The sequence below is a fragment of the Carcharodon carcharias genome, chromosome 9 (genome assembly GCF_017639515.1).
Source record: "Carcharodon carcharias isolate sCarCar2 chromosome 9, sCarCar2.pri, whole genome shotgun sequence".
NCBI classification, from domain to species: Eukaryota; Metazoa; Chordata; class Chondrichthyes; order Lamniformes; family Lamnidae; genus Carcharodon; species Carcharodon carcharias.
Genome location: NC_054475.1, coordinates 22338264 through 22583528, shown reverse-complemented (window position 1 = coordinate 22583528; position 245265 = coordinate 22338264). Strand labels below are relative to the sequence as shown.

The window sequence follows — 245265 nt, the reverse complement described above, 5'->3', positions numbered from 1 at the left end:
ATGGAAGCAAAACACACAATGATTGATGAAGAGTCATATGGACTCAAAACGTTAACTCTGTCTTCCTTTCCACAAATGCTGTCAGACCTGCTGAGTTTTTCCAGCTATTTTTGTCAGAGAATGACGTTATCAGCCCACTTCATGCCATTCGTTGTCGGTGACAATAAGTCATTTAACTCATTACCTATTAATTCTGCATCAAAAGATTCGGGTTCAAATCAGACTCCAGCCCAGAATCTACTTAAATGCAGCACTGAGGGAGTACTACATCATTGGTGGTGCTTCAGTTAACTACATAAAATAATTAACTGGACATTAAGCTCTTTAGGATATTTTTGACAGATATGAGAAGGCGATTTATTTAAGGGCAACATCATTATCTCTTTGAAGTACAGCTGGTTGCAGTTCATATACTGGTATGCTTCCTGTGTCACATCTTGCAGATCTGACCCAGAGTGCTGCAATTTCCACCACAGGTAGGGCAAGGCAGATCCCGAATCCATCCCAGCAGGAACAGGGATCAAACCTTGTGCTGTTGGCACCAGTCGGATACACACTGGCCATTCAGTCCTCCTCCCCAAAAGGAGTCTGTGTTGCTGTGGCAACATACACATTTACAGGCATGCTGTAGCCTGGTGCTATGGATAGTGATGGTAGAGGCTCCAATTTCTTTCCATCACCAGGAATCTCTCCCACTCTTACCACCTGCCATTGACATAAGTTGGAAGGATTTACAAGTTGATATGCAAACTGTTTAGCTGTTATGAATGCAACTTCCAAGGCCATCAGATCTTGAAGTGGAATTGAACCCAGATCTTCTGGCTCAGAGACCCATTGCACCACAAGATCACAGCTACGAGCAAAAGAAGGCTAAATCAATCAAATCACTAAAGATGTTTTCAATATTTCTGAGCCATGATTTTCACTCCACAGTTAAAAATGTTGAATTTAAGATTCATGACACTAGAAAAACTGCACATTACAGTTGTGAAATTCAAAATGCCATTAAATTATCTTCTCTGTTTTTGAATTCTTCAATTCATTAATGTTTTACCAAAAGCTTTAACCTCACTGAAAAGATTAAGTTGATGTTCAGCTGACAGGAATTAATTACCTTCTCCAGTTTGCTTCTGTCTGAATGCATGTTCCTTACAGGATCTTTCACCCTGTCTCAATATGAATTTCTGAAATAATCTGTTTTACCAGATTAATTATTGGGGAGAATGTAAGAGCAATGAAAAGTTGCTTCATTGAGCCAATGAGCTGTTACCAGGGATGAGGGACACAATTATGAATGGACTTCATTGTCTTGTCCCTGTGTGAATTCTTAAGACTTATGGGTCTTTTACATGGACACATTTTTTTTGTTTGGGGTTTCCATCAGTGAATCATGATTTTATTGGCTTAATCACCTTATGATATTGGTGGTAGGTCAGCTGCTGCATGACTTTAAGGAACCTGTAAGGTATTTTCCTTATCACTGCATTTTATTTTGCTTTTAATGTTATAATCAGAAATGCAGCCACCAACTTTGGCTAACTAACAAAATGAGCATGGAAAAACAACAAACTGACCTGCAGGACCAAGATGTTTATCTATAAGACCTGTATCCTCAGTACATTGCTATTTGGCAGTGAAGCCTGGACAACCTACATTTACCAAGAAAAAAGGCTCAATAACTTCTATCTCTAGTGTTTAAGACAAACTTGGCATCAAATGGAAAGATAAAGTCACCAATGAAGCAGTTTTTTCTATGCCAAACATGCTATCGCTAATCAAGCAAAGAAGACTTTGTTGCCTTGGGCATGTGTGCAGGATCTAAGATGATTGCATCCCTGAGTATATGCTACACAAGGAGGTAATCCATGCCAAGAGAAAGCTCCAATTCAAGGATGCTGTCAAGAGACATGAAAGCCCTCAACATCAATCATGACGAGATCACCACCACAAGAACATTTGGTTTCAGAAATTCCAAAGCAGACACCAGCCCTAAAAACAAGGCATTAGCAGAGGTCATCCTGCACCACCAGCAAAGGATAAATTCATCAACTTGTGAAGAGGGTGCAGAAAGGCTTCAGGGCAATTTAGGTAAGTTGTGTGTGTGGGCAAACACGTGGCAGATGCAGTATAATGTGGATAAATGTGAAGTTATACGCTTCAGTGTGAAGAACAGAAAGGCAGAATATTATTTAAATGATGATATATTGGGAAATGTGGATGTACAAAGGGATCTGGGTGTTCTTGTACACCAGTCAATGAAAGTAAATAAGCAGGTGCAGCAAGCAGTTAGGAGGCAAATGGTATATTGGCCTTCATTGCAAGAGGATTTGAGTTCAGAAGTAAGGATGTCTAACTGCAGTTAGACAGGGCCTTGGTGAGTCCACACCTGGAGTATTGTGTGCAGTTTTGGTCTCTCTACCTAAGAAAGAATATACTTTCCATAAAGGGAGTACAATGAAGGTTTACTTGATGAAGGGGATGGCAGGACTGTCGTATGAGGAGGGATTGGTTCGACTGGGCCTGTATTAACTAGAGTTTAGAAAAATGAGAGGGGATCTGATTAAAACGTATAAAATTCTAACAGGGCTAGACAGACTGGATGCAAAGAGGATGTTTCCCCTGGTTGGGGAGTCTAGAAGCAGGAGCCACAGTCTCAGGATGTGGGGCAGGCCATTTAGAACTGAGATAAGGAAAAATTTCTTCCCTTAGAGGGTGTCAACCTATGGAATTCTCTACACAGAAGGCTGTGGAGGCCGGAGCACTAAGTATATTCAATAAATTTTTGGATATTAAGGGCATCAAGAGGTATTGCTAGAAAGCAGGAATATGGCATTGAGATAGAGGATCAGCCATGATCATATTGAATAGCAGAGCAGGCTCGAAGGGCTGAATAGCCTACCCGTGCTCCTAGTTTCTATGGGCAGGATTTTATTCGTCAGCAAGCAGGGACGGGGCCTGCTTGCCAATGTGTAAAATGACGCGCGGTGACATCGGGCTGAACTCCCAACATCACCGCGCTCCATTTAAATTTTCAGGAAGGCAGGGGCGTGGCAAAATCAGCTACGCGCCCGCCGACCTGTCAATGACCAATTGAGGCTATTGACAGAGTCATTAAACTAATTAATGGACCTGCCCGTCCGACCTTAAGGTTGGCGGGCAGGCCAGGAGCCCTGGCGGGAATTGGAAAAAGCATGAAACCTCATCCATGGGCAGGGTGAAGTTTCATGTAGGTTTTTAAAAATTTAAATAAAGCTTTTGTAAAAATTATGGACATGTCCCAACTCATGTGACAGTGTCACATGAGGGGACATGTTAGGGAAATTTTATTTTTCTATTTTTAACTTTTTTACATTTTGAGCTGATCTCCCTGAAGCTACACTGTACATTTAAGAATTAAATGTAAGACCCAACAGTATTACATTGTAAATAGTTGATAAAAATCTTTTGAATTGTTAGTGTGGTTAAGGTGCAGAATTCCTGGCATTGCCCAAATGCTATTAAGGTAACCTACGTGCAACCATATCTTCTTACCTGACCTTTGCCACATAACAAGTAGGAAATTATTACACCAGTTCAGCATTGTTTATGAAATCCAGGAAGTAGTCCCTGTGACTCAAATTACCTGAAAAATTCTTCTTAAGGGAACAATGCTGCATTTATTGCAAACATAGAATGTTGCAAGGTTGATGATAATGTAATCAACAATTACGCAGGAGATTCACATTCATCGCTTAGGGAAACAATTGAAAATGGCACACCTGTAAAACAGGGTGGTATTAATAATTAGTAGCACGTGCATTTTACTAAAAAGCAATGTCATCCCTATAGATAAATCCAAAATTAAAGAATACTAAAAGCATACAACTTGTGTCCTACAGTTACCAATAAATACACTTCTCAGCAACAAATTCAATCTCATGTCTGAAATATTGTTGATATTTTTCCCCTATCATCTTTTCCCCTGCTTTCATTCTCTCTGATATCATCAAACAACACACCCAATGTGGGTGAGATCATTCTGAGTTAGCATTCTAAACAAGCATGAGGCTTGCCAACAGAACACTCCCTCATATTCCACCCTGACTACTAATGTTGCTGCAAAAAGGTTCTGATAAACTACCTATAAGTACAACACAATGAATGAAACTTACGTGCTAACATTCTTCATTCTTTTGATGAAAGATCATAAACGTGAAACGTGCTGTCTGACCTGCTGAGTATTTCCAGCATTTTTCTGTTTTTAATTCAGATTTCTAGCATCAACAGTACTATGCTTTTATGTTAATACTCTTTCTGTACAATTCACTCCTTGTTGCGGTTTCCTCACAATTCTGTCTGTCTCTCTGTATGTCTGTCAAGCTACCTCTTCTGAGGAGAAGATTGGCAGTGTAACTCTCTCTTTCTGTGAGAGATAAAGATAATGCCACAAGTGATAACATTGACTGTCCTTGATATTTCTAACGCTTGCAGTATTTTTGTTTTACAGTAATCAGAAAATCAGCACTAAATACAAGCCATATAAGTACTTTGGCTACAAGAGCAGGTCAGAGGCTGGGAATTCTGCAGAGACTAGCTCATCTCCCATGTGCCCAAAGTCTGTCCTCCTTCTACATGGCACAAGTATGATGGAATACTCTCCTCGTGCCTGGATGAGAGCAGCACCAGCAACACTAAAGAAGGTCAAAACCATCCAAGACATGCAGCCCCCTTAATCGGTAGCCAATCCACCAACTTAAACATTCACTCCCTCCACCACTGACTAATGATGGCAGCCTTTTGCACAATACACAAGATGCACTGCAGCAATTCACCAAACCTCCTTCAACAGCACCTTTCAAACCTGTGACCTCTTCCACCTAGAACGACAAGGGCAGCAGATGATTAGGAACATCAAGTTCCCTTCCAAGTGGTGCACCATCCTGACTTGGAACTATATCACTGTTCCTTCATTGTCACTGGGTCAAAATCCTTAAACGCCTTCCTAATAGCACTATGGGTATACCTGCACCAAATGGACTGCAATGGTATAAGAAGGCGGCTCACCACCACCTTCTCAAGGGCAATTAGGAATGAGCAACAAATGCTGGCCTTCCCAGCAATGCCTACGTCGCATTAAAGAATAAAAAAACTAAGCTGCCTGGTGCTGTGTCTTTGTGACATGTTGCGACAGTGAATGAAAGAAGAATCCACAAGTATTTGTCCCCTATAAATGTAGTCATTGTTTATAGACATTGCAATACATATAAATCCAGAATAATCATTGAGACATTTTTGATTAGTGGGAAAATACAATTTTCCACTTTCGAGCCCTGGGGCAAGATTTTGGTGCCAATATGGGGCTGGAATAGAGGTGGATAGGTGCAGGATTTCACAATGACTGGCATGCTGGTTCCCCGCCATAGTACTGACACATGGCCATTTTCCTGGAAGCCGGTTTGGAAACAGAATTTCCACCCACTTAATTATTCAAAGGGAACAATTAAGGCCATTGATTAGAGGCCAAGGGGAAATTTCCAGTCAGTCTGCAGGCCCCCTGCAGCACCCAATCCCCAGCAGATACCTGGAGGTGCTCTTCCAGTGGCAGAAGAAATGGCCAGCACTTCAAGATCAGAGAGAATCAGCGCCTCCACCACCATCCCCACCCATCCCCCGACAGCCTTCCCCAACAGCAGCACCAGTTGACCAATTCTGCAATAATTGTTGTCAGGTAAGTATTTCCAACATGGTGTGGGACCAGGACCCACATTTGATCCCAACATCTGGGGTCGTGACCCCAAACAGAAATTCCTGCCTCTGTTCTCAGCAGCAAGCAAAGCTGGTCAGACATGGAAAAGCCAGATTCAGAATTAAATTTTCTAATCTCTCCAAACAATGTGATTTGATGTGACATTGAGGAAACTTTCATCCACCAACTTGATCTCTGAAATGAAAGGGCAGCACAGTAAATAATTGCACCATCCAGCCCTCAGCTTAAAAACATCAACTCTATCATTAAAGATAAAAGATGACAGGCAGCATTTAAAAGCTACTATTTCAAAGAGGCTGTACTGATATAAGCATAAACCACAAAAGCTGAGCTCTCCCTCTGAGTTTTGATCTTGAGCGGTTAGTCTGTTTTAAGCATTTTGGGTGGAGAGCAAGTGCTGTAGCTGCCGTCTTATTAATGGTTTCAAGTCTCAGCAAAAGCACTAGCCTAAATTAGTCATTAACTCATAAAAGTTACATTTATTATATTTTTCAAGGCATTTAGTAGTGATTAATTGTTCTTTTTCCCCATCTGGCTTCTCCAGATGATGCACCTATGACTGGCCAGCAGAAGATGTGTAAATGTTGTTTGGGGTAACTGTCACATTGGTGGCCCTTCCTACATTTGGAAAAACATCAAGCTTTCAGTTGTCTCTTCCTTATGACAGGACAACTGGGAGGGTTAACTACATACAGTATTTGAAGAACTGCTGGCATGGTCCCGTACAATATCTCAACATTGCACAGCATGCTGGATTTTCAAGGCACTATGTCAGTGTGTTTAGCTCTATATTTTATAATCAGGGGGGCTGAAGGAAAACTGCTTAATATTAATAGTACCATTGTAATAACAGTTTCTTGTTCTGGTAGAAAAAAAAGTGTATTTATTTTAAAAATCTAGAACAGATTTCCTGTCTGTTGCACTTAAAGTGTCACATTCAATTTTTGTGTAACGTAACAGAGAAAAGTCTAAACAAGCAAATGCAAATGAATTGCGGAGCAACATATTTGCATTAGCATGCCAATCACCAGCTTGTTTATTCACATTTGTATAGAAGCCATTGTTTACTTAAAACAATTAGACCCAGCTTCCATAAAGCAATACAATTACACGATGTAACATTCCTAACCTTAGCAAGCAACATTTAATGTGAATTACTACAGAAGTATACGAGACTCGCTAGTAATATTAGAACTTATGGTACTTAAAATATTACACATTGTCCAGTATAAATCTCTGTGCCATTCTTAAAGGAGTACTAAGAAACCAAGACAGTAATTTACAATGCACAGGAAAACTCAACATAATGTACTGATACCATAATATTAGCAGGCTCTTAATGGAACTGCCCATAAACAAAATTATGCCTGCATATCCAGCTTGAATAGCAATTAATGTTCATACGAACACATCCATTGTTTACATAAAATCAATTGAACATTTAGCATTAAAGGGCTACCCACCTGCACCTTAGTTAAAAAGTCTACATGCTTTTTGTACTTGGCCAGTTTCAATTGAGACAATTGGCTGAATAAAACGTAGCATTTCATGGTGGGTGAAAGTCGGACCTGGAAATGGATGGCTTGCCAATTCCCGCCCACACCATTGTGTCCCACCGTATAACTCGACAATGATCCAATTATTGGTTGCCGTGCAGGTTTTCGGCCCGCACTGTTGCTTGATTGTTGTCTTCCTTTTGGAGATACATCCGAACATGCAGGCCGTGACCCAGAAGCAGGCCCCAGCCACTAATTTAAAGGGGTACCTGGCATGGGACAGTGTCAGGTGCACCGGTCATTTACAGGACTTCGAAGGAAACAGGAAGTTTTGGATTTTTGAAAGATTTACAAGCATTGGCTTAAGTAAGTTTTATTAATCTGAATAATGTGTGAAATTCCACAGAGGGTCTTGACAAGGCCCTCATGGCATGCATTGTAAGCATCAACATAATGTTATGATATGCATATTGTGCAGCTGAATCATTATCACATTTATTCCTCCTTAGAAAGCTGAGAGATGGGACTAAGGGGAGAAGAAGGGAAGAAGGTGTCGCACGGCTCCACATATTGATGATGACTCCCTCCTCCAGGCTGTGACCACCACGTGTGAGGTTTTACTGCCAGTGGACAGGAAAAGAAGACCTCCTGCAATCAACAGAGCTGCCTGGGCAGAGGTGGCCACACAGGACAGTAGTGTGGGCATGGTGCCTCAAAGCTGGAGGCAATGCTGGAAGAGGCTTAGTGACCTTTTGAGATCAACAAGGGTGAGCAAGTCTCCACTCTGTACATCAATGTCCACAGAAGGTAATGGGAAGTCTTGATCAGAGTCATGCCTTGTGAGTACCTTATAAGTCCAAGGCAGCATTATGCACAAATGACATTGTTTGTGGCCCTGATGCCTATGTGGATGTATCATTGTGGTTCTGAGTGTGTGTGAGGGTGGGGGCGGGGTGGGGGGGGGAAGGGGGGGTCCTTTGAATTGCAGGTTGTACATAGTATATTGTCTGCCAATCATTGTGCACACCATGCGTTCCTCACAGCACATGGAATTGTGAAGAAACTATTGAATGAAAATCATAGCACTGTCACACCTCATTGCTGGAAAAGCAAGCCCACAATGTCAGGGAGAGGAACAGGACTGGAGGCAGCGTGCCCGGTCTAGCAATCCTCACCCTGCTGGAGGAAGAGATTCTCCAGTTATCTTCGAATGAATGGAGCCAGTCAATTGGCAAAAGCAAAGTTGGAGCAAAACCTCGGGGTGGTGAGATTGCAAGGGGCATTATCCAAAGTTGGAACAGAGATGGGGAGAGGGCTAGGGGGAGGGTCTATGCTGCCTGCCATGCATTTATGAATTAAAAATTGTTGTTTGATGCATTCAAAGGGTTGAATGCTTCCTAGTAGAAACCGTGTGAGGATGTTAAGTAGTTTAATGGTAGCAAGGTGTCATAGCTCATTATCCATATCGTGCTAATAAACTTGAATCTTGTGTCCTCGCACACCCCGTGAAGGTTGTGAAAGGCCAAATAACACACTTTCTTCTGTGCCTCTTGCATAGGTGAACCATCGGCCACTGTGCTCACCAGCCCTGAGGCACCCACACTAGCCTCCGCGGAGGGACAGGAAGCCTCGGAGCATGCAGCATTTCATCCTCTCCCAGCACCAAGCACCAGTGCAGCTACTGGAACCTCAGCAGGGATTAATGTGGCAGAAAGAAGGCAAGCACAATCTCGTGAGAACATTTCACATTTGCATATGCAGCTGCTGGAGAGTGTGGTGCAGCAGGCCTCAGATAGGTGATCCAAGGATTTAGTCCGAGTCGGACGATGAGCCTCTGGAGTTTTCCATAAGGCTGAGTGTCCAGTGCAAGGTGAATGGAGATTTGGCAGATAAAGAGGTTATGTGCTCTGACACTGGCTGTAAAGGTCCAACCAGGCCAAGTGCACTCTGATCACCCACTCTTCCTCCATGGACAGATTGGTGACTGCCCTGGAGGGGCAAATACACAAGATTGCAGGAGCAATCGTGGCTATGCGCACAGACCTGCACTACATCACCCTGGCTCCCAGCTCAGAGGCCCAGAGCCAGGGAAACAGAGGGGCTGGGAGACTAGACATGAAGCAAGGTCCTGGGACCTCACAGGGAGGCCCAATCAGTCCTCATGGCGCAGGTTCAGCTGCAGCTTCTGTCATCTGGAAGCACCTCTCAGGCCACTTCTGATGGGGACAGTCTCTCCTCTGCATCTCTGCCATTGGCACCGTCAACCTTAGGCAACAGAAGGGCCTCCTGCCTTTCAGCAAGAGACTTCTAATGTGGCAGGACCCTCAAGCTCTCAGCTGCACAGAGCCCACAAAGTCATCCAGGGCAAGGTGTCAAACCAATCAGCAGCCTCTCTCCAGCATAGCTGCAAGCAGGACTACATTGCAGTACACCGTAGAAAATTAAGAAAAATCCACAGTAGACACAAACCAGTTTACATAAGTGCGTTCTGTTTATGTATTCCTTAGAGGGGTCATTGGCCACTTGTAAATAAATCATATTTTTCATAGCCATCATGCAGAGGTTGCGTATATCTTTTATTGATTTATGTAATGACAGAAGGAACAATTTACGCATAATCTATTGTGAAGGCATGCAAAAGTGCCTAAGGGATCGAGACAGTAAGCATGATGAGTGCTGACAAGTATCTGAAAAGGATTGCATGTGTAGGTGGAATGACGTTGAGACACAGGGAATACATGCAGCTCAGAGGCCACAATTGTTTGACCTACTGGAACCACTGCATTATTAAGGCCTCCCCTGTGTCACGGCCATCCATGTGCTCCTGTGCAGGCCCTTGCATTTCTCCATCAGGATGTTCCCCACCCCCACCCCCCATCTCCATTTTGGCCTCATCAGTGAAATGAACGCTATCTTGCAACTCCTCTTCCTCCAGGACATCCCCTCTCTGATGTAAGAGGTTGTGCAGATTGCAGCAAATAACGACTACCAGTGATACTCTGGGTGGAGTGTACTGTAATGCTCTTCCTGATCTATCCAGGCATCTGAACTTCATCTTTAACAGCCCAATTGTCTGCTTTACAATGGCCCTGGTGGTACCATGGCTGTCGCTATAGCTCCTCTTCAAATCTCTTCTGGGGGCCCTCACTGGCGTCATGAGCCATCTCTTCAAAGGGTAGCCCTTGTTCCTCAGAAGCCAACAATCCAGGTCACAGGTCCATTAAACATCTGGCACCATTGGAATTCCGGAGAATGTAGGAGTTATGGCTGCTACCCAGGATATTAGCACAGAGCTGCATAATTCTTCGATGGTGGTCACATACCAACTGGACATTTAAAGAGTGTTAGCCCTTCCTGTTTATAAACATGGCTGGCCTGTTAGAGCCTTTATGACAACATGAGTACTATCTATTGCTTCCTGAACCCTGCAGAAACCTGCCATCGCCTCAAAGCCACTGGCGCGTTCAAATTGATGCGGCAGTCCATGGAGAATGCAATGCACTGACCTGCCCTTCGGAACATTTTATCTGTAAAGATTTTAATGCAGTGGTGTGCAGCAGGCTGCATAATGCCACTGAGGTCTCCACAGGCTGTCTGAAAGGATCCAATCACAAAGAATCCAGTTGCAAAGAAATTCAGTGTCACAGTGACCTTGACAGCTACTGGTGTTGGGTAGTTGGAAGCATGCAGTTGGAAGCTATCTCCCCTGCCAGCATCTCTGAGAGAGGTCATCGTGGCTTTAGGGAGCCTGAGTCTCCCCCAGCACTGTGTCTCAGACCTTTGAAGGTAACTCATTCTCTGCTTATATACTTAGTTGGGAGCATAAGTCCTTGCTCTGCGCCTCTGTGGTTGCAGCATTCAGCAGCTCCTTGCTCTGGTGCAGGTCTGCCACCTTCATGCACCTCCAGTGCATCCTGCCCCTGACCATCTGGCCTTCTCTCTCTTTCTCAGTGTCCTCTTCCTCCTCCCATCACTGAAAGATGTGACTTCCATGGAGGCCACTATCCCCATGTTGTTCAAACCAAACAGGCTGAGGTGCAGATGAGGCAATAAGTGCACATTTCTGCAGGCTCATTCAAGCCTTAAAACAGCAAAGGAAACCATATCTACTAACAGCAAATTATAACAATGCTACTGTAGCCGGGACTGCTGAGTTCAAACAAAGGACCCAGCTGCGGCCTTTAAACCTGCCCTTACATTCAATTATTGCAAAAAAATGAGGGTCCCCAACAGGCGTTCTTCACATACTCTAACCGTATTATAGCAGCCAGTGTGGATTATGGCAGTCACTTGCACTCCTAAACTTAAATATCCAATTATCTCCAATTTGAGTATGGCGGGTGGGCTCTCAATTTCTAGTGCCGCTTGCCCAACGTATTATTGCATTTCGGCATGATGATGTGGGGAACATGACCTGATGTCATCCCGCCTAATAATACATCAGTGCAGGCACAGTAGAGGCCCATTTTCACCACATATTATTCAGCCCAATATATTTTTGTAAGTAAAGATGGAACATTCATGCAAGTAAATGTTGAAACAAAAGAGAAGAACATGAAGCCAGTTTTGGCAGTAAACTTTAGCATATAACTGTTGTTAACTGCACCATCTAATAGTAGTAAAGAAGCTCAATGCACAATCAATGAGAGAGTCCACTGAATAATAATGAGAGTCCTAGAGTAGAAAAATTTAACTTTTGATCTCAAGCGAGGTAGCTGAACTTAGCTGGGGCAGCAGTAGAGCAATAGGGCCCTTGGATTAAAGAATACAAAATTGTTCAGGGTTCCCATTTATGAGCCACTGCTTGTATAGCCTGTCACCATCAAAGCTCACAGTCATACAGTTTGTCACCATTCACCAGCAATACTCACATGGTGGCATTGCCCAAAACATTTGACCATCAACAACTTGCATTTATGTGGTACAGTACATTTAACATAACAAAACATTCCAAGGCACTTTGCATTTGTGTTATCAAACATCTATGGAGATATTAGGATGGGTGACCAAAATCATGGCCGAAGAGCTAAGTTCTAAGATGTGTTTTAATTGCAGAGAGAGGGGTTTAAGGAAGGAATTACAGATCTTAGGACAAAGGCAACTGAAGACATGGCCATCAATGATAAATTAATGACATTTGAAGAATTGAAGTGATGCCAGAACAACAAGGGGTGATGCGTGAACAGGAATATATAAGTTAGCAATGAGCAATGAAATATTGGTTGAGCTCATATTTCTGGAGCGTGCGAGGTGTGGGGAGAGCATTGGAGTATTAATAGCAAAGGTATAGATGAGTGTTTCAGTGAAAGAGTAATTAAGGTATGGCAGAAACTTGTGCAATTTGATCCTATTTCCAAAAAATTATTTAAATTCTCTGCAAAGTTTATTTGTTTCAATCATTGTCAAGATTCTCTCAGAAAGCCAATCAGGAAATGAAAAGCACTAAAATCAAATCCCTTTTAAAAAGAGAGCAAAATAAGGATGGGGTTATGGCAGAAGCTGAAATATAATGAAAAACTATAATAATTATTTTTTTAAATTTAGTAATGAACATAATAAACTTTTAACAACATTTCATAAATGTAAGATTTTTTCAGGGCCAGAACAGTTGTTCAGCTATAGTTATTACTCAAGTCGCTGTTAAAATCTCATGGAACAAGGCGCTACTGTTATGCAGTTTGTAACAATAATATGAGAGCGGAATTGGAAATGTTCTTTCCAAATCAATTGATATTGCTGATTACAAGCTTTGGGGAGGTGATACACAGAACAGTGAATTACAGAGCACAAATTCAGGAATTCCTCGTTAAACTGAATTTGCACTAAATCCTGCAGTTGTGGTCAGTATCAGAGGGTTAGAAGCTGAATGTTGACAGTTCACTGGACCTTTGCACCCTATTTAGTGGATTAGTTGCTTCTTTGAAGTCTTATGGATTTTTTTCCCTTGTTGTGGCAATCTGATGCATAATATACCTTTAAGAAGAATGTTATAACAAAAGATCACGTGATCTTAGTATCCAATAGCAGAGTAGCGCGAGCTACCTCAGCAGTTAGTAGTCTATAGTTAGAGTCTGTAATGTTGAGACAGCGTTTGAGTTGAAAGCACACAAGTGTAGCTGCTGAGTTCCTTTGCAAATAAATAGAACGTGTTCAACCTAAGAACTGTCTGCTGATCTACTCTGTCTATGGTCTCAACTTGGCCATCCTGAAACAAGCGTGTAACGCGGATCCATAAGTCCAAACAAAGTAGTAACAAGGATCCAACACTCAAGGAAGTGATTTTTTAAATTCAGGATTAAGGGACCAAGGTCAAGGATACAACTTTAAGGTTGAACCATTGGTTATAATAGGAAATGGTAAACAAGAAATGCAAATACCCAGTGGTATTATATGTCATGGAACAAGATTATGATCTGGCTTCTAACAGTAAAATGAGATAAGTTCTTGCCAGATCAGTGGTAATGAAACAGGGAGCTGATGAGGATTTCCCAGGTGTGGATATGGGTGTGTGCAAGGCAAATCAGGCCTTCTGCACTGAAAAAGCCTGAAGACCATCTGGGGAACCTGGAAGGCAGTTTTGAAACTGCATTGTGCATCTAGGCTCCGGAGAGGTGCGAGAGAGCAAGCTGGAGAGGAAACTGGAAGGGAAATCTACTGAAGCACATTGCCTTGCCTGGAGGCTGAAGCTTATGGAGTCTGAGGCTTTCTGCTGTTTGAAATGTGGTGAACCTGGGACCTGAATTTGCTGCTGTTCTGCTAGACTCTGTTGCTGCTTGGATCTTGGTACCTCTAGTTGTGTTTTGTTTTGTAGTAAATCTTAAGTAGTAATTCATAGTGTTGTAGCTTACTGCTTTAATCGTAACCTCAAATGTTTTGCCACAAATTAATAGTAATACTGCTAGAAATCAATCTTTGTGCTTAACCATAATTGTATTGTGTGAGCTCATAGTAGTTGCATGTTAGCTGCAATAGAAGTCTGAGATAGTAACAGTGCATCAGTGAGTCAGTTATTTGCTAGCAATTTGTATTGCTCCATGAACCAATTACTGCCCGTCATAATAGTGATGCATGCCATCCTCATAGTTGCATAGCTGTGATTGAAGTAGCCATCGATCTACAATTTAAGCACAGATTGATTTCTAGAAACACTATTATAAGTCATTTCTAAGACTAACGATTAAAGCAGCAATCTACAACACTAGGAATCACTATTGAGGCAGGGTGGCTGGATTTTCAAAAGTCAAAACGGGGACACATTGAAAAGTCATGGGAAGGTGGGACTCCTTGATTATCGACATATTGGGTGACCAATTGCAAAAGTCTGGGGATGGGCAGTTGAAGGCGGTAGGTCATGTGATGACATCTCCCAGAATATGTCCAGCCATAGTTGGCAATCCTATTAAGACACCTAATTGTTGAAGACAGCAGTTACGAACCACATTTCTAAAATATTTCTGCTTCACTTACTTTCTTGAATAAAACTGAATCAAGGCTTAATTTGTCACAAGATCCTAGTGCTGTAACTTCGACCTCACTATTTGGGGTTTAGAAACAAAGGGTGGAATTGTCCTACATTCACACTAAGTGCAGTAACGACATCTTACCCGGTGGCTGCAATGGTGGGTTTTCACACTGTATTGTACCAAACCCGTCGCATTTCCTGCGCATTCCCAGGAAACACGCCGTTTCCACAGCAGGCGGGCTCTCATTCGACCACCACGCCATCAACTCGCCACTTCATCATGCTGGGCGCCATATTTAAAGTCCAGAGGCCTGCACACATCTCAGTGCTTCCAGTCTATAACCACACAAGATGTCCCCCAAGGGCAAAAAGACTGCAGCACCCAGGTTTAGCTACGGTTCACTGGAATGTCTTTTGGGTGCTGTGGAGGCCCACCGTGATGTCCTCTACCCCTGCTCTGGCCACAAGATGGGCAGCAGTATGACCAACCAGGCTTGGGAGGCGGTGCCAGCTGTGGCAGCAGCACCAATGCCCTTCAAAAGAGGACAACTACCCAGTGTCACAAAAGGATGAATGAACTCCTCCATTCCGCCAGGGTAAGTCACTCTTCTCCACTCTCAACTCTCGCACTCTCAAACCCATCACACATCCACAGGGATCTCACATCTGCCACTTCAAAAGACTTCATGGTTCACTCTCTCATACACACCATTGTCCTCACCCTGTCCATGGGACCACTCATCACCCACACATGCCAGACATACTTAACATCTGGCTTGGCATGTATCCTGCTTATACCCTCTCCATCTTTATTCATCTAAGACAAGCTGGCATACAACAAGAGGGAGAGGTCACAGATCGGTGGAGGAATGCCTGAACTCAAGGTCCTCACAGAATTTGAAAACAGTGCCATCCAGCTAGCCTGTGACAATGTGGACCAGCCCAGTGCTGACGCTGAGGTTGGCGATACTCTACCAGGTGAGGGTCCAGCAGTACAACAGCCATTAGGCGACCAATTTGTGAATGATATGTCCTGTTTCACAGGCTAAGCTGACAGAGGCCACAACCCAGGGCTTCCAATCAAGCCCCAAAGATACCTCCGAAGAGGAATTCGAAGGTATCCTCCTTGAAGTCCAGTCACCACACTCACCCACACCATCCACCAGTGCAGAGATACACTCCTCAGTGGGAACTAGCTTTAGAATAGCCTTGGGATCACAATCTGGTGAGCACAATCTGATTCACAGCGGCAGGGACTTCCCAGGTGTCCGGCACTGGAGGCCAGAAATTTGCTGAGTCCGAGCCAGATGATGAGCTTCTGGACTCGGTCATGTCTCAGTTGCTGGAGCTGCAAAGGCAAGCTCGGGAACATCACAAAGGGATGTCCACTGCATTCCTTAGATTGCAAGGCAAGATGGAGGAGTCTGTCCTCCTTCAGGCTGAGGTGATAGTGCCGGCATACCAATGCACCTAGGTCAACACTGGTACGATGGCGGCCGCCATGGAGAACTTGGTCCAGGATGTCGCTCCTGCAATGCTGCCTGGGCTCAACTCCATCACTAATGCCGTAATTAGCCTCCAACGAGAGGGGTGCAGGTCAGCTCGATTTCACTACAACAACTCCTTCTCCTTAAGGAGTCAGACTGGGGCCCTTGGGCACCCATAGGGAGGAGGGTCAGCTGGTGTCCCCCCAAGGCCATCTATCCAGGTGGCTCCAGGTGTGTCTGGCCCATCCGAATCCCTTCTTCCTGTGACCTCAGCAGCTCCAGCTCCACAGGCTGAAGAGGATGCCACAGCCACAGATCTGGACCCCAAAGCAGACCAAGGTCCTCCGGTTTTGGCCCTCCAGAGGAGACCCTCTGACGGTATAGCAGGCTGCTTCTAACTCCACTGTGGATGTCCAGGGAGGACCAAGACACAGCGACAGGTTTAGGAAAGTTAAGAAGATGTAGTTGCACAGCCTGGGCATGGGCATTAATCTCTTGTACATACTGTTCACTATTGTCAATAAACTGCCGAGAATGTCCCCCTGCCTATGGCTCCTTGTTCTGATGAGCAGTGTTCATGTCACTCAGATGTGAAACCTTGCTGCACAAGATAAAAGCAGGTGTCTCAGTGCAGGGCTTGTTCCCTGTGCTTTGTGCAGCCTTCAGACCAATTTGATGGTTCGGCCTCACACTCCCTGGACACATTACTGATGCCTGCACATCGACGATGCTTGTCGTTGCTGCCAGAATGTAGTGGGCAGGCGTCAGAGTTCCATAGTTCTTTGTGTGCTTTCAGCACCTTTGAAGTGGGGCTGGCCCCCATCTCTTCAGCATCTGTGACACTGTGCCCCTAAAGGGGTCAGTTGCTGAAGGCGGACAAATGATCAGGTGCTTCTAATGTTTCATGGCTGCATCTCTATGATATGATGCTGATCACAGATCGCAAGTGAGCTGCCCTCAGCCAGACAGAAGTTAGACATTCTTAGAGCTATGTGAAGATCTATGGACTGTCCTCACTCCATATCATCATCATCCTCCTGCAGTTGAGGACTATTAGGGCCTCCACTGCATCTCCATGATAGGAGCGTTATCGGAAGGTATACACGCTGCTAAAAGTCAGACTGGAGTTAAATGTTCACAGTTGCAATGTGAGGATCTGTGAGGTCTCCTCACTGAACAACCAACACATCCATTATTTCCATGGCCACCTTCTTTAGTACCCTTGGATTGTAAATTATCGGGCCCTGAGGATTAATCAGCCTTCAGTTCCATTAATTTCTCCAGCACAATTATTTTAGTAATACTAATTTTCTTCAATTCCTCCTTCTCACTAGACCCTGGGTTCCCTAGTATTTCTGATAAGTTATTTGTGTCTTTCTCTGAAGACAGAACTAAAGTAGTTGTTTAATTGCTCTGCCATTTCCTTGTTTTCTATTATAAATTCTCCCATTTCAGACTGTAAGGGACCTACATTTGTCTTCATTAATTTTTTTCTTTTTACATATTTAGAAGCTTTTACAGTCTGCTTTTAGGTTCCTTGCAAGTTTACTCTCATGCTCTATTTTTTTCCCCTCTCAATCAATTTCTTGATCATCCTTTGCTGAATTCTAAACTGCTCTTAATCCTCATGCTTGCTACTTTTTCTAGCAACGTTATATGGCTCCTCTTTGGATCTAATACTATCCTTAATTTCTTTTGTAAGCCATGGTAAGCCCCTTTTCCTGTTGTTCTTTTGCACCAGAAAGAAATGTATAACTGTTGCAATGCATACATTCATTCCTTAAATATTAGCCATCTTCTACCATGCCTTTTAATGAAGTTCCCCAATCCATTTTGGCCAACTCATGCCTCATGGTGACAAAATGCACTTGATAAGTGCATTATCAGCCTTGTGCTATAGATCAATCTTGCAATATAGCTTACGTAGCGTATAAAATTAAAGCACATGGGATTGGGGATATTGTATTGAGATGGATAGAAAACTGGTTGGCAGACAGGAAACAAAGAGTAAGAATAAATAGGCCTTTTTCTGAATGGCAGGCAGTGACTAGTAGGGTACTGCAGGGATTGGTGCTAGGACCTCAGCTATTCACAACATATATTAATGATTTAGATGAGGGAGCTAAATGTAATATCTCCAAATTTGCAGATGACACAAAGCCGGGTGGGAGGGTAAGCTGTGAGGAGGATGCAGAGATGCTTCAGGGTGATTTGGATAAGCTGAGTGAGTGGGCAAATGCATGGCAGATGCAATATAATGTGGATAAATGTGAGGTTATCCACTTTGGTAGCAAAAACAGGAAGGAGGATTATTATCTGAATGGCTATAAATTGAGAGAGGGGAATATGCAACGAGACTTGGGTGTCCTCGTACACCAGTCGCTGAAGGTAAACATGCAGGTGTAGCAGGCGGTAAAGAAGGCGCATGCTATGTTGGCCTTCATAGCCAGAGGATTCGAGTACAGGAGCAGGGATATCTTGCTGCAATTATACAGGGCCTTGGTGAGACTACACTTGGAATATTGTGTGCAGTTTTGGTCTCCTTATCTGAGGAAGGATGTTCTTGCTAAAGAGGGAGTGCAGCGAAGGTTTACCAGACTGATCCCTGGGATAGCGGGACTGACATATGAGGAGAGAGTGAGTCGGTTAGGCTTATATTCACTGGAGTTCAGAAGAATGAGGGGGGATCTCATAGAAATCTATAAAATTCTAACAGGACTAAACAGGATAGATGCAGGGAGGATGTTCCCAATGGTGGGGGAGTCCAGAACTAGGGGTCACAGCCTGAGTATACGGGGTGGACCAATAAGGACTAAGATGAGGAGAAATTTCTTCACCCAGAGAGTGGTGAACCTGTGGAATTCACTACTATAGAAAGTAGTTGAGGCCAAAACATTGTATGTTTTCAAGGAGTTAAATAAAGCTCTTGGGGCAAAAGGGATCAAAGGATATGGGGAGAAAGAGGGAGCAGACTATTGAGTTGGATGATCAGCCATGATCATAATGAATGGCGGAGCAGGCTCAAAGGGCCGAATGGCCTACTCCTGCTCCTAGTTTCCATGTTTCTATCTTTCTATAATGTATTGACACAGCTCAAACTGCTGGTCATGAATGAATACTTAATGTGTTGGCATGGCATTTCTTGGTCTGCTTGATAATGTAGTAAAAAAGACAGGCAGAGGAATGTTGTATGAACGCATTGAGCATTTGGCTGTGACTATTGTCAACAACAATTTCTATCTTAAATTACAGTTAGCACTGAGGTGTCACAATTCACATTTGTCAAGTTTCCCAACAATCATTTGCAATAATGAGAGGTCTGTGGCTGGACATCAGCAGTAAGAGTGAAACAAATTAACGACTAGCGCCATGTACTGACTAGTCTGATTGCATATTTAGGGCTAAATTTCTGGGGTCCCGTTCCCCTCAGCAACAAGTATTATCAATTCAGGTGTGTACTGCCCATCATTTTCCATCCAGTAAAATTAATATTGAGAAAATTGTGACCAAGCCCAAATTTCTTACGTTCACTGCTAATGGATGTTTTCTGTGGCGTGGCAAATTTGTAAAGGTATTGCTTGCTGAAAAGGAAAATTCGGGCAGCCCCCGTACTGGCTTTAAATTTCTGATAACCAGTGGTGTAGTGCTGCCAGAGTGCACCGGAGCACTGCTCCAGCATCTCCAACCAGGGCCCAGGGAGCAGAGTGTTGGGGAGCAGAGGCCTCGGGGAGGAGAGGCTGGCTGCCGTGTGTGCGTGTCCTGAAATTTCTAGTCACGTTGTCATTGGGCATCAAGGTGGGTGGGGAAACAATATGGTGAGACATCCAAAAATCGGTTTCACGCTGTTGTGAAACCAGTTTGCAATTGTCCACTCCACCTGTCAAGGGCGGGCCGTGCTTCTCACCACCGCACGTGAGGAAATGAATTTCAATACTTTAGCATCTCATTATAAGCCCTGCTCACCAGAATCATCTCTCCACGCTGTAGCATCCGGGCACATCGGCTTGCGTGTTTCACAACAGTACATAAGTGACATGCACCCAGCGACCTGCACTTTGCTCAGGACTCTGAGGTTCATTTGCCTAACTTGTTTCGGGCAGTACTGGTAGTCATCAGCACCAGAATTCACAGGTAGCATCGTATCGCTTTTAAGGGGGCTCACGAGCATGTCGCTACCTACCAGACCAGTCGTAAGGCGAGGTGGCTTGTAAATAGCTGTAGGGCTTTGGCTTGTTTGGGGAAAGGGGAGAAGTGGCCTAAGGCAAGTGAAGAGGCTGCAGGGCCAATGTTGTACTGAGGAAGCGGGGTATCCCGGGGTGTGTGTGGGGGCACATTGATCTGTGCAAGTGGCCGCAAGATGGCGAGGACTGAGGAGGCAGTTTCCAGAGGAGATGAGGTCAGTTGGAGATGTGAGGGAATGAGTGGTGATGTCCCTTGAGCTGGTAGTGAGTGAGATGCTAGATGGTTGCCTTATCCTGGTGGCATGAATGAGGTCATTCATCTGTTTTCTGCACTGGATGGCTGATCTCTTGTGTGCAGCATTGGCACTGACCACCTCTGCTACAGTCTCCCAAGCTGGAGTGGTGAGACTGATGGACCTCCTGTGGCTAAAGCGGGAGTAGAGAACATCGTGATGGCCTCCATGGTGTCCAGGCGGCTTCCCAGGGATGCATCAATGATTTGGGGGGGCTGCGTTCTTCTTGGCTTTTGGGGCAATGTCTTCGCCGGACTAGTCCTGGGCTGCAAGCATTGAGAAGTGTATGCACAGCTGCAGTTTAACTATGGCGCCCTGTGTGAGGAAGACTATAAGACGAAGGAGCAGAAGTAGGCCGTTTGGTCCATCGAGTCTGCTCTGCCATCCAATGAGATCATGGCTGATCTGATAATCCTCTACTCCACTTTCCTGTCTTTTGCCCATAACCCTTGATTCCCTTACTGATTAAAAATCTGTCTATCTCAGCCTTGAATACACTTAATGACCCAGCCTCTACAGCCCTCTGCAGTAAAGAATTCCACAGATTGACTACCCTCAGAGAAGAAATTCCTCCTCCTTAAATGGGAGACCCCTTACTCTGAGATTATGCCCTCTGGTCCTAGATTCTCCCACAAGGGGGAACAACCTCTCAGCATCTACCCTGTCAAGCCCCTAAGAATCTTATATGTTTCAATAAGGTTGCCTCTCATTTTTCTAAACTCCAATGAGTACAGGCCCAACCTACTCAACATTTCCTCATAAGAAAATCCCTCCATGCCCAGGATCAACCTAGTGAACCTTCTCTGGGCTGCCTCCAATGCCTGCATATCTTTCCTTGGATAAGGGGGCCAAAATTATTCACAGTATTCTAAGTATGGTCTAACTAGTGCCTTGCATAGTTTTAGCAAGGCTTCCTTATTTTTATACTCCATTTCCTTTTAAATAAAGGTCAACATTCCATTTGCCTTCCCTATTACCTGCTGAACCTGTATGCTAGCTTTTTGTGATTCAAGCATGAATTCCCAAATCCCTCTGTGCATCAGCTTTCTTCAGTCTTTCTCCATTTAAATAATATTCAGCTCCTCTATTCTTCCTGCCAAAGTGCATAGCCTCACATTTTCCCACATTATATTCCATCTGCCAAGTTTTTGCCCACTCACTTATCCTGTCTATATCCCTCTGTAGACTCTTTGCATCATTCTCACCACTTGCCTTGCCACCTATTTTTGTGTCATCCACAAGCTTGGCAATAGCACATTCATTTCCCTCATCCAAGTCATTAATATATATTGTAAATAATTATGGCCCCAGCACTGGTCCCTGTGGCACTCCACTACTTTCAGGTTACTATCCTGAAAATGCCTCCTGTATCCCAACTCTCTGTCTTCTATTAGTTAGCCAGATCTCTTACCATGCTAATATACTACCCCAAACACCACTCATATTATTAAATAGCCTTATGTGTGGTACCTTATCGAACACCTTTTAGAAATCCAAATATATTATATCTACTGGTTCTCCTTTATCTATCCTGCTTGTTACTTCCTCAAAGAATTCTAATAAATTTGTCAGGCATGATTTCCCCTTCATGAAGCCATGCTGACTCTGCTTGATTATATTATGCATTTCTAAATGCTCTGCTATTACATCCTTTATAATAGACTCTAACATTTTCCCAAAGACAGATGTTAAGCTAACTGGCCTGTTTATTGACTCTTTCCCTTTTTGAATAAGGGTGTTACATTGGCAGTTTTCCAATCCTCTGGGACTTTTCCAGAATCTAAGAATTCTTGGAAGAATCCACTATCTCTGCAGCTATTTTCTTTAATATCCTAGGAGGCAACCCATCAGATCCAGGTGACTTATCGGCCTTTATCCCATTAGTATTGCTATTAGTGTCTTTTACCGTGAAGACTGATGCAAAGTATTTATTCAACTCCTCTGCCGTTTCCTGGTTCCCCATTATTATTTCCCCAGCCTCATTCTCTAAGGGGCCTATATTCATCTTGGCCTTGCTCTTCATTTTTATATATTTAAAAAAGCTAGTTTACCCTCAAAGTTTATTTTCTCCCTCTTTATTTTTTTTTGGTCATCTTCTGTTGGTTTTTAAAACTTTCCCAATCCTCTGGTTTACCACTAATCTTTGCCACATTGTATGTTTTTTCTTTCACTTTGATACTATTCTTAACTTCCTTGGTTAACCATGGTTGGTTTATACCTTTCCTACAATCCTTCTTCCTCACTGGAATATATCTTTGTTGCGAGTCATGAGCTATTTTCTTAAACGTCTGCTATTGTTCATCAACTGTCTTTTCTGCTAAGCTCCTTCCCAGTCCACTCCAGCCAACTCTGCCCTTATTCCTTTGTACGTACCCTTATTTAAGTTTAGCATAATTGTTTACGAGCTAAATTTCTCACTCTCAAACTGAATGCTAAATTGCACCATGTTATGGTTGCTGTTTCCTAGGGGATCTTTTACTCTGAGATCATTTATTCAACCTGCCTCATTTCACATTACCCAGACCCAAAAAAGCCTGATCCCTGGTTGGATCCACAACATGTTTTCTAGGAAACTGTCCCGAATACGCTATATGAACTCATGCTCATGGGTACCTCTGCCAATTTGATTTTCCCAATCTAGAATGAAGATTAAAGTCACCCATGATTAATATTCTGCCTTTTTTAAATGCCCTCATTATCTCCTGATTTATTCTCTGTTCTACAGCATAGCTGCTGTTAGGGGGCCTATAGGCAATACCCACCAGTGTCCTCTTCCCCTTATTATTTCTTACCTCCGCCCATGTAGATTCCACATCTTCCGATCCAAGTTAATTTCTTGCTATCGTACTTATTCCATCTCATGCTAACAAAGCTACCCCACCACCCTTCCTTCCTGCCTATCCTTTCAAAAAGTCACATACCCCTGAATATCTAGTTCCCAGCTTTGACCTCCTTGTAACCATGTCTCCGTAGAGGCTATAAGATCATACCCATTAACCTCTATTTGTGCCATTAATTCATTTAATTTGTCTGAATACCACATGCATTTAAGTAAAGAGCCATTAATTTTGCCTTTTTACCATTTTTCCCCCTTTGACTCTATTTGTTGCTTTTTTTTCATGTTTGTACATTCTGTCCCTTCCTGTTACCCAGAGTGGGTATCATTACCTAAGTAGCTGCCCTGCAAGGCTGCAATATCCTTTTGCTTTTTAAACCTACGTATCCCCTCTCCAGAACCCTCCCCACCCCCCTGTTTAGTTTAAACCCCTCTCTGCAGCCCTAGTTATTCAATTCGCCAGGACACTGGTCCCAGCGCGGTTCAAGTGAAGCATCTCCCATCGGAACAGCTCCCTTCTACTCCAGTACTGGTGCCAGTGCCCCATGAACTGAAACCCATTCCTCCCACACCAATCTTTGAGCCAAGCATTTAACTCCTTGATTTTATTTACCCTATGCCAGTTTGCCCTTGGCTCAGGTAGTAATCCAGAGATTATTACCTTGGAGGTTCTGCTTTTTAATTTTGCTCCTAACAGTTCAAATTCTTTCAGCAGAACCTCCTTTCTAGACCTATCAATGTCATTGGTACCAAGGTGGACAATGGCAACTGCATCCCTCCCCTCCCACCCCAAGTTCCTCTCCAGCCCTCAGGAGATGTCCTTAACCCTGGCACCGGGCAGGCAACACAGCCTTCAGGACTCACACTCATGGTTGCAGAGAACAGTATCTATCCCCCTAATTATACTGTGCCCTACCACTACTACATTCCTATTTCCCCCTCCCACTTGAATGGCTCTCTGTACCACAGTGCCATGGTCATCGCTCATCCTCCCTGCAGTCTCGTCCACACAACTTGCAAGAAGCTCGTAACTGTTGGACATTTGCAGGGGCCAAGGTTCCTTGAACCCATGGGTCTCCATATCTGCCTCACCTGCAGCCACACCCTCCTGTCCCTGATCACAAACCAAATTCGAATTATCTAACCTGAGGGGCGTGACCACCTCCAGGAGCAAAGTGTCCAGGTAACTCTCCCCTTCCATGAGGTGGCGCAATGTCTGCAGCTGGGACTCCAGCTCCTTAACTCGGATCCGAAGTTCCTCGAGCTACAAACACTTACTACAGATGTGTTCGCTTTGGATCACCTTGGTGTCCAGCAGTTCCCACATGCTGCAGCAGCAACACATCACTATCTTGCCATCACTATCTTATTTTATTTAATTTATTAATTAATTACTCTAGTATCCCTGCTCTTTATGCTTTACTGAAATTACTTATTTACACCAGTATCAATCTTATACTTAACAAGCTATTTTTACCTAAAAGAAAACAAAGACTAGAGATCTAAGCACTAACTATCGACCTTAATTTTAATCTAAAGACTAGAAATACTCACCAATCCAACTCACCAATCAGCTGCTCTCCATGGTCTTTTTAAATGAAGTCCCCCCGCTCTTTGTTTTAAATGAATTCCACACGCTCACCCACTCTCCGCTCCCTGTTTTAAAGTAAAGTGTTGAGGTAATGGTATAGCAGGCAAACCAGAGGCCACCTGCCAGCAAGACAGCGTGTTTCCTGTGGCAGCATAATTAATGAGGGGGGACTGGGATGATACCGCTTGAAAACCCGCCATTGTGGCCGGCAGGTAAAACTACTTTTTTCCATCTCGCCACCGTGTAAATCTGGGACGTTTCCACCCTGAACGTGAGGCTGTGCGAGCGTGAGGCCGTGCGTGAGCTCGTGCACCTGTCACTGTCAGTGCCTACGAAACCGGCCCACTCCTTCAGGAGTGAGCTGATCCTGACAGCAGCCTCCACCCGGGGAGGCGCCACCTGGCATTTCAATGCCGTTGGCTACTGGAAGTGTCCAAAGGGTGGCCGCCATCACAGTAGGATGTGGCGTAAAGGAGTGCGCCACCCAGCTCACGGGCAGAAAGAAGTACATTCTGCAGGTAAGCTCACCCACTCAGGTGAGCCTGTCAGTCCACTTCAAGCCTGCATTCCCTGAGAAAGAACAATGTATTCTGCTTTTTGACTAATGTCCTTTCTTCCCTCATGTTATCACAAGTGGAAGCGAATCAGGCAATGGCCTCTATTATAGAATCTCAGCACCAGGGCTGCAACCTCTTTAGACTTCCCAACCTGATAAATATTTTATAAGGATCAAGATGATGGTCATGTAAACTTAAATTCTCTAGGAATATAGAGGTTTCTTTGGACCCCATAAGTTTTGACAATCACTTCATTATCCAATTGAAGCTCAACCCACAATACCTAAAATGAAAACGATGATAATTGGTCAGAAATTAGGGTGTGTTGCCTTATTCAATAGATAGGCTGGCAGGGAAAAGATAGTAGGGGGTGCTGGTAAGATTGTCTTCCTTATTCAACATAGAGTACTCCTTAGATGATATCCGATTTCCATGTGGGAACCATAGAATTTCACAGCACAGAAGGAAGCCACTCGGCACATCATTGTAACTGCACAGCTCCCAGGAAGAACTATCTACTTTGTCCTAATCCCCATACTCCTGTACTTTTTTTATTTCAGATAGGAAACGTATGGTGTTCTGTTGGGAACGTTCCATGTCATAACAAACCCTCAATTCATGTCAATAACCATCGTAACAATAGCTTCCATTTGGTTGTGAAAATTACTGTTGCAGACAACTTGGTACCTGCTGTAAGAATGGGCTCAATTTTCGGGTACAAAGATTTCAGGAATGGATGTGCTGGTTGATGGAAATAAGTAATAAAGGAGAAAAATGAGGTTATTTAAATATATAGTAAGAAAATCTTGTTATATCCTTTTCATAAATAGGAAAGTATATTCTAAGTTGAAATCTAAATGCCTTAATGAGGGTACATAGGGAAAGTAGTCTCAAAAATAAATATTTCACAAAATATAAAATGGGCTTTTCGGGTGGGAGGGGGGCCACATATCATTTTTTTCTTATTTAAGGGGTGGATCAAATTTCGGTAAGATAAGGTTTCGTACAACGTTAAACATGAATTTCAAAAATATCAATGTCAAAGAAATACACTTCAGAAAAGAGTAATTAATAAGTATGTCCAATAAAATGTGCCAAGCAGCAAAGTTCACCAATAAAACCATTTTTATTTACCTTTTCGTTCAAGGAGCTACAGAGAGGACAGACTATGCACCAGGGTCACTTGGGAATGGGGTGGGGACCAGGCCTTAGCTAAGGAGTTGGGTTTAACAAGCACTGACCTTGCATTCACCTCTGGTGGTGCACATTCATTGCTGGCCTCAGCAGAATTCATAAAAAAGCAGGGATTGGAAGCAGGATGCCTTTCAGCCTGGGTTTTCCTCCTCTCTCGACCTGCTTTGTGGATAGGTTTTTGGGGAGGGAGGAGAAGGAAGGCATGGCATGTGTGTCTGACTCACTCCAAGTCATGGCGTTCTTGCTCTAACACAAAAGCACCCAGAGTCTCTCTCTCTCACACACACAGAGTATGGATAGAATTTTCCCCCACCATTGGGGGGGAAGTTCAGGAGCAGGCGGGTGCAGGCATGTCTCCGATCGGCGCCTCCAATTGGGGGCGTGCGCCATTTTACGTTGGTGGACCAATTAATGCCTGCCCAGCGTGACATCCACACAGAAGCACTATGCGCTCCTTATGCAGGCAGGGGGGTGATTCCCTAAGCCAAGAATGCGCTCTTTCGTGCATGCGCACAAAAGAGCACATTCATCTCCCTGAGGCTAAGTGCTGCCTCAGGGAGATTAGCTCCAAATGTAAAAATATTAAAGAGAAAAATAAAATTTTCCTCACATGTCCCCTCATGTGACATGGTCACATGAGTAGGGACATGTCCATCACTTTTAGTTAAACTTTTATTAAATATTTCAAAACCTACATGATGCCTCATCCCGCCTGTGGATGAGGTTTCATGTTTTCTCTGAAGCCCGCCAGGGCTCCCAGTCTGCTCACCAACTTTAGGTTTGGACGATGTTAATGAGTTTTTAAATGGCCTCAATTGGCCGTGGACAGGTCGGCGGGCGCACAACTGATTCAGCTGAGCCCCCGCCGACCTGAAAATTTAAATGGGGTTCCGCCTGACATCGTCCCACATCATTTTATGTGTCGGCGAACGGGCCCGCTCTCTCTCTCTCACACACACACGCACATGTCTCTCTCTCTCACACACACACACACACACACAAACACACGCACACGTCTCTCTCTCACACACACACAAACACTCATCTCTCTCTCACACACACACACACACACAGACACATGTCTCTCTCTCACACAAACACACGCGTTTCTCTCTCACACACACACACACAGACACACGTCTCTCTCTCACACGCGCACATGTCTGTCTCGCGCACACACACGTCTCACTCTCACACACACACATGTCTCACTCTCACACACACACACGTCTCCCTCTCACACACACACACGTCTCTCTCTCACACACACACACACACACGTCTCTCCCTCACACACATGTCTCTCTCACACACACACACACACACATCTCTCTCCCACATATACACACACACACACATGTCTCTCCCTCACACACACACACACACACACGTCTCTCTCTCTCTCTCACACACACACACACATCTCTCTCTCACACACATACACACACGCATCTCTCTCTCTCACACACACATTTCTCTCTCACACACACACACACACACACACGCGTCTCTCTCTCTCTCACACACACACACACACACATCTCTCTCTCACACACATACACACACGCATCTCTTTCTCTCACACACACACACATCCCTCTCTCTCACACACACACATATATCTCTCTCTCTTTCTCACACACACATCTCTCTCTCTCACACACACACACACCTCTCTCTCTCACACACACATCTCTCTCTCTCACACACACACATATCTCTCTCTCTCTCTCACACACACACACACACACATGTCTCTCTCTCTCACACACACACACACACATCTCTCTCTTTCACACACACACATCTCTCTCTCTCACACACACACACATATCTCTCTCACACACACACACACACACACACACGTCTCTCTCTCTCTCACACACACACACACACACACACACACAGAGACTGTGGGTGGGATTTTCTGCACCCGCCCGCCGCCGGGATCATCTGGTCCCGCCGCAAGTCATGGATTTCTGGCTGGGGTGCCGCCTCACTCACTTTGGGGCCAGAAAATCCCGGCCTGTGTCTCCCACACACAAACATAGGGCTGAAATTTTTGCTTTTAAAAAACATGTCCCCTCATGTGACTCTGTCATGGGACATGTTATGAATTAAATGTTAAAATCTTTGTTTTAATTTTTAATTGGTACTGGAAACCTCATCCCGCCCATGGATGAGGTGTCCTAAAAAATCTAAAGGCCGCTATAGAAAATTTAAAAATTAAAAATTTAGTTCAATCAGATCTTTAATGGCCTGAATAGGCCTGTTCATTGTTGGCCTGCTGACCAAAATATCGTGCGAGTGTGCAAAGATATCGCGACGCTGGCCCGACATCATCACGCATCATTTTACGTTCTTTTGGGTCGGGCGCATGCCCACCCGACAAGCGCAGTATCCTGTCCACAGACGGTGTGTATCTCTCTCTCTCTCTGTCTCTCCCTCTGTCTCTCCCTGTCTGTCTCTCTCTCTCGCGCTCTCTCTCTGTCTCTCCCTGTCTGTCTCTCTCTCTCTGTCTCTCCCTCTTCTCTCCCTGTCTGTCTCTCTCTCTCTGTCTCTCCCTCTTCTCTCCCTGTCTGTCTCTCTCTCTCTGTCTCTCCCTCTGTCTCTCCCTGTCTGTCTGTCTCTCTCTGTCTCTCCCTCTGTCTCTCTCTCTCTCTGTGTCTCCCTCTTTGTCTCTCCCTGTCTGTCTCTCTCCCTCACGCTCTCTCTCTCTCTCTCTCTCTCTCATGCAACTGCACAGGCCACAGATGATGAGTCCGAAGACGAGCACGGTGAGAAGAATGCTGAGGGCATGGACGCTGACCTGGGTAACCGCCAGGGAGGCAGAGACACCCGGGATGCTTTGATCCAATGCTGCTTCAGCTAGCCTACCAAATAATAACCGCATGCCAGGGCTGCGGGCTCCATACTTGATCCCAGAGAGGACCATTTCCTTGGCCAACAACATACATTCTGTGCCTGTGCAATAAAGTTTTAGGAGACACACGCCTACCATTACATAATGGCTTACCCTGCACCTACAGAACAAATGAAGCATACAAAGATCAATAGCACAAAATAAAATCTCATTTAATTGCACATGTGAAATGTAGCTGAAATAAACATTAAACAGTGTTCTTAATCAGAGCATTAAAAAAGTTAAAGCACAATGGGGGAATAAAATATCACCCGTGATAAGGCCACCTTGTACTTAAGGTGCTTTACATTTATGTTTGTGGATGCTACGTCTAGGTGCTGCCCCCTCACTGGCACCGGCATTGGAGACAACCTGCTGACTCTCCTGTCCTGTTGGCCTTGATGACCTTGGTGGTCGTCCTCTAGGCCATGGAGCCTGTGCTGGCCCCGCCTGGGAGGGGTTGGACAGTGCCATGGCTAGTATCTCCCCAGTTGCCGCAACCTCATCAAATGCCACGGTCACTGGCAGAGGGGCGGAGGAGCTGCTGGCATCATCCAGAGCGCCCTGAGAGGAGCCCGCAGAGATGACAGGCAGTTTGTGTGCCAACGTGAGGTCGCTTTGGACCTCCCTGCTCACCATTGATGGATGGGCACCTAGCTGGGATATTCGGTGTCCAATCCATCTCCTACAGTGACCCTGACCCAGCTGAGGTCATTGCCGATGTGAGGGTTTACAGGTCTGAGTGCAACCCCAGGACCCCTGATTGTGCCCCTGGAGCAGACTCTCCATGCAAGTCGCAACTCTCTCCTTGGAGGAGGCATTGAGCTTGGCCATGAGGGTCAACGCAGTGGACATGCTCCACAGGGACTCCTTCTCAACAGAAAGCATGGCTCGCATTCCCTCATGCATCTCTGCCAGATCCTCCCGCACACCCTGCTGGACTTCCAGCAGCTGCTGTCTCGGGGGTGACTCCAGAGGCCCATCATCAATCATCGACTGAGTATGTTCCTGGTCTCCAGCATTCCTCTGACAGCTGGCGCCCTGTACACTCTCTGCCTCCACCTGCACCTCAAGCGAGCGTGAAGCGCCCTCACCAATGTGCACCGAAATACTAGATGGCAATGTTCTGCCCACCGAGGTACCGGTATCTGTGCTGGTGCTTGCTTGGCAGAGAGGGTGTGACGCAGGTGCGTGCCGAACATGGTGGTCCTCAGGAGTCAGGGGTGGGCCTTCAGGGTCTCATTGCGAGAAGCTGCTGGTGAGCCTAAAAGGGAGAAGAAGGACATGTCATTAGTTTAAGTCATGATACTGTCACTGTGCATGCCAGGTACCCTGGTAAGACAACAGATATCTGCATCATGGTGCCCTCGTCTTTCGATTATCAATGAGAACTCCAGTTTCGAGGCTCACATCAAAGTATAGACTACACTAGAATGGTTGCAATAACTGACATTCTCACTTCCACGCACTGCACTCATACCTTCATCTGGCACCCCAAACTCATCGCGGCCAATTGACTGAGGTCATGCTCTCGAGCTCTTGTGCCTCCTGCTCATAGCAAATGAGGATTAGGAGGTGTGGGGGTCCCGCGCCAGTCCGTGACCTCTCAATATTGTTCTGGGATGTCTTCTGAAAGAATAGAGGGACGTTGATTAGTCCATTCTGTACCTGCATCACCATTATAGCCTGGCCAGCCCCACATGAGGAACAGCTGGCAGGGCTCAGCCGATTCGTGGCCCTGGAGCCACAAGGCACTCAGTCCAAGCAGCCAGGGCTCACCCCTTGGCCAGCTCTGGCATCATTGTCAGTTACCACTCACACTGAGGTCCACGGGGGCATGGCCAGCCCTTAACTGTTCTGCACACTGACCAATGCCAACACGGTATTCCCCCTTCCCAACTGCAGCAGATCGTGGAAGTGCCTCTGTCACTGCACCCATGTGCGCCTCACCATGTTGTGGCTGCTCACCCTGGATGCCACCTCCTCCCAAGTCTTTTTGGTGAAGTTGAGGGGGGGCCTTTTCCTTCCGTCTCTAGGGACAAAGGGTCCCCTCCTTGCTGCCACTTCCTCCAGGAGGGCTGTGAAGCACATCAGAGAAATGTGGGACCAACTGCCCCACCAACCTGCCCTTCCGCCTGCTGTGTCCAGTCGCACTGGAATCCATCAAGAGTTCAGCGTCCTTCCGTGGCATTCTTCCAGGGGCTACCTGGGCTGCTTTTGAATCGGCCGCCAGGCTGCCATTAGACCCAGTGGATGTCATGCCCCTGGCCCCGCTCGCCCCTTCTCGGAGCTTCCGTGGCCACATTTCACGATGGGCGGCTCTTAATTGGCCCGCCAGTGTGAAATCATGGTGCCATGCCGATCGTGGGAGGCAATCGGCTTTCCAAACGCCCCCTCCGAACCTGCCCACCGAGGGTAAATTTCTGAAAAAAACAAAAAAACTGCGGATGCTGGAAATCCAAAACAAAAACAGAATTACCTGGAAAAACTCAGCAGGTCTGGCAGCATCGGTGGAGAAGAAAAGAGTTGACGTTTCGAGTCCTCATGACCCTTCGACAGAACTTGAGTTCGAGTCCAGGAAAGAGCTGAAATATAAGCTGGTTTAAGGTGTGTGTGTGGGGGGCGGAGAGATAGAGAGACAGAGAGGTGGAGGGGGTTGGTGTGGTTGTAGCGACAAACAAGCAGTGATAGAAGCAGATCATCAAAAGATGTCAACAACAATAGTACAATAAAACACATAGGTGTTAAAGTTAAAGTTGGTGATATTATCTAAACGAATGTGCTAATTAAGAATGGATGGTAGGGCACTCAAGGTATAGCTCTAGTGGGTTTTTTTTTATATTTTATATAATGGAAATAGGTGGGAAAAGGAAAATCTTTATAATTTATTGGGAAAAAAAAAAAGGGGGGAAACAGAAAGGGGTGGGGATGGGGGAGGGGACTCATGACCTAAAGTTGTTGAATTCAATATTCAGTCCGGAAGGCTGTAAAGTGCCTAGTCGGAAGATGAGGTGTTGTTCCTCCAGTTTGCGTTGGGCTTCACTGGAACAATGCAGCAAGCCAAGGACAGACATGTGGGCAAGAGAGCAGGGTGGAGTGTTAAAATGGCAAGCGACAGGGAGGTTTGGGTCATTCTTGCGGACAGATCGCAGGTGTTCTGCAAAGCGGTCGCCCAGTTTACGTTTGGTCTCTCCAATGTAGAGGAGACCACATTGGGAGCAACGAATGCAGTAGACTAAGTTGGGGGAAATGCAAGTGAAATGCTGCTTCACTTGAAAGGAGTGTTTGGGTCCTTGGACGGTGAGGAGAGAGGAAGTGAAGGGGCAGGTGTTGCATCTTTTGCGTGGGCAAGGGGTTGTGCCATAGGAGGGGGTTGAGGAGTAGGGGGTGATGGAGGAGTGGACCAGGGTGTCCCGGAGGGAGCGATCCCTACGGAATGCCGATAAGGGGGGTGAAGGGAAGATGTGTTTGGTAGTGGCATCATGCTGGAGTTGGCGGAAATGGCGGAGGATGATCCTTTGAATGCGGAGGCTGGTGGGGTGATAAGTGAGGACAAGGGGGACCCTATCATGTTTCTGGGAGGGAGGAGAAGGAGTGAGGGCGGATGCGCGGGAGATGGGCCGGACACGGTTGAGGGCCCTGTCAACGACCGTGGGTGGAAAACCTCGGTTAAGGAAGAAGGAGGACATGTCAGAGGAACTGTTTTTGAATGTAGCATCATCGGAACAGATGCGACGGAGGCGAAGGAACTGAGAGAATGGGATGGAGTCCTTACAGGAAGTGGGGTGTGAGGAGCTGTAGTCGAGATAGCTGTGGGTGTCGGTGGGTTTGTAATGGATATTGGTGGACAGTCTATCACCAGAGATTGAGACAGAGAGGTCAAGGAAAGGAAGGGAAGTGTCAGAGATGGACCACGTGAAAATGATGGAGGGGTGGAGATTGGAAGCAAAATTAATAAATTTTTCCAAGTCCTGACGAGAGCATGAAGCAGCACCAAAGTAATCATCGATGTACCGGAGAAAGAGTTGTGGAAGGGGGCCGGAGTAGGACTGCAACAAGGAATGTTCCACATACCCCATAAAGAGACAGGCATAGCTGGGGCCCATGCGGGTACCCATAGCCACACCTTTTATTTGGAGGAAGTGAGAGGAGTTGAAGGAGAAATTGTTCAGTGTGAGAACAAGTTCAGCCAGACGGAGGAGAGTAGTGGTGGATGGGGATTGTTCGGGCCTCTGTTCGAGGAAGAAGCTAAGGGCCCTCAGACCATCCTGGTGGGGGATGGAGGTGTAGAGGGATTGGACGTCCATGGTGAAGAGGAAGCGGTAGGGACCAGGGAACTGGAAATTGTTGATGTGACGTAAGGTGTCAGAGGAATCACGGATGTAGGTGGGAAGGGACTGGACAAGGGGAGAGAGAAGGGAGTCAAGATAACGAGAAATGAGTTCTGTGGGGCAGGAGCAAGCTGAGACGATCGGTCTACCGGGGCAGTTCTGTTTGTGGATTTTGGGTAGGAGATAGAAGCGGGCCGTCCGAGGTTGGGCAACTATCAGGTTGGAAGCTGTGGGAGGGAGATCCCCAGAGGAGATGAGGTCAGTGACAGTCCTGGAAACAGTGGCTTGATGTTCAGTGGTGGGGTCATGGTCCAGGGAGAGGTAGGAGGAAGTGTCTGCGAGTTGACGCTCAGCCTCCGCGTGGTAGAGGTCAGTGCGCCAGACAACAACAGCACCACCCTTGTCAGCGGGTTTGATGACAATGTCAGGGTTGGACCTGAGAGAATGGAGTGCAGTAAGTTCAGAGAGAGACAGGTTAGAATGGGTGAGAGGAGCAGAGAAATTGAGACGACTAATGTCGCGCCGACAGTTCTCAATGAAAAGATCAAGAGAAGGTAAGAATCCAGAGGGAGGGGTCCAGGTGGAGGGAGAATATTGAAGATGGGTAAAAGGATCCGTTGAACTGGGAGAGGACTCCTGCCCAAAGAAGTGAGCCCGGAGATGAAGACGGCGGAAGAAGAGTTCAGTATCATGCCGAGCCCGAAATTCATTGAGGTGAGGGCGTAAGGGTATGAAACTAAGTCGTTTGCTGAGCACTGAACGTTCAGCATCGGAGAGGGGAAGGTCAGGGGGTATAGTGAATACACGGCTGGGGTTGGGATTGGAAGATGGGGTGGGGACGGAGGGACAGGCAGGGGTGGAGGGTCCTAGATGGGTGTTGGTGTCGATGAGTTGTTGGAGCTTGCGTTCCTTAGCACTTGAGAGAAAGAGAAAAAGTTTCTTGTTGAGGCGTCGGATGAGCCGAAGGATAAAATGAAACTGGGGGCACGTGCAGCTTTGAAAAAGGGTACGGCGGTGCTGCTGGAGGGAGAGGTCGAGTGTGTTCATATGGCGGCGCATGGCACTGAGAGTGGATTTCAGAATGTGACGGGAACAGCAGTCCGAGAAACGTTTTATGTCCCGGAGATACCTGTAATCCTGGGTGGGTTCGAAACATGAGGGGTGGAATTTCAGTTGAAATCCATGTGGGGTAAGTCGGAGACACCTTACGTCACATCAACAATTTCCAGTTCCCTGGTCCCTACCGCTTCCTCTTCACCATGGACGTCCAATCCCTCTACACCTCCATCCCCCACCAGGATGGTCTGAGGGCCCTTAGCTTCTTCCTCGAACAGAGGCCCGAACAATCCCCATCCACCACTACTCTCCTCCATCTGGCTGAACTTGTTCTCACGCTGAACAATTTCTCCTTCAACTCCTCTCACTTCCTCCAAATAAAAGGTGTGGCTATGGGTACCCGCATGGGCCCCAGCTATGCCTGTCTCTTTATGGGGTATGTGGAACATTCCTTGTTGCAGTCCTACTCCGGCCCCCTTCCACAACTCTTTCTCCGGTACATCGATGATTACTTTGGTGCTGCTTCATGCTCTCGTCAGGACTTGGATAAATTTATTAATTTTGCATCCAATCTCCACCCCTCCATCATTTTCACGTGGTCCATCTCTGACACTTCCCTTCCCTTCCTTGACCTCTCTGTCTCAATCTCTGGTGATAGACTGTCCACCAATATCCATTACAAACCCACCGACACCCACAGCTATCTCGACTACAGCTCCTCACACCCCACTTCCTGTAAGGACTCCATCCCATTCTCTCAGTTCCTTCGCCTCCGTCGCATCTGTTCCGATGATGCTACATTCAAAAACAGTTCCTCTGACATGTCCTCCTTCTTCCTTAACCGAGGTTTTCCACCCACGGTCGTTGACAGGGCCCTCAACCGTGTCCGGCCCATCTCCCGCGCATCCGCCCTCACTCCTTCTCCTCCCTCCCAGAAACATGATAGGGTCCCCCTTGTCCTCACTTATCACCCCACCAGCCTCCGCATTCAAAGGATCATCCTCCGCCATTTCCGCCAACTCCAGCATGATGCCACTACCAAACACATCTTCCCTTCACCCCCCTTATCGGCATTCCGTAGGGATCGCTCCCTCCGGGACACCCTGGTCCACTCCTCCATCACCCCCTACTCCTCAACCCCCTCCTATGGCACAACCCCTTGCCCACGCAAAAGATGCAACACCTGCCCCTTCACTTCCTCTCTCCTCACCGTCCAAGGACCCAAACACTCCTTTCAAGTGAAGCAGCATTTCACTTGCATTTCCCCCAACTTAGTCTACTGCATTCGTTGCTCCCAATGTGGTCTCCTCTACATTGGAGAGACCAAACGTAAACTGGGCGACCGCTTTGCAGAACACCTGCGATCTGTCCGCAAGAATGACCCAAACCTCCCTGTCGCTTGCCATTTTAACACTCCACCCTGCTCTCTTGCCCACATGTCTGTCCTTGGCTTGCTGCATTGTTCCAGTGAAGCCCAACGCAAACTGGAGGAACAACACCTCATCTTCCGACTAGGGACTTTACAGCCTTCCGGACTGAATATTGAATTCAACAACTTTAGGTCGTGAGTCCCCTCCCCCATCCCCACCCCCTTTCTGTTTCCCCCCTTTTTTTTTCCCAATAAATTATAAAGATTTTCCTTTTCCCACCTATTTCCATTATATAAAATAAAAAAAAACCCACTAGAGCTATACCTTGAGTGCCCTACCATCCATTCTTAATTAGCACATTCGTTTAGATAATATCACCAACTTTAACTTTAACACCTATGTGTTCTATTGTACTATTGTTGTTGACATCTTTTGATGATCTGCTTCTATCACTGCTTGTTTGTCGCTACAACCACACCAACCCCCTCCACCTCTCTGTCTCTCTATCTCTCCGCCCCCCACACACACACCTTAAACCAGCTTATATTTCAGCTCTTTCCTGGACTCGAACTCAAGTTCTGTCGAAGGGTCATGAGGACTCGAAACGTCAACTCTTTTCTTCTCCGCCGATGCTGCCAGACCTGCTGAGTTTTTGAGGGTAAATTTCTGCCCACTATGTCTCTTACACACATGGACACACAGATGGACTCTCTCTCTATCTCTCTCACACACACACACACAGACTGTCTCTTGCTCTCTCTTTCACACACACACACACACACACACACACACACACACAGACTGTCTCTTGCTCTCTCTCATTCACACATAGACTCTCTCTCTCTCATTCACACACAGACTGTCTCTCACTCTCTCTCTCTCACACATACACACACACAGAGAGTCTCTTGCTCTCTCTCATTCACACATTGACTCTCTCTCACTCTCTCTCATTCACACACAGACTTTCTCACTCTCTCTTACACACACAGACTGTGTGTGTCTCTCTCTCACAAACACACACAGGCACACACAGACTGTGTCTCTTGCACACACACAGTTTCTCTCTCACACTATCTCACAAACACAGAGTGTATCTCTCACTCGTATTCACACACAAAGACTCACACACACACACAGACTGGTGGTCTCTCTCTCATGCACAGACACACACAGACTGCCTCTCTCACACACACACAATCTCTCTCTCACACACACAGACTGTGTCTCTCTCACATATACTCTCTCACAGACTCTCTCTCTCACATACACACACTGTGCGGGGCCGGGGATGGGGAGGGTGCGATTCTCAGGGAGATTGGTGAAAGCTTTATAAACTTCAAAAATAGAAAAATAAAAAAATTACTAATATGTTCCCCTCATGTGACAATGTCACACGAGATGGGACATGTTAATAAAAAGCACAGAAACTTTATTAAACTTTTTAAAAACAGACATGAAACCTCATCCCGCCAGTGGCTGAGGTTTCATGTTTTTTCAGAAGCCCACTAGGGCTCCTGGCCTGCCCGCCAGCATTAGGTTTGGACGGGCAGGGTCTTTAATTGTTTTAATTATCCTGTCAATGGCCTCAATTGGCCACTGACAGGTCGGCGGGCGGCAGCTGATTTCACTGTCCACCCACCTCCCTGAATATTTAAATGGACCGGGATGACATCGGTGGTTCCGCCCAACGTCATCCCACGTCATTTTGGCATTGGCGAGCGGGCCCCACCTCCAGCTCGCCGATGGAAAAATTCTTCCCAATGCCTCTCTCTCACACACACACTCACACATAGACCTTCTCTCACACACTCACAGACAGGCTGTATCTGGCGCACGTGCGCACACAGGCAGGCTGTGTCTCGCGCACACGAGAGACTCTGTCACATAAGATGGAGCATGTTTTTAATTCCAAAATAAAGTTTTTATTTAATGCTTATTTGCTTTAGGAAACCTCACCCTGCTTCTGGATGAGGTTTCTAAAAAATGTAAAGGCCGCTTGGCCTTTTCTCCTGCCCGCCAACCAGAAGGTTGGACAGGTAGCGTCAATTTGATTTTAATTAGCTCGTTAATGTCCTTAATAGGCCTTTCAATTATCAGCAGGCGTGCAGCTGACTCTGGTGTGTGCCTGCTGAGTGAAATATCGCGTGATTGTGCGTTGACATGGGGTGCAAGCCCGAATTCATCGCGTGTCATTTTACGCTCAGGCACATCGGGTGCACACTGAATGTAAAATTCTTCCCTGTAAGTTCTGTCAGAGGCTAAAAAAGCCATATATGTCCTTTGAAATATTTAATATGGTGGCTAGGATTGAGTAGTAGGATATGGCTGAAATGCTAAATATATATTTTGTATTCATTTTCACTATTGACGATGATACAGTGGTAAGTACAAATGCCTTAGAAATTGACTCCTTAAATGTAAATGCATAAATGGCTTTAACTTGGTTTAAGGCACTGAAGATTGATCAGGTTGCTGGACCTGATAACACTTAACCTCAAATGCTGCAGAAAATCAGAGGTACTATGCAAGCCATTAATTTAGCTAACCTAATGGTTCTTTGAGATCTGGACTAGGTCTAATTGATTGGAGAAAGAGCTTGATGTATGAATGCTTGCACACATGTGCCAAGCCCCATTCATTAATACTGAGATAGGTACACAGGAACAAGAGGAGGCCATTCAGCCCTTTGAGATTGCTCTGCCATTCAGTTAAATGATGGCTGACCTGTATCTTAACTCTATTTACCCAGTTTTGTTCCATACCCTGTAGGTAAAGTTTTCTGTAATTCAAGTTTTTAATAGGCTTGAATTAAATAATTAAACTGTTGCATAATGAAATTCTAGTTATGGTAAAGACTAATGATTCAAAATACTGCATTGTTCGAAATAAAATGCCTATCAGCATGAATATTTTTCACTTATAAAGTATAGTTTTATTGCTGTCTGGGGACTCAAATGACTAATACATAGGAAAACAATGCAATAGTAGGTTTAGAAATGATATGGCCAACACATTTTCCTAGAGATCCTCAGTCCCAAAATTTCTCACTACACCACGACTGATAACAGAAAAGAACTGAATATGCTAACAGATGGTGTCTAGGATTGGAAATTTCAACAGTAGTCGTAGGTAAGTTGTTCAGTTTCCAAGAGCAGAAAATTCTAACCTCAATTTACTCCAAAGCACCCATCTCCCTATATATTGTGCAGAAAACACTGGCTGGGATTTTCCGTGCCTGCTGCCATTGGGGGTGTTCGGTGGCGTGAACGGACAATATGGCGTGATCAGTTTCACGATGGCATGAAACCAGTTTGTGATCATCCTCTCAACCCATCGATGGTGGGCCATGTTTCCCGCCATTGGACATCAAGAACCTCATTATAATACATCTGCATATCATTATAAGGCCAGCCCACCAGACTCATCCCCCTCCCCCCACCCGTCTGCGCTGGATCGTCTGTCCACGTTGGCGGGAAAACACGCTGATGTGTTTCACAACAGCACAAAAGCAACATGCATCTGGCAGACTGCACTTTGTTTGTGACTTCAAGGTTTGTTTGCCTACCTTGCTTCGGCCAGCACTCACAGTCATCAGCGCCAGGCTTCACAGACGGAACCACATCACTTTTAGGGGGGCTCACGGGCAGGTCTCTACCTACCAGATCAGCCACAAGGGCGTGGCTTTTCAACAGCTGCAGGGCAAGGCCTTGCTTGGTGAGGGGGAGAAGTGGCCTCAGGCAAGGGAAGAGGCTGCTGGATGAGAGCTGTACTGGGGAAGGAGAGTAACCGAGGGTGTGTGTTGGGGTACATGTTGATCTGTGCAAGTGGCCTCAAGATGGTGAGGTCTGAAGAGGCAGTCTCCAGAGGAGATGAGGCCAGATGGAGATGTGAGGGTACGTGTGTGAGAGAGTGAGTGGTGATGTGCCCTGGGCTGGCAGTGAGTGAGATGCTAGTGAATGTGTGATGGCCTTGTGAGTGTGTGAGTTTAAAGTGATGAGATGGTTGCCATACCCTGGCTGCACAGATGAGATCATTCACCCTCTATCTGCTTTGGATGGCCAACCTCTTCTATGCAGCATTGGCACTGATCACCGCCTGCCACCGCCTGCCATGCTGGATTGGTGATGCCGCTGCCTGAGCGCCTCCACAGTGTCCAAATGGCATTCCAGTGACACGTCATTAAGCCTGGAGGCTCCAGTCTTTTTGCCTTTCTTAGGCATCTTCCCTGCAGTAGTCGTGGGCTGGAAGCGCTGAGAGGTGTGCGCACGGCTGGTCTTTAAATATGGCGCCCAGCATGGTGAAGCGGCAAAGTGATGGTGTGGCGGATGAATGAAAGCCTGCCCGCCATGGAAGCGGCCTGTCACCCGGGAACACGTAAGTAATACAGCGGGTTTGGGACGATACAGCGTGAAAACCAACATCGAGGCCAGCAGGTACAACATCTTTTTACCCGCCCGCGACTGCACTTAGTGCAAATTCAGGACGATTCCGCCCACTACCTCAGTCTGCAAAGTGTATCTGTGAAACTACAAATAGGTGAATATAAACTGGTCAGATTTTTTTTTCATTTATTAGAAAAATCACAAGTCTGAAAAGGAAAATTTTGTACAAGATTCCTTTGGACATGAATAAAGCATCAAGGAAACAAGAATATTGGGGGTGGGTGTTGAGGAGAGGCTGTTAATGATTTTGAGGCATCTGAAAAGGAACCGGTTGTCAATTGTTTACACATCAAGTTGACTTAACAGTGAATATAGTAACAGCCTGATTTATGTAGAAGTCGAATTGGAGAGAATCCCTGAGGCTACACAATTACTCTAAACTTCCCCTTTGTTGAAGTAATATTTATACGTACAGCTCACCTTTAGAGACAGTAATTAAGGCTGTTGCAAACTGAACTATCAGCAGCTGGATGATGCATTTCTGATATGATGCAATAAGGTAAAGAGCAGCTCACAAAAGTGTTCAATAAAGTTAATCATCACAGCACCCTTGTTCACTAGTAATGTGTATTATATATAAATATGCACCGTTCATGTGTATGAAATCAACATGGCAAATATATTAAAAGGGAAAGTGGCTCGTCTTTGTCAGATTACTCAGTTTAATTGAAACATTGTTAAAAAAGACCCAAGTGAAAGGAATACTGTCTTCATTGGCACAATGAACTGTCAAATGAGGGAACGGGTGTTTTCTCAGTCGGCAGCATTAATGCTTTTACAAATCGCACAGGATCACTGTCTTCAGCAAAAAGAATCTTACCGTCTCATGCAGATGGTTTTCTGGCAAACCCCTCTGAAAAAAGGTCAGTTAACAAGTGTGTACAAAACCATTAAAGGATTAAAATGAATAAATGATTAAAGGATGGATTTACAGTTGAAGGTTGTAACTCTACAACCTTCAGTTGTAGAACTGAAGCTTGGAGCATGTGTTTAAACAAACGGTCCATCTAAAATTAACTTTAGCTGCAAAGGGCATATTACAAATAAAATTTACAACTTACACCCAGCTATGCAACTCAGCTTAAGCCTTCAGAACTGAGCTGAAACGAATGCTCAGCAGGGAGGAGACTCGGGTGCCGCAAACCCAGACATTTGAGCAATCTGGAGAAAATTGTTGGGACGTGGGGACACTTAGTGAAAAACCGGAAAAGTCCTGGCAAAATCGAGATGTCTGGTTACCTTATATTGAGGTTAAGCGCAAAACAAAGCATAGTCAAAGGTACCGAGATCCAAGTAGCAGCAAGTTCACAGATCAGCATAACTGCAGCTAAATCAGGCCCCAGGCTCTACATGTTTCAAATAGCAAGCAACTTAAGGCTCCAGGCTCCAGGCAGTAGGCAACTTCAAGCTCCACACATTTCAGACTCCAGGCTCTGCAAAGTAGGCCCCACTTCAGGTTTCCTCTTCAGTCATTTCTCTAGAGTTGAAGCACACGTGGGTGGGACCGATTGACTGTGCATGCACAGTCTCAAAATGGTGCACAGAAGGACTGATACTATTCCTTGCAAATAGTCACTCCTATGTTGATTTCAGATGTCACTAAGGTGCAGCATGCTGAACTATGGGTAATACAGCAGGAGTGAGAAGAGAAGCACTGTAGGCTCACACAGTAGGATAGCTTGTCATCAGTCACCATGAAGGCTCACATAGCACTTGTACATGACTGAAGGCAAACAGTGCAACAAACTTGTACTCAAATTAGAGATTTTTATGTAAACTCAAAGAACAACATAGAGATTAATATATCTAACCAATGGTTTCTCTGATTTTAATAATAACTAGACAGTACTGAGGATTTGATATATGCTGAATATTCTCCGTTTCTCAATTTGCAAACTGAAACTGCTTTAGGTCCAAAAGTCACTGAGTGAGAAAGTGTGGACAGTTTAAGACACAGATTGTTTATTTTTAAATAGTTGCAATTGTTTTTGGTCAAAGCAAATGTACAGATTCCAGAGAATTGATTAAACCTCTTTCAAAACATCAATCTGAAATTGATACCCAATGTTGTATGATTTGTCTGCAAGCCATTGTAATATAAAGGTGCTTGGCAGAACAAGGGTTAATGTGGGACTGGAGTCTAGTACCACCCACAGTATGATTTATAGAGTCACACGGTAATAGACTGAGCAAAGTCTAGCAAGAACACTCTGGAACCAGCTGCATGGAGGTAACAGCACCATGCGTCACAGTAACCTGGGTTCTGTAAATATGTAAAGGTTAACAATTAGTGGTTCATGTTTAAATATACAAATCTCAAGATCTCAATGTTGGGACACCACCACGCACCATAGTACAACATATTGGCAGCAGTGGGAGTTCCTAACAGATATAACATCAGAGATAGTACCATAATCCAACATGGTGATCCACATTGATATGAAAGGTGGCAGCTAAATGCATGAACCCAGAACAGCATACCAAGGTATGAAAACTATAAGCAACTGAAGCCTAACTAGAGAGACATGCACCCAAGAAGCAAACTTGAAGAAAGAGTTGAAGAAGCTTCACTACAGACTTGGAAGTGAGGAATCTACCAGAGTGAATGGAAATCTATTACAGAAAATTGCAATAACCTGAGTGACACAGTTCATGAGACAGTGAGCAAAAATACAAAAATTGCAAGATCCTAAGTGATGCAGAGATAAGACACCTGGTCAGATACAGGTGAGCAAATGTACAAAACAAAAATAAGTTGTAATTACATTAAAGAATAGGCGGCAGTTCCAGGGCTTAGCAGATTGCAGCAGTGGTGGCCATGTTGCACTGAAGATTAAAAAAATCTGCCAGCAGACCTACCAGGCACAATAAAAGAAACACAATTAAAAGAAGAAATTATTGCAGAGTTGACAGCTTGCAACTATTTTTAAAAAGTGTGCACCCACCAAAACTCTCAGAGCATAGGACATTCAAAGTGCAATGGACCTGTAGAGTAAAGGAATAGAAAGAATTGCCTTGAAATCAATTTTCAGTGCCCAGAAAATAAATGCTGCAGCATTTTCTTTTTAAAAGTAAAAAAAAAATGAAGCACACAATCACCAGAGAGCCCACCAAAATCAAAGAGTGCAGGAAAATCACAGTTAGAGAAATTGGCAGGAGCAGAGACAGCCTGAGTGAAAAAACGGTTACTGTACAGATAGTATTAAAGGGGTAACAACATTTAAAGCTGTAACTACAAGAAAAAACAAACAACCATGGACAGCAACAGGAGACCCCAAAGGGAGGGCAATTCCCAACAACGTTTCAAAGACAGCAAGAGACCACAGAGTGGGCAACTCCCAATGAAGCACCGAGGGCAACAACAAGAGACCCCAGAGAGAGGGCAACTCCCAATAAAGCACCGAGGGCAACAACAAGAGACCCCAGAGAGACAGCAACTCCCAATAAAGCACCGAGGGCAACAACAGGAGACCCCAGAGAGACATCAACTCTCAATAAAGCACCAAGGGCAACAACAAGAGACCCCAGAGAGACATCAACTCTCAATAAAGCACCAGGGGCAACAACAAGAGACCCCCAGAGAGACAGCAACTCCCATAAAGCACAGAGGGCAACAACAAGAGAGCCCAGAGAGACAGCAACTCTCAATAAAGCACAGAGCGCAACAACAAGAGAGCCCAGAGAGACAGCAACTCCCAAGAAAGCACCGAGGGCAACAACAAGAGACCCCAGAGAGAGGGCAACTCCCATAAAGCACAGAGGGCAACAACAAGAGAGCCCAGAGAGACAGCAACTCTCAATAAAGCACAGAGGGCAACAACAAGAGAGCCCAGAGAGACAGCAACTCTCAATAAAGCACAGAGGGCAGCAACAAAAGAGCCCAGAGAGACAGCTACTCTCAATAAAGCACAGAGGGCAACAACAAGAGACCCCAGAGAGCGGGAGCCAAAAGACCCTAGAGTGAGGGAGCCAGATAGCATTGCAGAGTGAGCTATGAATGAAGTAAAGCTACCTGAGGTAATTCAAAAGAAGCAAAATGTGCACAATGTAAAGGAAGCTGTAATACAGGAAAATGTTTACATCAGAGCTGAACAGGAAGATTTGAAGCACAAGATTTAGGCTGAATAGCTACCTGTGGAAATACATGAAAATCTGAAGTCTTCACTGAAGCAAGCTGTTCAAGATCTGAACAAAAAAATTTCAGAGATGGTACAAGGGTACCAGGAAGAGATAACAACAGTTGGCAAATCAAAGCAGGAATTGGGAAAACTCAACCAGATGTATAGCCAGGCAAAAGTGCAGACAGAAAAGGTGCACAAAGAAGCTGAAACACTGAAAAACTCCTTGAAGAATCAATATATAGCCATGGAGAAACAGGAGGAGCTAAAAAGGATGTTGAATATTGCTTCATAAAAAGCTGTGTTGCAGCTATCAGTAGCAACAAAACAATGCACTGAAGCCCAGAGTGAGTTGGCAAGAGGTCAACAAGAAAATAGATAGTTGCAAGAACAGTTAGTTGTCCTTCAAGATCAAAATGCAAAAGGAATGTGTAACTATTCAGCAACATGAAGAAATGAAAACTGGTTTAAACAGCAGAATGGAAGCAAAGCAGAAGAAACTCAAGGAAACCTTGCTCAATTATAGGAAAATTCAAGATGAAGCAAATGAGCTTTGCAAAGAAAAGGAAACCCTGTTGACAGACATTCACATGCTACAAGATTTTGTTCTGGCACAGCAGATGGTAAATGCCATGGTGCTCAAATCCCAGAAGAAAGCTTGAAGCAGCTGCCATAACTGTTTTGCAATTTGTATTTTATTTTGAGATATGTGCCTTGAATTCAGTAGTAATGAGTCCACTGAGATCTAAAGGTTTTTATAAAACTAAATTTAACATTTATTAATAACAAAAGATTTTAAGCACATACATATGTCTACAAATTACTACTATAATAACTCCTAGCTCCCCTAATTAATCTGACTCCAAGTTACACCTCTGTTAAGGCAACAGTAAAAACAAATACATTTTAACAGACCCAGGCAAAGCACACAATACCCCGGACAGTGATATTCACAGTGAGTTTTCTTAGCTTGGGTTCCTGTAGACAGCTACTTAATGCATAAAGGCTAGAGGCTTTTTACACTTGTATTAGATCTTAGAATTCCTTCCCTCTTACATATAACCACATCTGCTTTATAAATGTGTCTCACTTTTTAATGTAATTGCATTGTTCCAAGATGGCTTTGCAACTTTACTTTTCTCATAATATAAATCTTCCATAGTACTCATATTATCAATAACCTTTGGGAAAAATAAACACACTGTTTAGCTTAGCCTCTTATGGCTATGTGTGATACCTTACCATCTCTTTCAAATTCACTACTCTGGTTTATCTAAGAATGCAAATGTTCCCTACACCTCACATTCTAAAACTTCAACCATGTTTACGTATTTAGCATTTCAAACCTAGCTTCCTTTTTGATCACTCAAATGCTGCAGACTGTCTTCAATTTAATTAAATCCTCCCCCCACCACACACACACACACACACACACACACACACACAGAAACGAATCCAAACCCCACAATTAATCAACCTTTACAACAAATCACAATAATATTATGAAAATTATTATGTTTTCATGACAAATTCCTGAGGACAAAGTTGATTCCTCTGGAAAATTACAAAGAGGAGGAAAATGAATTGAATGTTACCCTGAACAAACTGAAGAACCAGTTGGCTCAGAAGACTCGGCAATGTTCGATATTCCAGGAGGGAGCTGAAGGCTACAAGAAAGAGACTGAAGAGCTGAAGATGCAGTTGAATTGAAAAGGGGGAAGCATTGAAAGGAAATGCTCTAAAGCTTCCAAAACTGCAAGCAGATCATGAAGTAATGAATTGCTCAATGACAAAACTGAAACAAGTTCACATTTTGCCAGAGACAGGTATGGCCAACGGTAAATCCAAAATTACTTTCAAGGACAAAGTTCTGTTGCAGACAGAGAAACAAAAGACAGAAATAATATAAATAATATCGGAAAATGTAAATCAGACACTAAAGGGCGAGGAACTAGTGCCTGAATCTTCTGGTCGTAAAATTACGCACAGTGATGTCGGGCGTGCGTCCCAATGTCACTGCACATCATTCTGATCTTCAGTTCAGCAGGTGCACACTGGAGTCGGCTGTGCACCTGCCAAACTGTTAAAGCCCTATTAAGGCAATTTAAAAACTGGTTAAAATATTAATGGAGCTGCCCGTCCGACCTTAAGGTTGGCAGGCAGGCGAAGACCCCAGGCGGCCTTCATATTTTTCATGAAATCTCATCCACGGGCGGAATGAGGTTTCATGAAGGATTTATATATCAAATAAATGTTTTCATTAAAATTCATTGACACGTCCCAGCTCATGTGACACTGTTACGTGAGGGGACATGTCCGAAAGTCTTTCCTTCTCTTTATTTTATTTTTTTCAAAATGAAACTAATCTCCCTGAGGCAGCTCCATGCCTGAGGGAGATTTCTGTGCTCTTTTATGCACATGTGCGAAAGAATGCAGTCCCTGACTCAGCCTCCTCCCCCGACTCGCACAGGGAGCTCTCAGCGCTTCTGGGTATGCGTCATGCTGGGCGGGCCTTAACTGGCCCGCCCACATAAAATGGTGGCATGCCGCTGATTATGGGCAGCAATCAGCTGCGCGCCCGCCTATGCCCGCTCCCACTCAGCCCCCGCCGATAGGGAGAAAATTCTTCCCTAGAAGAAGAAAAAGCACTGGATGTCTCAAGATGTGCTGAAAACTAGTGAGCTGAATGAAAGGATTCAGAAGCTTGCAAAATGATTTGAAAATAAAAGAGTCAACAAATGTTTGGCTGAAATTGTGAAACAGGTGGAAATGAATTATGCGTTGTGAAATGCAGCGTTCAGCAAGAACATGGCAGACACCATAGACAAAGAAAATTCGAGTCCACTCTACGAATGAATGGAGTGCCCTTGGAAGGATTGGGACAAACCCATAATGCCTGAAAAAAGCAGATGAGTTTTTAATAGAGAAACACAACTTGAAGGAGTGCAAAAAGTGAATCAAATGAAGATTGCCAAGTACCAGAAACATGGAGGACTACTGCCGTTCTTTCAAACATGAAAGACCGAGATGTGGAAGAATCTCAAGCCTCAAGGCCATCTAAATCTATAAAGTCAGAGATGCAGGGATAGCAAGTAAATTTTGTATTACAAATAGTTATACACTGTTGGAAAGGAAAGTTTACTTTGGAAAAGAATGGGGGATGTTGTATGATGTGTCTGCATGCCATTGTAATGTAAGGGTGCTTGGCAGAGCAAGGATTAATGTGGGACTGAAGAATAGCATCCCCATGGCACGATATTTGGTAATAGACTGAAAGACAGACAAGAGTTGCGATTGTGTGAGTTTCACTGCCTTAATTCTCACTTCCCTCAATCTGAAACAGTTTATATAATTATTTAACACAAATTATCTCTGCCTGTAATTGGCAGGAATAGCCAAACAATTGAACTTCTATAATCTCGCTTGTTCTGATTTCTGGCATGGACTGGTTAGGGAAATTATTGGAGAAGATTCTTCGTGACAGGATTTACTACCATTTGGAAGTAAATGGGCGTATTAGTGAGAGGCAGCATGGTTTTGTGAAGGGGAGATCACGTCTCACTAACTTGATCGAGTTTTTCGAGGAAGTGACAAAGATGATCGACGATGGAAGGGCAGTGGATGTTATCTACATGGATTTCAGTAAGGCCTTTGACAAGGTCCCTCATGGCAGATTGGTACAGAAGGTAAAACCGCACAGGATCAGAGGTGAGCTGGCAAGAAGGATACAGAATTGGCTTGGTCATAGAAGACAGAGGGTAGCCGTGGAAGGGTGCTTTTCTGAATGGAGAGCTGTGACTAGTGGTGTCCCGCAGGGATCAGTGCTGGGACCTTTGCTGTTTGAAGTATGTATAAATGATTTGGAGGTAAATGTAACTGGGTTCATTAGTAAGTTTGCAGACGACACTAAGGTTGGAGGAGTTGCAGATAGTGAAGAGGATTGTCAAAGGATACAACGGGATTTAGATCAGTTGGAGACTTGGGCGGAGAAATGGCAGATGGAGTTTAATCCAGACAAATGCGAGGTAATGCATTTTGGAAGGTCTAAAACAGGTAGGAATTATACAGTAAATGGCAGAACCCTTAAGTACATCGACGGACAGAGGGATCTGGGTGTACAGGTCCACAGGTCACTGAAAGTGGCAACGCAGTTGGATAAGGTAGTCAGGAAGGCATATGGCCTTCATCAGCAGGGGTATTGAGTATAAAAGCTGAGAAGTCATGCTGCAGCTGTATAGAACCTTGGTTAGGCCACACTTGGAATATTGTGTGCAATTCTGGTCGCCACATTACCAGAAGGATATGGAGGCATTAGAGAGGGTGCATAGGAGGTTTACCAGGATGCTGCCTGATCTGGAGGTTATTAGCTATGAGGAGAGGTTGGAGAAACTTGGATTGTTTTCACTAGAGTGACAGAGATTGAGGGGCGACTTGATAGAAGTTTACAAAATTATGAGTGGCATGGACAGAGTAGATAGTCAGAAGCCTTATCCCAGGTTGGAAGAGTCAATTACTAGGGGACATAGATTTAAAGTGAGAGGAGAAAACTTTAGAGGAGATGTGCAGGGCAAGTTTTTTATGCAGAGGGTAGTGAGTGTCTGGAATTCGCTGCCAGAGGAGGTGGTGGAAGCAGGTACGATAGTGATGTTTAAGAGGCAGCTTGACAAATACATGAATAGGATGGGAATAGAGGGATATGGACCCCGAAGTGCAAAATATTTGTTTGACAGGCAATATGATCGGTGCAGGCTTGGAGGGCCGAAGGGCATGTTCTTGTGCTGTACTTTTCTTTGTTCTTTGACTGAATGGCCTGTTTCTGTGCCATATATCCTATGGAATCACTTACAAAGGCACCCTTCTACATATGCTAGATAATGACTTCTATGGAAGAAGGCTGAAGAGGGCAAAGAGAATCTATATCTAATAAGAACTATAAGAATCTTCCTGTACCAGAGTCTGCGTTTAAAACCCTTTTCTGCTCATTGATCAATCTGGGTGATACTTTTAGGGGTTTCACCTCTTTCCGTGTCAATCATGTTGAACAATCTGGAATAAATTTCCAGCTCCTGAATCTTTTTTTAGCGATGGATCCTACACAGATTAGGCACAACATATTTATGTCTTATTGATGAATTATCCCCAGCTTGTGCCTTTCTATCACAATCAATTGTTTAACCAATTTATTGGATTCTTTGAAGTAACAGGTGCTGTGGATAAAGGGGAACCAGTGAATGAACTATACTTAGATTTTCAGAAGGCATTTGATAAGGTGCCTCATCAAAGGTTAGTGTGTAAAATAAAAGCTTCTTTTGTAAGGATTTTGTAAGGTGTAACATATTGGCATGGGGAGAAGATTGGCTAGCTAACAGGAAACAGAGTTTAATGGCTCATTTTCTGGTTGGCAGGATATAATGAGTGGTGGGCCACAGGGATCAGTGCCTCAACTCTTTAAATGCATATAAATTATTTAGATGAAGGGACCAATGGTACGGTTGTTAAATTTGCTCAAGACACAAAGGTAGGTAGGAAACTAAGTTGTGAAGAGGACATAAGGCAGCTACAGAAGGATAAAGATAAAGGTGATTGGGCAAAGATCTGGTAAATGGAGTATATTGTGAGAAAATGTAAGGTTGTCCATTTTGGCAGAACAAAGAAAAGAGGCATATTATTTAGATGGTGAGAGATTGCAGAGCTCTGAGATGCAGAAGGCTCAGGGTGTCCTAGTTCATGAATTGCAAAAGTTTAGTATGCATGTGCATAGAAAATTGCACACAAGATTAAGGGGTAGGGGGTGCGGTTGGTTATGCTGCAGTTATGCAGGGCATTGGTGAGACCACATCTAGAGTACTGTGTAGTATTGGTCTCCTTACTTAAGGAACGATGTAAACACATTAGCAGTTCAGAGAAGGTTTACGAGATTAATACCTGGAATGGGCAGATTGTCTTGAGGAAAGGCTGGACAGCCTAGGCTTGTAGCTGCTGGAGCTTAGAGTAAGAAGCGACTTGATTATAACCTATAAGATCCTGAGGGGACTTGACAGGGTTGGTGTGGAAAGGATGTTTCCTCTTGTGGAAAAATCTAGAACTCAGGGTCACTGTTTCAAAATAAGGGGTCACCCATTTAGGACAGAGATGAGGGAAAAAAAATTTCTCTCAGAGGGTTGGAATTCTCTTCCTCAAAAGGTGGGCAAGGCAGAGTCCTTGAATAACTTTAAGGCAGAGGTTAATAGATTCTTGATAAGCAAGGGGGTAAAAGGTTATCAGAGGTAGGCAGTAAAGTTGAGGATAAAATCAAATCAGCCTTGATCTTATTGCTGTTAAAGGAGCAGGCTTGAAGGACTGAGTGGCCTACTCCTGCTCCAAATTCATATGCTCAAAAGCAATATTTTTTACATACACAAGCTGATGTGGCTTAACTGGCTTCAGAAGCTTTCGTGGTATTAAGTGGTTTTGATTTCTCATCAGTTAGTTTAGTTACCAATTCCATTTTCTTGGACATCTTTAAGCCTAAACTCACCCTTGATGACATGTTTTAGGTAATTTATAGGGCATTCTCCTTGCATGGTTCAGTCTGAGCTAAAGGCTGGGGAGGGAACACAGTTTATGGTGGAGACCGAAAATGCCGGCTTTGTTTTCAAATACTTGGTTGAAGAATGGTGTGAATTTGCTATAACAATGTCGAATTATCAATGCTGTGGGGTCAAATGAAGTAGTGAAGCAGAGCTGAGTCTCATCACTATACATTTGAAAACTAACTTGGTGTCCATGGGCAAAGTCATCCAACATCATTATCTAGATGAGGAAGAAAGCAGTGCATAGAGAGGTAGGAATCATGAGTGCAATCCATGATGGAACCATGGAGGAAGCACTCAAAACAGGCCTGTGACCAACACAATCTTGGTCTGTGAGAGGGTATATCACAATATGCTACAGTGACAAAAGCAAGATACTTTGTGATAAATGCATTATCCCACTCCTAAAAAGGAGCAATGTTTCAGTTGTCTGTGCCTTGAAGACCATAAAGTCTATGTTTATAAATAAGTCTGCAATCAGAGTATAGCCATTGCTGCTGAAGGCATTTTACAGGGCAAAAGGTGTTTGCATATTTTTGGCTCTAATGGTAGTCTGCAAACTTCCCCCACCAAGCATATATAACCTATAATTGATCCCAGTATCAAAGAGCTGCCTTTCTTTCTCATTTTTACAGATTTGGTGTGACAGATACTCTCAATGTTACCACTGTAAAATAAAATGTAATGAAATAAGACCTTGATCAATGTCATCACTTATAATGGAGGCAACACAAACAGCAACAGTTCCCATCAAAACAGATCAATTTACATTCCTGATTATGTTCTCATTTTTGCACGAGCTCTATTACAAAAATACTGAAACAATACTAAAAGAGATCCAACAGAAGTTTGCTTTTCTGATCGAATGGACCCTGCTCTTTAGACTGGAGTAAAGTAGCGATTTCCAAGCCTAGTATTTTCTATGCCATTTTCTTAATGCAGATCTCAGATGGGCAGAGGTGAAAGATAACTTTGAGACACATCCCACAATGCTCTCACCCCTCTATATCTCATCAGGTAAAACTGTATTTGCCCATGTGAGTGACTGTGTTTAAAATATGAAATAACATTCACTATATTCACAATTACTTGTGCTATTTAATCAGAGGATATAGGGCCTTCCTGCAAGACCCCTGCATTGGGTCAAAATCCTGGAACTCCCTGCCCAACAGCACTGTGGGTGTACCTACTCCACATGGACTGCAACGGTTCAAGAAGGCAGCTCGCCACCACCTTCTCAAGGGCAATTAGGGATGAGCAATAAATACTGGCCCAGCCAGTGACACCCACATCCCATGAATGAATAAAAGAAAATCCAGTGTATAGTATGCAGTAAGGGGTAGCGAAAGAAAGGTGGGGAGAGGAAGAGCGATCTGGGATAAGAGCTGAAGAGGGGTGTGTGCAGTCCTATTAGAGTCTGGTCTCATTGGTGTAATGCAAATTTTTCACAAAGAATTATATTGTTTCATGCAGGCAACTTGTTGCCATTTTCTTCCACTCCAGCAGGCCCTTGAAGCTATTTAGGAGCAACATTCTGTCCCATCCTGGTGTAACTACTCAGCAGTTTGACATATTTATTTCCCAGCATTGGACAATCAATCCAGTCTATAAATACATTAGATACATCTCAGACGAGATAATGCAGTCATAATGGAATAATGAGCAAAGACTTAAAAGGAAGTACAAGTGTTTTGTTAGGTGGTGTATAACCAAATGAACATCAAGACATAGTTTGTTTTATACAGGAGAGAATTTATTTTTTTTGCCCCCGATGAATACGCGTTCCCTTCTTGAGAATTATACACACACAGAAATCAGGCAATAATTTTCTCAGAGTAAAAAGCATACATTTAACTGTCCATAAACATGATTTATTCTATTTAACCAATGGCACACAGGTCCTCCCAGTTACAAAGTACAAAGATAAAATAATTACATAAGTTTAAAAATTGATAATTTAATGTAGATACTTTTTTCTCACTGCTTTGTGCAAAATGGTGGTACAGTATTTCTCCTGGATGAGCTTTCTTCATTGAAATTAATTCATCTTTCTGGACAATGAAATCATCATTTAACATATTCAATAATTCAAAATAATCCTTAGACACAGCTTTTTAAAACTAAAGATGCATTTTTCCACCATTACATTTATAAATATGTCAATATTAAATTCACAACTTTTATAGTTTACACAACACATTACTCTGGGAGCCTGTACACTGTGCGTTTACATATGTCTAACTTTGCGTAAAGACCTTTATTTTCTCACAGTAAATAGGTCAGAGTGTGCATTCTAAGCTACAGACTTGATATTTCTGTAAACTCAATTTACTTTTGATACCTCTGGTTACATAGCTGGATGGTAGCATCAAATAAGTCTCACACAATCGCTGTAACAGTCAGTGGCATGAACTCAGTTTGTTCTGATTAGCTTGGTGAGGAATAAAATATAATTAAAAAGTCAAGAACAAATAAAAGGGAACTTGAGATTTAACAGCACAGAGCTTAAGCTGACCTCTGATAGTGATCTTGAATTCAAACCCTATAGGCAAATTCCAGTCTTGAATCACAATAACATATACCTGATTCAAGCATAGGACAGCTAAGTATCTTACCCATCAGATAATGAGGAATCAAGCAATAAAATTTTAGTGAATGTTAAGTGCTTTGTGGGATTCTGCTGTACCATCTCCAGCAATGTGAATAGTGTCAATTCCTAGTCAAGCGGCAGACTGTGGAAATTTAGAAGAATGATCCAAATAATGGCAGAATGACTCACTGGTAACCCTGTGAAACAGCACAAAGACAGTACTTCAGCCAGAAATAACGGTTCACCCGCTTAAAAAGTCTGGAAACGTAAACAATTAAAAACAAAGTTGACAAAAGCATTAAAATTGTTTTGGGAGAGGTCACCAAACTAATCTGAATAAGATCTGCTGCTATTAACTGCTCATATTTTCACCCTGCCATGCGGACAAAAATTAAATTGCTGACTATGAATTGATAGCTATGTGTTTTTCGCTCAGCATGTATAGTTTGCACTCCCTTCACAGAATGGCAATACTTATCCCACTTAAATAATTGTATCAACATGAAAGACTGAGTAGCATTTACTTTATAAGAGGCATAGTCAAGTTTATAACACTTCACTAAATTTTGAACTGACTCCAGTTAAGATGACCCAAGTTAAAAGTTGTAATTTGTTCACAATATCACTGAATGCAGATAAAGCTCAAAACTTAAAGCAAACTGCAGTGAAAGCTGCGAAAATGGATTCTTCCAAAAAATGGAGACCTGCAAAAAACAGACACTTATTGAGACCCAAATAATTTGAAGAAAATATACGAGACATTCTGATACCACAGACTCTAAAATTAGAAATAACGGACTGCGTTCAATGCATGAAACATTTTTACATCATGGAATGCAGCCTGCTGCAAAGTTGCTGTATCTGGAAATTTCGCTAAGTTGAGATCACTGGTGCTTCCTCTTGCAGCTTGCTTTCTTTGTCTCCAAGTTCTTGTGAGGTGAGTGAATGCTGTTTAGCATGAGGTTGCAATGCCTTTTGTAAAGAAATAGCTTTTGTTGAATTTGGAGTTCCTTACCCTGCATGCACATTGCAGAGAAGCTGTTCTTGGGGAATGAATGCTTACGTGGCTCTACCCTATGTATAGAACACTTTCTCTGCTATGAATGCAAGGTTAAGAACTCCACATTCTATTGGAAAATGTTTACAATACACATAACAGTTATTTTGAAAATTAGGACACCGGCAAATAAAGGACACAATGCCAGTCCCTAACATGTAATTTATAAGTTTTACTGTAGTACAAAAAAAGGTCTGAAGCTCCACTTATTACAGGAATGAAACTCAACAAGATGAATGCCCAGTGTTTTATTAATTCTCAAGTTCCTACTGAGAGTCGATCACAACCATTAAGTATTGAGCAATTATTAGTTACCAATTAACAAACTGCTCACTTGGTTTTCAGCTGCATTATTAAAACTCAAATCCCCTTATTAAAATGGAAAAACCTTAAGCACAACTGAAATTTGTGGTCATGCTTTTCAGAAGTCACTTGGCTTAAACCCATATATTTATGTAAAAGATTGAGGCCCCCTTTTTGTTGGTTGTGGCTTCCCTGATACAACTCATTGTGTTGCTAGATGGCATTCCAGTCAGATTAAAATTATCATTGTAACAGACAACCAAGAGTTTGGAATACAAATATAACAGAAATAAAACAAAGCAATTCAGAACATTACAGTGCTAACAACAGTACTTATCTACTACTCTACAGAAGACTACCACATTGTATAATTTTTTGGGAAAACAGATTGTCCTCATGACGAAATATAAAATACTATAAATAGTAAGACAGGGTTAAGGCCTGTTACACCACAGGTGAGGAAAAACCTTTTTTAAAAAACTAAGTTAGGACTTCAGTAAAGCTTTCCAAATTAGTGTTCAAGTTTCAATTTTGTTTAAACATAGGGAAAATGTCTGGCAGTGCATGCTGACCAGTATGATGTATAGCAATTTTATTAAGTTCTTCTGAGAGGCTTGTATTTGGTTTATTTGATGTTTTATACTAGATCCTCAGAAAAACAAATGCTATGAGAACAGAGCATGATCATCATATGACGTTAAAAATATTTGAAAAAAACAAGAATATTTTTAATATACAAGATTGTACTCTGGTGGAACGAAACATCTCGTGTTTCACCAAACAAGTTAAAAATTTACAGGGAAATAAATAAGGGTTAAAATATAAAGTATTTAAATTATAACAGTCACACAAAGACTGATGTATGTGCATAAACAATGCAAATAAAAACATTTTGTGACAAACAGAATACCGAATGATATGACTGAAGTACAAGAATATTTTCACCTCTAGACTGACTTCACAAATGACACAATTAAGCAATCCATTGGTGAAAATATTTTCCATATTTCTTCTGTTCATCAGTGTCTATTGGATTGCCAAGATTAAAGAAAGGTTAAATGACTACAACTGTGCTTCTGAAATTGTTCTTGTCATTCAGCTTGCAGATGAGTACCTAATATCATAGATAATCATAGATACCTCTTTCAGCCAGTTAATTTCTAGCTATTAACTGAAAAAGGAATGAATTACTCCATATGAAAATATGCAAAATTTGGATTTTAGGTTGTTTGGTTGCAAGATTGAGCAAATTACACAAAAGCAGATCTCCAATAATTTTATAACCCTATTGTTCCAGAAAATACTCTTGGATTGCTGTTCATTAAAATTGGTAAATTAATTTTGGTGGGTCCAAATGAACATCATGTTAATAACCAGTTGAATTATTCATTGAAAAGGTTCCAATTACTTATGATGTGGGACAGTACTCAGTGCCTCCTCCCGTGTGCGATTTAATGAAACATTCTGTGGAAGAAGAAAATACAGTTAATAGATCATAATATAATGTTGACTAAATTCAAAGCTATAAACCTTATTTCTGAAAGGTTTTGCAAAAATATATGTAGGGGCAATTGTCTTTCTCCCAAGGGCCATTTAATAGAAGCAGAGCCTTGTATTTTTTCCTGTAGCCTTTGGAATGCAGGAAAGTATCCAAACCTAAACTAAGAACAACCGACGTAGAAAAACTCATCTAAAGAAACCCCAGTTCCATCTGTAGGGGGAAACTCTCCTAGATGATGATCTTTTTCATCCATGTACCCAAAAGAATTTTCTCTCCATTGCCCAAATCACTTCACTGACATTTGTCCTTGAAGACGGCTGTTTGCAGGAAGTGTTCGTGATCTGATGTTATTGCTGGAATGATGCAGCAGATTGATTCAAGTTTAAGAGTACTTTGCGTTGCTTCTCCTGGTTTGAATTCTGGAACTCATAAATATCAATCTTTATTTCTCTCACATCCAAGAAAAACCCTGTTGGCTTTAAGGACTTGGGTTTTGACACTACAAAATTCCTTGGGAAGTGACCTGTGATGATGAAACCATTATTGGCCCTTACAAGTCTTACACACCTGAGGGTACACCTTGAAGTGGCCAATATCTAAGTAAATAGGTCAAACGAAGAATGCTGATCATTACTCTCTGGCTTATTGAAATAATTGTAAGAATACACATTGTACCACAATTCAGGCTATGTCATTTGATAAACTTAGCAAACATTAAACAGGAAAGGAATAGTAATTAATATAGTGATAAAAAAAACATTACTATCATCCTCAAAATATCAAAACTAACAAAAAATGCTTCTCCTGCAATAACTGAACACAAACCGAACCCTGCATCATGGTTGCTTATTTTCTGTATGCAGTAAAGTTCCGCCATTTGTAGGGGTTCCATTCCTGAGAAGTCTCAAAGGGTCAAATCGCAAACAGTGAACATACTATATAATGGGAGTGAATTAGATAGGTTCCAGCCATCCCCAAATTGGACATTTTTAAAGGAAAAGAAGCAATAATAATGATGTTTTTGAATAAATTCAAGACAATTTTATTGTTTGGCAATGCAAGAAAAGAACAATGTAAAACTTGTCAATTACAGAATAGTACAAAATACTGTACAGGTACTGTACTCTACATGAGAGTGTAAGTAGTGGGAGCAGATGACATGCTGATGTAGGCGTTGATGTGGATAAAAAGAACTGTGTTATTGTTGACTGCTTCACTTTCTGTTTTTCAATTTTGTAAAGTTCTCAGTAAGGAGCAATAGTTGCTTCAATTGCTCTACAAAAGGCAAAGCTTCTTTCCATGCTTGTATCATGGTCTGTTGCCTGATTTTCAAATCTTTGGCTGACCTTATGAGATCTGCCATCATCTTGGTCGTGAACTGAACCTTTTTAGGCTCCTCTTCCTGCTCCTGTTTAGGCTCATTTAATCTCATTAGTTCAAACAATTCTTCCGTTGAGAGTTCCTCTTGATGAGATTGAAACAACTCATCCAACTCAGCTGTGGTCAGGCCTTCAAATCCCTTGCCTCCAACTTGCTTTGCCAAGTTAACAATCCTGGCCACTTCAGCATCCACATTGGGGAACCCTGTGAAATCATTCACAGCCTCAGGCCAAACTTTTTTCCAGCAGGCATTTTTAGTTGAAACTCAAACTTCATCCCATGAGTCCTTAATTATGGCTACTGCTATGAGGATGTTGAATTCCTTCCAGCAATCACGGTCTGTGGTTGAAGAGTCTGCTTCCAGAAGGTGAAAGATGTGGCTGAAGCTTCATTGGGTGTAGTGAGCCTTGAATGAGGAAATGACCCCCTGGTCCATTGGTTGGATAAGTGAGGTTGTATTTGGGGGTTAAAAAAAAGTCAACATCTGATGGTTCTTTGCGAGATTGTGGATGCCCAGGTGCATTATTGGAGATTAATAGGATCTTGAAAGACAGATTCTTCCCCCCCCACAGATAAGTGCAGACCTCTGGCAGAAAGCAATTGGCAAACCAGTCTTCAAATACGATTGCTGTAACCCAGGAATTGCTGTTAGCCTTTCAAAGTACTGGCAGATGAGATTTATTTTTCCCTTTGCAAGCTTGAGGGTTTTCTGACCTATAAACCAGCATAGCTTTACATTTAAAGCCAGCCACATTGGCGTATAGCAGATGTGTCAATCTTTCCTTTGCCACTTTAAACCGCTTCAAAATGTGGGTCGTATTTGGCTTCTTCTTCCAGAACAGGCCAGTTTTGTGTGTTGAAGGCCTGCTTTGCCTGGTAGCCTCTCTCCTCAATGTATTCCTGCAACACCTTGGGAAGCTCTCCTGCAGTTGCATAGTCAGCTGAAGCAGCCTCCTCCACCAACTTCTCATTATGCAGCCCAAAACGCTTTTTAGAACGATCGAAACATCCAGCGCTGGCTGAGAATCCTTTGGAAGTTGAAGGAGAGGCACCTTTTGCACCACCTTCACCGGTGACACCAGCACTACCCTCTTTACTATTTATGTGCTTTGTTTCAATTGCTTTGTTTCAAATGATTGGACCATTAACTGGGATCGCCCTTTGGTGCTCTCTCCACACGTTGAGTAACTTCTCCATTTTCTCCAAGTGTAGATCTCTCATGCTCACAAAAGTTAACTTGGCACTATGACTACCAGAAACATTGACACTGGCCCTTATTTTTTCCTCAGACTGCCTAACGTATCTGATTATGAATGAATCCACAGACTATTCCCTGGCCAACATGTTAACACTTGCACCAATTTTCAGTGTAAGATTGTGAATTTTTGTTCAAGTGTCATCACTTTCCTGGGACATTTTCAGCTTGGCTCTGACTCGCTCATTTTTAGTAAAGTACTGTATTGTACATGTGTTGCAAAATATTGGTTGGGGATTACTGTAATGTGTAAATCACAGCAAATGCATGCAGTTGGAGATGGCACATGCGCAGTGCAGGTACATGCGCAGTGCGTGCTTTCTACATGGCAAAGACAAGCAGCGTTTTTAATGGCCTCTGAATTCAGTGTTTTATTACCCTTTCAGAACTAATGCGTGTTTAGGTGTGAAGTTCAAAATTTTAAATCGCGGACGAACAAAGTTTTGGGGCTGCAAACCGTGATCGGGTGTACAAAAACATTCATGCAGATAAATAAATTTGTGACAGAGGGGGTTGCAAACAGCGGGAGGTGACAAATTATCCGGTAAGTTGACATCCGATACTCCTGATGGCTTCAGATTGATTGCTATCTTTACCGCTGAAGATTTAGCTCCAAATTTCTTTGAGATTCCTCAGAGCAAGCGAACATTAAAACCTGCATCTCTCATAACTAGATTAGGTGATCAGCTATTTGCAGAGTTAAAGGTGGCACAAATATAGTTCTTAAACATGCACTATAAAAAAGATACTGAGGATACTGGAATTCTGAAACAAAAACAGCCAGCTCAGAGGAAGCTTCAATACTGGAAATGTCAACTAGCGTTCTTTGGGCTTACACAATGTTTGTGTTTGAATTAAATGGTTTGACCCAGCAATCTGTTCCAAACAATTTGAATGACCTGTTAGATGAGTCCCCATCCAAGGGAAATGACTGTTTCAGTTACAGGAGGAATTCGATTGTCCACTTTTAATCTACAATGACCACTGCAAGTAGGTGCACATCCAAAGTTTCAACACCAAGACAACATTCAGTCTTGGGCTGATAAGTGACAAATAACAATTGTGCCGCCAAGTGCCAAGCAATGACCACTTCCACAAAAAAGTCTAATCACTTGCCCTTGGCATTCAATGGTATTACCATCTCTAAATCGCCCATCAACATCCTGGGGTAGAATCACTATTGGTCATAAATTTAACTGGAATAGCCGCATAAATACTGTGGCTACAAGAGCAGGTCAGATGCTGGAAATTGTGGTGAGTGACTCACCTCCTTACCCACAAAGCCTGTCCGCCATCTACAAAGCACAAGTTAAGATGCTGGTAGATTATTACTCTCCACTAGCATGGATGAGTGCAGCTCCAACAAAATTCAAGCTCAATACACTCCAGGACAAGCAGCCAGCTTGATTGGCACTCTACCCACCACCTTGAATGATTCACTCCCTCCATCACCAGCACACTTTGGCTGCAGTGTGTATCATATGCAAGATGCACTGCAACAACACACCAAGGCTCCTTCAACAGCACCTTTCAAACCCATAATCTCCCCCATCTCAAAGGACAAGGGCAGCAAGTGCAGGAACGCCACCACACACAAGTTCCTCTCTAAGGTGCGCCCCATCCTGACTTGGAACTAAATATCCTCATTCTTTCTCTGTCAAAACCCAGGAACTCCTTAACTAAAAGCACTGTGATTTTACCAACAGTACACATTCTGCAGTGGTTCAAGACCACCCATTTCCATCACCATAACATTACTTGACTCCGGCCCTGCTTTAGCTCATCAGCTGCTGAAACCCTTTAGACTCAACAATTCCGATGCTCTCTGGCCAGATTCCCAGCTTCCAACCTACATAAACTGGAACTCTGCTGTCTATATTCTAATTTGCACCATCCTGTTTACTATTGTCCTGCTGCTCACTGACCTACTTCTGGTCTGGCATTGCCAGAATTTTAAAATTTTCATCCTTGTTTTCAGATCCCTCCATGGCCTCACCATTTCTCCCATCTCAAATCTCCAGCAGCCCTACAACCTGGCTAAGATTTCTCCATTCCTCCAATTCTGAACTCTTGCGCATACCTGATTTTAATTGCTCCACACTGGTGGGCCTTGCCTTCAGCTGCCTGGGCCCCATGTTCTGGGTATCCTTCCTAAGCATCTCCATCTCTACTTCTCTGCCCTCCTTAAAACTTGCCTGCCTGATCAAGCTTTTGGCTGTATCTCCTACATGGTGACCTTGCGTGGCTTGTTGTCAATTTTGTTTGATGACACTCCTTGAGAGATTACATAACTACATAAATTCAAGTTGTTATTGCCCATGAGAAGGAAAGGCTTCACCGTATCTACATTATAGAATGCCTTTATCATTTTAAATATCTCAATTAGATCATCTCTCAACTTTCTAAACTTAAGGGAATACGAGACTGGCTTATGCAACCTGGCCTCATAAATTAACCCTTTAGACCTTGGTGTCATGGAGGTGAAGCTGCACATACCCACTCCAAGACCAAAATATCCATCCAGAGTGCAGTATTTCAGATGGGTTCTAAGGTTCTAGACAACTGAAGGATAACCTGCTCCCCTTTATTGCCAACTGCCTTGAGATAAAGGCCAACATTCTATTAGCACTAATTACTTTGTACCAGTGCACAAGTTTTTGGTTGTTTGTGTGCCTAGACACCCAAATTCCTTTGCTTCTCCATCATTCCTAGTCTTTCAACATTAAGAAAATCTGATCTGACTTTCTTGGATTCAAAGTGAATGGTCTTGTATTTCTAGACATTGAACTTCATCTGCCAGTTTTACTCATTCACTTAATCTGCACATGTCTTTTTGCAACTTCCTAACTCTTTTACAACAACAACTTGCATTTATATGTTAGCTTTAACAGAGTTAAATAAACCCCCCCCACCACACACAAATTAAAGTCTGCAAAAAATAGAAAAATACAGACTTATTAGTTTTATCAATTGTGGGAAGGCACTCAAATCTATTATCAGGGACTATGATTAAAATTAAGGTCTTGAACAAATGTGCTGATAAAAGGGTCAGAGTAGATTTATGAAGCAAGCAGGAATGTGAACAGGAGTGTGTCAATGGATACTGTTTCTATGGACTTCCAAGAGGCATTTGACAAGGTTCTGCATGAGAGATTATTAATGAAAATTAGTGCTTGGAACTTGGGAGGTAACCTTATGACATGAATTGGTAATTGAGAGGTAGGACATGGAGAGTAGAGAATGTACTCTGATTAGCGAGCAGTGGCGTTCCCCCAGGGATCCATAATTTGGGGCTCAGCTTTTTTGGCTTATTAAAAAAAGTTGAGGTCTCAATACAGATCTGACAACTTGCTGGTTCATTTTTTACTCTCTTTTTAAAGGTGGGAGTCAAATTTATCATTTTCCAATCCTCTGCCATTGGTTAAAGTGCAAAGATATCTGCAAGTGGACTTAATTGTTTGAGTCAATTTCTTCAAAGAAATGGGAAGTTGTGAAGAGTCAGTATCTTGAGCTTCAATAGCCTCCCAGTATATCCTCACTGAATATTTAGTCGGCATTCACATTTTAACTGTACTTATATATTGAAATCCTGAAATAACCTCTCAACGTCAGGTACAAGTTTATTGTGCACTGAATAATCATTAACTCTGTGGGGGGGCGGGGCTTGGTGGCACAGGCAGAAGATTCACTGCAGCCTCAAGCAATTCAAATCAAATGCATCTTTTTTGCTGATGACAGCCAATTTATGATCTATCAAATTGCCTGCTTTGACATTACAATTGCAGTAGTTGAGATATTTAGGGTCATCATGTAGCCAAAGAGAATCATGCTTTTGGAAAAGGATGAATGAAGGCTTTCGAAGATTGCCATGCAGGAAGACAATGAAAGATGTCAAAATCAATTGCTGCTACTACACTAAAGCTACTGCATCTTTTAAATTAAAAGAAAAACTGGAAAGCTGCCAAAGGCTACTTGTACTTTGAACTCTATCAAATACACACTAACCCTGAAAACTAAATCACAGTAAAGCATGGCAACACCAAACTAATAATCTGAAATTGTACAATTCACATTATTAACCAAGTATTGGTTATTCTTAGTGTTCATCGGCATTGAGCCTTTATCAATGCACACAAACGCATTTTGTTTGTAGTGCATGTCTGACCATGGTACATGTTATTTATAGCACATTTAAAAAGCTTTCCTGTTTGCCATCAAACATGTGTCACTTACAGCTCCCAGTTAAAGGGTTCAAGATCAATCTCTTGAAGCATAGGTTTGCTACATGCAGATAGTGTTCAACATATTCTCTGTCATCTGGACACATTCTCTTCCTTGAAGGACTGTGACTTTGTAGCGATTTGATACAACTGACTAGCTTCAGGGGGCATTTAAAGAGTCACATGTAGGCCAGACCAGGTAAGGATGGCAGATTTCCTTCCTTAAAGATGTGTTCTTACAACAATAGACAATGGTTAGACTTTTAATTAAACTCTTAATTCCAGACTTTTATTAAATTCAAATTCCATCATCTGCCATGGCGGGATTCAAGCTCGGGTCTCCAGAACATTACCCTGGGTCTATGGTTTACGCCATCACTTCCCCCTAGTGAATGCCCTTGACATCAAGGAGCATCTGACCGAGTGTGGCATCAAGGTGCCCTAGCAAAACTGGAGTCAATGGGAATCAGTGGGAAAACTCTCCGCTGGTTGGAGTCATACCTAGCACAAATGAAGATGGCTGTGGTTGTTGGAGGTCAGTCATCTCAACTCCAGGACACCACTGCAGGAGTTCCTCAGGGTAGTGTCCTCGGCACAACCATCTTCAGCTGCTTCATCAAATACCTTCCTTCCTTCATAAGGTCCGAAGTGGGGATGTTCGCTGATGATTGCACAATATTCAGCAGCATTCACGACTTCTCAGATACTGAAGCAGTCCATGTCCAAATGCAGCAAGATCTGGACAATATCCAGGCTTGGGCTGACGAGTGACAAATAACATTCACACCACACAAGCACCAGGCAATGACCATCTCCAACAAGAGATAATCTAACCATCACCCCTTGATGTTCAATGGCATTACCATCACTGAATCCTGAAGGTTACCATTGACCAGAAACTGAACTGGACTAGCCATACAAATACTGTGGTTACAAGGACAGGTCAGAGGCTAAGAATCGATGTGAGTCATTAAAGTAGCTCACCTCCTGACTCCCCAAAGCCTGTCCACCATCTACAAGGCACAAGTCAGCAGTGTGATGGAATACTCGCTACTTGCAACTAGTGGCCCAGCCAGTGAAGTCTACATCCCGTGAATGAATTAATAAAAAAGGATTAAATCCTTTAGGATTTTTGAACATCCATTGGGTATGAAGTGAACCAGGACAAATCTGAAGTAAATGCCTTCTCATATTCCTGTTCATTATCCAGATGTGATGTCTCAAAAGTTATCACTCTCCCAAGTTTAATTCATTTTTTGGGTATTTATGTTTGACATTATGTTATTATAAAAGTCAGAACTTCTTCTGCATCACATGTAAGTGTCAATTTCGAAGCAAGCTAGAAAATGGATCCATTTGAAAAGATTGTGAACCATAGAACATATTTTCCCACAGCTGAGTCCAGATTTTGTGATCAAGTTTACCTTACCTACATGACGTAATTGCCAATCTTGTAATATCAGATCACCAACCACTTTGCATCATGGTAGTAAATGTCAAAAGTGCATGTCTCAAACTGATAGCTACTTCATTTAAATGTTAGCTTGGGGGTGGCAATGTTCTGTCTGCCATTTTATGCTGATGTGTACAGGATGCCCATTCATAATCATAGCTATGCAGAAAAGGTCATGGAAAGCGTATTATAATGCTAAAGAAAGTGCATGTCAGTCATTTCTCAACTGCTTTAATTTTTTTGTTATTTTTCTGCTGGTTAATGGGTTCTTAGCAGCCCCAATGAATTTCTCAATATAAACTTCACTTCTCTGAAAGGAGGAGAACTCAATGGATGCCATACCTCATGAGAGGTTCTCTGTGCTCATCTATACTCATATCTGTTGATACAGGTTAATATACCTGACTTTGACAGACAATTAGTGCAATTGAGAACCCTGATTTCTAAAGGAAAGTGATCAGATGTCACCATGAAGATGTACGAATATTTGACAAACTAATGCGGAGTACTTCCTTGGAAATATTTCAGTCATAATGTGCCATCTTTTCAATGGTATTATATGAAAGAATGGACTATGCAAAGACAGGACAGCTTGTTTGGTCATATCCTCCACAGAGCCGACAATCATCTCAGTAGTAATTTTTATATCTCCCTCTTGGTAATTGTGGGGGAACTGTCTTCATGGGGTCCTGGTCAGTAGGGCTGCACTATTTGGTGCTAGGATTCCAGGGGTAGAGGGCCTGTGCACCAAAGTACCCAGCCCTTCCATAACCTCTTTCATTCATATTGCAGTGCTGATCCATGGGAATAGCGCCATGATGTCACTAAAAGGGCCAAGCACTTCACATCTACCTTATCAGCACCCACTTGATTTCAGTGGTCAAATTGGGGTTGGGTGCTGTACTGCACTATCACTCACTTGCAGATTTGTGCTTGTACCTTGGGTTTCTTTTTCCTCCACTTCTGCTCATTTTGTTTCAACAAACTTTCCCATGGAAAAGGTTGTTAATGGGTTTAGGTCCCTTTCCAATAGTTTTCAGAATTCTTATTGCCCGTTAATATTTCACATCATTTAAATTGCATTGGCATGGAATTTTCCACTCCCTGTCCAAATCAGCATCTGTAATTATGTTGATGAGCTAACCTTAGAAAATTGTAGGAAAAAGGAACATTTCAATTTCAATCTACTTAAAACCAGCTTCTAACCATTTAGATCCAAACTACGTCCCTGTCAGAAAATTTAGATATTGCCTGTAGATTTGTGCCATTATACCTTTGACAAAAAACATTTTAATGACAATGCATTGATAGGTGAGAACTTTGTGCAGAGCTGAATGAAATCATGGAGACAATTTGTCCAGATGTCCTGCCCTGAGCATTGGAATAAAATACATTGTGTGTGGATCTAGAGAAAAAGGTAGATGCAAAGCATGTGAGCAATAAAGGAGAGCATGATAAAAGGGGATATGATGAGCTTAGGGGAGAGGTTAAAAACATGAGGAAGGCATGGATGAAATATGAATGGAAAATATCAAAGAATATAAAAACAAATGCAAAGTTTTTAATAGGTATATAAATGACAGAATGATAAAGAAAATAAGTATGGGGCATATTGAGGTGACAAAGATAAACTCACAACAGATGATACTGAAATAGCAAGTACACTGAATAGCTACTTTACCCAAGTTTGCATAGAAGAGGTAAACAAAGAGAGAATGACAATATGTGGAGTATGAACAGTGACACCGACCAGTTAGGCTAAATGGCCTCTTTTGTGCTTCAGATTCTATGCAAGTCTGAGTACAGATTCACTGAAACTAAATCACACAGGAACATATTGTTTGATGAAACCTTCAGAGCTAGAATACATAGGTACAAAAAAAAGGTGAAGAAATAAGATAGATCAGAGATACTACTGGAGAGATTGAATATAAGTTATAAAGAACCCAAGGACAGGAAAGGAAGGTAGAAAAGTTGAGCCAATCTTTATGCATTGCTGTCAGTTCCAAATGGTTAAGAACTGGTGTAAATTCCCCCCCAAATGATGATAGATAGCACTCATGGAAAACATCTTATCCCTTCTTAAAATTCACAAAGGCAAATGTTACCCTAATCATTTGAATTCTTGCAAAATATTTGTTCTAGGTATCTATACATTTACCTATTTACACAATGTTTGCTTTTGTGGAATTCCTTCTAGCTTGCTGATTGGTCCAAGTTAACACCTGGCATTAACAGTCATGTAAGCAGTACAAACTAATCAGATCTGAGAAACAATTCAAAACTACAGAAGGCCACTCTGGATCATGCCGTGTTCAACTTGATAAACATTTTTCTATTCTGTTTTTTATTTAATATTACTCCTATCCCAAGCACCCAACCTGATTTTAAACGATTACTTAGCATTTAAAAAATATTCTCACCATACTTCCAACAATAAATGTTCCCGCTTCCCACAACAAGAATAGCAAAAAACAAAGCAAGAAACAAAACAAACTCAACAGTAAAATGAGTCAATGTACATAGGGCTTCTCTTTATGATGAAATTAATTTTAATGACTCAACCATTTGAGATAACAGATGTCTGCTGGCTTGCACACATCAACTGTTTCACACACAGCAACATTTGCTGTTGCAAGTATGATAAATTGATGCACTATATCTACCTGCCCCATTTGAAGACAGAAAAAAAAAATACAAAAGCTACCCAACAGAAAGCCAGGATAAATTAGGCCTCCTAAATTCCAAAATCTCAAAAAAGTACAGAACAAGAGTATTCTAGTTTGTAGCATGCTTCCAAAACAGACCGTTAAGGTTTCTTCTTGTTCAACCTCCTAGAAAACACCAATAGCTACAAAGAAAACCTTGCTTGTAAGGGAAATCTAAGCACAAAGGCCAACCAAGGATATCTTCAGCGCTGGCTTTCTTGTTCTGAGTTCAAAGACTGGTAGAATATTGTACAAGCAGCCTCTTACCTTGCCAAATAAACTTTATCATAAATAACCAAACTCATAAGTTACCATACCAAAGAAACAATGGGCCAGAAATCTGGTCAGTGACAAACACCAGCAGCAGTTACACTGCAGGTAGAATTTTTATGGACATTTGAAGTTCTCATCAATCATCAAAAACTCAATGTCCTCTTCAAACTATTTGGGAGCGGTTAACAGTACAAGCAACTTTGTGTCTCCTTAACCAATCAAACTGAAGAATCGTTAATGAGTAGCATGAAGTCTGAACCAGTAAAGTCAGGCACAGAAAGTGAAACAGAGGGGGGGCGGGGTTAAGGGAGAGAGAGAGATAAAAAAGTGAAAAAGTAAAAGTATTTTCCCAAATCTCCAAATATTAATATTTAAAGGAATGAGACTCCATATTTGTCAAAGTTAATTTTCAGTGCTAGAGAGTTGTTTGACAGTATTTGAAACTTACCATGTTTTTATAAGGTTACTTAGACTAAAATGGTCAAGTACTAATATTCTCCATAATGGTAGCAAGGAGTGGTCATAATAAAAGTGCAGCACTAATAGAATGTTAAAGTCAGGAATTTGTTGCAGGTGGGAATTCAGTGCACAGGAGGATTACAAAGGGTATGAAGGCACAGAAACAGGCTATTCAACTCAACCAGTCCTTGCCGGTATTTATGCTCCACTCGAGCCTCCTTCCTTTTCTCAGCTAAATCTACAATTGTAACCCACCCATTCCCTTCTCCCTCATATGCTTACCTAGTTTCCCCTTAAATACATTGATACAATTTACTTCAACCACTCCCTGTGCAACAAGTTCCAAGCTTCCACCACTCTGGATAAAGAAGTTTCTTCTGAATTCCCTCCTGGATTTCTTGGTGTCTATCTTATAATGATGGCCTCTAGTTGTGCTCTTCTCCACAAGAGGAAACATTTTCTCAGTATCCACTCTATTAAAACATTTCAATTTTAAAGACCTCTATTAGGTCACCCCTCAGCCTTCTTTTTCAACAGAAGTGACCCAGCCTGTCAATTCTTTCCTGGTACATATATCCACACATTTATGGTTAAATATTCTTGTAAATTATCTCTGCACCCTCTGCAGTGCCTCTATATCCTTTTCAAAATATGGCGACGAGAATTGCTTGCAGTACTCTAAGGGGGTGACAGTAATGTAGTGGTAATGTCTCTGGATTACTAATCCAGAGGCCCAGGCTACTGCCCTGGGGGAGGTCACAAGTTCAAATGTCACCATGGCAACTGGTGGAATTTAAATTCCATTAATAAATCTGGAATATAAAGCTCTCTCAGTGACGGTGACCACAACGACCATCACTGATGGTTGTAAAAATCCATCTGGTTCACTAATGTGCTTTAGGGGAGGAAGTGTGCCATCTTTATCTATTCTGATTCTTAACTGCCCTCTGCATTGGCCTAGCAAGGCCATTCAGTTCAAAGGCAATTAGGGATGGGCAACAAACGTTGGCCTTACCAGCAACACCCACATCCCATGAAAAGAATGGAAAAAAATGTTCTAACCAAGGCTAGATACAAGTTTAGCATAATTTCCCTATTTTTCTATTCTAACCATCTAGAAATAAAGCCTAGTGTTTGTTTTTTTTTATTGGCCTTGCAACTTAGTGATTGATGTATTTGTACTCTGAGATCCCTTTGTTCTCTACTTCACCTAAACCTGTATCTTCCAAGTGATAAGTGACCTTCCTATTCTCCCTACCAAAGTGTACTACCTCTCACTTATCTGTGTTTAACTTCACTTGTCAATTATTTTCCCAATTCTGCAAGTTAATTAATGTCCTCCTGTAATTTGTTGCAGTCATCCTCAGTAGAATATCTCCCTCCCCCCCAATTTAGTGTTCTCTGCAAATAAAGAAAACATTTATGTGAATTGTGAACAACACTGGTCCCAACACTAAACCAGTTTCTGCTACTCTGAATACCTACCCTTTATTTCCACTTTCTGCTTTGTCTTGAAGCCACCTAGCAAACCATTCTGCCAAATGTCCCCCGACTTCATATTCTCTGATCTTATTCATTAGTCTATTATGGGGCACTTTATTAAAGCTTCATCTACTGCATTGCCGTTGTCTACTCTCTGTTACCTCTGCAAAAATTTCAATAAGGTTGGAGGAGATTCTTGTTTTTTTAAACTTGCAATGCTTCTAAACTTGAAGCAGTTGTTTATATTCTTTGTCCACTGCTCAGTGCAAGGTAGCACTCTAGAAAAAGGGGGAAAAAAAACTTACAAACTAAAAACCATACACAATTAAAAGAAATAATTTAAAACTAAGATATGGCAAAGCAGGCCATGTTCCTAAACTGGAGTATTTGAGGGTTAGTGGACAGTGAGGCAGTCCTGAGCAAACACATCTGCTGTAGATGCCTCTGTCTCCAATCTCTCTGGCTCAGAATCATTGAGCTGGGATGTGAGATGCAAACAGTCTGATACCTTCAGGTCACACACCACTTGACTTGGACATCTATTGCCATTACCTATAGTCACTGGGTTAAAGTTCTGGAACTCCATATCCAATATCATAAATTTTCTTTAAGAGCTTGAAAGTGGGATAAGGCTGGATAACCCAAATTTGGCAATGTAGACATTATGGGCTGAATGACCTGCTTCTGTGCCATAAATTTGCTGTGTTATCTTCTCTATCATTATGTAAATAATTCGACCACACAGACTGCAAAAGTTCTAGAATGCCCACCATTTTCTCAGGGCAAGTAGGGAGGGCCAGTACTTGCTGGCTTTGCCAACAACGCCCATGTCCGAGAACTTTGCTTACAAAGAAGAAAAATTAAATAGAAAAGACCATTTACATTGTCATTTAGGACTTAACACACACAGCTATAAAGCTAGTTGAAGAAAAACACAATCTTTACCAGTGGCCGGTCGCGATGTGTGTTTACTGCTTCTACATTTAAGTAAACTGATTCCATTTTACAACCTGAAAGAAAAGAAAGTTTTAAACATGAATACGAAATTATGTAGTGCATTATGAAAACTCACTCATCAATGCTGTATTCAGTCGTCAATGCTGATTGCTGAACCCATGGACTATGAATTTGAATACAATGACATTAAAACCAAACATTCCTTATATTAACTTCAAACTACTGTTTGATATGCTCAACATTTATCAGGTCAAGGGCAAAGGAAGGAAAATCATAAAACTTGACTCTAGCATCTCTAGCATGTCCCATCATTTGATGCGACAGACTTTTATTTTATAAAGGCAAAATACTGTGGAGGCTGGAAATCTGAAACAAAAACAAAAAATGCTGGAAAAAAACTCAGCAGGTCTAACAGCATCTGTGGAAAGAAAGACAGTTAACGTTGAGTCCATTTGACTGAAGAAGAGTCATACAGACTTGAAATGTTAACTCTGTCATTCTCTCCACAGATGGTGTTAGGCCTGCTGAGTTTTTTTCCAGACTTTTATTCTACTTTGTTCTTGTATCTGGAAGTACTGCAGTTTTCTGTATATAATACATTTTTAAAATCTAAAAATGTACCTACAAGCTCAGGTGCATATTACACATGGTAATGTGAGGGACTAAGACCTCGCACTGTATATTTTTATAAAAGATATACAGATTTCCTCATGGCTTTTTTTAAAATTTAAAACTAAACAAAGATCCTTAAAATGGCTGAAACTGTCTCCGTCTGTGAACCCAGAACAAAAGAAGCTGCTTTGCACTTTTGGAAATCTATACCTCTTTATCTCCAAGGAGCTACTAACAATCATCCGGGGACTGCACAGCCCAACTTCAAAGGAAGCTGCACAAAGGCCGTTTGTATTTGATAACCCAGGCAGGCCAGCGGAGATGGAATGTTTACTGAGGCAATGGCCCCTCAAACATTCCTTTTAACCTATAATGGCTGAGATGTTACCAGCCTGGAACACAAAACCAACTTTCAGACACTGGATAAATATCCATTGTTGAAGACATTGTGTCCTAGTAAAGTCATATGGCATGGGCTTGGAACAAGTAATATTACCTTCCTGAGCTGAATAGCTCAGTCCACTGTTTACCATCTGATTGGCAGCCTCACAGGAAAGGAGCTCTGTCCAGGTTGAACACCTGGCCCCATCTACACTGCTTCTGCTGGAACTTTTGTACCATCGCCTACAAAACTGATTAATCTCTGCATGCCTACCTCATCATGCGGCATCAACACCAATGGAAAAGTGAATTCTACAACATTGGTTTTCAGCCCACCAACCTCCATAAAGGAATACCTCACTGGACTTTGATTCTGGACTCTGGAATCCATGTCAAACAATGGCCAGAATTTTGACCTTGATGGGCAGGCGGGCTCCACTGGCTCGGTGGTGGGCGGGCAGCCAAACTCCACCACCAAAACAGGGCCAGCCGCCATTTTAAGTGGGCGGGCCAATTAAGGCCCACCCAGCGGCCTGCCCGACAGGAAGTGCTATGCGTTTCCTGTGCGGGGGGTGGAGGGATTCCCCATCTGTCAAAGAGCGCACTGCTCCCTGAGACTAAGTGCTGTCTCAGGGATAGCGCTGAATGTTTAAAAAACTTTAAAAATAGAGAAAGTAAAACATTGTTAACATGTCCCCCTCATGTGACACTGTCACACAAGATGGGACATGTTAATAAATATGAGTGAAACTTCAATAAACTTTTTAAAAACTGAGATGAAACCTCATCCCACCAGTGAGTGAGGTTTTATCTTTTATCAGAAGCCCACTGGGGCTCCTGGCCTGCCCGCCAGCCTTAAGGTTGGACGGGTATGTCTTTCAATGAGCTTGATGATCCTGTCAATGGCCTCAGTTGGCCATTGACAAGTCGGCGGGTGAACAGCTGATTTCGCTGTCCGCCCGCCTTCCTAAAAATTTAAATGGACTGGGGACACGTCGGGGGTTCCTCCCGATGTCATCCCACGTAATTTTCCCGTCGGCGAGCGGGCCCCGTCCCCAAATCACCGACAGGAAAATTCTGGCCAATATTTCTTTTCTCTGTGGTCTCTACTGTAAATATTTTCTCTATCCCTCTCTTTACTTTCGGAATATGAGAGGGACGTTGTGAACCACCTTCCGCATTTTGAGCGTGTGCAAATATACTAACCCTTTGAGTTCATCCTAATTCAGGTTTGCTGTGGGGTTATTAATAAGAAATTGGATTGCATCAGAATCAAGAGATTGAGCTTGTAAAGAGGGAAACAAATCAAAACACCTATTTACGGATAGGCGGCGAGGGGAAAAATTATCACTGTTTAAATTAACTCCTCCTCCTGTCCGCAACAGTAATAAATTAATTACTTTGCATCCAGCATTTATAATGAATTTCTAAAAGAAATAATCAAGAAGTTACTGGTAAGTTTTGAGATATTTTTATCTACATGTATGGAATTCTCGAAATGCCATGTCTGAATTGCTGTCATCAAATAGATAAATGGCATCACCACAAAGATTATCTTCATTATCCATCTCAGAGGATTCATTATCGTTCCAGAGGATGTTGTTTTCTGAAACATCCATGGCATGTGTTAACACCACTTCCTGAAGCCATGCTAGGTCAAGAATGAATAAATGGAAATCCAGTCTTCTCTGATTCATTGGGCAAAGTCTGGTTTCTTCTGCTTGCCTGGCAATGTAAATGCAAATGCTACAGAGCAGAGCCACTCATTCTACTCTTGGCACATCTGCTGTTTAAATGATTGGGTGCAGTTGACATCCATCACCTGCAGCTGGCCTGTCACGCCCCTGAGAATAATGACAAGATCTAAACGATTAACATGTAGCATATCGTAGATGCGTGATATTCGAAGACACCTAAACGCGTTGGGGCCCAGCACATAACATGCCCATGAGCGCCTTTTGTACCATGTTACCAACTACTCTTTGGTCAAACCTTCATCCATCCAACTATATTCATATTCACGGATATTCAGGCCTTGTGGCCATGTGATATTCCTTGGGAGAGCTTTTAATTTGAAGATAATATATGGCAGCATTATTGTCTCATTTCCACATGCCCTGAGCTTGACAGTGAAACAATTCTTTTCTTTGCCAGTTGATCTTAAGGTGGTCGATTTTTCTTCTTTGATAGCCAATAGTTTGAATGAATGGAATGTCAAACATGAGGGATGTTTGATCCGTGTTTGCAGTATTGGAGACGCTTTGGTGGTACTGCTACTGGCAGCCTCAAGATATAATGCTGGTACTGACATAGCTTGCCTTCAAAATCATCAGGCATGTGGTTGAAGTTGCCGACATATGAATATGTCTTATATTTGCATGCATCCTTTTGGAGAGGCTTTAAAGGTGCTCTTGGGGTCCAAAGCTTTTGTGATATAAAGGGCTTTCAAATGAATTTCTACAGTGCTATAACTGCATATCCACTTGCTCAATGTTGGTGAATATATTCCAGAAGCTATATTCAAGTTCTGTTGAAGGGTCATGAGGACTCAAAACGTCAACTCTTTTCTTCTCCGCCAATGCTGCCGGACCTGCTGAGTTTTTCCAGGTAATTCTGTTTTTGTTTTGGATTTCCAGCATCCGCAGTTTTTTTGTTTTTATTTTTTTATATTCCAGAAGCTGTTGCTTGAGCTGTGGGTGCCGAACCTTTTTTGCATGTCCAGGGGCTTTGGCTGGCTTGCATTGGGACTTTAGCTTGCCCTTTGACATTCACCAAAGTCTAACTTTTACCTCATTAACATCGAATTCCCATGTTGCCATTTTTTACCACAGTTTTACAGCAACTGTTATCAAGACCAGTTTGAAGAATGCCATGTCATTTGTGCCTTTTTCTGCCATGTTAATGGTTAGTATGAGGGATTCTGCCTTATTTGTGTCAAGTGCTATGTTTGATTGATTGACAAATATGGGAGTTGCCGCTCAGCAAACTAGGAAGGGAATGGATTCTTTAGTAATGGCTTTAATTCTACATAGACCAGAATCTTCTGGACGGCAAGCGGAGCGCAGAGTGACGTCGGGCGTGCGTCCAGACATCACCGCGCGTCATTCAGATCCTCAGTTTGGCGGGCACATAGCGGAGTAGGCTGCATGCCCGAACTGTCAAAGGCCTATTAAGGCCATTTAAATTCCAATTAAGATAATTAACTGAGCTGCCCGTCCTGCCTTAAGGTTGACGGGCAAGCGAAGAGCCCAGGCAGCCTTCACATTTATCACAAAACCTCATCCACAGGCAGGATGAGGTTTCATGAAGGGTTTATAAATTAAATAAATTTTTTAAATTAAAATTAATTGACATGTCCCTGCTCATGTGACACTGTCACATGAGGGGACATGCCTTACAAACATTTTATTTTCTTTATTAAATTTTTAAAAACCAAACTAATCTCCCTGAGGCAGCTCAGGGAGATCTGTGCTCTTTGCGCAGGCCCCAACTCAGCCTACTCCACCCACCCGCACAGGGACCGCTCAGTGCTTCCAGGTGCATGTCACGCTGCGTGGGCCTTAATTGGCCCGCCCATGCAAAATGGCGGCGCCCAGCCAATCACGGGCAGCGATCAGCTGCATGCCCACCCACGCCTGATCCCGCCCAACCCCCACGACTGGGAGAAAATTCTCTCCATACTGGCTGTTCAGACTTCAATTTAGCATTAATTTATTTTGACTCATTACTGTATTTGATTGAAAAGCGAAGTAATAATATTCTAATTTTTAAAGAAGGGAAAATTCTATAAATGTCATGAAATTAGATTAAATCCAGCTAGATAAGACAGATCATGCATGCTTCCTGGGTTGCACATAAAATCTTAAGTGAATTAGATTAACGTTAGAGAGTATTTATTTTCAGAGCTCACCCTCTGCAACAAATTATTAAAGTGTGTGGCAAGAAAGGATTATGCACAGTCCTTCAGAAAGTAGCTAAACAAACAACTTTATCAGAAAGAAGCTTTCCAGTTATAGAGGACAAGTTGCTGGTTAATTGGAATTTGAAAGATTTAACAGTTCACTGCAACAACCTGGAGCTTTTCTTAATCATTTTAGAGAGTTGGGGATGAATTTCTCCTGAGTTATCCCTAAATTGGCCTCAGGTTTGTTGTTGTGGTTCTTCTTTGACCTTTCCCAGGAAATGGTATAAGATGTGGATAGGCATCTTTGATGGCCCAGATGCTACCCACACCACCCCTCCTAATATCAACAGCAACTTGCATTCATTTAGCACTTTTAACGTGATAAAACATTCCAAAAAGAGACAAAGTTGAGACCAAGAAAGATATTGGAACAATGAGGAAAAGCTTGGTCAAGGATGTAGGCAGTAGAGGGCGTTATAAAAGAGAGAGAACGTGAAGAGATTTAACAAAGGGAATGTCAGAGCTTAGGGCCCTAAGCATCTGTGACATGGTCACCAACGGTAGGGTGAAGGAAGTGGGCTTGAACAACAGAGTTAGAGGAACACAGAATTCTCAGAGGGTAGTAGGGCTGGAAGAGGTTGAAAAGATGGGGAGGAGTGAGACCATGGAAGGATTTGAACACAATAATGAGGATTTTAAAATCACATTCCTCATCCTTCCTTTTGCATGAATACATGTGTTTGCTACTCATATCATCCAAAACATTATTTTTTAATGATATGATTAAGAGTGCTATGGCTGTGTAAAAATATGCTGGAGAATCAACACAATGTGCCAGAGCGGTAGGATTTGGAATGAGCATCAGGATTCCTCAGCTGGAAAGTTCCCAATCTTAAAGGAACTGAATGGAAGTCAGGTGCATGTCCAAATGGAGGGGGAAAAAGAAATCTCAATTTCACCCTTGGCTCTCATGTTAACACTCTAGTAACCAATTACAGAACAGTAGCTCCCTGGCAGCCTTCTCAGCTGGTGCCTGGCTTGTTTTGTCAGAGAACTAACAAGGGAGAAAAGCATAATTTCCTTCCAAACGTATGAACAGAACTAAAGTTAGAAATTTGAGTTCTTATACCCGTATGCCCCAACCCATCATGCACCCTCCCCTCAAATCTCACTTAGACGTAGCACAAGCCATTTATTAGATGTTATTGTATATGCATAGGTCTACTGTGCAAAAATACAAGCAAACATTTTCCCGTGAAAAAACAATCTAGAAAAAAAATGTAAAATAAAGGCTACTGACCAAATTCTGGGACACAAACATAAAAAGTGCTGCTTGCATGATTTAAATATTTTGTTTCAGCAATATTTCTTTGGCCACATGAACTACAAAAAAAGGCAGTGGTAAGCAGGTTAATATAAAGTTGTGACATGGCTGATGAGGGACACATCTCACTCCTTTACTGAATTTTTTATCTTCTGGAAATTGCAAAATACACACATTCCACGGATATCATTTTCTTCATTAAATACTTTCATTTATATTTTCTGAAATCTGAAAAGTATAGTAGGCACTTTGTAAAATGACGTTTCAAATGTGTCTTAATTTTTCTGGATTTCTTTGAAGTGTAAATTCAAGAAAGAATATCCTCAAATAATTTAAAAATTCATTCAAATTTAACAAGCTCAGCATCTGATTTACCTTTCCCTGTGCTCACTGTTAATAGAAGAGATTTGAATGATGATAGTAAAGCTTGTGATTACTGACCATAGGCAACAGGTGTTAGTTTTAAGACAGTATGTAGAGGGCACTTCAGGTATGGCAATTCGTCTGTAACAAAAAAAAAACAAAATATTAAACCACTAAAGGAAAAGTTGGTCTTGCTCACTATAATGTCTGCTTCACTATCATTACACATGGGGGGCAGTGAATTAAAGCAGCATTGCTCATTTCTGCTAATAAAACTCTGTTTTCCATTTTAAAAAGTACTTTAGGGATATTAGTGCTGAAGAATGGTACACTTTCAATTTTTGTCACTTGTCAGTACCTAGCACTCACAGAAAGGACTTTGTATGGTCTTATGACGCCTGGTGTTTTAACAAAGCATTCTAACTCCAGCTTCAAAAAAATACCAGTTTCATGTTTTTCTCCTTTCTTTAACAGCTAGTCTGTGGATTCAAATGAGATTGCTATTTTTGTTCCACTTTTGTACTGAATCAATCAGGCATTTTTTGCCAGTGGATTCATGCCCAATAAATACAGAGTTAAGTCCAATGTACTATCTTTCATTTGGGGCCCGCACAATTGTTTTTTATTCCATCAGTTTTGCTGAGTTCAGAACAGCTTCCAAGGGATGAGAAAGATGTATGCTAATTGATCATATTATGCAGAGTCCCCTGCAATGGTACTTGACATCAGATGGTGAAAAAGAGTTATAAAAACTGCCAGTTTCCTTGTTTCTGCAGTTCTAAAACATAAAATAAAGAAAGGCATTGAAACTGCAGATTGGCTTCTTGTTATATGAATCAGTGAGAATGCATATTCCCCTGCTTTCATTCAATCTGCAATACCCAGACAACACGTTAAAGGTCCATATATGCTGGTGGGGGGAGGATGCTAGAGTCTATTGTTTGGGTCATGTGAGAGAACAATTGGAGAATTGTGCAGAGTTACATGGATTTGAGAGGGAGAAATCAGGTTTGACAAATCTGGAGTTTCTAAAAGGTTGTGACTAGCAGTGTAGGTGCAGTTCAAACAATAGTTGTGTGAATTTGGATTTTCAGAAAGCATTCCATAAGGTGCCACACAAGAGGCCATTGCACAAGAAATTGCAACTAGTATATTGGTACGGATACAGTGTTGGAATGGGCAGGTCATTGTCAGGTTGGCAGGCTGTGGCTAGTGGAGTGCCATAGGGATCAGTAAGTACTTGCAGCTCAGCTATTTATAATCTGCAGTGGTGACTTGGATGGGGGAACTGATGTGGTGTGGCAAGGTTTGATGATGCAGGGTTGGGTTTGGGGAACAATCTTTGCACAAGACATGGTGGGGGGATGTCGGGGAGATGTGGACAGGTTGATTGAGTGGGTAAGAACATGGCAGATGTAATATAATGTGGGGATTTGCAAAGTTGTCCACTTGGGAGGAAAAAATGGAAAAGCAGACAAGACTGGAAAATGTTGGTGTTCAGGGGTGCCTGGGTGTCATTATACACGAGTCACAGAGAGTTGACAGGCAGGTACAGAAAGCAATTGGGACGGCAAATGGTTTATTAGCCCTTGTTACAGGAGAGTTTGGAGTGAAGAAGCCTTGCTGCAGTTGTTTAGTGCCTTGGTGAAGTGACACCTGGAGGACTGTGCAGAGCTTAGGTCACCTTACCAGGGGAAGGATGTGCTTGCCTTGAAGGGAGAGCAATGAAGGTTCACTAGACTTATTTGTGGGATGAGGGGGCTGTCCTGTGAGGGGAGAGTGAGTAGTTTAATTGCCTAAAAGACTGAGAGGCGTTTTCATTGAAATGTATGAAGTTCTTGGTGGGTGGGTGAGGGCTCGGTAGGTTCTATGCTGAGGGGGGCATGTGTTCCCTGACCGCAGAGCATAAAACTTGAGGGTTACTGCCTCAGGATAAGGGATTGGCCATTCAGAGCTGAGATGAGGAAATGTTTCTTCACACAAAGAGCTATGGATCTTTGAAGTTCTCCATCCCATAAAGCTGTGGATGCTTGAGTACATACAAGAGAAAGGTTAATAGATTTTTGGGCAGTGGGGGACTGGGGTGGGGGGAGGGGGAGCAGGGGGGTGAGATAATGCAGGGTGGAGCTGAGGTAGAAGATCAACCACAATTGTATTGAATGATGGAGCAGGTTTAAAGGGCCAAATGGCCTACTCTTACTTTTATTTCTTATGTAAATGATGGAATCTCTCTTCCTTTATATTACTTCAGATTCTGGGCAATTTTGTTAGGTTTATATCCCTTCAAAGGGGCTGAATATGTTTGGCCGACTCAAATAATAAGAGTGAATGCTACAAGTGGTTTGGGGAGGCTTTTTCAATTTTTTTCCCCTCATCGTGATGAACCTTCAATTCTTCAGGAACTGACTGCAGTGCACTTTTGGTAAATTTAAGGATCCTACCTAGCTATTTAAAGAAAAGTTTGTGTAAGTAAACATATTCTAATCTCAGATCTTTTAAAAGTGCAGTAGAGCTCAGCAAGTCTATCAAGTTTTTCCAGCTGAGCAACAGAAAGGAGGTAAACACAGGTACAAGTCTGTTATGAGTTAGTTGATATCTCAGCTGCAGTGGGGCTCTATAACTGACCCCAATACTCTTTAAATTAGTGAAAGTCATGATTTCTGATTGCCATGTGTTCTGTTATGATGTTGCATGGTCAAATAAGTTGCTGGCACTCACTAACAAAACTCACATGAGCAACGATCACTTGCGCAAGTCAAGAGAGGTACCTGTGAAAGCATATTCCAGCAAAGAGTCAATGGTTCAGGAGAGGAGAGAAAAATGTTGAAAAGAAAGTAAACAACAGTAGTTAATCAGGGTGGTGATAGTAATACAGCAAAAAGCCACAAGATGGTGGGTGTTGGGGGCAATTAATCAAAGTTCCCATTCCTCATCACTATATGAATCTGGCTGGAAAGTACATGTCCACAGACAGAACTAAGCACAGCTGCAAGCCTTCACAGTTCAACAGCAGGTAATAGTCACTGCTGAAGCTTAAGAATGAAGAATGGACAGATGGCATTCAAGAAATCGTCCCGTTGCGAATCAGTGCTCTTAAGAGAGTTTGGCAGAAAACAAAGGTGGGGGTGGGGTGGGGGAAGGAAAAGTCTAAAAGGTATAGTACTGTCTATTTTCTTATTGTTGTACCTGCTCCCTTATCCATAAAGTAAGCGATGAGGCACCTCATGACAGCCTGGTGTGCAATAACAAGAACATTTCCCTGTCTCTCCAGCTCCATGATGACAGGCTCTACCCGTTGGACCAAATCCTGGTAAGACTAAACAAAAACAGGTGGGTTATTAAATAGTCAATATTGTGGTATTTCTTTTCAAATATATACCTTTTGAATTTAGAAAAATGTAAACAAAAAAGTTTAAAGTGCTTTGGGTATGGATTAGATAACATAAAAAATGCAATGTGTCAAACAATTATTACAATATGAACATATAACCCATTATTCTTAATGAAGCTGCTAAAAATTGTTAGAACATAACACAGCAAGGAGAAGATGCTCTTTTAGATAATTGTTGAACAACAATGTTCGAGTTTCACTACTGATATATTTTCTAATCAAGTTAAGAGTCCCTAGACAAAATCAAAACGCAATATTATTTGCATACTGGTATATCACTTTTAATGAGTTAATATATTAACCTGCCAATTTTGTTATAATTTACATACACACATTTATAATAGAAAGTCATGTGAATTTGTCACGCAGTAATTAGATTCTCTTACCAACTGAGGCAATGCAGTAATTTTTAATGGAAAGGAAAATAAGCACATGTTGTATGGCCTTAAAATAGAGATAGAGTTACACCTGTGTAAAAACAAAGATAAAAACAAAAAAACTGTGGATGCTGGAAATGAAAAACAAAAACAGAATTACCTGGAAAAACTCAGCAGGTCTGGCAGCATCGGCGGAGAAGAAAAGAGTTGACGTTTCGAGTCCTCATGACGCTTCAACAGAACTTGAGTTCGAGTCCAAGAAAGAGTTGAAATATAAGCTGGTTTAAGGTGTGTGGGGGGGTGCGGAGAGAGAGAGAGAGAGAGAGAAGAGGAGGGAGGGGGTGTGGTTGTAGGGACAAACAAGCAGTGATAGAAGCAGATCATCAAAAGATGTCAACAACAATAGAACAAAAGAACACATAGGTGTTAAAGTTGGTGATATTATCTAAACGAATGTGCTAATTAAGAATGGATGGTACGGCACTCAAGGTATAGCTCTAGTGGGGGTGGAGGGAGCATAAAAGATTTTAAAGTATTTAAAAATAGTGGAAATAGGTGTGAAAAGAAAAATCTATATAATTTATTGGAAAAAAAAAGGAAGGGGGAAACAGAAAGGGGGTGGGGATGGGGGAGGGAGCTCACGACCTAAAGTTGTTGAATTTAATATTCAGTCCGGAAGGCTGTAAAGTGCCTAGTCGGAAGATGAGGTGTTGTTCCTCCAGTTTGCGTTGGGCTTCACGGGAACAATGCAGCAAGCCAAGGACAGACATGTGGGCAAGAGAGCAGGGTGGAGTGTTAAAATGGCAAGCGACAGGGAGGTTTGGGTCATTCTTGCGGACAGACCGCAGGTGTTCTGCAAAGTGGTCGCCCAGTTTACGTTTGGTCTCTCCAATGTAGAGGAGACCACATTGGGAGCAACGAATGCAGTAGACTAAGTTGGGGGAAATGCAAGTGAAATGCTACTTCACTTGAAAGGAGTGTTTGGGCCCTTGGACGATGAGGAGAGAGGAAGTGAAGGGGCAGGTGTTGCATCTTTTGTGTGGGCATGGGGTGATGCCATAGGAGTGGGTTGAGGAGTAGGGGGTGATGGAGGAGTGGACCAGGGTGTCCCAGAGGGAGCGATCCCTACAGAATGCCGATAGGGGGAGTGAAGGGAAGATGTGTTTGGTGGTGGCATCATGCTGGAGTTGGCGGAAATGGCGGAGGATGATCCTTTGAATGCGGAGGCTGGTGGGGTGATAAGTGAGGACAAGGGGGACCCTATCATGTTTCTGGGAGGGAGGAGAAGGCATGAGGGCGGATGCGCGGGAGATGGGCCGGACACGGTTGAGGGCCCTGTCAACGACCGTGGGTGGAAAACCTCGGTTAAGGAAGAAGGAGGACATGTCAGAGGAACTGTTTTTGAAGGTAGCATCATCGAAACAGATGCGACGGAGGCGAAGGAACTAAGAGAATGGGATGGAGTCCTTACAGGAAGCGGGGTGTGAGGAGCTGTAATCGAGGTAGCTGTGGGAGTCGGTGGGTTTGTAATGGATATTGGTGGACAGTCTATCAGCAGAGATTGAGACAGAGAGGTCAAGGAAGGGAAGGGAAGCGTCAGAGATGGACCACATGAAATTGATGGAGGGGTGGAGATTAGAAGCAAAATTAATAAATTTTTCCAAGTCCCGACGAGAGCATGAGGCGGCACCGAAGTAATCATTGATGTACCGGAGAAAGAGTTGTGGAAGGGGGCCGGAGTAGGACTGGAACAAGGAATGTTCCACATACCCCATAAAGAGACAGGCATAGCTGGGGCCCATGCGGGTACCCATAGCCACACCTTTTATTTGGAGGAAGTGAGAGGAGTTGAAGGAGAAATTGTTCAGCGTGAGAACAAGTTCAGCCAGACGGAGGAGAGTAGTGGTGGATGGGGATTGTGCGGGCCTCTGTTCGAGGAAGAAGCTAAGGGCCCTCAGACCATCCTGGTGGGGGATGGAGGTGTAGAGGGATTGGACGTCCATGGTGAAGAGGAAGCGGTTGGGGCCAGGGAACTGGAATTGGACCCCTCCCTCTGGATTCTTACCTTCTCTTGATCTTTTCATTGAGAACTGTCGGCGCGACATTAGTCGTCTCAATTTCTCTGCTCCTCTCACCCATTCTAACCTGTCTCTCTCTGAACTTACTGCACTCCATTCTCTCAGGTCCAACCCTGACATTGTCATCAAACCCGCTGACAAGGGTGGTGCTGTTGTTGTCTGGCGCACTGACCTCTACCTCGCAGAGGCTGAGCGTCAACTCGCAGACACTTCCTCCTACCTCTCCCTGGACCATGACCCCACCACTGAACATCAAGCCATTGTTTCCAGGACTGTCACTGACCACATCTACTCTGGAGATCTTCCTCCCACAGCTTCCAACCTGATAGTCGCCCAACCTCGGACGGCCCGCTTCTATCTCCTACCCAAAATCCACAAACAGAACTGCCCCAGTAGACCAATCGTCTCAGCTTGCTCCTGCCCCACAGAACTCATCTCGTTATCTTGACTCCCTTCTCTCTCCCCTTGTCCAGTCCCTTCCCAACTACATCCGTGATTCCTCTGACACCTTACGTCACATCAACAATTTCCAATCAACAATTGGTCTGAGGGCCCTTAGCTTCTTCCTCGAACAGAGGCACGAACAATCCCCATCCACCACTACTCTCCTCCGTCTGGCTGAACTTGTTCTCACACTGAACAATTTCTCCTTTAACTCCTCTCACTTCCTCCAAATAAAAGGTGTGGCTATGGGTACCCGCATGGGCCCCAGCTATGCCTGTCTCTTTATGGGGTATGTGGAACATTCCTTGTTCCAGTCCTACTCCGGCCCCCTTCCACAACTCTTTCTCCGGTACATCGATGATTACTTCGGTGCCGCTTCATGCTCTCGTCGGGACTTGGAAAAATTTATTAATTTTGCTTCCAATCTCCACCCCTCCATCATTTTCACGTGGTCCATCTCTGACACTTCCCTTCCCTTCCTTGACCTCTCTGTCTCAATTTCTGGTGATAAGACTGTCCACCAATATCCATTACAAACCCACCGACTCCCACAGCTACCTCGACTACAGCTCCTCACACCCCACTTCCTGTAAGGACTCCATCCCATTCTCTCAGTTCCTTCGCCTCCGTCGCATCTGTTCCGATGATGCTACCTCCAAAAACAGTTCCTCTGACATGTCCTCCTTCTTCCTTAACCGAGGTTTTCCACCCACGGTCGTTGACAGGGCCCTCAACCGTGTCCAGCCCATCTCCCGCGCATCCGCCCTCACGCCTTCTCCTCCCTCCCAGAAACATGATAGGGTCCCCCTTGTCCTCACTTATCACCCCACCAGCCTCCGCATTCAAAGGATCATCCTCCGCCATTTCCGCCAACTCCAGCATGATGCCACCACCAAACACATCTTCCCTTCACCCCCCTATCGGAATTCCGTAGGGATCGCTCCCTCCGGGACACCCTGGTCCACTCCTCCATCACCCCCTACTCCTCAACCCCCTCCTATGGCACCACCCCATGCCCACGCAAAAGATGCAACACCTGCCCCTTCACTTCCTCTCTCCTCACCGTCCAAGGGCCCAAACACTCCTTTCAAGTGAAGCAGCATTTCACTTGCATTTCCCCCAACTTAGTCTACTGCATTCGCTGCTCCCCATGTGGTCTCCTCTACATTGGAGAGACCAAACGTAAACTGGGCGACCGCTTTGCAGAACACCTGCGGTCTGTCCACAAGAATGACCCAGACCTCCCTGTCGCTTGCCATTTTAACACTCCACCCTGCTCTCTTGCCCACATGTCTGTCCTTGGCTTGCTGCATTGTTCCCGTGAAGCCCAACGCAAATTGGAGGAACAACACCTCATCTTCCGACTAGGCACTTTACAGCCTTCTGGACTGAATATTGAATTCAACAATTTTAGGTCGTGAGCTCCCTCCCCCATCCCCACCCCCTTTCTGTTTCCCCCTTCCTTTTTTTTTCTCCAATAAATTATATAGATTTTTCTTTTCACACTTATTTCCATTATTTTTAAGTACTTTAAAATCTTTTATGCTCCCTCCACCCCCACTAGAGCTATACCTTGAGTGCCGTACCATCCATTCTTAATTAGCACATTCGTTTAGATAATATCACCAACTTTAACACCTATGTGTTCTTTTGTTCTATTGTTGTTGACATCTTTTGATGATCTGCTTCTATCACTGCTATCACAGTTCTGTCAAAGGGTCATGAGGACTCGAAACGTCAACTCTTTTCTTCTCCGCCGATGCTGCCAGACCTGCTGAGTTTTTCCAGGTAATTCTGTTTTTGTTTTGGATTTCCAGCATCCGCCGTTTTTTTGTTTTTATCTATCACTGCTTGTTTGTCCCTACAACCACACCCCCCCTCCACTTCTCTCTCTCTCTCTCTCTCTCCGCCCCCCACACACACCTTAAACCAGCTTATATTTCAACTCTTTCTTGGACTCGAACTCAAGTTCTGTCGAAGGGTCATGAGGACTCGAAACGTCAACTCTTTTCTTCTCCGCCGATGCTGCCAGACCTGCTAAGTTTTCCAGGTAATTCTGTTTTTGTTTTACATCTGTGTAGGGTGGTCAAATTGTTCTCAGAATCTAACTTCACATCACCTGAAGGCTTCACATGTAACACTTCACCAAGTAACAACATGGAAGATCAACTAGTTATTGATTTTTTTAAATTATTACAGCTTGTAGTTTTAATGCAGATAATCACAACAGGAGATCTCAGGCTCATTTCTGATAGCCTACATTAATATGAAGTGACAGAATTTGAAACTGAACTGTAACAAGTTGAGGAATAGGAAAAAGTAAATGTTAATTTTAATGTTGAAACTATTACAGCACCAAATAGCCTGCTCAATTGGCCATGCAAATATACTAAATAAGGCCATATTTAACAAATAAATTACTGCACAATACAGTGTATTAAAATGAATATGTTGGCTTAATTTCTCCATTCTGAAGTACTAGTTATAAAAAGTTTCCAACCACTTGCTCTCTGATTTTAATCCAACCTGTCGTTATAGTGCCACCTAGTGACTAGGTCTATGGTTGGTCTGATATAAAAATAGAAAATGCTGGAAATACTCAGCAGGTGAGGCAGTACCTATGGAGAGAAACAGTGTCAACCTTTCAGGTCAATGACCTTTCATTAGAATTGGGAATAGTTGGAGATGTAACAATTTATAATGGAGAGGGCAAACTGAATGAAGGTGTTCAGCAAAGCAATCCTTCAATCAGCATTTGGTCTCCCCAATGTAGAGGAGACTGCATCAGAGTGAATATAGTGTAATAAATTTAAAGTACACATAAATCACTGTTTCAGCTGGAAGGAGTATATGGGGGCCTTTGGTGCTGAGAAGGGAGGATGTAGAAGAACACGTGTTGCAACTCCTGCACTTGCTTGGGAAGATGCCATGGGAAGTGGTGGTGTTTGGGTGGTGGAAGAGTAGACCAGAAGATGAGGGATTTGTGTATTTGGTGGTGGCATCAAATGGCAGAAGATAATTGTTGAACGTGGAGGTTGGTGTGGTGCTTGGTGAGGTCAAGGGTGAAATAAAGTTAAAGTTTACCTCTCCCTCTGACTAATTGAAACTGACTGTATTAACTTCTTACTGTCCCACACTACAGCTCCAAGATCAAGTGAATTGAGGTCCCAAAGCTTTCACACAGGCTTAAAGAACTCCAACTCCGAAGCAAACCATCATGCTAGCAAATTGGATTAGTATGTTAACTTCTTCATTCTTGTACTCCAGTCCCCTTGCAATAACGGTCTGCGTGCCAACTTCCTACCTTCCTTGTACAAGCACACCCAAATCTCTGAACATCAACACTCAGATTCCCATCCCTTAAGAGTGGATTAATAAACATGAACAAAGTTCATTTTTTTCTTGCTAAATCTTGTTAGGTTGTGGAACTTATGCAGCAACTGCCGTTAGTCACAATTGCAAAATGAGTGCTTTGCATACACAACAGCAATTTCAGCAGTGAATATTGCATAGGAATTTGAAGGTCTTTTTAAAAATCACATCATGAATATAGTGCTATTAAAGGATATATGGTCCCCACCACTGACACCGTGCCCATTTAACTTTCATAGTCACCTGCAATGAGCAAATATGGACTTAGCAATTCATCATCACCATAAACTTCAATTACAAAAGCATTGATCTACGCACAATGCCTATTTCAGGCAGTTCAAGTAGCCGTTTGCGTAATATCTCTTTACCATCCCAGTCACAAGTTCCATGCTCCTTTATGGGTTTAAAATTTATGTTTAAAGTTTACCTCTCCCTCTGACTAATTGAAACTGACTGTGTTAACTTCTTACTGTCCCACACTACAGCTCCAAGATCAAGTGAATTGAGGTCCCAAAGCTTTCACACAGGCTTAAAGAACTCCAACTCCGAAGCAAACCATCATGCTAGCAAATTGGATTAGTATGTTAACATACCTAATCTACTGATGCTAGCAGTTATAGGGTTTAAAAGACTGGCAAAATATGAAATTAATTTAAATCAAAACTTGGCTAGTTTGACATAGGTGAAGGCAGGTTAAGAATTCCCTTCCATTGTGGTTGATAAGGCCCCCCCATCATAGCAGTCCCATTTTCCGCAATTAGTCCCTTATCCTCGCTCCCAGAATCACGATAGGGTTACCCTTGACCTCACCAAGCACAGGGTTTTGCTGAAGCCACATCTGGAATACTGTTTGCAGTTTTGGTCTCCACATTTAAGAAAGGATGGATACACCCGCATTGGAGGCAGTACAATGAAGGTTCACTAGGTTGGTCCCTGGGATGAGGGGAGGCTATAATGAGAGGCTAAGTAAATTGGGCTTATATTCTCTGGAGTTTAGAAAAATGAAAGGCGATCTCATTGAAACCAACAAAATTCTGAGGGGGCTTAACAGGGTAGATGCTGAGAGATTGTTTCTGCCAGCTGGGGAATCTAAAACACGGGGCACATTCTCAGGAAAAGGGGCTAATCATTTAGGACTGAGATGAGGAGAAATTACTTCAAAGGGTTGTGAATCTTTGGAATTCTCTACCCCAGAGGATTGGGAATGCTCTATTGTTGAATACATTAAAGGCTGGGATTAACAGATTTTTGATCTCTCAGGAATTAAAGGACATGTGGAGTGGGTGGGAAAATGGAGTTGAAGCCTAAGATAGCCACGATCATACTGAATGGCGGAGCAGGCTCGGCAGGCCATATGATCTACTCCTGCTCCTATTTGTTCTGTTCTTATATTTGTGTTCAGTGCTGAACTCTGATGTTGTGACCCTTATTACTTCAAATTATTTTTCATACAAAATGTTGAACACTGAAAACATCTCTGCTCTCATACCTCTCCGCCTGGATAACGGTAATGGTACTTGTCCTGGTCTCGCAGAGCAAACTCATCTGGATATCGGTCCTGAATTTCACTATAAGTCAACTCTTCACAAACACCCTTCAAAGTGAGGTTAAGCACACTTATTTACAGATGCCAAACTATGACACACAAAAATATAAAATACAATGAAATTTCCACAAAATGTAAAGATAGACCTTAAATTGATTTTGTAATTAAATTACGGTAACATGCAAACTTTCTTTGTCCTACAATGCAGGATAGGAAAGTACAGGAAAAACATGACTGAAATAGGTACTTTCAAAAATGGTATTTAGAATTTTTTAGAAACTGAACAGTAGTTATAAACAGCTTTCCTTCCAATTTCATATACATTAAAGGAAAAAAAAAAATTTAATAAAATGCTTTGAACAGTTACATTATTTCTTTGCACTCACTGCATCAATTTCATTGAGGATTTTCCACTGTTCGTAAGGAACCCCTAGGGCTTCTGCTGTTTGAATTGTTCGCCTCAGTTGGCTAGTCCAAACTTTCAGGTCTGGAATTTTCTGCTCATCAACAAACTGGCGCAAGGCTTCAGCATACTGTAAAGAAAACATGATAATGCACTACTTACTAATCAGTAACATCTATTTCAAAAACCCATGATTATTCGAATATAATGCCAACCAGTTCCTAAACTTTACTTGCAGCACAATTAACATAACTCAGTTATTTTATTGACCCCAGTTAGTTTTTTAGCTTGCAAAGTGCTAACATGATGCTAGTAGATATGGTTACAGATAATACCCCTTAAGTTTGCAAAAGGAACAAAACAGAAAAAGATTTGGATTATCTTCAGTGTGTGCAACTATTTAGAATTTCGTTGTAAACAGTGAGTCTCCCCTATGCATTTTTTTTTGGACAAATCAGGATTTCGCAATGCGAGACCTTTCATTACCTGTTTCCCTCGAGAAGATAACCCTGAATCACCGCCGAGCCTCCCAATACTGTTGTATTCACTCTCTCCATGCCGGCTCAGGTAGATGGTACGTGGATAGACATGAATGTTCATCAGATAATAAACTATTTTACTTTGAATATAATCCTGGACTCTGTTCACCAGAAACCGTCGACCGACATTAATTACTTTAATGAAGGACAAATCCCTGAAGTTAAGGAAATTTAATCATAGAAGTTAAACATCAACAACATGGCAATCCAAATAAGTATTCATTTTTAATTTCTTCAGGTAAGGCAAGTGAAAGCTTAAAAAAATGAACACAGACAACATAGCCAACCAAAAAACAAACCAGGCTTCATTGATACGGTACAATCACAGCAACCTGCTTTATACTTAACTAAATACAGCACCGAAGATCAATGATGTAACAGAGACTGCTGAACCTCCTTAGCGGTTTGGGATCCATTTGTATTCATTTCTGGCATTCCTATTTTACAGATGGTTGCTGTTAAGATTGTTTTTACATATTCCAATTAAGTTGAAAATGATCACTTTATCATCTTTAGTCTTAGAGAAAAATATTTTTAAATAAATATTTTAACAGTAATCCACTTTTCCAGTGCAATTCATGCTATAAATTCAGCATCGGGTATGACGATAGAAACATATCTACCCATCTTTTTTTTGCGATTATGTTTATAAAGAAAGAAGAATCTGAAAAAAGTGGTCGGAGCAGAGATGATAGAGGTAATGGATGGGATGAAAATTGAGAGGCGTGAGGTATTGGGAAAGGCTTGGCCGTGTGTAGACTGGATATGCCACTTGGTCCAATGGCTTGCATCCCAGGTTGCTAAAGGCAGTGGGGCTAGAGGCAGCAGAAAGGCTTGCCATAATCTTCCTGTCCTTCTGTGGTATGGGGGGAGGTGCCAGAAGATTGAAGAGCAGAAAATTTGACAGTCATTCAAGGAAGGGTGCAAGGACAGTCCTGGCAACTACATGCCAATTAGTTTAACACCAGTGGTGAGTAAGGTTTTAGAAAATAAGCAGGGCAAAACAAATCAACTGACACTTGCAGAGTTAATTAAGGACAGCCAGCACAGATTTGTAAAAGTCAAATCATAGATGACTAATCTCATTGAATTTTTTGATGAAGTAACAGAGAAGGTTGAAGTGATTGGATGTTGTCTATATGGATTTTAAGAAAGCGTATGACAAAGTACCACGTAAAAGGCTGGTTAACAGAATCATGGTTCATAGGAGTTAGCATTGACTTGGATAAAAATAACTGTCGTAAGAACAGAAAACAGCAAATTGTGATAAATGGCTTAGTTGATTGACTGGATTGCTCCCTGGAGTGTGGGCATAGACCCGGTGGGCCAATGTGCCTCATTCTGTGGGTAAATGACTATGACCTGTACATTAAACAATAAGCTGATCATAATTTGAGCCACTGATGACATTGTAATACATATTTTAAAACCCTTACTTGTCATAATCATCAGGATCCAGTGGTTCATAGGTGACTTTATAACATTCAATTCGTTTGAGGAAATCATCCATAATACGGTCTTCTTCACAATCTGCATAGTCTGGGCTTGACACCTTTACCTCCTGTCCATAATATGTGAAGAAGGTCTCACATAAGCTACACTAGACACTGATTAGATATACAACCAGAAATAAATAATGCATCCGTTTCTTAACTCTTAACATTCTACTGGATAGGCATAGAGGTTGCATCGATAAATGTTTAGAATGACATTGCCAGTACACAGATGCCTGTATATTCAGATATGGTGCATAATCTGAGCAAAGGCAAGTCATTAGCTTTAATTGATTTATTGCAAGTCACAGCATCACCATTCAGACATAAACAGAAGAAACATTCAGAACGAAGTAAAAAGGGGTGGAAAGCAGTGACTTTTGGTTTTGAAATACTGCCCCTTCCTTTGTGATCTTTAACAAAAAATCTCCACATTTTATTTATTTATTTTTTAAAAAATATTAACTTTATTGTTACCATGGAGAGTGAGATCAGGCTCCCTCCAGCTCTACATATTCCAGAATGGATTTGGTTATGCATAAACTAACCCAAGAGATGCCCGAGAGACCCTCAACTTCAGGCAACAAGCCTCCGTACAAAATATTTTCTTAGGACTGCATGGCTTTTTAGCAGTTTGAAGTTGTTGCGCTGCTATTTCCAGTGAACCTGCTTTGGAATACTACTGCAATTGATACCAGCAGAGGAATGCAACAGAATGAAAAACTGTATTCTTCAGTTCTCCATAACGACAAAAGAAATTACTTCATGATTTTGTTTTAAAGTGTCAGCTTTATTGAATCAATTTCTTCTACAAGGGGCAAGAGCTTAAAACAAAATACTCTCTTTGCCTTTAATTAGCACAACTGCTTTTAAAAAAATATGCAGTAACACCATTTCAGTACCGGTTAGTGTGAAAGCAAACAATGTTGGACTTCACTGTTCAGACCACTGTCGTTTTGCAGATCTTTCAGGAGGTTTCATGTGGCAGGGTTTGCAAAAATGTTTCGCCCTTATCAAAGATTCCATATTTACTTAATTTATAACTAAACCTATTGATATTTATCATAACAGTGGAATTTCAGATTCCACAGGACTACATAACCTGATGATAGTCAGCCTGATTTAGGTAGCCATGCAGGAACATTTGAGGCCCACAGCACTAGCATCCTCCACATACCATGTATGCAGAATCAGTAGTGGCACTGTAGAGGAAAAAAACAAGCTATTTACCACAAAAAGACAGAAGAAAATAAAAATCAGAGGGAACATTGTTCTCTTCTGGTGACCTATTATCAATTGCAGCTGGAACAATGGAATTTCTTTTGCAAGAAAATGGTTTGCTAGATCTTAATTTAGAAGGAAGGTCTAGATGCCACCACATACCTTTATATTTGCAGCAATGACATCTGGATCATCACAGACAGATTCAACAAAAAACACCTGGGAACAAACAAACAGTTATTCTGCCTTAGTCAAACAGTCAACTAAGATCACTTAATACCCACTAATCACACACAATGAATGCTCCAGACAATAAATGCAAAAGGTCAGAAAACGGAATTATTTCAACACCGCAGCTTTTTTCATCAAAAAGTTCTTTAAAACATCTTTGTGCCTTTCATTTAAAAAGTATACAGCATATGTATTACTCTGCAATACCAGAAAAATAACAATTTCTGTAATCAATACAGGAACTTTAACCTGCCATAGCTGAAAGCAGTTACAGATAATTCCTACTGGGTATATAAAATCTTGTGGCAAAGGGAATTTTATTCATCAGAAATTCATGAAGAATTCACTGAGAAAGAACATTATATTTCACAGTTGCATGTATAATTTAGGCTTTGTTGGAAGATTTTTTCAGTTTTTATACTCACTCATCGGATATGACCGTTACTGGCAAAGCTAGTACTTATTGCTCATTGCTGATTGCCCTTGAGAAGGTGACGGTGGGCCACCTTCTTGACAATTGAGTGGTTTTTGCTGGGCCATTTTAGGGGCCAATTAATAGTCAATCACATTTGTGTGTATCAGAAGTCACGCTTAGCTCATTCCGGCTGGATAATGAAGGCAAATTTCCTTCTTGTAAACAGCTTTGATGAACCAGATGAGATTTTACAACAATCTGGTAGCTTCGTGGTCAGCACTACTGATACTGGTTTTTTATACTAGATTCATTTAATTAACAATTTAAATTCTCAAGCTATCATGGCAGGATTGAAATTCATATTTCTAGATCATCAGTCCAGCTCTCTGGATTACTCATGCCATAACAATCAGTATACTACATTTCTGCCAATTGTTACTTTAACTCCACCAACTGTTAATAAAAATAATAAATGTCAATAAGCCATGTTAAACTGAATGGATAAATTTGGATACATTTTCATAGTCAAATGATTACGTTATTAATAACTAAAAAAAATAGATAAATACTTCTCCCAATTTTTAACCTTAAATGCATTATCACGTGCAAAATCCAGGATTAAATCTCTTCTCTCTCTGGTTGTGTTAGTTGCATCAAAGACCTGGAATGGAGAAAAAAAGAAAATAAATTTGCAATAAATTTAAATCTGTATATAAATTATGTTTTTCATTATGTTTCTCATAAATACAAAAAATGAACTCCCAATGCTAGTAGAGAAAAATGACCCTTAAGTAACAGAATAGTTTTAATAACTACCTCATACCTCCAGATGGAGAGCACTGGATTTCCAATTCTTTGTTAAAGTATCATTTTAGGTCACTAGTTTTATTATCTGGCAGATGGCAAGGCTACTAGACTTAGCACTGCACTTAAGGGATAGGGGTACATTTCAGACAGGCGGAAAAACTGGTCAATACGGTGGAATGTCACAGAACCAGATCTCACATCAGCTAATCACAGACTCTTCATGACATCAACCAAACTGCATCACAAACAATAGGATGGAAAATTAGAGTAGTGTTTTGGAGAGCCATCTGAGAAAGAAGGGGAGGGATTAACACAAAAGTTGTTTAGTGGCATTAAAAAGAATATGAATGGAAGTGCCATTGCAAAGGATTAAATTAGTGGATAAACATATTGAACAAAGAGGGAGATCCCTTTCACAACTATCCTTTTGGCATTAGCCTTGGATTGAGATACTCATTCACATCTCGTAGCATTAAATTCTCATTGCTTGACAATCTGCAGTCTACACAACTTAATGAAACTGGTGTAGCTCCTATATCAAATTGTACAATTCAATAAAGTATAAAATGAATTCACTTATTAGGATTTGCTTAATCCCATTTATAAACATGTGCAGTACTGGGAGCTGTAACAGGAAAATTCTTTCATGTTTTGATGAAAAAAGTGTAACTGAGCACTTTACTCTTAGTTGCTGAATGTCAAAAGACCAAATGCTATAAAAAATTAAGTTAAAAAATCTTACCGCAATCTGTCCCTTTTCATCTGTGAGGTAGATTTTCACATCCTTCAATGCTGCTAAGGCACATTCTCTATGGAAACCAAAGGCAAAATTAATAATCAAACAAATAACTCTGCATAACAAAAACAAAAATACCTGGAAAAACTCAGCAGGTTTGGCAGCATCTGCGGAGAGGAGCACAGTTAACGTTTTGAGTCCGAATGACCCTTTTTCCAGGTATTTTTGTTTCTGTTTTGGATTTCCAGCATCCACAGTTTTTTGCTTTTAAATAACTCTGCACAGATTGAGGATTTTGGACAGGGAGCCAGGTTTTGCCAAATTTATCTCTGCAACAGTTCAAGAGGCACAATAAAAGCACAGCAATTCTGTAGCTATAAGGGTTATATGCAGTGGTCTCCAGGGTGATCATAATTATTCCTTTTCATCCTTCACATTTGCTGTCTAGAAGGCTTTCTGCTGTTTCACATTATTGAACTTAGTAAAGTCCTCATGAATCCAGTTCTGGAAATCTTAAAAAGACATTAAACATAGCATATAACTTGATTATTCCACACCATAACAGCCATCTTGAACCTTTTTGATAAGGATAATCCTGGATACTGTATATTCTTTAATATATTCTATTAACCTATCATCTGCTCTATAGCTTAAATATTTTTTCATTCTTTTAGTCACTATTTTTGTCCTGTATGAATTGAGCAATTACAATTCTTTGCGCTTTTCCTCCTTGTTTATGCAGAGCTTCATGATGTAACTACCTCCAACTAAGGAAAGGCAGTGACTTGTCACAGGTCTTGATAACACTGCTCTGAAAATAGCCACTGGGTGGTTACAAAAATGAAAATCAGCTCCTTTCCTTTCCCCTCTTCAGATATGAAATTCACAATGAAGAATCTGTCACAAAGCATAGTGCTTACACAATATCAAGAAAAATGGTACTTCTCTTCCTCAGTGGATCAACAAGTGCTCAACCAAAAAGATCAGTAAGATCCTAGGTTTGATCTAAATTTGTGCTGAGGCAAAACATTTTCCCTCAAGTTGTTTACATAATCAAACTCTGAACTGCCAAGCCTTTGGCCCTTCATTCGCCATGGAGCTGTTAACTTGCTTGACCTCCCCTACCACCACATTTGATATCCTTTAGGACCCCCATTGAAATCCACTTCTTTAACCAAGCTTTTGATCAGGCTACAAAAATTCGGTCTCTTGCTTGACGCCAATTTACTTAACATCTTTTTGAAGAAGTGTGGGACTTTTTTTTTATATAAGTTAACAATCTATATAAATGCAATCTATATAAATTGACAGAATCAGAGCCCCAAATTAGGAAGCGCAAAGTCAATCGTTTCTGATAGCTGGAAATGCATGTATGAACAAGGACTGAGCTCAGTTGCGATGCACCCAGTAGCTGAATAGCCTGAAGTTTACATACAAATTGTTACACAGGCAGAGTACCCAAATGTTACCTACGCCCAGGAAACCACAGGTCTTCAGAATAGATGGGGTCGGACAGGGAATTTGGTGACAAAAATAACATGACTTCAGTAGCATATCTCAAGCTTGCGTAAATACTAGTTAACTCCTTAATTATTTGGGCAAATTATTAAACATTTTGTACTCAGCATAAGATAGACAATTTTGCTTACTTCCTGATTTTCATAGCTTCTTCATTGTCATGACGGAAAAATTCATATGACTTGTATGATTTCACAGCTTCACGGCGATACTGACCCAGATTGAAAACTGCAAGTCAAAGAAAAAGGTACAAGAAAGAAATTGGATATTTAAGTTGGATTTGCTTTTGGGTTGATTCCAATTATCAGTTTCCTGAAATTTCTGGAAACTTGCATCTCCCTTTTCTAGTTGAAAGAATCTATAATATATTATTTTGCTATGTTATGTCACACACATTCCTTATTTGCCCATCACTATTTCTCTCCCACCTCTTGGTGACACCTAAAAAAGATTTCCTAGTATTAAGCAAGCAGCTACAAGTTGTTCCAGGTCCCTACAATACCTGCAGTGGAATTCACACCACATAATAGGTTTGCCTGAATTAATTTTATTTCTAGGACGAGTTGTTTTAGAGCTGATAGGGAATATGACATACCAGATTTAGTGATGAGTAATGAAAGAGAATAAGTTGACAATCTGACACTAAGGGAAAATCTTGCAAATAACGACCATAATATTGTGTGATATTAAGTTTGAGACAGAGAGGGGAGAGTCTCAAACCAAGGTTTTAAATTTAAATAACGCAAGTTCAAATACTGGAGAAATGAACTGACCAGAAAAAATTATGCAAAGTAGTATTTGGTTTGATACAAAAATCAACATATATTCCTAAAAAGCAAAGACTCCACTTCGATAGTTACGCATGGTCAAGAAATGCGATGAGAGAAAGTATCAAGCTTAAAAAGGCTTGAACAAATTCAAGATAAAGTGAAAATCTAGTGGGCTGGGAGAGCTAATACAAAGAAAGTCATAAGAGATGCAAAAAGGGAATACAAAAAATACACGCAAGGACTATCAAAGTTAACAGCTTTTATAAATGCTTTGGGAGAAAGAGAGCGGCAAAGAAGAAAATGGGACCATAAAAGGATGGATTCAGGTAAGGTTATAATGGATAATAAGAAAATGGCAGACTGTCTAACAGAAGAGCTCGTAGAATTGGCACCAATGACAGGCACAACAGCAAATTAACTCTTCAGTAAGTGGTGGGAGCTTCAAACTAATTGGATGTGGACTGAACAAGAGCTGTGAGTATGGTCACAGATGGGGTACCTGCAATTGTGGGCAAGAAAACTTGAGTTGTGGCAAAACAGAAGGCCACAAGGAAAGTGGTTGTGGTTGTTGGAGCCAAGCATTACAGCCTCAGGGGTAAGGCTGCAGGAGTTCCTCAGGCTAGTGTCCTAGGTCCAACTATCTTCAACTTCTTCATAAATGACCTTCCCTCCAACACAAGGTCAGAAGCTAGTATGTTTGATGAAGATTAGTGTTCAGTACTATTCATAACTCTTCAGAAATTGAAGCAGTCCAAGCCTGCATGCAACAAGACCTGAACAACATTCATGCTTGGGTTGCTAAATGGTAAGGAACATTCACACCACACAAGTACCGGCAATGACCATCACAAACTAGAGAGAGTCTAATAAACTCATTCCCCCTCGACATTCGTTGGCATTACCATTGCTAATGGTCATGATCCTGGGATTACCATTGACCAGAAACTGAACTGGACCAGCCATATAAATGCTGTGGCTACAACGGCAGGTCAGAGCCTAGGAATTCTGTGGCAATTAACTCACCGCTTTGACTCCTTTAATCCTGTCCACTAACTACATGGCACAAGTCAGGAATGTGATGGAATATTCTCCTCTTGAGTGAAGCTCCAACAACACTCTAGAGGTTTGACACCATCGCTTGATTGGCACACCCCATCCACCCCTGAAACACTGACTCCCTCCACATCGGTGCAAATGGCTGCAGTGCACTGCAGCAACTCACCAAGGCTGCTTCGACAGCATCTTCCAAACCCGTGACATCTACCAGCTTGAAAAAGGGCAGCAGGTGCATGCAAACACCACTACCTTCTACCTCGCCTACAAGGCACACGTGATCCTGACTTGGGACTATATCATTATTCCTTCACTGTTGCTGGGTGAAAGTCCTGGAATTCCTTCTCTAACAGTGCTATGGGTGTACGTACACCCAGTTCAAGGAGGCAGTTCATTACTACCTTCTCAAGGGGAATTAGGCCTGGGCAATAAATGCTGGCCATGCCAGTGCTGTCCATATTGCAAGATATGCACTCGCGCATAAAAAGGACAGCCACTGACTTTTCAAGAACTCAAATGTGAATCCGAGGCCTTGCTCAGTGACAGCATAAACCAGCAACAACTTACAAGTGGCCTGATAAGCAGCATAACATACAATTAAATGTATGAAGGCATTACTGCTGCTTTCTGGACAGCAGGATGAATACCATACCACCAGAGAGAGATGTGCAGATTCGGCAGCAGCTACCTGCTCAGCATGGCAACATAACGGACTCAGAAGCAAAGGGATTCACCAGGCCCCGCTTCAGGCAGCAATGTGGGCAGGTCCCATTTCTGGTTTCCTGTTCCTGGAACTTGGAGTTGCCTTCAGTGGAGCTTGCTGCCTGAAGTTAGGCCTGCCAAAGAACATTGTTCCTGAGTCTGTTATGTTGCCTTGTCAAGCCTGTGGGAAGGCAGCTGCTGCACTTACCAGGCCACTTGTAAGTCATTCCTGGTTCTTGCTTTCTACCACGCGAGGCCTCAGATCCACATATTCTTCTGGCTTGGCAAGGTAACATAAGAGACTTGGGAACCAACATGCTTCAATAGGCAGTCCCCACATCCTGCTTCCTCTCCATTAGGCACAGTGAACACTGGATACATTTGCAGATGCAATCAATTGGATGTGCATACACAGTAGGACTGGTGTACCACACAAATGATCACTCTGTCCCAGTACATTTTTCAAAAGTGAAATACTTTTGAAGTGAAATCACTGTTGGGAAATAAAATTCAAATGCAACTAGTAATATTTTTCTTACTTTTGTTGAACGTGGCTCATTCCAAATGGTAGGATTCTGGATCAGGCCTACCTTATAAAATCAATTTGACCTCCTGGATCCAACTGAATGGTGGAACAGGCTCATGAGACAGAATGGCCTATTCCATAGGGGTAACGAAACAGAGTGGAAAAAAAAGCAACGGCACAAGTGTAATCAAAAGGCTTATTATTGAACAGCAATAACAGAATGACTGCAAGATGATCCACAAACCCCAAAGGGCATATTGTAGATGACTGGTTGATTTTTACTTCCAGGACTTGAATTTCAATTAATTATCGTTAATCGGCAATTGGAGAGACTTAACTCTGCAGGGGCAAAGCCATCAACAGCCGGGGTAGGAAGACAAGGTAGAAGACAAGCAATGCTTAGAACTTATGATTCTATTGAAATTACCATTCAAAATAGCAAATGGCTTAAGAAAAGGGGTATGCTGTGTAAGGATTATGGTATTGAATTCAAATATCGCCATGGCAAGTTGTGTAATTAAACGTAATAAATCTGGTACTTACCGGACTGGCACAAGAATAAAAGAAAAATTGTGCACTTAAGGCAAGATTTGAGGCTTTTAATATTCAGAAATCACCTAAAAGGAACCCAACAGTTTGCAATTGTATAAAACAAGCTAACCTATGAACACAATGCAGACAGATTCATCACACAGCTGAAAACAGAATAAAGCAGTGATACTTATTAAACTGAAAAACTTATCCAATATAATCCATAAACTCCTGCCCTGCAACCTCTTCCCTTTTCTTTCTTGCTGCATTTCCAGCTTTCATTCTCCTTTCAAAATTGCTCCAAATGATCTGCATAGGAAGGGCATTGATAAACTGACAGACCACTCAAGCCCAAAAATTTTCTTGGTCAGAAAAAAAGCAAATCATGATCTTCAGCGATAAACTTTGCTGCATTTTAAAGAAGCTGGCACTTATTGAATCAGATAAGACAAGCATGCTTCAAGGTGCTGATTTAGATAAGTGATGAGGTTGGGACAAATCACCAGTAATTTCCCAGAAAATTGAAATATATTATGGTATCAATTCTACAAGTGGAATGAAGTCACTTGCAGCATCATCATAAAACCTTTTGGCATTGTAATACTGCATCAGCACAATGGACTGCATCACTGCATTATGTCAAGCACTTTCACAAATGTGAGTGCACTAAAAAGAGCCATCTTTCATTGTAGGAATAGTGCTCTTGGTTATTACTGTGGTATAATAATCCCATCTATGCATCTATGTAATAATACATTCAAGTTTGCTGCTCCTGTCATTTGGTTGGACAAATCACAATGTCTTGAGATTAAACCTATAAAATAACAGATTACATCATAATTTACCTTTGGTGGGAACACCAATCCAGTTGAGATAGCGAGTGAGTTTCTTGGAAACATAGGTCTTCCCTCGAGCAGGCAGTCCCACCATTACGATCAATGTGGGGGAGTTGGTCATGTGGGATGCCCAGGCTGCAATTAGGAGAAAATGTTAGACACAGCAAATTGAAATCTCATGAGCAATGTTAAGCATTAGTGGTTACCATGAAAATTTAAGTACAATATTAATAATTGTTCAGTAGTACAGAATTTGAGTATTGCTGAAAAAGAGACATGTCTAAGTTTTTCATCTTGCACTCATCAGGACACTTGCAAGAATACCAACATGAGGGAGAAACAGCAATTTATACTGTATGTGAAGAGAGTGCTGATTGGTTGGCAAGTGGCATTGCCATGGAGAATGCACCAGTGATGGTGACTGACAGTTAACTGCCAAGCATTGTCTGAAATTTAAACCAGGGAGCTTGACCCCGATTGGTCAAGGCATTGCCTTGGAATAAATCAGCGAAAGGCTGTGACTTATTTTGTTTAACTGAAACAGATGCAATGTATGTACATGTTCTTTCTGTCTGCAAAGAGCAGGGCCCTAGGTACTAGTATATGTAGTTTCCAGTACACACAATTGTACCACACTGCCCGTCGTGAACAGCAGATGGGACATACTGATTCATATGATCCACCAGATTTTGGGACATCCAGCCTACATAACCAGCATCACACTGGCACTGAAAATCTTATATGACATTACTCATTCGTGTGATAGGCAGAGCGTCTTTTTGGCTTGACAGCAGCATCCTGCTAGTGGCAAACACCACCCGCATTGCTACTGCATAGTAGCAGCGTGAAACAGCTAGCTTCAACTGTTGCTCAAATTTTTGAGATACCCTTTCGAGGTAATCGGAGATTGACTGGGCACTTTTCAGAGCCAAAAGTGATGGCCTTAGGCCCATGAGTTTGCGTGATATACAGCACAAAATTCTCTGATCAGGGTAGCCATAGTCCTGCACGATGCCTTTGATACAACCTACTTCAGCATCAAGGTTGCATGGTGAGCAAATGGCTCTGGCCCTATTTACAAGGTTGCTGATAAGACTAATCTTTTGGCGTGTGGAGCTGTAATAATCCCAACGCGTATATTGGCCAGTGAAGGGAGGCTTATGGTAGACTGTGGTACAGCACCCCCTGGCAGATTTCTCAACGAGTGCATCAAGGAAGAGGATGCATTTGACTGCTCCATTTCATAGGTGAATTTGAGCACAGGATGGAGCCCATTAAGACACGTAAGGAAATTGCTACATGCAGCTGCAGATTTAAATACAGCAAACATATCATCCACATATCAGAAATATGCAAGGGGTAAGAGATTAGGTGTCATTCCATCGAAGATGTGCTTCTCATGAAACCCAATAAAGATATTTGCGAGAGCTGGACCTAGAGGGATACCATGGCAACACTATCTATTTGAGCATATATGGTGTCATTAAAACTGAACTCAACTGTGCAAGTTGCCAAGTTCCTAAGTTCAACAAATACTGATTCATGCAATGGTTGCCATGATATTGTGCTGCAGTGCAAACATCTATGGCTTCTTTAAGTGGAACATCAGCCATAGATGATTTTTTTAAAAATCATTCGTAAAAGCTATTTCTGATCTTTCCCTAAGTTTGCGGTCCCAACACATTATTCATGAACGGTACATATGAATTTCAATAGGAGTCTCACAATAAGAAAAGCATGCATGGGGCTGGGTTAAAAACTTCAGATGTTAGCAACTAGTTCAGAAACCAGGGTCAGGTTTTCATATGTAATCTGTTCTAGATGAGTGAGCCAGGGACAGGACTGACGGCACCAACAAGTCTGGAAAATGCTATTAAGGAATGCCCGTGGTCCCTGAATATTAATCAATGCAATCTTCAATTGCCTGATAACATTGCTCATACTTTGAGAATCAATGGAAGATAATTTAGAAATTAGTAAGTTTTCATCAGCTTCTTTTGTAATTCTGTGCTATTAGATTCTATGGGCTGAATTTTCCATTTGTCAGGCAGACGGAGCTGACCCAATCGCAGGCCGCGCTGCCATTTTGCACGGGCGGGCCAATTAAGGCCCACCCAGCGGGACGTCCGCAGGAAAGCGCTATGCTTCCCGGGGCGGGGGGGGAGAGCACACGAAAGAGCGCACTCACCTCCCTGGGGCTAATTGCTACCTCAGGGAGATCGTCTCTACTTGGAACAATATTAAAAATAGAGAAAAAAAATTCCCTTACATGTCCCCTCATGTGACAATGTCACATCAGTTGGGACATGTTCATAATTTCCATAACAACTTTATTAAAATTTTAAAAACTCTACATGAAACCTCATCCCGCCGGTGGTTGGACAGCCAGGTCCTTTAATTGCTTAATTGATCCCATCAATGGCCTCAATTGGCCATTGCCAATTTGGCGGGCGCGCAGCTGATTTTGCTGTGCCCCCACCTTCCTGAAAATTTAAATGAGGCGTGATGATGTCGGGAGTTCTGCCCGACATCGCCGCACGTCACTTTACGCATCAGCGAGCAGGCCCCACCCCCGCTCTCCGACGGTAAAATCCTGCCCTATGATTCTAGGAAAAGCATTATGCCAAATCTTATCCTGTTTCCAGAGGTTACACTAGTTGAATGAAAATTAAAACACTTCAGGGCATACTACACACGCCACCTTTCTATTGAAATTATACTTCATCATATAGCACCTTCATAACCTCAGGATTTCCCAAAATGCATTTCAGCTAAAGGCTAAATTACTTTTGCTGTTGGTGACAGTTGTAAAGTTGGGAAATGTAGCAGCCAAACTGCAAGCTAGCAAAAAATAAAACGATGCACGAACAGCAAAGAGATTAATGATGCCACCATCAAACACATCTTCCCCTCTGGCGGCATTCTGTAGGGATTGTTCCCTCCGGGACACTCTGGTCCACTCCTCCATCACCCCCTACTCCTCAACCCCAACCTATGGCACCTCCCCATGCCCACGCAAAAGATGCAACACCTGCCCCTTCACTTCCTCTCTCCTCACCATCCAAGGGCCAAAACACTCCTTTCAAGTGAAACAGCATTTCACTTGCATTTCCCCCAACTTAGTCTACTGCATTCGTTGCTCCCAATGTGGTCTCCTCTACATTGGAGAGACCAAACGTAAACCAGAACACCTGCGGTCTGTCTGCAAGAAAGACCCAAACCTCCTTGTCGCATGCCATTTTAACACTCCACCCTGCTCTCTTGCCCACATGTCGGTCCTTGGCTTGCTGCATTGTTCCAGTGAAGCCCAACGCAAACTGGAGGAACAGCACCTCATCTTCCGACTAGGCACTTTACAGCCTTCCGGACTGAATATTGAATTCAACAACTTTAGATCTTGATCCCTCCTCCATCCCCACCCCCTTTCCAATTCTTCCCCCTTCCTTTTGTTTTTTCCAATAATTTATATAGATTTTTCTTTTCCCACCTATTTCCATTATTTTTAAATCTATACCTTTTATGACCTGTTAGTCTTTCCACCCCACCCCCACTAAAGCTGTACCTTGGGTGTCCTGCCATCCATTCTTAATTAGCACATTCGTTTAGATAATATCACCACCTTCAACACCTCTTTGACATCTTTTGATTGTCTGCTCCTATCACTACTTGCTTGTCCCTACGAAACCACCCCCCCCCCATCTTAAACCAGCTTATATTTCACCCCTCTTCTAATATTATTCAGTTCTGCTGAACGGTCAAGAGGACTCAAAACGTCAACTCTTTTGTTCTCTGCCGATGCTGTCAGACCTACTGAGTTTTTCCAGCTAATTCTGTTTTTGTTCAAGATTAATGGTCATCTGTTTTTGATGCTGTTGACTGTAAATGCTGGTAAGGACACAGAGATTCCCCTTACTAATTTTCTAACAGTGCAGTGGGACCTTTAACATCTACTGACAGAACAGATGTTACCTCAAATTAACACGTCATCTTAAAGAAAAGGCCACCGATTGTAGAGCAATCTGTCAGCGCTGCAATGAAGTGTCAGCTGGATAACATGCTCAAGTGTGAGTAAAACGTTGAAGCCACGATCTTCTTATTCTGAAGTGAGAGTACTCCCACTGAACCACATAGTAACATAGCAAGTATGAGAACCTGATGCGTAGAATAGCTGAATTAAACAGACCACAAGAGTCTCAGATCCAATCCTAGTATAGGCCAAGTCAGCCAATCTGAGCTGGAAGGTGGTGGCAACACAATTGGCCCCAGTACCCCATGGGTTAGGGAAGGAGGCAAAGAACAGTGAACAAGGTCTCTCTTCATCATCCAATTCAATACTGCTGCAGATTCGGATGCTGCACGAGAACAGGATTAGATGCAGCTGTTATTTGTCCCACAGTCAACTGTCAAGATTTGCAAATGAATAGCAGCCACTTTGGGAAGGTACTAGAAAGTAAACAATTGTCTGGCAGAGGAGTAGGACGATAACTGAGAGAAAACAAATCTTGAATTTAAATAGTGCCCTTAGCAACAAAAAATTGCATTTATTTAGCGCCTTTAATATAATAAAACAAAAGTTGTCACTCAAGATATTAGGACAAATTGTTTGGTCAAAGAGGTGCATTTTAAGGAACAGCTTAAAAAAGGGAAAAAAGGTTGAGAGGGTTAGGTGAGAATCCAGAGTTTGGCCCCTGAAGGCATGGCCACCAATGGTGGAACAATTAAAACTGAGAACACTCAAGAGGCTAGAATTGGAGGGGCACAGGTATTGGAGGATTATGTGGCTGGAGGAAGGAGGGGGGGGGAGGTGGTGGTGAGGTCCTGGAGGGATTTGAAAACATGTATTTTAAAAATCAAGGCATTGTTAATTGGAAGCCAATGCAAGTTAGTGAGCAGTTATTAAAATGCCCAAGGCACTTAATAGAAAAGGGGAAGGGAAGAAATATACAGAGCAGCATTAGGAGAATTTTTTTTTTAAGGGGGCTTCTGACGGAGGGAAAAATGCCATAAGCACTTAGGAAAAGAGTACAAGGCCATGATGGCCAAGGGCTCTGCCACCTTCAGTGGAATGATGGAGAGTGAGATACACAGAAGGCCAGTCAGAAAGAAGGGTGTATGGTGTAGGTGAGTTGTAGGGTTGGCAAGGTAGCAGAGATTTGATGGGGTAAGTTCACAGAGGTACTTATAGGTGATATTTTCATGTCCAAGCACTGGAAGCAGCAAATCAGTACAGCTTGGTACCAATAGTAATCATAAGTAAAGAATGGTTCAGTGCTAGATAGGATCCAGGGACCAGAGCTTTGGATGGATTGGAGTGGGAATTTGTCAAATAGAGCAATGGATTGGTTCAATAGCCCTATCCTGAACATGATTTCAGCAAGTTAAAGGCAAAGGGAGATAATATTAGAAGTATGCATAAGCAGGTTTTGTAATGGGCAGGATATGGGGCTTACACTTCAAATTAAGTTCAAACCAAGATTCCACACTGATAGGCTCAGCTGAGAAAGTAGTGGGTTGGGAATTGATGTTGAGTTCCTGGTGGAAATATATGGAGTATCTGGGGACAACCAAACAGAATGGCCCGACGCTTGCAATTTTAAGTTGGAAGAGGCCACTGGCAGAAATCGGAGAAAAAGAACGGGCACCCTCAATTTGAGGCAAAATAAAATCATGAGCTCCTTGTGCTTACTACTCGAAATAGCAGAAAAGGAAGTCCAAGGAGGGTTTACCTACACAAGAAAATGATTTCAGATTTTGTTTAACCTTTGTAATAGTCAAACAGTGGTAATAGGATCTGGCCATGTTTTGGGATAGGTGATAAATCTTGAGGTCGTTGTGCCAATCTTGTGCCAATAGAGGGAGCAATGTTCTGCTTAAGCGGAGACAGTGAAGAAAGTTGCAAGATAGAAATGGTGCTTGAGGAAGTTGTAGGTTAGCTTTTTGCATTCAAGGGGAGATAGCAAAAGGGTTGGAGATTGTCAGAAAAACCGAATATGCGAGGAAAAAAAAAGCGGGAACTACCATGGGCCTTGAGAAGGTCACGAACAATGGTAACAGTAGAAGTGAAGCCATAGTAGTCTGAGACAGAGAGGTTCAGAGGAGGAAATTTCAAAGAAATAGTGGAGGCACAAAGAATCATATGTAGTGAACATACCACGATAGGCAGCTGGAGAACATCATGGACCGTATAGCTAGGTGGAATAGTTTTAATGAAGAGGAAGCAGAGTTTATCATATACAACTGCAAGAAATTTTAACCCAGGCTGTTGTGAAACCTCCAGGCTTCACATTGGCGCTGATTATATCACATGCATTCACTCAAGTCTTGAATAATAATGTTGGAACTTTAAAATTGTATGAACCAATGTTGCCTAGAGGCTCACTGACCTGCTCCAGTCCCATTTTGACAAGATTCCCCACTTCCTGCCTCTAGGTCACTGTTGGGCCAGAAAGATACAAGGTGCAAAAACTGCCACTAACATAGAAGGGAAATGCAGCAAGACTTTACGTTCCAAGGCCAAGTTCCTGTTACAGACTAATTAGATTTCTAAAGGAGAGGAGCAATAGTGGTATAAAATGTAGGGGGTAGGGGTAGGGGGCGGTGGGCCAGGGGCAGAGCAATCAAGTCACAGAAAATGACAGACTGCATGGTCAAATGTCCAGAAAAGGACCAGTTATAGAGTTGCTGGATGAGAATAAGAATGCCCTCACATACTTCCATTCTTATATTGTTACGACCAGAATGGGAGGAGTGCGCAAATTATCAAGCCCCACTACTCTGCAGGCCGTACTATTATTTAAATGTTTAACTTTCTCACTGAAATCGTCAATTGCCTACCTATACCTCTAGTACCCAGAAGATAAAAGAGACTCTGACCAGGATTCCTTTAAAAACTCAGAATGATTAATTTATTTTAAAACAAAACTTAATTTAACAAGTTACAAGTACTGGTTAACACACAATTGTAATCAAAAAGTATAACTATCTATCTCTTCCTAAAGAATTCTCCCCAGCGCACACAGACAAACAAAGGACAAACAGATAGAGTCTCTGCAAAGATGGGCTTTGGAGGATTGGCGTTATAAAATAAAGGATAAAGTCCACAGGGTCTTGATGCTGTTGACCTGGAGTTCTGTCGTGTGCCGCTGGTCCCGATGGATGCCTGGAAGCTCTCTTCTACTGGTTCAACTTTACAGGTCCAAATACTGACTTAGTTACACTCAGATGAGGGCTCTGGCTACAGGTCAATAGCCTCATAAATATTTAGGCAAGGTAGAGAGAGAGAGACAGCCAGTCAAGGTAGCCTTCTTTCCTCAGCTTGTTCTCTAACAAGACTGCTTTCAAAACAAGCAGGTTCATAATTTCAGTTTTTTCCCTCCCTCCCATGTGATGCTTTTTTGTCTCCCAGCTTTTCAATAATTAAAGTTCTTCGCAGTTCAACACAAACAAACAACTCCTTCTCAAGTGCAATATAGGTCAGGTGATTCCTTGGAAGAGGCCTGCTCGTTTACAGTTTTCAGGTGAACTTATGACCTTTTTAAAAAATAATAGGCCCAGGTTAGCATCCAGTTGACCAGATCATACCAAGTCCTTCCATTTTGTAAAAGAAAACTTCAATCTTGAGAGGAGATATGATTCTAACAATATATCCAATTGAGCATCACCTAAAATGGCTTCTCTTCCCACTGCCTCTGGAATCCTCCGAGGATCTATACTTAGCCCTCTTCCATTTCTCATTTATATGCAGTCCCTTTGTGACATCAACCAAAGACTATCCTCTGAAGTGGCGCATCAACAATATAGTTTAGATACTATATTCCATCCAAGAGAAAAAAAAATTCGATCAGGGAAGCAGTTGATGGCAAGTAGATGTCTATTGGGAATTGATCTGCAAGGTTTGTCTTAGTATATCAAAAAAATAAGAAATCTTTTTAGGGATGCAGAAACCTACTCATGTTTTTTTAATCTCTCCTTGAAGTACAAATATTCTTGCCCAAGTTAAATGAGAAGAGACAAAAATCAGGGAGATTCACCAAGTCTAGAAAGACTGAAATGAAGATAGATATAAAGAATAAACAACAGTAGTCAGTAAAGAAGGGAACAGGGAAGTCAACATTAAGAGACTAAAATGTCACAAGAATGATCAAAATAAAAGCATCAAAAGTTTAGCTCCATGAGCAGCTGGAAGGATTGTAAGCCTCGAAAAAGTACTGACATATTGTTTAAGAACACAGGACAATTCCAGTTTTAAATTTTTATAACAAGCCTGAGCTTGCTATGTGTATTTGCCCATCTTTGCTTACACTGAAATCCAGCCTATACTGTTAATTAAGTTTTTGTGCTTTACTTAACAGTACTAAAATTATCTAATGCAAATATTCTGGTCTTTACAATTACTTACATCTCTTATCTAGAACCTGGCCTTTTAATTTCATAAGCATCTTATTTTTCTGTGTCTTCAGTGTTCAGTTTCTTCATTATTTAAACTGAATTTTTCCTTCAGAGAGTAGGTACGGATATTCTCCTTAATAGCAGACACCAAAGATACCACTGGAGAAAAATCAGAGCAATTGTAGTGACATTGTAGGACTTTCCTTGATTAGGGCAATAGCAGTAGTAGCAGAGAGTCAAAGTCTGAAGTAAGGAGAGGGGCAAGGGAAGGGCACATGAAGCAGGGCCAAAATGACAAGATATTTCCAGGGACTGAAGCAAAACCCTTACAAATCTGGGACTGAACATTTTTGACATCTGTTCAACAATTGTGCTGCTCAGTGCAAGCACAAGTGTAATGTTAAGGAGTTTCACTGCTTTTGCTATTGAGTGGGCCGGAGGTGATTTGGGGGCTGGGGGGTTCTGCCAGTAAATCTACTGAAACCCATTGTGATAAAAACTGCTCTCAGTCTACAAGTGTGTCCCTTCAGAATCATGGTTGTTACATTGCTATGACATATTACAGAGTTTTCTTTGCCCCTTGCCTTGTCTAATTTTATGCTCTCAATTGTTAAATATTCATTCTGCCCTTTAGAATTTAATTATTACTGACCAGCTCTGAAATATTAAATATACCTAAGCTTCGTGAAATGACCACCATCTCTACTGCTATCTTAACCATTTTTAAATTTTAAACCATTTAAGATAAACCATTTCTCACAACCTTTAGAAAGTGTTCAAGTCTAAATGCAAAGCTATAAATATATCAGAGTCTGAAAACCAGCATGGGTGAAAATGAAATAATTATAACTCTCTCTCGCTTAGAGCCGTGGGTACAACAATTTGTATTTATATAGCATCTTTAACACAATAAAATGTCTCAAGCACTTCACAGGAGCACTCAGATAAAATTCCCCAAATTATGTAAAGAGATACTAGGACAGGTAACCAAAATTTCTGTCAAAATGGAGGATTTTGAGAAGCAACTTAAAGGAGGCGAGAGGCAAGAAAGACAGAGAGATTTAAGGAGGTAAAGGAGCTTAAGGCCTAGGCAGCTGAAGGTACAGCCAGCAAAGGTGGACTGAAAGAAATCAAGTATATACAAAGGGCCAAAACTAGGAGAGTGCAGAGATCTCAGAGGGTTGTAGGGCTGGGAATTTCAGAGATTGGGAAAGTGAAGCCATAAAAAGATTTGAATACCAGAATGAGAATTTTAAAATCAGGCATTACAGGGATCTAATGTACTTCAGAAAGCACAGGAGTAATGGTTCAGTGGAACTTGGTAAAGGTAATAACAGACAGTGACAAGCACCCAAAGAATGCAAGAACATGGGGAAAAAAGCTTCAGTTATACATTGCCCTTTCAATTATAGTTTTTAAACAGTTCCCTCTACATTATTGCCTTATCTCTCAATTCTCAAAGTTTGCAGAATGTTCACTGGGACCTGAACATTTTGGAAGGACAGGAAGAAAGAAAAGAAAGTCGGGTAGCTCTGTTAATAAAGGATGAGATCTCGATAGTAGTGTGAATGACCTTGGTTCGGAGGAGCAAAATATAGAATCAGTTTGGATGGATATAAGAAATAGCAAAAGAAAAAGTTCACTGGTGGGAATAATTTATAGGCCCACAGACAGTAGATACACTGTAGGACAGGGTATAAATCAAGAAATATTGGGGGCTTGTAAGAAAGGTATTGCAATAATCCTGAGTTCATGGAGTGTATTCAATACATTTTCCTAGAACAATATTTTCTGGATCAACCAAAACACAGACTAGTTGAGACCTGGTAATGTAATGAGTCAAGATTCATGAGTTCATTGTAAAGAATCCTCGAAGCAAGAGTGATCATGACATGGTAGAATTTCACATTCAGTTTGAGGCTGGGTCTAAAACCAAAGTCTTAAACTTAAATAAAGGCAATTACAAGGGCACAAAGGGGAGCAGTGGCAGGCATTTAAGTGGATGCTTCATAACTGTCAACAGATATATTGCATTGAGAAAGAACCGCTCCACAGTTAGGATGCATCATCCACAACTAGCTAAAGACATTAAGGGTGGTATCAAATTAAAAGAAAATACATACAATGCTGCAATGATTAGTGGTAGCCAAGAAGTTGAAAACATTTTTAGAAACCAGCAAAGAATGACTAATAAAACAATAAAGAGCATGAATTTGGAGTATGAGAGAAAACTAGCAAGAAATATAAAAACAGTAAAAGTTTCTACAAGTATATAAAAAGGAAAAGAGTAGCTAAAACGAACATTGATCTGTTAGAGGGCGGGACTGGGGAATTAACAATGGTAAACCTTGAACAAATTTCTTGTATCTATATTCACAGAAGACATAAAAAGCATCCTAAAACAGTAGAAAATCAAGAGGCAAATCAAGATCACCAAAGAAAAAGTACTAGGAAAACTAATGGGTTTTAAAGGCAGAGATGGTGGATGCATTGGTTGTAATATTCCAAAATTCCCTAATTCTGGAAAGGTCCCAGCAGACTAGAAAACAACAAATGTAAACCTCCATTCAAAAAAGGAAAGGGTCTTACCCTCAGCGGTCTCTGAGGCAAGATTTGGACTGTATAATCATTATTTCAAGTAAAACATTAGAAAAATATTTACATTGTTTACTGTTATAAGAAGTGATTTGAAAATGCTAGCTATTTTAAAATCATTTAATCTAGTTGAATAAATTTGCATTTAAAGTCCTGTCACAGGAAAACCTGTGTGCTACTCATAAAACTATACCCTGCTTTACGTCGAGATTTCCTAACAAGGAATTACAGCTTTGTACTTCTCATCAAGGAGAACAGTGACATAGTGGAAATATTACTGGGCTAATAATCTAGAGGGCCAGACTATTGCCCTGTAGCCAAAGGTTCAAAATTTAAATTTAAAATTAAATAAATCTGGGTTGAAAAGGAGCTTTTGTGCTGTTGCAGCGGTAGTGTCTCTATCTCTGGGCCAGAAGTTCAGGTTCAAGTCCCACTTCAGGACTTGATGGACACAGAAGGTACCAAACAGGTTGATTATCAGCCTGCAAGTCTTTCCAATACACCTGATGGCTGGCAGTAAAAAGTAGGAATTTCCTGGTGAGCCATACTGCAGAAGGCAACAGCAAACTACTGCAGTGCTTTGCCAAGCATAATCATGGACCCAATCCAATGGAAGTCCACAGTTGCCAACTTGAGGCATGGTACCTGGAGGAAGGAGGGTTAAAAGGCTGGTCTCAGTAATGGTGCCCATGAAACTACTGGACTGTTGGAGAAACCCATCTGATTCATTAGTGCCCTTGAGGGAAGGAAATCTAACATCATTACCCAGTCTGGCCTGCAGATGACTCTAGACACACAGCAAAGTGATTCACTCTTAACTGCCCTCTGAAGTGGCCGAGGAAGCAATTCAGTTGTATCATGAAACCAAAATACTGCAGATGCTGGGAAGCTGAAATGAAAACAAAAAATTCCGCAAACACTCAGCAAGTCAGACATCTGTGGAGGGATACAGAATTCGCGTTTCAAGTCAATGACCTTCCTGTTCTGACAAAAGGTCATTGACTTGAAAACACTAACTCGGTTTCTCTCGACAGCTGGTGCCTGACTGACTGAGTGTTTACGGTATTTTTTTTTTGCACTTGTATGAGATTGCTACAGAAAAGCTAAAAATTGTACAGACCACCCAATTCACCTAGGCACTGGAAACAACATTTGTCAATCTTGCAAAACTCTGCTAACACCTGAGGACTTGTGCCAAAATTATGTCAGCTGCCCCACAGACTAGTCAAGCAACAGCCAGACTAGTCATACTCACCGAATCATGCCTTAGAGACAATGTCCCAGGCTCCTCCATGTCCACCCCTTGGTATGTCCTGGCCCACCATCAGGCAGGCCCACTACAGGTGCTGCACAGTGGTATAAAGTTGGAAGAGAGTCGGCCTTGGAGTCCTCACCATTGGCTACAGGTAGAATGAAGTCTTATAGCATTAGGTCAAACATGGGCAAAGAAACCTCCTACCAATAACTACATAGCTGATGAGGCAGTTGCTAGGGAGAGGGATGGAGATGCCACTGGGGGTCAAAGACAATGGCCTCTGTGTTCCCAATATTTAATTGGAGGAAATTTCTGCTCATTTCAGCACTGGATGTTGAACAAGATGTCCAATAATTTAGAGACAGTGGACCAGGGGTCAAGGTAGATGGTTGCTGGGTAGAGCTTGGTGTCTTAAGTGTACATGTGGAAACTGATATGTTTGCAGATGTTGTTGCCAAAAGGCTGCATGTAGATGAGAGATAAGAGGGAATCAAGGATAGCAGCAAAGCAGGGCACAATGCAACTCATGGTATATCTCATATACTCCATTTTTGCTGTATCTTTTATATGTTAATAATGTTGCATGCTATTAATGCATAATTTTTATAGTGAAAAATAGATAGGTTTCATAGCAGCATTCACCAAAAGGCACCTACAATTTGTTCTTGCTGTTCACAGCTGTAAACATTCACTGGTCTCTCTAGACTAGTTAGTCAAGATTTTCTAGTTGATTAAACATTTGAGTCACTTGATTTCTCTGAAGTTTCCACATGACAATTCTCAATTCGCAATGCAACTATTAATCCCAGATTTCACTCAGTTTCAACAGTAAACCTGTGCCTGTACTGCCTGCCCTTCTCAGACCCTTTCCAGGCTAACAGTGGGTACAGTGAAGAACCCTAAATCTCAAAAACAAAGTGTCTTCTGGAACAACACAATTACAAATGAAAGCCTTTCTTCATTTTTTGCACAGGTTAGAGTGCAGATATCTGCGAGGGTTGTGGGGTTGGAAGGGATTACAGAGATAGGGAGGGAAAAGGCCATGGAAGGATTGAAAGCAAGGATGAAAATTTTAAAATCAAGCCATTGCTTGACCGGGAGCCAGTGTAGGTCAGCGCACACAAGGGTCGTAGGAGAACAGGACTTGGTGAAAGTTAATACCAGGGCAGCTGAGTTTTGGATGATCTAAATTTTAGAAGGGTAGAATGTGGGAGACCAGCCAGGAGTGCATTGGAATGCTCAAGTCTAGAGGTAACAAAGGCATAATTGAGGGTTTCAGTAGCTGAACATCTGAGACAGGGGTGAAACTGGGTGATGTTACAGAGATGTAAATAGATGGGCTTAATGATGGCACAGATGAGGTCAGTAGCTCTTCTTGGAGTCAAACGTGACACCAAGGTCACAGACAGACTAGCTTAACATCAGACTGTTTCCAGGGAGAGGGATGGAGTTGTTAGCTAGGGAGCGGAATTTGGAGCGGTGACCGAAAACAATGGCTTCAGTCTTCCCAATATTTAATTACAAGGGATTTCTGCTTATCCAGCCCTCAAGGTTGAATGCAGCCTGATAATTTAGCAGCCGTGGAGAAGCCAAAAGAGTTGATGTTGAGGTAGAGCTAGGTGTCGTCAGCGTACATGCAAAAACTAATGCTGTGCTTTCAGATGTTGTCGTTGAGGGCACCATGTAGATGAGAAATAGGAGGGGTTAAGAATAGATCCTCGGGGTACATCAGAGCTAACACCAAAGGACTAGGAGCAGAAGCCATTGCAAGTCTTCTATAATATTATTTTCGTTTGTATCTGAATAACAATATAGCAAGCAAAACCAAAATTGCAGTATATTTACAATAACATCAACACAATTACATTTCATGCCTTCCAACAATCTCATATTCCAATCCATTCCTCCAATAGGATTTTGATAATCCAAGTTATGAGTGTAAAGTGTGGTAACTCACAAATTGCTACTCAGTTCACTCTTCGCTCAATGCATTTTAAGCCATTGTTTTATGTAATTTCCTCACTTAATTTAGTCACTTGATAGATACAAGATGTTCATTTGGCCCATCCTAGCTCATTCATTCAGAATGAATTGACAGTCTCTCACCTCCAGTGTCATCTAATTAGTTCTCAAGTAACTCCAGGCTGCTTGCCTCCACTATCCTACCCAAAGTCCATTCTTCAGATGAAAAACGTTGCTCCTGACACAAGCTGAAACCTGTCGATATCTCAGTGAGGTACATTCTTAGTCAACTCCTTTCAGAACGGGAAAAAAAACAAGATTCTCCTAGGTATTTTTGTTTTTGTTCAAGATTCTCCCCATGTTTTTGCCTCTCCTCTGCATCACCTCCAGCCAACGCTGGATTTTGTCTTTTTTAACTAAGTGACCAAAACTGAACACAAATGTGGTCTGACCTAAGAACGTTCACATTACATTCTTATAATCTGTTGATTTGACCAGGTTAAATATAAAGTCCAGTAAAACTCCTTCAAGCCACACAATTCATCAATTCAACACCATTCATGGAACACACAGGATGACTTTTTCTTCCTAGTTCCTTCACATCCCATCCCAATTAAACTCATTCCATAACTTCTCAGGATTTTTAAAAAGGAAATAATTTTCTTTAGTTTTGACCATTTATTCATAATACATGATTGAAAATGCATTGTTTGGCTGTGATGTTAGCAAAATAAAAATAATAATGGCTCTTCCCTCCCCCCCCAAACCACCCCACAAAAAATGAAAAGCAGGTTTGCCAAATGCCATTTCAAGAAAGTTTCCTTTTAGCATTCTAAAACTCATTTTTTTTTAGCAATTCCACCAAATGGTACATTAACTACAATAATTTGATACCATCTAGAAAATCATGTCTCGGTTTTATCAACAATTTTGAAACATCTGTTAATTTCTATTTTAAATCTTTAAGTCTTTTACAAAACAAATATGTCCACAACAGCCTACACCCAAGGATTCTAAGAGAGGTGGCTGCAAGGATCGTTGATGCATTGGTTTTGATCTTCCCAAAATTCCTTCGATTCTGGGATGATCTCAGTGAACTGGAAGGTAGCAAATGTAACACTGCTGTTCAAGAAAGTAGGGAAAGAAAACTGGGAGCTACAGATCAGTTAGCCTGACATCATTTGTCAGGAGAGAGAAACAGAGTTAACGTTTCAAGTCCGTATGATTCTTCTTTAGGAGCTTCCAGACCTGCTGAGTTTTTCCAGCATTTTCTGTTTTATTTCACTACATTGAATCCTGGGATGAGATGGGTGTCATGAGCAGAAATCAAGTAGAATGGACTTATACTCTCCAGAGTTCAGAAGAATAAGAGGTGAAACATAAAATCCCAAGAAGGCAGATGCTGATAAGTGGTTTCTCATCACCACAATGTATAGGACTAGGATTCACAGTCTGAAGGATAAGGGGTCAGCAATTCAGGATTGACTTGAAGGGAAGTTTATTCATAGAATGGTCATTAAGCAAGAGGAAGGACATTTGGGGCACTAAGTTTGCGCCAGCTCTCTGCAGAAGCAAGTCAGCTAGTTCCACTCTTCCACAGCCCTTCAAATCTTTTCCCTTCAGTTGAATTTCAGGTTGATGACCTTTCATTATCTGATAAGGCTCTGATGAAAAGTCATCGACCTCAAACGTAATATGTTTCTGTCTCCAGAGACGCTGCCGAGTATTTCCCAGCAATTTCTATTTTTATTTCAGATTCCCAGTACCAGCAGCTATACATTTGGGGATTTAATGGGAACAACAGTTTACCTCGTGCTTAGGTCGCTCCACTGAAACGTTAACTCCAGCCGGATTTGGGGTATATGCGGTTAATTTTTTGTGTGTGTGAAGAGGATTGTACTCAATCTGCACACCAGACACCCACCCCAAGTTTTGCTGTAACCTTGCACCGGCCACCTTTGGTCAGGGAGACTCAGCTGCAAGTACACACGAAGTCTGACAGCCTGACGCCGCTCCCTCCCATCGTCTGCTCCAAACATGTCTCGGCCTTGGAAAACCTGAGCAATAGTCCCCCCCCCCCCAACCACTCCACTGACCCCCTCCCCTCCCGTCCTTCTGACTTACCTTTCCTCACAGCCAGCGACATTTTACCGGCTCCCCGTCCAAGGTGCCTATCGCCGCCTACGTGACGTCGCACAACAATTGTGACGTCGATGTGTCTCCGCCCACTGCCCCGGGAAAGGTTAGGGAGCGGGTTGAAACTACCTTGGTGGCCGGGGGGGGGGGGGGAGATGGGGGCGGGGGAAGTGGGTTGAAACCACCTAAGGGGAAACTGGGGGAGGTGGGTGTGTGGGGAAGGGACGGCGGCGGCAAGTCAGGTTTGAAGCTGACCACGTGATAAAGGTTTCTGGCTTTGTGATGTCAGGCGCATGCGTAATAACAACGTTCTGACTGGTCGAGGGTGAGTATTTGTGTTTGTCGGTGTGGCCTTATCACAAGTTTGGTCCTGCCCTTTTATTGGTAAATAGTTATTTGTGAAACGTATGTTGTGCTTTGAAGTAAAGGGGATAGAAGTTGCGGACGTGTTTATGGGGTAGTTGCGCCTGCTCGGTTTTTCCGTGAAGAGGAACAGCATTTAATAAAGAAAGTTGAGTCGGTTGCTGGGAGTGGTTTACCAGGCCCGGTTACCATTGAGACGCTGTTGTGGGCATCTCACTTCCAAAGGTATTTTACCCAGGGAACTGAGGCGCTAAACACTTGGTCTTTACTGAGGAGTATGGGGTAATGGACCGTTTCTGTTGCTCAAGATTGTATGGGATAAAAATAATTCTGTTCGAAAGGGTGTAGAGAGCAGAGTATGTTAATGGAAAGGTGGGGAAATGTGTTGATGGGGTGAAAAATAATTGATGGGGAACATGGATCTAATGGAAAAGTAAACGCAGGCTTTAATTTATAGTCGGACGGTAGAATGCAATGCACGATGTATTTTAGTGGCTTTAAAATCGTACGAGTAATGAATGAATAATTGATTCGTCCGGGTGCCACCTAGATTTGTCTCAAGTGAGATTAATGCTTACTTTTTGTTTTGTGAAGCTTATCTGAAATTTATGCTTGATTACATCCTTAATGTTATCAGCACACTTTAAAAAAAATCTCATTCGAAGTGTGTTGGTGAGTTAATTTAGTTTGTCTCTGGCAGAAGCAAATATCTGGGTGGCTCCATACTTGATTTCACAAACATTAATGTTTGTAGTATAAAGCAGATAAATGATGAAACAGTACTGTAATAATGTTCAAATTATTCCTATTGCTGAAGAAAGAAAGAATTTGAATTTACGTTGTACCTTTTATGACCTCGGGACATCCTAAAGCATTTTATGGCAAATTAAACACTTTTGAAGTGCAGTCACTGTTATAAAGTAGGAAATATGGCAGCCAATTGGTGCACATCAAAAACAAAAACAGAATTACCTGGAAAAACTCAGCAGGTCTGGCAGCATCGGCGGAGAAGAAAAGAGTTGACGTTTCACATCAATGTCTGACAAACAGCAATATGATCAGATAATACATACGAGTGATGTCGAGGATTAAATGTCTGTAATACTGGGGATAACCCCCTTATGTCTTTAAAACAGTGCCACAAGTTCTTTTATGTCCTCCTGAGAAGGCAGGTGGGGTTTCTTCCTGAAGGTTATTTTTATTCATTCATGGGACATGGGCTTCACTGGCTAGGCCAACATTTGTTGCCCTTGTGAAGGTGGTGGTGAGCTGCCGCTTAAGCTGCTGCATTCCATGGGGTGTATGTACACCCAGAGTGCTGTTAGGAAGGGCGTGCCAGGATTTTGATCCAGTGGCAGTGAAGAAACGACAATATATTTCCAAGCCAGGATGCTGAGTGACTTGAGGGGAACTTCCAGGTGGTTGTGCTCCCACGTGCCTGCTGCCCTCGTCCTTCTAGATGATAGTGGTCGTGGGTTTGGAAGGTGCTATGGAAGGAGCCTTGGTGAATTCCTGCAGTGTATCTTGTAGATGGTGCACACTGCTACTGAGAGTTGGTGGTGGAGGGAGTGAATGTTTGTGGATGTGGTGCTAATCAAGCAGACTTCTTTGTCCTGGATGGCGTCCAGCTTCTTCAGTTGTAGGAGCTGCACTCATCCGGGCAAGTGGGGAGTATTCCATCTCAGTCCTGACTTGTGCCTTGTAGATAGTGGACAGGCTTTGGGGAGTCAGGAAGTGAGTTACTCATCATGTGATTCCTAGCCTCTGACCTATTCTTTCTTGTAGCCACAGTATTCATATGGCTAGTCCAGTTCAGTTTCTTGTCAATGGTAACTCCCAGGATTTTGATAGTGGGGAGTCAGTGATGGTAATACCATTGAACATCAAGGGCTAATGGTTGGATTCTCTCTTGTTGGATATGGTCATTGCCTGACACTTGTGTGGTATGAATGTTATTTGCCATTGTCAGTTGAAACCTGGATATTGTCCAGGTCTTGCTGCATTTGGACATGGACTGCTTCAGTATCTGAGGAGTTGTGAATGGTGCTGAACATCATGCAATCACCAGTGAACATCCCCACTTCTGACCTTATGATGGAAGGAAGGTCATTGATGAAGTAGCTGAAGATGGTTGGGCTGAGGACACTACCCTGAGGAACTCCTGCAGTGATGTCCTGGAGCTGAGATGACTGACCTCCAAAAACCACAACCATCTTCCTTTGTGCTAGATATGACTCCAACCAGCAGAGAGTTTTTCCCCTGATTCCCATTGACTCCAGTTTTGCTAGGGCTCCTTGATGCCACATTCTGTCAAATGCAGCCTTGATGGCAAGGGCAGTCACACACACCGCACCTTGGGAGTTCAGCTCTTTTGTCCATATTTGAACCAAGGCTGTAATGAGGGCAGGAGCTGAGTGGCCCTGGCAGAACCTAAATAGAGAGCAGTTTATTGCTAAGCAAGTGCCACTTGATAACACTTTTGATGACCCCTTCCATTACTTTATTAATGATGGAGAGTCGACCGATGGGGTGGTTATTGGCCGGGTTGGATCTGTCCTGCTTTTTGTGTACAGGACTTACCTGGGCAATTTTCCACATAGCTGGATAGATGCCAGTATTGTAGCTGTACTGGAACAGTTTGGCTAGGGGTGCGGCAAATTCTGGAGCACAAGTCTTCTGTGCTATTGCCGGAATGTTGTCAAGGCCCTTAGCCTTTGCACTATCCAGTGCTTTCAGTGTTATCACATGGAGTGAATTGAATTGGCTGAAGACTGGCATCTGTGATGAGGACCTCCGGAGGAGGCCGAGATGCATCATCCATTTGGCACTTCTGGCTGGAGATTGGAGCAAATGCTACTACTGGTGTGCTGGACCCCTCCATCCATTGCGGATGGGGATATTTGTGGAATTCCCTCCTCCAGTGAGTTGTTTAATTTTTCACCACCATTCACGACTGGATGTGGCATAGCTGCAGAGCTTAGATCTGATCCGTTGTTTGTGGGATCATTTAGTTCTGTCTATCACTTGTTGCTTATGCTGTTTGACATGCAAATAGTCATGTGTTATAGCTTCACCAGGTTGACGCCTCATTTTCAGGTATGCCTGGGGCTCTCCTGCTCCCTCCTGCACGCTTCATTGAACCAGGGTTGATTCCCCAGCTTGATGGTAATTATAGAGTAGGGGATATGCCAGGTCATGAGGTTACAGATTGTGGTTGTATACAATTCTGCTGTTGCTGATGGCCCACAGCGCCTCATGGATGCCCAGTCTTGAGTTGCTAGATCTGTTCGAAATTTAGCACAGTGGTAGTGCCACACAACACGGAGGATATCCTCAATGTGAAGGCGGGACTTCGTCTCCACAATGACTGTGCAGTGGTTACTCCTACCGATACTGTTTTGGACAGTGCATCTGCGGCAGGCAGGTTGGTGAGGATAAGGTCAAGTATGTTTTTCCCTCTTGGTTCTCTCACCACCTGCCACAGACCTAGTCTAGCAGCTATGTCATTTAGAATTCTGCCAGCTCAGTCAGTATTGCTACCGAGCCACTCTTGGTGATGGACATTGAAGTCCCCCAGCCAGAGTACGTTCTGTGCTCTTGTCACCCTTGGTGCTTCCTCCAAGTGGTGTTCAACAAGGAGGAGCACTGATTCATCAGCTGAGGGAGGGCGATACATGGTAATCAGCAGGCGGTTTCCTTGCCCATGTTTGACCTGATGCCATGAGACTTCATGATGCCGGAGTCTATGTTGAGTACTCCCAGGGCAACTCCCTCCTGACTGTATATCACTGTGCCACCACCCCTGCTGGATCTGTCCTGCCAGTGGGACTGGACATACCCAGGGATGGTGATGCTGGTGCCTGGTATGATTCCATGAGGATAACTGTCAGGTTGTTACTTGATTGGCCTGTAAGACAGCTCTTCCAATTTTGGCACTAGCCCCCAGATGTTAGTAAGGAGGACTTTACAGGGTCGACAGGTCTGAGTTTGCCGTTGTCGTTTCCGGTCCCTAGGTTGATGCCAAGTGGTCCGTCCGGTTTCATTCCTTTTTTTTTTTGTGACTTTGTAGCAGTTTGATACAACTGAGTGGCTTGCTGGGCCATTTCAGAGGTCATTTTAAGAGTCAGCCACATTGCTGTGGGTCTGGAGTCATGTGTAGGCCAGACCAGGTAAGGACGACAGATTTCCTTCCCTAAAGGACATTAGTGAATCAGATGGGTTTTTACAACAACGATTTCATGGTCATCATCAGACTTTTCCAGATTTTTCTATTGAATTCAAATTCCACCATCTGCTGTGGTGGGATTTCAAACCCGTGTCCCCAGAGCATTACCCTTGTTCTCTGGATTGCTAGTCCAGCGACAATATCACTATGCCATCGCCTCCCCATTGGCACTTCTGATTATAAAGCAATCCCTTAATACTTACAAGGAATGTCAGCATAGGTTTTGTGCTCAAGCCTCTGGATGGAACATGAATCCCCAACCTTCTGAGTCAGGGAAGAGGACTACCACTGAGCTATAGTTGACACCACTGTTCATGTTTTCTAGTATGAAGATAAGTTTGCTCAGTTTTTGAGGGGTGGGGGAAGGGATACTAAAGCCTTCCTTCCTGACAATTCCAATCCAAGCCTTTATGGAGTTTTTATCTTAATAAGGAAGCAATTTGCTTTAGCGCACAACTTGCTATTGTACTAAACTAAATAGCTGGCAAGGGAGAATCTCTTGTAGAATTTACTTTTTTGTTATTGCAACATTGTTTATCCTGTTATCAATGTTATTGCACATTAAATATATGAAAATTGGTTGACTAGCCTAAATTAATTGAGCAGAGCTGTTGTCCTTGAGGCTGCAGCAATAAGTACATACAGTGCTGAGGAAAACCAAAAAAGATTTTTTTTCAAATCTTTTTGCCTCTAGGTTGTGTAGTACAGATCCACCTCTCTGTCTCAGGTTAGGTTAATTTTTATTCTTTGTCTCCTTCCTCCCTCACACCCCTATTTTAATTTCCTGGATTACAGGCCACCTGTAATTGAGGGGGTTACCAAGCCAACTTGCTTCCTGGACTCTGTTGCATTTGTGCCCCTAATACTCGTGTTGTTAAGGCAGGGAACTCAACCACATTGCTTCATTTTAAGTTTAATATTCAAATAAGGTGAACAAATCAAGCTTGGACTCAGTTCTTGCACTTCTTACCAACTGTTACTCTCGATGTCTTCCACCTAAAGTTCAAAGTCACAGCTGTGGGTCTAAATTCTGCCTCCCAGAAGCCCTGGAAAATTCAATCTTGGGGACAACCAATGGAAGAAAAGTCACCCCCCTGTATGTGGGAGAGACAGAATCTTAGAGGAGCGGCTCCTCCAATCACAGATCTGTCTCTCCAATACTCATTGTTACAACTCCTCTAATCACCAGTTCCCTCTCTCCTGATCATGCTGCTCTTCCAGAGAATCTGTGATTAGAGGAACAGCAAGGACCGAAGACCTGGGGGTGAATTTTGGGAAAATATTTTGTGACCCAGGACCCCAATGGATCAAAGAGAAGCAGAGCACAACAGAGAGAGGTAACTAAAACACAAGTGAACAGATCAGAAGCAAGTCAGTCCACCGGTTCCATAAATCCATCCCTGACTCCCTCTGACAGTAACCAGCCCTTTCACAGATCCCTTGGGTGGCTCTGAAAAGAGGCTATGGATTATTAGATTTGCATTTTGCTCATTCTGTGCTGGACTAGCAGAGCTCACAGTAGGTCCTCTGGAACCTTTGTTCTCACTCCACCTCCCAATCTAGCCCCCCTCCATCTGGGAGTAACACAAGGCAGGATTTTCCGAGCTCCGTAGCAAACCCCCACCTCAAGCTAAATTTGCCTTTCAGTCTCAAGTTCGAACAAAGGGATTGACAGTGGGAACGATTACAATGGCTTTACGAAGGGACCCAAGCACCACAAGACCAGTAGCATTGTGTGCCTATAACAACACCCCAGCAGAACTCTAACTTCTAATAAGTGTAGCTGGCATCATCAGTCTTAATAATGGTTGGAGCCAAAGTGAGCCACTTTTAAAAGAAATCCCCATTCTTTTACTGGTGCATTTCCAATGGGGTAAAAAATCCCCAGGAACAAAACACAGGAAACTTAATATTTTATTCTTATTTATTGTATTCAAATTATGCAACAGGCCACAGATCAAGCTTTGCAATGGTAGATCTTGCTAATCTAGCCAAAAGATAAAGTGGCAGAAAGTAAGAAAGGCTACCTCATGGATGGAAAGGTTATTGATTGAAGTGCCCCAGAAATTTATGCCAGAGCCGGTGGATCTGCAAAAATAACCTGGACTGAGCTTTAGTGCTAGTGAAGTAAGTTTGAAGATGGGGGAGCAGAAGGAGTCAGAAGACTTCGACATCTTAGGCAAGAAAGTTGCATTTAGATCTGAGTAAATTAAGTCCAAGTCAGCAACTTAAATTTCTAAAGCACCTTTAACATAATGAAATGTTGCAAGGTGCCTCATAGGAACATTATAATACAGTATGACGCGAACCATGTAAGGAGATGGTAGATCAAATGACCAAAAAGCTGTGAAAGAGGTAGGTTTGTAATGAGTGTCTTAAAGGAGGAAAGTGAGGTAGTGAAGCAGAGAGATGTAAGGAGGGTATTCCAGAACAAGGTAACTGAAGACATGGCCAACAGTGGTGAACTGATTAAATTTGGGGGTGCACAGGAGGCCAGAATTGGATACCGTGGAGTGTTGTGGAGCTGGAAGAGATTGTAGAAATAGGGAAGGGTGAAGCCATGGAGTGGTTTGAAAACATGGATGAGAATTTTAAAATCAAGACATTGCTTGATTGTGAGCCAAGGCAGATCAGTGAACACAGGGGTGACAGGGATGTTAAGATATGGGCAGCAGAGTTTTGGATGACCTCAAGTTTAAGGAGGGAAGACCAGCCAGGAGTGTGTTGGAATGGTAATGAATGAGAGTTTCAGCCGATTCCATGTTAAAAGATTTAATAATCTATGTACAGTTTTTGGTATATGTGCTACCATTTCTATCTAAAGAAGGAAACCCTGAAAAAAATCAACACATTCTCAAGGTAATGGTACTATGTAACTGCATTACCTAATGAAGGGATTAATGAGAATAAAAAAGAGCCCCTGAAAACCAAAACATAGCCCCCAAAATCTCAAATCTCAAGAGTCCTTGAGGGTTATATTTTGACCCCTGGGCCAATGATACAGACTTATAACTACAAGGTAATGAATAATGGTTAAAACAAAAACAGAAATACCTGGAAAAACTCAGCAGGTCTGGCAGCATCGGCGGAGAAGAACAAAGTTGACGTTTGGAGTCCTCATGACCCTTCAATAGACCCGTTCTGTTGAAGTGTCATGAGGACTCCAAACGTCAACTTTGTTCTTCTCCGCCGATGCCGCCAGACCTGCTGACTTGTTCCAGGTATTTCTGTTTTTGTTTTGGATTTCCAGCATCCACAGGTTTTTGTTTTTATCTCAATGAATAATGGTTGTTCTATATTATTTCCATCAATTGACATAGGTGAGGATGTTCTCACGTTCCACCCTGCTCTTTTTCTCTTTCTTGGCCCTCTTGTCTAGTTTTTATCAAAGTCCTTTAATTAAGTATTTGTCACTTGTCTACTGGTACCATGAATGGTTTCTCCATTTTGATAAGCAGTGGCCCACCCAAGTATTTCATTTATTTCGGAGAAGGAAAATGCTTGAGATTGTGTGCTATTTTTAACACAGTATTAACTGTTTTATTCTTTTATGTACCCGTGTCTTTTTTCTGTATTATTTGAGATGTGGGTGTTGCCCATCCAATTTGTCCTTGAACTGAGTGGCTTACAAGGCCACATCAGAGGGCAACCGCATTGCTGTGGATTTGGAATCGCATGTAGGCCAGACCTGGCAAGGATGGCAGATTTCCTTTCCTAAAGGACATTAGTGAGAGCCAGGTGGGTTTTTACAACAATCTATGATAGTTTCATTGGCTGAGACTAGCTTGAAATTCATGGTAGGATTTGAACTTGCATTCCCCAGGGCTCCTGCATTACTAGCCCAGTGACATTGCCACTATGCCATAGTCTCCCCATAGGAATACCATCATTCTTAAGCTTGCTGTTCTTCCGCCATGGGTCTATCAAAGTAATTTTTGCTCTAATAAAATAAAATGATTCAATGTAAAATACAACATTAGGGGGAACTAACCATACAACTTCAATATATATTTCTACTAGTGGAGTATATTCAGACAACTGATTAAAAATACAATAGTCAACAGTACAGAAATGGGTCTTTCGGCTTAACTGATTTATGCTGGCATTTATGTCCCATACTAGCCTTTTCCCTCCCATCTCTGTCAGCATATTCTTCTATTGCTTTTGCCCTCAGGTATTTATCTTGTTTCTCCCAAAACTATGCAGTTTGTTTCACACCCTGTCAATCGGAGTAGCTGCCATTGCTCCTACTCTCCCTTCAGCCATTTGGTAAATTTCCTTACCAAGTCGATAATTTGCTTTCAATTCCACAGCCTTCAACTTTAACCAACCATCTCTTCTGAGGGCCTTCTAGAAGTCAACATAATTAACATCCATAGACATTGCCCTCTGCCTCTTCAAAAAATTTGATCAAGTTCATCAGGCAAGGCTTCTCATTTATAAATCCATGTTGGCTCCTTTTGATCAGCTGAAAACTTTCAACGTGTTCAATCACCCTATCCTTAATTATAGACTGGAGTAATTTCCTGAGATATGATGCTAGGCTAACTGATCAATAATTCCCTGGTTTCGCCCTCTCACCGTTCTTAAATAGTGGTGTAACATGTGCGATTTTCTAATCTAAAGGAACTGTTCCTGAACTGAGAGAACTTTGCAGATTCCCTAACTATAATCTTCCAATGTTCTCACTTCTTTGAAACTCTTGGATGGAAACTGTGGTCCTGAAGATTTGTCACTCTTGGGTACCATTATTTTCTTCTTTACTGTTATTTTGCTTATGTTTGTTTTAATAAGCCCCTGTCCCTGATTTCAGTATCTTTCCATGGGATTTCTGGCATCCCTTTACTTAGCGTCAATATTTACAATAATTATTCAACATTTCTTATTGGATTATTGGCAACTACAGTTTATTTGTGGCCCCAAATATTGGTCTCCCCCACAAGTAGAAAACACCTATCAAATTTTTTCCATAATCTTCGACGTCTGTTGAGTAACCCTTCGGCTTCTCTTTTCTAGAGAAAAGAACCCTCGCTTGGTCAGCCTTTCTTAATATGTGTATCCTCTCAGTCCTGGCATTTTTGCACCTTCTCAACATTTACAAATTTTGAATCATGTATTGAATATATCATTGCATTACTACAGTTGCTCTTCCATCTGTTATTACCATACAATCTTCATTGTGACTACATAAGCAGAAAATAACAAAAATATCAGGCTAACTCTGGCATTTTTCCTTAGTCACTCACAGTAATAAGCCATCCTAAAACAAGGCCATTCCCTTTTTTAAATTGTCCTAAAACAGATAATATTCAAGTTGCTACACAGTTATTACTCATCTTCAAGTTTGACCAGGTCAACTGTGGTGCCCTTCTCCTTTAAGAGTTGAACTTCAAAGTACATATTAGACTTTTTAAATAAAAGTTTCTGCTTTCCTTGCTCAAAGCCTATTTTAACTTATTTTTGTAAATGTATTATTGTACCTGTGGGCTTGATTTTATCTTCTGGGCAGGAATATGGTCCAGCAAATAGCCAATCCATTTGGGAGAAAATATTGGCTGAATTCAATGGCGAGTCTCATTAGCATGTCACTTGCTGAATTCTCAACCAAATGGGCACCAGCACGAGGTAATCTGTTTTGAAGATCTTCATGGAAACAAATATTGGGTCAAGACACTGTGGAGAACACCTCTGCTCTTCAAAATAGTGGCATGGGATCTTTTGCATCCACTTGATGGCAGAAGGTCCTTGGTATAACACTTCATCTGACAGATGACACCTGCAACAATGCAGCACTCTCTCAGTACTAGAGGTGGCCATTGTCCAGCACTGGTAGCACACAGATGTTATTTGCCACTGATTATTGTCCAGGTCCTGCTGCATGCCGGCACAAACTGCTTGCTTCGTTATCTGAAGACTCATAAATGGAATTGAACACTGTGCAATCATCAGCAAACTTTCCCCAGTTCTGACCTTATGATGGAGGGAAAGTCATTGATAAAGCAGCTGAAGATGGTTGGACCAAGGACACTACCCCGAGGAACTCCTGCAGTGATGTCCGGCTGAGATGATTGGTCTTGAGAAACCTCAACCATTGTCCTTTATACTAGGTATGGCCCCAACCAGTGGAGAGTGTTTACCCCTGATTTCCACTGACTTCAATTTTACTTGGGCTGCTTGATGCCACACTTTGTCAAATGCTGCCTTGATGTCAAGAGTCGTCACTCTAACCTCGTCTCTGAAATTAAGCTCTTTTGTCTGTGTTTGGACCAAGGCTGTGATGAAGTGTGGAGCTGAGTGGCCCTGGCAGAACCCAAATTGAGCATCAGTGAGCAAGTTGTTGGTAAGTGCAGCTTGATAGCTTTGCTAGTGACACCTTCTATCACTTTGCTGATGATAGAGACTAGACTCATGGGATGGTAACTGGCCAGATTGGATTTGTCCTGATTTTTGTGAACAGGACACACCAGACCAATTTTCTATATTATTGGATAGTTACCAATGTTGTTGCTGTATTGGAACAGATAGGGCTGGACCATTGCTAGCTCTGGAGCGCAAATTTTCAGTGCTACAGCTGGGATATTGTCTGGACCTATAGCTTTTGCTTTATCCGATGCATTGAACGTTTCTTGAATTCACATGGAAGTGAATCAAGTTGGTTGAAGACTGTCATCTTCCATGCTGAGGTGCTCAGGAGGAGGCTGAGCTGAATCATCCACTCAGCACCTGGCTGAAGATAGTTGCAAATGCTTTAGCCTTGTCCTTTTCTTTGGCAGACTTCGTTATCTTTGAGGATGCAGTTATTCCTGGGGCTCCTCCACCATTCTCAACTAGATGTGACAGGGCTGTTGATTTTTGACCTGATATGTTGACTATGGGATAAATTAGCTCTGTTCTTTAATATGCACGTAGTCCTGTGTTGTAGCCAGAGTTGGTCCTATAGCTTGATGGTAATGGTTGAATGAGGGAAATACCTGGCCACACGATTACAGATTGTGGCGGATTGCAGTTCTGTTGCTGTTTTCCCACAGCCCCTCATGGGTGCCTAGTTCTGAGCAGCTAGATCTGTTCTGAATCTATTTCATTTAGCACAGTGGCAGTGCCACACCAAAGAACAGAAAGTGCCCTCTGTGAAGATGGAATTTCGTCTTCACAAGGCCTGTGGTCAGCACTCCCACCGATGTTCTGTAAGTTTGCCCCTTGTTTTTCATTCCCTCACCATTTGTTGCTCAATTTAGAAGCTATTCCTTTCAGGGCTCAGCTTGGTCAATAGAGTTGCTACCAATTTACCCGTGGTGATGTACTCCGCAACTCAAGTACTTGCTACCCTCAGTGTTTCTTCCAAGTGGTGTTCAACGTGGAATACTGATTCATTAACTGATGGAAGGTGATAAGTGGTAAGCAGCACAGGGCAGCCTTGCTGATGTTATAAGACTTTATGCAGTCTGGATTCGGTGCTGAGAACTCTCAGAACCACTCTCTCCTGACTGTACACGACTGCCACCACCTTTGGTGAGTTTGACTTGCTAAGTGGGTCAGCACATACCCAGGGAATGTAATGGATGAGTCTGGGAAATTGGTTGTAAGGTATGATTCAGTGAGTAAGAAAGACTATTCTGGGATGTTGCTTGACTCATCTGTGGGACAGTTCTTCCAATTTTGGCCCAGGTATGCAGATCTAGTTAGGAGAACTTTGCAGGTTTAGTAGGCTGGCTGTGCCTTTGGCATATCTAGTGCTTCTGTCTAATCCAGGTCACCTGTAATTATTAACTAGAATTTTTTATAACGATTTGATACAACTGTGTGGTTTGCTGTACCTTTTCAGAGGACAGCTAAGAGTCAACCACATTGCTGTGGATCTGGAGTCACATGCAGGCCAGACTGAGTAAGGACACTAAATTTCCTTCTGTATTTGACGTTAGTGTACCAGAGGTTTTACAACAGTCTAGTAGTTTTATGGTCACAATTACTGATAATAGCTATTTTTGTTCAATTAATTTAATTAATTAAATCTATATTCCCTAGCTACCCTGTTGGAATTTGAACTTGTGTCTCCAGACCATAAGTCCAAGCCTCTAGAATACTAGTCCAGCAACATAACTACTATGCTACCACTCCTACTTAACCCATAAGCCGCTGAATCAAAAGGAGTTGGGGTTGGCACCCAAGCAAAAGTTTAGATAACCATAGTGTAACAACAAGAATAACATAAACAATTTTCAATCTGTTGCAATTTGTGCAATTCCCAGAATAATAAACTACTGTAACTAAAATTCCTTCCTGATCCATAATCTTGCACTAAATTCCATTCATGCATCACCCCTGTGCTTGTTTTTAATTGCTCCCCCTTTGGCAGTAGTGCCTTCAACTGTGTAAGCCCTCAGCTCTGGAATTTCATCCCTAAATCTCTCCATTGACTACCTTGCTTTTCTCCTTTAAGACATTTCTTAAAACTGAAGTCTTTGACCAAGCTTTTGGTCGTCAGTCGAATATCTCTTCATGCGGCTCTGGTTTTATAATACCTCTGCAGCATCTTGAGATGTTTTATTAAGTTAAAGGCAATATTAATGATAGAATGTTATTGTTTATTGTGAGGGAAATTGATTACAAATGTGGGGATAATATGAATCTGTTATAGAGGGCACTGGTGAGACCACATCTGGAGTAGTGCATGCAGTATTGGTCTCCTTCTTTAAGGAATGATGTAAATGCCATTGGAAGCATTTACTAGATTAATGCCTAGAATGGGCAGGTTGTCTTATGAGAAAAGGCTGGACAGACCAGGTTTGTATCTGCTGGAGTTTAGAGGAGTAAGAGGCAACTTGATTGAAACCTTTAAAATCCTGAGAGATCTTGACAGAGTGGATGTGGAGTAGATGCTTCCTCTTGTGGGACAATCTAGAACCACGGGTCACGATTTTAAAAAAAAAAAGGGGTCAATCATTTAAGATGGATGAGAATTTTCTTTGAGGGGCGTAAATCTTTGGAACTCTCTTCCTCAAAAGGCAGTGGAAGCAGAATCTGAATATTTTTAAGGCAGAGCTAGGTAGATTCTTGATAACCTTGTTAATCGGGTGTAGGCAGGTATGTGGAGTGGAGGTTAAACTCTGATCAACCATGATCTTATTGAATGGTGGAGCAGGCTCAAGGGGCCTATTCCTGTACCTAATTTGTATGTTGATGAAAGCCTAGTTTTAATGAATTTTCTTCAATAGAAATCTGGGTCTGGAAATGATCAGTCTGCAGTACAGCTGCTGAATGAATTAAAAGTATCGCCTTCTATACAGACAAGCTGAGTTTTAAACTGTTATTTGTATGACTTGTAAGTAAAGCCACATTTTGAAGTAAAGGACATACAAAAATCCCTCTAGGTAAAGGTATTTTTAGAGTTATTTAATTTTGAATTTTATTTTCTGTAGAGGTTTTGTTACTCATGAGCCACTGAAAAGCTGGTCCATTTGGGAGTTTTGAGATCAGATTCTGGGGCTGTTGTGAAATATTTGCAATTTTATTGATTGCGTAAGGAATAATGAGTGATTGAGGTATTGTAGCTGGTGGTAATGTTGAAATTGTGCTGCAATAGATTGCATGTTTTGAATTGGTAATTAAGCATAGCTGTCCCCAATTAGGGAATCTTTGTAAGAGTATGTAAACCAGTTCACTCTTGGTGTCTGGGAGGAATTGGGAGAGTCTGTGACTTTGCTTTGCTGTCTTGGAAATAAACCTGTTTTAAGGTACAAGCTAGCTTAAACTCATTCTTCCTCAACAAACAATTATTGGAATTAACAGGTGGTAGTTCAGGCAACAAGGTGATTTTTGACAATCTTGTAAACCACAATTAAATCATCTGACTTCTCTCCCAATCAAATTCCAACTCTAATCACTCCAGGTAATTGCATGTAATTTACAGCAAAGAAACAGGCCATTTGGCCCAATTGTCCATGCAGCCTTGGTCAACAAGGTAGTTCAAAACTAATACTATACAAATGCAAACAACTGTAGAAATCCCATCAACAATGAATAAAGAATATAAATGGGATAAAAAAGAAAGTAAATGGAAAAACAGAACAAAAAAATTACAAGGGATATCAAGTATATTAGGAGAAAGGGTGGCTTAAGGGTAATGTGGGATCCTTAAAATAGATGGTGATATTGATATTGAAAAGCAGAATAAATACTTTGTATTGGCCTTCACAGAAGATGAGGATAATATATCAGATATACGACGAAAGCTAGAAAAAAAATCAAGGGGACGAACCTACTAGTTATAATTTTAAAGGTGTTAATTGAAAAATAATGAAAGAAGTAGATGAGGAATTTGTAGAAGCTTTTGTTATGATCTTCCAAAATACTCTAGATTCAGGAATTTCTCTCTTGGATCAGAAAATTGTCAATGTCACTCTATGTAGAAAGCCTGGAAGAAATAAGGAAATTATAGGCCTGTTTTCCTAATATCAAATCCATTTTAGGAACAAAGTGACTGAGCAGATGTTAATTGCTGCTCAGACAAATCCGAGAGAAAAACTTGGCTTACGGGCCATAACCTTTTGTTTTGTATTCTGAAAATAACCTGTCATATTGATCTCAGCAGCAAGAAGTCTAGTAACACTTCTGAGATTTTAAAAATTAAAAGTTGTATTAACAAGAATAGAAGAAAACTTAAGCGCTCAAGATTACAGTTGCACAATTAAGGTTAGTTTTACAACACATTCCCCCAAAAAGATAGTCTGCTTGGTCAGGCCCACAAGTAAACACTTTCCATGCAACATTCCCTTGTTGATGTTTAACTATAAAAATCCAGTAATATTACCCAAAACAAACTGCTGTAGCGTTAATAAAGGCACACCACATGACCTGTAACTTTCTCCCACTCTGCTGTGGAAATCCACACTTCAGCATAAAACTGCTTTTTGCAGCCCAAGACTTTTCTGGCTTGACTTGGTGGCTGATTCAAACCTGCACCTTCCATCTCAGAGCTACCAGCTCGCAGCTACAGTAACTCTAAAATATCTTTTTCCCCTCTTTCATCTCAGATTCCATTGTTCTCACATCTCTTTGAAACTCAAATCCTTCCAAATATAAAATCTTTCATGCCTCTTTTTTAAGCAATACTCAAGTTCTATACTACCAAATGACTATCTCTATTTTGTCTTTGCCTCCTGGTCAATAAAATATAACATCCCTGCTTCCGTTTGCCTATGGAACTCCTGTGAGGTGCAAACATGTTTCATGTTACCTCTAACTTTCCTTTGATATTCAAACAAGCTCTCAACTTATCTAAAAATGCAAATGTTAGATGCAGCCTATTTACTTGTACCTCAAACCTAATGTCTCTATTGTTTTCATGTTTTAAACCCCCCCCTGGTCAACCTATCTCCATTAATCTCTGCTCAGCTGAATTAAATTATACACAGACACACACAGCCTTCTTCACAGAATAACATGATATTCCCCAAAAATATTAAAGAAAATAACATCCATTTCTCTCACTACCTAATCAGATCATGTTTGTATGGAACTGGTAAGTCGTATCTAGTGAACCCTGTTGAAGATTTGAAGTAATAAAAATGGTGGATAAGGGATGATCTAGGATATTATTTACATAGAGTTGCAGAAGAGACAGTTAACAAAAATGAGATTGCATGCAATTGGAGGCAACTTACTGGCAATGGTAGGGAATTGGTTAGAATGTAAGAGACAGAAAATATGCAACAGCAAAATACTGTAGATGCTGAAAATAATCAGGTCAGGCAGCATCTGTGATATGTACTCCAATTGGCAGGATGTGATTAATGATGTCTTGTAGGGATTTGTACTGGGGGGGGCTTCAGTTTTTCACAATATTTATAAATGATTTAGGTGAAGGTATAGTGTTCGCTTACAACACTAACTGGTGCAGTCAATAGCCTAGATGGGAGCAGCAAGTTGCAGTGGACTGTTGATGGATTAAGTAAGTAGGTAAATCTGGAAGATGGAGTTCAATGTGAGGTCATCAACTTTGAACCCAAGAATGATAAATCCAAGTATTTTCTAAATGTTGAGAAGCTAGGAACTGTGCAAGAGCCAAGGGCTTTAGAAGCACAAGTACTGAAGTCACTAAAAGCTAGTGGACAGATATACATGATTAGAAAGGCTAATGGAATGTTGGCATTTATTAATGCCAACTTTATTAAAAGTTCTACAATACAAAGAAGTGGAAATTATGTTGGATGTTTAAGTCTGTGTTTGGTCTCCATGTAGAGTACTGCATTCAGTTCAGGGCACGGCATCTGAGGAAGGATATGTTGGCCTTGGAGGAAGATTCACCAGAATGATACCTGGGTTAAAAAGAGTTAAATTATTAACTCGAGAGTTTGCACATACAAGGCTTGTATTTCATTGAATATTAAAGCTTATGGGGTGATGCATTGAGGTGTTTATGGTAATTAAAGGATTTGACAGGGTAGATAGAAATGGACTGTTTCCCCTAATGGGGGAGTCCAGAACAATGAGGCATAACCTTAAAGTTAGAGCTGGGCTATTTAGACTGAACGCAGGAAACCCATCTTGCTCAAAAGTCATTGGAAATTTGGAAGTCTTTTCCCCCAAAAAATCTGTTGTGGCTTGGTCAGTTAATTCAATCAAGACTGAGATTGATAGCTTTTTGTTATACAAAGGGTTATGGAACCAAGTTGGAGTAGATAAAGTTTAGGCACAGATTAGCCATGATCTACTTGAATGGCAGAACAGGAGTGGGGGGGGGGGGATGCGGCTTGATGGTCTGCCCCTGTTCTTTTGCAATTTAGCTTGACATGAACCAAAATATCTGGCCATAGATCATGGAGTTGGTACCAAATATAGCAACAACTTATATAGCACCTTAGAAAATCTCCTAAGGCACTTTAGAGGAGCGTTATAAAGCAAAATTAGAAACAGAGTCTTATCAAGCGGTATTGGGGCAAATGTCCAGTCAGCTTAGTCAGAGTAGTAGGTTTTGAGGAGCATCTTAAAGGAAGAAAGAAAGGCAAAGAATTGGAGAGATTTGGGGAGAGAATTCTAGAGCTTGGGGCCTAAGGAACTGAAGCATTGCCTCAGTGGAGCAATTAAAATCAGAGATGCTCAAGAGACCAATGTTAGATGAGCACAGATATCTGAGGGTTGTGGGGTTGGAGAAGTTTAAGGAGATGAGAGTGGTGAGGTCATCGAGGGATTTGAAAACAAGTACACGAATTTTAAAATTAAGATATTGCTTGACCAGGAGCCAGTGTGGGTCAGCAAGCACAGGGATGATGGGGGAAACTGGACTTGGTGCAAGGATATGGGCAGCAGAGCTTTGAATGAATGACCTTAAGCATACAGGGTAGAACATTGGAGGCCAACCAGGAATACTTTGAAAGGTAACAAAGATATAAACCAAAGGTCTTAGCAGCAGATAAGCTAAGGCAGGTGTGCAGTCAGGTGCTGCTGTGGAGGTGAAAATAGGTGGTCTTAGTGATGGTGCAGGGATATGGTCAGAAGCTCATCCCTGTCAAATGAGACACCAACGTTGCAAACAGTCTTGTTTGGTCTCAGACTTGCCTGGGAGAGTTGGTAGCTAGGGAGCAGAGTTTGTAGTAGGGACTGAAGTCCATGGCCTCAGTCTTCCCAAAATTTAATTAGAGGAAATTTCTGCCCATTTTGTAATGGACCTTGGAGAAGAGGTCTGATAATTTAGCAGTAGAGGTGATGGTAAAGTAGAGCCGGGTGTTGGCAGCGTACAAACTAAAACTAATGGTGTGCTTTTGGATCATGTCACCAAGGGGCAGCATGCTATGAAAAATAGGAGAGGCTAAGGATAAACCAAGCAGTCGTTGGCCTCTGGATCTAGTAATATTTGACTACCACCTTGCCCTGCTCATGAGATTTTGTATTAGGCTGTCAAAAATAATTAGAGTGCAGAGGAAATGTTAGCTTTTATGTTTCACTAAATTTATTCTAGTGATTTGAGTTTCTGTTTAAATTGGAGAAGTTAAAAAGAGAAGCAAAATGTGATTGTTTACATCTATCATTAGAATATGGGCAAATGGATTATTTTGTTTATTAACAATGGACCCAAAAGATAATTGGGGTTATGTTAACATATAGTGTGATGTAGTTTAAATAACTTCTAAATTATTCGCTTGGTAGTACAAAACTTGAGTATTGCTGAAAAAAAAGACATGCTGTCAAAGATTCACAAGAATACCACATCTCAAAGGGAACAACAATTATACTGCATGAGGACAGGCTGCTGATTGATTGATTGGAATCTGTCCTGATGAATGGAAGATGAAAAGCTTCGACAGCATGTTTCTTTTTTCAAATGATTTTCTAGTATCTAATTCAGATAGTATAAATGTGTAGATGATGGAAAAAAAATTCATATCATCATTGGTAAAGCATGTTGTGAGATGGATACTTCATTGGTTGAATGTGCATTCACATTGTACTCTAGAAATGACAATGCTACGTTTACGATGTAAAGCAAAGAATGGAACTCACCTGATGCAAGGGCTGACTTCAGCGTCCTGTGCCCAAGAGTTGAAAGATAAAGTAGAAGAACTAACTGGAATTCCATGTGCACTACAAAAAATCATGGTGGGATTTCCTCCATCCAGCTTGGATCTTCGTAATGGAGAAATGCCTCTCAAAGATTGTCCTATCAAATCTGGTAAGTGCATTAAGGGCAGTATGTACAAAGGAAGCTGTTTAATTACCTAAAATCATATGCTTGCAAGATCCACAGTATCAACAAAGATGGGGGGATGTGGTGTTGTGGTGTGGGGTGGGGGTGGGGGGGGTCTTTTGTGAAAAATTTGAAAGAAGGTATTATACTAATTGTAAGGTTCTTAGACCAAAATCTAAAGCTGATCACTTTTATTTAAAAATAAGTAATATTTTAAATAGCACTTGCCCAGTAATGCTGTTTTTATGAAATCAGTTTCTAATTTCTTCCCCCGCCCTTCACATATTGGTCTCTATGCTCTTGTGACCAGGCTTGATTGATTGATTAAATATTGATAAGCTGGATTTGCACTAGGTTGTTTTGGAGCAAGGAGACATTTCATAAATTCTAATAGACAATTCTTAGCTCGAGAATGAGAATTGTCCTAATTCATTTCTCAAAAGACAAAGTTGACATGCCCTGTTAGGAAAGAATATGCACAATTTTCTTTCTTTGCTTCCTGTTTTTATGGTGGAACCAATTCTAATATATTGTGATTACATTGTTCACAATCTATAATTTCCCTGTCAGTAAACTGTTTTAAATTTGGGTTGACTGAAAAGGCTAACAACTTCCAATTCCTCCGTACTTGTAACTCTTTCAAGTACAAACCCGTTTCCATCTGTTTCAGATGAAGTTACATTGTTTCATAGTTTGCCATTGTGAGATTTGAACTCTTGATCTTGGGGTTACAAACCCAGTACCATAACCACTTGGCTATTTAGGCCAAGCTGGTTAAGGGGATGTAACTCTTTTGAGTACAAACCCATTTCCATCTGTTCCTATTCAGATGAAGTTACATTGCTTCATAGTTTTCCATTGTGAGATTTGAACTCTTGATCTTGGGGTTACAAGTCCAGTACCATAGCCACTTGGCTATTTAGGTCAAGCCCCCTCCCTACTTGTAACTCTTTTGAGTACAAACCCGTTTCCATCTGTTTTTCAGATGAAGTTACATTGTTTCATAGTTTACCAGTGTGAGGTTTGAACTCTTGATCTTGGGGTTACAAACCCAGTACCATAACCACTTGGCTATTTAGGTCAAGCCCCCTCCCTACTTGTAACTCTTTTGAGTACAAACACGTTTCCATCTGTTTCAGATGAAGTTACATTGTTTCATAGTTTGCCAGTGTGAGATTTGAACTCTTGATCTTGGGGTTACAAGCCCAGTAACTCTTTCGAGTACAAACACGTTTCCATCTGTTTCAGATGAAGTTACATTGTTTCGCCATTGTGAGATTTGAACTCTTGATCTTGGAGTTACAAGCCCAGTACCATAACCACTTGGCTATTTAGGCCAAGCTCAACATGTTTCCATCTGTTCCTATTCAGATGAAGTTACGTTGTTTCATAGTTTGTCATTGTGAGATTTGAACTCTTGAGGTTACAAGCCCAGTACCATAACCAATTGGCTATTTAGGCCAAGCCGTTAAGGGAAAGTAACTCTTTCGAGTACAAACCTGTTTCCATCTGCTTTTAGATGAAGTTACATTGTTTCATAGTTTGCCATGGTGAGATTTGAACTCTTGATCTTGGGGTTACAAACCCAGTACCATAACCACTTGACTATTTAGGCCAAGCCCCTCCCTACTTGTAACTCTTTCGACTACAAACCCGTTTCCATCTTTTTCAGATGAAGTTACATTGTTTCATAGTTTGCCATTGTGAGATTTGACCTCTTGATCTTGGGGTTACAAACCCAGTACCATAACTACTTGGCTATTTAGGCCAAGCCAAACAAGTTTCCATCTGTTTTTCAGATGAAGTTACATTGTTTCGCCATTGTGAGATTTGAACTCTTGATACTCTTTTGAGTAAACCTGTTTCCATCTGTTTCAGATGAAGTTACATTGTTTCATAGTTTGCCATTGTGAGATTTGAACTCTTGATCTGGGGGTTACAAACCCAGTACCATAACCACTTGGCTATTTAGGCCAAGCTTTTTACAAACACGTTTCCATCTGTTTCAGATGAAGTTACATTGTTTCATAGTTTGCCATTATGAGATTTGAACACTTGATCTTGGGGTTACAAGCCCAGTACCATAACCACTTGGCTATTTAGGCCAAGCTCAACATGTTTCCATCTGTTCCTATTCAGATGAAGTTACATTGTTTCATAGTTTGTCATTGTGAGATTTGAACTCTTGATCTTGGGGTTACAAACCCAGTACCATAACCACTTGGCTATTTAGGCCAAGCCAAACAAGTTTCCATCTGTTTTTCAGATGAAGTTACATTGTTTCGTCATTGTGAGATTTGAACTCTTGATCTTGGGGTTACAAACCCAGTACCATAACCACTTGGCTATTTAGGCCAAGCCCCTCCCTACTTGTAAGTCTTTTGAGCACAAACACGTTTCCATCTGTTCCTATTCAGATGAAGTTACATCGTTTCATAGTTTGCCATTGTGAGATTTGAAGTCTTGATCTTGGGGTTACAAGCCCAGTAACCAGTAACTCTTTTGAGTACAAACCTGTTTCCATCTGTTTCAGATGAAGTTACATAGTTTTTACCATTGTGAGATTTGAACTCTTGATAATCTTTTAAATCTTTTAAATAAACCCATTTCCATCTGTTTCAGATGAAGTTACATTGTTTCATAGTTTGCCATTGTGAGATTTGAACTCTTGATCTTGGGGTTACAAGCCCAGTACCATAACCACTTGGCTATCATACCAGAACTTTCAAACTATTTTTGCGATTAAGAGAGGAACATCAGACTCCCTTTAGGAAGGAACCTTAGCCACAGGCTCCAGCGAGAGTTGAACTCACGACCCCTGGTTTACGAGACTAGTGCTCTGACCACTGAGATATGGAGCCAGTTGTCAAAGTGTCACTCCAATGTAACTCTTTCGAGTACAAACCCGTTTCCATCTGTTTCAGATGAAGTTACATTGTTTGCCATTGTGAGATTTGAACTCTTGATCTTGGGATTACAAACCCAGTACCTTAACCACTTGGCTATTTAGGCCAAGCAAAATCCAAATTAATGAGAAACGTAGTCGGCAGGATTCGAATCTGTGCGGGGAAACCCCAATGGATTTTTAATCCATCGGCTTAACCACTCGGCCACGACATAAAGTTACATCGTTTCATAGTTTGCCATTGTGAGATTTGAACTCTTGGTCTTACAAACCCAGTACCATAACCACTTGGCTATTTAGGCCAAGCCCCTCCCTACTTGTAAGTCTTTTGAGCACAAACACGTTTCCATCTGTTCCTATTCAGATGAAGTTACATTGTTTCATTGTTTGCCATGGTGAGATTTGAACTCTTGATCTTGGGGTTACAAACCCAGTACCATAACCACTTGGCTATTTAGGCCAAGCATAGAGTTGAAAGTTTGTAACTCTTTTGAGTACAAACCCGTTTCCATCTGTTCCTATTCAGATGAAGTTACATTGTTTCATAGTTTGCCATTGTGAGATTTGAACTCTTGATCTTGGGGTTACAAACCCAGTACCATAACCACTTGGCTCTTTAGGCCAAGCCCCTCCCTACTTGTAACTCTTTTGAGTACAAACCCGTTTCCATCTGTTTCAGATGAAGTTACATTGTTTCATAGTTTGCCATTGTGAGATTTGAACTCTTGATACTCTTTTTGAGTAAACCTGTTTCCATCTGTTTCAGATGAAGTTACATTGTTTCATAGTTTGCCATTGTGAGATTTGAACTCTTGATCTTGGGGTTACAAACCCAGTACCATAACCACTTGGCTATTTAGGCCAAGCCCCTCCCTACTTGTAACTCTTTTGAGTACAAACCCGTTTCCATCTGTTTCAGATGAAGTTACATTGTTTCATAGTTTGCCATTGTGAGATTTGAACTCTTGATCTTGGGGTTACAAACCCAGTACCATAACCACTTGGCTCTTTAGGCCAAGCCCCTCCCTACTTGTAACTCTTTTGAGTACAAACCCGTTTCCATCTGTTTCAGATGAAGTTACATTGTTTCATAGTTTGCCATTGTGAGATTTGAACTCTTGATACTCTTTTTGAGTAAACCTGTTTCCATCTGTTTCAGATGAAGTTACATTGTTTCATAGTTTGCCATTGTGAGATTTGAACTCTTGATCTTGGGGTTACAAACCCAGTACTATAACCACTTGGCTATTTAGGCCAAGCCCCTCCTTACTTGTAACCTGACGCAATTTCGTAAGCTGCTCACGAGACCAATGTGATGGCTCATTAATCTTTGACGAGAAAATTTAGAACCACACCATGATAATTCCAATAGTTTGTTTGGTAAGAATAGCACATTTGATGAATCTAATGTTCGTGTCTTTTCTTGTGAAACTGCCTAGTTCATACAAAGAGTAGGTAAGCAGCAATTGGTTATCACTGCCAGTCAATCAGCTCTTCCACTCTGGAGCTGGGTTGCCCTTCCATGCATAGATTTTATTTTTGCCTATTTTGGTCATACCATGCTACAGAAAGATCAGATCACAAAATCTCAATGAAAGATATAATCACTGGAAAAAGACACTCTCAGTTTTAAATCGTAGTTCAATTGGGGAAGCTTGCTATCGATTGGTGGTTATAATTGCATCAGCCACTGCCAGAAAAAAGTATCCAACAAGGTTCTAAATCCCAAACATGTATTCCTTATAAATAAGATTGGGATTTATCCTAAAAATAAATAGTACCAAGGTCAGATGACAGTCAAATTGCGGCAGCTTAGCCCTTGTAGTTTGAAGTTTAAAGCCATCCTTGTAATTCTTTGCAGTCATTGTGTTATATTATATTGGTTTGGGATATCCACTGCTATTTTCAGTGAGGTGCCACCAGAGACAAAGCAAAACTTCAATTTATTATTTCGCTATCTCATTGTTAAACCAAATTCTATTGAGTTGCATACAAGCCCAAGTAGCTTTGTTCTTTTGACCAATTTTCTATCATAGTGCAATTTTTTTTTTCAGGTACAGAACACAACCAGCAATCTCCAGACTGTTTGCTAGTTACTGATCCAAAAACATGACATAAAATTATGTTTTTCAGAATTTTGGATGTTTCTGTACCTGATTCTTACTGTTGCATGATATTTCACAATGAAAGGATAAATTTCATTCAGGTTGTCCACTAAGTAAGTAGTGATTTTCATTATTTTTGCCTGAGTATTTTATTGCTATTGATGATGACCCTAAATAAAATTACATGCTTATCTGCACAACCCACAATTTTTACAAACTTGTGGAGTGGTGAAAACTGGACTGTCTCTTCCCTTGCTTCCCCCCCACCCTGCATCCCTTTTTCTATCTGCACTGACTCAGCCTTGGGGTGTGGTTCTATTGGTGCTTCTGCCAGCTGGAACCATTCCTGAGTGATAGTCATCAATGTCTGAGAATCCAGGCAGTGAACATTGCCTGATCCTATTGATGCACATGCTGCATTTCCAGCAGCAAATCTGCAGTGAAAACCATGGACAACTTGTCCCTTCTCCATGTCTAGGCTGGGATGCGAGCACCATTATAACAACCCTAACTGAGATCAGTAGAGTCAGAACAGACCAGGGATCAAACTTGGGACTTCGTGACTTGTACACATAAGTATCCCTCTGAGCAGTGCATTTATTCACTAAGCCTTTGGAGGTGATCATTGTCAATAATTTGCAAAAATAAAAAAAACTAGATCTGTTAGGGCTGCATAACTAAACATTATTTAATTGGATGTTTTCATAATTAGTCCATGTTCGGTAGTGTTGCTCTTTGATATGGACCAGGCCACTATTTAACAACAAAATAAAAGTAAATTATCAACCAAAAAAACCTCAAACTGAAGTCCATCTATTTGCATATGAGAAAGAAAATGCTGCATGAAGTAGGAAGAATTCTTAATTTTCCAATATTAGCCAACAGAAACTTATGTAAAGAGTAACTTCAATTGTTACTGCTGTTAGACTACTGTTTAAATTAATGTTGGTTTATTTTTTTGTGTATTTACTTCGGTTGAAAGCTGACTTTTGTTTGCCTGGCAGGTGGGTAAAGGAGGTAGGCTGAGCCCCAGGCATGGAGGGACTGGGCAGGAGATAGGGCAAGTTCTGGTGGTTGGGACCAGGCAGCTAGAATCATGGATGTATATAGAGCTAGCGGATGAGATATCTAAAAGCATTCGCCTCTCTTTTTGAAATTGTTTCTTGGGGTGGCTGTAGAGACTGAAGGTGAAGTTGATGAGAAAATGTCATGGTTATAATTTTGATAGTAGAATGTGATTGGTGCAATAGGGAGTGTGATAAGGTGTGGAAATATTAGTGTGTGGCTATATTCTGTACTGGATAATAAATGAGGCAAACAAATGTAGACATATTTTCTTGCAAGGCTTGTTAAAAAGACTGAGATGTGCTATTTATAAGGACATCAAGGAAAAATACCCAACGGAAAACATACCTCTTTAAGGCCTGCAATGTTTCATTAACATGGAAGTGTGGATGAGTTTACACAAAGCTTAGTTGTTCAGATGTGGATGTTTTGTGACAAAAGCAATCAAGATGAGTGTGCAGGGATCATGACTTCAATATCTTCTATTCCTGGAGAAATTTTCTGCAATTGGAAATGGCTGGCTTTGTTCTTTTTATGCTATTTTTAAGTGTGATGCAAACATTTGGGCAGTGTGTGACACTTAAAGAATGATGAACGAGAAGTGCACACATATATATGAAGTATATACCTACAATATATAACTAAGATTACCATGATTCTCACAACCCAGTTTAATATCCCAATTTCCGACATGACAACAGTGACTATACTTCAAAAGTACTCCCTTGGCTGTAAAGTATTTTGAGATGTCTGGTGGTCATGAAAAGAGCAATATAAGTGCAAGTCATTTTTTCAAATCTTTGCAAAAATTTCTGACTTACAAAAATGTGCTTAAATAGTCACTACAGAATTTTACATAATCTGCTTGATGCCAATCCACACAAACCATCATAATCAGCATCACAAGCGGATTGTGGTGAGCTATATTCTTTACAATAATTTGCATGACTTTTAAAGATTTTTTGTTGTAGATGCCTTTTATTAAAGTGTCTCATATTTTTCTGTACATTTATTTTCTATTTTAGTGTAAATGGTTGTGTCACCTATAATTATTTGGAGATAGTAACTCTTGAACCAGTACAATAGTAAGCATGCATTAAATGTATCACTATATTTTTCTGCAGGAGATACTTTGATTGTGGAAGAGGAAAGGGATACATTGAAGATCAAAGCCACCATGTCAAAATTTGGTGCTAAAAGCTCAGATAACGATACTTTCCCACAGCTGATCCGGCATGTTGTCCCTGCAGACAATTCATGTCTCTTCACGAGCGTCCACTACGTGGTAGAAGGTGGTGTTTGTGAGCCAACCTGTGCTCCGGAAATGCGAAACCTGATAGCACACATTGTGGCAAGTGACCCTGATTTGTACACAGAAGCTGTACTAGGAAAAAGTAATTGGGATTACTGCAATTGGATTCGACAAAATGACACGTGGGGAGGAGCCATTGAAATCTCTATTCTATCCAAGTTTTACCAGTGTGAGATCTGTGTAGTGGACACACAAACTGTTCGAGTAGACAGGTTTGGGGAGGATATAGGCCACATGAAACGTGTCCTCCTGATCTATGATGGGATCCATTATGACCCATTAGAACGACAGTTTGAAGATTCTGAAACACCCGCACAAACCATCTTCTCCACCGCTGATGATGTTGTGCTTACTCAAGCACTTGAGTTGGCAGACGAAGCTAGAAGGAAACGACAATTTACTGATCTGAGTAGATTCACATTGCGATGTGTAATCTGCCAAAAGGGGCTGGTGGGTCAGGTAGAGGCTAGGGAGCATGCGAAAGAGACTGGACACACCAACTTTGGGGAGGTATGATAGCCAGAAAACTGTTATCTACCTCACATTCCTAGAATCTACTGGGATAATTAATCTCTAGAAATGAAATGGAATATTAAAGCATTTTTTTACTCTAGGATGATTAAACGATGAGCTGATCAAATTGTTGGTTGTTTGAAAAATTGGCCCTCATTCTTGAATTCCTGTTTACATGGTAGAAATGGCATTAGACTTCTCTCATCCTAGTTATTGTATTTAACGAAAGATTCATCTTTTAATAGAAGATACACTTCCAAATTTGATAGCCATTAAAATTACTTTACCCAATGGAGTATTAGATGCCTGAGAATTCTGGTCACAAATATGTAAATCATCAGTGGTTTCTCTTATATCTTAAACTTGAGTTGTTTTCATTCTGTATAGGTAAATACATGCGCAAGTCTCACATTTGGAAAGTCTTTATTGCAGAATAACTCTAGAAAAATGAGCTGTAAACCTATAAACTAATTTGTTGTGAATATTCATTTGAGGATTCTTAAGATTTAAAGTAGCCCAGTTGCTCCAAGGGAAAGTCTTTTTTGTGTTTTAACAATTGTTTTGTGATCAGCTCATGGAAATCACAGGTGCATCCTTAAACAACTACCTTAACCCTGACTTGTGTTGACAAATTCAGGAGTACTGTAATCTTTTTAGATAAACCATTCTTTGAGTCATTGCTATTTTTCAAACATTTTCCTAATTACTTTGACAGCTAGCAGAACCTCCTTAGCTTCCATGAGTAGGCCGAAATTCCTCTGAACTGAAATGTGCACCCCTTATTTGTGTAATGGGATTGCGTATCACAGGACTAATAGTTATCTGCTTAACTACAATACAATGCAACTGACACCTTATGGAATGCTCACCACGTTTTTGTCTACTTAAAACACAATAGATATTACACTGTCAACATATTACATTCAGGCTAAAATTAAAAGTTTATTTCCAATTATGATTGCATGGAAGCAGGAAAGACTGATGATATGGATACTTAAATTAATGAAAATAGAATCAAGAATCAGTCCACAAATATTTTTAAAAGCTGCATCTCTATGGAAACAGTTTTTCAATGAGTTTTCAGCATGAAGTTTGTAAATGAGCAACAAGATTTCTATTTTCCCACATGAAACTCAAGTACTAATTTTCAAAATAAAACCAAAGGCCTGACAAAAAGCAGGTCTGTAGATGACCCAGTCTGGAAGCCTTTAATAAATCAAGATCAAATACACAATGATGCCTCCTATGCGTAGAATACTTGACAAGCTGCATATGTATTAATAGTTTATGTATAATCTGATTCTCACTTAAGCCAAATTTCATTAGCAAAATTAAGATCCTCCCTGCATCCTGAAGATTTCTGGTTTTGGACTCTACCTTAAAAGATTAGTGAGGAAAAATGGCTCGTGTCTCATTTAAATTGTGAATGAATCAGGACCATTTGATATATTGGTCATTCCCAGACATAGACAAAGAAATGCTTTCAAAAGTTATAGCTTTCTAACACCAATTTTAAAAGCTAACTTTTAATTTACATTTACTCCAAAGTAATATAAATGTTATTTGATGCAGGACTAAACTCTTTTGATCACAAGTATGATTTCTTTACTTAGTATACACATAAACCTGAAAGAAATATCAGCATTATTCCACTTGAATGCTTATAGATTTTTTAATATTTATGGGTTTGTTTTTAAAGATTTTTAAATTACTTTTATGCATGGTGAAACTTTAATGATATAGCAAAATTAAACATGAAATAAAATCAAAATGCTGGAAATACTCAGATCAGACATCTATGGTTCAGGTCGATGACCTCATCAGAACTATTTCTGATATTACAATTTTGCCTTATCTGCCAAATTTTAAGCCATTTTCTGAAACTTGGTTTAGAATTTAGTGTTATTAACTTAAGCTGAGTTGACTGCAAATAACAAATCAGATGTGATTGGTCAGTTGGCAAATGTTACCTTTAGCCAATTGTCCTAATGCTACTGCTAGCATACGGAAGACTGCAGTTAGCTGTTATTGTAACAATTTCTTATTACAAGGTCTGAAAGATATTTTTTCAGTTTTTCATCCGGTACTATTAATTTGTATTGCTAACTAAGGAAAATGTAACCATGTTACATAAATTGCAATGGAAATGCATCAATGTGCCAAATAAGGTTATGATTTATTAACTCAGCAAAATGAATGCAGATCATGCTCTGAAATGGATAACTCATATTTCAGGCCCTTTTATATCAAACACTCTTGATTCAAATATAATATCCTTACATACAGAGTAATACTCTCTTTACTCAGATGCAATAATGTGCCTTATCCCCAAATTGAGCACGTATTGGGCTGCATCTCAGAAGAACAGTGTATTACTTTATTTCTCATGTCACTAAGTTAGTATCAAATTAAAAGCAGTTTTTCATTATAGATACTTATCCAAAAGGAACTGGATTGAGTTGGTTGAAACCTATTTTACATGGCTAGCAGATTGAAGACTAGAAATGAAAAGCTACCAGATTGTAGGCTAGAGATGAAAAGCCAGGTTACGTTTTTGTGCCAGTTCACCCTTTGCAGTAACATGTTTATTGCCTAAAAACATATTTCTTTGAAGTACTTCATATTAGGCCATAGAAGTTTATAACAGAAAAGGAAGAGCCATTGTGTCTTTGCTGATCAATCCAAACTAATCATTCTGCCCTGATCTCACTTTTTCCTTAAAGGTAAAATTATCTATCCCTCACTTTACATGGTATAACTCCATGCTCCATCAACCAAATAACGAATGTTTTTGCCAATCTTCTCACACTTAGCAATGGTTTTAATTGATGAGCCTTCATGAGTCAGTAAATTATTGAATTGTTAACATTTCTGCTGGTAGCTTAAATGTGCATGAGACTCCTTTACTGTGCATTTTGTAAACAGCTGTAGTACTGCTCAGAGCCTCCAAGTGGCAGTCTGAACTTGTAGATGTAGAAATCAAATTTTAAGAGCGCCATCAATCATTTTGTGGCACCAAGGCTTAATACAAAGTCAGATTTTGGTGAGGGGTGGGAGTGGTGTTTGTTTTACATACAAATTTGGAATAACATTATTTAAGTAATTTAATTTTTGTCATGCAGCTACTTGGGATTAATCAATTGTGTACAATATTATTCCATTTTATTAAATGTTATTCAACATGAAGGACAAATATATGAAATATTAATTTATTAGCAAAGCTACATATTAGCTTAATATTGATCTAAACTAGTTTGGCCTCCTCCAATGTTAACATCTACATGATGCCCCAAAACCCTTAACAGCATCAATATTGGAACATAGTGCCTTTTTCATTAATAAATGATTCAAAATTGTAAATAAGCTTAGAGTAAAAGGAAAATATCTGTGCTTTTTAATGATCTGTACTTGAAAGATGACGAGCAGGGATTACTTTTATACAGGTCACATCCACATTGTAACAGGGATAGTTGGCAAAGTTGCTCAGTACTTAATTATACAGAGATCACATTAAATTTGGGTTATTATTGCATAATAGTGAATTTTTGACACTAGTATATTGAGTACTGTATACATACGTATATATGCTGCCAGTAAAGCAACTAATAACTAAATTCCAGTTTTAAAATTTTTAATTGCTTGTTAGAGATTTCTTTCTTGTACTATGTGGAAATATAAAAACCCTCGGGTTCAGTTGGAATACGTATTCTCTCCTATGAATATGTTCAGTTTATTTTCCAACTAATGCAGCTCAGCCCACGCAATTCCTGTATTTGCTGTATTGAGTCAATGTATGAATGCTGAGTTTATTCTACCTATTGATGTAATGTACATCTACAATATAAATTGTTAAAGTTTAATGGAGAACAAAAATATAACAATCATGACTAGAAACCATAAATATTAACTTAGATGATAAATGACTCTATCCTTTTACATCCAATGTGAACATGATCATAATGCATATTTTACATAGGGAAAAAGTTATAAAGAACTGGTTTCTTTTTTGAAAAAAAGGTCCTATTGGAATAATCACATGTTATGTTAATCTGGCTGTGTAATATTTGAAAATAAACTTGAATAAGTTTATTAACTTAATATTAACATTAACTCCAATATTAATATTAACTCCAATTAACATTAATTAACAGTCTTACTTTCATACTGATAGCAAGAGCATGCAAGATAATGTATAGTTAATAGTGTAGAGCAAGACATCATGCTTAACAGTAGGCTAAAGAATTGCCCTGTGTCACCTTAGGTAATTTCCTAGTTAGTAACACTTGTGGGGGCTTCCTTATGATATTATAGAAGAATTTTTATTTTCCCAAAACTGAAGTTGAGCAGTGAGTAGTTTAAGCCCGGGACAAGAGTGTTTTGCAATGTTGTATCATGTGACATCTTTGCAGTGATAGAGTTTTGTTAATTTAGCTGCTGGGAATGGAGATTGGTGCAAGAGTGACAAAATTGAGTGATTAATTACAAAATTGCCCACAAAGATTAAACTTCTTCCCTATATATTCTGACCCAAGTTATGGCTTTACACTTGCTTCACTTTTGACCTTATCTGTTAGTTGCAACAATTTAAAGTTTTAAAGTCAGAACAGTGGAGGCTTTACATAGGTTTACTCCATTTACAATATTGTAAATTAACTTCAGTTTAAAAATTGCAATTTCATATTTATCAGATCTTTGAGGTATACTTGAAAATTAATTTAAATTATTTTAAATGACTTGTCTAGTTTGTTGAAAGAATTTCAAATTAACTCATGAACAAACAGAAAATGGGACTTGAATCCACCAGACAAATCAGTGTATTTGGCAATGGATTAACATATATTTCAATTGTAGTTTGTGCACACTATATGCCAAATGCTGATCCTAATTTTTTATAAACCTCCCCAACAAGCCTGTGTTTAAAGTACAGTAAGTACATGTTAGTTGTATAGTTGAACAAGTGTTTGTTGTGGACTGGTAATATTTGTCATCTATTGATTTCACTGTCCTGAAATACGAGAGCTTTGATTTTTGTGTATTAATAATGTAATTATATGCCTTCAGGGTAATCCTTGCTGCCCGGTACTTTTAGACATTAAATTTTACCGTTGCTTAAGCAAGATACTTGATACAGGTTTCAGAGTAATTAATCAAACTTGTTGTTTAAGACGGTTAATTGCTGCTTCAGGTGTATTCAGATTCAGGTATAGATGACTGCTGTATTAGAATGCCCGAAACTGAGCAATTATTTTTAAACAGAGATTTTCTATTTTTTCTGTGTGGGGGGAGGTGTGATTTGATTAATTCAGGTGCTACAGGTTCCAATATTTAAACAATATGATAATTAAATGGGTAAATGCTCCTTCAATAGCAAAACATAAGATGGCAGGAAGCCAATATACCATTCTTTGTTTATTTTGTTTTTAACTAAAATAAAAGGCCTAGTGTTAAAAACCTGGTTCTGACTCTCTGGAACTCCCTTCTTAAAACCCTTAACCTATCAACATTCACCTTTCTGACCAAGCTTCCGGTCCCTTAATTAACCTTTCCTGGCTTAGCATTTGTTTCCCCTACATCTGTGAAGAGCTTAAATGTTTTTATGTTAAAGACACTATATAAATGGAAGCTGTTATTAAGGGAAAAGAAAGTTAGTTCAAGGCTCAACCATGGAAAAGGAAGATTGCAATTCTGTTGGTTTGGTATACTAGTCTTATTATAAAATTACAGCTACCTTGTGGTTAGTTCACAGCATAAAATACAAGTTATTTAACTGTTTTAACTAAACTATTGAAATGAACTCATATTTCTATTTAAGTTTCTATATAATTTATAACATCTTTTTATTCTGTTTACAGAAACATGGGTCAGTGTAACCACTAAATATTGTTTTACTATGTTTAGTGAATGACAAATAACTTTGGAAAAAATCAATTCTTCAAGATAAACAGTAATCTAAACAATGAGATCTGTGTGTGTACATAGGTCTATCCATCAGTGAATTCATGAGTATCAAAGTTTTATTGTGTAGAGCTTCTATAAATTGGTCAAAGGTTGAAGCTGCAACAATTTTAAAAATGTTATGGCACATGAACACTGCAGTTGTCACAGAGAAGTTCCTTCTCATCTAATAAGGTTATTATAATTGTCAATGTACATTTCAATTAATTTTTATGATACATAAATTGTCAAAATTTAATTTGAATTCTATTAACCCCATCCTCACCCAAAAATGCTTTTTTGGTTAAGTATTTGAGAATAGGACCAGAAATATCCTTGGCAATATTATGGAATTGATCAGTTCCAGCGCCTTAAGCTATGTTGTTCCACTTGCCCAAGTTTAGATATTAAATTCAGCCCTTGGATTAATCCCCTTGCATGTTGAGATGCATTGGTCATTTTATATTGCGATGTAATAGGATGCTGCATATAAATCTAGAACTGAAACAATCTTGTTTTGCAGATCATGAACCTGATATGTTCTACAGACCCAAGAATATCTAAATACAAAATTCAGATTACTACTTTTATATCAGGACCACTGCACCTTTTTGGGGGATTAAAGTTGACTTCCGTTCATGCTCAATGGTGACATCAAACCCTGCAGTATGAATCCAAAGTATTTAGGCACAGTCTTTCAGCACTACTAATTTGACTAAAAGTATAGTGCTTGCTACTACTTGATTTTCTTGAGTATAAGAAAAATGTTTATAAATTCAAGTGGTTCCTGCATTTTTATCACCAGTCTAGGATAACCTCTAGTCTAATGATATGGCTGTTAGAAGTAAAAATAAAATGGGATTGGGACAGGACAGGTGAAGAACAGACACAAATGCATCACTTGCATCTTGTGAAGTTCATATAATGTTAAAGGATTTGTGAAAGATACAAAACTGACATGTTTTCACTTCATGGTGTACTGTATATCCATTTTTGAAACTGTTAGGTACTGCATTTGAATTTGAAGCCATAGCCTCTTTATTACCTGTTTGTGTGTATTAAAAAATATTAACTTATAAACATTACCTTTCTAAAAATCTGCAAATGCATTTCTCTCTGCTTCAGGGGAAATGTGCTAACATGCATGTATCGGATTGGTGCTTCTCAGGACCTCTCTCAGCAATCTGGTTATTGAGCTTAATTGTATTTTAGTGTGTGTGTGTGTGTGTATATATTGTACATAATATATATATATATATATATATATATATCCTTTTGCTGTTGTGTCTAATAAACGTTATTTATGCAATGTGACTTGGTGAAAATGGGATAGATGGTTTTAACTGAGTTTTCTGAGTTTTAAATTGCAATGTAATTTTGGCTAAAATAAACCTCAAATATTGTTAGATTAAGCTGTTTACAATTCACTGCTGCTGCAAGTACTTGAATACAATGTTTATGCCATTGGTCGGGAAAAAAAGCTCATTAATTTTATTGTATCCATCTTTGTTCACTTGCTGAATAAAAGGTCATTTGTAATTTATACTTTTTTTCAAAAATAAATTGAATGTAACGTTACATGAGCTGATTCTATTTTATACCTGCATGTATCCTTCACCTCCGATGGTGGGAATTGTTCTTTGTTTTACTTTCGTCAGAGCTCTCCTGCTTTAAAAGATTTTGTACCATTGATAGGTTGTTAACAGGAAAAGGCCATTAGAGCCAGTAAGAGCCATAGAAGAGTTAGGTTGCCAATTGTGTCTGCGCTGGCGATAAAAAGAGGTAAAAGAAGCTAGCTGCTCGTTTTTAATCCCATTTTCCAGCACCTGGTCCGTAGCCTGCAGCTGACAACACTTCAGGTGCAGCTCCAGGTCCCTTTTAAACTAGTTGTGTTTCAGCCGCAACCAACAATTTAGGCAGTGAATTCCAGATGCCCACCACGCTCTGGGTGAAAAAGATTTTCCTTGTGTCCCCTCTAATCCTTCTATCAAACACCTTAAATCTATGCCCCCTGGTAATTGACCTCTCAGCTAGGGGAAACGGATCTTTCCTGTCTACCCTATCTAGGCCTCTCCATAATTTTGAACATCTCAGGTCAGTGCTCTTCCTCCTCTGTTCTAAGGAAAACAACCCTAGCCTATCCAATCTTTCTTCATAGCTGCAATTTTCAAGCCCTGTCAACATTCTGGTAAATCTCCTCTGCACACTCTCCAGAACAATTATGTCCTTCCTGTAATGTGGCAACCAGAATTGTACACAAAATTCCAGCCATGGCCTAACAAGCGTTTTACACAGTTCCAGCATTACATCCCTGCTTTTGTATTCAATACCTTGTCCAATAAAGGAAAGCATTCCATATGTTTTATTTTCCACCTTATCCACATGTTGTGCCACCTTCAGGGACCTGTGAACATGCACTCCAAGGTGTCTCACTTCCTCAACTCCTCTCAATATCTTCCCAGTTATTGAGTATTCCCTTGCTTTGCCCTCTCCAAATGCATTACCTCACACTTATGTGGATTGAATTCCATTTGCCACTTTTCCACCCATTCAACCAAACCATTAATATAATTCTGAAGACAACAGTTATCCTCTTCACCTATCAACTACATGGCCACATTTTGTGTCGTGCAAATTCCCCAATCATCCCTGCACCCAACATTTTAGTCCAAACCATTACATATATATGACAAACAGCAAGGGCCCCAACACTCAGCTCTGTGAAATGTCACTGGAAGCCACTTTCCATTCCCAAAAACATCCATCGACTATTACTCTTTCCTGTCACAGCCAATTTTGGATCCAACTCGCCACCTTCCCCTGTATCCCATGGAATCTCACTTTTCTGACCTGTCTGCATTGTGGGATCTTGTCAAATGCCTTACTAAAATCCAGTAGAAAACATCCACTGCATTATCCTCATTAATCTTCCTTGTCACTTACTCAAAAAGTTCTAAGTTAGTAAGACATGATCTTCCCCTAACAAAACCATACTGACCAATCTGTGTCTTTCTAAATGACAGTTTATGCTGTGTCTCAGAACTGTTTCAAATAATTTGCCCACCACTGAAGTCAGAGTGACCTAAAATTTTCTGGCCTATTCCTTGCACCCTTTTTAAATATTGGTACAACATTCACAGACCTCCAATCCTCTAGTACCTTGCCTGTATCTTGTGAGGATTGGAAAACGATCCACCGAGTGTCCGCTATTTCCTCCCTGGCTTTCTTTAACAACTTGGGATACAATCCATCTGGTCCTCGTGATTTATCCACCTTCAAGGATACCAGTCCCTCCAGTACTGCTCTCTCATTAAGCTTATTGGGGATTAAGGGGATCTAAGGTTATGGGGAGAAGGCGGGAGAATGGAGTTGAGAAACTTATCAGCCATAATTGAATGGCGGAGCAGACTCGATGGGCCGAATGGCCTAATGTCTTATGGTCTATGGTCTTAGTGTACTTAATATTTCGCACTCTTTGTCTTTAACTAGAATGTCTGCATCATCCCTCTCCTTTGTGAAGACAGAGACAAAACACTCATTGAGAACCCTTGTCACATCTTCAGCATCAATGCACAAGTTACCATGCACATCTGATAGGCTACCCTTTCCTTAGTTATTCTTTTGCTCTTAATGTACTGGTAAAGCATCTTTGGGTTCTCTTTGATCTTACCTGCCAATATTTTTTCGCATCTCTTTGCTTTCCTAATTTCCTTTTTTACTTCTCCCCTGTATTTTCTATACTATAGGCTTTCTACATTAGTAAGATTTTTGTGCTCTCAAGCCCTCTTTTTTTTCTGTTTTATCTCACCCAGTAGTATTCTGGATAACCAGTGGGGTCTAATTTTGGCAGTACTGCCCTTTTTCTTTGTGGAGATATGTCTACACTGTACCCATAGTTGTAATTGTTTTTTTAATCAATAATACGACACCTCCCCTTTTTTATCCCCCTCTCTATCCTGCATGAAAACTCATCCAGGGATGTTGAACTGCAATTTTTGCCCCTCTTTATGCCAAGTTTCCATTATAGCAATGATATCATGCTGCTGTGTCTTTCTGTGCCCTCAGCTCATTTGGCTTTATTTGCTATACTCCTTGCATTGACATATACACTTTTTAACACTGCCAAATTTCGGTGCTGTACACTTTTTAACTTGTGCTGCCTCTGTTTTTCAGAGTCACTCACTATTTCTCCATCTCCTATTCCCTGTTCTGAATTTACCCCTCAGGTTTCCAGCCCTCTGCCACTCTAGTTTAAGCTGCCCCCAACCACACCCCCACCTCACCCAAAAACAGCACCAGCAAATCTGCCTGCGAGGATATTCATTCCAGTCCTCCAGTCCTGTTTAGGTTTAGACCATCTGCCATCTGGCTTGTGCAAGTTCCACCTTCCCCTGAACAGGTCCCAATGTCTCAAAAATCTGATGCCCTCCCTCCTACACTAGCTTTCCAGCAAAGTGTTCAATCGCTCTATTTTCTTATTTCTATATTCACTTGTAGGACTTGGAGTAATCCTGAGATTACTGCTTCAGAGGTCCTGCTTTTCAATCTCCTTCCTGGCTCACTGAAATCTGCTTTCAGGACCTTATACCCCTTTCCTACCTAAGTCATTTGTACCAACATGGACCACGGCCTCTGGCTGATGACCCTCCCCCAGAAGAATATCTTGTAGCCGCTGTGTGACATCCTTGGCCCTGGCATCAGGGAGGCAACATACCATCCTGATGTCACATCTATGATCACTGAAAAGCCTGTTTGTTCATCTAACAAATCCACTATCTCTACTGCTCTTCCTCCCCTCTGGACAGCAGAGCTGCCTGTGGTGCCACAAACATGAATCTGACTGTACTACCCTGAGGAACCAACTGGTATGCGAAATGGAAATGGATTTGTGAGTAGGAGCCCAGGGGACTCCTGTACCACCTGCCTAGTTTTCTTGGATTGGCTAGCAGCCACCCATTCCCTTTCTGCCTCTAGTTCCTAAGCTGTGGTGCGACCACCTCTCTGAACATCGTATCCATGTAGCTCTCAGCTTCACAGATGCGCCACAATGACTCCAGCCACCGTTCAAGCTCTGAAACCCGGAGCTCAAGGTTCTGCAGTTGGTTTCACTTCCTGCACATGTGGTCATCTAAGACACTGGTAGGGTCCACAACTTCCCAAATATTGCAGTAACCCTGACTATTTCTCAGCTTTCTACTCATCTGCCTAAATTTCTTCTCTCCTGAATTTACAATGAATCTTAGCTACATGAGCACCATTTTGTGTTGTGGGCACTCATTTGTGTATTTGGATTGAGATTTCTTAATCTATTAGATTAGCATCAAGTGCGATTAAAGAGAAAAGAATTTCTTCTGACCTGAATTAACACTCTTCTCTTAACCTCCCCCCACCACACACACAGACACAATTAACCAATTAACACCATAACTAGAATTGCTAAGTAGATTGCAAATTTAAAAATAGCAAAATGTCATTTCATATTAATACAAAGGAGCATGGTTTCTTTCAATGATGACAGATAATTTGCAAAAACTACTGGAGTGCTGCTTTGGGCTGCATTAGAGTGCTTCAGTTGGAGTTTGGTGAGAGGGGGAGTTTGGTGAAAAGAGAAGGAGGGATCCTTTCATTTTCTACCTTCAGTCAGAAGAGCAATGGCCTTGGTAAATGGAGTAATTCAAGGGTAAGTCATGGCAGGGCAGCTTGGCAAAGTGGAATGCTCGTCCTGTGCAATGTGGGAAGTCAGGGACACTTCCACTATCGAGTGCGACTATGTGCGCAAGAAATGTCTCCAGCTGCAGCTATTCAAAGTCCGCATTTCGGATGGAGCTGCAACTGGAGTCACTATGGAGCATCTGCAAGGATGAGGTATTTGTGGATGGCATGCACAGTGAGGTGCTCGTATAGTGTGTAAAGGGTACACAGGCAGAGAGGGAATGGGTGAGCGCCAAGCAGAGTATAAGCACTAGGCAGGTAGTGCAGGAGTTCCCTGGGCCAATCTCCACCTCTAACACCTGTTTTTAATACTGCTGGGGCAGATGGTTTCCCAGGGGAATGCAGCAAAAGCCAAATCCGTGGCACCACAAGTGGCTCAGCTGCACAGAGGGGGAGGGAAAAGAGTGGGACAGCAATAGAGATAGGGGATCCAGTTGTAAGGGAGGCAGAGACAATTCTGAAGCTGCAGACGTGATACCAAGATTTTATGTTGCCTCCCTGGTGCCAGGGTCAAGGATGTCATGGAGTGGCTGCAGGACATTCTGAAGAGGGAGGGTGAACAGCCAGTGGTAGCAAGGACCGGGACCAATATCCTCGCAGGGATATTCATTAGTATTGTGGGGGAGGGTTTAAACTAGACTGGCAGGGGCGTGGAAACCCGAGTGGGGAGACAAAAGCAAGGGAAACAAAGATAGGGATGAAAGACAGAAAAGTAGAAAGCAGAAGTGGAAGGCAGAGAAAACCAGGGCTAGCAGAAAATAGGGCCATCGTACAGAAATAATGTGTAAAAATGTTAAGACAAGTCTAAATGCACTGTATCTGAATGCATGGAGCATTCGCAATAAGGTAGACAAATTAACAGCGCAAATAGATGTAAACAGGTACGATATCATTGCAATTATGGAGACATCACTGCAGGGTGATCAAGGCTGGGAAGTGAATATCCAAGGGTACTCGATATTTAGGAAGGATAGGCAAAAAGGAAAAGGAGGTGGGGTGGCATTGTTAATTAAGGATAAAATCAGTGCGATAGCGAGAGAGGATATTGACTTAGAAAACCTTGATGTGGAATCAGTCTGGGTGGAGCTAAGAAGCAACAAGGGGCAGAAAGCATTAGTGGGAGTTGTCTAAAGGCCTCAAACAGTTGTGATAAGGTTGGGGAAGGCATGAAACAGGAAATTAGAAATGCATGTAACAAGAGTGCGACAGTAATCATGGGTGACTTTAATCTACATATGGACTGGGCAAACCAAAATTAGCAATAGCACTGTGGTGGATGAATTCCTGGAGTGTGTATGAGGGAGTTTTTTAGACCAGCATGCCGAGGAACAGGCTATCCTAGATTTGGTATTGTGCAATGAGAAGGGGTTAATTAATAATCTTGTTGAGCAGGATCCTTTAGGAAACAGTGACAATACCATGATAGAATTCTTCATTAAGATGGAAAGTGAAGTAATTCGATCTGAAACTAGGGTCTTAAATCTAAACAAATAAAACAACAAAGGTGTGAGGCGTGAGTTGGCTAAGAATGATTGGAGAACTTCATTAAAAGGCTTGATGGTGGATAGGCAATAGTTAATATTTAAGGAACGAATGTATGCATTGCAACAGTTATACATTCCTCTCTGACACAAAAATGCAACAGGAAAAGTGACCTAGCCATGGCTAACAAAAGAAATTAAGGATAGTATTAGATCCAAAGAGAGTCATATAAAGTTGCTAGAAAAAATAGCAATCCTGAGGATGAGGAGAAGTTTAGAATTCAATAAAGGAGGACCAAGGGATTGTTTGAGCGGAAAAATAGAGTGTGAGAGTAAACTTGCAAGGAACATAAAAGTGGACTGTAAAAGCTTCTATAAAGTATGTAAAAAGCAAAAGATAAGTGAAGAAAATGCAGGTCCCTTACAGTCCAAAACAAGATAAATCCCCAAGACCTGATAATCTACTCCCCAGGGTACTAAAGGAGGTGGCTATGGAAACAATGGATGCACTGGTTGTCATCTTCCTAAACAGTCCTTGCAGATTGGAGGGTGGAAAATGTAACCCCACTATTTATAAAAGGAGGGAGGGAGAAAATACAAAATTACAGACTGATTAGCCCAACATCAGTAGTATAGGGAAAATGCTAGTCCATTATAACGCATATGTTAATAGGACACAAAAAATCTCAACAGGATTAGTCAAACTCAATATGGATTTATGAAAGGGAAATCATATTTGGCAAACCTACTGGAGTTTTTTAAGGACATAACTAGCAGAATTGATAAGTGAGAACTAGTGGATGTGATTTATTTGGATATTCAGGAAGCTTTTGATAAAGTCTCACATAAGAGGTTAGTGTGTAAAATTAAAGCATGTGAGATTGGGGATAAAATTATTCATTTGGTTCCCTCATCCAAATCATTGATATATATCGTGAATAGCTGGGGCCCAAGCACTGATCCCTGTGGTACCCCACTAGTCACCACCTACCACTCTGAGACAGATCCACTCATTCCTACTCTGTTTTCTGTCTACTAACCAATTCTTAATCCATGCAGTCCACGTCCAAATGCAGCAAAACCCGGACAATATCCAGCTCTCTGATTAAAATTCAGATATATGGATGTGGGAAAACTTTCAAAGCTGCTGCCATCATTATTTGCCATGTCCTTAGCATTATTAAAAAGCTCTCATTTTTGAGGACCACTACCCTTTTTTTTCCATTGTGTACCTTAATATCAATGATATACTCCACTCCCTTACCATCCTTTACCTGTGCTTTGCTTCTCAACCCAGAATGGGGGCATAATAGATATTCAGATGGTCCTCCAAGTCCAACTTAATCTGAATAACACTGATCAAGATCTGTTTGGGACGGGGAGAGGGTTACAGCTAAATCAGAATTTCATGTGTGAAACTTCATGTGAGTTCCTCAGGTTAGTGGCCTAGGCCCAACCACCTTCAGCTGCTTCATCAATGACCTTCCTTCCATTATAAGGTCAGAAATGGGGATGTTTGCTGATGATTGCACAATGTTCAGCACCATTCGCCACTCCTCAGATACTGAAGCAGTTCATATCCAAATGCTGCAAGACCTAGACAATATCCAGGCTTGGGCTGGCTCGTGGCAAGTAACATTCGCGCCACACAAGTGACAAGCAATGACAATCTCCAGCAAGAGAGAATCCAACCATTGCCCCTTGATGTTCAATGACATTACCATCACTGAATCTCCCACTATCAACATCCTGAGGGGTTACCATTAACCAGAAACTGAACTGTACTAGCTATATAATTACTGTGTCTACAAGAGCAGGTCAGAGGCTAGGAATTGTGTGACGAATAAATTGCCTCCTGACTCCCCAAAGCCTGTCCACCATCTACAAGGCACAAGTCAGAAGTGTGATGGAATACTCCCCACTTGCCTGGATGAGTGCAGCTCCCACAACACTGAAGAAGCTTGACACCATCCAGGACAAAGTAGCCCGCTTGATTGGCACCACATCCACAAACATTCACTCCCTCCACCACCGATGCACAGTAGCAGCAGTGTGTACCATCTACAAGATGCACTGCAGGAATTCACCAAGGCTCCTTAGACAGCACTGTCCAAACCCACGACCACTACCTCCTAGAAGGACAAGGGCAGCAGATGCATGGGAACACCGCCACCTGGGAGTTTCCGTCCAAGTTACTCACTACCCTGACTTGGAAATACATCACCGTTCCTTCATTGTCGCTGGGTCAAAATCCTGGAACTCACTCCCTAACAGCACTGTGGGTGTACCTATACCACATGGACTGCAGCGGCTCCAGAACGCAACTCACCACCCCATTCTCGAGGGCAACTAGGGATGGGCAATAAATGCTGGCCCAGCCAGTGAAGGCCACAACCCTTGAATGAATAAAAAAAATAAATCTTTGCAACAAGTAGTATGCTTGGTACACATTGCGTTGAGTTGAATCTGGAAAGAATAGCCATTATTGTGTTTTGTACAGAGGTCCTTACCTTAGCTGTGATTCCTAACAGACTTGCTTGGCACAATTGCATTTTCATTTACAGCACATAAGGAATTTAGTTTTAATTAAACATTAACAGGGTTTGTTAGATATTACACAAAATTTAACAGGGCAAGGAGTGACAGTGAGAGCATTAAATAAGAACTCCAGAACTAATGTTTATTCATTATCTATAGTTGAGAAGCACTCAAACACCATAATAATAAAAACAAAAAAACTGCGGATGCTGGAAATCCAAAACAAAAACAGAATTACCTGGAAAAACTCAGCAGGTCTGGCAGCATCGGCGGAGAAGAAAAGAGTTGACGTTTCGAGTCCTCATGACCCTTCAACAGAACAACAGTTCTGTTGAAGGGTCATGAGGACTCGAAACGTCAACTCTTTTCTTCTCCGCCGATGCTGCCAGACCTGCTGAGTTTTTCCAGGTAATTCTGTTTTTGTTTTACTCAAACACCATAGTTCAGCATGACGTCATCCTAACCAGTTAAGTAATCTGAAAAACCTTGCAAACTTTGATGAGAGATATAGAATTGTCTGTAATGAGAACTAAACACTCAATAAATCCACAGAGGTAGAGTGATTTGAGCTATAAAACTGGTTTGGATTCCATTGATTTTGGGTAGGTCATGATTGCTATGTATATAAAAAGAAATGTCATTGGATTCATGTTTACCACATGTCTTTTGCTGCACAGAGGCTTATTCAATAAAATTCCTGTCATTTGGCGTTTTTTGAAGTTCAACCTTTATAATTCTGCAGTTTGAGAAGTGATCTTATTGAAAGATATAGAATTCGGAGAGGACTTGCAGGGTAGATGGTATAGATTCCCCTGCTTCCCCGGTCGTAGCTTCAGAACGAGGTGTGTCACCCATTTAAGACCGCGAAGAGAAGGAATTTTTATCTCTCAAAGAATTGTGAATCCTTGGAATTCTTTACCCCAGAAAGTAACGGAAGGCGTATTGTTGAATCTATTCAAGGCTGAGATAGATTTTTGAACCAAAGGAGAATCGAGGGTTGTGGGAATGGGTGGGGAAATGGAGTTGCGGCCAAGCTCTGATCAATCATGATCTTATTGAATGGTGTAGCCGCCTCCAGGGGTCATAAGACCTCTTGCGATTTCTTGTTTCTCAATTGAAGGACATATGAATGAATTTCTGAGATTTTTGTTCCTGCCCTATTCAATTAACAAATGAAATGTTGCACCACTAGGTATATTAGGACTGTTTTAATGTTCTTCTTTCACATCCGTTTTAGAATGAGTAACGGTCTATACTTTGGGGCGGGGGGAGGGATCCCATTAATTCAAGAAAACATACGAATAGGCTGGCCACTTTTCTAAAGGGCAAAAGCTTATTGAACATTTCCTGGTAGAAAGAGGCGGCGCATTCTCATCTATCTCGCTAATGGAAAGCTACGACAAATTGATTCTTTGAGTAGCTGAACGAAGATGAAATCGGATGGATGAGACTTGGTGGGGAACGAGCCAAGTGTCTGTTTACAGGGTGAGTGAGAGGAATTCGATGGACAGGTTAAAAAAAAATTGAAGGAACCTGATTTGTCACGTGGGGAGAGAAACGAGGGCGGGGGGAAGTGGTATGTTCATTGCAGGTAGAAAGGCAGAGCAAAGCTTATTGGCTGGTGCGGAAGGGTGCATCTGAACCTGCAAAGGGCACATACTAACGACCAGCCACACTAAAACACGACAATTTACTGGAAGATAGAAAGATTAATCAGTTTCGAATTGTCACTGGGGCTCTGTCGAAATCCAACTGGATTAAGCGGAGTTGGCTATGTTCAGGTGAGTGAATGATTAAACGCGGGATCCCTTTTCAATGTCATTTAGGACACAAAAGACCGCTGTTGGTTGAAATTCTCAGATTTAGCTCGGACCTGAATGAAAGTATGCTAGTCTGCTGGGGTAAGTCTGGTAGAATAGAGGAACAGCCTTGTCCGCTTTACACCAAGGGAACTCATAACAATGGGAAACACGTTTTAAGATTTAGCAAAACTTTATAAAGTGCATCCCAGTCTGCACTATGCGTCGAAATAAGCTGCGGCTGTGTTTGACTGTTTGTTTGTGTGTTGATTGGTTCAAGGAAAGTTTGCCGTGATCCAAACCAGTTGGAGAAACTGGAGCTGGAAGAACTTTTCACGGGATTGTTGGTCTCGGAACCGATTGGTGTGTGTGTGTGTGTGTGTGTGGGTGGGTGGGGGGGGTTGGGGGTGTTAGTTTTTAATCCAATGGAACGAATTCCGGAGACTTTTGTAACTGATTTAGATCAGAACTACTATCCCTACCAACCAGTCAAATGTTTTCATCTACTTTCACAAGGAGTGATAGTTCCTTTGTTTTTTAAAAAAAAATTTCGTTATTTTCTGTTAAGAAATAATTGGGACGTTTTGAGTAATGTGGTGGGAAATGCCTGGAATGTTCCTAAATCATCCTGGGCCGTGAAAGTGGCCAAAGGTATTGGCCGGAGCCTTGTATCAATGCCAATACTTTGCTTCCAGTGTTTGTTTTTAAATAAATCTCCTATGCCGCATATATTCCGTTTGTGTATAATATCTAGTTTGATGAGCTGAATCTTATCCCCACCCACTGTCAACAACATCATATGACCTGTCTGAATAGGTTAAATGAATGCCACTCTTCCTGACTAACCTGATATTGCAGCAATAGTTTCGTCATTCTGTTTGCTAAAAATACAGTACTGTCTCCTTAGTGCATACCTGAGCATGTTTTGCTCTCTCTGTTACTGAGGTGTTGGCTGAAAGAAAAATGAGTGACATCTGACTCTGGGATAGACACGTTGAATAACCTCGCGTCATGGAGAAAGCATTTACTAAATGTTGGAATTGGAGTTCGGACCAAAAGCAAATGTCATAACTGACAACTCCCACGTGAAATATTCTCATTTTCTTTCTCTCTCTCTCTTTCTAATAAATATATCCCTTTATATGTTCTGCTAAAGCAATACAATTAGGGGATTGTTTTTGAGCTGAATTCCTTTCCCTGTTAATTGTCAATTTGTCAATTTTCAATATTCAAACTGTTAACACTATTAGTCTGATTAAATTCTAACAGTTCTTGGGGTTTATGAACAGGCTTTATGTACATTTCTAAAAACACAATTTGAGGAATGCACTAGTCCAGACAGCTTTGTTGTCTAGCTGATGCCAGGGCTCAGGGCATCTGCTCAGGGCAGCAGAGGAACTTGTGGGGGGTTCTAATGGTAATGGCCCATGTAGCTACCAATGACATAGGCAGGATAAGGAAGGAGGCTTTGAACAGTCAGCATGACAAGTTAGGCACCAAATTAAAAAGCAGAACCTCAAAGGTGGTAATTTATGGATTATTACCTAAACCATTTGCAAATTGGCATAGGACAAATAAGATTAGAGAAATGAATGTGCAGCTCAAAGACCGGTGTAGGAGAAGTGGGTTCCAGTTTGTGGAGCACTGGCACAAGTATTGGTGAAAATGGGATGGTCTATACCTGAACTGTGCTGGGACTGGTGTCCTCGGGAGCCACCGAACTAGGGAAGTAGAGAGGGTTTTAAACTGAATATTGGGGGCAAGGGATCAAATTTGGGAAGATGTGGTAAACCAACGAAGAGACAGGTATTTAATATGGGAAATGATAGACTGTGACAGGAAGGGACAGAGTATAAATCTAAGAGTAAATCAGCAGATGAGGCTAGACACTACAAAAATGATAAAACTAAAAGCTCTGTGTATCTAAGTGCACGTTGCATTCGAATCAAAACAGATGAACTGACAGCACAAATAGAAATAAATAAGTACAATCTGATAGCCATTACAGAGACATGGCTACAGGATGACATAGATTGGGACCTGAATATTGAAGGGAGTGTGACGTTTAGAAAGGACAGGAAGTTAGGAAAAGGTGAAGGAGTGGCTCTGTTAATTAATGATAGGTCATTCCTCTCTCATGTGCTAATACTAAGTTCAGGAAACCAGGGTGTAGAAGTGGTTTTGGTTGAGGTGAGGAATGATCAAGGCAAGAAGTCCTTGTGGGAGTGGTGTACAGGCCCCCTAATTGTAACTGCACAGCAGGACAGAGCATAAAAGAAGAGATAATGGGAGCTTGCCAGAAAGGTACAGCGATAACCATGAGGGATTTTAATCTACATATAGTATGGAAAGATCAGATGGGCAAAGGTCATGTAATTGAGGAGTTCATAGAATGTTTTTGGGATACTTTCTTAGATCAGCACATTCTGGAGCCAATCAGAGAGCAGGCTATACTAGACCTGCTATTGAGCAATGAGATGGGATTAATTGATAATCTTCTAGTGAAGGCGCTGTGGGGTAGCAGCGATTGTAATATGATTGAAATTTACATTCATTTTGAGGGAGAAACAAGTGCGTCCAAGGCTAGTATTTTAAACTTTAAGGGCAGTTTTGAGGGCATGAAAGCTGAGCTAGCTAAAGTGAACTGGCAAATGAATTTAAGGGATATATCAATAGAAATTCTGTGGCAAATACTTAAAGGGATATTTCAATATACACATAATATATACATTCCAATGAGAAATAAAGATCCCAAGGGGAGGGCCCTTTAAGTTCAAGACAGTATCAAACTTAAAGAAAAAGCATATAATTATGTAAAGACGGGTGGCAGGTCAGAAGATTGGAAAGAATATAAAGAACAGCAAAGAATGACAAAAAGATTAATGAGGAGGGAAAAATTAGAGTATGAGAGAAAGCTAGCTAATAATATAAAGATGGATATTAAGAGTGTCTATGGATATTTAAATAAGACTTAACAAAGTGAGCATTGGCCCAATAGAGAATGCATCTGGGGAATTGATAATGGAAAGTAGGGAGATGGTGGATGAATTAACAGGTACTTTGCTTTGGTCTTCACTATAGTGGACACAACACCCCAAAAATAGCTGTAAATCAGGAAATGGGAGGGAGGAACTTGGGAAAATTACAATAACCAGGGAAGTGGTATCAAGCAAATTGTTGGGGTTGTGGGCTGACAAACCTCCAGGTCCAGACAAACTCCATCCTAAAGTCTTGAAAGATATGGCTAGTGAAGTAGTTAATGCACTGTTTTTAATTTTCCAAAATTCCCTAGATACGGGGAAGGTTCCATTAGATTGGAAAATAGCAAATATAACTCCTCTTATTCGAAAAGGGAGGAGACAAAGGAAACTATAGGCCAGTTATCTTAACATCTGTCATAGGGAAAATGTTAGAAACTATTGTTAAAGATGCTATAGCAGGGCACTTAGAAAAATTCAAGGCAATCAGGCAGTCGACATGGTTTTGTAAAAGGGAAATCGTGTTGAACTAATTTATTGGAGTTCTTTGAAGGAGTCACATGTGCTGTGGATAAAGAGGAACCAGTGGATGTACTGTACTTAGATCTCCAGAAGGCATTTGATAAAGTGCCACATCAAAGGTTATTGCAGAAAATAAGGGGTAACATATTGGCATGGATAGAAGATTGGCTAGCTAACAGCAAGTAGAGAGTTGGCATAAATGGGTCTGTTTCTGGTTGGCAGGATGAGACGAGTGGTGTGCCACAGGGATCAGTGCTGGGGCCTCAACTTTTCACAGTTTATATAAATGATTTGGTTAAAGGGACCGAAGGGATGGTTGCTAAATTTGCTGATGAGACAAAGATAGGTAGGAAAGTAAATTGTGAAGAGGATGTAAGGAGGCTACAAAGTGACAGGTTAAGGGATTGGGCAGAGATCTGGCAAATGGAGTATAATGTGGGCAAATATGAAATTCTTCATTTTAGCAGGAAGAATGAAAATGAAGCTTGTTATCTAAATGGTGAGAGATTGGGGAGCTCTTGAGATTCAGAGGGATCTGGGTGTCCTAATGCATAAATCACAATGTTAGTATGCAGGTACAGCAGGTAATTAGGAAAACTAATAGAATGTTATCATTTATTGTGAGGGGAATTGATTACAAAAGTAAGAGAGGTTATGCTTCAGTTGTACAGGGTATTGGTGAGAACACATCTGGAGTATTGTGTACAGTACTGGAAAAAGATCTAAATGCATTAGAAGCAGTTCAGAGAAGGTTTGCAAGACTAATACCAGGAATGGGCAGGTTGTCCTATGGGAAAAGGCTGGACAAGTTAGGCTTGTATCCATTGGAATTTAGAAGACTAAGAGGCCACTTAATTGAAACCTTTAAGATCCTGAGGGGTCTTGATAGGGTGGGTATGGAAAGGATGTTTCCTCTTGTGGGAAAATCTAGAACTAGAGATCACTTTAAAAATAAGGGGTCGCTTGTTTAAGACAGATGAGGAGAAATTTTTTCTCTCAGATGGCTGAGAGTCTTTGGAACTCTCTTCCTGAAAAGGGTGGTGGAAGCAGAGTCTTTGAATATTTTTTTAAGGGAGAGCTTGATAGATTCTTGAGTAACAAAGGGATGAAAGGTGATTGGGGGTAGACAGGAATGTGGGGTTGAGGTTGCATTCAGATCAGCCATGATCTTATTGAATAGTGGAACAGGCTTGAGGGACTGAGTGGCCTACTCTTGCTCCTAATTCATATGTTCATATGTGCCACCATCTGACTCTCCTGCTTATGCCAAGCAGGCATCCATCACATGCCAGATATCATACTTTGCATCTGTAACAATGTAATTTAAGGAGAAAGGTCGTTTATTGTTCAGAGCCCTTTTTATTCTATATAATTTGCTGATGTGAGTTTATTTAATTTAGCTGTAATTTTGAGACCTGGTCCTTTTCAGCAGAATAAAGCATTGGTGCATAGTTCATTGTCAAAATAAGCCTACCATTTATTTATGCACAAATGCTGCAACAACTTTAAGTGAGGACAGATGTGTGATTAAATTTGGAAATCCAAAGGTTACTGTTGAGATGTCTGTCATTTTAAGTGCTCAACCATTCGTGGCTGAGCCTTTGGCTGCCAAGGCCCGGCCCCTGGAATTCCCCCTCTAAACTTCACCACCTCCCTAACACTCTGGCCTCCTTTAAGAAGCTCCTTAAAGCTCCTATCCCGTTGACCAAGTTTTTGGCCATCTGCCATAATTTCCCCTTTATGAGGCTTAATGTCAAATTTCGTTTTATAATGCTCTGATGCAACACCTTGACGTTTTATTATGTTAACAAGTGCGATTTAAATACTATTAAGTTGTTGTGATTAGCTTTGTGAAAGTGGCATATTGCTTTCTGGCTCCTCAATGAAATGCATTGAGGTTGCGAAGCTGCTGAATTTGCATGGTACATTAACTAAATTCCTCACTGGTTTAGAATTTGAGGTACTGCTGTTTTGGAGTTATTTTTAAATTTTCATATACTAAATTAAACAATACAAAGTGCTGGAAATACTCAGCAGGTTTGGCAGCATTTGTGGAGAGAAATAGTCAATTTTGAGTCAAATATGACTCTTAACCCTGAACAGTCTACTTCTAAAACAGGTCTTCTGAAGAAGAATCATCTTCAACTGGATGTTAACTCCCTTTCTTTCTTCACAGATGCTGCCAGACCTGAGTATTTCCAGTGCTTTCCTTTTTTATTTCAGCTTTCCAGCATCTGCAGTATTTTGCTTGAAAACTAAATTTTAAGCTTAGATTATCTGTCAGATTCTTTTAAGAATGTGTTAATTATTAGTTACTGTCAGTTAAGCTTTTTGGCACTGACCATTTCACTATTACAAGTGGGGAGTCTCATTCCTTCTGGTTTTAGTTGTTTGATATTTTAAGTGTTTGAAATTTAAATAACTTTCTTTCTTCTGTCTCAATGCAATTTCTCTCTATACGTGATTTGGAATTAAGTTCGCCCACTCTGGTTTACACTCCCTTGTCCATTCTTGCACTGCTTATTCACAATGCTTCAGTCTAATTATGATGATACGCAGTTGCTTACCCTGTTCACCCAGGCCCCAGATGCCCTGTTTCCCTTGCTGTGCCATTATTAGCTTGCACTTCCTGCAATTTGTAGCACAAAATATTGACAATTAAACACACAACTTTAAATAATGCTGGACGCTGTTAGCTTCATTCCTACAGTAAATTATACCCTGTTGTATTCCATGGCATAATGCACCTGATCGCTTAGAGCAGGGTGATACCAGATTTACTACACTGGCCACAGGAGGTGTGTTAGGTCATCACATGATGTTATCTTGGCTTTTTTTACAGCAAGTTTTAAGTAATGTGATTTTATGGAGTATATTGTGACACAGTGTATTACATTTTACAATGATTAGCATTTTCTTGTTTGCTAATTGCCTTTCTCTGATTACAGTCTCTATTGGATTTTTCTGCTTCTCCCCAATTTACATCTTTGGCTGAACTCATCCCATTAAGAAGGCCCCGTGTAATGCCCACAAGTGATACGTGGGCTGGACAATCTCCCATGGATTCCATTACCAGTGTTGGTATTGATGGAAGCTGCAACAATGTAGCAAGCAGTAACTCTACTTTTGTAAGTCTTTCATATTTTAATTAGAGGTAGCAATTTTTCCAGTTGGATCTGGTGATCAGACGAAACAAGTTAATCTGATGCTGTCTACTTCAGGACTTTTTTTTAAAAAATCACACAGTAGACTGAACAATTCTCACTAATATTTTCTTTGGTAGTTTTTAGGTTTTTGGTAAGGGTATATTTTACCTAATTTGAAAGATGGAATTTATGTCAGTACTTTGTCAGTAGCAAACTAATATCTTGATCACTTTTTCAGAATTTAGAACGCATTAATGCAAATGTGGGAAGAAATCAAAAGTTTCATCTAAGCATAACTATAGGTTGTGACTTTATCAATGAGCTGTCCTATTAACCGTTTTCATAAAGTCTGAATTATCCTAAAATGTCTCACTGCATTGTTAATTGATATAATGGGTCACCTCCCTGTGTCATTGAACAAGTAATGTCATTGATAAAAAGTAGTTTTGGTTGATAAATGAGAACTTAAATATTTAATCCTTTAAATATATTTTGACTGTAGTGAAATTTGAACGTTGTGCATCCATTCCCAATTCTGGATTCATTAAAATTAAACCTGTGTAATTGCCGAATGAAACCTTTCACTGAATTTAATTGTTTTTTTTTTCTGGTGAGGGTGCTTATTTCCTAGTCATGTATGGCATGTTATGTTTTATCTTGCAATTGCATTTTGGGTCCCCGAAGACAAAATAGTGAAAAAAAAAACTTAAAGTTTTGAATAGCGTAATAGCTTGTTGCATTGACCAACAACTATAAAGGGCAGGGAACAGGGTTTTTGATATCCATAAAAGGTTTCAAATCTCCTTTTGTGGTTTACGGCTTCCAAATTCTGACTAGGTTAGTTGTGTAACTCATCACCACCTACATATCTCATTGCAGAGGAAAAAGCCTCGAGTGTTTCATCAGCACCAGGTTTAATATGGCACTATACTGCATTGCAGAACCAATGCATAATTTTGTGAAGTGAAGGACAACGCTTCAACCCCTTCCATTCTTCCCCTCTTCCAAGTTGACCTTGACACCTATGCAATGACACTGAGCAAAAGGCAGGCCTCCCCATTTGAGGGAAGGGAAGGAGATAGATCAGAAAAGTTGAGGACAAGGCATTGTTAGGCTACTCTTGCAAACTTGCCAATAAATAGTTCCAGAACTGAGTTGGAGGCAGTTAGGAAATAGGTGGTCATCTTTTGTTCAAAGGATAAGCTAGCCATCTTTCCAAATAGATCATAGCTTGTTGCCTATCTTGGATGTTATGGAAGATTTGACTGGAAAAGCTTTTATTTTAATCATATAAGCTTTCAATCAGTTGTGATGGGGCACCATTTTTAATCACTATATAACTGATGTGAAACAATTGGCCAGATTTGACAGTTTATAAGCCAGTATACTGGATCCATACATCTTATGAAATGCAACTGAAGACATTTTATGTAGCATTTCTTTAAATTCCAGTATTCTATAAATTTTAATACCAAAGTTTGGACTGCAAACTTATTAATGTTTTACCAATGAAATATACATTCATGAATTCAAACTTAAGCACAAATAATCACGTCAAAAGTGACACTGGAGTGTTGTTTCCTGTGGTTTTTATTTTGACTCATAGCGAGATCATATTTTTGTGCATATGTTATGAAGATGGTCGTGGATTTCAAGTACCAAAAGCATTTCTGCCCAAATGGTTAAATTAGTGAATATTGTTTTGGTTTCATGCAAGAAATGGAGTTGGGACTAATTGGATAGCTCTTTGCAAGAGCCAGCACAAGCATAATGGGTTGAATGACCTCCTCCTTCTGTGCTGTATGATTCATCATAACCAATCAGTGTATGAAACAGAGTGCTTGGGAAGTCACAAGTTTCCTTGCTCATGTTGGGAGTAGGTGTGGTTATTTTTGTGATAGCATTTCTAAGCAAGTTAAAAATGGAATCCTGTTAGATAATATCTGTTTTCATTTGTTTACATGAAAGATGTTAGAACATCCTGTAGATTTAGTTTTTTGAACAATTGGCAATCTCTTGCCTTTTGATCATTACTTCTACCCGAAGAATGTAGAAGAAAATGCTTTTAATGACCTTTCAAATCACTGAAACTAGTAATTCCAGTTAGAAATTACATTTGCAGATTAAGTGTGTTTCACCTCTGGTCCACTGCTGGGTCAGTTTTTGCAGATTAAATAGCTTTGGGTTCATCACAATAAATAAAAGTGTGCAGCAGCCTGCATTTACATTAGCAAGTTCCACTTGGGGAATGCAGTAACTTAAAATTTAGCCACCAACCTGAATTGCACTCGGTTTTTGCATTGTATTGGGCCATTGGGGATCAATTTTCAAAGAGCCTACTCTTTTTTATGTTTCTATTGTGAATAGAATCTCATGTATTTATAAAATAGTTGATTCCAATAAAAAGATCACAGCAACATACATCTATAATTTTGTGACTACTGATTCCTAATATTGACTCAAATCAATGGAGTTGGGGCAAAACTAATAGTGACACTGGACAAATTGTATTTATGGCATTAGTGAACATTTTACCAATACACTTGTTCTATGTTAAATGTTAAACCATGCACCCACATGTTTTGTAACATAAATGCTCCAGTTCAGTCACGATGGAACAATGTATATTTAGGCAAAATAGGAGGAATAAGCTGATATGTCACACTTCTAGTCAAGAATCTTGATAAACTACTGCAGACAATGGCAGTTAGTGATCTTTTTGAAAGGTGTGATGCATACTATAGCCTCTTACTTGCTGCACCCCCAGCTGAACACTTATTATTTTCATACCATGACGGAGGACAGACTACAGACTAATTTGTATTCACTTGAGTATAGAAGGTTGGGGGGGATCTAACTGAGGTGTTTCAAAAATAAAGGATTTGATGGATGGTTCTAATTTCCCCCCGGTGGTGAAGTTCAGAACAAGGGGACATAACCTTATTGTTGGAGTTGGGGGCCATTCAGGGATTAGATTCAGAAGGACTTCTTCATTCTAAAGGTAGTCTTGTGTGGAACTATCCCGCTTCACCCACCATCTCCACCAGCACCCCCTACCCCACACACTCCAAAAATGCTACTAGGGCTAGAACATTTAAAATCTCAAAATTGAGAGTGATAAATGTTTGTTAGGCAGGAGTAGTAAGGGACATGGCATCAAAACAGATAAATAGAGATAATTGATTGTTGAACAGGCTCAAGGGACTGAGGGCTTATTCCAATTCCTGTGTTCTTCTCAAAGTTCAAGAGGAAAACCCTCTTTATTGTAGATTATGTACAATACTACTATTGGCTGAGACTGCAGCTATTTTCCATTTATATCCTTGTCTCCTTAAGCAATCTGAAATTGTCTAACCAAAATATTTTGTTACTGTGGTTACCAAGTTCTCCTTGCATGTGTAATATCTTTATTTTGAGCGCTGCATGTTTTCAAGTAAAAACATAACAGATTTAAATGTTAATTTTTTTTGCAAATTCATTAATTGTTAATAAAGCTTAACTAATGAAACAAAACCTGGATGGTAAAGTGTTTAGATTAGGAAAGTCTGTGACAATTGTAGGTGAGGCACTACCTTGCCTGCCGAGCCACCATTTGCTATTAACTAATAATGTACAATGTCAGAAGATTTCTTCCTCTTGCATCAAAAGATATATTCAAATCCTAGGATCATTGTTGGATTTCAGTAGTTGAAGGTTTGAATGACAAAATAATGTGTTAAAATAAACACAAGTTTACCAGGACATAACATAAGGATTAATAAATCAGTATGGCAGCGAAGGAGGCTATTCAGCCATTGGGTTCATGCTGGCTCTCTGTAGAGCAATGCAGTCAGTCCCATTCCCATACTCTATCACTGTACTCCTGCCAGTTTATTTCCTTTAAGTCCCTATCCACTTCCTTTTTTTGAAAACGTTGATCGTCTCCCTCACAGGCTGTAAGTCGTTTCATTTAAAAAAAATTTGTTCCTCGCATCATTCCCCATCTTTCCTCTCTTTCTCTCCCCCCCAACCCAGCAAGCCTTAAGTCTGTTTCCTGGACCCCTTGTGCCATCAGCTAATGGGAGCAGCTTTCTTTGTCCACCTTATTTTAAAGTGGTCATAATCCTGTGCAACACTCTCCAATCTCCCCTCACCTCCTTTGCTCTTCCTTAATGAGTACTTTGTATCAGTATTTACTATGTATTATAGACTTGCCCAGCTCCTCTAGACTTATATCACACTTTGTCCCTAATAGACTCCTCCCTGTCTCTTACTGCTTCATTATTTACATGCTGGGAGAGAAGATTTTTGAGTTCATTTTTGTTAACTGCCATTCAATTCTCTCTTTGCTAGTCACGTTCTCTGCTTCTCTTCCCCTCTCAACTTATTGTATTTGGCCTGGTTCTTCTGGCTTAAAGAATTCACCTGACATGCATCACACAGCTTTCTTCTTGTTTCATATTGTCCATCTCTCTTGTCATTCAAGGAGCCCTGGCTTTGGTTCCCCTTTTGTTTGGTTTCCCACTATTCTGCTGAAAGTCTATATGAAATATATTGAAAGTTGTAAAATTCCAAGAAGATTACATTTATGGAACAGTTGGAAAGAGGGAGAGAGAGACTTCTTGCACAGGAAGTGATTATGCTAACCTTTTTATTTCCTTGGTGGACAACGCCAATGCTCGCAGCCCTATGTTTAAGGGATTGACGAACCACATGTCCGAGCAACCTCAATATTGAGCTCGGGTTGTGAAGAGATAGTATTATGACATCATTGGGTTACGCTATTATATAGCTACAGGAAGCAACTTCTTAGAGTGCCTGACAGAATAAGGCAACATCCTAAATTTAATAATTGCATTATGATGAAACACAAGATGTTCTGAGTGGAACACATGAAACTGATTGGAAACCCAATAAAGATGGGGCAGAGGTTTCTATCTGTTGGGTGGGTGGGCCCGACCCAATCTCCGGTGGGTGGGGAGCTGATCCCTGCCTGCGATTGGGGCCGCACCGCCACTTTATGTGGGCGGGCCAATTAAGGCCTGTCCAGCGTGACGTCTGGCGCTCCCTGTGCAGGTGGGGGATGGATTCCCTAAAAGTGAGTGCGCTCTTTCACACGAGCGCACATCTCCCTGATGCTAAGTGCAGCCTCGGGGAGATCACTTCCACTTTGAAAAATATTAAAAATACGAAAAAGAAAATTCCCTAACATGTCCTCCTCATGTGACAATGTCACATGAGATGGGACATGTTCATAATTTACAAAAAAACTTTTAAAATTTTTAACACCCTACATGAGACCTCATCTCGCCTGTAGATGAGGTTTCATGTTTTTTTCTATTTGCCGCCGGGGCTCCTGGTCGACCCGCCGACCTTAAGGTTGGACGGGCAGGTCCTTTAATTGGTTAAATGTTCCTGTCAATGGCCTCAATTGGCCATTGACAGGCCGGCGGGCACACAGCTGATTTTGCTGCGCCCCCGCCTTCCTGAAAACTTAAATGAGCCGCGATGACGTCGGGGGTTCTGCCTGATGTCATCCCGCGTTGTTTTATGCGTCGGTGAGTGAGCCCCGCCCCCTGCTCGCTGACGGCAAAACTCTGCCCATGGTACTGTCTCAATTTACCTTTTGTTTGGTTTCCCACTATTCTGCTGAAAGTCTATATGAAATATATTGAAAGTTGTAAAATTCTATAAAGAATACATTTATGGAACAGTTGGAAAGAGGGGGAGAGAGACTTCTTGCACAGGAAGTGATGATGCTAACCCTTTTATTTCCTTGGTGGACAACGCCAATGCTCGCAGCCCTATGTTTAAGGGAATAAACCGTACTATGTTCTCTGTAGTTATTCAGATTGCTTTCCATAATGATACAGGAACATGGCTAGAATATATGTAGTGGTGCATATTTTTGTTTGCAATCTTTGAACTATCAATCTGAGCATGATAATCTCTAATATTATCTCGTAAAAGCCCTTGTGCACCTTCCGCATGCCTGCAGTTGTGAGTATCTGCCTTTTCTTCCTATTGCCAGCTGGTGCCAGAGTTTTTTTTTGTCAAAACACTTTTGAGGTTTAAAATTTCTGAAACAAAACTGAATATTTTGCAAAGGATGAAGAAACTTCTGTTGGGCTATAGTTCCAGGTGGTCTGCATATATGTAAACATTTTGGAGCATTAAAGAATCTTGAAGACAATGTTTAATTTGGAGGTGGGGTTATTTATAAGGCTGGTGAGATGGTGATATTTACTTCCAATAGCTAACAGACAAATACTTTGGCCCATATAAGTATGTGAGCCTAGTTAGTGCCACCTTTTTCATGCTAGATTTACCAATGTTTGGGAAATGCCCTTTCCATCTGTTTGCAGGAACAAAGGATGATGGGCCCTGAGAAAAGGCCAAACTCCAACAAGTCAGCATCTGTGTTTAATCTGCTAATCTGGGGTTTTAATTGTGCCATTTGGGTGTGAGCTCTGTACATGCCCAGATACAAAAAATGGGCAAAACTGCATGACAAAGGGGTTTAAATATTTACATAGCAAGTTTGGCTCCATGTTGAAGTTGTACTCCATGTACTGTTGGAACAAAATGGTGTGCCCTGATCCCTCTGGGAAGAAACTGCCGCTTAACTTGGTTGAGATGGGCTCTGATTAAATTTACTCTGCCAGTTTAGTAGTGTTGTGAAACAAAACTAGTTTTGGCACCAATGTTAACTTGCAACATTAATGCACCCTCTTCCCAGGCTTAGTGTATGAACACCTCACTAGCATCACTACTTTATGGGGAAAATTTTCTCCCCCTCGGGTGGGCTAGTCAGCGAGCACAGAGCTGATCGCCACCTCCAATTAGCTGTGCACTGCCATTTTACGTGGGTGGGCCAATTAAGGCCAGCCCAGTGTGACGTGTACCCGGTAGCGCTACCTGTGCGGGCAGGAGGAAGAGGGAGAATCGGAGCCTGCGCTCTTTCACGCATGCGCACGAAAGATCCACAGAAATCTGTGCCTCAGAGATTAAACTGAATTTGAAACTTCACAATAAAAATAAGTTTAAAATCATTTACACGTGTCCCCTCATGTGACAGCGTCACATGAGCTGGGACATGTTTATCAAATCCAAAACAAAAACAGAATTACCTGGAAAAACTCAGCAGGTCTGGCAGCATCGGCGGAGAAGAAAAGAGTTGACGTTTCGAGTCCTCATGACCCTTCGACAGTTCTGTCGAAGGGTCATGAGGACTCGAAACGTCAACTCTTTTCTTCTCCGCCGATGCTGCCAGACCTGCTGAGTTTTTCCAGATAATTCTGTTTTTGTTTTGGATTTCCAGCATCCGCAGTTTTTTTGTTTTTATCTCCATGTTTATCAAATGTTTAATAAATATTAAGTTTAATAAACGCTTCATGAAACCTCATCCCGCCTGTGGCTGAGGTTTCATGAAAAATGCGAAGGCCGCCTGGGCTCTTTGCCTGCCCGCCAACCTTAAGGTTGGATGCACAGCCCTGTCAAATTGGTTAATTAGTTTATTATTGGCCTTTAATAGGCCTTTAACAGCTCGGTGGGTGCACAGCCGACTCTGGTACGTGCCTTCCGAATGGAAGGTCGGAATGACACACGGTGAGGTCAGGACACACGCCCGACGTCACTGCGTGTCATTTTACGTGCTGATGTACGGGGCCCACACTTGCATGACAAATAGAAGATTCTGGTCTATGTTTTCTTTGGGATTTGTAAACAGCTTGCATGCCCTCCCTCAAACATGATCTGGGCAATTGATTGTTTTATGTCAGCATTTATACTGGCAGGATTGAAGGTGGGGGATAATATTTAGGCTACACAAGCTAATGAATTAGGGAATTACAAATATGCTAAATTTGATGGGTGGGTAAAGATTAACTAGCCTATCAAAACCTGCCCTGCACCATGATGGCTGAACCATCTTGTTCAACTTTTCCTTCGACAAAATTAACTCAAAGGAATTCTCTTATTTTCCATATTTACATGGGAGAATTTCTATTGCTCCATGGTACTTGATCATCCCTGACCACACGAATGATTATGACCAGTGAATATATGTACAGGGATAACACGTATGAGGTTTCAGATTCTCCATTCTGAAATAATATTAGAGATTTCTAAAAAGTTTGACACCTTAAATTTCTACTAATCTTTGTATGGTGGTGGAATTAGTTAATGTTGTGGAATGTCATCAACATACAGCAATACATTTTCGGAACCACCACCCTCTATGGATGTTTGGGTTTGCTCTGCTGCTTGATTGCAATATTGGATTAAACCAATTTAAAACAGTCATGGCTCAGAGGAGGTGGAATGTGAGGGATGTTTGTCCTTTCCTTGGATTGAAAGTCAGCCCATTGGTGCAAAAGATGGATGTGGAATTAAAATATAGGACTATAAATCATCAAGACAAGTAATCAGAGCTCGATAATAAAGTTTCATTGCTCCCAATTTGGATACTATTTGTATATGAGAGTTGGCGTTAAAATGTAAGAGGTCCTTTATAATGAGCAGAGGTCGGCTGTTTGTCTTGTGAATAGCAGCCATTCATAAAGCCAGTTTTGGTCAGTGTAGGTTAGTACTTTTGATTCCTGATTCTCAAATTTCAGACTTGCTAAAACAACATTCCAGGTGCACTTGTGGCTTTCTCTTGCAGAGCACAATGGAACTAAATGTTTGCACTGATTTCTTTCAACAGAGCGATGAGCACTTGGACTATCTCTCGGCAGAAGAGCGGGAATGTCTCATGTTTCTTGAAGAAACAATTGATTCATTAGATACTGAAGAAAACAATGGGGTTTCCACTGATAAATTGGAACGAACTGAACAATCCACGAAAATTGGGAGTATGCGTGAAAAATCTACCCTGCCACACCTTGAATTAGCATATAGTCAAAATCCAGGTAAGACTCTGGAGATTGATTAAATAGTTTATGTTCTTACTTTTATCCACAGTGAAGATTTATGTATGTTTGAAACAAGGGAAGAAACATATAGTTCTAGGAGGAAACAGGCCAGTGCGACTAGATTAGTACCAGCAAAAGATGGTGCAGGCCCAATGGGCTGAATGGCCTCCTTTTTGTACTTTTATACCATAGATATAGGTATTTAAATAATTTGATGGACCCGGATCCCATGCCCTGGAGTAATAACACCTGATAATTGTAAACATTGTCTTCTTTTAACCACACAATAGGTGAGGCACAGATGAATCCTTCCTGGTTAATTTTGTTTGCAGTACAGATAGCTGATGCAGACAACTTGAATAACCTCCTTGACGTGAATAGATAAAGGGAAATAAGATATGCTATAAAATAATTACTTTTGATATTGCATTTGTCAGTGGATTCCTGGTTTTCCCCCTTCGCCATTAAGATTCTGCTCCTTGACTAATATCCTATTTTTATATAATGACTCATCAACCACAGTTCCCTCTTTTGCTGATGATTCCACTCTGCAACTTCCTTTTTAGTTCAGATGCCTTGGTTTTGACAACTTTCAGTTCTTGCAAGATAGTGACTCAATTATAACTTTACCATTACCTTCAATGCGGCAAATAAAATCCTGCTTCTCTTGCAGGTTTTTAACCATTTTGGTTGCAATTTTTATCCTTGGCCTTTTTATCTCTCACTGACGTTTGTGACCTTCCATTCCCTTCATGTTTGAACAAAGTTTCTTAAAGATAATTTTCTGTCTTAGCATCTCAGCCTCTTGAAATTCCAAGCTTTGTAAGCAATTCCCTCCTCTCCAAATGGTCCTCTGCAGAAGACTCACAGTTCATTGCTAACTCCAGCTTTAACTTAGACCTTTGTCTGTTGGCTGTAAATTAGTTTCCTTTGAGTCAGGTTGTGGGTTAAAGTCCCACTCCAGTATCGAGGCTAACACTCCAGTAGGGTACTGAGGGAGTGCTGCAAAGGTCAAAGGTGTGCTGCTTTTAGAATGTGATATTAAATTGAGGGTCTGTCTGCCACCATAGGTGGATGTAAAAGATCCGATGGCTCTATTTTGAGGAAGAGAAGGGGAGTTCTCCCTGTTACCTTGGTCTTGACTGATACAGATTATATGATCATCTCATTACTGTTTGTGGGAGCTTGCTATGCACAAATTGGCTGTCACATTTCCCACATTGCCAGAGTAACCACACTTCAAAAGTATTTTGTCTTCTTTCTTCCTTCATTCATTCATGTGGTGTGAGCGTTGCTGGCGAGGCCACCATTTATTGTGCATCCCTATTTGTTCTTGAGAAGATGGTGCTGAGCCGCTTGTTGAACTGTTGCAGTCTATAGGGTACAGATACACTGCTGTTAGGAAGATGGCTCTACGATTTTGACACACTAACTGTAAAGGAATGGCAGTTATGGTTCTAAGTCAGGATGGTTTGTGGCTTGGAGGGGAATTTGCAAATGGTGGTGTTCACATGTACCTATTGCCCTTGTGGTAGAGGTCAAGGGTTTGGAAGATGCTGCTGAAGGAGGCTTGTTAAGTTGCTGCAGTGCATCTTCTGTCTGGTACACACTCCTGCCACTGTGCATCAGTGGTGCAGGAAGTGAATGTTTAAGATGGTGAATAATGCGCTGATCAAGTGAACTGCTTTGTCCTGGATGATATCGAGTTTCTTGAGTGTTGTTTGAGCCACACTTATCCAGGCAAGTGGAGAATATTCCATCACACTCAAGAACTTGAACTTTTTTTAGATGGTTGAAGGGCTTTGGAGAGAGTCAGGCGTTGAGTTACTCACTGTTCAATTCCTAGTCTCTGATCTGCTCTTGTAGCCACAATATTTACATGACTGGTCCAGTTCAGTTTCTAATTGAGGGAATTCAACAATGGTAATGCTGTTGAGTGTCAAGGGGTGATGGTTGGATTCTCTTTTTTTTCATTTACAGGATGTGGGTGTCAGCATTTATTGCCCATCCCTAATTGCCCTTGAGGTGGTGGTGAGCTGCCTTCTTGAACCACTACAGCCCCTGTGGTGTAGGTACACCCACAGTGCTGTTAGGGAGGTGCAAATGTTAATTGCCACTTATCAGCCTAAGCTTGAATGTTGTCCTGGTCTTGCTGCATATGGAAATGGACTGCTTCAGTATCTGAGGAGTCATGAATGGTGCCAGTATTGTAGCCTTACTATGGCCAGAGCTTTTTCTGGAGCACAAGTCTTCAGTACAGCAGCCAGGATGTTGTCGGGGGCTGTTGCTTTTGTATCCACTGCCTTCAGCCATTTCTTGATGATAAAGTTGTGAATCAATTTTGCTGAAGACTGGTGTCTGGTGCTGAGGGCCTCAGGAGATAGATTATCCATTCAGCATTTCTGGTTGAAAATGGTGGCAAATGCTTTAGCCTTGCCTTTTGGACCTGGCATGCTGGGCTTTGCTATCTTGAGGATGGGGATAATTGTGAAGCTTTCTCTTCCAGTTCATTGTTTAATTGTCTTCCACCATTCATGTCTGGATGTGGCAGGACTGTAATTCTGAGCTTGTGGGATCACAGTTCTGTCTGTCGAATGGTGCTGGTCCTGTAGTTTCACCAGATTAGTGCCTTATTTTTTTGGTATGCCTGGTGCTGCTCCTGACATGCTCTCCAACTCTTTAGTTAACCAGGGAGCTCCCTGGCTTGACGGCAATGATAGAGTCAGAGACATGCCAGGTCATGTGGTTACAGATTGTGTTTAAATATTGATCCCAGTTGTGAGCTGCAAGATTTGTTCTGAATCTATCCCATTTAGCACTCTGGTAGTGTCACAACACGATGGAAGGAGTCCTACTGTTCATGCGGTAGACTTTGCAGGGCCAAAGAAAAATGCTGTGCTTTTTTTAAATTTTCAGTGCCTATATCAATGCTGGGTGATCCATCCAGTTTTGTTCTTTAACTGAGTGACTAGCCAAGCCAATACAGAAGGCAGTCAAGAGTTAATCACATTGCTGTGGGTTTGGAGGCACATTAAGCTAGACTTGGGTCAGGATGACAGATTTCCTTTATATTGAAGGAATTTGCCCTAAAAACACTTTGAAATGTCAGTCATGAAAGGTGATCTGTAAATGCAAATTTATTTTTTTAGTTACCTCCCACTTCCAAGTTTGTTCCTCTGCTTTTTTTTTTACCTCCCTTCACCTCACCCCACTCCACCGCCCCGCCCCATTTCATTCTACTCTCCGTCCCAATGTGAGTCCTTCTGTCTGCTTCCCCGAACCCCAGGTCTCCTAATGTACCAGTTGTAATACCACCAGCTGCTTCTGCTCACTCCAAACCCTTCCTTTCATTCCCTCCATGCCTTTTAAGTAGGCATATTGATTGCCTTTTTTTTAAATAAAAAAGGGCCTATTCGATCCCAGTTTATATTAAGGAATAATTACTCAATTGAACAGTGTCTACTTTTAATGTGAAATAAATGCAACTTTGCACAAATTAACAATTTAAAGCAATAGAAGGAGTGCCAAAAGAGGATTTCAATCTCAAAATTTTGCGAGTAATCGGAGGAAGAAGACATTTAAAATTAAATTGATAAGCTATACAATGATATATGAATTGATAAGATTATATAATGCATGAATGGGGTCTATTTTTATTCCTTTCAAATTTTAGTATTTTTAACTGTGATCAATGGAGCAGCGATTGACTTGTCTATGTATAAATTTTTAATCGTTGTGTTGCAGGCATTTGTGTCAAAAAATGCAATTGTATAAAACCTTAATTTGTGTTGGTTTTTCCTGACTGCAACTGGAATTTACAATCTCCTTCAATCTTCCACTGTCATCAACTGAAGTCTAAGAAGCCTGAGTGAAAGTGTAATTGTTGTAAATAGACACGAAAGACAGGCTAGATAAAACATTGCTGTGCTTCAGCAACCATGTGGTGAATTGCATGGTGTAATGCCCCTGCCTTAATAAAAAGGGAATAAAATGTTTAACGTTGCTAAACTCCTAATAGTTTTTGTCCAAATCCTAACAGATATTTTTGAAATGGTTGTGTTGCATTTCCCTCTGGTTTTGGATTTTTGTAGAATTGTTGACACTTATTTTAATTCCCTGAATTATTGTGGCCCTGCTAATTTTATTTTTGTGTTTTTTATTCCTTAATAGAACCTGATGGAAAAATCCCAGAGGCAGTTTCACCAAATAACAAAAGCAACACTGATTCCATGTCCCCACAGATGCTGCAAGCAAAATCTGGAACATATAAAATCCCACGGGCTGTTTCACCAAAGAGCAATAAGAGCAGCACTGATACCACATCCCCACAGATGGTGCGAGCCAACTTTGGAGCAAATACTCTGCCTAAATATAACCCAAAGCCTAGCACTGAAAGCAAAAGCACACTATCCGGTCGGGTATCAGAATCCAGCAGAAGTCCTTTTTTCTCCAGAGATACTAGACAAAGATCCCATACTGCAACAGTTCAGCATCAGTTGGAGGGACCCAAAGATGAAAAGGCCAAGCTAGGTCCTCCCACTGCCCCTAAACCCCGGAAACTGCCATCCAACATAATCCTGAAAAGCTTCCAGAAGAACGATGGTCCAATGGTATCTACTACAAACTCTCAGAATGGCTTCAAGGTACCAAAAGGTGCTCCACGAAACAATGGGTATAATTTATCTAGGGATAACAGCACTGAAGGAGAAGTGCAACAGGTCCGAATGGAAGCTTTGACCAAGCTAGGCTTGCTGTCAGAACCAGATGGCCAGAAAAGCAACTCTGCAAGTTCTCAAAGCCTGAAAACAGAGCCAACATCCATCATTCAGACAGCCACAGTTGATAACGAAATAAAAACCAACCAATCAGAAGTGACAGTGAAGGACAATAAAACAAACAGCCTGAAACATCCAAGTATTCGAGTTAGTCCTTCTTTGAACCATTCAGCTGCCGTTTCTCTTGACCCTGGCATGAATGGCACTGCAAATATGACCATGGGGAATGTGAATAAAACACAGTTGGGTTCCACAAAATCGAGCAGCTTAAAAAGGTTTACCACAACTGGTGTAAACATTCCTCCAACTGTGAGCCTAGGGTCTGCCCGAAACAGCTCAGCCACCACTGCTCTTAATCCTGGCACAAGCAGCACACTCCCTATTGCCAGAAGATCAACAAATGTAAGTGAAGGACAAGTGAAAAATATAAACACAGCACAATGGCAATTGGGTGCCACAAAGGCGAGCAGCTTAAAGAGGTTTGGCACAGCCAGTGACAATAACCAACCCACTTTGTATTCTGGTATTACTCAAAACACTTCAGGAGCAGGAGCAACTGGTCTGAGCAAATACATTAGGCCCAGACCTGTGTCAGTATGCTCTGAAAAAGATTTGTCAGACAGGCACGGATCTACATTAGAGGCTCTATCACCTGATAAACCAGCACGGAGGTCCTTTCCAATAAAGATAAACCATATTTCAGCCAAATTTCAGAAATCTCCACCAAAGGGGCTTAATGTGCAAGTTACACCACAGAGGCCAACCAATAAAGACCACAAAGAAGCATTGAGAAAACTTGGCCTTCTGAAAGAGTAAAAAGTTTAGAAGTCTGCACAAGATCCCTTGGACTTGAGGCAATTCCACTGACTTGCCTGAAGGAAATGTACCCAAAATGGACAATAACAACTAACTGCCATTCTACACGAAGCCATAGAGAAAACGCACTGCAATCTCCAGTATGGATATGAAGCTGTAGAGTCAGAATTTGGTTAAATATATCAATTTAAAATGTGCAGTCTTATTTTGTGCATATAGTTAAATGAATATAACAGTTGTAAATTTTCCACCTTGGGACACAATTATTTTTTTCGCCTTTAACCTCAAATCTGTCTGAGACATGTCTGGTATACAAAGCAGGTCATCTTTCTGCCTCATCTAGTTTTCAATGTTATATGTGTGTCCAGGATTGTGCACCCCATCCCCCTATCCAAAATTTGGTTCTTCCCCCTACGGTGTAGACGTAACAACTGAAATTTGATTAGAGATTCTATTATCATGACAGCCTATTTATTCTAGTTGATGGAAGTGATTTCATTATTCCTCTGAGGAGGTGCTTTACAGACGCGAGGCGTTGGCTCTGTATCTCTTGCCATAGATGATGTCGGACCAGCTGAGTTCTCCCTGCATTTTCCATTTTTGATTCGGATTTCCAGCATCTGCAGCATTTGCTTTTTTATTCCATTATTTTTACCTATATGTGACAAAAGACTTCTTTCTGAATGTGGCTTGCAGTAGAAATGACAGTTTCAAACACTCTCTTTTAGAACAGTGACTTAAAATATGGCTGTTGTTCAAAGAAGGAATTTTAGTTTTTATTGCAAACATTGTTTTAATTATGATACTTTAAATGTATAATTATACAATGCACTCAATTATTTTATATGTGAAATGTTCCATATAAGTACTTGTTTTTGCATCTGCTTAAATTTCCAGCTGAACATCCTACTTCACAATTTTGTAATAAATCCCATATATTGTACTATTAAACCTATTTAAAAGTTAGCTTTAGTTCTGGCTAAAGTAATTGTTGTGTATCAACATCAAACCTCGCATGTATTAAGACTTCGGTTAAATATTTGTAAATGAACTATTAACTTGTTCTTTTGAATAGTGTGCCATGAATGTTGAATAAAAAAAAGCATTATTTTCCAAAACGGTAATACATATGTCTTTTAACATAAGTTCCAGTATTTTTAAACTATTTGTTGTTTAGTTTACTGATAAAATGGTACAGAGTATTGTTATCTACTGCTGAATTTAGGAGATGCCAAGATGAGGAATATTGTGACTGCATTTTTTTCCTTCTCTTCTCTGTCCCTTAAAACTAGTCCTTTTATATACCAACTGCTAAGTAAGCAGTAGACACCAACATTTGGGCTGTTCCCTTTTTTCTCATGATCTAGTTTCTGTTCTCCTGAAGCCATTTCCTGTCAACTGACATTTGTCTGAACTATGTTCCCTTGGCAAACAGGCATATAATGCTTTGGTCTCTTAAAGCGTATTTAACTAGAACTAACTGCATATTGTCTAACCCTGAGGGATATCTGTGAAGCTACATTATATGTCCAAATACATGTCGCATGACTACCAATATATTGATTACATCATTGGGAGGCTTGTATTCAGTATATTAGCTAGACTGGAATACAGAAATGAACCATTTGTTAATGTACAACTGAGTATGTGGAATAGAGAAGTAAGAGAGGCTACTTTAGCTAAAACAGAGAGCAGTAGCCCTTTGTGGGAGGAATAGATTGCTTATGTAGATAAATTGAAAAGCTATTCAATTTTAGGTTGGGAAACAGTGCAGCTGTGCAAGCCAATGGTAAAGGTTTGCAAATAGTTCTAACCGGCCTGAGTTTTAGATTAACCAGCTGCAACTGCTCAGTGTCACAATTTGTATTTTTAAGTTTTTAAACCAACATGACACAACCCCACAAAGACAGGAAAAGCAACTTTTTTTTGGGGCTCTCTCCTCTTTCCCCATTCACACCCCACAACCCCCCTTACCTCCCTATGAACTGTGGCAGCTCAGGAATGTCCCAGAATCAATCAGTAGATCTGTGGTGGAGTTAGTTGTGCTTGGTTGAGGCACTGATAAGGCTGCCAAGTTAGCTCTGCCTGTGAGTTAGGGAGGGTAAACTAAGCCAAGATTCCTAGGCCTGATCACTATCCTGATAGAAGTGTATGTACATACTTCAGTTCAAGGCTGAATAGTGCTCAGACGTCATTCTGCCATGCATGGTCAAATGGCCTCTGACACTCGCTGACACTCAATGGTCATTTAGCTGAGGTTCTACAGGGGAACTAATGTTTGTGTCACCAAAGTAGGGTTGCCAACGTGGGTTTCATCATGTGACACCTTTTCTCCCAAGCTCCCACCATTGGTAGCTTGACATATCCACCTTTGACGTTCCACCTTCCCATGGCAAGTTGGACAGCGAGTGTCCTCATCATCTGATTGGAAGTTCTTGACCAATGCTCAAGTTGTTTTTTATTCCTTATTCTCAATTTTTTTATCAATAAAATAAATGTTCAAATAAAACGAAAAAAATGCACCTTATTTATTGATTTCCACCCCCAATGATTTTTCTCCTGGTTTGCTTGCAGCAATGTCTGGCAGAGTAATCTTTCCTTCCTAGAGATTTTCGGGATAGTCCTGGAAGGTTGGAGGAGGAGTTACAATTGTAAGGAAAACGCATCTGAATTAGTTTAAAAAAAACTCACAAATGATGTTTTTAGTGACCATGAATTTGTTAAAGAGCAAAAGACTTGACTAGTAGAATCAGGACAGTTCAATGATGTTTGTCAGTGGCTGCATCTAATCTTCCTAGGTTCTAGGCTCAAGGAAGTACCTAATGCAAAACCCTTTTTTTAAATGCGTGGAGTATGGGAGCGAAATGAAGGATCTCGAGTGTTTCAGCACTCTAATCATGCAAGTAATATGACTCTTTCTGGTCAGAAAGTATGATTCTGTTCCATAAACCATAGAAATGTTTGCTATAATCTCAAAATACTGAATTTAAAGTATTAGCTTTATTTAGCTGAGAAGCAAGAAGATATTTGTCCTATTAATTTACAAGAAAGGATAATGGGACTGGGGTTAGAAATTATGTAGGTAAACAAATGACACTTAAGCTTCTTTGTACAAAGCGACATTGAAAAACAAATTTATCATGTGATATTGGTTTTTAATTTGTTGAAAACCAAGTAACACGACACTAAAATGATTGAATGAAGTATACACTCTGGGTGCGTGGGTGGGCAGAGGTTTGTTCAAAATAAGCCCCAATGGCAGGGTCATAAGTGCATTGTTTTTATCTAAACAATTAGTCACATGAGTTCTGTTTACACAATATATTGATTGAGATCATTATTCAACAAACTGTACCTGTATGGTTCCAGTAATAGATGAGCAGAGGCACAAATCACCACTTTATTTAGATTCTGCTTTATACAATAAATTCTATTGGCCTGTGTATTTCACAATCTCGCTAAAACAGAATTGAGGAGCTTGACTTCTTTAATTAGCAACCCCCTCAATGTGGAGAAAAATGGCAACTTCTGATCACTTCGCATTAAACGACTATTGTCGCTGCTTTATGAAAATAAAGTGCAATTTTTGCACAACTAATGTTGTAAAATGGTGGTCCCTGGTGATCAGGAGAACTTGTGTGTGTGATTGAGTGGAAATTTGAGCCCTGTCAAATAGATCACTAACTTGCTTGGTTTGGATTGAGTTTTATTTTTCCTATTTCCCTTACAGTATTTCTTTACGCATTTTGATAATAAATATAAATAGTAAATGTTACCATTAAACAAGGGTGGAACTATAATTGGTGAACAGTAAAACTTGTTGGCAGAAGATAATGTGGCGCATCTACTTGCCACCGTCAATGGCAAGGCCTCTGTTTGAACTTGTAAATTTTCCACATCATATCCTGAAGCTTACATGCTTGAAACAATTGAGGCTACTGGTAGAGAAACAAGGGTGGGGCATCCAACGAACAACAAAATGCAAGCTAGGGGAAAAAGTCCTTTATATTTAAAGAAAGCAGGATATCCCATTCCCATAGTTCAGTCAGTAGATGCATGGGCCAACACATTATGTAATGGGTAATTTGAAAATGGAAAGCCCCTGCACTGGGTGAATTAACCAAGCCATGACTGAAATGGGGTGCTTAAATGGCCTCTACACTTTGGGTTTTATAAAGGAGAAAATATCAACCTAGATCACTCTTCAGTGACTCCCAAGTGAAAATCCATGGATGCAGAATAGTGTAGAGTTGAGCTCTGCCCTAATGCTACACACTACCATAACCTGCCAGCTCTTGGTATAAGTTCAGGTGCAGTGATACTGTTCCAATTCTAGTTATACTGTAATCATGGACATGATTAATGACTTTTGACTTTCCACTTGAAGTGTTTTTCCAAGATCTTTGCTTAGATTTTTTTTGCATCGACCTAAATATTTTATGATAAAAACAGAATTACCTGGAAAAACTCAGCATGTCTGGCAGCATCGGCGGAGAAGAAAAGAGTTGACGTTTCGAGTCCTCATGACCCTTCGACAGAACTTGAGTTCGAGTCCAAGAAAGAGTTGAAATGTAAGCTGGTTTAAGGTGTGTGGGGGGGTGCGGAGAGAGAGGTGGAGGGGGGGGTGTGGTTGTAGGGACAAACAAGCAGTGATAGAAGCAGATCATCAAAAGATGTCAACAACAATAGAACAAAAGAACACATAGGTGTTAAAGTTGGTGATATTATCTAAATGAATGTGCTAATTAAGAATGGATGGTAGGGCACTCAAGGTATAGCTCTAGTGGGGGTGGGGGAGCATAAAAGATTTTAAAATATTTAAAAATAATGGAAATAGGTGGGAAAAGAAAAATCTATATAATTTATTGGGAAAAAAAGGAAGGGGGAAACAGAATTGGGCTGGGGATGGGGGAGGGAGCTCATGACCTGAAGTTGTTGAATTCAATATTCAGTCCGGAAGGCTGTAAAGTGGCTAGTCGGAAGATGAGGTGTTGTTCCTCCAGTTTGCATTGGGCTTCACTGGAACAATGCAGCAAGCCAAGGACAGACATGTGGGCAAGAGAGCAGGGTGGAGTGTTAAAATGGCAAGCGACAGGGAGGTTGGGGTCATTCTTGCGGACAGACCGCAGGTGTTCTGCAAAGCGGTCGCTCAGTTTACGTTTGGTCTCTCCAATGTAGAGGAGACTACATTGGGAGCAACGAATGCAGTAGACTAAGTTGGGGAAAATGCAAGTGAAATTCTGCTTCACTTGAAAGGAGTGTTTGGGCCCTTGGACGGTGAGGAGAGAGGAAGTGAAGGGGCAGGTGTTGCATCTTTTGCGTGGGCATGGGGTGGTGCCAAAGGAGGGGGTTGAGGAGTAGGGGGTGATGAAGGAGTGGACCAGGGTGTCCCGGAGGGAGCGATCCCTACGGAATGCCGATAGGGGGGGTGAAGGGAAGATGTGTTTGGTGGTGGCATCATGCTGGAGTTGGCGCTAATGGCGGAGGATGATCCTTTGAATGCGGAGGCTGGTGGGGTGATAAGTGAGGACAAGGGGGACCCTATCATGTTTCTGGGAGGGAGGAGAAGGCGTGAGGGCGGATGCGCGGGAGATGGGCCGGACAGGGTTGAGGGCCCTGTCAACGACCGTGGGTGGAAAACCTCGGTTAAGGAAAAAGGAGGACATGTCAGAGGAACTGCTTTTGAAGGTAGCATCATCGGAACAGATGCGACGGAGGCGAAGGAACTGAGAGAATGGGATGGAGTCCTTACAGGAAGTGGGATGTGAGGAGCTGTAGTCGAGGTAGCTGTGGGAGTCGGTGGGTTTGTAATGGATATTGGTGGACAGTCTATCACCAGAGATTGAGACAGAGAGGTCAAGGAAGGGAAGGGAAGTGTCAGAGATGGAGCACATGAAAATGATGGACGGGTGGAGATTGGAAGCAAAATTAATAAATTTTTCCAAGTCCCGACGAGAGCATGAAGCGGCACCGAAGTAATCATCGATGTACCGGAGAAAGAGTTGTGGAAGGAGGCTGGAGTAGGACTGGAACAAGGAATGTTCCACATACCCAATAAAGAGACAGGCATAGCTGGGGCCCATGCGGGTACCCATAGCCACACCTTTTATTTGGAGGAAGTGAGAGGAGTTGAAGGAGAAATTGTTCAGCGTGAGAACAAGTTCAGCCAGACGGAGGAGAGTAGTGGTGGATGGGGATTGTTCAGGCCTCTGTTCGAGGAAGAAGCTAAGGGCCCTCAGACCATCCTGGTGGGGGATGGAGGTGTAGAGGGATTGGATGTCCATGGTGAAGAGGATGCGGTTGGGGCCAGGGAACTGGAAATTGTTGATGTGACGTAAGGTGTCAGAGGAATCACAGATGTAGGTGGGAAGGGACTGGACAAGGGGAGAGAGAAGGGAGTCAAGATAACGAGAAATGAGTTCTGTGGGGCAGGAGCAAGCTGAGACAATCGGTCTACCGGGGCAGTTCTGTTTGTGGATTTTGGGTAGGAGATAGAAGCGGGCCGTCCGAGGTTGGGCGACTATCAGGTTGGAAGCTGTGGGAGGGAGATCCCCAGAGGATATGAGGTCAGTGACAGTCCTGGAAACAATGGCTTGATGTTCAGTGGTGGGGTCATGGACCAGGGAGAGGTAGGAGGAAGTGTCTGCGAGTTGACGCTCAGCCTCCGCGAGGTAGAGGTCAGTGCGCCAGACAACAACAGCACCACCCTTGTCAGCGGGTTTGATGACAATGTCAGGGTTGGACCTGAGAGAATGGAGTGCAGTAAGTTCAGAGAGAGACAGGTTAGTATTTATGATGTCTGCCTCATGTAACTCAGAATTGTGTTTGATCAGTAATCTATTAACACGATGCCTGTTGCAAGTTATTTTTTGATAGTCCACTCTATCTCTTGATCTTAACCTAACCTGCCCAGTGGTAAGTGGTGGAATTGTGGCACACAGATGTGATATACCCATAATTACATACTGAACATGAGCAGCCCACTCATTTAAGGTTGGCACATCTAACAACAACCTACCAGAAAATAAGACAGGGCTCAGAACTGGGTATTTTTGGTGGGATGGGAATTTGATCCATTTCCCTCTTCTGCTACCTCAATATCACCTAAAATCAGGGAGTAAGACAGAGGAAAATCCTACTTAGTGAGTATCAACATTTTATTCAAGTATGGGGAACATCACTGCCAAGCCGGACATTGTATTTACCCAAATTCCACATGCACACTTTAAAAAATATATATATTTATTCATTCATGCTATATGGGCATCTCTGGTAAGGTCAGCATTTATTGCTCAACCCTAATTGCCTTTGAGAAGATAATGGTGCCATGCTGGTGGTAAAGATACTCCCACAATGCTATTAAGGAAGAAGTTGTAGGATTTTTGACTCCGTAAAGATGAAGAAGCCGATACAGTTCCCAGCCAGGAAGGTGTGAGACTTGTGGAGGTGGTGGTGAGCTCTGCACCTGCTACGCTTGTTCTTCTGGGTGGTAGAGGTCGTGTGTTTAGCAGTTGCTGTCAAAGAAGCCTTGGTAAGTTGTTGCAATGTATCCTGTGGACAGTGTGCACTGCAGCTGCATTGTGCCAGTGGTGGAGGGAGTGAATATATAAGATGATGGGTGGGTCCCCAGTCAAGTGGTCTCCTTTGCACAGTGTAGAGCTTCTTCAGTGATGCTGGAACTTATCCAGGCAAGTGGAGAGCATTCATCACACTACTGACTTGTGCCTTGTAGATGGTGGACAGGCTTTGGAGAGTCAGGAAGTGAGACACACCAAAGAATACCCAAACTCTGACCATCTCCTGAAGGCACAGTATTTATGTAACTTGTCTGGCTTTGTGTGGGTGTACCTGGGCACCTTTCCACTTTGTGTAGGTGCCAGTATTGTGGCTATACTGGAACAGTTTGACTAGGGGTGTGGCTAGTTCTGGAGTACAATTTTTCCATAATACATCTGGGAAGTTGTCAGAGCCCGTAGCCTTTGCTGTATCCAGTGCTTTACCATTTCTTGATATGACGTAGAGTGAATTTAATTGGCCTCTGAGAAGTAGGGGATCACTGGAGGAGGCAGAGATGGAGCATCCACTCAGCTCATCTGGCTAAGATAATTGCAAATGCTTCAGTCTTGTCTTTTGCGCTGACAAGTTGGGCTACATCATCATTGCGAATAGGGATGTTCATGGAGCCTCCTCATCTGGTTAGTTGTTTCCTTTTCCACTACCATTCACAATTGGATGTGATAGGAAAGCAGAGCTTTGATCTGACCCATTGGTTGTGGGATTACTTAGTTCTGTCAATGGCATGTTGCTTCTGCTGTTTGATATGTTTGAAATCCTGTGTTGTAGTTTCACCATGTTGGCACTTCATTTTGAGGTGCCCCTGGTGTTGGTCCTGGCATGCTCTCCTACACTGCTTACTGAACCAGGATTGGTTCCCTGGACTGGTGGTAATCTAGAGTGAGGGATGCAGGGTCATAGATTGGCAGTTAGAGATTGTTGTGGAATACAATTCTGCTGCTGTTGATGGCCCTCGGCACCTCCATGAGTTACTAGATCTGCCCTGAATTTATCCCAATTAGCACAGTGGGCAACAATTACTAGTTCAGTAGCATAACTACTACCATACCTACTTTTTCAGCAGGCATAACTGTATACCAACAGGACAGAAAACTCTGGCTAGTTTCACGTATATAGTCCAGGGGTCAATGGGCAAATTGTAGTACACCTACTACAGCTGTGCTGACTGAATTCAGTTAACCTGGTACAGACACTTAAGTAAGATGTTCCTGTCTAAGCAGCACAATTAGAGGTATGGTAGCATAATGGTTATGTTACTAGACTAGTAATTCAGAGGTCTCAAGTAATGATTTGGAAATGAGTTCAAATCCCAACATGCCAGCTGGAAATTTAAATTCAATTACTGTATTTAAATGAAATCTGGAGGAAAATGTTAGTTTCAGTAGTGGTGAAGGATATTTGCCGTATTCACTTATTGTGTCTGGTCTATTTGAGACTCTGGACCTATAGCAATCTGATTGACTCTCAGCTTCATCTGAAAAGGCCTAGCAAACCACTGAGTTGTAGTCAAGAAGATGGCTCACCAACACCTTCTCGAGGGTAATTAGGGCTGAGCAATAAATGCTGGCCAGCGATGCCCACATCCTGTCCTTGAAAAAAACAAAATTTGCACTGAGCATTGCACTTACCAGCAGCTATTGGAGGTTAGAGGAATCAAACTTTAATTATAATCAACAATTGCTATTGTGAAGTGAAAACTGGATAGAAACATGCTTCAGTTCCTCTTCCATTATGATTGTTAATAATAATAATGACAATAGGCTATACTACACAGTAGTGTATTTGGTTACTTTTATAATATGTACTATAGGGAATTAAGCCAGAATGTATTTTCTCCTGGAATAAATTGATTTTATAAATCACAAAACACTGCTAAAACTTGTTGAAGCCTTAATCTAAGATCAATATTTACAGAAAGAGTCAAACAACTTAATAATCTGCAGAATGATAACTTCACCTTCACAACAGATCCAAATATGAGTGACACCCATTAATGGTTTGAATGTTGTCCTAGCTTCTTACAGGTACTGTCCTTGCACTTCCACGACATTAATGAAATACATTTCATTTAGCACCCACAAATATTTTAATGCAACAGCGAGTTTTAATAGAAAATGAATTTTATTCTGATAAATTGAAAAAAATGTAATTTCCCTTAACAATAACATCCGTTTATGTAGCGCTTTTAACATACAAAACCACGCAAGGCACTTGGTCAGGGAAGAGAGTGGAGGACTAAATAATGGAACAGACGTCAAGTCAAGCTGAATTGTACAAAAACATTCCCTGAACTTGCTTTGATTAGGATTTTGCCTTCTCGCTATTAAGAGTTGATACCAAAATCAATTCAATAATGTAAGCTACATTTCAGATTTCAATAGTTTTACTTGAAGTAATGTGTTCTTACCATACTGATATCCTGTTAAAAGCTATATTAGAATAGACAAACAGATGTTAAGGATAATTTAAGCTCTATATACAGGAATAGTACAGCTAACAACCTTATCAGATATCCAACACTTCAAATGTATTTCATTGGCTGTGAAATTCTTTGGGACATCCTGAGGCCATTTGAAGTGGAATATGAGTCCAAATTATTTATTTGTTTTTCTTTTAAGTGAATTAAAAATGAAGCTGACTTGCTTAAAAAAAAACTACTCAATGTAAGATTTAAAAATCCTGTAATTTATAATGTTCTTTGGAATAGTTAATATATAATTTTAGTTGATTGATTAACTGTTAATTTATTAATTGATTGTTAATTGATTAATTTGCCTCTATGCCAGAAATGATTTTCAAAGATTTCCTCGTTATATGGGACTTCAAGGCTCTATTTCTTAAGCAAGGAATTGAGAGGTTACTGTCTTAAAATAAAAATCAGTACATAATTGAATCATTACAGAAGTTTAACAAAGAATTTGAACTTCAAATATTATAATCTTTGTCCTGATGGTTTTGCCAGTTGAAACCCAAAATGGAATGTTTCTTGATAACCATTGTTATGGAAACAGAGCAAACATTCCATATACTTTTCTATTCATTAGAAGAGGCTTCTGAGTTCAGGGAGCAGTGTCACTGATAAAACAGGACAGTTGCAATGATTGTTATATATTTATCTTTCGTAATACTTTTTTTCTTATTTATTTATAAAGTTCAACTCTTCCAACAAAAAATAGCTGCTCGCGCAGTTCAGAGGCAGCAAAAATTACAAATCAATTAAGATTAAAAAGAACAGGAATGCGACAATCAGAATGGAACAAAACTCAGAACTGGAAGTCACAAACACAAGAAAATTACTGCCCAACACCATCGTGAAGAGGGATATGACACTGCGAGTCTCCAAAATGTGAATACTAAGATGAAGATCCCTAGAATCTCAAAATATGAAGATGTAAAAGTCAACCAAAGCCTAGGGAAGTTATCTACAAAGAATGGAGAAAAACCAGCATGGAAAATGAGAAGAGGTTAGGCCAAAGGCCTACCTAAGTACTCACAAATTAAAGTGCTAGAACAGATGAAGAGCTTTTTCAGGAGGGGTGAAAGAATTAGTAATATTTTATAATAACTTACACCTTATTTTCTTCTGAAAAAGGCTCCTATTGACAGTTTCCTTTTCTGTCAGTTGGAAGGGAGACATATCTTAATGCTCCTGATGCAACTTGTTTGAAAATTTCACTCAAAAATGAGAGAATGCATTATTTTACAACTGCTTATTTCTCCCTCATGTAGATGACGTGGCCTAGTTAGGAAATTCAACCACGGTGGAAAAACTAATGAAAATTTATAAAATAGTGTTCATGTTGTTGATTCACTTCACATGGTCTTACCTGGAGTTTCTACAGAAAAGCAATAACCATATTTTTAAAATGTTTCCTGAACTTATAAATTGATCTTCTAATAACAGTTTTAGTGGGTTTGATCATATGCCAATGGTTATTTCAAATAGATCACTATAAGCTTTAATTGTATACAGCAATTTTTTCCTCTGTAAGCCTCTGGCATAAACATGCTCCTGAATTGAGAAGTTGTGATGATTTTAGAGACACCTTTAAAAGTGATTTAAAAAATCAAATGGAGGACTTGAGTGATATTTGATATTTTCAGAAGCTATTTGTCCCTTTTTGCCCCGTGCTATCTAGCATATGGAGAATGTGGATATTATACTGAACTTAAAAATGAATTCAACAGTATCAAACGGTGGCACTCCCTACCTCCTTCAGTCTCCTCATCAAACTACAGCCCCCAGCGTTTAAAAACCCAGCTTAGTTATTTCTATTTTTTTTCTACCTTGATTGTCTCCTTAGATCTGCATCTAGACTTCTAAATAACTAAAAGAAAATGCTGGAGTGGTAGCTAACATGTTCACTTCAAAAGATTCAATGAAGGGTGCTTAATTCTGATCGACAAACTTATGATGCTGAAATGTAGCGGGTATTTTAGTAAGATATGAATAAAAATGCACATGTTTTGAAAGTCAAATCCCAGAGCTTTCATAGAATTTGAAATGCAGGAGGAGGCCATTCAGCCTATCATGAGTGTGCTACTATATTTTAAAGTTTTTGCATAAAAGAGATTTGAGCATTTTTCTCATTCCGCTAGCTGCTCCAATCTACTCTAACAATTAGAAACTACTATGTTTAACACTATTACTGCCATAGTTCTTTAAATAAAATTTGCTTACTGTTGAAGGTGTAAATTATGTGGTTATATTTGTGCAGAACCAATTTTACAGGATTTATGGTCCTAGTGAGAAGGCAGCAATCAACCTGATAACATCTCAAACTGATTTGGATCTGACCTCAGCAGGTTACAGCTACATGACGATTATAGTCACCAAGTCTTCTATGGCAATTAAGGGAGAAGATTAAGGAAATATATTTCACAATTCTATGACCTTGTAATCATATTTATTTACATTTTTAGGTGTAAATTAAAAAGTGTCACCTGATAGGTTGCTGCATACATGGCAGTATTATTGGAACTTATTTGCGTTACTGCAGCAACTGCATCCTGGGTAGGTAAGACTACATCTACCATTGCAACTCCCACTACCGATATACATCAATAAAAATAATTACTCTGGCAAGAGAGTATTGGGCTATCACACTGTCTGATAAAATTAGCAAGTGAACATGCAACAGACACAGTACATGGCCATTAGCAAGGGGAGCATGGATACCAGCAAGAGTGGTTCTTCACTAAGACCAAACCAGGGCAAGCTCCAAGCTAGACATGAGAAAAAATCTATGAAATAGTGAGCTGAGAGGTTTGATTCAGTATGCTTGAAGGAGTGGATTGATTTAAACGCCAACTAAATTTAGGAGTGTCTAAGGATATTCTGCTGTTTAGTCATTGTTTGTGCTGCAACTGCATAATAAAACATTTACAGAATGTTTGTTTTGCCCAAATGGCTTAAAGAGTAAACACAACCTTGTGTGGTGCAGAACCATAATGATCAGGAACGTTAACAGTTCTGGTCCTTGGTTCGATTTGAGTTCGCTGATCTGAGCCAGGCTGGTATTCACGACCACTTCATTTCTGGACTATAAAAGGGAGAAATGTGCTTTCATTCCTGCTCCTGATTGTTAACAAGTGATTCCCCACCGGAAGCTTTATTGGTGTGAACTTTGGATGAAGATAGGGTTCTCCTTAGCTCTGATGCCATAATGATCAAATAGCCTATGAACACTAATGGACCATAAAACTATTGGCATTTGAGTAAGGCTTGGAGTTGTAAGATAGCAAGAGTCAACGCAATCAGGACGAGAGATCAGAAAATTAGATAAAATGTGCTTTATTGTTGTAACTTATCCATCAGTTTTAAATCATAATGAAGATGTTGGCATTACAGCAGTTGCAAACAGCAGAAACACTGAGGTGTGGGAGTGGGTAGTTTTACCCTAACATTCCCAGTGAAACTGATGGGGTGGGATTGGCCACCTGTTTAACATCCCACCAAATTTTACTTTCCAATGATTTTACATAGTTATAAAATCAGAGGCCAGAATGTTTCCCTCGTCGTGTGGGCTCTGCGGGAGTGGACGGGAGCAATCGGGAAACTGACGCCGCCCACGATCGGCTCTGCACCGTGATTTCACACGGGTGGGCCTCTGCAGGAGGACGGAGAGCAGGCCTGGTGCACAGACCCGTGCGAACGAGCACTTCAATATCCCCGGAGATTGAAGCGCTTTTTAAAAAAAATGAATAAAGACAGTAAAAATTTAACAAAACATGCCCCCTTGTGTGACTCTGTCACATGAGATGGGACATGTTTTTAATTCCAAAATAAAGTTTTTTATTTAATGTTTATTTGCTTTAGGAAACCTCATCCCAATCGTGGATGAGGTTTCCTAAAAAATGTAAAGGCCTTGCCTGCCCGCCAATCATAAGGTTGGACAGGCAGCATAAATTTGAATTTAATTATCTTGTTAATGGCCTTAATAGGCCTTTTAATTATCAGCAGGTGCACAGCCGACTCTGGGCATATGTGCCTGGCATCACCACGCATCATTTTACGCTTGGGTATGTTAGGCATACGCCCACACGCCGAGTGTAAATTTCTGCCCATAGAGTTTAACAAAGAAAGCAACCTTCCTATTAAGTTATGCGTGTGCATGGCTACATGGCAGTCTACAATGCACCATGGAATCACAGAATCTTTACAGTGCAGAAGGAGGCCATTCGGCCCATTGAGTCTGAAAGAGCATTCTACCTAGTCCCACACCCCCCAAGTCTCAGTGTCGTAACTTCAATGAATCAGTGAGGGCATTTTTCCTTTGCTGGGTGGGCAAGCAGATAGCGCCCATGCTGAGGTCAGCCTAAGTGGGTCATGGGAGCAACCTGGAGGAGCTGCACCTAGGCGCAGACTCAGAACTCCAGCACATGTCCTAGTCAGGGTGATGAGATGGTGGACGGGGAGCTTCAAGGTGGCGTGGCAACGAACCATCTGCTGCCCTCTATGCTACAGGTGCTTGTGCCTTCTTGCTATGGGAGGAAATACCGAGTGGTTCCTAATGTGATGTAGGCAGCATGTGTCCAAGGGGGCACTGGGGGAGTAGGGAGCAGGCCTAGCATCTTTGTCTGAGTGATCAGCAGCAGCGGGGTGAGGAGGCACCGGAGGCCTGATATGTCCCACTCTGGTTGGGGTGGGCTGTGCGCGGACAGAGTCCATGTGCAGTTTGCCCTAAGCAACGCTTTTCTCTTTTTCAGGAGAAGAAGGCTCATAATGTGGCCAAGCGTGCGAGGACTGGAGGCGGCCAGGCACAACTGTCCATACTAAACCGCTTTGAACTGGAGAGGCACCATGCACCCAGGTCTACTGGTGTTGGTGAGGCTGGGGTGGCACAGCCAGGTATTTAAGCCCAACAGTGAGGTCCACATTGTCGTCCCAACTGCCATAGCACTGATGATTGTTAAATTAGTTATTGTTGCAACATTGCTGGACCATTGGTTATGGAAGGTTGAGTGCATAATGAGCCAGGGGGAACAGGGATGAACTTTGTCATTGTCTGCACGCTAACTAATCCACTGTCCTGGTTCTTCCTTTCAGTATCATCAGAGCACGCCTGGGAGGAGGAGCAGCAGATGCCCCCTCTCACACCTGAGGGGCCTGAAGTCTCACTAGCATCATACCATTTCTGCAAGGCAGGCACCAGCACAGATACTAGCACCTCATTGGGAATTAGAACAATGGCTAGTATCCTGGGGCACAGTGATGAGGGCACTTCACACTCGCTGGAGGTGCTGGCAGAGACAGAGAGTGCCCATGGTGCCAGCAGTTGGAGGACTGCAGGGGACCAGGCACGTGCGCAGTCAGTGCCAGATGATGTGCCTCTGGAGTCATCCACAATGCAGCAGGTGCAGGGAATGCGGCCGGGTGTGTGGGAGCATCTGGAGGAGATACATGAGGCTATGCTTGACATGGTCTCCATGCTGGAGGAGTCCACATGGATACTCGCCAAATCAATGAGCCTCATGTCCGAGTGCCAAACATCCTCCATGGAGAGAGTGGCAACTCTGGTGGAGAGCCTACTCTAGGAGACCCGCCAAGGCTTCCTGGGGATGTGCTCTGACCAGCAAGCCCTCACATTGGCATTGACCTCAGCTGGTCACTGACAGTGTGGAAGATGGTGTGGGCATCAAGATTCCCAGCTCGTTGCCCATCCATCCACGGTGAACAGGGAGGTCCGAAGTGACCTCACATCGGCACAGCAGCTGCCTGTCGTCTCTGCGGGCACCTCTCAGGGTGCCCCCGGTGAGGGTACCGGCTCCTCTGTCCCTCTCCCAGTGACCATATCATCTGATGAGGCTGCGATGACTGGGGAGATGCCAGCTGTGGAACTGGCAGCTCCCTCCCAGGCAGGGCCAGCACAGGCTCCACAGGCCAGAGGACGACGCCAAGGCCATCAAGGCCAACACGACAGCAGAGTCAGCAGGCTGTCTCAGATGTCACTCCCAGCGATGGGGCAGCACCAAGATGTAGCACCTGTAAAGGAAAGCACAAGACACCTTAGGCACACCACGAGTTTTTCACTGGTACTTTTGTGTTGGCCCGAGATGAGATCCTTATGATTTCTTTTTGATTGTTAACACTATTGTTTTCTCTCTGTGATAATTTCTTCTGCTTCACAAATTAGATGCCAGATGTGTGACCATGGCTGAGGGTGCCTCGTTTCTGCTGCTTGAGTATGGTTGACAAAAGTGTAATGAGTGACTTGTTGGACATTCAGCTTCATTTACAAGGCCCTTTGTTGGTGCTGCTGACCTGGCAGATTTTGCACTTAGGTGTCAAGTATTGAGGCAGCAGTCCAGGCTTGTCCTGGTGGTCCATCTGTGTTGTGTTAGCTGAAGGATTAAAGAATCCCATGTGTCCCTGTCTCCCTGGAGTAGTCCCAGGTCAGTGTCTACCCCCTCAGCATTTCCCTGTTTCTGCTCATCCTCGGAGTCACAGCTCGACTCATCGTGTACTGGCGCAGCCACTGTGTCAACTTCTTCATCGTCCACTGTGTCCCCCCAGCTTCCAGAGCAAGATTGTGGAGAATGCACCATGCAAACACTATCACTGAGACACGATCTGGGGGGTACTGGAGTGCGCCCCCTGAGCGGTCCAAGCACTGAAAGCACATCTTGAGAAGACCGATGGCTCTCTCCACCACAGCCCTTGTGGAGCCGTGGCTCCTATTGTACCGCTGCTCAGCTTCTGTTCTTGGATAGCGGAGAGGCGTCATGAGCCACCTTCTGAGGGGATAGCCCTTGTCACCCAGCAGCCATCCATCAAGCCGGGCTGGAGCACTGAAGAGCCCCGGCACCTGGGAGTGTCTGAGAATGTAGGTGTCGTGGGAGCTGCCTGAGTACCTTGCACAGACTTGTAGAATCTGCATCCTGTGATCACACACTATCTGCACGTTCATGGAGTGGAAGCCCTTCCTGCTGACGAAGGCACCGGGCTCACCTGCTGGTGCCTTGATGGCCACATGTGTACAGTCTATAGCACCCTGGACACGGGGGAAGCCAGCAATGGCCGCATAGCCTCTGGCTCACTGTGTCTGGTTTTCCTGGTCCCAACGGAAGTGGATGAAGGTCAATGCAGGCCTGAAGAGAGAGTCTGTGACCTGCTTGACACAAGCGTGGACAGCTGATTGGGAGACAGCGCAAAGATCATCCACCATGGCCCGGAAGTAGCCAGAGGCACAGAAGTGGAGGGCAACTGTGACCTTCAGAGCCACTGGCATTGGGTGTCCACCTACACAATTAGGGGAGATCTCAGGCCCAATCATCTGACAGATATAGTTGACTGTCTCCCTTGAGAGACGGATCTTCCTTCGGCAATGCACCTCAGACATATTGAGGTAACAGTTTCGCTGCCTGTACACCCTGGCAGCAAGATAGTGGCATCTTCTGCGGCCTCTTCCACCTTGATCTACCTCTTGGCCCCGTGCCCCTTGTGCCTAAACCTATACTCCCAAGGGTGGCTTCCCTGGAGGCTGACTGTGCACTCCTGGCCTCCTCTCCCTTTTAGCCCTCCCTTCCTCCTCAGAGGAGCTGCCTCCAGTGGATAGATCAGCTCCCATTCCCAGGCTAAGGGAAGGCTTCCAGAAACCTGCAGGCCTGGAAAAGATTCCTCACTGCAGGATGCTGACCTGAAGGTTAAGAGCCCAGAAAAAGCAGCTGGGATGTGTTCTGTAGGACTGCAGATCACACAGGCAAGTTTGAAAAACCTTCAACAATAAATACTTCACAGAGCAGATTCAGGACCCCACAGAGCCGTCTTATCCCGCCTGTGGGTGAGGTTAATAAAAATGTGTCCTACCCGCCTGCCCGTTGTGCCAGTGCGCCGACCTGGATATTGCACGGGTGCTGAAAAATCGGTGTCCATTGAAGACTAAAGGGCCTTATGTGGCCTGTTAATTAATGGCGGACGGGCATGCATTGGACTTCATCATGCGCCCGCCCAGCAAAATATTGTGATGGCGAGTGGTGACATCGGGATACTCGTCCAACGTCACTACGCATCATTTTACACATGGATGTGCAGGGTCTGCCCCCCACGTCAAACGGAAAATTCTGCCCATATAAAAATATTCCATGGTGCTTCACAGGTGTGTAATTGGACAAAACAGCTAATGAAAATTATTGTCCCAGTTTTACATCTACATAACAATCTAATTTAAGATGGAGTAATACTTTTATGAAAACTACTTTTGCAGATTTAATCATTTGATTTTGCCATTTCCAACCTGAAACAATTGTTAGTGTCACCAATTCTTTGCTGAATAGACAGGTTTTTATATTTAATTAGCCACCATTTCTCAAAGGCTAAAGTCGTTGCCTCCTGCCTCTTCCATAAACTTCACTCCCTTGCCACCGATCCATCTCCTTGCCTGGTCAGTGTCCCAGGCTGAACCAGACCGTTCACAACCTTGGGCCCAGGCTTTCGTCCCAATGTCAGGTATGCCAAGTTGGGAGATTTCCTGGCTCAGCAAACATAGCCTTTAAAAATGGCCGCCCGCAGGCGGGACCTACTGTTGCGGGGGAGGGGTGCAAGCTGAAACAGGAGTCAGGGCAAATTACTCCAGAATGAATCCGCAGGCTGCCGGGTGTGGGGGTGGGCTAGGTGCAAAGCCTGCCACTTGTGCCCCAGCATTGCGGTGAAATAAATAGAAAATAATAATAAAGCAAAAACATTGCCTCCTGGCTAGCTTTGACCACTTTGGTAGGTTTGATGCTTCCTGGATAGCTTTGACAAGTTTGACACATCCTCCATAGCTTTGACAGGTTTGACAATTCCTGGATACCTTTGACAGCTTTGACAGATGGACGGTTCCTTTAAATTTCCTTGACAGCTGGACATTTCCGTGACAGCTGGACAGCTGCTTAACAGCTGGACAGCTCCTTATTATTTCCGTGACAGTTGGGTGGCTCTTTTACAGCTTGACAGTTCCAATGAGCTTGTGGGTAAAAAGTGGATAATCATGTTCACCTTTAGCAATCCCAAACAGTGCCTTACCTCTCCAAAGGTGTACCCTGGCTATCCATTAAAATCCACCAAGTTCAGACCTCCTCTTACCTGTTCTAATCTGCACATTCCGAATTCGACGCTCCTGTTCTCCCAGAATCCCACTTCAGCAGCGGCAGCTGGTGATTTAAATGGCTAGGTCCCTCCATGAATTGGGCATGTGTGAACCCCAACTCCGGCCCTGCCCCAGCAAAGATAGGAAATGCAGGGTTTGGAGGCGGAACTTAGAATTTTCGACCAGTTCCAGGATTTTCGCCATTTTGTTGTTTAAAGTCTTTCTTCAGTAGATCAGTTTGTGATTTGAATTGATCTGCGTGCTGTTTTTCAGCAACCTCTGTGGAATGGTGAAGGTAGCAGGGACCAATGACAACACGCTGAAATAAAATACTTCACAGTCATTTTTTTTTAAATGGCAATATCTTCTTTTTCCTTTTTAAGCACAAAGATCAGTTAATTCTAGGTTGAATAGATTTCTACTTTTTTCTATTTCCCATTTCTACTTCTCTTTGGCTCTGAAGAAGGGTCATATAGACTCGAAAGGTTTAGTCTGTTTTTCTCTCCACAAATGCTGTCAGACCTGCTGAGATTTTCCAGCATTTTCTGCTTTTAAATTCCAGTTGGAATGTTGTCTTTGACCAAAGCAATCAAAGATCAGCTCGGTACTGCCATTTTTTTAATGAACATTTTTCAAAGTATGTCATGATACGAAAATTTAAGATTTAACATCAACATTTATTCCATAAAAACAAATAATTAAAACATCCGTGAACACACAGCTGCTTCTCGTGATTAGTAGGGGGAGTTTGTATGCTTTTGACTGTATTTTTTGCTTGACCTGTGTTGACAGAACTCAAATATTTGAAGAATCAAAGTTAAAATTCATGTAATCAATCTTTCTCAACTGACAGCAAAATTACTATTTGTCATTATGCACAAAAACTGCATTTTCGTCCCTGAATCTCAAAAAGAATGCCTACAGGAAGAATGTTAGGGGCAGTGAAGACAAATGCCTGCACTTTGGGTTGCTGCCCTTTCACATTTTTCTGACAATTCTTAATCTCTGTAATTGCCTGAATTTTGTTTGAGGCTTTCAAAAGACTTGCAGAATTTTTGTCACCCTGTTGTAACAGTCCTCTTTAAAATTCATTTAGACTCCATTTAGCATGTACACCACCATTGTGCATGCATCTAAATCTGGATCTATTATAAGCAAGCAGTGCACTTAAATGCAAAAATCCCCAAATTCTGTTTGTAGCCATATGTATTGGAAATGGACCCACGTTGCAGGGGTTGGGGGGTGCGACAGGCAGGTATAACATTAGATAACATTAGAGCTGTACAGGAATTAAAATACTGGAATCTAATTTACAACCACAACAGCTAGAAATTAATTTTGGCGGTATTAGCACATATAGTGCATCGGTATATGAATACTTAAATTATATATAAAACATTCCTCTGCCCACTATTTTATTAAAGTTATTAACCCTGTTAAAATAATGGACACAAGAATGCAATTTAATGTCATAAACCTTAATTTGTATGTTTAATTATTCACAATTTGTTCAGTTAATTCCAAATTTATTGAAAAAATAAACTTGCTACAAAAAATCTTTTTAATTGAATTACTGATAGTAATTACATGTATTTACTTATGTGTGATGAGCGACTTGCGATGTCATTAATCTTAGCATCCATATAGTTACGTTATAACATTATAAACAAACAGAAAGACCATTCATTACTAGGCTAATATTATATCTTGTAATAAAAGAGAATTGAAGGCTTTAGGCTTTTTTGAAGTTAGGATTAATTTGGAAAACGCCTGGAAATGGAATTTTAAAAATTGTAGGAATTGCAGATTCAATTTTTAAATGAATTTTCATCATATTAGAGGCTGTTAGATAAATTTGTTTCCTGGAGTCACCATCAGCAGGCTATTGTGAGGGGATAGTTTACATTGCAGAAAATGCTCCACCTACCACAGATTAAAATGTTTTTCCCATGCTCTTCCCCCCCAAAATTCTACTTGGTTTTAAAATACTGGTTGAAAGTACCCATCTGGTTTTGTTCCAAAATGACATGGTGGTACCATTGTGTGCATTTACAAACACTTTGTTGTTCATCATATTTATGCAGGGTAAAAGTCATTCAACTTTAAAATCATTCATTCAAGCATGAGTTTATTGAAAACATTTTGCAGCTTTGGGAGCTTGGCAGGTAAGACAGATACTCTATTCATACAGATGCTATGCATTACTGCCTTCCAAGTCTGTGGTTTCTTCAGGTGATTGCCAATGATGAAGCATCCTGCCAGTAAGTAAATCATTGCACTAGAGTGCATTTCATGGCAAGGTGGTATCTGCAAGACAAACAATTAATAGTTGTAACTATTGAAGATTGAAATTGTGATTCATGATTGTCTGCTATGTCAATTTATCATATGACTGTGAGTGAGACCAGTCAATCCACTCTTGCCCCATATAACATCTTATGCAGATGATGCCATATTGTGTACAATAAAACCTATTGTAACGGTGGAACAAAAACAAAAATACCTGGTAAAACTCAGCAGCTCTGGCAGTATATGTGGAGAGGAGCACAGTTAATGTTTCAAGTCCGCATGACTCTTCAACAGAACTAAGGAAAAATAGAAAAGGGGTGAAATATAAACTGGCTTAAGGGGGAGGTGGGACAAGAAGAGCTGGATAGAGGGCCAGTGACACATGGAGATAACCAAAAGATGTCACAGACAAAAGGACAAAGAGGTGTTGAAGGTGGTGATATTATCTAAAGGAATGTGCTAATTAAGGTTGGAAAGCAGGATGAGCAAGGTACAGATTGAAATGGCAAGCGACAGGGAGGTCTGGGTAATGCTTGCAGACAGACCGAAGACCATTTCAACACTCCACCCTGCTCTCATGCCCACATGTCCGTCCTTGGCTTGCTGCATTGTTCCAGTGAAGCTCAATGCACAGTGGAGGAACAGCACCTCATCTTCCGACTAGGCACTTTATACCCTTCCGGACTAAATATTGAGTTCAACAATTTTAGATCATGAACTCTCTCCTCCATCCCCACCCCTTTCTGAGTTTCCCCCTCCTTTTTGTTTTTTCCAATAATTTATATAGATTTTTCTTTTCCCACCTATTTCCATTATTTTTAAATGTATTTCCATCCATTGTTTTATCTCTACCTTTTAGCCTTTTTTGATTCCTTCACCCAACCCCACCCCCACTAGGGCTCTCTGTACCTGGTTTGTCCTGCTTTCTACCCTTAATTAGCACATTCGTTTAGATAATATCACCACCTTCAACAACTCTTTGTCCTTTTTTCTGTGACATCTTTTGGTTATCTCCACCTATCACTGGCCCTCTATCCAGCTCTTCTTGTCCCACAACCCCCCAACCCCCTTAAACCAGCTTATATTTCACCCCTTTTCTATTTTTCCTTAGTCCTGTTGAGGAGTCATGCGGACTTGAAACGTTAACTGTGTTCCTCTCCGTAGATGCTGCCAGAGCTGCTGAGTTTTTCCAGGTATTTTTGTTTTTGTTTTGGATTTCCAGCATCCACAGTTTTTTGCTTTTATTGTAATGGTGGAACCTTCTGCTGCGCTATATGTGCCTAAGTGAGTGCCTGTGTAGATACAATAAGGAGGGAAACTGATGATTCTGCTATAACATCCCAAACACAGCGCATCTACTTGACAGGTGCAGGGTGCATTTGCTGCTCAATAGTGGTGAATTTGATGATTTTTAAAGGCTCCTGAATTCTACCTCCAGGTCAAGGATCTGATGAAGCCCTGATCAGCATACAGATAGAAATATTGCTCCTATAAATAATAGATTACCCATGCCACATCAATCAGGTTGATGTTCAACAGAATGTGATTAGATTGTGCAGTAAATCAGGTTATTACCTATTTCCGAGTTCAACCTTGACTTAATCAATGATAAAGAATATGAGATGATTGGCCCAGTAAGTGCATCTCTTACTGAAATGTAACATCTTATACACCTTGCTGATGATGTTTGTCTTCTGGGCACTAGTCAATGTGATCTATTGAAGAGGAAACTCTGCATCCAGATAAAGAATTGCCAGCAGACATATTGGCTGGGCAAAGAAACAAACGTTAAACAAAATTGAAACATTGATTATATTTAAGGCAATGTCCTCTCTTTTTGCTTGGAACATGTAATTCGTTTGATATTAGCAAAGAAGCATGTACATCTTCAAAAACATCTGACCAGGTCCATCCTGACAATGGCAGTCAAGTGTGTATTCAGGAAAACTCTTACCTTTCTCCTTCTCTTTAGTTTTTTGTAATGTTGCACTATTAGAAAGTTGAGTTTTAAGTTTCAGTTGATTTGGTCAAGCATATTGCAAGCTAGTGAAAACAGGACACATTCAGTTCCCTTTTTGGGAGCTAGGATTTTTCTTTCTTTTTTTAAAAAAAAGCTCAATTATAAGAATTAAATCATTGCTCTGCAAAATATATTATTGGTTTAATATATAGATTTTGGCGCGTAGTTCAGGTGGTGGGTGGTTCGATTGGGCCACCCACCCAATACAATCAGCAAGAAATCTGAAGCATTTTAACAATCAGGTCTCATTTAAATGTTATAGATGAGCAGCCTATGGATCTTTCCCATGACTGACAGTTCACTGCTGGAGGGTGCGATTTGTGACACGTCTCTTAAATTTTGAAATTTTTGTGCCGTTTTGCAATTTGGGCTGAGAGATGCCTCCACTAATAGAATTCCAAAGTTCAACATTAGAAGTTCTAGTGGAGCATGTGGGGGCTCAGATCATACAGGTTCTCTTCTCTTCGAATGATGGAAGGGTATTCAGGCAAATGCTGCATCAGGCCTTGAGGGAAGTGGTCTAAATTTCAGTGTCCCAGGCAAAATGAGTGCAATGATCAACACCACCGTGGAACAAGGTGTGTGTTTAGACGGGGTGTATTAAACCTTTTGAGTGTTGTGACTTTTAGTAATAAATATAAAAGAGGCTTTCAGATAAGTTTAAATCAGAAGAAAAGATAACGTTTATTCACACAAGACCCCAAAATGTAAACGCAATGAAAACACACTCTCCCTCATGCACATAGGCATGCACACTCACTAGTAAAGATGGCTTCTAGAGTCAAAGAATGCATTTAGGTTATTAACATACATACAAGAAACTAATCATTTGTTTAAATTTAGTCCTTTAAGATGCACAGTTTGCAGGTGTGAATGGGTTCTCTCTCATGGTCCTTTGAATGAATGGAAATTGGAAGCCTTTCGATTTCCAGATGAAGTCATGGCCAAGTTTCACTTCTTTTCAGGTGAAGGCAAATTAGCCCCTTTCTCTCACTGCCTGGGTTCACTCGTTATTCAGGCAGGGTTCTATTCTTTTTGCTGGAGGAATGGATCCTCTTGTCTTGTTGGTTTCCAGACTGACTTGTCTCTGGCTGTTTCTTGGAGTAATAGGATTTGTTATGTGAAGTCAGTTTTGATCATGTCACCACATGGCTGTTCACACTTGCTTGTGATAAACTGGTTTCTCCATCTATCTCTTTGTTAAGCATTGAGCCCTAAGGCACTACATCTGGGGGGTGGGGGGGGGGCGGCTATTGATTTGGAGTTTTAGTAAATCCTCAGCCAATAGGAGGTGTAAATTCACAAGTAGTTTCACATTTTGAGTGTCCTATTAAGAGAGGGTATTCCATCCACGGTCATTTATATTTTAAGAACTTTCCAGAAAGCTGAGTTAATTCTTTGTCTGTGCAGGAATTACAAAAGGCCATCTGACCCTTGGCTGCTATCTTTGCAGTACATTGTTCACTTTTTAAAGTCAATTTCAGGAAGTACTCATTGAATAAAGTCTGTATCTTGAAAGTTAGGAATATAGGCCAGGATTTTATGGCCCCTCCCACCTCGCAGGGTAGTACTGGCCCACTGAACTGAATGGAGATTTAAATGGCTCGCTGCATCCACTGGGGGGTGGGGGGGGGGCACACCGTGGCGGGGTCATAAAATTCGGCCATGATATTTTTACTGGGCATGACAGTGCAAATTGACAACAGTATGACAGCAGTGACTGCACTTTCAAATGCCCAGCAGGTTGCAATATCCTGAAGACATGAAAGGTGAATCTGCATGTTCTTTCCTGTGAAAACATATATATACATGGGTGGAATTTAATCCAGGTAATGGGGGCCTTGCCCGCTGGCTGGAGAGGTGGTGAGAGACTGCGCCACCTCTGTTGGGGAACGCCCACCATATTAAGCACTCATCAGGCACTTAACAGGCCAGCAGTGGGTGTTCCCTGGGATTTAAAAGCCCGGAGGGAAATCCAGCACCACTCTCCCCCCTCACCCCTCGGCGGCTGCCGGCAATTTAGAGGCCGGAAGCTTTCAATTGCTTGCCAGCACCACCGGGAGCAGTAGCAGCTGCCAGCAATATACCCACCAGAGACTTAGGATCACTGAGGGACCCAATCCACAGGTGAGTGAGGGTGGGATTGGGGTTAGTGTGGAGGGGGCCTGATGGGTGGGAGGGGAGGACAATGGTCCGAAGAGAACGCAGTGGGGTGGCTCATTGAGAGCCCCCCTTCGCAACGCCAGGTCCCTCAATCAGGCACTGAGTACCTCTGAATGAGGGTCGCCTCCTGGGAGCCCACAAGCAGGCCCAGAGTTTGCTTTTCAGGCTTTCCGCATGGTGGGTCCCCTGCCCACAGCTGTTTGAATACCAGCAGCGGTGGGATGAGACCCTTAAGTGGGCATTGATTAAAGTCTGGGCGGGAATGTCATCCAAGATCCTTCCTGTTGCGAACTTAAATGGACGGAGGCAGGAAGATGGCAAGATACCCACCCTGAACGTCTCCACCCAATTAAATGCCCTGCCGCCTCTAAACGCATTTCCAGGGGTAATTTAATCCCGCCCATTGTATGATGATTAGAATTTTTGACAGATACCAGAGGTTGACTTTGTTAGTGATCACCTGTAGAGTTGTGACTCTATGCATCATGAACATTTGACCAACATGGATAGGCAGCTGAAGTAGTACAGACCAATATAACTTGCAGTCTTCTGTGTCCACTATTTTCTAATTTCTTCAGGCTCATGTGGTAGTTAAAAACCAGGTGCACCATAGACATAGAGGCAATATTTAATTTTAATTTACCTTTCCCATAGTTGCTGGAAGCACACATAAACATGACTTTATCTATTTCTATGCGGATGATGACAGGCCCAAAATCACATCCTCAAAGACGAAATTTACAAAAGCCTATGTCTAATACTAATAAAATCAAAGCTTAAAACTAAATCAATAACCTATTATTTGAATTAAAAATTCATTTTTTTAGGCCACTTGATTGATAAAACATTAGAACAAATAAATCAGTAAGACTTCACCTGTAGCAAGAGGTCATGGTCATCTCATGTCAGTAATGCAACTTGTTTGCCAGGCAGTGCTCCGGAATGATCTGCATTGGTATATAAACAGGTTTTCCCAGCTACTTTAGCTGAAGAATGTTACAGCAAATCAAATCATCTTCAAAATGGTCAACAAATTAAATATTAACAGCTTGTAGGTGTATATGTGGTTGGCTAAAATGTCAGTGATAATTTCTCTTTCAAGCAGAGATCAGGAAGTGGTGGGATTGTTTGATACATCTTACCCACAAGGGCCAAGCAATTGCTGGGGGTGCAAGGGAAATAGTGTGGTTCTGCATGAAGCAAGGCCGAAGCTTCCCTTGATGGGCTGAGTGGACCAATCTTACTCCCCCTGATCATAAAGGGGAAATTTAAAAGATTTACGCTCTTAGCCACTTCTGGCCCCGATTTACTTCACCGCTTGATTGGGTCTGGTGAGAAACTCACAGTAGCTTTCACCTAAGATTACTGAGTTAGAATTGCAGTCAGATCCCAGTGACATCATAGGAGCTTAAAGAATTAGTGGACTCTGGGCTGTGCAATTTTCCACCCCCTTCCTAAACAATTCCAGCAAGAATAGGTGGGAAACTAATTTAAATAACGCCAAGGAATTAAAATACCCCATGCCTCATTTCCGGAAAAATGACTGTTCACCTGTCAAAAACTGGCTGAGAGTTAAATAAGGCCATTAACTTTTCCTAAAATAGAGATATATTTGATCTAATTTTGAAGAGTGATGTTTTGCCTGTGTTGGTGGATACATGGGCTAAACGTGGCTCTGAATTTGACACTTTTACACAGGTTAGTACCATAAACTATCAACTTTCATTTACTTTTCTTGTTGGCACAGTGGAATGGGAGTTCTCTTCCGGGCACCACAAAGAAAGCTCATGCAGGCCTTGCTTCTTGTGGATTCACACCCCTTCCACCCCTCCTCGAAAATCACTAGATCCTTATAGGATTAATCAGGCAGCCAATTCCACCACTTGCTTAAATATCACTTAAATGGAATCAGGATACAAGGTATATTACCAACACTATCCAGTAGTGTTCATAAATAACTGCGAGCTTTTCTTCTTTCTTTTCTACCTCACCATTATAGACAACATAGGCATTTTTAAGAATCAATAAAGGGAAAGGAACAGGTAAATCGAAATATAATGTTAACATCTTAGTCAGCGCTGTGGCCAAAGAGTATTCAAAAATGCTGTAATGTCACCTCATGGGCAATGAGAAGTTCAGAATATAGATCTTTAAAAGCTCATCAGACTTTGACTGAGTCAGGACAATAATTTTAAAACATCTGTGGAATATTTTTAACCAATTTGTATAAAATGTTTAAAAATCTCACATGGCTGAGGTCGGGGGTGGGGGGGGCTGCAGTGGGGAGCGGTGGGGTGGTTGGGGGGGAGTAGTGGGAAAGGGATATTCTTAAACCATATTCCATTTATAAGGAATCACACTCATACTTTCAAAATGCAGTAACAACAGAAGTGTGATGAAATTATGAATATTTAATTGAACATTCGACATTGTGAAAAGTAAAATGTGACTATTGTCTGGTCAAATGCCCAAGATTATAAGAAAAGTATCTGTTTTTTAACCACAAAGACTCACAAAGAGCAATCAGCTCAGTATCAGACAACATTACTTCACTTTTGATACAGTTTGTATTTGCCTAAGCAATCAATAAGCATACTTAAGGTATATATTAACTAGCCCATGAATTGAACACTAGCCTGAATGGAAAATGGTGGCATTATCCTTACAATTCATAGAAATTACATGGCCAATGTTATGTTCATGTGGCGGGCCCCAGTGTCATTTTGTGACACTATTTATGAATGGAATAAGTTCAACCTGCTGTTCGGTGCTGTGTTTGCTGAAGGATATACATGAAAACAGCAGGCTTTACAGATATGATGTGAACTTCTGATCCCACTAATCTTCAGAATTTCAGCCTTCGATTTGTTTAAAACCAGCCATTAATGCTGGTTTTTAGCCTAAGAAAATCCTTTTCAGAAAAACTTTCCTCCAAGTTTCAAATTCAGCAATGGCGGCAAAGAGGCATTAATGAACATTAATGAAAGCGTTCAAATTTCCAAAATAAATTAGAAATGTTTAAATTATAGTGTATTAGAAACAGGAAAAAATTAAAAGTTACCAAAACTGCAATATAGAATAGGAAGGAAAAGGAATAGCAGCTCTAGCAACATGAAAGCATGCAAAATTGTGTCTCAGGTGTTAAAATTAATGGCTTAATGTTAATGTTATAGCAATATAGCTATTTTTGATGATTGAGTAATACTATTATATTATTGTATAGGACGAGAGCTTTCTTTCAGTGAAAGAGCTGAAAGCAATCCAATTTGGTTTCCACAGGGAAACAGGAACTTCTCTGGAACTAGAGGCAGCCTGGAGTTAATGCCTTCAAAGATAATTCTGAAAGAGTGGTTACCGACTCCCTGTTCTATTTAGAATTAACGACAGCACGTCACTTTCATAAGATCCAGCTTTGACTTCAAGGTGCAATAGAAGTGTCACAGGTTGGGATTGGAAGGTTAAGTACAATAACATTGTCATAACTCTCAAAGGTCCAAAGAGCAAATCCGGTACAGATACTTGGCATTGCTTAAGCTTATTTGTCAATACTGATTGCATACATGACACTCCCAAAACTACGAATCTCATAAATATGTTCTAAAAATAGTGGGTGACCCATGCTCTGCCTAAGTAATTGTCATGGTGTAATTACATTTGATGAAACAACACAACTGGGGTTTTGGATAAGCTGTTGAGCTTTAAAAGTCCCTGTGATGGGAGGAGGCTTTAAAAATATATACTGACAATTTGCATGTTTTATTGGAAAATAAGAAAAAATTCTTGAATGTATTGCGTAATGCATGTCCTCATCCTGAGACCTCTAACCTACAACTGGTAATTACTGTTACAATAACATGAATAGTGCATTGCTGAATATTAAAAGGCAAAGTTGGGGAAAAAAGACATTTCTTCATCATTTGCAGATTAGTTGTCACATTCTGTCAATAGAGGGATAAAATGAAATATATTTCTGGTTGTTTGCTGGGCATGAAAAAACTGTAGGAGTGGTTCTGAAGGGTTAAAGCTCAATCTTATACTGCTCCAGGAGCTGGATTGATAAGAAATAAATTGAGGAATGATAAGTCAAAGTTTTAGGAAAATATTCAGTACATTTCTTCTTCACAGACTTCAAATGTTAAGTATGTTTTTTTTCTCCAGATATGCTGCCTGATCTGCTGAATATCTCGACATTTTCCGTTTTTATTTTAAAAATTATAATCCCTTGGTCGTTGGACTAGAGAATTATATTGATTAATCTGTTCACACCTATCTAACTACCCCCATAAAGACATACCTTTTGTTTAATTACTGGAATTTTTAAAATATCATTAGAATTCACTATTTCTGACAACATACTCGTATGATCGAGTTATTACTAGTCCAACATCACTCACTTGGATGACAAATGAGTTCTATCAATCTTTATATGTGTATCAATGGCCATTGGTTCTTTTCAGAGAATAATATTTTGTGAATTTTTTAGTTAGCTTGATGAGAATAGATGCAGTCAAGGTGTTTCCCCTGGTTGGGGCATTAGACCAGGGAACACAATTCCAAAATAAGGGGGAAACCACTTAGGACTGAGATGAGGAGAAATTTCTTTACTCAGAGGGCTGTGAATCTTTGGAATTCTGAACCCCAGAGGGCCATGGAAGCTCAGTCATTGGGTATGTTTAGGGTAGACATTGACAGATTTCTGATTAAGCATAACATGAAGGATAATGGGGATAGAGTGGGTATAAAGCATTGGAGCGTTCGATTAGCCATAATCATATTGAATGGCAGAGCAGGCTTGACAGGCTGAATGGCCTTCTCCTCTTCCTATGTTCTTATGCTTCTACCTGTGTCTGTTGCTTCTCAATGTTTAGTATTCTCAGCAGTGATCATATCCCTTACTTGAAAGAACGTAGATTACCACAAGTACTTGCCTTCAGTAGTCCTATCATCAGCCTTCATTATGACTCTAAAACCCTGACAATACTGTGACTATGAATCTCAGTAATATATTTGCTAAAGTGACTATCCAGACTGGCTTCTTAATTTGTCCTTCAAGATGAAGATGATCATTTCCATCATCTAGGGTGTTTGGTAGGGTCCCAGTGGGTACTTAGATGACTGCTAAGCCCGATCTGCACCCAGAAGGTTCTGCTGCAAATAGGACATGATACTGTTGAGGAATAAGTTTGGTTGAGCTGCTGGCTGGAATTTCCTTGCTATATGTTTTCTCTCTGCCTCTGACATGCACTTGCCTTTGAAGGAGGCTGCATTGTATTTTATGTGGTTGCGTCAGGTGCAGCAATTCTAGGCAAACTTCTCCCAGGACTTGGAGTCGATGACAAAACTCCTAAGTGAAGCCTTCAGAGTGTCCTTGACCGCCATGAGAGAGCGCGCCAGCCTCAAGCTCTCCATAGAAGCTTTGCTTTGGTAAGCGAGTGTCAGGCATTTTGGCTACATGACCAGCCCAACTCAGTTATTGTGACTGTCTCCTTATGGTTTGGATATGGTTTTACTGCCATCTGATCTTCAGAAGTTTCTGAAGGCAGCTGTGAAAGCAGTTGAGCTTCTTGGCATGACGCTGGTGCACAGTCCAAGTTTCACAAACATAGAGCAGATTAGGCAGGACTATTGCTCTATAAGCTTTCAGTTTGTTAGGCACACTTACTCCTCTTCATTCTGTTCAAAGTTTGCCAAAGCCTATACTCGTCTTGGAATTCTTGCATGTGTCTCGTCATTGATATAGACAGCTTGAGAGTGTGGACTAGATTTATAAAGGTACCCACTATGCAATGTGCATTGAACAGATAATATTACACATTAATAGGCAAACTTGGAAGAATCCAGTGTTAGAATTTTCTGCCAAGACAGAAAAAGTTTATTTGACCAAGTGTATTTTGTACCCACCAACTCCAGAGCACAAACTTCAAGACGCTATAATCACAATCAACAATACACACTTCAACTTAGTTCATAAGCTCTGCTACCTTGAGAGAATCCTATCCAACAATACAGTAACGTACCACCATCCGTAGGGGTTGTGTTCCTGTGAAACTTCACAAATGGCGAAATCATGAATGATGAACATGTGTTAAAATGGGAGTCAATTAGATGGGTTCCAGCAATGCAAGGACAGCTTTGGTTTGTACAGTTACTGTACAGCAAATATGTAGTTATACCATGGACGGGGGGAGACTCTGAGCTCAATGTTGCAACAAAAGAATCCAAAGGCAGACTCACCTGCTCTTTTAACATCCAAAACATGTATTGAAAATTTTAAAAAGAGACAATCTTCATTTAAGAAAAATCACCTCAAAACTGGCAGACAAGCATAAAACTTAAAAACAAATAATTGCAAAATATTTTCATTTAAAAAATGACCAAGTAACATTCTCTTTGACTCTGGTTGTTGTGCATTATCCCTCCTCTCACTCCCAAGTTTTACTGAATCAGATGTTGACACATTTACATAAAAAGACAAATAAACCAGTGAACAATTTCGAAGTGAACAAGCTGTTATTGCAGCTCTGGACCGAGAGATTCAGACATCTCCAGGTTAATCCCTCCATTCTGGCCGCACTTCATCTGCAACCATTCCAGGCATCACTTCTCACCCCTGTCGGAAAGGTGTTTAAAAAAAGAATTAAATGTACATGGCCAGGACTACCTGGAGGAATCTGCTTCCAGGGACTTTGACACCATCTCTCCCTTAAAACGTGCTGAGGCCTCTGCTCCAAATAGAGCATTGGTCTCCTCAGCACCAGCCACCAACCACAGTCGCATCCACCCAGAATATAATTAATTGAGTGTTTAGCAGACTCACCCACTGACTCTGAGAGATTGTGAAGTTTGTTTCAATTGCAAAGATCAAAGTCAATCTGGCACCAGTTCTCACATCGCTCCTCTATGGCTGTGAGGCATGGACAACATATCAGCATCACATAAAGCAATTATATGCTTTCCAGATGCTTAACATCTATCTGCAACATTAAGTGGCAGCACAAAATCCCTAACCCTGAAGTTTTTGCAAGGTGCCATATACCCAGTATACCCTGAGCATGCTCATCAGTCTTAGCTTTGCTGTGATGGCCTTGTGGTTTGCATGGAGAATTTTTGCACACCAAAGACAGTAGCCCACATCCAGCTGAGCATGGGAACTTGCATCATAGGATGTCCTAAAATAAGATACAATGACATTCTGAAAGCCAACCGTAAGTTGGCCCCCTTGTAAATGGAGTGTGGAGCATCGAGGGAGTCATACAGAGTGTAAAGGGAGCATCATGAGGAGCATCATGGTGGCAGATTGTAAAGTATATTAAATGTGGAATGTTGCAAGGTACCTGGTTCTGTAGGATGATTTCCATTCTCCCTAGAAACTCTGCGCTACTCCCTCAGTCCTCTGCAATGCTCCTTCCATGCTCTGCCTTGCTCCCTCAATTCCCTGCACTGCTCCCTCGACCCATTCCAATGCTCTCTCCATGGTCTCTGGTGCTTGCTCAAGCGTCTGTGCTGCTCCCTTGTCATTCCATGCTCTAAGATTAAGACAACAAGAATGACATGCTTGAGCAACAGAATTTCTGGGGAAATTGGAGATCACCCAGTCCAACTACAGGACTAGGCAACTTGCAACATTCCTTATATAATATATTTTTCAGTCTCCTCAACCCCCTCATTGAAGACACACATTTTCAGATCATGTTGGCAGCCATGTCATCACCTGTCTAGCCCCTATGGTCTGGAATTCCCCTTCCTAAAGCCTTTCACCTCCTTAAAACACAACCCTTTGACCATCCTTCTGGGCACATGATCTACTGTTTCCTTCTTGGATCACCACCTTCCCTTTTGGGTCGAAGTGTCCCTTATTTTTTTCCCCCGAATTGGTCACCCTGGTGTTCACTGCAGATGCAAGATGGGGAGATGTCTGACAAGAACGCCATTGCTAACTCAGCCAGGCAACTTAGGCTCAGGGGAAGGTTCCTTAATTTAAATATTGCTGTTGGGCACTTGCACTACCATCTGTACCTATCGAGCATCTTTCAGAGCAAGGGGTAATGTGGCACTGCGCAACTGCTCATGTTTTTATGAGCAGCTGTAGCCCGAGCGGAAATTTTTGAAGGATGTGAGGGAAACTGGATTTTTGTTTTCAGGGATTCAGGTCAGGATCCAAGTCTGGCCTCTCCCTCGATAGTTATCACGTATACTGCCAGAGAGCTGGTACACCTTGTTGCTTCCAGATTTTTGAGCTGTCTAGCATAATGTGGTCAGTGGCCATGGATGTTCCTGGGTGATAAGTCCCTCCCCCTGCAATGTTGCCTCCTTTGTAAGGGCCCATGATTAGGTCAGATTGAGGATCAGACCAACTGAACCATTTTACTTTTTGGGTTCTTTTTGTCTTGTTTTCTCCAATTTTAAATTTTTTTTACATTAATATCATTTCTTTTTTTGTTTACACAGCATTACAAACAAGTTTCACGTTTTAAAAAACTGGAGATCTGGTCTGCTAACCTAGATTAGAATTGTAATATCACCTTAGGAATATCAGAATTGGCAGATGAAAAATGACCAAGGTCTATCTAATTCGCATCTACCATCTTAATATTTGCATGACACAATGATAATGGATTTGGTGATGAATCATAGGAATCCAACTCTACTGATTAGTCTACAACAGACCCAGAAATGAACCAAGGAAAGTCCATGTGGCAGAGAGCTTTCGCAACCACAGGTCCAAAATCACCTTTATTTCACCAGTTCTGACAATACCCTTACCATGGAGAATGGACTTTTACAAAACTCACTTACACAGCAGAATCATTCAGTGGAATGCACACTGCTCCTATTACAAGAGTTCTGACAAATACAAGGCAAAAGTAATGAGATGAGTTAAGATGTGTTGGCCACGATTTCACAGTCAGCAGCAAAGCAATGGTACTTGCCGCTGACCTTGAAGAAAGTTGTCCACACAAAGATCTAATCACCTCTGCACCATGGATTTCTCCTTTCCCAATGACAGTTTGAATCTGGCACCAAGTCAAGGGGACCACTAGGCATGCGGCAATCATGAAATCATCAACCAGGACTAATCATGTTGAGCTATTCTCACAGACAGCAAACCAGGAAAAAAAAGTGCTCTGAATTTTTCACTTTTAATTCAAATTTAACAGCACAAAATAACAGATTGGGACATACACATACACATAGACACATGGTAGAGGCTGAAATGTCATAGTCAAGCCTTTTAAAAATATCAAGCCTAAACTTCCTTGGAGTCAGCTTTGGATTGCCAGTCCGTGCCCAATTCCTTACCTTAACTTTTTTCGATCCTATCTCTCCCAACCTTCCAACTCAGGCTGGGCAAGACCAGGGCAGTACAGCACATCCCCGGGGCCTAGCAACAAAGTGCAGCTGAGTTGAAGGGAATGAGCCACGCCCCCTTTTTATAGCACCAACTGCCGTAAACCAAGTAAGTCAAAGGTCCACTGAAGGGCATGTAATGACTCTGAATTTATACCTGACATGGCCTGTTTGTTGTTTATGTATAATTAGGTACATTTCTGAAATGCTTAGTGTAGTTTTCTTTAGAAACGGTAGATATTTATTTATTTATTTATTCATGGGATGTGGGTGTCAATGCCAAGGCCAACGCTTATTACCACCCCAATTATTCATGAGAAGGCAGCAGTGGACCATCTTTTTGAGCCATCACAATCCATGTAATGGAGGTGCTCTCACAATGTTGTTAGGATGGGAGTTCAGGTATTTTGACCCAGTGATCTGAATGTTGGTACCTGATCCAAGGGTTAAAAAGATAATCCCAGTAGCTTTCATATTACTGAAATCCTGACTCACTCAGGCAGGTTTATTAAATTAATTCTAACCCAAGTATAAATCTTTTGAAAGTTATTTCTAGGCATGCTGGCTATAGAACCTTTATGAATATAAACAATAAGCACTTCCTGCTACAGGTTTAATTTGAATTATTTCTGACAATATTTTTTCCATTCTCAAGATATGGGCATCACTAGCAAGGACAGCATTAATTGCCTTTCCCTAGCTGCCCTTGGTGTTGGTGGGCTTTATTCTTGAGCCACTGCAGTCCTTATGGTGAAGGCATTCTTGTTGGGTAGAGAGGTTCAGAATTTGGACTCAGTGATGAGGAAGGAGCAGTGATATATGTCCCAGTCAGGATGGTGCATGATTTGGAGGTGAACTTAGACATGATGGTGTTCCCATGCATTTACTGTCCTTCTCCTTCCAGGTGGTGGAGCTTATGGGTTTGCAATATGCATCTGCAGAAGCCATGGCAAGAAGTTGCAGTGCATCCCAAATAGAAGCCATGGTACGCTGGTGGTGGCAGTGGTGGATGTTCTTCTGGTCATTGGTGACCCACAAGATATTGATGGTGGTGAGATTGACAATGACAATGCCATTGAAAATCAAGAACAGATGGTTAGGGTCTCTCTTGTTGGAGATGGTCATTGCCTAGCACATCTGTGGCATGGATATTAATTGCCAGTTCTCAGGTCAAGCCTGGATATTAGCCAGGTCTTTGTGCATGTGGGCATGGATTGCTTAATTAACTGAGAAATTATAAATAGAGCTGAATACTGTAAATCATTGTGAATTGAATTAGGGACCTCAGGAGGAGGCCAAGGTGAATCATGCACTTGCCACTTTGATTGAAGACGGTAAGAAACACTTCAGCCTTGTTTGTTGCATTTGTGTTTTGTGCTCTGCCATCATGGAGCCTCCTCCTTTGTTGATTGCTTAATTGTCCAAGACCATTTGCAATTGAATGTGGCAGGAATGCAGAGTTTTGACCTAATCCATTGGTTGTGGGACTGATTGGTTCTTCCTATGTCATGTTACTTCCATTGTTTAGCATACATGTGTCCTATGCTGTAGATTCACTAAGTTGGTACCTCATTTTCATATACGCCCGGTGCTGCTCCCAGCATGCTCTTCCACACTCCTCATTGAACCAGGCTTGGTCATCTGGTTTGAATGTGGTAGAGGACAATGGGATATACTAGCCTATGAGGTTACAGAGGTTTCAATTAGACAAGGAGTACAAGAGTATAAGTATATTTACATACTACTATACTTCTAGACATTATACAAGAAAAATGTGCTCTCTGCTGATGATCTTTCTTGGTTTTGGTACTATCATAATTCTGTTCTCAGCAGGTTTCTTTGGCCTTCCACCTCTCTGCATCAATATCAAGTTTTTCACACTGTCTCCTATTTAGTCTTTTCCATCTTGGTGGCGTCCTGCACATGGGTCTTTGCCCTTAATAATCTACCTTTCCTCATCAGTTGTCAGCTTTCAGAAAAATTCTCATTCTTTGGTAGTGTGGTCTCTAGAGTTGCCACTATTGATGAATATAGAGTTATAGAGTCGTAGAGGTCTACAGCATAGATAAAGGCCCTTTGGCCCATCAAGTCTGCACCAGTCAAACAAGTACCTAACTATGCTAATCCCATTTTCCAGCACTAGGCCCATAGCCTCGTATGCCATGGCTTCGCAAGTGCACATCCAAATACTTCTTAAATGTTATGATCTCTACCACCTTTTTGGGCAGTGAGTTCCAGATTCCCACCAGCCTCTGGGTGAAAAAATTCTTCCTCACATCCCCGCTAAGCCTCCTGCTCCTTAGCTTAAATCTATGCCCCCTGGTTATTGATCCCTCCACCTGTCTACCCTATCTATGCCCCTCATACTTTTATACAATTCAATCATGTCCCCCTTCAATCTGCTCTGCTCTAGGGAAAATAACCCCAGTCTATCCAATCTCTCCTCATAACTAAACTCTCCAGCCCAGGTAACATCCTGGTAAGTCTCCTCTGCACTCTCTCTAGTGCAATCACATCCTTCCTATAATGTGGATTCCAGAACTGCACACAATACTCTAGCTGTGGCCAAACCAGCGTTTTATACAGTTCCAGCATAACCTCCCTGCTCTTATATTCTATGCCTCGGCTAATAAAGACAAGTATCCCATATGCCTTCTTAACCACCTTATCTACCTGTCCCGCTACCTTAAGGGACAGGTGGACAATGTCCGTGCACACTTCCAGGAAGCAAGTTCTACCTATGGCTGACTCTATGATTGTGTATGGAATCAGCATGGCATTAAAATCCAAACACAGAAATTTGGTTCAGCATGTTCCGAGGACCATCTGTGCCAAACTTGCAACATCCAACATACCCAGAGGAAGGCCATGGCATGCACAGCTGCTTAAGTTCCCACAAGCACCAACAATGACAACATGAGCTTCCAGTCTTGTGGACACCTATGCCAATCTCGCATTGGACTCTTCAGTCATCAGAGAACCCACAGAGATTGATGAAATCACTCACAGCTTGAACATATTGGAACAGCAAGGAGTTTACCCACAACTTTTTTTAATAACAACAAAGAAGGGAATTGGGCTTGTCTGGTAGGGAGCAATTGTTTAGTATTACACGTGTGCCTGTGTATTGCCTACTGCATCTTTCTTCATAAATTTGGAAATCAAATAACCCACCATGCTTCACTGGAGGAATGTTTTTGAATGTCCTTCTCAAGCATTTCTAAACATGAAAGTGATTAACAAATAGGATGGAATTTAATGGCCGCCTGATGGTGAGTTTAGAGGTGGGTGGGCATTTAATCATGCTGGATGGTGCAGGATGGGGACCCTGCCACCTTCCCACCTCTGCCCAATAAAGTCTGGGGTGGGAAGGCTTGTGGACAGCCTTCCTGTGTGGTTGCTAATTGAAGCCCTTAAGTGGGCAATTAATGCCCACTTAAGGGCCTCAACCCATTGTCACTGGTATTCAACCAGCGGTGGGCAGGGAGTTGCCACATGGGGACCCTGATCAGTAAACTCTGTTGGGTTTGCTTGCATGTTTCCAGGGGCTCCCTTGTTCAAAGGCACTCAGTGCCTAATGGAAGGACTAGGTATTAGAAAGGAGGGGACCTGCTAAAAGCCACCCGACCTGCACTTTCTTCCAAACCCCTCCCCCTCTAGCCAGCAAACTTCTCCCCTCGAGCTCCACCCCACTGTCATTTATCTGTGGCCAGGGTCCCTTGTTGATCCTAGGCCTCTGGTGGGTGCATTATTGGCAGAAGCCTCCACTACTCCTGGTGGCACTGATGGGCCATGGAGAGCCACTGGCCTCTGATTAGTCGGCAGCTCTCGAGTTGGGGGTTGAGGGACTGCGCTGGAATTCCCGGGCTCCTAAATTCCGGGGAGGTCCTGACACTGGCCAGTTAAGTGCCTGCTGGGCACTTGATTTCAGCAAACCTTCTCCAGTGGAGGCAATGTGGGGCTCCAGCAGGGTCTCCGGCAAGCAGGCAAGACCCCCTTTTCCAACATTAAACTCTACCCATGGAATGAACAGCAAGATTGAATAATGGAGTCATTTGGGATGTAATTCAATCCGGCAATGGAGGGACTTTAGAATCTTTCTGGTTAATAAATTGAAATGGACAGAATGGCATTCCTCATATTTAATTATCTGGTGATTTTGTAAACATTTGAATTAAAGGTCAGAAGCCCATCACAGGAAGACTTTCAAATAAGATGCCCAGATAAGATAAGTTATATACTGTTCTTCAAATTTTGAATTCAAAAATGAATTCAAATTTTTTTGAATTCATTTGCCCACTGTTTTTTCTTCACTGACTATACAGCCATTTAATATCTTCAGAATACCAGGATAGGGCAAATTCCTACAAAGCTTTGGTATGCAAAAACCATGCTGATAAAATATCTTAAAATCTGGGTGTTGGCCTTTGAAAGTAACAATATGGAAAACACAATGTTATCATTGCAGTGGAATGAGTAGAATCTGGCACACCTCACATTCCACCGTCATTGATTCAGGCTGTGCTAACAACTAACCCCACCCAATTCTTAAAAACTGTAGAGCCTTGTAAGACACTCCATGTTTGTCTGTGTCTGCAGATATCACTCAATCTGTAAAGAAGCATGCATTCTGTCATACAGTGTTAAGCCATGACCTGATAAAATATCTGAATATTTGCACAACATAGTAGTAATAAAAACATATTAAAAAAACACCCAGAGTAAGGAGCAGGTATTTTAAAGCACAAAGCAAAAAAAGTGATAAGTTCATATTCTAATTGGTTTTAAAAGCAGGGCATAAAGGAGCCATTGTTGGGCATGAAAACTGAGAGAAGATCATTTAACTAATTACTGAAAATTAATGCCTTAATGTTAATGAGTACCACAATATACATTCATATACACACTCCCTTTTGCAAAGAGCTGCATACACTCTATGTTTTATTTCCTTCTAAAACCTCTTATTTATGGTGTGGAGTGACAGTGCCAGAAACTCTGCACCTGAGACACTGACTCCATCCCTCTCCCTGGCCACTGCTTGAGGTTGAAACAGACTGATCACAATCTCGGCATCCTATCTGACCCCGAGATGAGCTTCCAATGCCACATCCTCTCCACCAACCTGATTGCTTACTTCCATCTCTGTAACATCGCCTGTAACACTGCATCCTCTGTGACCTTGAGTTCATCCAAAACTCCACTGCCTGTATCCTAAACTTATCCCAAGTCCCATTCACCCATCACTCCTGCACTAGTTGACTCATCTCAGCTCCATTCTGGCAACTACTGTATTTTAAAATTCCCCTCCTTGTTTTCAAATACTTCCATTGCACCCCCTGTCTCTGTAACATCCTCTAGCCCCACAGCCCTTCAAGTTCTCTGCATTTCTCTAATTCTGGCTTCTTGCGCATTCCCAATCTTAATTTCTCCAACATTGGTGGCTGTGTTTTTAGCTACCTAGGACCTAATTTTCAGGAATCCTCTCCCTAACCCTCCACCTCTCCTCCTTTAAGACACTGCTTCTAACTTACATCTTTAACCTCATCTGTCTCAATACCTCCTATTTCCTTATGTAGTCTGGTGTCAAATTGTGTTTAATAATTTCTCTTGTGAAGTGTCTTATGATGTTAAAGGTGCTACATAAATGCAAAGTGTTGTTCCTATTGTTGTTAAAATTCAAGCCCATCAGCAACCTGATCAACAAAAGCTCATATTGCCAGGCACTTGAAAAGCTGCAACAGGTGAGTGACATATTACCCAATGTTTATCTTTTCGTTTATGCAATCCACATTTAAACTTAGCAAGGGTGCACTGTTCTAGCAAGTATTATGGACGATGGTGACTATATTTCTCAGCCAGCAAATGATTTTATCTTTGTCCCTCACAATTGTTATAATGAGGGGAAAGCAAAGTCTAAAATCAGGTCTGATATTTCCAGCTTTTAAAAGGTCCCTTTTGTTGGGTTTATGAACTGTCAGTTTTTCTGACGTTCTGTCCTATGAAGCAGCCAATCTGTTCCTTCAATTTCCATAAGCTATTACAAATAATATGACAGCAAACTGAGACAAGATGACTCAGCAGTCCACCTCCGCAGGTACATTCTACTTTTCTTGTCATGTGTGTGTATCTTGTACACGTGGATACTACAATGGTCTAGACACGTCAGGCAAATGTTGCCTAATGGCCATGCACCAGCACCTATAGTGATGTCCTGTAGGTACCTCAGTTGTGGCAGATATCAGGAAAGATGGAAAGAAAACATCACATGAATGAACATCCCAACAGAGGCAGCAAAAGATTCTGCAGCTTAATTTGGTGAACAGGTGAACACAGGCATTTATAAGACACATCTATTTGAAAGCTTGGCTTTAACAAGCATTTTGGTCCTAATTGTTGATCACCATAATTTGAATTCGCTTGTAGGCACTGAATCAGACATCTGCAGATTTAGCATTCAAACACTGATTAAAAGCAACTTTTGTGCAACAGTATGGGTGGAATTTAATGCCTTCCTTTGAAGCAAGTTTGGAGGCAGGGGGCCATTTAGTCAGGCAGGAGGGTGCGGGATGGGGATCCCACTGCCTTCCCACCTCTGTCCCGATTAGGTCTGGGGTGGGAAGGCTTGTGGATGGCCTTCCCACCCCGGTGCCAATTGAAGACATGATGGGGGCAATTAATGCCCACTTAAGGGCCTCACCCCACTGCCACTGGTATTAAACGGGTAGGGCCATATTTGGCAGTTGTCATGTGGGAAAATTGTGAGCTCCCGGGGAGGTCTTCATTGTCAGGCACTCAGTGCCTGGTCGAGGGGACCAGTGTTGGGAAGGGGGGAGGGTTCCTGCTGAAAGCCATCCTCCTGCCCTTTTCTCTGATACCCCCACTATCCCTCCAGCCAGCAAACTCCTCCCTGTGACCCCCATCCTGCCATTTCACCAGTGGCCTGGGCCCCTTGCTGATCCTGGGCCTCTAGTGGGTATGTCCTAGCAGCTACCACTACTCTCCTGGTGGTGCTGATGGCAATGAAGAGCTGCTGGTCTCTGATTAGCTGGCAAGTGTAGGGTGCTGGGATTTCTGCTCCCAGGATCCCACCACTGGCCACTTAAGTGCCTAAATGGCACTTAATACAGCAGGCCTTCCCCAAATGAGGTGACACGGGGCACTCGCCAGCTCTTCAGCTGGCAGGTATGACCCCTGTCGCCTGGATTAAATTTTGGAATAAATATATGTGGGCTCAATGCACCCATTGCAATTGAAGGCATGGAGTGCCCTAGCTGACATACAGTTGCAGGTTTCAGGGTGGTTCAGGGACCTACTGAGACAGCACATAGATTCTTGAAAGTGGCACTGGAGGTCCTGCTGGAGGAGGGATGTGTAGCAGTCAGGGGGAAACCGTCCACCTCACCCTCTCATCCCTCTTTTCTGCAGCAACTGGTGCTGGTCTGCCTGCCCTGATCTTCTCTCTTTCCTCCTGCAGACCAAGGGCTCATCTGGCTGACGTCAGTGACCAAACACTCCCTTTCTCCTGGTGACGCCTATAAGGCACCTAATATAGAGTAGTAAAGCAGTCACCACTTTTAGGTGAGGCCTTCAGAGAATTTTAAGAGTGAATGTTGATATTGTGTCGGTGAAGTCTTTACAAAGTGTCCCAGAAAGTCTTCCAAATTGTGTCAAAATTTCTGTACAAATCTCCAGCAGTAAGTGAACAGTAAAAGGTGAGATATCTTAACTAGTGCTTGAAACTCTCAGCAATGACTTGTTTACTCCTGTTCGGCTGGTTCCTGTTATGAAAGGTTGTTACATAAAGCAATATCCATCAAAATAGCAAGCATCCTCTTTAATGAGCAAATGCGGGCAACTTAATTATCAATCAGCCCCTTAGCAATTCTCCAGGTGGCTGATACCAGTACCGACTTCAACACTTATACCAAGATGATGTCTTGTGGTAAACCAGGACGATGCTGCTTCATTATGCTACACGTTTAGTTGCTTCTGCTGATAATTCTCTTTTTCTCAGTATTCTTGGCTGCTGAAGGGGTTGAAATGGTGAGTGTGAACATTGCTTGTTAAGTTCTGATTATGTTGGATGCTTCAAATGAGGGACAAGAAGGTCATGACATGCCATCAAAAGCACACAAAGCATTAGCTTTATTGTTATGTTTGGTACAATATTGATGTAACTTTGTGTTCATAGGCCAGACCACATCTGTTTGCTATCTGCCACCTCCAGCTGCAAGAGAAGTTTTCTCTCCAATTTTGACAAAAAGAGTATGTGCAGAAAGGCAGTAGTTGTGTGCAACTCTTAAAATTAGATCTTCCAAGGCAGGGGGTGGGATAGCCCATCTTAGGTTTGTGGCATGTCTACTCAAGCACAGGATGTTTCTGACTGTTCCCAATGGCCTGGGAAATGTTCGTAAGATTGACAACAGTGTGTAGATAGTTAAAATGGCTGAATAATGAAAAACATATTTCTAAACTCCAAAGCCTTTTTGAATGCGTTGTGACTGAGGCTTGTAGTCAAATATCGAGATGGGGTGGGTAGGGAAAGTCCAAGGGAACCATCCCAGCATAAATACCAGGATATCTCTGCCTGCCAGGAGCTCCACCAGTGATCTTGCCAAAATTCATGGGCTCTCTGATGGGAGCCTAAAACTCTAGGTCTGCACTTTGAAATAGAGGTTGTCAGTTCTGGGGATTCCTGGGCCAAGAATACATAATGAGACTTGGCTGAGAGCCAGACATTCATTACTCTTGTTGAGACAGCTGTGTCTCAGGAGAAACATTGCTTAATTGACAACTCTGTATCTCCATTCTCTGTGGTCAATCTCATAATGTTTATTTATTCAAGGTTAAAAGGTTTCCAGGGCTTTGCTGTTATTGGTACTTTAAAGGGCCTGGATGATTGACACTTTTATGCCCTGTAGTAAAATGACTTTTTTTTAACATAGTGGAAAATAATGAATGAATGACTCTTTTTAAAAGCTTTTTTTTATACATTGTATTGTTGTTATAGGGTTCATCAGTTCCATACATGCAGAATGTACTCTGGGTGGGGGACTTCAAAGTCCATCACCTGGAATGGCTCTGTAGCCCCACTACTGACTGAGCTGGCTCAGTCCTAAAGGACATTGCTGATAGACTGGATCTGTGGCAGGTGATGAGGGAACCAACAAGAGGGAAAAACATACTTGACCTCTGCTGGAATTTTCTGTGCCCGTTGGCAGTGGGGATGTTTGGTGGCATGAGTGGACAATATGGCAAGAAGGTCAAAAATTGGTTTCACAAAATTGTGAAACCAGCTTGCAATCACTGGCCCTGGCATCAATGGCAGACTGTGTTTCCCACTGCTGGACATCGGGAATTTCATTATTATACATCTGCATGTCATTATAAGCCTAGCCCACCGGAATCAACCCCCCCATGCTGGATCATCCAAACGCATTGGCGTCATTGCACCAGACGTGTTTCACAATTGTACATAAGCGACGTGCACCTGGCGAGTTGCACTTCGCTCGGGTCTTCAAGGATCGTTTGCCTACCTTGCTTTGGGCAGCAGTCCTGGTCATCAGTGCCAGGCTTCGCAGATAGCAATACATCACTTTTAGGGGAGCTCATGAGCAGGTCTATGCCTACCAGACCAGCCATAATACGGGGGTGGCTTTTTAACAGCTGCAGGGCTAGGGCTTGCTTGGGGAAAGGGGATAAGTGGCCTCAGGCAAGGGATGAGGCTGCAGGGTGAGGGCTGTACTGGGGAAGGGGAGTATCCCAGCATGCATATGGGGGCACAAGTTGATCTGTGCAAGTGGCATCAAGATGGTGAGGGCTGAGGAAGCAGTCTCCAGAGGAGATAAGGCCAGATGGAGATCTGAGACTGTTTATGAGAGAGTGAATGGTGATGGCCCTTGATCTGGAAGTAACTGAGATGCCAGTGAGTGCTTGATGGGCTTGAGTGTATGGGTTTAGAGTGATGGGATGGTTGCCTTAATCTGGTGAAATGGATGAGATCATTCACTGCACTGGATGGCCAACATTTTCAGTGTAGCATTGGCAATGATCATTACTGCCATCGCCTAGTAAACCAGAGTGATGAGATTGCTGCCACTCTTGCGGTCAGAGTGGGGGTAGAGGACATCATGGCGGGCACCCACGGCTTCCAAAAGGTGATCCACGGATGTGTCACTGAATCGGGATCCGCAGTCTTCTTGCCTTTCGGGGCTATGTCTTCTGTGCAGCAGTCCTGGGCTGGGAAAACTGAGTGGCGTGCGCACGGCTGCACTTTAAATATGGCACTCGGTGTGAAGAAGTGATGACGTGACAGTATGGCAGGCAAATGAGAGCCTGCCAGCCATCAAAATGGTGTGTTTCACGGGAATGCATGATTAATGAGGTGGGATTGGGACGAAGCGGCATGAACAGCTGCCACTGTGGCCAATGGATAAAACCTTCTTTTTCCCACCCGCTACCACACTTAGTGCAAACCTGGGATGATTCCGCCTCTCATCCTCACCAATCTGCCTGCCGTAGATGCATCTGCCCATGACAGTATCGGTAGGAGTGACCACTGCACAGTCCTTGTGGAGACAAAGTCCTGTCTTAACATTGTTTTGTGGCACTACCACAATGCAAAATGTAATAGATTTCGAACAGATCTAGCAATTCAAGATAGGCAGCCAAAAGGCATTGTGGGCATTCAGCAGCAGCAGAATTGTACTTGAATACAATCTGTAACCTCATGGCCAGACTTTTCCTCCACTTTATCATTACCACTAAGTCAGGTGATCAACCCTGGTTCAGTGAAGAGTGCCGGAGGACATGCCAGGAGCAGCACCAGGCATGCCTAGGAATGAGGTATAAATCTGGTGAAGCTACAACACAGGACAACTTGCGTGCCAAACAGCATAAGCAACAGGTGATAGACAGTGCTAAGCGATTCCACAACCAACTGACCAGATATAAGTTCTGCAGTCTTGCCACATCTAGTCGTGAATGGTGGTGGACAATTAAACAACCCACTGGAGGAGGAATTTCCACAAATATCTCCACCCTCAATGATGGGGGAGCCTAGCACATCAGTGCAAAAAATAAGGCTGAAGCATTCACAACAATCTTCGGCCAGCACTGCTGAGTGTATGATTCATCTCGGCTCCTCTGGAGGTTCCCTGCATCATAGATGCCAGACTTCACCTCATGCAATATCAAGAAATAGCTGAAGGCACTGGATTCTGCAAAGGCTATGGGCCCTGACAACATTCTGTCAATAGTACTGAAGACTTGTGCTCCAGAACTTGCCACATCTCTAGCCAAGCTGTTCCAGTACAGCTACAACACTGGCATCCACCCAGCTATGTGGAAAATTGCCAAAGTATGTCCTGTACACAAAAACCAGGACAAACTCAACACGGCCAATACCACCCCATCAGTCTACTCTCGATCATCAGTAAAGTAATGGAAGGGGTCATCAACAGTGCTATCAAGTGGCATTTGCTTAGCAATAACCTGCTCACTGACACCCAGTTTGTGTTCCACCAGGGCCATTGACCTCAATACTGCCTTGGTTCAAACATGGACTAAAGAGCTGAACTCCAGAGATGAGGTGAGAATGACTGCCCTTGACATCAAGGCTGCATTTGACTGAGTGTGGCATCGAGGAGCCCTAGCAAAACTGGTGTCAATGGGAATCGGGGGAAAGCTCTCCACTGGTTGGAGTCATACCTAGCACAAAGGAAGATGGTTGTGGTTGTTGGAGGGCAATCATCTCAGTGTCAGGACATCACTGCAGGAGTTCCTCAGGGTAGTGTCCTAGGCTCAACCATCTTCAGCTGCTTCATCAATGACCTACCTGCCATCATAAGGTTAGAAGTGGGGATGTTCACTGATGATTGCACAATGTTTAGCACCATTCACGACTCCTCAGATACTGAATCAGTCCATGTCAAAATGCAGCAAGACCTAGACAATATCCAGGCTTGGGCTGACAAGTAGCAAGTAACATTTGCACTACACAAGTGCCAGGCAATGACCATCTCCAACAAGAGAGAATCTAATTATCGCCCCTTGACATTCAATGGAATTACCATTGCTGAATCCTCCACTATCAACATCCTGGGGGATTTCCACTGACCAGAAACTGAACTGAACTAGCCATATAAACACTGTGGCTACAAGAGCAGGTCAGAGGTTAGGAACCCTGTGGCGAGTAATTCACTTCCTAACTCCCCAAACCTTGTCCAACATCTACAAGGCACAAGTCAAGAGTGTAATGGAATACTTTCCACTTGCCTGGATGAGTGCAGCTTCCACAACGCTGAAGAAGCTTGACACCATCCAGGACAAAGCAGTCCACTTGATTGGCACCCCATCCACAACCATTCACTCCCTCCACCACCAAAGCACAGAGGAAGCAGTGTGTACCAACTACAAGATACACTGCAGGAATTCACCTAGGCTCCTTAGACAGGCACCTTTCAAACCCATGACTACTACCATCTAGAAGGACAAGGGCAGCAGACACATGGGAACATCACCACCTGGAAGTTCCCTCCAAGCTGCTCACCACCCTGACTTGGAAATATATCACCATTCCTTCACTGTCGCTGGGTCAAAATCCTCAAACTTCCTCCCTAATGAAAGGTCTGGGTAATACTCTGGTACAAAATTTTAACACTCGGAGTCTAGATGGAATATTCAAGTGGTTCCTTTATTATGCATGCAGGGAGCAAACGCTGGGCAATCCAGGCGCTTCTCCACCGAGGTTCAAATGAGCACAGTTTATACATATTTTTACTATCAGTTACAAATTAATGGTATTAGTTAGACAAAGACCACAGCACAATGATGGTGGGCTGATAATTGTGTTCTTGTACAGTAATTGCAGTGCAGAGACTGGGCATTGTCTTTTTGGAGATAGCAAAGAATGTATATTTGTTCTATACAAAAGGACTACGGGAGCTGACTGGATGTGGTTCAAGGCTATCAGACGGTGTTAAATGGCCTTCCCCATTTCTTGATTGAGTTATCCCGTGTCCCCACTCGTGTCTCCCATTTCCTAATTGCAAATTTACAGCTGAGCCCTTTGTACAAGTTTTTAGCTTTCATGTAAGGTTGTGATTGTCTGTGTATGCTTTGGCACCCTAGCTGCTGGTCCTGACTGGTACTTTAAAATAAATTCAAATTTTCTGCATCTTCACTAACAACACTGTGGGTGTACCTACACCATATAGACTGCAGCGGTTTAAGAAGGCAGCTCACCACCACTTCCTCAGGGGCAAATAGGGACAGGCAATAAATACTGGTCTAGCATCCCATAAGTGAATTAAAAAAACGATGTATTGTGGGTCAATGAGCCTGGACGTGCCCTACACTGGCACAGGACACATGAAGGGCCATGAGGGTGAATGGGGAGGCATAGGGTGGCATTGGGGCATGAGGGGCCATAGGGAATGGGTGGAGGTGTATAGGATGGCATTGCTGGTATGAGCGACCATAGGGGGTCGGTGGGTGGGGAGCATGAGGTGGCATGGATGGTACATGGGGAGTGTGTGGCGGGTGAATGGGTGTGAGGGATGAGAGTTGAAGGGCCTTTCTGCTTTTACTCCACAGCACTGAGGCAGGCCTTTTAAATAGTCTGCCTCGGCACCCGACAACTCCTGTCAGCTGGCCTGAATCCAGCCCGCATCTGCCCGTGGCTTTGTGGACACTTTCTTCCGGGGCGAACAGGCTGAGTGGTAATGTTTCCAACTCCTGCTGCCTGCCTTGGTGATGAAAATGCAGACCATAATAACCACCTGAACAGAAAGATAAGGGATCAATTTAACTGAAAATAAACCCTGGATTTTGCAGTGGTAATGATGGTGAAATCATTACTCTGATGAAACTGACAGCAACTTTAGTGACAGGATTTTACCATCGGCAAGCGGGGGTGCCGATCGGAAGCGCACGTGCCCGCCCATCAACATCCCCCCCGACGGGGGGAAAATTCAACCCCTAGGAATCTGCACATACGCAGAATAACTCAGACATCCAGATGCTACTATCAGTGACTCTATGCTCCTTCAGAGGGCGAGTTGTTGAGGACCTCCCAGAGTGCAATCTCTAAGCAACCAGTGGATTGATGAAGACTTTCTGTTAGTCTCACAGTAAAAACCCTTGGAAAAAGTTACAACTCATTGAATGAGGTACAGCTGGGTTTTTAAAGGCTTATTAAGTTCATAATTACTATTACACACCCTCACTTGCCCTGAAAAACTAATCTCATATTTGTGGAGCATCAAACTTTTCCATCATGATTTGAAAATTCCACATTTTTAATAATTCTTTTAAAAGGTTTGTTTATGATTTTTCAGTTTCTATCTTAATTTAATCATAGTCATTCACTTTGTTATTTAAAACTTTAAGTTAAAAGTGAAGAGCTAAATTAAAAGTAAAGTGCTTTTCACTTCCCGTTTTGTTGTGTGCGAATACATCTGTGTGATCAAAAACAAAAACAGAATTACCTGGAAAAACTCAGCAGGTCTGGCAGCATCGCCGGAGAAGAAAAGAGTTGACGTTTCGAGTCCTCATGACCTTTCGACAGAACTTGAGTTCGAGTCCAAGAAAGAGTTGAAATATAAGCTGGTTTAAGGTGTTGGGGGGGGCGGGAGAGAGACTTCTCTCTCTCTCTCTCTCTCTCCCCCCCCTCCACCCCCCACACACACCTTAAACCAGCTTATATTTCAACTCTTTCTTGGACTCAAACTCAAGTTCTGTCGAAAGGTCATGAGGACTCGAAACGTCAACTCTTTTCTTCTCCGCCGATGCTGCCAGACCTACTGAGTTTTTCCAGGTAATTCTGTTTTTGTTTTGGATTTCCAGCATCCGCAGTTTTTTTGTTTTTATCTCTGTGTGATCAGCTGCCTACTCTGCTTCCTGATGCCTGTTGATCGCCTTGACTTGGTGCCACATTTAAACTGCTGTCAAGCAAGGGAAAATCCACAGCATAGAGATTGCAGCTTTCTTTGGGGTCAGCGGTGAGTGCTGTTGCTTCGCTGCTGACCACAAAATCCAACCCATAATATTCTCTCAACCCTGCACCAGCGTGTCAGTCTAGATTATAGCTTGAATAAAATGAAAGGATGTCCTACATTCCAAAAGCAGCGCTTTCTTTTACTTAATGCCATCTTTGTTTGAAAGGGTTTGTTTATTTATTTGTTAAGTAATTAAAGTGAAAGTCACTGTAGTCCCAGAGGCTGCTCTTTCCTTAGAGAGAGACAACCAGAGGGTCACCACACCTCAGGCAAGGGGCAAGATTGAGAAGGCGATGACCTCAGCTGGTATAGGAATTGAACCCACCCTGCTGGCGTCACACTGCATTATAAACCAGCTGCCCAGCTGACTGAGCTAATCAACCCCCTGATTGTTTTTGTGAGATAGCTTTAAAAGTCCAAAAGATGTTTCTGATTATGCTCCAGCAGCTTTCCAAAATTCACTGGGACCCAGCAGCAAATATCTGTAATTACACTAATCACTGTAATTATCGAGAGGTTTGATTTTAAATCTGTGCTTGCACAGCTAAAATTTCAATAGGTTGTGTGACCAGCCATTTTAATTTACCAAGTTAGTGGAACATAACTTGAAAACGAGATACGTCAAACTATACCAATGTGCAGTGTTCCCATGTTGTACCAACTCCTTTTATAGTAAGTAAATTAGGTTGTATTGATTACATGCCCTTTTACAGTGAGATGTGTGAGGTGAACCGGGCTCCTACATTATATAGGAGATTAAAAGGTAGAAAAGCATGGAACAGGAGGAAGCTCTGAAGTGAATAATTAACTGGTTGAGTCGGAGAGTACAAAAGAGCAGTTGTTAGGGGACCAGAGTGACATGGAAAGAGATAGCTAGTGGGACACTGCATGAATCAGTTCAAGATCATTGTTGATTTTATTGTATGTAACTGATTGGGAAGAAGGATAGTAAGCTGCCTGAGTTTGGCAATTATACCAAATTCTGTAAGTCATAAATAACAGTTGCTTAGGAGCTGGTCTGGTTGACAGATAGCGTTGAAAAGATAGGGTTTGATGTTTAAAGAGAAATCATCTAGCAGTTAACAAATGTGCAAGTTCCAAAAGTTGTAAAGTTGTGCAAGAGAAGTATTTAAATAATAGAAGCAAAGCATGTGAAATAAAATAAAACAGGAATCTGTGGGGTTATTTTTAGTGCTTGCTAAATTCTCTTGATTTTTATGTTCATTGACTTCAATCAGGAGAGACAGAAAACTGACTGCAGATTTGCTATCACCAGTTGTACACTACAGTCAGCTTTATGTCCTGTGTAGTTTAAAACACCCCTAAACCATAAGTACAGTGTATAGTGGGGGTGAAAAAAATAAAAACCAAGAGCTTGGGCTCTGTAGCTCAATAGTTAGTGCACAACTCCTAGGAACTGATAGTTAGCAGGAATCTAGTGGTCCACCCTCTCCTAGAGTATCATGCACTGTTCTGTATCTCACTGCAACTTATTTAAAACCCTATAGTGACACCCCAATATTTCCTCTCTGATTTTTATGGCCTGGGCATTGTTGCACTTCAGGGAAGCACTAGTCTTGTAATTCCATGTTAATTACCAGCAGCATTAACCTGATCTGTGATTATTTTCTTTGTCCTTTTGCTGGCTGTTGGTCAATTGCTGTTTTTCTCCAGTTAAGGTGAGTGCTATTAGAAGGAAAGTCAGTGTTTTATGTTTGTCCTTGATGGTTTCAGTGCAGCTTTCTTCCAGGGGTTTTGACTGTTCACAGGAGAGGTTATTAATTTACTGTTTGAGATTTGGCAGGCCCACCAAAAGGATATCACTTTACATTCTCCCCATGTCTCTGCTACCAAGTGAAGGAGGAGGTTGACAATTATGAGGGCACTCTGGCTGCCAGGGAGGTTATTAAAAGGGGGAACGACTTGTGTCTTGTACTCCCACCCATATGGATGTAGTGGCCACTGTACTGTTGATATTTCTGAAAGCTGGAATATTCATGTAAAGGTGATCTCCTTCAAATGTTCTTTCCATATTCTAAGTTTTTGTAGATTCAGTGCTACATTGGCAATGGGTTGGCAGGAGAGGTTGAGCAAAAGTATGAAAGGGTTGATGTTGATGACAGGTGGCACTGAAGGGATACCATTAAGACTTGTGTACATTCTGTTTGCCGTACCAGCCTCAGCTACCTGGAAAACAACAGCAAAGGTGTCCCTGAGGATTAGCAGAAAGGTATTTGACAGAATTGTGAATCTCTTTCAGGGAAATGCCAGTACAACATTATAAAATCCGGACACCATTGCCAGCAGCTGCCAAAGATGTTTCTTTACTTGTCCCATTATTATCCCCTTTTGCCTTGCACCATCATCCCTATTTTTCACTTAATCTCCCTTGCTTTCCGTCCTAACAAAAACCTTTCCTTTTGTTTTTTTCTTCCTCTCTCACCCCTCCCTGCCACTGTACTTATTTAAAGTTCGTTACATCTCCGATCTTTTCCAGTCCTGATGTAAAGTCATTGACCTGAAAGATTGGCCCCAATGTTATGTTGGATGCTGGTAGGGAGTGGGCCATTGTTGGGGATATGTTTTGCAGTTGCGAAACCCGGAAGAACAGGTTTCCCTTGGTCAGGCCTGACTAACATTCTTTGCTTCTGTTTCCTGGCTGCAGCCAGGATGACAGAAAATCCTCATGCACTTCAACACAAATGCAGAGAAAATCATGTTACAACTGATGCATCAGGAAATGTGATAGGAGCTGTCACAGTACATTTAAAGAAATGAATGACCAATCGTTTATGTGTCATGCTCATTGTTGGAAACTGAACGTAAATACTCTACTGGAGAGCGAGAAGCACTAGCCTGCATCTAAAATTGTGAACATTGGCACATGTATCTCTATGGTGGAAAGTTCACTCTCCACACTCCACATCAGGATCTGATCATTTACCTTAATGCATCTACAGATGATCATATTTTCCTCATCAGTACAACTTTGAGATCGAGTATCTCGTAGGCTCACATTCACGTAACTGTGTAGCTGACATGCTTAGCAGTACAACTATCACAGGCAGCGTTAGCGATAACAAAGCTACTTGCAACATTGAAGAGCGCATGATCACACTGATTTTATATGTGATTGTGAATCTTGTTACATGAGAGGACATACGAACATACAAACAAGGAGCAGGAGTAGGCCATTCAGCCCCTTGTGCCTACTCCACCACCTAATAAGATCATGGCTGATCTGATAGTAACCTGAAATCTGCATCCCACCTACCCCCAATAACCTATCATCCCCTTGCTTACCAAGAATCTATCCACCTCTCCCTTAAAAATATTCAAAGACTCTGCTTCCACCACCTTTTCAGGAAAAGAGTTCCAAAGCCTTACAACTCTCTGAGTGAAAAATGTTTGCCTCATCTCCGTTTTAAATGTGCGACCCCTTAGTTTTAAACAGTGACCCCTAGTCCTAGATTCTCCCACAAGAGGAAATATCCCCTCCACATCCACCTAGCCATCACACTCCAGGATCTTATATGTTTAAATCAAGTCATGTCTTACTCTTCTAAACTGCAGTAGATACAAACCTAGTCTATCAAACATTTCCTCATAAGACAACCCACCCATTCCAGGTATTAATCTGGTAAACCTTCTCTGCACTGCTTCCAATGCATTTACATCTGCTCGTCCGCATTTCTGAAGGATTCTGAGAACCAACCTCCTTCAACGAGTCGGGAATACATCTACCATGTCGGGAAGAGTTCGCAAAAAGTCTGCAGAATCTCTCTGTAAGCTTATTATTCAATTTTTAGAAGCCGATGCCTTTTGCAAGAGCACTAGTTCTCTGCCGGGGTAGGGGTGTGGAGACCGAGGAGTAAGTTGAGGCCTCACACCTGCCAGAAACAGGGCTTCACTGCTGCTTTAAAGCCTGCAACAGTCAGCTAATCCTTTACAATTGTTTCTTTGGTGATGGGTGTGGCACCAGGTCACCTCCCAGTCATAGACGCTCCGGAGCAGGAGCAGCACCATGAAGAAAGCCGTATACCAGGTGGATGGATCCATAGATGGGAGGTGGCCTGCACTGGAGTTCTGCTTTGGGCTGCATTTGAGTGCTTCAGTTGGAGATTGGCGAGTGAGGGAGTTCTAAGGGTTAATTTAATTTAAGAGTTAATTTCTACCTACAGTTTTCTATATTTCTAACTACAAGTTACTCTTTGGGTTGGGAAAAGGTGAGTTTTCGTCTAGCTTTAAAACAGGGCTCATTTAGGCTCTGCTTGCAGCTAGTAAATTAGTTAACTGGCTTAAATTAGTTTTCAGAAGCTAGGTTCAGATAGCATAAGAGCAAGCCATCTACAGTGTTGCTTTTGTCTGCACTGGAGTGCTGCATGGGCTGCATTTGAGTGCTACAGTTGGAGTTTGGTGAGTGAGGAGGTTCAGTGAAGAGGGAAGGGGTGATCCTCTATTTTCTACCTTTCCTCAGGAAGAAGAGCAGCGGCCTTGATAAGTAGGACTTGGTGAGTATTTCAACTGTCCTTAATATTTTCTAAACTAGAGGAAGTAAAAGTAAAGGGAGTAATTTAAGGGTAAGTCATAACAGGGAAGCACAGTCACGTGGAATGCTTCTCCTGTGCAATGTGAGAAGTCAGGGACACCTCCAGTGTCCATGGTGACCATGTGTGCAGGAAGTGTTTCCAGCTGCAGCTACTCAAAATCACGTTTCAGATGTGAAGCAGCGGCTTGGGTCACTGTGGAGCATCTGCAGGGTTGAGATCTTCATGGATAGTACTTACAGTGAGGTGGTCACACCACAGGTAAAGAGTGCACAGGCAGAAAGGGAATGGGTGACCACCAGACAGAGTAAAGGCACTAAGCAGGTAGTGCAGGGGTCCCCTGGGTCCATCTCCCCCTCTAACAGATTTTCCATTTTGGATACTGCTGGGGGAGATCATTTCTCAGGGGATTGCAGCGAGACCCAAGTCCGTGGCAGCATGAGTGGCTCAGCTGCACAGGGTTGTGGGGGGTGGGGGGGGGAAGAGAGGGAAAGAAACAGTGGTACTGCAGACGTGACACCAAGATGGTATGTTGCCTCCCTGGTGCCAGGGTCAAGGATGTCACTGAGCGGCTGCAGGACATTCTGAAGGGGGAGGGTGAACAGCCAGAGGTCATGGTCCATATTGGTACCACAACATAGGTAAAATGCGGGATGTGGTCCTGCAAGCAGAGTATAGGGAGCTAGGGAATAAATTAAAAAGCAGGACCTCAAAGATAGTAATCTCAGGATTATTCCCAGTGTCACATGCTAGTGAGATCAGGAATAGGAGAATAGACTGGATGAATACATGGCTGGAAAAATGGTTCAGGGGGGAGGATTTAGATTCCTGAGGCATTGGGATCAATTCTGGGGAAGATGGGACTTGCACAAGCTGGATGAGTTTCACCTTAGCAGGACCAGGACTGATACTCTTGCAGGGGTATTCACCAGCACTTCTGGGGGGAGGGTTTAAACTAGATGGCAGGGGGTTGAGAACCTAAGCGGGGAAACGCAAGAGAGGGAAACAAAGATAGAAATGAAAGACAGAAAAGTGGAAAGCAATAGTGGAAGTTAGAGGAAACAAGGGCTAGCAGCAAATAGGTCCATAACACAAAACAAGATGTGTAAAAAGACAAGTCTAAAGGCACTGCATCTGAATGTGCGGAGCATTCAAAATAAGGCACATGAATTAACAGCGTAAATAGATGTAAACAGGCAAGGTATGATTAATGTCATGAAGAGATATTAATGTCTATAATGTTATTGGAAATTATTTTTTAAAATAGAGTTCTAGTGGGGTCTATGTCTATGTGTGTGTCTTAATTGGATTAAAGCCAGATGGTCCAGAGGCTTTGATGTATTGAAAGAAGTAGGATTGAAATGGTAATTAGATAAACATGGAGAAGTTTGGAAACATAGTTGTCAAGGGGGCAATTTTCATTTTGAAATAAACCACTCAAAAGAATGGGTGAAATCTTGCACTTAGCTAGAAAATGCCAAACAATGTGTTTTATTTACAAATAAAATTAGTCCAATGAAAGGATGTTATTGTTAGAAGAGGTAAAGTAAAAAGCCTAGTGATACAATGGAAAATTTATATTCAAAGAGAAAGATTTGTATAAAAGAGAAAGGAGATTATGCATAAGGGAGAGGCATTTTAAGATTCAACAAGTGTGAAAAGCCTCAAGCTGCTGTCTGCAAAGGACCAGAGCTGATAGAAGCTAATTTTGAATGTGACTGTTCAGATTGTGCTTTGCCAGGTGACTCTTTAAATCTATAAGATTCACTGTTGCCTTAATTGGGGTGTAACTGAGAGTCAGATTAATTAGGGGATTTTTGTAGTTATTATAGTAGTAATTTTGTAGGCATATGTATGTGCTTACAAGTTTTCTTGTATTATTAAATGTTTAATTTAGTTTTATAAAAAAAAACTTGAGACTCGGTGGTCTTATTACTACTGAATTCAAAGCCTACATCTCAAAACATACAAATTGCAAAAAGGGTTATGACAGTTGTTTCAAGGTTCCCTCTAGGAATTGATCAATTCAGCCATTGCCTGTGTCATAATAATTCTGATTACAGAGATATGGCTGCAGGGTGACCAAGCCTGGGAACCGAATATCCAAGGATATTCGATATTTTGGAAGGACAGGCAAAAAGGAAAAGGAAGTGGCGTGGTATTGTCAGTTAAGGATGAAATCAGTGCGATAGTGAGAGAGGGTATTGGTTCAGAAAATCTAGATGTAGAATCAGTCTGAGTGGTGCTAAGAAGCAACAAGGGGTGGAAAACATTAGTGGGAATTGTCTATAGGCCTTCAAACAGTAGTGGTAAGGTAAGGGATGGTTTTAAACAGGAAATTAGAGATGCATGTAGCAAGGCTACTACAATAATCATGGGTGACTTTAATCAACATATAGACTGGGAAAACCAAATTAGCAATCATGATTATCTTGTTGTGTGGGATCCTTTAGGGAACAGTGACTATAACATGAAGAATTCTTCTTTAGTATGGAAAATGAAGTCATCTGATCTGAAACTAGGGTCCTAAATCTAAACAAATGAAACTACGAAGGCAAGAGGCATGAGTTGGCTAAGAAAATTGGGGAACTTCATTAAAAGGGATGACAGTGGATAGGCAATGGCTAATATTTAAGGGATGAATGTATGCATGGCAACAGTTATGTATTCCTTTCTGGCTCAAAAACACAACAGGAAAAGTGGCCCAACCATGGCTAATAAAATAAATTAAAGATAGTATTAGATCTAAAGAGGAGTCATGTAAAGTTGCTAGAAAAAGTAGCAAGCCTGAAGATTAGGAGCAGTTTAGAATTCAACAAAGGAGGGCCAAGTGATGATAAACTTGCAAGGAACATAAAGGAGGACTATAAAATCTTCTATTGGTATATTAGAAGAAAAAGATTAGTGAAGGCAAATGTAGGACCCTTACAGTCCAAAACAGGAAAATTTATGATAGAGAGCAAGGATATAGCAGTGCAATTAAACAATTACTTTAGTTCTGCCTTCATAGGGGAAGGCACAAATAACTTCCCAGAAATACTAGGGAACCAAGGGTCTAGTGAGAAGGAGGAATTGAAAGAAATTAGTATTACTAAAAATATTGCTGGAGAAATTAATGAGACTGAAAGCCGCTAAATCCCCAGAGCCTGATAATCTACATCCCAGGGTACTAAATGAGGTGGCCATGGAAATCGTGGATGCATTGGATGTCATCTTCCAAAATTCTGTAGATCCTGTAACAGTTCTGGCAGATTGGAGGGTGGTAAATGTAACCCCACTATTTTAAAAAAGGAGGGAGGAAAACACACGGAATTACAGACTGGTTAGCCTAACATCAGTGGTAGGGAAAATACTAGAGTCTATTATAAAGGATATGATAACAGGACACTTAGAAAATATGAACAGGATTAGACAAATTCAAGATGGATTTATGAAAGGGAAATCATGTTTGACAAACCTACTGGAGTTTTATGAGGACATAACTAGTAGAATTGATAAGGGAGAATCAGTGGATGTGGTGTATTTGGATTTTCAGAAAGCTTTTGTTAAAGTCTCATATAAGAGGTTAGTGTTCAAAATTAAAGCACATGGGATTAGGGTAATATATTGGCATGGATTGAAAATTGGTTAGCAGACAGGAAACAGAGTAGAAATAAATGGGACTTTTACAGAATGGCAAGTGGTGACTAATGGGGGTACCACAGGGATCAGTGCTTGGGCCCCAGATAATCGCAACATATATCAATGATTTGAACGAGGGAGCCAAATGTAATATTTCCAAGTTTGCTAATGGCGCAAAACTAGGTGGGAATGTGAATGGTGAGGAGGATGTTAAGAGGCTTCAAGGTGATTTAGACAGATGAGTGAGTGAGCAAATACATGGCAGACGTGGTATAATGTGGATAAGTGTAAAATTATCCACTTTGGTAGGAAAAACAGAAAGGCAGAGTATTATTTAAATGGTGATAGATTGGGAAATATTGATGTACAAAGGGACCTGCGTGTCCTTGTGCACCAATCACTGAAAGCAAACATGCAAGTGCGGCAAGCAGTTAAGAAGGCAAATGGTATGTTGGCCTTCATTGCGAGAAGACTTGAGTACAGGAGCAATGATGTCTTACTGCAGCTGTACAGGACTTTGGTGAGACCACATCTGGAGTATTGTGTGCAGTTTTGGTCTCCTTACCTAAGAAAGGACATACTTGACATAGAGGGAGTGCAGCGAAGGTTCACCAGACTGATTCCTGGGAAGGCAGGATTGTAGTGTGAGGGAAGATTGGGCCAACTAGGCCTGTATTCACTAGAGTTTAGAAGAATGAGAGGGGGGTCTCACTGAAACATATTTAATTCTGACAGGGATGGACAGGTTGGATGCAGGAATGATGTTTCCTCTGGCTCGGAGATCTAGAGCAAGGAGGTTACAATCCCAGGGTACAGGGGGTAAGGCCATTTAGGACTGAGATGAGGAGAAGCTTCTTCACTCAGAGGGTACTGAACCTGTGGAATTCTCTACCACAGTGGGCTGAGGAGGCCAAGTCACTGAATATATTTAAGAAGGAAATAGATAGACTTCTAGACTCTAAAGTCATCAAGAGGTATGGGGAGAGAGCAGAAGTATGGCATTGAGATAGACGATCAGCCATGATCATATTGAATGGTGGAGCAGGCTCGAAGGGCCAAATGACCTTCCCTGCTTCGATTTTTCTAAGTTCTATGAAGCTCAACACCAAGTGACTACAAGAATGAGGTGTTGGAGATTCAGTCAGCACCCACTGCAAAGGGTGTACTGAAACAGGCTCAATTAGCTGGACATAAGCAACAAACAATGCAGGAGGAGGCTGACATTCTCCAGAGAAGTCGTGTCTGAGATGTGTGCCCTTCTCCACTAAGACTTACAGTCAAGGTCACCCCAGAGGCGTGCACTGCCAGTGTCATTGAAGCTTACTGTGGCTCTTAACATTTTCACAACTGGCTACTTCCATGGGCTCAAGTCTGACTTGTGTGGCACCTCCCAGTCAGCGGTACACAGGGATATCCGCGCTGCGACCGATGCTCTTTTCACCAGGGTGGCCCAGTTCATCTCTTATGACACTGACACAGCATCACAGACATAGAGGGTGACAGGGTTTGCCTCCATAGCTGACTTTCCACAGGTGCAGGACGTGGCCGACTGCAATCATGTTGTGAGAAGGGCTCCCAGACAGAATGTAGAGTGCTACATAAATAGAAAGGACTACCACTCTTGAATGCGCAGCTGTTCTGTGATTATCACAAGCAGTTCCTTCCTGTCTGCGCCTGTTACCCTGGCAGTTTTCACAACTCCTTTATTCCTCATGAATTGAGACAGCTTTGAATATTCACAATAACCCCAAAGCTGCACAGATGGATACTTGCAAGTAAGGGGGTTCCTCTGAGGAGGGGGCTGCTCACACCTGTAAGTCATTTTGTTCCCAGTTTTTAAAACTAATTCAACAGAGTACTAACTTGGGATTATAACAGCCATCTTATATTAAATACATGACCTAGAATTACTTTGCAATGAACACTTAAAGTCCAGTAGACAACTCAGCAGAATACAGCATGTTCTCAAAAACATAAAAAGTATAACATTGTAATGAAACATATGTCAATCTGTGTCTAACTTTAACAATAGGATATTATACATGTGCCAGAGAAACAGATAAATTAAACAATAGAAACATAGAAAATAGAAGCAGGAGTAGGTCATTCAGCCCTTCGAACCTGCTCTGCCATTCAATATGATCATGGCTGATCCTCTATATTAAAGCCATACTCCCGCTCTCTCCCCATACCCCTTGACGCCTTTGGAATCTAGAAATCCATCTATTTCCTTCTTAAATATATTCAATGGCTTGACCTCCACAGCCTTCTGTGGTAGAGAATCCCACAGGTTCACCACCCTCTGAGTGAAGAAGTTTCCCCTCATCTCAGTTCTAAATGGCCTACCCTGTATCCTGAGATTATGACCCCTTGTTCTAGAGGAGTTGAAGGCAGAATTGGTGACAGACAGCATACCGCAAAAAGTAAGCTAGTACTTTAAAACTGAGTGACCTTGTGAAAACAAGGAAGAACTGATCCAAGTGAACTAGTACTGTTTGATGACAACTGTGTCACACATGGACCTGGAGCAGTTATCTCAAAAGCATTACAGCAACGTGTATTGCATGTTGCCCATAAAAGGACATCTAGGTGTTATTAAGATGGAACAGCGTTCCCATGAAGCAGTCTGGTAGCCAGCAATAGATCACCATATACATGAGCTAATTGGAAACTGCACAGCATGTACAGTCAGTGGAAAATCTGTTAAACCATGTCCCACAACTCTACAACCAACGCCATGGCCAACAAAACCATGGCAACATATTTTGGAGATATTTTTGGAGAACTGCAAGCAAGCCCCTAGCAATCAATGTTTTTTGCTTGCTGTTCATGGTCAGAAGTCACTACAACAAATTTCATAACCACCACTTCGGTCATTGACATTCTAGACAAGATGTTTACAAGATGGGTTTACCAGATACTATCACTACAGACAATGAACCATAGTTTGTTTCTAGTCAGTTCATGGAGTTCCTAGCAAGCTATGGAATTTACCACCACCTGACATCACGATACAGCCCTCAATCCAATGGTGGCATTGAACAGTTTAACAGGGTGATAAAGGACAATTTGAGAGCTAGTATGTCAGAGAGAAAAATGTTTGAACAATCCATTCATATCCTACTTTACACATATTGTTCCACCCCACACTCTCTGACTAGAAAGACACCGACTGACCTTATGACTGACCATAACTTTTACATGCTGCTGACCATTCTTTAGCCATCACTGCCATCCAACGAGAATGTCCAAGTGAAAACAAAAGAGACTGCAAAGTGGCAAGTTAAAGATAAACTGTACTTCAGCAAGTGAACATGCACAAGGAAACCATAACTTGGAGATGGAGATTGGACCTGGGTTGAAGATTAGGTTCGCATCAGGCCAAATCGTGACCCCAAACTCACGTCATCTCTATCAGGACCAAAACAGACCAAGTGGTTGCTTAGTACCATCTATTGTCATCTGTTGGATGACAGTGCTAAGTGGAACGTGAAATGCTTGATAGCGAGTAGACCAGGATATTTTGAGGACAGTGACTATGAGGATACATTTTCTTATCTGATGAGTGTTTACAATGTTGATCATCTGCCTCATCGAAATGATCATGCAGAACCAAATCTCAAATTCATAGATCTCATGCCATCATCAGTGACCTTCATTTCTCAAAGATTATTTCTGTACAGAGTTCAGAGTTTAGAATGTATGTTTTCTCTAAGAAATGATTCACTGTATATGTTTGTGGTTTATGGTAGTTTAATTTAAAATAAGATCCTTTAGTTTTAGAAGGGGAGAAAATGTAGTATTCAATTACTTGGCGTTTGATCAAATGTGTCAGTGGACTATTCCCTGTTCTGTGTACTGTTAGTGGAGCCTGGGTTTGGTTACAGAGAAAGAGAAACTGAAAGCAAGCAGCCGCAAGATGGAAGAATGAGAGAGCAGACATTTTAAAAAAACTTTTAAGTAAAGACTCCTGTTCAGACACAGGAACTGGTGTCATCTCTGCATTTCTCCAAGGCATAAAACAACAACTATATGTCAGCTACACAAACAGCAGACAGCACAGATCAGCTCCCTACATCACCTTGAATGGGGAAGTGTTAATCACACATCACATTCCCTTCGCCTATTCATTTCTAGTTGCCCCCCTAAGTGTGTTGACTGGCTATAGCTTTTCATTGACAGGCTG

At 41.7% G+C, this 245265-nt stretch overlaps 3 protein-coding genes and 1 non-coding gene across 17 annotated transcripts; 2 read left to right on the top strand and 2 right to left on the bottom strand.

Moving 5' to 3' along the window:
* Window positions 1–53368: 53368 nt before the first annotated feature.
* On the bottom strand, window positions 53369–118638 carry LOC121281750 (6-phosphofructo-2-kinase/fructose-2,6-bisphosphatase 2-like). Of its 5 annotated transcripts, none has more exons than XM_041194685.1 (15): window positions 118621–118638; window positions 109247–109395; window positions 100858–100983; window positions 96562–96658; window positions 94919–94985; window positions 93956–94030; window positions 92886–92942; window positions 91446–91570; window positions 89957–90164; window positions 89454–89600; window positions 89011–89115; window positions 81046–81175; window positions 77938–78000; window positions 71264–71328; window positions 53369–57051 (listed from the first exon to the last, which is right to left on the bottom strand). In XM_041194685.1, exons 2-15 carry the CDS (start codon window positions 109284–109286, stop codon window positions 56992–56994), a joined length of 1365 nt encoding a protein of 454 aa, XP_041050619.1. In that variant the 5' UTR covers window positions 109287–109395; window positions 118621–118638; the 3' UTR covers window positions 53369–56991. The 5 variants fall into 5 exon arrangements, with proteins under 5 accessions (XP_041050619.1, XP_041050617.1, XP_041050618.1 ...); XM_041194683.1 differs by lacking the exon at window positions 118621–118638 and adding an exon at window positions 117173–117294; XM_041194684.1 differs by lacking the exon at window positions 118621–118638 and adding an exon at window positions 113087–113150.
* On the top strand, window positions 117376–151864 carry yod1 (YOD1 deubiquitinase). 9 transcript variants are annotated; one of them, XM_041194693.1, is made up of 5 exons: window positions 117376–117509; window positions 136222–136437; window positions 141491–141575; window positions 143652–144349; window positions 150810–151864. In XM_041194693.1, exons 4-5 carry the CDS (start codon window positions 143705–143707, stop codon window positions 150936–150938), a joined length of 774 nt encoding a protein of 257 aa, XP_041050627.1. In that variant the 5' UTR covers window positions 117376–117509; window positions 136222–136437; window positions 141491–141575; window positions 143652–143704; the 3' UTR covers window positions 150939–151864. The 9 variants fall into 9 exon arrangements, with proteins under 9 accessions (XP_041050627.1, XP_041050623.1, XP_041050630.1 ...); XM_041194689.1 differs by lacking the exon at window positions 141491–141575; XM_041194695.1 differs by lacking the exons at window positions 117376–117509; window positions 136222–136437; window positions 141491–141575 and adding exons at window positions 117613–117772; window positions 143367–143443.
* trnat-cgu lies at window positions 139241–139313 on the bottom strand. The gene has a single exon. It is a non-coding gene; the product is annotated as a tRNA-Thr (tRNA).
* A 9455-nt stretch (window positions 151865–161319) lies between the features above and the next one.
* Window positions 161320–184065, top strand: LOC121282609 (specifically androgen-regulated gene protein-like). 2 transcript variants are annotated; one of them, XM_041196382.1, is made up of 4 exons: window positions 161320–161502; window positions 168265–168444; window positions 177149–177353; window positions 181527–184065. In XM_041196382.1, the coding sequence occupies exons 1-4, from the start codon at window positions 161458–161460 to the stop codon at window positions 182945–182947; spliced, it is 1851 nt and encodes a 616-aa protein (XP_041052316.1). In that variant the 5' UTR covers window positions 161320–161457; the 3' UTR covers window positions 182948–184065. The 2 variants fall into 2 exon arrangements, with proteins under 2 accessions (XP_041052316.1, XP_041052317.1); XM_041196383.1 differs by lacking the exon at window positions 161320–161502 and adding an exon at window positions 161604–161798.
* Window positions 184066–245265: the final 61200 nt, after the last annotated feature.

What these genes read in the sequence shown, in the direction of transcription:
- yod1 (XM_041194689.1), top strand. Translation starts at nt 136,224, where the DNA reads ATGACAATGCTACGTTTACGATGTAAAGCAAAGAATGGAACTCACCTG. An exon ending in AGATTGTCCTATCAAATCTG is followed by an intron (nt 136,438 to 143,651) that starts GTAAGTGCATTA and finishes ATTTTTCTGCAG; the next exon opens with GAGATACTTTGATTGTGGAA. An exon ending in GACACACCAACTTTGGGGAG is followed by an intron (nt 144,350 to 150,809) that starts GTATGATAGCCA and finishes CTTGTTTTGCAG; the next exon opens with ATCATGAACCTGATATGTTC.
- LOC121281750 (XM_041194685.1), bottom strand. Translation starts at nt 109,286, where the DNA reads ATGCTTATGAAATTAAAAGGCCAGGTTCTAGATAAGAGAT. An exon ending in ACCGTTATCCAGGCGGAGAG is followed by an intron (nt 81,176 to 89,010) that starts GTATGAGAGCAG and finishes GTTTTTGTTTAG; the next exon opens with TCTTACCAGGATTTGGTCCA. An exon ending in ACTAACACCTGTTGCCTATG is followed by an intron (nt 71,329 to 77,937) that starts GTCAGTAATCAC and finishes CTTTTCTTTCAG; the next exon opens with GTTGTAAAATGGAATCAGTT.
- LOC121282609 (XM_041196382.1), top strand. Translation starts at nt 161,458, where the DNA reads ATGGATGAGACTTGGTGGGGAACGAGCCAAGTGTCTGTTTACAGG. An exon ending in CAAGCAGTAACTCTACTTTT is followed by an intron (nt 168,445 to 177,148) that starts GTAAGTCTTTCA and finishes TTCTTTCAACAG; the next exon opens with AGCGATGAGCACTTGGACTA. An exon ending in AGCATATAGTCAAAATCCAG is followed by an intron (nt 177,354 to 181,526) that starts GTAAGACTCTGG and finishes ATTCCTTAATAG; the next exon opens with AACCTGATGGAAAAATCCCA.